We start from the raw sequence: 288,358 nt of genomic DNA, 5'->3' as shown, positions 1-288,358 counted from the left end.
AAGCGAAAGGAGAGATATGTAAAGGCAACTGCGGTCTATTATACAATACAAAGAACACCCAAAAAAAGGAGTCATAATCCCTGGGCAGGAGGAGTCTCACCAGTGTGTACTCTTGGCCAAGTCTCTCTCCTTTCTGGGCCTCAAATTTCAGGCTTGAGAAAATCAAGAGTTAAATCCCTAAGAGACATCTTTCAAATAGAACGTCATGTGAGGAATCATAGAAAATCAGATGGGGATACATACACAATGGCTTTCGAGCAATTGGACAAACCTTCAAAATCTGCTTCTCCATATTTAAATCATCAGGTTCCTCTCTTTTCAAGTCTTAGGAGCCTAAGTTCATTTACAAGTCACCATTCCCATGACAACACTTCTGCCCTTCAAAAATAACACTTCATCTTTAATTGTGCTTTCAGTTACAAATTCAGCACACCACTTTTACCCACCCCAGAATAGCACAGAAGAACGTTGTCATGAAGTAGCCCTCCACGGAAGACACTGGCAGACTGCTGCATTTGCATGGCAGAAAATACATGAGGCACAAACTGTCAAACACCACAGGAATACCACACCCAAATAGTATTAAAAACAAACTGCAAAATCAGAGGATGCCTCATTCCAAAACAAAGATAACTCCGGAAGTCTTCTAATAGTTCAGAGGGGAAAGAATGCCATCAGATTTTGGGGTGGCCTTTATGTCTTTCAGATAACATAACTAGAGGCTATGAAACATGCAAATCAGAACCGAACTGTAGAAAAACCCGGCTCTCACCCAAAAATTTCAGCAAAGCAATGTCAGTAAGCCAAATATGAAAAAGTACAATTTTCTCACAAGAAGCATGGTCAGGTCCGTAACTATGGCTAATAATAGCAATACTATCTTGCATTAGCAGAGCCTGGGTTCTTTTCCATAGCGCTTTCCCACAATCTTACGCTATCCTAGGTCTAGGGGTATCCTCTCCCCAAACCTCCAGCCCTTTCCTCTTCAGAGAGAGGGAATCAGAACAAGACAGGTCGTGATGCATGGGTTGAAGGCACCACTTTCTCTATTGGGCCGCCTGCAATGAGTCTCCCATCACCACACTATACAAGTTCACCCTAGGAAATTAAACCTACACTTGCTCTCTCAGAGTTGGCCAGAGACCAACACATATGGGCCTCGAAAGTCCAAAGGAAGAGAACCTGCTGACTTGTTAGGTGAAAAACTCCATGCCAAGCTCCCGTGGCCCCCACCACTACACACACACACACACACACACACACACACACACACACACACACACACACACACACACACCGAGGCAATTCCTTTCCTCCTTTGCCAGGCAATGAAACCCCGGCAAGAACTGGTTAACAGAACCACCAAATCTCTGCCACTGTGTACAACTTGCCATGCTGCCTGCCTCTCTTGTGCCTGCTGCCCTGCCTTTGGGCACGAGTGTGGCGTGAAAGCCAACCCTCCGAAGGGATCACCAGGACCTTTTAAGGACCCCGAGGGGATCGCGCTTGTCTTCCTGAAGCAATGCAGCATCCACCTCGAGGAAACTGATTCCCGGAACACACACACATATGCAGGGACTCCGAGAGGGATAAAGTTTGATTTCCCTTCCTGCGCGTTCCTAGGGGGCCGAGAGAGGGCGAGGCAGCAGCCTCCTGGGGTCCTGGGGCGCTCTCCGGGGACAGTTCCTAGCAGCATGGCACTGCCACTCTCCTGACACACGGGCAGCCGCGGCAACTCAGGACGCCCCAACCCGCCCAGTGGAGGGGAGAAGGGGACAACTCGCACCCGGCTCAGTTCGGGAGCACTGGAGCAAAGCTGTCAGGAACGACGGAGGGAGGGACCGAGCCCAGAGGCGGGTCAGGGAGAGGTTCAAGTCCCGTGCCTTCCCCGCCCTGGCGTCCCCAGTCCTGCGGGAACATCCCTGCTGTCGCCCCTCCTCCTCCTCCTCCTCCTCCTCTTCTGCCTCCCGCCCGCTCGCCCGCCCTGCCTTCCCAGGCGCCGCCGCAGGCGCTGAAGGACACGGCGGCTCCGGTGGCCCGCCACCCCGGGGCGACCGCGAGTTGAGGGAAGTCGCCGGGCGCCCCGGCCTGCCCGCGGCTCCCCACGCCGCCCCGCCCTCCCCGGAGCCGCGCTCGCTCACCGTCCGGTGCTGCTGGTGCTGCCGGTGGCGGCTGACGGCCAGCCCGGGAAAGCAGCCGGCAGTCAGCGCCCCGCAGCCGCCGGCGCCCCCGCCGCCGCCCCGGGAGCAGAGCAGCAGCAGGAGCGATCTACCTGCGGCGGCCGCCATCTCTCAACTGGAAACGGCGCTGGCCCAGGCAGCGCAGCGGACGGCCGGGGCGTGGCCAAGACCCGCCACTCAGCCGCGGCCGGCCAACCGCAGCCCTGAGTGAAGTCTCTGAGGCGGGGCTTTGTTCGAAGCCCAATCAAAAAGCGGGAGAACCCCGGCTTCGGGCTGTCTGTCACTTGCAGAGTTACCTTACGGGCAAATTCTAGGGAACTGGTCTTTGGCACTCTCTTGGAATGGAGCAGTAGGAGATGGCAAGTTCGATCTGGCTAATCTTTACCAAGCATAGTGACATTGGGGACTAGGGGAATAGATATCTGGGCAAAGCTTGTTCGGAGTTGAGTTCTGAGTGTTCTAAGTTGTCCACAGAAGCACCCAATTGGTCATATTAAGTAGGTTGCTACAACTCTCGACCACATGCCTAAAGTTAGCAGCCGTAACGGATAGTATCTGGATATGACGAAACTAACCCTGAATCATAAAGAAACCCAACGACAGTGCTATGTAACATAATGTAAGATATAATGATTGTAGCATCGAAGTTCCAGGATGAGCGCCTGCCACTGGGTAGAGTGAACTCTACCCACATTCGAAACATGCAGTTCTTTTTCACAGCCCCTTTGTAACATTGGTATTCCTCTCTAAAAGCAACGCTGTTCATTACCATACTTGACCTTGGGTTCCTTTATTAAATAACTAAAAAAACAGAAAAAGTCGACAAGTAATAAAACCATATAGAGATGAACCAAGTTTCATAGTTTTGCTATGAAAACAGCAATTAGAATGCATTTCAGAATAACTTTTGGAGGTGGGGGGGTATCTCATTGTGTTGCCCAGGCTGGCCTGCAATACACTACATAGCCCAGGATGACCTCAAACTCACCTCGGACCTCACCATCCCCAGTGCTGGGATTGTAGGCAGGTACCATCAATCACATCCAGCATGGAATAACTCTTATTTTGTTGTTTCTTGTTCTGAGTTTTGTTTGAGATGAATTCTCGCTATGTAACTGGGGCTTGGGCTTCAGTTCCCAACCATCCTGCTTCAGCCTCCCGAGTGCTATGATACAGGCACGAACCATCATGCCTGCCTTGGGCTGACGCTCATTCACTTTGTCTTGCCGCAAAGACGGGGTTCTCAACCTGTGGGTCGTGACCCCTTTACAGGGTCAAACGTCTCTTTCACAGGGGTTGCCTAAGACCATCAGAAAACACAGATATTTACGTAATGATTCATAACAGTAACAAAATTACAGTTATGAAATAGCAATGGAAATGATTTTATGGTTGGGGGGGGTCCCCACAACATGAGGAACCGTACAAAACGGTTACAGCATTAGGAAGGTTGAGGACCACTGCACAAGGAACAAGTCCACAGCGAGGGGTCCTAGATTTTCTTAGAAGACTTCCTAGCTGTTTGTTATTATGAGCCGCTCAATTCTTTCAGCTCCTTATAAAATCTTGGGGGTGGGGAAACGATCAATTTTTTTTTAAATTCTAGTAAGTATTCTTGTAGTTTATACAGCCTTACATGAAGTTTTAAAAAGTTGTATTACTTGTTCTACTAATATTTTTTTCAAGTCTGACTAAAATTGCTTTCTTGGCCAAACAACGAAGTGAAGACTTTGGGTTAATTCTTATGCCCAGAACAGTAGGCTGATGGATTTCTCCAGGTGAGATGGCCACACGGCTCACTTGCCCGGAAGAGCTCCATTTCCCAACGCTTGGAGCCTGGGAGCTGGGGAATGCGCTCCAGCTCAACAGCTGCATGGAATAGCCCCCCCCCCACACCCCCCATTTGGAATTCAAGACGCGGCTGGAACGTCTTCACTCACAATTGTCTTCTGCCCGTCTATATTTATCCCAACAGCATGTCATGTATTTATCCACACTGTACATTTCCCTTTCTCTCTCACTCCTCTGGGCCTTTTTACTCCATTCGCCATGGATTTTAGTTGTTTTTTTTTTTTCTTTTTGTTTTTCCTTTGCCAAACCTGGGGGTGGGTCAAGAGTGTTCCGTCTCCATCTCCATGTTACACTTTGGGAAATCTTACTGGAATTGCCTTTCCGCTGTTTTTCCAAGTCTGGAAGTTAAATATCTATCCTGCCGTACTTAGATTTAGTTCTGTGCATTTAAAAATGAACCAGATTAAGCCAGGCATGGTACCATACACCTGTAACCACATAACTGGGGAAGCTGAGGCAGGAAGATTGCTGTGAGTATGAGGCCAACCTGGGTTACAAAGCTAGATGTTTTGGGAAAGGACAAAAACAAATAAAATAAAATGGAAAAAAGTCACACTCTTTTTGTTTGTTTGTTTTTTGAGACTGGGTTTCTTTTGTGTGATACCTTCGGCTGTCCTGGAACTCACTTTGTAGACCAGGCTGGCCCCAAACTCACAGAGATTCACTTGCCTCTGCCTCCCAAGTGCTGGGATTAAAAGCATACGCCACCACACTCGGCCACACTCTTTTTAATGTACATATCTTAAGCTAGAGACATTGCTAAGAGTTCCAAATCTATTTTCCAAAATGTATCATCTTATATCCTTGAAAATTAAATCGTTGCTGCCCTAAGTTAGGCTACATAATTAGAGGAACTACCAACTAAACCAGGTTCATATAATATAGGTCTAGCAACTGCTCTAAACAATTCTCCATTATCTTCTTCCAGGAAAAAAGCAAAATAAACCTTCCCACAGCGGCAAAGGACTATGTGAGCTGGTTGGTCAGGCTGACTAAGAAGTGCAGTAGCTCATCAGAAAGGAATCCTCATACTGAAGAACCCAGGAGCTCACTGATCATTCTAGAGGTGATAAATTTATAAAGAAGGACACACACACTTTGTAAGATGTCAAAGATAACCTCAGTATTTTCCAATGAAGAACCAGTCAAGTATATTAGACATTAATCTCTTAACAAAATATTAATCAACCACTTATAAAAGTAACTATCCATGAGTCAAGCACAGTGGCACACACCTGTTTCCCAACACTTGAGAGGCTGAGGCAGAAGGATCACAAGTTCAGGACCAGACTGGGCTACCGAGTAAAAAACTATCTCAAAAAAAAAAAAAAAAAAAAAAAAGTTGCCTTTTCCCATAATGCAACACTGGGAAAGCTCAGGCAGGAAGATTGCCAAGTTCAAAGCCAACCTGGGCCACATAGACAAGACCCTATTTTACCTATTTCAAATACAAAAAATAAACAACGAACGAAAAGAATTGTCCTACATATATGTTCACACCTTACCTTAGTCAAAAGACCAAGAAAGGATGTGCTTATTCCTTATTAAAAGTGAGCTGGGCATAGTGATCCATACCTATAATCTCAGCGCTTGTGAAGTAGAGGCGGCAAGATCTGGAGTTTGAGGCCAGCCTGGGCTACATGTGTCCCTGTCTCAAAAAGAAAGAAAGAAAGAAAGAGAGAGAAAAAGAAAGAGAGAGAGAGAGAAAAAAAGAAAGAGAGAGAGAGAGGGAGAGAGAGAGAGAGAAAGAAAGAAAGAAAGAAAGAAAGAAAGAAAGAAAGAAAGAAAGAAAGAAGGAAAGAAAGAAGGAAAGAAAAAATAGCACTTCTCAGCCTTTTGGCTTGGCTGAAATCATATATAAATATAAAACTATAGATACTACAGTATACATGATCATTTTAAGAATTCTATCTGTAATACAGGAGCCAGTGAAATGGCTGGGCAGGCAAAGATGCTTGTGATACAAGCCTGACAACCTGAGCTTGGTCTGGAACCCACAAAAGGTAGAGAGAGAACTAACTCTCAAAAGTTGTCATATGACCTCCATTTATGCTCTGTGGCATGCACACATGCACACACAAATAATAATAACAATAAATATGCAAAACATTTTTTAAACTACATATACAGGGCTGAGCATGGTGGCACATGCCTTTAATCCCAGCACTTGAGGCAGAGGCAAGAGGAGCTCTGTGAGTTCAAGGCCAGCCTGGTTCTACCTGGAACCTGTCCTGATTCCACACTGACCAGGATGACATAGTAAGACCCTATCTTAAAAAATATATACATATAAGCCAGGCAGTAGTGGCACATGCCTTTAAGCCCAGCACTTGAGGCAGAGACAGGTGGATCTCTGTGAGTTTGAGGCCAGCCTGGTCTATAGAGTGAGTTCCAGGACAAGCTCCAAAATCCTGCCTCAAAACAACAACAACAACAAAAGAATATATATATATTTATATTATATAAATACTATATTTATATATTATATTATTTATATTATATCTTATGCAATATATTGAATTATATATAATTAATTATATATAAAATTATATGTTATATAATTCAGGTGGTGATTCTAAAGGAATAAACATGAAAACACATTGCTTCAGGGAAGTTTTGAGGGACACCTGCTCTTTTGAGTAGTTTAGATTGTTCCCACCTGCATATTAATTTTACAATTTAAAAACATGGGTCATTAAAACATACATGGTTGCACAACTGTTTCAATGCCAACCTTTAAAAACAGGTTGCTTTTTTTTTTTTTTTTTTTTAAAGCTAAAACTAATCAGAGCATATTTCCTGGTGCAGGAAACTTTAACCAGTTTCCCTACTAAAATTCACACTGCAGTCAGCTCCGAGCCATGACTCAACCCAATGGAATATTTACCTAAGGGTTCCAGAACAGGTAGGGTGGACAGGTGAAGCACACACACACACACACACACACTGATGCGAGCCAGCAGGCACGAAAGGAATCTCCTCGGAGCTTTGGGGGCTGTGTTTCCTGATTCCCTGATGATGTAAATTATTATCTGAGTGGTTTCAGCAGTTCTGAGTGAACAGGAAAGAGAAAGTTTAAAAGAAGGACAAAAGGAAAGGGTGTAGCCTTCAGATAGTTACAGGGAGCCACGGCCCAGGCCCTGTTTGCTCTTTATTTTTGCTTCACTCTCTGTTCCTGTGAGCTCCCCCTCTCCATGCTCTTTGCTGTTGGTTCTTCTTTCTCTGGCAGCTCATCTGCATAGTAAACATTTCTACTCCGGGTAGCTGAGAAAGACTCAACGACTCTTAAAGAGTCTCCTCCGTACATCTCTATATAAGTATTATATATCGTAATGTGTTCTATCTTTTCCTCTGTGTATCCATTTTCACTTCATTTACACACACACACACACACACACACACACACACACACACACACACACACACACTCATGTTCTCTTTGTTGTTTTTTTTTTTTTCTCTATTTCCTCCAATACTCCCACTTGCCCCAACTCTAACACAGACCCTCTCCAGGTCAGAAATAGATTTACACATCCCTCTAAAAAACATCTGTTAGCGGGAGGTGCATGTCCTGATTTCCAAAGGACGACTGACTCCATATTTTATAATTCAGTGACCCTGTGGTCTATTATTTTCTGTCGGGAACATGCATTCTGTGATCTTTTCTTTCGTGTGCAGAACCCCAAGAAAACACTGAGTTGAGAAGGGCAGGACTTGGTCGGGTAGGATTGTCTTTGTTCGTGTTTCTCATGATCCGAGAGACCAGCAGCAAACTTTTAAGCTATCTTTCTGTGTTGGGTTGACTTGTGGCCTCCTGCAGTCTTTGATATTTACTAGACTTTTGGATCTAGGAAGTCTTTTGTCTCTCTCTGGAGTGATCCAAGTTCTTAATTTTGTACTCAAATATAGCACACCTCCTAAGTACACAGGAATTTGGCTCACATGTTTATGAAACCCAGCACCATCCAGAGTAATAAAAAAGACCGGACTGACCTATAACAGAATTCCTAACGGTGAAGTGGCTCCCTTACTTAGCAGTCCCTTCTCCAGAGATCTCTTCCCCATACCCTGAACTCGCCTCAAAACAGCTGTCTCCACCTTTTTTTCTTCTTCTGTCCCTGTAGCCACCTGTGTTGTTGGGGGTTGAATGTAAGTACAGCCTTTTCTATGTCTAGGTAGAACTTAAGTCTCCTTTTTGCAAGCTCCCATAATTTACTGCTCACTGTCCATCCTGGTTGCTGGTACTGCATCTGAGCTGGTCTGATAGTGTGATAACATTCTGCCATCATCATTAGGCCTTTTGGTTTGCTTGACACAGGGTCTAATGTAGCCCAGGATAACCCACACTTGCTAGCATTGTTGATAGGAATCACTACACCCAGCTCTCACTAGACCTGTTTGATCAGGATAACTTGGCCGACTGGGCCACAGTACCCTCACAATTCTAAGTGTATTCTGTAACAGAATTACTTACCTCACTGTTTTTTCCTACAGTGGTGTATTCTATAACAGAATTACTTACGTCACTGTTTTTGTCCTACAGTGGTGTATTCTATAACAGAATTACTGATGTCACTGTTTTTGTCCAACAGTGGTGTATTCTGTAACAGAATTACTTACGTCACTGCCTTTGTGCTACAGTGCTCTCCCAGGTTAGGAGCTGCCAATCTGGCAAGTTAACTGAAGCTAATTCTAGACAATGTCAGTTGTTCCTTCAACTGTCTGTTCTTTACATTTTAATTTATAGACACCTCCGATGGTAATATCTGAAAGAACTGCACGAAGCAGAGCAGTCTAGAAGAACCTTCTTGGGCTGGTTCCTAGCCACATGAATCTGCCTACCTCAAGGTGAGATACATCTTTAATATTATGCTGAGTTTGGCCCAAATTTCAGCTCCTCTGAATCTAAACTAAGTTACTGTCAAACTACTATATTTCCCCTCACTTTTGATAGAACATATACCGTCATTATCTGATCTGATTTCCAAGGTGAACCAGGAAGGCTCTGGGCCACAGGCTGCAGCCGGTGGGAAGCAGGAGGTGGAGGAAGTTGTGGGCGGGAGCTCAGGCATTGCTGAACAACAGGTGCACAGGCAGCTCTTTAAATTTAGCCACTGTCCTTGGTGTCCTGTCTCCCAGCCGTCACTTACAGCAACCACTGCTGATTTGGAAAGGATAAGAGAAGGGATCATATTTATTAAAAGACAAAAGAGGAGAATTAATTTTTTTTTTTTAAAAAAAACCTAGCCTGAGGAACAAAAATACTGACCATTAGAAACTATACACAGTTAAAAGGAATTAAAGAGGAAGGAAATTATTTAAAGAGATACTAATCATTAGCAAATCATTCTTAATTAAGTACTTTAAGAGGCATTCTTCGCTGCCTCCTAAAATTTGGAAGGAGGCTCAGAAAGGAATTACTAGTACTTCAGAGTTTGGAGACGAGAGGAGGGGAAATGACTTGGGTAGGTGCAATGCCTCCATCATCCCGCCAGCCAGGCTGTCAACTGAATGCTCACGTGATAGGAGAGATAGGCGTGTACACAAATTTTTCGTTCCTTATACCACGTATTTATTTTCTTGAGATATTCATTGAACTCTCGTAAGCTTTACTTTGAAATTGAACCAGTTTTCCCACCTAGCATTTATCCATCATTGAAAAGAATGAAAAAAAAAATCTCACTCTTTTCCTCCTTGGCAGCTTGGGGACCCCTGTGATCATGAATGACCAGGAAGTTCATGACTGGTCATCTGCTTCAGAGGAAACAAGAGGTCATTGATGTCCTTCACCCTGGGACAGAAATTTGGGAAACGCTAGCCAAAATGTATCAAACCACACCAGATGTCTTCTTTGCATTCAGACTCAGGAGCCTCTTTGGTCGTGGCAAGATGACTGCCTTCAGCATTAGCTGTGATTCTTTGGATTATGCAAAGGACGATGAGCCTCAACACAGGCTTGCAAGACATGGCCTTTAGTGAGTGAAAACGAGGCTGTGCCTGCTCCGAGGCCTGGTTGGGGAGAAGGGTTTTTCTTGTAGATATGAGGGGGAGTTCGGCCACAGGCACCTGGAAGGGTCCATACTGAACCAGACCATGGGAGGAGAGAGAGAGGAGAGGGAGGAGAGAGGGAGAGAGGGAGAGAGAAAGACAGAGACAGAGAGAGAAAGAGAAGAGAGGGACAAGAGGAGACAGAGCAAGAGAAGGGACCAGAAGCCAAGAGCGGCAGACCGAGAGAGAGAGAGAGAGAGAGAGAGAGAGAGAGAGAGAGAGAGAGAGAGAGAGAGAGAGAGAGAATGAGAACAAAGAGGCCAAGAGAGCACATGGCAGAAAAGGTTGGATTATATAGGAATCCCAAGCTGGGGGAGGGAAGCCCAGGAGAGGTTTAGAGTGGGGGCGGGGTGAGACGTGTGGGAGGGGCCACCGGTACTGAGTGAGACAGGAAAGCATGCACAGGAGGAAGGTCTGGGGACCTGCAAAGGCCAGTGTTGGTGTTGGCAGAAAGCGAGTGGAGTAGGGATTCTGCAGTGACTTGATCAGCTGTGATGGTGCCAATTTATAAGGAGAGAGCTAATAAACTAAAAGCTTGCGTGTTTCAAAAAAAAAAAAAGAGAGAGAGAGAGACAAAAGAATGGAAAAATCTCTAGAATAGTCTTTGAGCATTAACACAGCATAAATTTAAAGCATACTATTAATGTAATAATCACCCCATCCAACATTACTCAAGACATTAAAAAAATTACAGGTTTTTTTTCCTTGCCTGGTGTGTTCGCTGTTGTTTTGTTTTGCTGTTAGTTTTGTGTTAACAGAGTACAATTCTGTTAAAATAACTTTATTCCACCATTCAGAAGACAAACTAAAGTGGAGACTCAGAAAATAATAAGAAAGCATAGTGGCCAGATGTGATGGTACCTAGAGTCCCTGAACTTGAGAGTTCAAGACCTGCCCAGCCACATGGTGATTTCTAGGCCAGCCTGAGCTATACAAAGAGACTCTGCCTCTCAAAACTTAAACCTAAACAAAAAGCATATTATTATTTGGTTTTCATATCTTGCTTTCTTAAAATGTCTTTCTGAAGGCCAGGCATCAGTGGCACCCACCTATAATCCCAGCACTCAGGAGGCAGAGCCAGGCGGAGCTCTGTGAGTTCGAGGCCAGCCTGGTCTACAGGACAAGCTCCAGGAAAGGCACCAAAACTACACAGAGAAACCCTGTCTCAAGGGGAAAAAAATCTTCATGACGTTTAACCAGGGGTCTTCGGTGTATCCAGTCCCAAAGGGAGACAACTCAGAGGGTGAAATGCTTTCCAGGTAAACATTAGGACTTCAGATTGATACCCAGAACCCATGTTTTTAAAAATATGAGCATGGTGGTGCACACTTATAATCACAGTCTTCCTGGGCTGAAGGAAGGGAGGCAGAGACAAGAGGAGCCCTGGGCTTGCTGATTTAGCCTAGCTGAATCATCGAATTCCAGGTCAGTTGAGAAACTCTTGTCGCCCTGAGGAACAGGATTCATGGTTGATCTCTGACCTAGACACACACACACACACACACACACACACACACACACACACACACACACACACACACACATTCCCATCCTCTCACAAAAGGGAAAACAGGAATTCTAATAAACCTTTTTGTTTGTTGCGGTATTACAATAACAACAACACAGTAATTCCGTTCCTGGGGCCATTTACTCAAAAGCAGTACATTTTGAACTACTAAGGCTGCTTAAGCACCATTAAGAGCACTGGGATGATGGATTCCAAAGAGCTGCTGGCCAAAACACACAAAGAATTCTTGCAAACCAGGAAGAAAAATGGGCAAAAGACTTGAACAGATACTTCACAACAGAGGACTTCTAACTACCCAGAGAACAATCGGAAGGTCACTTGACTTCATCATCAACCAATTAGATACAAACTAACCCCACAGTGCAGGAGTGCTTCTAGCCCACCAAAGGGGTTCAGATGAGAGAGCTAGAGAAGATGCTAAGTTTCGGCAAGAATCTGGAGCGATTACAATGTCCATGTGTCAGCAGGAGTTACCCATTGGTACAGCCTCTGACACCAGAAAACAGACTATGTGAATCAACTGAACAGAGATGATAGGATATAAAGAATTAACGAGGGCCCCCTTTTCTGGGTTTTAATAATTCCAGTAGATTTCCTTGTTTGCTCGGACTTAGGAGTCATGACTGTCTCTAGTACTTATGCCAGCATCCATTCGTTTTCGTTCTAGCTCTTCAATGACAAGCTATTTATAGGTAGGCAGGGGCGTGGCTCAGCTTGTGGAGTACTTAAACCTAGTATGTTGGAGGCCTTGGGTAAGATTTCCGGTGCTGCATAAACTGACTGGGAGTGGGCCAGGCTCGTGTTACTGGGAGAGGACTGTGCAGGTAAGGATTTTGAGATTAAAATTATACAACTGTTCAAAATGTTTTTATTCATTTTTTAAAAATTTCATATAATATATTTTGATCATATTCTTTCCCCTCTCCCAACCCCTCCCAGATCCTCTCCCACCTCCCTACCCACCCGACTTCATATTCTTTCTCTTAAAAAACAAACACATACACACGAGAGAGAGAGAGACAGAGACAGAGAGAGACAGATACAGAGACAGAGAGACAGAGACACACAGAGAGAAAACCCAAAACATGGAATCTGATTTGGGTACACCAAGTACTCCTGAGCATGGGACCTGTACAACTTCACACATTGGTTTTTAAAAACAGATATGAATAATAAGGACCTTGTAAACAGTATGCCTGTCATTTGATTGAATCTCCTCCTCCTCCTCACCACCACCACCACCACCACCACCACCACCACCACCAGCAGCCCCCTCTGCCCTGGATGTTTTGTCCAGAAACAAGGATTAACTTAGTAAGAAAACTAGACTGGATGGACACGGATACTGCACTCCGTGCTTTTATCCAGCTTGGCTCGTTCACCCTCACCAGCGTTAGAATGCAAGTATTCCTCTTTCTATATGGAGAAACTGAGGTAACTAAGTATCCAAACTCAAGGTCCCTAGCTGCCACATAGGCAACACAGGCTGCCTTTCTGGAAGCCATGCTCTCAGAAGACAGTCCAATATAATTCTCTTCACACTACAGTGTAGCCTCTTTTCGGCGCCTGGGAATGAACCCGGTACTTTACATGCTAAGCACATGCTAAGCACATGATCTCCCACTGAGCCACACCCACAGTCCTAGCAATGCCCGTTTGCTCCCCAGGACATGCAGTTTACAGTGGAGGGAAAACTCAGCATAGAAGGTCTGAGCTGAAAAAGACTTCAAAGTTTCTCTCATTCGGGCTCTCTGGCCACAGAGAACTCGTTGAGACCCGAGCACACAACTGCCTTTCTGTGGGCCACGAGGCTGCTCAATGGAAAGGCAGGACTGAAAGACAAGGTTCCTGTCTCTTTCCCTACACCACAAAATCTGCCCCTCCCACACCCTAGCCCTTCAGATGAGCACTGGTATAGGGTCCAAAGTTCTTGTTGACTCCAAATGTTGCGGCCACGGTGGCACTGGAAGGATGGGTCACTCGGGCAATAAAGGCTTATGGCTTCCACTTCCTGATCTGTATTCAGGGCCGCTTCCAACTGCACACAGGCAGATGCTATGTGCTGGGCTGGAAAGGCCCTTGCATTTTCAACCCACTTCTCTGCATTAGCTCTGTCTTGACACCAAAAGTTTGCTGACATAGTTTGCTCCTTTGGTCTGGAACACGGGAAGTCCCTGTTAAAATAGCAATGGACTGACTGTCTAACTAAATAAAAGCTTGCCAATACCGTTGCTGGACTTTATTTATGGAATCAGCACTTTTCTGCTGGGAAAGTCCCTAAGGAGTGCCTTTATTGAGACTGTCGTGGTAGGATCAGATGGAGTGGGAGGAAGGGTAGGGTGGGTAGAGTGAGGAGGGGCCATTGCTGTACGAAGTCATGGAATACCCCGGGAAGGCAGAAAGAATAGAAAGGGAGAAAGAGTGGGAGAGAAACAGGGCAATAAGGGAGCACCTCTGTGCACCTCTTGCAGAATGGAACACAGATTTCTTCTTCTTCTTCTTCTTCTTCTTCTTCTTCTTCTTCTTCTTCTTCTTCTTCTTCTTCTTCTTCCTTCTTCTTCTCCTTCTTCTTCTTCTTCTTCTTCTTCTTCTTCTTCTTCTTCTTCTTCTTCTTCTTCTTCTTCTTCTTCTTCTTCTTCTTCTTCTCCTTCTCTTCTTCCTCCTCCTCCTCCTCCTTCTTCTTCTGTCCCCTTCTGAGCCAAAGGACCATCATGATGGACTGCCCTGCTTGCCAAGCTTACTCTTGCTACTGTTTTTGTTGTTATTGCTGTTGTTTGGTTGTTTGTTTTGTTTTTCATTTTGAGAGAGTCTTGCTATGTAGCTCTGACTGGCCTCAAACTAACAGAAATCTGTCTGCCTCTGCCTCCTAAGTGCTGGGGTAAAAGGCGTGACCCAGAGCTGGAGAGTTGGCTCCGTGGTTAAGCAACATTTGTTGCTCATTTAGTGGACCCAGGCTCAACTCCCAGCACCCACATGGTGGCTCACAACTATCTGTAACTCCAGTTCCAGGGGTTCTGGTACTGTCTTCTGACCTTCGTGGGCACCAGGCACACAGGCAAACAAAATATTCACACACATAAAATAATAAACTTTTAAAAATAAAATAAAGGCATGTGCCACCAATGCCTGCCCAGGGTCACTCTTCTTTTCCCGAGACCGTCAAAGGGGAAGAGAAGAGAAGAAATACTCAGTGCCTGGCTGTAGCCCGCAGCTCACTGAGACCCACTCTGTACATTCTGGAATCACAGGAATCTCAGTGCATAAGACATCACCATCCCAACTGTACAAGTGAGAAAACTACGGGTCATGGGAGCTGAAATCCTTTCCCTGGTTCATATGCCTAAGAACTCACTCTGAGAGACTAAGAACTAAATCCAGACTGCATCAAAAGAGGTCTTCTGTCCATACTGGCTCACCCTACCACACCCCCTTCAGAGAAAAGTGCTTCCCAGAGTCTGTGAGTTCTCTCTGTCTCTCCTTCTTCCTCCCTCCCCCCTTTCTTTATAGTTCCATATTCTTTTTTTTTTTTTTTTTTTTTTTTTTTTGGTTTTTCGAGACAGGGTTTCTCTGTGTAGCTTTGCGCCTTTCCTGGAACTCGCTTTGGAGACCAGGCTGGCCTCGAACTCACAGAGATCCGCCTGGCTCTGCCTCCCGAGTGCTGGGATTAAAGGTGTGCGCCACCACCGCCCGGCGTTTAGTTCCATATTCTTATTTATGGCAACCCCTGTGCTTTACTATGAGACATTGACCTTCACCGATCTAATTTATCAGATGTAAGGTTGGTGTTTCACTTCTAAGTGGGCCATCTGGCAGGCAGCATATGGAAACAGACCCTTGGACAAGGTCGTGAGAATGTTAAATCTGTAATTTAAAGAAGTTTTCTAAGCCAAGGAAGGGCGTGTGGCACAGTACTTACTCAGCATGTGTAAGGCCCTGGGTTTGATCTCCAACACCACAAAATAGGTAAGTGATTTTTCTAAACTCTGAAGGAAACACTGTCAATGATAATACCGAGGGCCAGCAATTAGCAAGGCATTGCCCTGTGTGCCATGTGAATATTACGTTATAACATCTTGCTTAATCCTCACAGTTTTCCTCTGAGGAAAATACCCTACCAGACTCCATTTTTTTTTTTAAGTGATGAGAAAAATAAAACACTGGGGAGTGATTTGCTAGAGGTTTGTTGACCGTTAAGTAATGGAGTCCATCCATGGATGCAGGCAGACACCAAAGGCTACATGGTGAACCTGGACTTGATCCTGTAGACGCTACAGTGTAGAGCCTTATACAAGTAGCTCAGAGGTAACCACCCTGAGCCCACACAGGCTCCAGAGGAATGAACGAGTAAAAATGATATCTCTGGGGCTTGAGAGATGGCTGATGATGAGGTGAGAATGTGTCCTGAACTTGCAGGGGATCAGGTTTGGTTCCCAGAAGCCACACTGGAAAGAACTGATTCCTGGAAGGTGTCCTTTGACCCCCCCCCCCACATGTGCACTGTGGCATGTGTGTGCATGCTTTCACATAAAATAATAACAATAATAATAATAAGCCTCTATCCTGTGAGAGCAATAGGCTTCACTAACATCCAAAGTTGCAGCCTGGGGCTGGAGAGTTGGCTCAGCGGTTAAGAACACCTGCAAAGGAGTTGAGTTCGGTCCCTAGCACTCACATGGAGGCTTTCAGTTCCAGTTCGAGGGGATCCAATGCCCTCTTCTGGCCTCTGAGGGCACCAGACGCAACTGGTACAACTGTACGTGGTACACATACATACATACATGTAGGCAAACGTTCGTACACATTAAAGAATAAATCTTTTTAAAGTTGTAGTTCAATCTATTCACATACATCTTCTTCCTTATGTTGGGAAGTACAGGATATTATTGGTGTAAAGCATAGTCAGCTCACAGTTCTAACTTCAGGATTTGCTGGCAACCATTATGTGCAACTGACTGTCGAACTCCAACCAAACAAGAGCATGGGGTCCAGACACCTGGAGAAAGGTGTTTGCCCTTCACAGCCATCAAAAGACTAATAACCTACTGCCGTGAGCACACAAGCTGCTGAAGAAAAGTGTGAGGGAAATACACACGCAACAAAACTGTCCCTTCATCTGTCCCTTCAAAAGAAATCTAAGTCCAGGGTGGCAGTTCCTGCCTGTGACCCCAGCACTCGAGAGGCCGAGGCAGGAGGATTGCTGTAAATTCAAGGCCAGCTTCAGCTCTCTAGGGAGTTCCAGGCCAGCCTCACTATAGAACGAGACCCTGTCCCAAGCAAACAAGCAACAATAACAAAAAGAAGTCTGAAGTTTATCTAGAAACTTCCCTCAAAGGGAAAAACAATAGTGCCAAAGCCTCTTGTGACACACTCACCATAGCCTCTTGTGACACACTCACCATAGCCTCTTGTGACACACTCACCATAGCCTCTTGTGACACACTCACCATAGCCTCTTGTGACACACTCACCATAGCCTCTTGTGACACACTCACCATAGCCTCTTGTGACACATTCACCATAGCCTCTTGTGACACACTCACCATAGCCTCTTGTGACACACACACCATAGCCTCTTGTGACACATACACCATAGCCTCTTGTGACACACTCACCATAGCCTCTTGTGACACTCACCATAGCCTCTTGTGACACTCACCATAGCCTCTTGTGACACACACCATAAAGAGTGTTGGAAGTGGTTTTAGACCTAGAATCTGAGCCTAGATCTAGACTCTGCAGTCTGTGAGATCTTAGGTTCACGATCTGCAAAACGGTCTCAGGTCACGTAATCTGTAAAAAGAGAAATTCAACTCTCCAGGTTGTGGTGAGGCGGTGGCTCTCACCTTCCGTGATGCTGTGACCTTTAATACAGGTTCCCCACGTTGTGCTGACCTCCCGCCAACAACCATAAAATTATTTTCATTGCTACTTCACAATTGCAATGTTGATACTGTTATGAATCATAATGTAAACAGCCGATATGCAGCATATCTGATAGGTGACCCCCGTGAAAGGCTCATTTGACCCTCACAGGGGTCGTGACCCACAGGTGGAGAGCCACTGTTGAAAAGGAAGAGGGAGGGTGTTGTGAAATATTCCTTTACACTGTGTGAATAGATGTCACGGTGATTGGCTTCATAAAAAAGCTAAAGGGCCAATAGCCAGGCAGGATTTCCGAGGCAGCGAGAACGGTGGGAAGAAGAAGGCTGGGTGGAGGGGAGACGCCAGGAGTCGCCAGACCGACAGAGAGGAAGCAGCATGGGCACTTCAGAGTAAAGATAATGAAGCCACGAGACAAAAAGTAGATTGATAAAAATGGGTCAGTTTAAGTTATAAGAGCTAGTTAGGCTTCTTCTTCTTCTTCGGGAAAACACCAAATGGCGGACGACGCCGGTGCAGTGGGAGGTCCCGGAGGATCCGGGGGCCCAGGACCAGGAGGCCTCGGCCGCGGCTTCCATGGAGGATTCTGCAGCGGCCTTAGGGGCCGTGGTCGTGGTCGAGGCCGTGGCCGCAGTGGAGGCCGCTGGGTTCGTGGAGGTAAAGCTGAAGACAAGCAGTGGATCCCCGTCACCAAGCTGAGCCGCCTGGTTAAGGACATGAAGATCAAGTCCCTGGAGGAGATCTACCTGTTCTCCCTGCCCATTAAGGAATCCGAGATCATTGACTTTTTCCTGGGCGCATCCCTGAAGGATGAGGTTCTGAAGATCATGCCAGTGCAGAAGCAGACTCGGGCTGGCCAGCGGACCAGGCTCAAGGCTTTTATCGCTATTGGGGACTACAATGGTCATGTTGATATTGGTGTTAAGTGCTCCAAGGAGGTAGCCACGGCCATCCGAGGGGCCATCATCTTGGCCAAGCTTTCCATTGTCCCTGTGCAGAGAGGCTACTGGGGGAACAAGATTGGCAAGCCCAACACTGTTCTGTGCAAAGTGGCAGGCCGCTGTGGCTCTGTGCTGGTGCATCTCATCCCTGCCCCCAGAGACACTGGCATCATCTGCTCCTGAGCCCAGTAAGCTACTGACGATGGCCAGTATTGATGACTGCTGCCCATCAGCCAGGGGCTGCACAGCCACCCTGAGCAACTTTGCCAAGGCCACCTTTGATGCCATCTCCAAGACCTACAGCTACCTGACTCCCGACCTCTGGAAAGAGACCGTGTTCACCAAATCTCCTTATCAGGAATTCACTGACCATCTTGTGAAAACCCACACCAGAGTGTCTGTTCAGAAGACCCAGGCTCCACCTGTGGCTACCACATAAGGGTTTTTATACAAGAAAAATAAAGTGAATTAAATCTGTTAAAAAAAAAAAAAGTTAGTTAGTAACAAGTCTAAGCTATCGGCCAAACTTTCGTAGTTAATAATAAATCTCTGTGGTTTTTTTTTTTTTTTTGTGAGCTGGTGGCCCAAAGAAAAATCTGTCTGCAGGAGGTGGGAGGAAGGAAGGGAGAGAGGGAGAGGATGAAAGAACACTAAACTGTGTGGCCTCCTAAAATATATTAGCTTAATTAGAAGCATGGATGCTGTATTAAAAAGATTTTTTCACCTGTGAATGTGTTATCAGAAGAAAAAAATACAAAGGAATTAACTCTTTACTCATTTGGGGGCCTACCTTTTTGTTAAGGCAGTGGTTCTCAACTTTCCTAACACTGAGACCCTTTAACACAGTTCCTCATGCTGTGCTGACCCCCACAGGATCTCACTTTTTAGCCTAGGCTAATGTAGAACTCATTATGTAGCTAAGGAAGGCCTCAAACTCATAGCAATCCTCCTGCCTCTGCCTATCAAAAGCGGGGATTACAAGTTTGAGTCACCATCTCCTGAAAAAAAAAATATGGTTAAGAATGTCTGCATGAGCTTTATATCCCTGCTCAGCAGGGCAAGATGCTCACACCTCTGAAGGCGCCTGAATGCCTGGGAAGGACCATGCATCAGCTGATGTCAGGAGAGCAACTTCTCTTTGGGTTGTTATCTGTCGGGCTTTTCATTCGGTGGGAAGCCCCTTGGTTTCAGAATTTTGACTGGTCTCATCATCCGCACTTACAGGGCCGGCCACGGATGTCTTAAATGTAAAACAATAAATGCCCACACCCCATTCCCTTCTACTTTTCCTCTTCCCCTGGTCTATTTTAAGAACTTGGAATGGACCATGCTACCTCTGAGACTGGCACATCTGACTATTCAACCCACCGAGGTGCCGAGCTTTCCAGCTTGCTGATTCACACCTCTAAGCAAGAAGGTAATTGTTGCTAACTTTTCATCATGTCTTTCTCTTTCCTTGATCCCTGGTGAGTTCAGCTACCCAAGATCCTTTTATATTACACAAATAAATATTAAAAGAGACGAAACGACAATGTTCATAAAGAATTTCAACTTGAGATTTTCTTTAGGTAAGTAAAAACAAAACTGAATTATTCTGCCAGCCTATAATGAAACATTAACTGAACTAATATTAGGTAGATTCTTATAGCTTTAGGCTGATGGCATTTTTATGAAATTCAGTGATTTCATCCTGCAGCCTAATGGCAGGATCAATGTGCAAAGGGTAAGGAGGTTTAGACTTTGTTTTCGGGTCTAACTCTAGCTCTTGAGAACCTCTTTCCTCCTCATCATCTATCATTACTTAGACTCTCCATTTTTCTAGTAATACAGAACGATTTCATAAAAACTGTAAGCAGTGAGTAAGGAAGGGGATGCAACAGAAATTTTGGCAACTAACATGCTCACGTGCCTCTTATGAAACATTGACTAATGTGACGTGTCTATAGAGATACAATTATAAAGGACACATGGTAGATTATTTGCTTGAGAGGGGGCATGAAGCTGAGTGGTAGAGCACTTGCCCAGCCCCTGTGAGAACCTGAGTCCTATCCCCAGCATCATAAAAGAAGCATTTGATTCTGTTTCCCCTCAGTTGCCTCTCTAGAATGTTGTTATGTAAAGAGGAATGTCCTTTTTATTATTTCTATTAGCATTTTTAGACACTTAGTGGTCTCCAAGTTTTGGCCAAATCAATACTGTTTAGAAAAGATCACTATTTATATTCCTATTCTTCATAGAGCATCTCAGAAAATAATTCAGGGGGATATGCTTAAAGAGAACCAAATCATTCCACAGGGTTGTTGGTGGTTGAAAATTCTTCTCATTCACATCATTGTTTCTAATCAAGAGGCAGATTATGAATTCAGAGTGTCTATACTGTGTGGTCTAGACAGCAAATACCTCAGCTGACAGCTGAAGATACCACTTAGTTGATCCTAGCTATGACAGGAGTTTTGCAAAGTGCTAAAGAAAGGTGTGTAGGTAGCCAGGGATCTTGAGATCCAACAATAGCTGACAGGCTGCCTCTAAATCTGCTTGTGTGTGTGTGTGTGTGTGTGTGTGTGTGTGTGTGTGTGTGTGTGTGTAACCTGAACTTTGTAGGGATTCCATTTATCTTATATAGATCGCAGAAGGCTTGACAGTCAGTAATCTGCTGTGCAATGGCTGAAAGAATTGTTATCCTTATAATGAAACATTTTAATTTTTTAAAATAGGACAGCTTTTTATGTTATCCAGGCTGGCCTCAAACTGGACTCACGCGTTCTTCCTTCACTGGCCTCCCAAGTAGCTGTGACTACAGGCTCACACCACCACAAATTTTAAGTTTTAGGTTGTTTATTTTGAGACAGGATCTTACTGTATAGCCCAGGCTAACCTTGCGCTTGCTATGTAGCACAGGCTAATCTTGAACTTGTGATTAATCTGCCTCTGCCTGCCAAGTGCCGGGATTTTTTCTTTATATATGCTATCACACTTGGCTTTCATTTTAATTTCTAGTGGTTGTAATGACAATGTGTTTTGTTATATAACCTGTCACAAGAGAGTACTATCAGATTCAAAGCTCAAACTCAGGGATGTTGCTCGATGGTAGAGCTTAGCATGTATAAATGGGCCTTGGTGTTTTCCTAAAAGCAAAAAAGAAATGAAAATAGAAGAAAGGAAAGAGGAGGAGGAGAAGGAGCAGCAGCAGCAGCAGCAGCAGCCAGATGTGGTGGTGCCTCCCTGTAATTCCAACACTTGGGAGGCTGATGCATGGGGATCATGACCTAGAGGCCTGCCTGTCCTAATATAATGAGGTCCTCTCACTCTCTCTCTCTCTCTCTCTCTCTCTCTCTCTCTCTCTCTCTCTCTCTCTCTCTCTCAAAAAAGGAAAAGGATTCCAAGCTCAGACACAGACACAAAATGGTGTTTCTGAATAGTAATCTAAACCACAAAAATCCCAGCCAAGGAAGACCCACGGATCCAGGGCTGGGCCGGGAACTGACAGCAATCTTCGCCAGTGTGTCAGAACTGTACATGCCTGGCAACAATGTTGGGGATTAGTAACCAGGAGACCAGACTCCCAAACCCGGAAATGTAGCTATGCTAGTTACAAATGTACCCATGATCAGCCTTCAAACTCTTGGATGACTTTTTTATTCCTTCATTCAAAAAAAAAAAAATGCTAGGCACCTAATACACCAAAGAGTATCCTAAACACTGAAGAATCCTTCGTGAATAATACAGACAAAGGCTATTATTGGCTTTGAGTAGCTTACATTCTAGTTGGGGTGGGGGTGGGAGGAGACAATCAATGGATAAAACACACAGTAAGTTAATAGAAATAAGTCTAGGTAGAAAATTCAAGTGGACAGGCCCTGCACCTTCAATGGGCAGCACAATACAGCCAACCCCATTGGCAGAGATGCGGGTGAGCCAGGCCTGAAGTTATGAGAATGGGAGAGCTGTCCCTATTACTCATCTGTCATGTGGTAGGATGGGCAGGGGAGAGATGTCCACCACTACCACCAGCCCATCCCACCCCCTGCCCATCAACCCCTGAGGCAGGTGGGAGAGGTGGCCCCCAAGGTCACAAGAGCAGGAGAGCAGGCCCTGCCCCTCATCAGCTGCAGCACTCCGGAGAGTAGCCCCAAGGCCACACCTGGGCAACACAGTAGACCCTGAAGGTGTCAGTGTGAGAGATCTCACCCTGAGGACTTGAAAGCAGGAGAACTGGCCCCGCCCCTTGCTCATCACTGCACGGGGTGAACTCGCCAGAACAGTGCAGGAGAGTTCACCCAGGTGGTGAGGACAAAGGAGAGATGGCAGACTGACCAACCCTGCAACTACCCAGGCCCAGAACCAGGATTATGTGTTGGCCCACCCCAGCATCCACCCCATCTGTGATCTGCTGGAGCACATGAAGGGACCAGTCCTACAGACCCAAAGCTGCAGGATCTCCACGACACAGGGTAACAACAGGATATCCAAGAGGAGTCCCAGTGAGGACCCAGTATTGATACTGTAGCAGAAGCCAGAGGCCTCGAACCAGACCAGTGACTCACTGCAATGAACACTTGCAAGTAAAGATGTGTGGATAAAAGGGTTTACTGCGTGACTCACTGTGTCACACTACAGCTTCCGGGATGAGCTTGATTTTTTTCCCCCTTGTCTCTTTTTTTCTTTTTTCTCTTAAATTTTATTTCATTTTATTTGAGGGGGAGGTTGTAAGGGAAGAGGGTGGATACGAAGGGACAGGAAATGAATTGGATGGAGATGCATGATGTGAAAGACACAAAGAATAAATAAAAAGAAGGAGGGAAAAAAAGGAAAAAAAATCCAAGTGTAGAAGCCTGTGGGTAATAAGTGGACGCAGAGTTTTAAAGCCTGTACTGAGGAAAATGTTCTCTGGGAAGATAGTAATAAATGGGGGTGGAGGAGAGAGCGGGCTGACTCAGTTGGTAGAATGCTGAGCTAGCTTTGAGTTCCATCCTCAGAGTTGCAGGGGGGGAAAAGAAAGTAAACAAAAGCCACACAGGCCGGGCGGTGGTGGCGCACGCCTTTAATCCCAGCACTCGGGAGGCAGAGCCAGGCGGATCTCTGTGAGTTCGAGGCCAGCCTGGACTACCAAGTGAGTTCCAGGAAAGGCGCAAAGCTACACAGAGAAACCCTGTCTCGAAAAACCGAAAAAAAAAAAAAAAAAAAAAAGAAAAAAAAAGCCACACAGGAGGGAAAGGGTCACGAAGGTCTCTGAAGAAGACTAGACAGAGTATAGTCAAAGTATCCCAGCAGGGACCGGGAAGGCGCGCACGGTTGAGCAGTGTGCTCGGAGAAGTACGTGGTGTCAGAAAAGAGGCATGTCAGGAATGTTGGGTCCCTGGACCTCTGTGAGCACTCTAAGCACAACTAACAGCTTGAAAGGGCTCCCGGACTTCTGCTGTCTGAGTCTACATTCGTGGTGCAAGGGTGTGAGCGAGACCACGTGGGCCTGGATTGCGGTATTCTCAGGAGGAAAGAACGGTAGCTCTCCCAGGCCGGTCGGGATGGCGGAAGAGAGGGGACGGGCACCTGGATGGTGTTTGGAAGTGGAGCCATCAGGGTGTGGCAATATGAAATGACAGGAGAGGAAGGGGTGGCCAAAGATGACAACCAAGAATGTGGGCCTGAAAACCTAGAAAAGGGAGATGCTTTTTATTGAAACGGGGAAGGGAGTGGGAAGATTCTTCATTTTGCTTGAGGCATAATAGCCTGGCACAGTGCCAGACACATTGCAGTCTTCGTGTGTGCTGATAACCTAATCCGAATCAGTGTCTGTGTATTTGGGTCAAGAGTTGCTTTAGATACAAGAATGACGTGTCAGCTTCCAAACTAAGGGTTTTTTTCCAGACTCTGAGGTAAATTTAAAACCAGCGGTGTGCTACAGATGGCTTGCTCAAGAGCCAGGATATTGTAAGGTATGTAACACACTTAATAGCTCTTAAGAATTAAATCATATGGATTTACAGGTGGGAAAGTATATTAAAAACAGAGGTGAACATGCTTAAAACTCATTGCTTGCCGGGCGGTGGTGGCGCACGCCTTTAATCCCAGCACTCGGGAGGCAGAGCCAGGCGGATCTCTGTGAGTTCGAGGCCAGCCTGGGCTACCAAGTGAGTTCCAGGAAAGGCGCAAAGCTACACAGAGAAACCCTGTCTCGAAAAACCAAAATAATAATAATAATAATAATAATAATAATAATAATAATAATAATAATAACTCATTGCTTACTCCCTAAATTTCACTATTGTCTAGGCTCCCCACCCACTTTGGTTTTTCAAGACAGGGTTTCGCCATGTAGCCCGGGCTGTCTTGATCTGTAGACCAGGCTGGTAAACTCTGTAAACTCACATAAACTCATAGAGATCTTCCTGCCTCTGCCCCTGGAGTGCTGGGATTAAAGGCGTGTGCCACCACCACCTGGCTCTGTCTAGGCTTTTGAAGCCACCTGCATGTATATATATATATATGTATGTATACACACACACACACATATATATATGGTAGAGTACTTACCACAATAATGGTGATTCCCAACGCCTCTCCTTTCAACAATGTCTTGATTTCTGGAGCAATAAAAATAAGGCTTAAACCAAGTAATTACGCTCAATATGAAGTTTTACTGAACTATGGACATCATAGTAAAAAAAAAAAAAAAAGACTGAAGCTTTAAAACTGAAAGCCAGTGAGCGATGATGTCAGAGCTTTAAACTGGCCATGAGTTAAGTCCTTAGGACACCATTGAGAAATGGGAAGCACGAGGCAGTGGTGGAGCATGGACAAACTGCTGTGGGATGGTCTGTATGTCAAATGTGTTGCTGATTGGTCAATGAATAAATCACTGATTGGTCAGTGGCCAGGCAGGAAGTATAGGCGGGACTAACAGAGAGGAGAATTGAGAGAACAGGAAGCTGGGTGAGGGAGACACTGCCAGCCGCCATCAGGACAAGGAAGATGTAAAGTACCGGTAAGCCACAAGCCACGTGGCAAGGTATAGATTAATAGAAATGGATTAATTTAAGCTGTAAGAACAGTTAGCAAGAAGCCTGCCACGGCCATACAGTTTGTAACCAATATAAGTCTCTGTGTTTACTTGGTCAGGTCTGAGCGGCTGTGGGACTGGCAGGTCAGAGAGTTTGTCCTGACTGTGGGCCAGGCAGGAAAACTCTAGCTACAACAAACTGTTGGTGTTTTGTAAATAGGCACAGGGATAACGGAGTATTACTGTGTGGTTATAAGGGGTCTCCCTGCTGGATAGCAAGGGTTGGGAACTAAAAAAAAAAACCCAAGTAAGACCTTCGAGGAATTCCACACAGCTAAATGCCTTACATACCAATCAAACTAGGAATTGCTAAGAGGGATGAGCATCTCCGTTCAATTAAACCTGGACCAAATTGCCGGCTGTGGGTAGATCAGTGGCTTTGGACGGCTTCTTGGCACATTTGGTATTGTGATAAAGATGAGAAGCTGGCTACTGATGCCAGTGAGATGGTCATGCTAGGCCTCTTTAAACAGAGATATCGAAGGTCTAAAGGCATCGATTACTCCTGTGAGATAGATAGAAAAACGGTGCAGTTTATTGTTTTTAATATTACAAGGAAGGCAGCTGGGATCCGGAGAATAGTGATGAGGTCCTGAGGCAAACGGAATGAATGAGTCATTCTGTTGGAGTGTGATGAAACTGGAAGTCTTAACATCCTGGCCATGGCCCAGTGGACAGCGATGAAAAGCACAGCTTTTAGGGCTCTGGTATTTTACTGTTAGGCAGGACTGAAAAATATGCATATCAGAGTTGAGGATGAAGCTCCATTGATCGAGTGCTTGTCTAGCATGCATGACGCCGTAGGTTCAATCCTCAGCATCACATTCACTGGGGTGGTGGGCACATCTACAATCCTAACACTTGGATGATCAGAAGTTCAAGGTCATCTTCAGCTACACAGTGAGTTTGAGGCCACCCTGGGCTACACGAGACCCATTTAAAAAAAATGTATATCACTCAACGTGCTGTGATTTCAGCAAATGGGAGGCTGAAACAGGATAGCTCAAAGCCAGTCTGGGCTATATGGAGAGACTCTGTCTCAAAAATATACAAAATATGTGTATCACCTACAAGCATGGTAATTAAAACAAAGAAAAGTTGAAAGAAGGTGATGAGAAAAAAATGCATCCTTAATCTCCAATTTTCCCCAAGTTTTCCCACTTGACTGACTCATACATGTTCCTAAAACTACACTTTTCCCATTTTACTTGGACATATGCATTCTCTATCTTCCATCCTTGCTCACTGGCTTTTGGTTTTGAAGCGCCAGTGTTTTGGTACTTTTCCTGTCAATCACGATCGATGCAAAGCTCTCAGCTGCTGCTCCAGCACCATGCATGACACATGCTCCCCTCCATGATGATAATGGGCTAAACATCTAAAACTATAGCAAGCCCCCCACTTAAATGCTTCCTAAGAGTTGCCTTGGTCATGGTGTCTCTTCACAGCAATAGAACAGTGACTCAGACATGCCCAAAGCCATTCCTGTTTGTCTTTTTTTGACGCAAGCTGTGCATGTACCAAGTGTTCCTGTCCACCATTTTAACCTCTGGAACAAATATTCATGACCCAGAGCAAAACATGACAAGAAATCTTCCCCTCTTCAACTATGACCTTAAATTGAGACTGTTCAGGATTGTGTCTTCCTCCATAGTGAGCTTGTTTAGGCTCCCAGAACAAAATCCTCATGCTTCCTTTGTTTGAGGAAGGCACTGCTTTAGAAACAGCATATGTGCTCTCCTTACCTGCTACCGGTACCAAATCTTCCTCCATGCCTTTATTTCTTGGCCATGCTTGTTTCTGACTTCGTATTCATCAAGATTTGGTGAGCCTATTGTGATCAGTCATAGTTGCTTACTGATTTGGCCCCTTTACAAAAATCTGCTTTTATTTTCCTTGGAGGTTTTTTGTTTTGTTTTGTTTTGGAGCCTTATTTTATTTTATTTGCTTCTAAGTATAAGAAAAAAAAATCACCTTCAGGAGGCTTGCTGCATATTCAACTCTATTTTCTTCTGATTTTTCCATTATTTAATACCTACTCTTTAATTCAGCTGAGATGAATTTTGCTCTATAGTACAATAGAATGATCTAAGATCCTTTTTTTTACAAATTGAAAAGCATTGTGCTTTGTTTTATTTTTGACACAGGGTCTTATGATGTACTCTAGGCTGGGATGGAACTCCCTATGTGGCCCAGGTTAGCCTTGAACTCAGGATCCTCCTGCCTCAGCCTCCTGAGTGCTGGAGTTATATGCATACCTGGCCTAAATGGATGAGTATTTTGGAATGGTTCTTCCTTTCCTTACTGTACTATACATGGCATTTGTACATATAGTGGTACTATTTCTACTCTGTATTAGTTTTTTATTTGTACTTTTGCTTTAATGTAATAGTGTTACAGAATATTTGTTTAACTATGCAAAGATGTGTTGCATTTGTTTAAGTATGTGAAGCTGTGTTGCATTTGTTTATGTTGCGGTATATTTGTTTAACTATGTAAAGATGTGTTGCTGCTTTACCTTGCCTGCCTAAGGCACCTAATTGGTCTAATGAAAAACTGAATGGCCAATAGAGAAGGAGTAGGTACAGGCAAGACTTCCAGGCAGGGAGAGTAAATAGGAAGAGGAATTTAGGCTAGGGGGTATGGGGGAGAAAAAGAGATGCCAGAGGCCAGTCAGACAGCCATGGAAGAAGCAGGAAAGTAGGACATACAGAATGAAAGAAGGTAAAAAAGCCCTGAGGCAAAACATAGATGACTAGAAACAGGTTAAATTAAATTAAAAGAGCTAGTGGAACAAACCTAAGCTAAGGCTGAGCATTCATAATTAATAATAAGTCTCTATGTCTTTATTCGGGAGTTGGTTGGTGGCCCAAAGGAAATGCCAACTACATTAATAGTTTTAGTAGACTATTATATTCAGTGTAGTCTTTCTTGGTAATTAAAAAGATCTTTTGAGGCCGGGCGGTGGTGGCGCACGCCTTTAATCCCAGCACTCGGGAGGCAAAGCCAGGAGGATCTCTGTGAGTTCGAGGCCAGCCTGGGCTACCAAGTGAGTTCCAGGAGAGGCGCAAAGCTACACAGAGAAACCCTGTCTCGAAAAACCAAAAAAAAAAAAAAAAAAAAAAAAAAAGATCTTTTGAGCTAGTGAGGTGGCTTTACAGGTAAAGATGCTTGCTGCTAAGCCTGATGACCTGAATTCAATCCCCAGATCCCACATGGTGGAAAGAAAGAACCAACTCCTGAAGGTGGTCCTCTGATCTCCACATGTGCCTTGTGGCATAGACAAGTACCTCATGCAATAAATAAAGAAATGGAAAACAATCTCCTCCATTATTTGTGTCTTATTCTCCCAGATCACTTTTTATAATGATTATACTTAGTTCAAAGATGTTGACACTAATTACCGTCCTTTGTCCTTTGTCCTTTGACAGAACCATGCCTACTCCTCCAATGCTGTCACTTACATTAATAATTACTAATTAGGTAAACAGTGAGGGAAAGGTCCATGGAGTTGACTCAAGCCGCTGAATTCTGCAGTGTTGTCTGCAACGCCGCCAAAGTCTCTGAGCCTGATGGAGGATTTGTTTTTTAAGACTTAGAAGTAACAAAACATTTCTACAAAGTTCTCCTTGGGAAGCTGTTGGATGATTTGGAAAAAGAAAGATTTCTCTTTGAAGCAAATAAATACAAAGAATGTGAAGCCAGAGTGATTGAAAACAGAAATTTAACGTGCCCTTGAGTGCATCATAGATCTCTCAATAAACCTTTCATAATGTTCTCAAAATTGAAGCCATACACTGTTGACAAATTGACAATACAGCCCCCTGAGCCTATTGTGCCATGGAAGTTATTTTTCACATACATTAATTTGCCTAAGAATCACTTTGAACCTTGAAGGAGAAGATTTTTTTTTCTTTAAAAAATATTTCAAAAATTGAAAGCCTCTACAGTTTGTGGCAAATATTTCTTGGCAGAAAGCAAAACTTTCTGCTGCAACATACACAAAAGCTTTCAGGCTTTCAGATGGGGCTGTGCACATCACCACTATCATCTCCTTCATAAGTGAATGTGTCTCAGATGAAAAGTAGACTTTTTTGTTGTTCATTATCAGGCATGAAAAAAATAGAAATTTTTTATTTCAGGTATTTTCCCAAAATCCTATGGCAAAGGTGTGGTGTCTCACTCATAATTGTTCTTCACAATATGGGAGTCTCTTTATTACGGAACAAAGGCTCTAGCGCTCCCAGATGAGACCTACCCAGTAACAACAGGGTAGCATCTGTCCCTGGAAAGTACCCCTAAAGGGCAGTTTTAACTGTTTATTTTAGCTCACAGCCTTAGAGGGTCCAATTTATGAATGTCTCCTTATTGCTCAGACTGCATGGAACTCATTATGTAGTCTAGGCTATCCTCCAGTTCACAGCAATTCTCCTGCCTCAGCCTCCCAAGTCCCAAGACTACAGGCATGAGCCACCATGCCAAGATTCCTACATTTCTTTTCAAAATGATGGTGCTGGCTAGTTTTATGTAAACTTGATACAAGCTAACATTATCTGAAAGGAGGGAACTTCAGTTAAGAAAATGTCTCCCTAACATCTGGGTGCAGGACATTTTCTTGGTGATTGATACGGGGAGGGCCCAGACTGGTGGTCCTGGGTTCTATAAGAAAGCAGGCTGAGAAAGCCATGATGAGCAAGCCAATAAAGATCACCTCTCCATGGCCTCTGCACCAGCGCCTGCCTCCAGGTTCCTGCCCTCACTGTTTTTGATGATGAATTGTTTGTTATATGATACTACAAGCGAAATCAACCCTTTCCTCCCCAGTTGCTTTTGGTCATGGTATTTCATCACAGTAATAGTAACCCTAACTAAGACCATGACCCCCACCAAAGACATTTCATCATAGAACCCTCAAGTCTCCCTAGATACGAATTCCATTTTTCCTTTTGCTTTTTATAATCACCCTCTCACTGATAAGGCATTATATCCTGATTCTGGATTGTAATGTTTGCTTAAGATGAGTACATTTCTAGGCCTCTCTGTTACTTGATTTCCTGTCGCTTTGCCTTGTTGTCTTAGTGAAGCATCACCGGTGACTGGGGTGGAACAGTGTTTGCTCCTGTGACTGGGGAGCCACACCCTGGTAATTACAGATTTGGTTGCCATTCAAAGCTAGTACAGTCACCACTAAAACATTACACCAGGGGCACTTATGCCGCACTGATCTTAGCGAGTTTGGAAACCACTGCAGAAATTCACTGAACATGGTGGGTACGTGAAATTATCAAGTTCAAAATTTTACAAGAAAAACATCCCAGTTTCGAGTGAAGTGTTCTCTCTTTTCAATAGTGTAAAAGTCTGGCTCCTCCTTCCTTGGCCCAGCTGACAGCCTACACATGTGTAAAGGCTTAAGAATGTGCAGGGAAGATTTAGAGTTAGGAACTCTTGGAGGAAGAAGTCGGTCAACGTTAGGATCTATTGCCCTTTTAGAAAACAGTCAAGAGCATTGAAGAACTGTTTGAAATGGTGGGAGTGATTAAGCAAATGTATAAGTGGAATACCACCAGCCTTTAAAAACAATGCTGTAAGTCTGTGCTCACTGACATGTGTTGGCCAATTTTCTGTCACTGTCACAAAGACCTAGACCATCAACTTACAAAGAGAAGATGTTCATCTCCATCTTGGCTCACAGCTGCAGACGTTTCTGCCCATCCCTGGTTGGCCGTGGTTTGGGGCCTGTAGTGAACACCAGGTTGGGAGCACAAGACAGAGCAGAACTGGTCACTGTCTTTGTTTGTTTTGTTTTGTTTTTTGAGACAGGGTTTCTCTGTGCAGCTTTGTGCCTTTCCTGGAACTTACTCTGTAGCCCAGGCGGGCCTTGAACTCACAGAGATCCACCTGCCTCTGCCTCCTGAGTGCTGGGATTAAAGGCGTGTGCCACCACCGCTTGGCCCTGGTCACTTTCTTATTGGCTAGGGACAGAGGGGAGGAAGGTGCTTGGAGGGCACACACCTTATGATCTACAGCCCTCCTCATAGCTCCACGCCCCCATACAGGTTCTGCAACACCCCAAGTACCACAGGAGGCACTATCCAAACCACGGCAACATGGAAAGATATTTTAAAGGGGAGGGGGACTACAAAAAGCATTCTTACTTTTGTTTGAAGTAAGGGAGAAAAAAAATACATAGTTTTTAATGTGTATGCATTGGTGGGTATATATCAATGATAGTGTCTGGGTGTCGAATTCAAGATAACCTTTGTATTTTCTGATTTTTTTTTTTTACAATGAATGCTGATTACTTTCACAATCAGACAAAACAAGAATGACATTTGTATTTAAATAAGATAATAATAAATGAGGTGTCAGAGAAATGGCTAAGCAGGTAAAGGCATTTATTATCAAGCCTGGGAACCTGAGTTTGATCCTTAGAACCTACATGGTAGAAAGAAAGAGCTAACTCCCGAAAGTTGTCCTTTGACCTCCACATACATGCCCCAGTATTCACATATCCATGCACACCCACCAAAACAGCCTCACAAAAAATAATACATGTGAAACTGTTTAAAAGAATAAATGGGTTAAATGAGAAAAATCCCCCCCTCCCTCCCTCCCTCCCTCCCTCTCCCTCTCCCTCTCTCCTGTATCTGAATTCTGCTTCACTCTGATAGCCTGGCTACTACATGCAGATTCTAGCTTCATTATAGGAAAGTTGACAACATCTGGCTCCAGATTCTAATAAAATTATACCCATGTTTAACTCTGGCAAATGAATAGAGACAATCTTCTTTATTAGCTCCAGCAGGAAAGCCAGAGTAAATTGTCTTCAATCAGGACCCCATAATACCATTAGACGTGAGAGGGAGCCGGCAGAGGATGGAATTTTCTGATGGGACAGGTCTCGGGCACTGTGGTCCTCGAGAAAAAAAGAATCTATTGAGTTGGTTTTCTGCTGTACTGTGGATCTTGAATGTCACTCAAAGGACCACAGAGTGGGGCTGTACTAGGAGGAAGTAAAGTCTGTAATAGTTGGAACTTGTGGAGATCTTAGTCTCGGGGCATGCCCTTGAAGGAAAGTGAGTGTCTCTGCCTGTCTCTGTCTCTGTCTCTGTCTCTGTCTCTGTCTCTGTCTCTCTCTCGTGTGCAATTTTTGAGTACAGATGAGCAATTTTTCTCTGCTATTTGCTCCAGCCATAATGTGTGACTAAGTCACCTGATCATTATTAGACCAAACCGTGAGCAAACTGACAGACCTGTGTTGGAACTCCAGCCCCTTCCCTGCCACTGCCATTGCCAAACTCAGCCGCCCAATACGATCTGCATCCTGATATCCCGGGCAAGACAGTTTTAAAGATAAAATGGCCTTGGACACACAGCTCCAGGAGAAACTGCAGGGTCGCACATGGCTCTCCGAAGTTGCGTTAATGTCTCCTTCTCCAAATTCCCTATATAAATTCTTAAGAATCTCTTCCCCGTTTGGCAGACACTTCTTTCTTGCTGTGTCTGCCTCTTGCTAATAGAAATAAACAGTCCTGTCTGCTGACATCAGTCTGGTCTCTTTCTGCCTCCTGTCTCTGTGAACTGCCTTTGACAATCTAACATTACGCCGCTTTAGAAATTTAACAATCATAGACCCAGGATCTCCAAACTATGAGCCCAAATAAACCTTTCTAATACATAATTTCATTTTCTCAGATATTCTGCTATAATGAAAAATGCTAATGCATTATCATCTGAAGAAGAGAGAAAGAGATGCTAAAAACACTAAAACACTAGATAAACCATAGTCATTATAGAGTTTCATAGTAAGAATAATGATTTTTTTTTTCCTTTTTGGTCTTTTGAGACAAGGTTCTCTGTGTAGCCTTGGCTGTCCTGGAACTCATTCTGTAGACCCCACTGGCTTTGAATTCACAGAGATACACCTGCCTCTGCCTCCCAAGTATTAGCATTAAAGGCGTGCACCACCGCCACCCGGCCAAGAATAATGAATTTTAAAACGTGTTCACATTGGGTTTTTCAGCATTGGGAAACTGGAAGGCACCATTCAATGTCTAAATTACAGAATGTATTCATTCAACAAATATTTCTCAGGTATCTCCTCTGTGCCTAGGAGTCCACATCGTGCTGGACTGAAGAGCAAACAAAATAACCTCATACTCATGGATCTCACATGACCTAACATCAGAAACAAATCTACCAGGTGAATCTAAAATTGCCCTCTGGCTAGAAATTGTGTTGAAACCAAAGAAAATCCAAGGGCTGGAGAGATGGCTCCATGGGTAAAATGCTTGCTGAGCAAGCTTGGGGACCTGAGTTAGGACCCCCACACCCATCTAAAAAGCTGGACATGGCAGCCAGTGCCTGTCACCCAGGCTCCGGGTGGACAGAGACAGGTAGATCCCAGGGTTTTGCCAAATTGTGAACTGCAGAGTCAATGAAAGACCCTGTTTCAAAACTAAGGTAGAGAAAAGCTGAGGTCAAGATGTCTAATCCCACCTCTGGCCTCTGTAGGCACATGCACAGGCGAGCACACCCACCCCTGACACACACATGTGCATACACACACTCTATAAAAGCAATACGAAGGAAGACTGCAAGGGTAAAAGTGATTACCAGGTGAATGCAACCCCCTGACCTTGACCCCTGAAACCCACATAAAGATAGGAGAGGTGGAAGGAGAGAGCTGGCCCCATAAAGTTGTCTTCTGGCCTCCACAGGTGCATGCCTCCACTCCACCACACACACAAGAATCATAATAAATAACTTCTTCAATAAAACGCAACTCTGTTTTCATGCCATTGGTTCCACTTGCCTATGAGCGCCCTATTAAGATACTATTCATGAAGAGAGCAAATGAGTCGTAAAACTTAACAGGCATGAAAAGATCACAAGCTCCTGTGCCTGGTGTCTGCAGAAAGCTGCATTATGAAGACACACCCCAAGGCACTCTGCAGCATCCTTGAGCTCTGACCTGTGTTCCTTAACCTGCCTCTTCCGTGACAGAAGGAAAACTAATCTCCCGGTGTATACTTAATTTCAAGCAAAAAAAAAATTTTTTTTCACACTGGCTCAGCGCTGAATGAACCTCCCAGGCCAGTAGATGAAGCCATAGAGAGCAGAACAAGATACTCACTTGTGTCTTGGTGTTTGCCCTTGGCATAGCAAATACTTAACATGGAGTTTGAAATCTTAGAGAGAGATGCTAAAGCAAATTTTGGTTAGTGGATCTTTATGCTATTTTTAATGACTAGGATCATAGGACTGACAATATATATTTGGGGATGTATACATAGAGCTTGCCTAGCATGTGCAAGGCAGCACTGTGGGGGGGGGAGCCACACATGATAGAGTAGCCTATAATGCAAGCACTCGGGAATCTGAGACAGGAGGATCACAAACTTGATGCCAGCCCAGGCTCAAAAAACATAGCAAGAGCTGGGCGGTGGTGGCACACGCCTTTAATCCCAGCACTCGGGAGGCCGAGGCAAGCAGACCTCTGTGAGTTCGTGGTCAGCCTGGGCTACAGAATGAGTTCCAGGAAAGGCACCAAAGCTACACAGAGAAACCCTGTCTCGAAAAACCACACACACACACACACAAAATATATAAAAAACGTAGCAGGGTGTTGGTGAGAAGTTTCGGTGGTTAGGAGTGGGTCCTGCTCTTGCAGAAGACCCAAGTTCGGTTCCCAGTACCCGAGTTGGTGGTTCCCAACTGCCAGTGCCAGGGAAGCCAATACCCTCTTCTGGACTCTGCACATGTGTGCACACACATACACATTCAGTTCAAAATAAAGTACATCTTTTCAAAACCATAACAATATAATCCCCAAGCATGGTGATCCCCAGTTGGCTACAGAGAAGAACTACAGTACAACAATACCCAACACCTGCGGTGGGAGTGCAGGAGGCGTGGTGGTTTGAATGAGAATGGGCCCATAGGCTCATCGGCTTCAATACTGGGTCACACTTGGTGGAACTGTGTGGGAAGGATTAGGAGGTGTGGCCTTGTTGAAGGAGGTGTGTCGCTGGGGGTGGACTTTGAGGTTTCAGAAGATTCGGGCTGGTTTCAGTGTCTCTGCCCACAACTTGTGAATCAAGATGTGTGAGCTCTCAGCTGTTCCTGTCATTGTGCCTTTGCTCCACCATTACGGACTCTAACTCCCTGAAACTGTAAGGCCCAATCTAAATGCTTCCTTTTATAAGTTGCCTCGTTCATGGTGTCTTGTCACAGCAGTAGAAAATTAACTAAGACAGATGGGGGTTTGCACATTGCTTTAAAAAACTTTGGACAGGCCCGGTGGTGGTGGTGGCGCACACCTTTAATCCCAGCCCTCGGGAGGCCAAGTCAGGCAGATCTCTGTGAGTTCAAGGCCAGCCTGGTCTACAGAGTGAGATCCAAGACAGGCACCAAAACTACACAGAGAAACCCTGTCTCGAAAAAGAAAAAAGAAAAAAAAAAGCCTTGGACAGAGGGTGGAGAGCAACTCAGGGTATGTGCTTAGCATGTGCCCACCATAGGTCAAAGCCTCAGCACACACACAATAAATACTTATTGTGGTGATTTTAATATGTGGCTATATTTAATAACTGCTTAAAAAGGAAGACCCAGGCAGGAGCAGGGAGGGAGGAAGGTGGAGACTCTGAGTCTGGAAGTCTTAGCTATAGGCATTTTATGTTGACCTGAATTTCTTTAGCAAATCACTTTAATACTTATCACTTACCCACTTTTAAAATACGGGTAGAATTGGGCATGGTGGCATGTGCCTGTAATCTCAATACCCAAGAGGCTGAGCTCAAGGCCAGCCTCAGCTACATAGTGAGTTTTAGGCTAGCCTGGGCTACATGAGACCTCATCTCAAAACAAAGGGATCTAACATCTATATCCTTTTCTTTCTGTCTACCATTTTCTCTTCCTCGCTCATTAATTCAGTCTTTCACTCATGAACAAGTATTTGATGAGAGTATCATGCTAGGTAATAAATCAAAAATAAAATTGATACTTCCATTTGAGTATTACAGTGTTAGGAAGGTAATAAGTTTAATAGCACATGTGAATTTGCCATCCTGAGGTTTCCAAGTAAATTTGAATTAATAAATTTTTTTTAGAAACTCTACAAAAAAATGCATGATCTTCCTGTACTAGATTTATTGTGCAAACAGTTGTGTTGAAGTTTGAGCTGTGTCAAGCTAACATCAACATTTCTGACCTCACATGCTTTCCTGAGTCACACTGCGGGCTAGCTGTCTGTCACTGTGCAAATGTCTAGCTCATATTTTAAATGAAAAACCATAAATGCCTACAATTCATCAGGTCCCACATAAGAAAAGACCCTGAAATGTCATCAGCTTCAAGAGTTATCCTAATTTAAGACTCTTCGGGTGTCTTTGACATATAATCTGATGTTCTGTTCCTTTGAATTTATTAAATCCTTCCTAGTGAGTCCAGCAATGGCAACTGGATGTTTAGCTTTTGTCCAATTCCCAAATCAGGTTATTGTCGAGGCAAAGGAAGAAGCCGGAGTTATTTAATGGTAAACACTTTCCTCTGGACTCTTCATCCTGTTTTTAACTCAAGTTGCAGATTCACAACTTGCTAAGAATCAACTTAGTGCATACTAAGCATGTGTGAGTCCTTGGGCAATTCCCAGCATTTGCACCAAAAAAAAAAAAATGATTTTAAAAAACTACCTCAGGGGCAGGGGATGTTGCTCATCTCAGTGGTAGAGCCCACACTTAACTTGTGTGAGGCCCTGGGTTCCAACCCCCAACAGCAGAAACAAAGAAATAACAACCTCAAAACCCTCAAACTCTTCTATGAATAATCCCAAGACAAGGACTGTAGCTCCCTCCTAGAAAGCTAGAAAGATGGACATCATCATACTATAGAATCAACCAACTGAGTGGTACACACACACACACACACACACACACACACACACACACACACACACCCTTAATCCCAGCACTCAGGAGACTAAGGCAGGTTTATGAGTTCAAAGACAGCCAGGACTACATAGTAAATCCCAGGCCAGCCTGAACTACATGGCTGGACCCTGTCTTAAAATGACTAAACAGTGGTTAAGAGCATGCACTGCTCTTGAAGACGACCAGCATCCCATCAGGCAATTTACTATAGTCTGCAGCTCCAGATAACAGGACTCTCTCTTCTGGCCTCCGTAGGTACCTGCATTCACATACACATATCTCAATCACATACACATATACATATAGCAATATATATATAGCAATATATACAAAATCAGGCTGGTAGCTCTGAAGAGACTAGTCTTATCCAAAACATAAAGTTCCTTGTAACTGAGAATGTTTATCATAACTATCATATAATTATTATAAAGTGTGAGTTTGCTCCTAAGAATCAAGATATATCCAAGGACAATGAAAGAGAACCAACATGTAGAGAACTGGGTAAGTCAAAGTTTTGGGGGTGCTATGTCTGAATCTTTTTTCTCCCTTGTAAATTCATACATTGGCAGGGAAGGGAACAGGAGACAGGGACAAAGAGGAACAAAGTACAATGACACGAATGCCTGAAGATACCTTCACGGAGCCTGTTGCTTTGTGTTGAACTTTAAAAAAAAAAAAAAAAAACTAAGGAAGTGCAGATTCTTCATTACTGGAAACAAGAAACTTCATATGTTGAAGAGTGTCCTCCTGATACGGCACTGTTTGGAAGCAATTAAGAATAGATGGGGTCATTGGGACTCTGGACGGGGCTAGTATCTTGGGAATCAGGTCTTGTCTCCTTGCACATACTCTTGGGTTCAGTTCCTAACACTGCGCAAAACCTGAGACCATGGCCACATCTGTAACCCCAGCATTCAGAAGGCTAAGGCAGGAGGAGTGCTGTGAGTTCAAGTCCAGCTTGGGCTACACAGTGAGCTCCAAGTCCAGCCAAGGATACAGAATGACGCTCTCTTTCTCTCTCAAAAAGATCAAACTCTGGGATTACAATCCTCTAGTTGAGTACAGAAAGCGAACATTGATGTTGACTGTGGTAACTAAGAAAAACTATTGTCAAGACTGGTCACTCCTCTTTACAAATACAAAACCAAGTCATGGGTTGTAAAAAGCTGTCTTTTCAGCCTGCCGCCACCATGACAAGGAAGATGTAAGGTACCGGTAAGCCACGAGCCACGTGACAAAGTATAGATTAACAGAAATGGGTTACTTGAAGATATAAAAAGAGTTAACAAGAAACCTGAGCCATTAGGCCAAACAGTTTAAATAATATAAGCGTCTGTGTGTTTATTTTATAAGTGGGCTGTTGGACTGCCAGGGCTTGGCAGGACCCGGAGAGAAAACTCTCTAGCTACATTTCAGGGCTGGAGAGATGGCTCAGTGTTAAGAGGTGAGGTCCTGAGTTCAATTCCCAGCAATCACATGGTGGCTCACAACCATCTATAGTGGGATCTGATGCCCTATTCTGTCATGCAGGCATATGCAAATAGAGCACTCATAAATATACATAAATAAATAAATCTTTTATTTTCATTATTATTATTTGGGTTTTTTTTTTTTTGAAACAGAGTTTCTCTGTGTTATCCTGGCTATCCTGAAACTCTCTTGTAGATCAGGCTGGCCTCGAACTCACAGAGATCCGCCTGCCTCTGCCTTCCATGCTTGGATTAAAAGTGTACACCACCATTGCCTGGTCTTTTTTGTTTTGTTTTAAGCTGTTCTTTCTCCTTCTGCAACAGACACACATCCATGGATAGGCTGTCTTGAACTTTGTGAGTGTGAAGAGGATATTCTGTGTGTTGCACTGAGGTAGCCTGTATTGGGGGAGGTTATTCCAGCCATATGACAGGCAAGTGACTGAGTCTTAGGAAATTTAAAAAAATGGTTTTGATGTGTGTGTATGTGCTGAGCTATGTGTGATGCATGCATGCCAGTGTTCAAGTGCATGTGTTTGTTGAATTAGGAAATTTTTTAGAAATGAAGTTTGTCTGGCGATATCGACTTTTTTACATTGCATCAAATAGAATGAGTTAATATACATATGCATACACACATAACATATACACACACATATAGTAGTTCTCTCCATCCAACCTCTGCATTTTAAAACCTTTCCCTAGTTTAAATATCACCATTCATAATCTTGACTTGAACATGTTTACTTCTATAACGCATCATTTCCTTACACATATTACAAAGTTGTTTTTTTTTAATCACCAAATCTGGGGGGAAACTTGGTACTTAAGTCTCAGCAGTACACCTTGTGCTGGTAGTTTCTGAAAGGAGACACGCGGGGCATTTCTAATGAGTAACGTTTGGGTAGTTTTTACCACTCCTGAAGGGATGTATTTCCTGCGGTCGTCATGGCGTTGGGAAACCCACCGCTACACTGCCAGAGATGAACCTGCTGCTCGCTTCCCCAGCCGCGTAGTGAGCCGCGGGTGTGCGAAGCAGACACTGCAGTTTAACATGGCCCCCGAGTAACTGGGAGTGGTCCCAAGTAGAGCTTCTCACCCTTCATCATATTCTAAGAACTACTGGGAGAGACTGTCAAGGCCCCTTCCCTCCGGAGATTCAGACTGTGGTGATGTTGAGGAGATGCACATTTCCGACAAGCTCTTACGTGAGAAGGGATCTGCTACTCGAGGGCCACGCTCCGATCTGAGCTGGTCGAAGAGTATCAGGTAAAGTTCAAGGTTCACAACTGGCATTCCTGTCTGTGTGTATCTGGTAGCTGCTAAAGGTACATTCTGGAGAAAGTAAAAAATGGCAAAAGGAACGTAGCCACTGGCTGAATTCTCAGAGGGAGGTGAACTCACCCTTCATAAGCACGGCGTTGTCATTAGGAACCACTCCTGTGATAAGGAGGAATCCATTCCAGGGGGATTAAAGAGGTATGTGAACTTTGGAGGACTCATTTGGGCCGTAACAGATAATGGATACAGAAATTAAATGGAATGTTCGCTAGAGTGATGGGTTTAGACATAAATAAGAAAAGTAATTCCTCTCAAATTACCCAATTCCAGTCACCTCATGGATGTAATGTGATGTCACTAGACCATCATCAGCATCACCTAGGAGCTGATTAGAACTGAAACCCATGGGTACCACTCTGGACCTACTGAATTAAAATTCTGCATCGAAAGCTTTCTCATTTTTTATGATGCATGATACCTTCTGAGATAACTGTCAGTCAATGGTGTTCAGAAACACTAGCATTTGTTTGCAAGGGGACAGATAAATGCCTGTTCCTTTCTCAATGTCAGCCTAAGTTTTCAATGTTTTTTGGGAATGCACACGGCATTTTGGGAAACACTGTTCTAACATCTACATTTCCAATGCTGACAATATTTTGAGAAACACAGTTCTAAGACCAGAAGCTTTCAAAAATTTTGAGCAGGACTCATGTTACATCATGGTTGACAAAACATAAGCATATTTATAGCTAATACAAGGATTTCACAACGTACTTGTTCTTACCCATGCAATGAATGCTGACGCTTTCTGTCCTTTGGTATTTAAATACAGTAGTACCACTACATTGATTTCATGACCCACTCTAATGGGTTGCAACTGCAGCTTGAAAAACAAGTCCCAGATCATTGCTTCTCAAATTTTCCAAAGCATTTGCAGACTAATTCAGAACGACAGAGGGAGGCGGGGCCTGAGGTGCTGTAGTTCTAGTAAGGTTCCAAGGACTGCTGATGCTCATTGCCCTTCTAATGGCAAGGCCCCCCACCGTAAGGAGTGCAAAAGATACCAAAGCAACTTTGACGCTAATCTTCCACAGGAATTCACCTCAGTTTGTGACAGTAAGCTTTAGAAGAACTTGCAACTAAGCCTGCATGTGGGGGTGAGGGGGGCACTTGCCCTTAATCCCAGCACTTGGGAGACCGAGACAAGCAGAACTCTGTGACTTGGAGGCCAGCCTGGTCTATATTATATCGAGTCCAAGGCCAGTCAGGGCTACACAGTGAGACCCTCCCCTTGCACCACCACTACCCCAAAAATAGAAGGAAAGAAAAAAAATTATAAGTAGCCACTAGACCAGTGGTGTTAACCTTACGATTATATAGGTATAAGCGGGGATTTCAGCAGATGTCAAACTAGTGCATTTATGAGAACTCACAAAGAGATCTGTCTTCATCTTCTGCCTCAATCCTAGAGAATTTTAGTTACTCTTGAGTTTTCAAAACTCAGATTGGAGCTAGAGAGAGGGCTCAGCATTTAAGAGCACTTGTTGCTCTTGCAAAGGACCCAGTTTCAGGACATGGTGATTCACAATTATCCATAACTCCAGTCCCAGGGGTCCCATGTTCTCTTCTAACCTCCACAGGCACCAGGCATGTATGTGGTGCACATATATACATGCAGGCAAAACACAGACATAAAATAAAAATAAATAAATCTAAAAACTTTTAAATCAGGTCAGTTCAAGAACAGTGGTCTATGTCTTGCATTACAATTAAAATCTCTCTTCACAAGTGAAGGAATTCAAGAAGTGGTCTAGAGAGAAAGGTCAGGACGTCGTCAAATGAAAGATGATTGACTGATTTCTCCCGGTGGACCCCACCTCAATGAATTCAGCCTGGCTGTCAGTCTTGCAGGCTCAGAAGCCTGAAATGTCAGCCATAAAACGGTGCCCAGACTCTCACAGTGTCCGCTGACATTGACCTAGACTACTGACACTGTGAACATATAAAATAAGAATGCTGGCCAGGGATGGTGGTGTGTGCCTATGATCCTCGTACTCAAACAGGAAGATCATGAGTTCAGGGCCATTTAAGACAAAAACAAACAAAAACAAACAAACAAAAGGAAATAGAAATTCTGGGTTATTTGACAATGAAAAATATAGAGCTGCCAGGAGGTCCTACACTCACACCCTTTATTTGTCTTTTATCTTCTTGTGGGAATTGTGGAGTTGAAAGCAAGGTGGTATGTAAAATGAATAGAAAATCTCTAAATTTAAAAAAAGAAAAAAGAAAAAGATGATGAGGTTGCTGATGATCATGGGAGGATTAGTGAAAGGGAATTTGTAAATATCTCAAAGAATTCTTGGTCATCTCCCTCATATGGAATTTATCTGCTAAACAGCATGTTTCCAGCCTGATAATACATGCCAGTAATCCCTGCACTCTGGAGGCTGAGGCTGGGGGATTACTACAAGTTCAAGACCAGCTTGGGCTCCATAGTGAATAACAGGCCATCTAGGGCTACCTAGCAAGATCCTGTCTCCTGGTCTCAAAGCAAACAACAGAGTACTCTGGATGTGGTTGGTACATACCTGCCATTCCAGCATCTGGGAGATGGAGACGTGAGGATCCATCAGTTGAAGATCGGCACTGGCTGCGTAGTGAGTTTAAGGCCAGTCTGGGTAACATGGGATTCTGTCTGAAAACAAATAGACAGACAGATGGACAGACAGATGGGCGAGTTGATAAAAATAAATAAATACAGGGTACCATTTTTTTTTCTGCAGTCAGAATCCATCTCCGACATTTACGGATCTCTAGACACTGCAGTGAGTGACCCACATTCAAAGTGACTCTTCTTATGAATACATTTAGTCAGTACATTGAGTGTTTTCAGTTTGTATCTGTAACTTTTTATTACTATTATTACATATCTGTGCTCTCAATTACAGCATCTGTAATTTGCAGAGTGTCCCAGAGAGGAACACAAAGGACATTTTAAAGGACATTTTGTTAATTGCCATAAGTTTAGTGATTAAGGGAATATTCTCCCTCCACACAATAAGTTTAGATTTTTCGTTTGTTTGTTTTTCCTTTTTCCCCTGTTTTTTGAGACAGGTTTTTCTCTGTGTAACAGCCCTAGCTGTCCTAGAACTCATTTTGTAGATCAGGCTGGCCTCAAACTCACAGAGATCCTCCTGCCTCTGCCTCTGGAGTGCTGGGATTAAAGGCGTATGCCACCATGCCTGGCTTGCTTACTTATTTTTGGTCTCCTAAGGGCATTTCTTAGCAAGCACTCCATTGAGATACATAACATCCTTCTAATGGCATTTCTTCTGGACCCCTCTACTATTTCTGTTTGGTTCTGGTGTCCTGGGATGTGCCTTCACTGACTTCCTGGAGATTGCTTTACATTCCTTCCGGGTTATCTCTCCCATTCCCCGTAACTCTGTTTCCTGGTTTAGTTTTTCACTTGGATAGAATACACCCTTTGGGAGACCTGCCAGGAAGGACATATAGGAGGTAATTTTTAAGCCTATCACCTAATTATTCTATTATAACCATGTTCTGTTATACCTGATTTGATAATTTTAACAACTTCATTATTGTTTTGTTTTGGGTTTTTTGTTTTGTTTTTGTTTTTCAAGACAGGGTTTCTCTGTGTAGTTTTGGTGCCTGTCCTGGATCTTGCTCTGTAGACCAGGCTGGCCTCAAACTGACAGAGATCTGCCTGGCTCTGCCTCCCGAGTGCTGACATTAAAGACATGTGCTACCACCGCCCAGCCAACTTTGTTATTTAATAACTTCTTCCCAGTGTTCTCATGGCCCTTCTCAAAAAAACTTCTGCAAATGTCTTTTTATATTTTGTGGTGATTGTTTATGAGCAACTGGTCCATTCATCTTCTCCCTGTCTGTGTATCAGCCCCTCCCCTGGCCCCCTCCAGTATATAATACTATGGCCAGAACATAGCAACAGGGAGCTAAAATATTTTCAGCCTTAGGTACTTTTTCATTTGTAAAGATTTTGTTATACTAGGTTATATAAGGCCATGTTCACACGAGTATATAGTACATTAGACAACATCCCCCATAAGGCCATGCTCACATGAGTATATAGTACACTCAGACCACATCCCCCATAAGGCCATGCTCACACATATATATAGTACATTAGACAACATCCCCCACCTAGTTGCCTTTCCCCACCTAGTTGCCTTTTCCTTATCCTTCGTCCTCTCTCCCACTGGTCCCTTTTGGTCTCCAGAGTTTTATTTCTACTTTCATGTCCTCTCTCTCCCTCCTTCTCTCTGTCTCTGTCTCTGTCTCTGTCTCTGTCTCTGTCTCTCTCTCTCTCTCTCTCTCTCTCTCTCTATATATATATATATATATATATATATATATATATATACATATATATATGCATCTATAAAGTATAGGGCCCACAAATGAAAGAAAACATGCAGTATTTGTCTTTCTGATATTGGCTTCATTCATTTACTATCATTATATCTGGTTTTACTTGTTTTCTTGCAGATGACATAACTTTATTCTTTATGGATGAAAAGCTCCCTTGTGTATCCGCACCTCACTTTCATTATCCGTTCCTCGTCCGTTGATCACCCAGGCTGGTTCTGTAACTTTGCCGTTGTGAACAGCGCTGCGGTGAACCTTGCTGTGCGAGTGTACTTAAGTTCTGACTAAAAAATTGCTGAAGAAACGAGACAGCTGAGAGGCACATCGAAGACGGTTCCTGCGCCAAGGATCCCCTCCAGTCCTCATTATACAGTGCACACAGACGCACTTGCAGGCACGGTGCATCCTCTTAACTGTGACTAATGACCAGAAACGCACCCGCGTTCAGATGGGTTGACAGGCCTGACCCCAAGGTGACGCGGAACCTGCTGGCGTGGGGTCCCCAGAAAGCAGGGATCTTTGTGCCTCTGCTGACGGAGGCTCAGCGCTCGTCCATAGTAACTGCTTCTACTAGTCAAGGATACCGACAGGAAACAGATGGCATACCCAAATAGGATGACTTGAGGAGAGACCATTTATGAGCTGCAGGGGAACCACAAACGATAGTGAAGCAATTCAGGGCTCAGCACGGAAAAAGCTGTTGCCGCTGCCCCCGGGTCTGAAGGGAGAGGTTACACACGTACACGTATGGACCAGCCTTGAAAAGGGCAGTGGTCACTTCCTACAGCCACCTGACCTCTGGCAGGGCCACCCCGATGAGAACAGCCTCAGTCCAAGTCATAGGGTTCAGTTTTACATGGCTGGAACTAACGTGGACTCTAATGGGGGGATCAAGCAGAGGACTCTCTGCGACAAGTTGGCCCATTCCCGAATCTAAGCTCCAAGGCATGCCTTTCTAAAAAGAAAATCAGATTTACTTTTTTCCTCCTTTACCAGGAAAAATACACACAGTATGCTGAGAAATGACTACAAACTGCAGGAATTTGGCTTTGTTTTTGTTTTGTTTTACAATGTGTGTGTGTGTGTGTGTGTGTGTGTGTGTGTGTGTGTGTGTGTGTGTATGCATGTGGGTACATGCATGTGTGGCAGTGTGCAAGTGTATGCGCATGCATATGTGTGCCATAGTATACATGTGTTGGTGTGTATATTTGTGTACACACATGTGTGCCACAGTGTGCAAGTGTGTGCACATATGTATGTGCATATGTGCCACAGTGAGCATGTGTGGGCACGTGTATATGTGCCAGAATGTGCATATATGTTTAAGTGTGCATATGTATGTGCATGCACATGTATGCCACCATGTGCATGAGTATGTGTGTGTGTGTATGTGTGCACACAGGCAGATGTGCCACAGGGTGGATGTCAGGAAACAATCTGCAGGCATCTGTTCCTTCCTTCCGCCACACAGATTCTGGAATCAAACTCGGGTTGTCAGCCTTGGCAGCAAGCGCCTTGCTTACCTGCTGAGCCATCTCACTGGCCCCCTGCGTTTTGGCTTTGTTTTGTTTTTTCGGTCTGGCCTGGAACTTGCTATGTCATACAACAGGCAGGCCTCAAACTCAAAAATCCTTCTGCTTTTGCCTCTGAGTGCTGGGATCGCAGATGGGCACCACTGTGTTCCTAAATGTCTGTCACCTCGTAGAGGACCTGCTTGTCAGACTGACCCTATCAAATAAGAACAGGAGGAACTTTCTAGCTCGTTTTGTTTTTGTATGTAAGTTTGTTTTATTTTTATGAGACAAATTCTTGCCATGTAGCTCCATCCTCAAATTTCTAATTCTCCTGTCTCAGCCTCTTGAGTGCTGGGATTGTGAGCATGCATGACCACACCAGGTTTTTGTTTTTGTTTTTGTTTTTTTAATGTTTTTGAGATAGAGTTTTCCTATCTCTGTATTTGAGGCTGGTCTCCAATATACACTCCTCCTGCCTCAACCTTCTGAGGCAGGTCAAGTGGAGTCTGGCTTAGGTCCTGCTAAGAGTGAGTAAGCCCCCCACCATCACTTGGGGATACAAAGGCTGCCTCAGTTCCCAGGGAGAAGGGACCACCAAGTGCTTGACTAAACAGTCTTCCCCCTCCCCCCAGATGCCCAGGCTAGGGTTCAAGTTTCCAGTCCTTGGGGAGGAAATCAGAATGCGAACCAGCAGTCAGTCAAGGTAAAATTTACAGACCGGTCAACCCTGAGCGTCCAGGGAGAAGCATGCCGTGAGCACACAGGATCTGTGTGTCAGAACAAGATCGATCTCAGATGTGTGCTGATTAGAGGATAGTTCTAGCATGCTATTAAAATAACCCAAGGTGTGGATTGAATAAAGTATTTGATACTGCTGAGCTTGGAATAGTTAGAAGATCTTAGGGATGTGCCGCTCAGCGGAGCAAGCCAGAAGAAGAAGCAAGAAGCAGCTTTTCTAAAAAATTTTTTCTTACCTTTTAAAATCACCCCTTTAATTTAAAAAGTGAGTACTTTTTAAATTAAACTATGCTAAAGTTTTTTATTGGGGTTTATATTTATTTGTTTGTTTTTGAAACAGACTCTCACTATGTTGCCCAGCCTGGCCTCAAACTCACTCCCTGCTCCAGGGTCCAGAGTGCTGGAATTACAGGCATGTATCACCATACTCAGCTAACTGGAAAGCTTGTGCTTTGAGTGCTTAACTAAAATAAGCAAGACAAGATTACAGCATCTACCTGGTTTATGGTGATATTTTACTTGTGCTGAAATGTGGTTTGTATGTTAATAAATAAAGTTGCCTGGAGATCAGAGGTCAGCTAGCCATAAATAAGTCAGGTGGTGGTAGCCCATGCCCTTAATCCGATCACATGGCAGGCAGAGTCTCTGTGTGGTCAAGGACACAGCCAAGCGTGGTGACACGAACCTTTAATCCCAGTATCAACCATAGAGACCTGGAGGTCTGTATAGACAGGCAGTGACGAGGAAGTCATGCGGTTGGTTTTAGAGCCAATGAGAAGGCAGAACAGAAAGACAGTAAAAACACAAGTCAGGCAGGAAGAAGCTCTCTCTCTGGGGAAGCTACTGCTGGTGGTAAGATAAGGTAGTCGTAGCTCTTGCTCTCATCTCTTTGGTTATTAACTCTGTATTTGGCTCTGTGTTTCTTATTTAATAAGGCTGTTTAGAAATTCATCTACACCCGTTGTACTCAGTATCTCCCCTTTTATGTCTTAGGTATTTCTCATTAGTCTGCATAACAACTTTATAGGTAGATGTAATTGAACTGTACAGATAAGGAATTAGACATTTAGTATAACAAAGAAAAAAACATACAACTTTAGGGTTTGACACAAATTTACTCCAAGCAGTGGTAGTGTTTGCCTTTAATCCCAGCACTCGGGAGGCAGAGGTGGGGGGGGGGGGGAGGATCTGCAAGTCTGAGGCCAAAGCAAAGCAAGTTTCAGGACATCCAGAGCTGTTACACGGACAGAAACAGCCTGTCTCAAAAACAAATCAAGCCGGGCGGTGGTGGCGCACGCCTTTAATCCCAGCACTCGGGAGGCAGAGCCAGGCGGATCTCTGTGAGTTCGAGGCTAGCCTGAGCTACCAAGTGAGTTCCAGGAAAGGCGCAAAGCTACACAGAGAAACCCTGTCTCGAAAAACCAAAAAAAAAAAAAAAAAAAAAATCAAAACAAACAAACAACAAACCTACTGGGCTCCAAGACCTGTGTTAACGTCTGTCTGATATTCCAGCTAGCTGAGGCTGGCTGGCAATGGTCTTAGTCAGCCTCAAGTGTTGACTTTCTTAGGGTCGTCAAGAACTATGAGGACGCACTGGAGATATGGCTGAACCGTTAAAGGCTAGGCTCACAACCAAAAATATAAGAATGATGAGGACAAGCAAGCTTAAATCTCTTAAGGTCATGGGAGGATGTGTATTCTCATATTATTACTTACTTGCTTGGTTAAAAGGGCCAGACTATTTTATTCACCTTTACATTTTTATGTCAGGTGCTGTACCTACCATATTTAAAATACTTGCTATGAGAAGTCATTTTACCCATAGCTGCTCATGGCAGGGCAGTCTGTGTATTGTACTGTGTTATTTCCCTCCTTCAGGATGACCTGATTCATGAGGCTTTTTCACACCAAGATTGAAAATGGCCAGCCCAGATTATCAGGTTATAGAGCAGACATGAAACCTTGTTGAGTCAATGTTGGATCTGAAGCATAAACTATGAAAACAAATACAACAGACAACACCTGGGGGGTGCCCTTCAGTGGCAGATTGCATTCCCAACATGTGTGAGGTTCTGGGTTCATGCCTGCCACCACCCAAACAAATAAAGAAACTCCTTGGAGTGATTAATTTTATTTCATCATGTTATAAATGCATACCCATACAAGCAATCTAATTTTTTTATTTTCACTGTAGTAGTCAATGAGTTACATGAACTATTCAATACTTTACCATAAAATAGTCTTTGTGGTAGATATTTCTCTCCATTCTAGGCTAGTGCAATTCTGAGTGAATGTAAGGTAGACTAAACTATGATATTTGGCTCATTAGCAATGATAAACTCACTTTTTAAATTTATGATCCTTTCAAGTTATAATGGATTGATTAAGTTAGGAGCATCATCTAACTGAGGGTCCTAAGGAAAAAAAACATATGACATGGGGAAATTGAGGTAAATTGAATGGAATTAATAACAAATATGTGGCTGGGTGTAGGGGGGACATGAGAGTATGCAGAAACCCACTATGGGCCGGAAGGAAGCTGTTACCACCATATACATGAAGGGCTGAGGGAATCCGTGAGAGGAAAGTTGTGGTTCAATGAGCAGTCTTGAAAGAGCCTTGGTTGAGGGCTACAACTGCCTGAAGCAACCTTCTAGGGAAGGGGCTGAGGAGAACAAATACACTGACCTCATTCTGCTGATACATTCCGCACAGGCCAAGCATCCACCGAGAGGAAGCGCTGTGGAGAAGGTTGAAAAGTGTGTCTGGTGGGGCATGCTGAAGATATTCTGGGCACAGCAAGCTTTAAAAATAACTAAAACAATAAGTAAAGGGGACAGAGCAGTTCAGACGTGGAGAGTAAAGGCTCTCTGTAGAGCAGCTGCCTGGAGAAGGTGGAAGGAAAGGTCTTCCTGGAGGAGCCTCCATGGGCAAGATTTGGCTTTGAGGCTCCAGGCGGCTTTAGCGTGGTGGAACTTTATAACGGTTTCTTGAGTTAAAGAAGTCTGTAACTAACCTCTGTTTTCTTTTTGTAAATCCAAATGCCTGAGAAAATGAGAAGGGTTTATTCTAACTCTTAGGAATCCTGCAAAGGTGTCAGAGACAAGCAGGCCACTTACTGAGAGTGAATTATAGCACTCACCTCAGCTTTCTCTAAAGTGTCCAAATTTAAAAATAAAGGTGCCAGAGTCATGAAAACCCCTTACTGTCAAAATAGAGAAATCATAAAACTGACCTAATTAAATGGGCTTGGGAGGGGAGGGCTGGAGAGATGGCTCCGAGGTTAAGAGCACTGGCTGCTCTTCCAGAGGACCCAGGTTCAATTCCCAGCACCTACAGGGCAGCTCACGATTGTCTGTAACTCCAGTTTCAGGGGATCTGATGCCCTCACAAAGACATACATGCAGGCAAAACACCAATGCACATAAAATTAAAAAAAGGAATCATTAGATAGATAGATAGATAAATGGGCTCTCGAGTTGTAGAAAATATGGCCACTCTTTGAAAGAATTCCTGATCATTCCAAAGGAAATTAAGATAGTTGATTTTTTTCTTTAATTGCATTCCCCCTCAGCTATCTCTCTTCTCTCTCTCCCCCCACTAACCCCATCCTTCCTCTCTCTTTATACGACAATAAGGATTAAACCCAGGTTCTTGTGCATGCTAGCCCAGCAAGTGCTCTACCACCAGGTTACATGCCCAGCCCTTTTAATGGATGTATTGACATATCAGACTGCATGCAATGAAAGTCTGTAAGTGGATCACTTTCGACACAAGTATCCATGGCCACAATCAGCATAATATTTCCATCTGCTCCAAGTTTCTTTGTACCACTTTGTAAACCCTCCATCTAGTCACATCCCCAGCCAACCAGTGATTCACTTTCAGTCACTACAGAGCGGATTGCATTCTTCTAGGTTTTCATATTAAATAGGCCAGATGGGATATATTATTTTCTTACCTTTTTGTTTTGTTTTTGAAGACAGGGTCTTGCTTGAGCTCAGACTGCTGGCCTTGAGCTACATAGCTCAGGCTAGCTTCAATAGTTAGTGTTAATTATGAACTTGATAGAGTCTAGAATCACCTAAGAAATGGGTTTCCTAGGCATGCCTATGAGGAATTCTCTTAATTAGGTTAGTTGAGGTGTGAAGAGACACCCACTGTGGGTGGCTCCATTCCCTGGCTGGGATCCTGAACTGTGCAAATGAGAAACGGAGCAGAGCAGAGTAGAGACGCGTCTCACTCTGATCCTGATTGTGGCTGCAATGGGACAGTGGCTCCAAGCTCCTGCCTTAACCGTCCCCCTGGGATATGCTGTGAGCTGAAATCAGCCCTTTGCCCACCAAGTTGCTTTCTAAGAGTATTTTATTATGAAAACAAGGAAAGAAACTAAGACATTGGCCTTGAACTCCTGACCGTCCATTCCTGCCTTGGTCTCTGGGGTGCTGAGTTACAGGTGTGAGGTGCCATGCCTGGCTCTGCTTGCCTGCCTCAGTTTCTGTTTCCCACTCCATATTGTAATTTCTGACGTTAGTCTACGCTGCTGCACATTTTATTGCTGAGTAGCAACCTTCGTATAAATTTGCTTAATTTGTTTGATCGTTCACATAGGAACGGGCTTCATGTCCAATTTGGGCTTCTACTTAGCTGTCAGTTTAAAGATGCAGACAGGAAGGTTAGTTTTAGAGTTGCCCAGATGTTGGTAGTAATTGCTTCAGCACAATGAAAGCAAAAGTCTGGTCTCCTAAGAGCTGAGTTGGTCACTGGGGTGGTTTGAATAAGAATGTCTCCCCGAGGCGCAGATGTTTGAATACTTGGTCCCCATTTGGTGCCACTGTTTGGGAAGATTTAGGAGAGGCGGCCTTGCTGAAAGAATTATGTCACTGATGGCAGTCTTGGAGGTTTCAAAGCCACATGCCTTTCCCTGTTCGCTCTCTCAGCTTCCTGCTTAAGTTAAGATGTGAGCTCTCAGCTTGCCGATCCAGCTGTCACACCTGCCTGGTGCCATGGCTTCCCAGCATTGTTCCTCATACACCCTTGGTCGTGGTATTTTATCACTGTCATAGAAAGGTAATTAATAAAGTCATTTACTGGCTATGGTACTCAGGGCTAAGACACCAAACTTTCTGAGCTTTGGTTCCTTCAGCTATGAAAGAATATTAATAATACCTACTTTCCCATATTGCAGCACCATTTACAATAGCTAAGATGTGGAACCAAGCAAAGTGCCCATCAATCTGTGAGTAAAAGAAATGAGCCAGGTAGGTGGTGGTGGTGCACACCTTTAATCCCAGCGCTCAGGAGGCAGAGGCAGGTGGATCTCTGTGACTTTGAAGCCAGCCTGCTCTGCAGAGAGAGTTCCAGGGCAGCCAAGGCTACATAGAGAAACTCTGTCTCTAAAAACAAACAAACAAACAAACAAAAAAACAAAAGAAAAAAAGAAATGTGATAACATACACTCAGTGAATATAGTATAAAAATTATAAAAAGAATGAACTCTTGTAATTTTTATTATTTGTTTTTATTACTCTGTGTGTGTGTGTGTGTGTGTGTGTGTGTGTGTTTGTGTGTATGTGTGTTGTGTTGTGTGTTTACATGTGCACTGGGTTTCAGGTCCTAGGGAATGAACTTAAGTCATCAGCCAGTCCTAATGGTAAGTGCCTTTACCAACAGAACCACCTCACTGGCCCCAGATTCTGTCATTTTTAACAAAATGGATGGTACTAGAAGGCATCATTTTAAGTGAAACAAGCAGGCACAGAATGCAAATATTGCATATTCTCACTCATGATGGAAGCCAGGAAACAAATCATCTTCATAGAAGAGAGTGGACAGTGGTCAAGGGAGACGGGAATACAGTGTGATGTGGGGAGTTTGGGTTTTGAAATTCAGTGAGAAAGCCAGGCATGGTGGTGCACACCTGCAACCCCATGCCTTGGGAGGTGAAGGCTGGGAGGGTCAGGAGTTCAAGGCCATCCTCAGCTGAGCAGTAAGCCTGAGGGCAACCTGAGTTATGAGACTTGTCTCGATAAAGACTTCAAGTAAAAACACAGCGAAAGAAGAGGAATTGGCTCTACTGTTCTACAGCACCTCAGAGTAACTACAATCTACCACAATTTAGAATACAATAACTCCTCCAAATGAACCGGAAGAGTCTAAAGTTCACACAGGAATGATAAATATTTGAAGCGATGAAAATGCTAATTGCCCTGACTTGATGATCACACATTATAAACATGCATTAATTTATGCTGTGTCTCTTAAATTTGCACAAATATTATGTATCAGTTTAAATGATAAAAACACAATTCCTAGGATTCTTATGAGGATTAAATAACAAAACACACACATTCGACTTTTCATTCAAATATTAACCAGCTATTACTACTATGGAAATAGGGGTGAGAGTTAGTCTGTGTTGGTTAGCTTGGGCTGCCGTAACAAATACTGCTGACGAGCTGGCTTGACCAACAGAAGTATACTTTTCATAGTTTTGGAGGCTTGGAAGTCTAAGAAATGGGTGTCACCGTTGTCAGGTTCTGGTGGGGACTTTCAGGCTTACAGATGGAAGGTTTCTGGGGTAGAGAAAGGAAGAGCATGCTTGTGCTGTGATGTCTCATTTTATGAGGGTACCAATCATACCAAGACACCACCCTCAAGACCTCATCTAAACTGAATCACCTCCCAAAGGCCCCATCTCTGAATGCCACCATATGGGATATTAAGATTTCAACATACAAATTTAACGACGCTGGTTGGGGATACAACTCAAATACACCTGTAGCCTCTTTATTTTTCTATGCCTGCTTATTATCCATATAGTAAGGTCCAAATAATGATGTCAAATACCATGACTCTGAGCAACAAGATTCTAGGTTGGGCTGGATGTGTGACTCGGCGGTAGAGTACTTGGCCAGCATGTGTCAAGACCTGGATTCCAAACTCAGCATCAATTTTTTTTCTTTCTGGGACTAGCCAAGAATGCCATCCTGTATGTCTGTTTAAAACTTTGAGTCATATTTCTTACTTTCTAAACAATTGAGGTATTGGTATTTGTGAACAAAATAGACACTGAATTGGGAATGTTTTGTTAAGTAGATCCCAAGAGGTTACTGTACTGGAAACAAGTTTTTGACTTGTTGCTATACATTTACTCTTTTCTATTATTAAATCAAAACTCTTGAGACCAACTTACCTCTAAAATAAAAGTTTATTGAGTCACCTCTTTTTGACTTGTTGGCTAGTGTCTCACAGACCCCCAACCATTACAGGCTATTGCCAATACCCTTGATTACCGTCCAGAACATGGCAGCAAGAGCCTATTGCTGAAAACACCACATACTGGAGTCACAAACCATGGAGAAAGAAAGCTGGTACTCACTTGGAAGCTTCATCCTTACTGGATGGCTTTCATGGTAGATGCTATGCACTCTACACAAGGAGAAAAGTAGTCATCAGTCTTACCTTTAGATATGATCCCCACAAGCTACAATAACAAAGACATATTCATTGGTGTAATAATGGTGTGAGTGTTATGGTGGTAACAGTTTTCTGATTGGATCGAAGGCCAGCTCCATGAGATAGAAACTATATCTAGCACTGTTAATGGGGCTAAGAACCTGTAGCTAGATAGATCCTAGGTCCTAGGGAAGAAACTAATATTATTCTTCTAAATGAGCGTGGTATTAAAATGACTCCTAATGACTGATTGCTATACTCAGAGGTTGGAGCATCTCTCAACACTCATTAATGGCATTGGCCAGTGTGTTGTTTAACATGGAAATGAAATGATAATGTAACTTGAAGTCTATTAGAGGTCGTTTGGACAGCCAACTCAGATGTCTTGTTATCGTGAAGCCTATTATCACGAAGAACTTCCAAGCTACCTGCACCGAGTTATTTATTTAGGTTTTTAAAACAGGGACTTAACACTATAGGCCAGGCTGGCCTTGAACTCTTTCTCAGAGATCCATCTGCCTCAGTCTCCAAAACAGGATTACAGGTATGAGCCACCATGCCCAATTTCTCTTATCTTTAAAGTTCAGTCAAGATGGCGCAGGATACACAAAGTGGAGTAGGCAAGGCAGCCTCTGTAGAAACTGTATTGGATGAGAGCCATCATTAAGAAAAAAATGCTGCTTTTTGCACGGGTGGAATCTAAAGGCTTGGCCACTGGGGATCTTAAGTTAGGTTTAAGATATATTCAGAAATGTGACTAGAATTACATTGGCTTAACTTTCCTCATTTTCCCCTTCCCTTCCTCCTCTGGATCTTGATATTAAACAGGAAATCTCAGAAATATTCTCTTCTGACTATGGTTTATACAAATAATCACCACCACCACCACCACCAGAAAGTTCTATCTGCTCTTCAGACATGGGTGTACTTGTGAGAAGAAAAACAGCCGATGTGCCACATCTGTGTTTATGAAAAGGGTTATTTTCTTTTATATTCGTATCAGAAATTCTCTTTAATCTAACATATTTACATTACTTGGCTCCCTCAGGCTACTTCCTTGAACTGCCTGGCTCTCCATTTCTTGGCTATAAACTATTATAGCGCTTGCTATTGCATCATGCAAATGATTTATTGTAAGTTACCTTTTAAAAGTCTGTGAAGACTGCTTGCTAATGTCAGCTAAGAGCTTGGAATGTGTTGGCTCACACGACAATATTCCAATAGCCTTCTTGGTAAGGAACTTGCTAATTGGCCTTTTGAAACATAATTTGCCTTGCAACCATATGATTTGGAGCAGTCTGCATACATGGCCCAAATTACCTAAAAGGAGACTATGTAGAAAACAAAACTCAGGGGTGGAGAGACCCATGAATGATGTGCTTACTGGGCAGGCATGCAGACCTGAGTTCAGATCTCCAGCAGTGTGTGGATGACACTGTGCCTGTGTCCCCAGCATCTAGTGTGTGGATGACAGTGTGCCTGTGTCCCCAGCATCTCGTGTGTGGATGACAGTGTGCCTGTGTCCCCAGCATCTAGTGTGTGGATGACAGTGTGCCTGTGTCCCCAGCGTCTAGTGTGTGGATGACAGTGTGCCTGTGTCCCCAGCGTCTAGTGTGTGGATGACAGTGTGCCTGTGTCCCCAGCGTCTAGTGTGTGGATGACAGTGTGCCTGTGTCCCCAGCATCTAGTGTGTGGATGGCAGTGTGGCTGTGTCCCCAGCACTGGAGGGTAGAGACAACCGATCTTGGCATTTTGTGGTTAGCCAACCCAGCTATTCTGGGAATTCTGGGTTCAGAGAGAGCCCCTGCCTGGAAAAAATAATGTGGAGGAGTGATTAAGGAAGACAGCCTGATGTCAACCTCTGGGCTCTACATGGGACTGATACACCCACACCATGAATACATCACACACACACACGAGTTTCCCTTACACTGATCTCACAACAGCACAGACAACAGGATACCTCTGTGACCCCAACACATGGTTTTGCCTTCACCACCACCACCACCACTGAGCAATTCTCACCCGACGGCAGTTAAATGTCTTCTCATTTCATGCAGCCCTGAAACTATCTGCTTAGAAATAACATCTGATCCCACAGGTTAAGGGGCTCAATTCCCCTTCAGATGCCAGTCGCAAGCCTTGAGCTATTTACCATGCGTGATTTTAGAGACAGAGTTTCATGTAACTTGGGCTGGGCTTGAACTCTTGATATAGCTGAAGATGACCTTGAACTCCTCCCTGATCCTTTTGCCCTCACCTTCAGGCGCCCACCACTACACCTGGCTCCTTGCCTGTGCTTTTGACCAATTAGCTACAAATCAGGGCTCCCACACTACCCCCATGGGCTCGTCCAAGTTCTTGAGCGTTTCACGGGACTCAGCGAATCTTGAGTGACAGTTCTTGATTTCTCATAAAGGGTACTTCAGATGACATCGATGAGAGATGTATGGGGTAAGGTCATGGGGAGGGGGGAGGCAGCTTCCTGTCTGGATGTATCACCCCCAAGGAACCACTCCTTGGCCTATCTAAAAGCTCTCCAAGTTTCCCTTTCAAGAGTCTGTGGAGCTTTTATTACATAGATATGACGGCTTAAATAATTAATGATTGGTGATCAACTTGGCCTTTAACCCTTACCCTTCTCTTCCTGGGTACTAGCCGGGTGTGGCTAAAAGTCCCAACATCCTAATCAAGACACAGACTTTCCTGTAATCAAAGTCCATCCTGAAATTGCCTTTGGCTTTCAGCTAGCTTTCTGACATCATAATAGCACATAACAGCAGGAAATACTCCAGTTGCCCTGGAAACTCTAAGGGTTTTAGGAGCAATAAATCAGGAAATGGGGCAAAACCCAAATGCTTATTTCACAGTATCACAGATGAACGCCTCATCTTTAGACTGGCAACATAAGACTTTTTCTTTGTACTGCTGTGGGAAAAGGTTTTAAAAGGTAAAATAAATTGGAATTTCTTCTACCGACCACAAAGTATATTAGGATCATTAACAACGAGAACCATTAAAATCTGTGCAAGATAACTTGTACAATATTTCAAACTAAGCAAACAGCTGAAAAACAGAAAATTCTGCATAGGATAATTCTAGCTGAGAATTGCAGAAGAAGTAATAGTTTTAAAAAGCATGACTTTGCAACTCCTAATGAAATAATGGACGTAGGCAGTACTACCAATAGATGCTTTAAAAAATTAAGATTTTGATGGAGAACTTTATAATGGCCCATCTGCCTGAAAATACTTGAACCCACTGGTCAAAATTAAAATACCATTCAAAGTGACACAGTTGTGGTATTTTGGTGGATACCTTGAAATAGAAAAAGACATTTCATAAAATCAACTGAAGAAACTGTGGACTTTAATGAATAAAAATGGATCAATTATTGATTGTAACAAATATGCCACACTAATGCCATATATTAGTCATAGAGAAGGAAGGACCTGGTAATTCAGGAACTCTGTATTATCTGCTCATTTTTTTTTCTGAAAAATCAAGAAACTAAAGTCTATTACTTTTAGGTATGCATGCTGGGGAGTAAACACAATGACCTGACCACATTAGGCAAGGGCTTTACCACCGTACTACATTCCCAGCATAAAATAAGGTCTGTTGATAAAAGGTGCTACCAGATACTTTGTCCCCCAAAGTAACTAAACAGGAAGTACACACAAGCCACTTAAAAAACACTCACAACAAAAAGATTGAACTAGTTTATACTTCAATGTGCACAGTGGCTCTATTCACAGGACAGGGGTACACTCAACCAAACCTGGATGCGGGAGTTTTACAAATGATTTCATTTCCTAAGTGAGAGACAGAGGTGGGAAATGAGGAGTAATAGACTGAAGACATCTATCAACCAACGAGATATATTGATCTCATCTGAGCCATGATTTGAAATGATCAACTGTAAAATGGTATTTGGGAAAAATTCAGCATGGATGAGGGATTAAGGAGCACAAAGAAAGAACATCAATTTATTATGTGTGAAAATGGCACTGTGGTCTTTAAAAAGACAGTCTTATCTCCTACACACATATCTGTCTGTAGTGTCTCAACTTAATATGGAAAATTCTCAGTTTTTTTTCCATATGTTAAAAAAAAGATAAATCAGGCCCCTAGGTCAGCATATATAACAATAAATCCCAACTACATTCCATCTACCTACAACCTTCTATACTGAATTATTATAAACTATATAAAAAGATAAACCACTTCTATGTTGATATTCTAGAGAAAAGTGAGCATTGCATCATTTTTAAAAGTTTAAACATTAGAGACACTGTATTTAGGAGAAGAATACAGTCACTACCATTCATTTAATACAACAGAAATCCATGTAATGTAATACAGATTATTTATTTGGAGTACTGAGAACTGAACCCAGGGCTTCAGGCATGCTAGGTAAGTACTCTACCACTGAGCTATCAGCTCTTTGTTATCATTGTCTGGAGACAGAGTCTGACCACATAGCCCTAGCTAGCCTAGAACTTACTACGTATACCAGACTGTCCTTGAACTTGTGGTGAGCCTCTCCTGCCTCTGCCTCCCTAGTCCTGGGATTATGGGCATGCACCACTCCATATGACAAGATAAATCTTTATAATGCCTTATTTTTAAAGAAAAAGTTAAAACATGCAGGCATTTGGTCAGGGGGTGGCTGGGTGAGTAAAGCGCTTGTCTACCAAGCCTGAAGACCTGAGTTTGAGCTCTGGGGCCCACATGAAATGCCTGGGGTTGATGCCACACATCTGTCATCCCAGAGCTAGGGATGCAGAGAAAGGAGGATCCCAGGGACTTGCTGATGAGTGAGTCAGTCTGTGAGTCCAGGTCAGTAAGAGGCTGTCTCAAAGGAGGTGGATGATACCTGCAGTGGCCCTCCAGCCTCCACATGCATGCACATGCATGTGCACAAGCACCTGCGCACACATGTACACACACACACTTATATACATACACAATTAAAGCAATTAAAATGTGCACTGTTATACCAGGTATATTGGCTTAAAAACAAAAAATACTGTGTTCTTAATGGATGCGTGTGAGTTAGAAGTTTAAAAATAAAGAGCAAAGAGCATATAGCACCTTCAAGAGAACAGCAATTCATGAGACAAAACGGGAAAAGATGAAGAGATGGGGTTTTTGGTTATCTAGAACATTGTGTTTAGTATTTAAAAAAACAAAGCAAAGATGGGAAAGTCTGCATGGTAGAATTATAAATGTCCATTACACAATTTTCTATGTGTTTGCTACATTTCACAATGTGAAAATGTATTAGGAAAACTTGATCGAAAAGTTCAAAAAGAATTCGCACTTCAAATAGTTTCCGCATATGTGTGATTGACAGAGAAAGATAAACCTAAAACTGAGACAGGCTCATAAAGGGGCTAGAAGAGAAACAAGTATATTATGTAGTTAGTTAGTGAGGCTGAATGGGTATGAATGCAAAACCATTCCCATTCATTCAACCAATTTGGGTACAAAAAAAAAAGAAACAAACCCAAACCGATACATTAATTTTTCAAATAAAATTAAATGTATAACCCCTCTGAAAGCTGGTGAGGACTTTGATCTTGTCTATGAATGTTGCTACTGTTAGCATTCTGGTCCACCCCTTGGGGACCCGCCCAGCATCCTGATGTCACCTTACATAAAGTCCCCTTTAAGAGAAAACCCCTCCCCCTTCTCTTCCTCTCTCCTTCCATGAGGTTGCGTGCACCTCTGCTTCTCTCTCTCTCTCTCTCTCTCTCTCTCTCTCTCTCTCTCTCTCTCTCTCTTTCTCTCTCTCTCTCCTCTCCTTCTTTAATAATAAAACTTTCCACATGGGTTCCCTGTCTGCATGGTGTACTTTCCACCACGCTAAGCCACTGCTACCGCATCTGCATGGCGTGGCTGTCTTCTCACCTCGGCTCAAACCCACCAAGGCTGCCACTTGCCGTTTTACAATACCTACCACATCTCCACACCTTCTGTTGGTTGTCTGCCTTCCCTGTCTTACTCTGCATTTTCCTACTCCACCACATTAACTTCTGGGCTCTTGCATGTCTTGAGATTTGCTAATCAGGGAACCCCCAATGAGGACAGCCAAGTGCTAGAGCATCCTCCCTTCAGCTCAGCATAACTATTCATAAATATAAGGGATACTTAACCTGCGAGTTACATAAAAGACATAAAGGAACACAGGATGTTCCAGTAATATCTCCTGATCGCAGGAGGGCCGGTGTTGTGATATACCTTATGGATGTGTCATACTTCACTAAGCTTGAATTCCCATCCAGATGTTTGGAAAATCTGTTTATGGATACCCAGGATGCTAGCCAGACTACATCAAAAGGAAATTTTACAAAAATAAAACAAACATTAGACACATTAAGCACCTTAATATGCTTATATGTTAAAATGTTCTCTCCTTCTACCTAGCAAATATTAGTATTATAGTTTCTCCTTCAAACCCCACCACCTCATTTTAAGGCTTTTTTTTTTGAGTCAAGGTCTCACTATGTCGCCTTGATTGGCCAGCCTGGAATTCACTATGTAGATCAGGTTGGCCTGAGACTCACAAAGATCTGCCCATCTTTGCTGAGATTAAAGATAAGGCATGTGCCACCATCTCTAGCTCGGCTTATTTCTTTTTTAGGATTTATGTATTTTCCTTTATGTGAGAGTATTTTGCCAGCATGTCAGTATGTGCACATGGGTGTCTGGTGCCCTTGGAGGCCAGAAGAGGGTAGCAGATCCCCTGGAACTGGGGTTACAGGTGAGCATGAATTATCTTGTGGGTGTCGGGAATTGAACCCGGGTCCTCTGCAAAAGCAGACAGCTGTTAACTGCTGAGCCACAAATATCTCGTTTCCAAGTGATGAGCATTTCTTGACAAAGGGCTGTCAAACCATCTCCATTACCTCTGTTTTTCTCTCTGCTTACCACCATGTGACAGCGAGAGTCCACTTATTTCAGCTTTATGGCAAAGAGGAATGAATAAAGCTCCTCAGTCTAGCGAAGGCTTTATTCTCAGCAGCAATGAAAGGGCAGCCGTATCCCCTGGAAAGCTGCCTTCCTGACACAGTGTAGCCTCGGAGAGTGGAAGCTCAAACTACGGAGCTTTAGCCAAGTCACATTAAACAAAGTGAGGTTGAGGAGCGGCGATATGACTCGGCAGGTAAAGGTGCCTGCTGCCAAGCCTGATGAGCTGAGTTGGATGACTGGGATTCATGTGGTAGGAGAGGGACATCCAAAGTATTCCTCTTGCCTTCACATGTGCATCATAGTGCCTTGCTCACACACACACACACACACACACACACACACACACACACACACACTGTAATTAAAATTAAAAACAAAAACAAAATCTTGGTTGGAGAGATGGCTCAGGCATTAAGAGCCTTTGCTGTTCTTCTCAGGGTCAAGAGTTCAGTTCCCAGTATCCACGTCAAGCAGCTCACAAACTGCCTGTTACTCCAGCTCCAGGAAATCTGACACCTGGCATTTTAGGGGAACCCCCATACTCCTGGCATACAGACACACACATACACATACATTTTTAAAAACTTGAGGTTGCAGGACTAGAAAGATTGTTCGGTGGTTAAGAATGTTTTTGATCTTCCAGAAGACCCAAGCTCAGTTCCCAGTACCCACAGGAGACTCAGAACCACCTGGAACTCTAGCTAGAAGGTTCTGACAGCCTCTTCTGGTATCTGCCAGTACCCAGATGTACATGACCTACACGGAGAGAAACACACACAAACGAATCAATTTTTAAATTAAAAAAAAAGTGAGGTTGAGATTTCACAATAAATACTAAGACATATTTTAATTTTAATTGTAAAATTAATATACATGGCTAAAAGTTTTTAAACAGTACTACGAGGCATAAAATAAAGAGACACGGGGCTGGAGAGATGGCTCAGTGGTTAAGAGCACTGGCTGCTCTTCCAGAGGACCCAGGTTCAATTCCCAGCACCTACATGGCAGCTCACAACTGTCTGGTTCCAAGGGCCCTGACACCCTCACACAGACATACACACAGGCAAAACGCCAATGCACAAGAAATAAAATAAACAATTTCAAAAATAATAAAGAGATTCGATTTATATTCAAGTTCCAGTTTGATTTCTCTTACTGCGATAAAACACGGACAAAAAGCAACTTAGAGGTGGAAAGGCTTTCGGTGGGATGGGCCCTCCTACAGCAATTAACTATCATGACCAAGCCCCTCCCCCAAGACACGCCCAATACCCACGGGCCAATCGGATCTGCGCAGTACTTCAATTAGGACTCCTCAGATCCGAGTCCAGATGGTGTCAAGTTGACAGTTCAAGCTAAAAACAAGACTTCATTTGTCAGTTTTCAACAGAAGACACTGACTGCTTATTACACCAAAAGAAAATTGTCTGTGCAATTATCTCCTACCTTTCCTTATCTTCACTCACCCCAGGCTTTGCTGTTTTGTTCTTCTTAACGCCTCAATTATAGCTCAATACATTAAAAATGTCACCAGGCTAAAGTGTGATAGAATCATTATCAAATTCTAGAACAGGATGTATGTATTGTCTTGCACTTTAAAACTACTACCACTGGGCTGGGGTGTCGATCAGTGTGGGAACGCTTGCCTGACAAGCATAAGGTCCTGAGTTTAACCACTAGAATTGCCAAGTAAATAGATAAATAATGGATAAATACTACTAGTAATTCTTATGGAGTTAAATGCTATTAACTTAATTAATAGAGCTTTTGCTTTTAAACTAACCAAAAATTAATTTGTTTTACAGGCTTTCTGGATTTTTGATTGTTTGTTTTTAGAAAAACCTAATATATTACAAATCTTAACCTGGTCTACTCTGCACAAAATATGAAATTTTATCTATATGAAAGGTAATTAAAATATCAAAATCCATATGGATTTTTATAGCTGTTATTTCATTTTACACCTTGCAGTACTGGGCATTCAATGTAGGGCCTTGTAGATGCTAGACACACACCCTACCACTGAGCCCCAGTTTTGCTGTTTTTAACAATTCTTATTGAATTGGGAGGGAGTCATTTTAATCCAACTACTTTACATTCTTTATAAATAAGTTGTGGTGATATTTTATTTGTGCACCCCAACCAAGCTTATCTGGGGATCAGAGGAAAACGCCAGCCACTATATTAAACATAGAGGTCAGGCAGTGGTAGTACAAGCCTTTAATCCTAGCATTCGGGAGGCAGAGATTCATCTGGACCTCTGTGAGTTCAAGTTCATACTGGGAACAGAGCCATGTGTGGTGGCTCATGCCTTTAATCCTAGTTCTAGTTAGCCATAGAGGTCTGGAGGTCTGGACAGACAGACAGGAAGTGATAGAGCTGGGCAGAAAGAGGAAATGATGAACCTGGGCAGAGAAAGGAAGTAAGATGGCAGGACACAGAAAGGATATAGGCATGAGTATACAGGAAGTAGCTCTCTCTGGAGGCTGAGGAGTTGGTGAGGTGAGGTTGGCTGTGGCTTGTCCTATTCCTTTGATCTCTCAGTTTTTCACCCCAATATCTGGCTCCAGGTTTTTTATTAATAAGACCATTTAGCAATTCATCTTACAATAAGTAGTTTTGCTTATAGTTCCAAAATCAGAATTTCTATAGAAATAAGATCTACAGCTTTAATTATCAAAGAGTACATAGTGTAGCTTATCCCGTATCAGGGTACATTTGCTAAGCCAAATTTGGCCTTAAGCCAAATTTCTTATTAGTCTTAAAAAGGACCAACTTAGATCTTAAGAGATAACATCTAACTTAAGACCAAGCCAACAGTAGCAGTAATGATTGAGAAGGATAACCAATCATTTTTGTACTTTTATCTGGGGGAGGGGGGTGTTTTTTCTTTCTCTGCCCAGAGACAATCAACGAAGGGAAAATTGTTACAAATAAAAATTTTAAACCTGGATTTTCTACACACATAAAAATGCAAAATAGATCTACTGTATGCTGCTAATTATCACACATTTGCAAGGAGTTTGAACTATTATGAGTAAGACCAGAAAGGGAAAAGTGGTTAGCAATCTTCAGACAATAGTTAGCACATCGGGAAATCAGCAACAACCCATGAGAGAGAAATGACTTGTAGCCGACATGGAGTGTTTATAGTAAGATTAAATTCTTTCTTTGCCAGAATCGTGCTGAGAGAGAGGGTTGTGATAGATGTATTCCAGATTTTGAAGATAAAGTACTAATACTGTATCCTGAATATTTCACATCTCTGTAACAGCATATACTGCACTATAAATAACACAATGGCACCAACTGTTTTAGTTCTCCCAGAAATAGAGTTTGGCCTCTTATCCTGCAGAGATGCTGTGTGTTCGTACCAACAGGGGCTAACGCAGACACCTAAATCCCGTCAATAATAGTGGTAGGCGGTGTGACAGAGGGGACGTCACCAGACTGGCATCTGTAGGGCTAGGTGACTACTCTGACCTTAGCCTCTTTACCTCACATTAGGGGTAATGGCCTCTGTGCACACTCCCCTGGGGAAGTTTGAAACTCAGAATGAGACAGTATGTCTAGAAATGCACCAGAATCTAAGTGACAGTATACATGTATTCACTGCCATTTCAATAAATATTCATGCAGTGCTTGGGGTACGAGCAACTTTTTTTTTTTTTTTAAGATTTGTTTTTTTGCAGGGGACTGGAGAGATGGCTCACTGGTTAAAAGCACTGGCTGCTTCTCTAGAGGACCCGGGTCTGATTCTCAGTCTCCACATGGCAACTGACAATTGTCTTTCATTCCAGTTCCAGGGGATCCAACACCCTCTTCTGGACTCCATAGGCACTAAATGCACATGGTGCACGCACAGAAATGCAGGCAAAACACACATACACATAAAAAACTCAGAAAAATAAATTCTAAAAAATATTTGTTTTTATTTGTATTTGTGTGTATGGGGAGAGAGGGGCTTACATGGACCAGAAGAGGATGTCAGATCCCCTGGAGCTGGAGCTACAAGCCATTGTGAGCTGCCTGATATGGGTGCTGGGAACTCAGGTCCTCTGGAGGATCAGCAAGCACTCTTAACTGCTGGACCATTTCTTCAGCATAAGAACAACATTTTAACATTGAAGACCAGATGTGTACATAGTAGTCTTCATATCACTTGGAGAGAGAGAGACAGAGACAGAGACAGAGACAGAGAGACAGAGAGAGTGTCTGTGTAAGTGAATCTCACATTGTGCCGGTGCCTGCAGAGGCAGGAAGAGAATGTCAGATCCCCAGAGCTGGAATTACAGGTTATCTTCAGCTAGACATGGTGTGGGGAACTAAACCCTGGTCCTCTGCAAGAGCAACAAATGCTGTTACCTGAAGTCACCTCTTCAGCCACTCACTTTCCTAATCTACACAGTGAGTTGGGGGCTAGCCAGGGCTACAGGATGATACACGGTCTCAAAAATCCATAAAACAAAGACTAAACAGAAGAAAAGAAATAGAACTTGCCCTCAAGAAAGACATTGAGGGACCAACATGCCAGTCATAGGTTCTACTGCTGAGCTGAGCTACAACCTCATGAAGGAGCTTTATTATGTTGCACACTCATGAACATATTGATATTAATGTTCTTAAAACTCAATATACTCAATTGCACGTGCTAGATTTATTTGATTCTTACTAATGACCTGCGAAGGTAACATGAGAAACGATCACACTGAAGGAGAGAACAGAGGATTTGCTGTGACCTGAGATCAAACACAGTGATGGGAAACTTGGAGTTAATCTCACTGATCTTCTTCCTAGGAAAAGATACTCACAGGAATTGGTGAGAGATCAGCTTTCGGGACATACGTGGAGAACTGGATCAATTCGTAACAAGAGGTGAACTATGGTAGTGATGAATGTCCCCCACTCAGATCTCCTTCAGAACTTGTCACAAACAGTACAGCTGACTGACAGATAACATTCATAGCTTGATTGTACTATTATCAACAGGATAAGACTAGTTACTCTTTTGACATGTTCTGGATGCTAGTCTATCCAGTTTACACAACTGTTAACATTATATAGAGCTATCATAAAGGTGTTTCACTGAAAGAGCATCTGGGAAGTAAAAAGAAAATCTGGCTCCTGTGAGCTCTTTTAAAATTGAGGTTTTAGATTGGTGTCATTATTGTAGACATCCAGTCCCCACCATCTCAATCACACTGAAGGGCTTAACTTCAGAGTGACTCTGGGTTCTCACCTGACTAAGTCCAGGACCATCAATATTTTCTATACATATAGAAAAGTTACCAACAACAAATATTGGGGGGCCGTTATGGTTCCAATACTAAGTGCCCCTCCCTACCAAAAGGCTCAGATGTTGGAGCTTTGATCCACAGCTGACAGAGTCAATTTCTCAGAGGTGAGCAGGTCAGGAGTGATCTGCCTTCATCAATGGCTTAATCCCTTGATGAATTTATGTGAAGGGAAGCAGCGCAAGGTAGGAGATGGGGCCTAATTGGAGGAAATGTGTCAATGGGTGCGTGTGCTAGGAAGATACCCTTTGTTCCCTGCCCCATTCTGTTTTTCCTTTGCAACAGGAGGGGAGCTGCTTTGCTCCGCTACACTGTAACAGCTACAGGCTCCGCTACACTGTAACAGCTACAGGTTCCGCTACACTGTAACAGCTACAGGTTCCGCTACACTGTAACAGCTACAGGCTCCGCTACACTGTAACAGCTACAGGCTCCGCTACACTGTAACAGCTACAGGTTCCGCTACACTGTAACAGCTACAGGCTCCGCTACACTGTAACAGCTACAGGCTCTGCTACACTGTAACAGCTACAGGCTCTGCTACACTGTAACAGCTACAGGCTCCCTGCTACAATGTTCGACCTAGCTTTAGACCCATAGCACTGGAACCAGCTGACCACAGACAGAAACCACGCAAGCCCTGAGCCAATATAAGTCCTTCCTCCTTTAAACTGGTCTGTCAGACAATTGCCACAGCAACAAATAACTGACATGGGGAATGGCATTTTCCAATGTTTTATTCCCAGTGTCAAACCAGTTTGCCATAGGTGTTAGCTGAACATTGATTAGAAATGGGAAAAATTCCAAATTAGTTAAGAAAGCCATTTTTCTGAGCTGGTCACCCAAGCACGCATAGAGGCTGATTATGAGCCGTTTTATATTTTCTTATTTACTTGCTTTTTTATTATTTAAAATTTTGAGAAAGGATTTCACTATGTAGCTGGTGCTGGCCTGGAGCTTGCTATGTAGATCAGGCTAACCTTGAACTCACAGAGATCTGCTTGCCTCTGCCTCCTGAATGCTGAGACTAAAAGCATGTGCCACTATATCTGACTTACTTTAAATTTTAAAATAGTATCTCATATATCCCAGGATGGCCCTCAAACTGAATATGTAGCCAAAAAATGCCTACTGACAATTTCATCAAAAATCAATTTGTGTTTTCCAAAAGATGTAGATTCTATTGATAAAAAGCTAAGGAAAATATTTTAGGCTAGAGTAGTACTGTATCCTTAGGTTTTCTCATTTTAATTTTAAAATAGCTGTGGTTCTTCCTGCCTTTCCAGAAGACTAGATGCTGTGGGATGTCCTTCTGTACCCTGTGAATATGTGTTTCTCTCATTGGTTGATAATAAAGTTGTTTTGGCCTATAGCTAGGCAGAATAAGACTGGGTAGGAAAGCCAAACGGAGATACAGGGAGAAGAAGGGCTAGAGTCAGGGAGACACTAGCCAGCCGCTGAGGAAGCAAGACATGTAGAAAAATGAGTTAACAAGCCACAAACCATGCGGCAAAGCATAGATAAGAAATATGGGTTAAGTTAAATGTAAGAGTTAGCTAATAATAAGCCTGAGCCATTGACCAAGCATTTAGAGTTAATATAAGCCTCTGAGTGATTATTTGGAAACAGCTGCTGGATAGGGCAGGACAGAAAAAAGCCTCCGTTTACAACTAGAAGTGATGTGGAGGTCAGAGGACAACTTTTGGGACTCGGTTCTCTTCTTCTGCGGTGGGTGTTAGACATTGAACTCAGGTCCCCAGGTCTGCAAAGCAGGTGCCTTCGCCCCTGAGCCATCTCAAAGCCCTAGAGGGTATCTTTATGCTCTGGAGAATTTCCAGTTACAGTTCAAATGATTGAGGGACATACTTCACTGGTTAAAGTCATAAGATAGAAAAGATCATTCAGTTATATCATGACCATTGTACCTACCATACTGCATTCAAAATCAGGAAGCAGAAAGCGATGAGTGCATACTCATCTCACTTTTCTCTTTTTATACAGTCCGGGATCCCAATCTAGGGAATGATGCCACCCCCAATGGGCAGGTCTTTCCACCTCAACTAACCTAATCAAGCTATCATCATAGGCATGCCCAGAGACTGACCTATATAAGCCTTGTGTGTGTGTGCCAGAGCTTGTCTCCTTGGTGAGTCCAGATCTGTCAGGTTCAAATGTAACACTCACCATTGTTAGGTCTCAAACCCAGGACAAACAGCTAACCTATCAAAGTGCTGGCCTCCAGGTTTTCCCAGCATCCCTCAGTCCCTATCAGTTACAGTATGTCTGGCACACTCCGCACCTACCTTAAACTTCGCCCAGAGGCTCTTCCCTATATCTGTATAATCCAGCCATTTTGGTTACCTGCCACCTCTTTAGCCTCCCTGCCTCCACATTTTGTCACCTGGCTTAGGGTCATGTTCACTCTAGACTCTCCCAGATGTGCTGCCTCTGGCTATGCTCTCCCTTTCATCTACAATAAACTTTCTCTTTCACCATACCTAGGATCAGTCATGTCCTCCCTTTCTTTATTTCTTTTTTTCATTCAACCATCACTGTGCCCAAAACATGTTTGTTCTACTCATGAACAGTAAGACAGTATCAGAATAGTTGGTTTATCCTAATGTGTGCAGATTTGAAAACTCATCTAAATCAGAGCCTCCTCATGTTTTCGGAGAAAGGAATTCCTGAGTGCTATATTCATTCTGCTTAGAGAGGAGAAGCCAAAAGAGAGAGAGAGAGAGAGAGAGAGAGAGAGAGAGAGAGAGAGAGAGAGAGAAGGAGGGAGAGAGAGATAGGGAGAGAGAGAGAGAAGAAAGGAAGGAAGGAAGAAAGGAAGGAAGGAAGGGAGGGAGGGAGGGAGGGAGGAAGGAAGGAAGGAAGGAAGGAAGGAAGGAAGATTGATTTAGGACCTACCCTACAATATCCTGGTAGTCCAGGGAATCTTCAGAATTGTCTTAATTATAACTCTACAGTAATCTTAGATAATATTTAATCATTCTAAAGGCAGGGTTTCTTTTTTTAGACAATGCATGATATAAGTAACATACTGCCTCTTGTAAACAGTCAAGATTATCCTGAGAGACCATGTGTTCTTCATAAACTAGTTCTTGCAACAGATTTTTCAAATTGACTCCTGAATCTTTTTGTAGATGAAGAACAAAGAAATAAATTGTGTAGATACCGATCCAGGTAGAATTCATGTGAAAACTGGTTATTAAATCTCTGTATAACTTGCACAAGAGCATGAGAAGGGTTCCCTGTGGTATTACTATCTTTTTTTTTTTTTGGTTTTTCCGAGACAGGGTTTCTCTGTGTAGCTTTGCGCCTTTCCTGGAACTCACTTGGTAGCCCAGGCTGGCCTTGAACTCACAGAGATCCGCCTGGCTCTGCCTCCTGAGTGCTGGGATTAAAGGCGTGCGCCACCACCGCCCGGCGGTATTACTATCTTAATTAACACTGTTGATTTTTTTGAAGTAAAAGGAAACAAATACTGACACTCTTAACTACGGAATTATAAACATGATAGAACATGAATCGACGGGTGTCAATCCTTCAGATTCAGCTGGTGCCCTTGCTGTCAAATAGTCTGGATTTAATATACTTGGGATTTCTAGGTATCAGGTTCTCCACAAATGCTTATTTCTGGACATTGGTTTTGACAGGGAAGAGACCATTAGAAGAACTGATGCGTGGGGCGTTAGTCCTTAGTCTCTTGGGTCTTCTACTATTGGAGTGACCCATTGTTTACTTTGGGTTCTTGAGAATGATGAGAAAATTTAGGAAATGGGAAGGATCAAATTTAAGTTAAACAAAGCTCTGTGTTTTAAATTTTTCCTACATACATGGAAGAAGATGCTCCTAAGATTTCAGAATTTTAGAGCAATGAATTTGGACTTGGAAGACACAGATCTGCAATCTACCTAAAGCTATTTCTTCAGAAGAGAATTTTATGTGGATCTCAGCTGTGGACAGCCAGTTCTTACCTAGTAGCTTTATAGGGGCAGAATTGCATGATAAGAAGTGGTGATTTTGAGTGACACTTATTGGCTCCAAAAAAGGAACTCTTTTAACTTGTTTTGAAATTCTCGCCATCAGAAGTTGCTATTCTTATGACTTTTAAGTTGGTTTAAAGCAGTGGTTCTCCACCTTCCTAATGCTGAGCCCCCTTAATTCAGTTCCTCATGCTGTGGTCACCCCTAACCATAAAATTATTTCCATTGCTACTTTGTAACTGTAGTTTTGCTACTGTTATGAACCATAATGTAAATATCTGATACATGACCCCCGTAAAAGGGTCATTTGACCACCCTCCTCTGCCCCGGCAAAGAGGTCGTAACCCACAGATTGAGAACTGTAGATTTAAAAGAAATGAGGAAGTAGCAGGCAGTTCCTTGGAGCCCTGTCAACACTGGCAGCTGCAGGTGTCAAGCATGTTCCAATTTGCTCATATTATAAAGGGACAGCCTTCTATTTTTTCTTTCTTTTTAAAATTACATTTTTATTGGTGGCATAGATGAATTTCTAAACAGTCTTGTTAAATAAGAAACACAGAGCCAAATATAGGGGTGAAAGCTGTAGAGATTAGAGAAATAGTGAGAGCCACCAGCTAACCTTAGCTCACCACTCCACAGTAGCTTCCCAAGCCAGAGCTTCTTCCTGTCTAACCTGTGCCTTTATTGCCTTGCTGTTCTGCCTTCTCATTGGCTCTTAGCCTAGCTACCTCACTTCCTTGTCACTGCCTGTCTGTACAGAACTCCAGGTCTCTATGGTTGGTACTGGGATTAAAGGCATGTGTCACATCGCTTGGCTGTGTCCTTGACCACACAGAGACTCTGCCTGCCATGTGATCGGATTAAGGGCGTGTGCTACCACTGCCTGACTTTTGTTTATGGCTGGCTATGTCCTCTGATCTCCAGGAAAACTTTATTTATTAACATACAAATAAAATATTGCCACACGGGAGGGCACATGGGTGCCATGGTGCATATATGTAAGTCAGAGAACAGCTTGTGGGAGTTGGTTATCCTCTTCCACTATGTGAGTCCAATGATTCAAGTTGGGTTGCCAGGCATGGCAGCAGGTACCGTAAACCAATGAGGCATCTCACTGGCTCTTTTATTTTTATAGCAAAAATAGGCAACTCTGCCGGATGGCAGTGGCGCATGCCTTTAATCACAGCCCTCAGGTTGCAGAGCCAGGCGAATCTCTGTGAGTTCGAGGCCAGCCTGGTCTACAGAGTGAGATCCAGGACAGGCACCAAAACTACATGAAGAAACCCTATCTCAAAAAAAAAAAAAAAAAAAAAACCCACAAATAAATAAATAAATAAATAAGTAAAAAGGCAACTCTATCAACGAGCAAAATTGGAAATGTATGGGTGTGTGTGTGTGTGTATGTGTGGTGTATGTGTGTGTGTGTGTGTGTGTATGTGTGTGTGTGTGTGTGTGTGTGGTGTATGTGTGTGTGGTGTGTGTGTGTGTGTGGTATATGTGTGTGCAGTATGTGGTGTGTGTGTGTGTGTATGTGTGTATGGTATATGTGTATGCAGTATGTGGTATGTGTGAGTGTATGTGTGTGTGTGTGGTATATGTGTGTGCGGTATGTGGTGTGTGTGTGTGTGTGTGTGTTTAGTGTATGGCGTGTCCTTGGGATTGAATTTAACCTTGTAAATGCTATATCCCAAAGCTATAATCCCTGGTCCCCAGATTTCTTAAGTTAAGTTGAGGTCCCTGAAACTATTGTAATTAAAAAGCAATTAATTTGCTTGATGCTTGATGCTCATTTTGGTCTAATGTCCTTTCAAAACATTCTGCTAGATGCCATGACTCTCCTAGGAGAATCATCACCTACCCTGTCTTTAGTAAGTCATTTCTTTCTGTATGCAGACCTTTAACCAAATAGGCCAATACATCCACTTCATCATTTTCATCCTTAAGAGTGTGGTCTGACATCTTCCAGGCAGTCTGGAGGGTCCGTAGCAGACTCTCCCTTTTGTGGTTTAAAGATTAGATCACTGCCCAGTTTGTTTATGGGGAATACTTAAGAGGTCAGCTATGAGGGCTGACCCATCTGTCTAGTGCTTTACAGTCCCTTTTTGGAGGCATGTTAAGTATGAACCTTGAGATCTTGGATTATCCCAGCAGATTTTTTTTCCAGCCATTTCCCCCCTTGTTTTCACTATCATTAGCAGGGAAAATGGGATAGAGCAGAGAGCTGTAAGTTCTAGGTCCTTACGGTTTTCCGACGTGTCCTGCCACCTGCTTAGTTCTTTGGAGGATGACCGCAGAAGTCTTTGCCATAACTCAGAGTTCTGAATAAGACACAGGTGTGAAGATGCCATGATTGAAGGCCTGCTTTTGAGGGTAAACAGTTACTGACAAATCTTAGGCCGGAGGGGTGAGAGATTAGAAGCATTAGCAAGCTTGGGCTATCAGAGCCCAGAGAGGGGAAAAAAGGTTAGCAGAAGGCTGGTAGAATCAGGATTTTAGCCTTTCATTTTTCAAGAACGTGCTGCAAAGTATTCCTTAAGAGAGGTTATTTTTGAGTGTTTCAGTCTTGTGGAGGTTCCCACACCCCAGAGAATGTTTCATATCGTTTTTTGAGACTTTCAAGATATTCTAATTTGTGTATTGCTCACCCTGGTCGCTTCAACTACAGGTTATCATTGGGAACGTTTGCCCTGGGCCTGGGGCTGGAGATTGGTGGGGAATATACTTGTCTGCTGTATATGTGAACCTGGGAATTTTGATCCTCAGCACAGAAAAAAAAAAAAAGTGGAAGAAAGAGACGGACGAATTTACAACAAACACAAAGACATCCAGCATTAGTCCATTAAAATGTAAAAAACTACCCAGGTTTCCAAAATGGCATGAGACCCTTTGTAGCGAGCATGCATGTGAGAAACATGGGTTTGTTTTTTTGTGGGTTTTTTGAAGTTTATTTACTTATTTTTATTATATATATATGTGTGTGTGTGTGTGTGTGTGTGTGTGTGTGTGTGTGTGTGTGTGTGTGTTGCCTAAATGTATGTCTGTGGACCATGTGGCTGCTTGGCACCCACAGAACCAGAAGAGGACATTGAGTCCCTGGAACTGTAGTTACAGATGGTTATCAGCTGCCTGTGGGTGAGCACTGAGCCACCTCTCCAGCCCTAGAAACATGCGTTTTGAGGGGGGGTGGAGGAAAGGTCTCAGAGCAGGTAGAACCCATCTTTGCATTAGGTTCCCTAAAGCTACTCTATTTATAGAAGGCCGGCTGCTTCACTAACAGCCCAGGGCAGCCAGATTTCCTCTCTACAGATAGGTGACTTATGGGAACACGAACAAGATACAGGCATTCACAGTTAAGTCAGAAAGCTTAAATCAAACGCACTGGGGCGTGGGTCCAAGAAAGGCACTCCTATAACTCTGGTTCAGGACAAAGCAATTAGCCTAATAGGCTTAATCAGTAGTAGCCTCTGGTTAGTCACTGGTCTCGGGGCTCAGGAAGAGTCTTTTGGCGGTTCCTGATTCTGATGCCATACCTGTCAACACATCAGATCGTATTTTAAAGAATTAAATGCCATTCTGCATTAAAACAACAGTTTGTGAACTGGGAGAGTTCAGACTGTGCTATGAGCTTGGCTCACAGGAGTCGCTGCGCCATTTCTAAAACATAAATGCAGAATTATATTGATCTACACTGTGATGAGTTCCTTATAAATGTATACTCCTATTTTAGGGTAAGTAGAACTATGTAAACTTATTAGTCAGTTGCTGATTGGTCAACCTTATCTAATCATGCTGACACAAAAAAAAAACCAATAAATTCCATTTACATCTAGAGCTATTATCGTGAGAGAAATAAGTGTAAGGGTCTGTCGTGAGCAGTCAGGTTTCCCCTATAAAAGAAAAACTATGCTTAGACTACATTGTTGGTGCCGTGTGTGAGGAAGTACATCTGTGATCCCTGGACGCCGAGACAGGAGGGTTGTGAGCTCAAGGGCAGCCTACATAGTGAGATTCTATTTCAAAATAACACCAAAGCACACCATTGTTGGTAGCATCAGAATGGTCCCAGTTCCTTTGAGACCCAACAAGAACAACAATAAATGGTCTCTTGATAAAGATTGTTGTATGCTAGTAAATGCTGAAACATATTGTGCTCTCTCTCTCTCTCTCTCTCTCTCTCTCTCTCTCTCTCTCTCTCACCAGAGATTCAACCAATTCTCATGCACCTCACGTTTGCTAGTATCATTCTTGAGGTACTGTCTCGGTTAGGGTTTCTGTTGCTGCAATGAAACACCATGACCAAAGAGACCTGAGAGGAGAAGGTTTAGTTCACTTACACATCCACATCACCGTTCATCATCAAAGGAAGCCCAACCAGGAACTTAAGCAGGGCAGGGACCTCAAGGCAGAAGCTAATGCAGAAGCCATAGTGGAGTGCTGCTTCCTGGCTTGCTCAGCCTCCTTTCTTATAGAACCCAAGACCACCAGCGCAAGAATGTCACCACTCACAACGGGCTGGGCCATCCCCCATCAATCACTATTTAAGAAAATGTCCCATAGGCTTGCCTGTTTATAGAGATATTTTTCTCAAGCCCTCCCCTCTGGCGACTCTAGCTTGTGTCAAGTGACATAAAACCAGTCAGGGTAGATACCATGCTGCTGAATGCTTTTTGAAGAGCTGCTACACTGAAGAAATTCTGCAAAGAGAACAGAGGGAAGACAAGAAAAAATTACCAAAGAAATAATAATAAAGAAAATTGCCTGTTAAAGGAAGACAGACACAGAGAAAAATAAGCAAATGAAAGAAATGAACCAAGAACTAATTATTACTAAAAGAAAACAGAAAATAGTATAAAGTAACCATAGCAGTCTACATGCCTCAGATGTGAGTAACATAGACAGAAAATGTTAATAAAGTATTATCTCATGTGCTGTATTGGAAAGGCTGTGTGGTAAAAGCACAGCTAATTTACCTAACACTAAGAGCTCCTACCACATCACTTTTAAAATATTCAACACAAGATGAGGATGTGCAAACGATATAAGTGACCATTCAGTGAAAAGATAAGCAGGTCTTTAGAATGTAAAAGAAGCTCAATTTCCTTCAGAGTTTTAAAAAAGAATTAAAGGAAAACTGCATTAAGATGTTGTATTTCACCTAATCAATCAGACTGGCAAATACAAAAGTCTGATAACACAGTATGTTGGGGAGGAATATAGGCAAACATATATATTTATTTGTGGAGTATACATTGGTATGGCAATTTGGTAAAAATCTACCAAAACAAAAATTCAGATTTTTCTTTCCGAAAGATCTCATTGCCCTAACTTTCGAGGAGTTCTCTTAGCAGGCAGCCTCCAACTGTCAGCCCTTTCAAGTTTTGCCTCAGCTGCAGAGCACCACCTTAGTCAAGGACAAGCTTTTCTGGGGCAGCCCACAGACTTTGATTGACAAGAAGGACTTGTTATTTCCAACCAATGCTTGAAGACTGATGAGTCATTTAAACTCCACAGCTTCCCCGTGGGGTTAGCTAAGGTACATGGGTGCAGCAGGGGTCAGTCAACTTCTCCTTCTGCATAATTTCACTTCCTTCTTCTCTGTCCCATAGCTGCTGAATTCAAGGGCACTTCTAAAAACACATCCCAAATCTGCTTCCCAGAGAAACCAGCATGTGTACATTTTGACCCCACAATTACACTTCTAGGAGTTTATTCCGTTGACTCAGACAGAGGTAAAATGAAGTATAACATTCTCACAATTATTGACAGCAGATTACTTGTAAAAGCAAAAATTGGTAACGACTTAAGTATCTGACTACACAACTCAGGTGACTAATTAAATAAAAGTGGGAGGCAGAAGCAGGTGGATCCCAGAGTTCCAGCCAGCCTGGTCTACAGAGTGAGTTCCAGGACAGCCAAGACTACTCAGAGAATCCCTGTCTCAAAAAACAAAAACAAAAGCAAAAAAAGAGGAAGTCTGTTAGTGACATGGTCTTCGAAGTGTGTATATGCCAGCATTTTTAATTTTTTGTTTTTATTATTTGTCCTACTTTTCTCTCTACAGCTGTGATAAGACACCATAATAATAAGCAATTTGGGAGGAAGGGGTTTATTTGACTTACATGTCCCTAATCATGGGGACCATCATGAGAGGAAGTTAGGACAGGAACACAGGCAGGAACATGGAGGCAAGGACTGATGTAGAGGCCATAGAGGAATACTGCTTACTGGCTTGTTCCTCATAGTTTGTTTTCTTATGCCACCCACAGTGGAAAACACACAACAGACTTGCCTTACAGGCCAATGTTATAAAGGTATTGTCTCCACTGAGGTTCCCTCTTTCCAGATGACTTCTAGATGACTTCAGCTGTGTCAAGTTGACAAAATACAAGCAGGACATTAGTTTACATCATTTTTGGTTTGTTGAATGTTTGTTACAATTATTGCATGTATGTGCTCGCATGCATGCCATGGTACAAATGTAGAAGTCTGAATATACCTTTGTGGAGCTAGTTCCCTCCTTTCACTTTACAGACGTTCCAAGGATTGAACTCAGGTTGCCAGACTTAACAAGGGCCTTTGTTGTTTTTTGTTTCAGATTTTGCCTTTTTTTCAGACAGGGTTTCATATGCCCAGGCTAGCCTTGAACTAACTATGTAGTCAAGGATGACCTTGAACTTTTGATCCTTCTGCCTCCACTTCCCAAAAACTGGAATTACAAGCTGTAGACCACCACATCTGGCTCCTCTGTGTAATTTTATAAGAATGAAAGATGCAGGGGTAGGAGGCTGAAGGGGGACACAGGAGTTTATATGAGCAAATAAAATTATACACACATACGAAAATGTCATAAGGAAACCTGTTATTTTGTATGCTTAAAAAATAATGAAACTGCAGAAAACTAATGCCACTGGTTGTCTACAAGTAAATTTAAATGTCTCAGGAACAAAGATACAGGGAGATTTTTATACATCTTTGTATATTTTAAAAATTTAAATCCTAGCCGGGCACCATAGCACATACCTTCAACTCTATCACTCTAGGGGCAGACACAGGTGGATCTATGTGATCTCTGTTTGAGGCTAGCCTGGTCTACAAGAGTGAGTTGCAGGCCATCCAGGACTATACAGTGAGTTCCTGACTCATAGATAGATAGATAGATAGATAGATAGATAGATAGATAGATAGATAGATGTTTACATCGTGTTTGGAACTGGGGAAATGGTTCAATAATTAAGAGCACTGGCTGTCCTGGGTTTGATTTTCAGTACTCACACGGAGGCTCACAGGCATCACTAACTCCAGTTCCAGGGAACCTGACACCAAACACATCCATGATGCACAGGCATGCATATAGACACATAAAAATAAAAATTTAAAAAGTGAAATCATGTAAATGCATTCTTTTCCATTGACATCTATGTGTCGGTGGGGCTGGAGAGATGGCCCAGTGGTTAAGAGCACTTGCTGTTCTTCCAGAGGACTGGAGTTCAGTTTTCAGTACTCACATTAGGCAGGTTCGCAACCACCTTAAACTCCAGTTCCGGGAGATACTAGACCTCCTCAGACACATACACATGAACATATGCACAAATAAACTGTAAAACCAACCTCCTAAAAGAAAAAAACATCAACAACTCACTATGGGTTCTGGAAATGTATTCGATACTGAAATGGTGAATTGAACAAGAAGTACCATAGTTTCCATTCTGAATGCCTTCTATGGCCATGTAGAAGTTCACGGAGTTGCAGACTTTGCATCTGTTTGATTTTGGTACATGATATTTTTATGTAATTGCAAGTTGTTTTAATAATAAAGTTTATAAAATTAAAAAAGACTAATATACAAATGTGTTAATAACTATTAGAAGGAAATGTGGCCTTTGAAAAATACATATAAAAACTATATATGCACAGCTTTGACACAATAAAAATGGATAAAGACATACTTGTTAAATAAGATACAAAAACAATATAATTGTTTGTACTTTAAAAATCTAAGCATGTATACAGATGTACATATGGACATAAGCATAGAAAAGTTTTGAAGGGTGTAAATATTGACTAATGTCATCATTATGGGAGGCTTTATAATCAAGAGGAGGATTTTTCTTTCCTTTTTCTTTGCTTTTCTTTTTTTTTCTTTCTTTTCTTTTTCTTTTTTTTTTTTGAGACAGGGTCTCACTATGTAGTCCTACCTGACCTGGAACTCTCCAGACTAGGCTGGCCTTGAACTCACAGCAATCTGCTTGCTTCTGCCTCCCCAAATGCTGAGGTTAAAGGCCAGGCACCACTACACTCAGTTTCAAACAGTTCTTTGTTTGTTTGTTTGTTTTGAGACATTGTTTCTCTGTGTAGCTTTGGCGCCTTTCCTGGAACTCACTCTGTAGCCAAGGCTGGCCTCCAGCTCACAGAGATCTGCCTAACTCTGCCTCCCGTGTGTTGGGATTAAAGGCGTGTGCCACTGCCACCCTGCTCCAAACAATTCTTAATTATTTGAATTTAAAGATAAGTATGCTTTTGTAATTTAAAATGTTTAAAAATTATGAAAAAACAAAGGTTTTTTTCTTTTTTTAAGATTTATTTATGTTGCTAGAGTTTTCCTGCCTGACCCACAGTCAGGGCAAATCTCTCTCACCCGCCAGTCCCAAGCCGCTCAAACCCGATCAAGTAAACACAGAGACTTATATTGATTACAAACTGTATGGCCGTGGCAGGCTTCTTGTTAACTGTTCTTACAGCTTAAATTAATCCATTTCCATTAATCTATACCTTGCCACATGGCTCGTGGCTTACCGGCATCTTCACATGTGGCTTGTCATCATGGCGGCCGGCAGTGTCTCCCTCTCTCAGCCTTCCACTTCCCAGCTCTATTCTCCTCCTTGTCCCGCCTATACTTCCTGCCTGGCCACGGGTCAATCAGTGATTTATTTATTGACCAATCAACAACACATTTGACATACAGACCATCCCACAGCATATTTATTTTATGTATGAGTGCTCTATCTAGAAGGCATCAGATCCCACTAGAGATGATTGTGAGCCACCATGTGACTGCTGGGAATTGAACTAAGGACCTCTGGGAGAGCAGCCAGAACTCTTAATGTCTGAGCCCTGAGAAGATAAAATTTTAAAACAGGAGAAAACAAATAGTAGTAATTATTTTATAGAGAAAAAATAGGTTCTTATGAGAAGGTTGGAAATCTAATCACAAGGGGGTACAGCATTATCACGAGGGTGCAGCCTACGGACCATCTTTGCTCTCTTGTTTACCCTTGATTCCAGGGGTACCAGGCTCAACTGCTGGATTTCCTAGCACTAAATGAAAATGAGGATGTTTACAGGCCAGCATTCACCTTGAGTAGAAAGGAGGACATGACCATTTCCATGTATGGTTGAGAAGGATTTTATTGTAGGTATGAGGAAGAGTACAGCCAGAGGCCTATGGAAGGGTTCAGACTGAACCAAGCCATTGGGGTGTGCGCAAAGAGGAAGAGAAGAGAGAGAGAAGAGAGGAGAGTGAGCGTGCAGCCTACCCTTAAGAGTAGTTAGAAAACCTTTTTAAGTATAAACATTTAAATGCTTGATGAAAAAAATCTAAGTACAGGGAACATCTGAATATCATTTACTCAAATTTATCAGTTTTGAACATTTCAATGTGTTGGCTTTATCACTTTCTGCCTAGTTATTTTATGTGGTGATATTTTACCTGTGTCCCCCAATAAAGTTTATCTGAGGATCAGAGGAAAAAGCCAGCCACTGTATTAGATATAGAAGTCAGGCAATGGTAGCACATGCCTTTTAATCCTATTACTCGGGAGGCAGAGATCCATCTGGGAACAGAGCCAAGTGTGTTGGCACACTCCTTAAATTCCAACACTAGTTAACCATAAAGGTCTGGAGGTCTGTACAGATGGACAGGAAGTGACAGAGCTGGACAGGAAGAGGAAGTGATGTAGCTGGGCAGAGAGAAGAAATGAGTTAGCAGAACAGAAAGGAAGCTGAGGGTTGGTAAGATGAGGTTGGGTTTGGCTTGTCCTATTTCTCTGGTCTTTCAGAATTTACCCAAATATCTGGCTCTGGGTTTTTATTAATAAGACCGTTTAGCAATTTGTCTTACAATTTTATTTCTTCTAACTCTTTTGAGAATACGTAGCATACATTATTCTCTTTACTTCCCTGCATGTCATGTTAAATTGCTAAGACAAATATTCCTTTAAATAAACACACAATTATCAAATATCGATATTCCAATTCCTTTAATTGTTCCAATAAGTCTTTTATAAGATGTTCCCTTTTGGTACAAGTTTCAACTTAGGGTCCTGTTCTAACTCCAGTGGCCAAGTCTCCTTAGTCCTTTTTCGTACATAAAGCTAGATCCTTCTGCCTTTTTGTCTTCTTTTTACAAAAAAAAATCTAGCTTCTCATAAACTTTTTGCTTACCCCTTCTAGTATCCATTGATGATGTTTGCTCAATCTTTACCATGGTAACTGCAAACTGGTCTTTTTTTTCCCAATCTGCCCTCTTTGGATTCATCACCAGTAACTGTATGTTAAGGGAGCAGCTGTTTATCTTTCATCCATTTGTGCATCTCCTGCTCTTCATTACTGAAGACTCTTGTTTTATCCAGTGGGTTATGTATGACCCATTATTCTTCTTTAATACCCCAATTATCCCACAGTTAGCCACTTTGAAACCCTTCAAGCTTTTGGCATGCACCTTTTGATTTCCTGGGCACAATCTTACTTTCCAGCACAAGATGTTCCAGATAAATCATCTTGCACCTTTCTCCCCTTACTCTGAATTCTTCTCCATGAAGTCCTGCTTCCTTGTTGTGAAAAAAAAAAAAATGTATTTAGAAGTCAAAATAGGAGAAGTGATTTTTTTTTTTAATTTTGAAGTTATCTCCAACCACAAAATGAAGAGGAATGCATTTAAAATTTTATTTATATTTGATTTAGCTGGTCTTCCTTGCTCCCTTTGTGATAAAAAGGGAGGGAAATGTAAAGTTTTTAAAAATATTTTCTTATTTATTTGAATATAATTATTTCCATACTTACTGGGAAAGCACACACACACACACACACACACACACACACACACTACAACTGCAACCAGGAATTTACATTTCTAGATGATGCTGGGCTATAAGAGTTGCTCAGAAAGAATGGGTTGGGATGTAGCTCCATGCTAGAACTGAGTGCTAGGATGTAGAACGCTTCCTAGAATGCACCGGGTCTGATATTCAGTCCCCAGCACTACAAGAGAAAGGAAAGCTTTGGAAGCCTGCATAGATTTTAAAAGCCTATAATTTATAAAACCCTGAAGGTGAAGATAACTGAAGATGGGCATCTCTTTTGAATTCATTTGAAAGAAATTGAATGAAAGCTTTGTGAAATTGCACTTTCTTCACTCAGATGCCTGTTGCAGGAGACACTGTACTTTTCACAGTCGTGTAATAAGCTGAGCCTGCTGTGGTAACACCTGGAATTGTTACTTTTATGTATGTGATAAAAATAGATAACTAGGAAATGCTCGAAAGTATGTCAATTTATATGTTAGCCAAATGAAATAAAACATTCTCTCTCTTGATAATACAGTTCTCTCAACATAATGTACTTTTGATATACTGAAGGCAAAATAGAGATATTTTATGCTATGGCATCGAAGAAAAAACAGAATCCATTTCTTTTCCCATACAAGATTTGCATGGAAATCATGTGGGAGTTTAAAAATTCGGATTTCTGAGCAGCATTCTAGTCCAATGATTATACCTTATCATCCAAGAATCTGTGTTATTTTAACCTGAGCCAGGCAGAGTGGTGTATGCCTATAATCCCTGCACTTTGGAGGCCGAGGCAGGAGGATTACCATGAGTTTGAGAACAGCATGGGCACCCTGGCCCGTATGGAAAGAGCTTGCCTCAAAAAAACTAAAACAAAAAAGTTCCCAGATAAGTGTGAGGCATTTTATCACCAGAGTAGCTTGAGGATGGGGGGTGGGGGGAAGGCTGGGTGGAAGTCAATTTCTTTTAACATTTATTTATTATTATGCATATGAGTATTATGTGTCGGGGTGGTGGTGGTGGCAGATATGCTGTGGTGTGCATGAGGATGGAGGTTAGAAAACAGCTTGCTGTGTATGTAGCTGAGGATAGCCTTAAACTCCTGATCCTTCTGCCTCCCTCTCTCCAGGGGTTCTAGTCACATACCACCATGCCCAACTTAATCATTGCCTTTCTTGATCTTAATAGATTTTTGTTGATTTTTGAGACAGGGTCTTATATAGCTCAGCCTGGCCTCAAACTTACTATGTAACTAAGTATGACTTTGAACTCCTGAACTTACTGCCTCTATCTCTCAGATGCTGAAATTACAGTTGTACCACATCTGGCTAAATTTTTTTTTTTTTTGGTTTTCCGAGACAGGGTTTCTCTGTGTAGCTTTGCGCCTTTTCCTGGAACTCACTTGGTAGCCCAGGCTGGCCTCGAACTCACAGAGATCCGCCTGGCTCTGCCTCCCGAGTGCTGGGATTAAAGGCGTGCGCCACCACCGCCCGGCAAATTTTTTAAATCAACACATATAGTGATAATTTTTTCTCTTTTCCTTGTTCAAATAAAGAGTTAATTTAGCTACAACTAAGGTCCCATGAGCCTCCAAAGTGGTCTATGGCATTTAGGATGCAACTTGAAATTTACAATTTTCAGAGCTAACAGACCTGCTTCTCAAGGGCAATGTATACTAAACACCTATTAATATAGAGGGAAGACTTTTACTTCCTCCTTATCTCCCTCTCGCTTTTCATTCAGTTCTTCATATTGTACGTATGTATGTGCCACGGCATAAATCTGAAGGTGAGGGGACAACTTGAATCAGTCAGTTTTCTCCTTCCACTCAGGCTTGGCAGCAAGAGCCCTTACCTGCCGAGTCCCTCTTTTTCATAGTTTGAAACAGGCTCTCTTTAAGTAACCCACACTGGCCTCTTAAGTTCTAAGTGCTGGGAGACATGTTGCGGAGTGTCTGGGAGGCGTGAAAGTGGAGAATTGGAGGTGGATAGGATTAAGATACATTGTATACATGTATGGAATTGTCAAAGAATAAATAAAAAGATGTTGAAAAAAAACCAGTGTGAGCCTCATGGCTGGTGGGAAGAATCTCATTAGCACTTTCTCACTTACCACAGAGCGGAGTTTAAATAGAAAGAGACACAGAAGAGATGCATTTTGACAGCAGAGAAACAAAATCGGCCAAGGAATGCGCGAGGGATTCTGCAAACCCGCCGGCTTTTCCCGCCTAAACCGTAAGGGGGCGGGGCTGATCTATGGGCGGGGCCGGAGGACAGGGAGGGCCTAGGCGGGGCCCGAAGAGTGGGCGGGCCCTAAGGAAGGGCGGGGTTGCCTCTCCGCCCCACCCCATTTTTTTTTTTTCCCTTGGTTCCCTCCCTGTTGCGGTTCGCCAAGATCCCGACAGGCCCAGCGGCTAAGGGGAGTCACGTGAGAGTGGGCGGCGGACTCAGGGCTGGGCTCCGCGGCGGCTGCGTCTCTATGGTCGTCGGAGGTGGGCGGCTTTCCTGGAGTTGCTGCTGAAGCCGGAGCTCCGGCGGGTGAGTGTCAGGACTCCGGTCGCTGCGCGGAGACAGCGGTTTAGGGGAGGGGAAGCGGGTACGTTTTTAGGGACGAGCCTTTCGTCCGGCTCTGAGATCCGGCCACTTCTCAGGTCCGCCGGGACAGCTGTCTTGGTGATGCTGTCGGTGATACGCTGAGGAGACTCTCCTCCGCTTCCTTCACTCTTTACCCCTGTCCGGGGAGAACTTGTGGTGCCCGGCTGCCAGCCTCAGCGTGCATCCTCTCCACCGGCGACCAGGACACAGAGGTAGTCCTGACTGGTTCCCCTGGAACTCGTGGATGTGGTGGGAAGTGCATGGAGGAGTTCACAGCCGCGATAGAAAGATTTTTCATGGGCCAGAGAGAAGAGGGAAATCGTTGGCTCCTTAACTGCAGACTTCTCGGACTGTTCCGTGTTCATTCTCACCGGTGATTTTGCGTTCTCAGTCTCCCTCTTTCTCTGTCTCTGTCCGGTCCCATTCGGGGCTACCCTGATATTTCAGGAATGAGCCAGGTGTTACTGATTATACGTGAATGTTGGAAGAGGAGTTTAAGACGGACTGTGTTTTATAATAAGTTGTCACTTTTATAAACCTTAGGGTTTACCTTTTATTTTTTTCTCTCTCTCTTTTTCTTGCTGGCCTTTTCAGGTGCTTGAAGTAAGTGCAAATATTTCTACATGTAAATAGACTAAACATTTCGTAACTAAGAATAAGTCATTTTCTTCCTGCGACGCTTCCAAAAGACCCTTCCCCGCCCCCCGTTTGTTTTTAAATAGATATTTCAATTCCACTTTTGGGGTGGCTTCTTTGATAGACCTCTGTTTACGTTAAAGCAGCCAGTAGGGTCAGGTGTGGAGGTGATGCAAGCACCATTAGAAAGGAGTTTGTGCATGAGATGAAACAAGCCCAGAGTTGACAGCTGCTGGGGAATTTAGGTCTCACTGATTGTCACCATCTTGAAACAAACAAACAAAAAAGGTGGCCAGGCCAGCGTGACCATCCTGATTGCTTTCTGATGTGGACAACGTGATGCTCGTGTCGATTATTTACTGATCCTAAAAAGTTTAGAATGCCACTTCTCTGGGAAGGTATTCCGGCCTCCAGCTACTTTGTTTGGTTTGGTTTACTTTTGTTTCTGTTCTCTTTTCTGACACAGGATTGGTTTTTTGTTTGTTTGTTTGTTTGTTTTTTGCCCATCAGTTTGGCCTTAAAGTCTGCATCCTGTCTCAGCCTACTGACTGGTGGGTGAGTGGGATTACAGGCCCGCCCCACCTCGCAGGCCTCAATAGGGTCCGTCTCCACTTCTCATAAATCTCTTGATTATCTGTTCCACATAAAGCCAGCACCCTGGCTACCTACATGCCAAGAAAGTGTCATCAACACCTAAGTATCCTTAGAGAGGGTCATAAAATTCGAAATAATATTAGTAAAAGTGAAGGTTTAGGAATGGCCTGGGTGCCTGGGGAGAGTGATAGAGACCGAGAAAGGCCGGTAAAGCAGGTGAATCACTGCCCTCAGTGTTGTTTTCCTAGAGTCTCATGGAGTAGTTACTGTATTCAGTAAAGTGATTTATTTGTTGAGACAGTGTTTCACTGTGTTGTCCAAGCTGGCCCTGAAGCCCTGGGCACACACTGTCTCAGCCTCTGTAATAGTTGAAACAGCAGGCATGCGCCCCTGTGTTCAGCTTCATTCATTACCCTTTTTAGGTGTTTATATTCTCGAAAAGACATCCTAAGACTTGCTTTCTTATACTTAAGGGAAAAAAAACCTAATAATGTATAATTTCTCCCATAATTGAATATCACATGAAAAATTATAACCTATATTTAACTGAACAACTACTTCAGACCTTTTTTTTTTAAATCATTTATTAGACTAAAGTAATTAAGCTCCACTCTCCACCCCAACAGTTGGACTAATACTTAGTGGCAGTCTTCTGCCTCAGCCTCCAGAGTGCTGGGATTGCAGGCATATACCATCAGACTGGCCAATAAAGCCTTTCTTAAATGTAATTTTTTTAACTTTTAAACTTTGAAGTTAGTTTTAGCTCTTGAACAGTTTTTACAATGTTAAAAGCACATGTTAAATATTATCCATTTTCCCCTCAAAGAGTTATTTGGTATTCCTCCTTTTATATAAAAATCCCTTTTTAAAGGTTTACCTCAACATTCCCTCTAACTAAGAATAGAGGCCGGGCAGTGGTGGCGCACGCCTTTAATCCCAGCACTCGGGAGGCAGAGCCAGGAGGATCTCTGTGAGTTCGAGGCCAGCCTGGTCTACAAAGTGAGTTCCAGGAAAGGCGCAAAACTACAGAGAAACCCTGTCTCGAAAAACCAAAAAAAAAAAAAAAAAAAAAAAAAAAAAAAAAAAAAGAAAAAAAAAGAAGAATAGAAATAGCTGCTTCTTCTCCTTTTTGTTTGTTTGTTTGTTTGTTTTCGAGACAGGGTTTCTCTGTGTAGTTTTGGTGCCTGTCCTGGATCTCACTGTGTAGACTAGGCTGGCCTCAAACTCACAGAGATCCGCCTGGTTCTGCCTCCCAAATGCTGGGATTAAAGGCATGTGCCACTGCCAACTGGCAGAAATAGCTTCTTTTAGTGTCAAAAAAGAGGCAATTCTTTTCAGATGTTTTGTCTACTTTAGTAAATCAAGAGAAAAAATGTTAATTTTTTTTAAAAATATGAAATGTTAGTTTGAGAAGCCAGGACATTATCTTTATATGTTTTTGTTTCTTACTATAAAAACAGTGTGTTCTGTTTAAAAAAAATAGAAACATTACAAAAAATATAACATTGGGCTGAGTGTGGTTTTGCAGGCCTTTAATCTGAGCCCTCCAGAGGCAGAGGCAGCCAGATCTCTTTTGAGTTCGAGTCCATCTTTATCCACATAGTGAGTTCCGTGTCTCAAAAAAAGAAAAAGAAATAAGTTCACACACACACAAAGTCATAGTTATAATTAACCCGTTCTCCTGCCAGCAGGGAATCATTTCCCTTTTGGGGGATGTAATTGGGAATACTAATAGAAAAATAATTGAAACCTGGCCTCACACTCCTTCGAAAAGCTTAGCAGCAGGTTTACCCCCTTCACCCAAGTGTGGAAATCCCCGTAGAGACCCTCTTGTCCCCACACATCTAGCCCTTTTCTGTATCAGCATCATTGGTCAGCAAAGCCAGCTTGTCCCAGAGACTCTCCCTGCAGTCAGGGTGGTAAGAATGCTTTTTGTGGCCAGGCTTGTGTTTCTCTCTTACCATGGACTAGGGCAAAGGAAAACATGGTCTCAAACCACACAAATGAATGGGGGGGAATTAAGTTTCTAGAGGAAAAGAGACTGAGGTACTGTGTCCCGCTGCAGGCAGGAGGGTTGTATGAAGGAGGGAAGCAATAGATATTCACAAGTGTGTGTATTTTAACTGAAGGGGTCTGGTTTTCCCTTGCAATATAAATTACTTGTGTTTGCCGTTTTTGCCTTGATTTTTGCCTTTTAAAACACCTATTATTAACTTTACAGAGTTTGAAATTTGTGCCCCTCCCTTGCATATATGTGTTTTGTTGTTACTCATATGGTGTCTTTGCTCTGGAGTATTTGTTTGGCTTTTTTACATTTATTTTTATTTTATGTGTATGGGTATTTTGCCTACATGTATATCTGTGCACCATGTATGTGCCTAGTGCCTACAGAGGCCAGAAGAGGGCATCAGATCTCCTGGAACTGGAGTTACAAGTAGTTGTGAGCCACCATGTGGGTGCTGGGTACTGAACCCAGATCCTTTATAAAAGCAACAAGTGCTCTTAACTAGTGAGCCATCTTTCCAGTTATTTGGGTTTTATAACCTATAATATATTGTAAAATTGGCCAGTTTGTCAAAATTTCTATTATCTCAACACATACTCTGTTGCTGAGGTACAACTTATGTGCCAAACTCAATCATTATTGGTACTTTTTGTATTATAGGTTAACTTGACTAAGTAACTACAGCTTATGAATAGAGAATAAAAATGTTTTAAATGCTTGAAAATCTGTGATCAATAAGATTAAATTCTAGGTTCTCTTCATTATTTTGCTTAAAAGTGTCTTGGTGTAGAGACTGCTTTATGTTGAGCGTTGCATGGAAAATAAACACTATAACTCACTCTTTGCTGTCAACTGGATATTAACTTTAAGACTAGTTAACATTAGTGTCTTGTTTTCTGTCTTTGTTGTAATGATTCACTATATTTTAAGAGGGACTATAATTAAAACAGTCTACTGTTTAATGTCTTTTTTCAATGGAAAGATGTCAGCAGCTCAGTTGAGTGGCCGCTAGCTGCTGAATGAGCTGCTGACACTGGGGTCAGAGGTTCTGATGAGGTCTGTTCTAACTCCACCTCCATCACTTCTTGATGGTGAGTGGATAATCCCTCTGAACCTACCTGAGTCTGTCCTATTGCACGTGGGAGTGGTCATGTCTTTCTCTGGTGTGGACAAAGTTAGTTAGTACATAGCAGGTACATGGGATGTGCAAAGTTCTAATCACATGTCATTTTAATAGTAGCAGAAATAATGTCTTAAGTGATTTTATTTTTCTAATTTGCCTCAAAGGGGGAGGAGAGAATGTTTAAATATACAGATGCCTAAGCAATGACTTAATTAGATTGCCCTTCAAATTGTCTTGATTTTTAAGGTGCTTGAGTTTCATCTTACATACATGTCAGTAAAATGGGAGACTTTGCTAAACTATACTTATGAAGAAAGGTGTTTGAAGAATACCTAATCCAAAAGTGATCGCTGCTGGGCCAGTTTAAAGAGGGCTTTAAATTGTTTTAATTTATATTTATTTGTATGTGTGTATGTTTGTCAGCATGCCTACCCATACACCTGTGAAGAAGAAGTGATGCTTTCAGAACAAGATATGCTAGATACTTGCAGGTAGAAGGGAAAACAGCATAAAATGTAACTTTAGAAAATAAAAGACAACAATGGAATTGGAGAACTGTGAGAAGTAATTAACTTTAAATACAATTAGTGATCTGGCATTGGGAAGTTAAATATTGCCACATATAGAGGTGTGTTGACTCAGTTTTATTTCCTGTGCTAAAACTAGCAAGTTCAAAGTGAGTTTTACTATTTGAAATCGCACTGGCTGCTTCCAGAGGTCCTGAGTTCATTTCCCATAGAGGAAACCATAGTTCAAAACCACATAGAGGCTCACAACTGTCTGTATCTCTTATTTCCAGGGGATCCAGCATCTTCTGACTTCCCTGGGTACCAGGCATGCACAACAGACAGACATGCAGGAAAGACACCCATACTCATACCAATAAAAATATTTTTTTAGTAAAATAAAATAAAATTTAAACTTTTTTTTTTTTTAAATACAAGGCCTCTGTAGCCTGGACTGGCCTCAAACTCCAAGCAATCCCTGTCTCAGCCTCCTAAGTGCTAAGATTATGGGTGTGGTCCCAAATGTGGGGATGAAATGGAGGCTTTAGGGTATTTGAAGCCTAGTGATTAGGAACAGTGGATTGATGAAATGGCTCACCAGGTAAAAGCACTTCCTGTGCAAGATGCTGATGTCCTGAGTTCCGTCCCATGGTGGAATCCTGAGAGTGCAACACACATACATACACACATTCACACCCACACCCCCCACACACACACACACTCTCTCTCTCTCACACACACACACACACTCACACTCTCTCTCACACATACTCTTTCACACACATGTACACACTCACACTGAAACAAAAACTTAATAGCGCAGCACCTCTTGGATGAAAGGAACGCACTGCTGCCATTTACTGAAGTGTGCGCTCCGATGCCCTCAAGTGAAGTTGGAAAGCCAGCCCTGTAGCTACTGAGGAATAAGTAGGAGAACGGATGCCAGGCACTTAGTGCACAGTGCCCTCGCAGTAGTGCTCATTAAATGCTGGCATCAAGCACTTTGGGCTGCCAGTTGTCTTGTTAGAAGAAAGGACCGCAGAAAGTGGGACGTTTGTGATCTTAACTGAGACTCAGATTTCGTGTGGAACCGTCAAGTACTATGAATAAAGTGCTGTGGCTCTCTCCGTCTTGGAGTCTGTGGGCGTCTGCTGGAAACAGGACTTCTGAAAGGTGACGATCTGCATGGCTGCTGGGAAAGGCTCTTTTGCTAACTCTAAGCAGTGTCTCTGGAGCCAAAGAAAGCACACAGCTGTTCTTAAAACTGGAGATATTCATGCCCAAGATGAAACAGAATTCTGCTTGGGCAAGAAGTATGCTCATGTCTATAAAATAGAAAACCACAGAGCGACTCCTGGTGGAAAATGGGTCAAAACCAGAATGATCTGGAGAGAGCTAACCAGGCCCATGGAAACAGTGGTTCAAACATTAGAATATATTAAGACCATATTACTAATTTGAATTTGTGATAATTGCCTTACAGTTATAAAGGACAATATTATAAAGATATCTTGGGGCGAAGTGTTGACTGTAACTTCCTTTGAAAAGTTCGGAATAAAATAGCAACTGTACAACTGGAGGTGTAATTCCAGCAATGAAAGTGGAGGTGGGAAGCTCAGAAGTTAACGTTATCCATAGTAAATACAAGGCGAGGGCTAGCATGTCTCAAAAACAAAACAGCGAAAGCTCATCGTGATAGAGAAATAGATGAGGCGAATAGGAAGATATGTTCAATCTAGGGGATGTGTATGATGCTGTTCATAAGAGCATTCCTTGATCTTCTGTTAGCAGTTTTGTCAATGATGCTTGTTTCTTTCCAATTAATCGCATGGGCTTTGTGGAGTGTGCATTCTTACGTGTACCCAGCATTTGAAGAAGGAATTCGGATGTCTCCTCTGGCATGGCTTCCACCGCTGTTAGCCTAGAGGTTTTCATTTCTTGCTCTATAGGAAAACACTCTGACCATCAATAATGTCTTTCCTGGCTCTGTGTTTTCTTTGGGCTCAGATTAAGTCGGTGGTAAACTCCTCAGTACTGTGTATTCCTTATTAAGATAAGGTGTTATTTATTTATTTATTGGTTATGAGGATGGATTGTAGCATCTTGAATGTTATTGTGGAAAAATCTCAGATTCTCCTGTGAGAAATTAGCTACATATTCCAACCTTAGGAACCTAGATTTTGTTTTAGTTAATTAAGCCTGTATTAGTTTCTTTTCCATATATATGAATATGTTTATAATATATGTATATTACTCAGCTTGTGTTTGCTCTTAAGCCAGGGTCTCACTCTGTACCCCTGGCAGGCCTTGGCCTCAACAATGATCTTCCTGCCTCTGCTCCTGATCCTCTTTGCCTGGCACTACAGATGTGCACCACCACAGCTGCTTTGCTCAATGTTGAGCATATTCACATTCATTTCTGTAACATAGGGTAGGAAGACAGTCAGACAAGGAGCTGCTAGATCTGGCTTTGTCTCCCTCTTCGCTGCTTGCTGGCTTTCTGTTCTTGAAATTGGTGAGGTCTCCTCTCTGGCTTATTGCCTTTCACACCGAAACCTTGAAAATTTCTGAGTTCATTTCCGCGCCCCCCCCCCCCCATGTCAATCAATATTTGAGAGTATCGGGACCCACCATATACTAAATCATCTTGTCAGAATTGTTTGGGTTTCTTTTTTTTTTTAAAGATTTGTTTATTTTTGTTTTATGTCTGTGAGTGTTTGCCTACATGTATGTGTGTATGTGCAGCATGTGCACACAGTGCCTGCAGAGACCAGAAGAGGGTATTGGACTTTGGAAATTGGAGTTATAGAGGGTTGTCAGCCGCCATGTTGGTGCTGATAACCAAACCTGGGTCTTCTGCAAGTGCAGTACCTGCTCTTAACCACTGAGCCATCTCTCCAGCCTCCTGGGTTTTTGTTGTTGTTTCTTAACAGAAAATACATTTTTATATACAATTCTTTGATGAGACCCTCCCTAGTTAAACCACCATGGATGATTTCTGCCCTTGACTAGTAAACTAGAAGTATGAAGCACAGGAATACATCATGTTTACTAGACATGCTTTGCTTCCTTCTGTAGTCATGCCCTACCTATCTGTCTCTCCTCCTGCCCCCACCATACGATTTTTATGCTTGCTTCTTGATGGTTGGTAATAGGTGTGTTCCTGTACTCACATCTGCAAGAGCTCTGCTCAGGCAGCTGTCTCCTGGTGCTGTGCACAGTTGACATGGTTATGGTTAACTGTAGCTCCCTGACTCAGGCAGAGCAGCTTCTAGGAGTGGAATTGGACATTAGAAGGTAATACAAGGGGCTGGAGAGATGGCTCAGTGGTTACGAGCACTGGTGCTCCTCCAGAGGACCCAGGTTCAGTTCCCAGCACCCACATGGCAATTAACAACTGCCTGTAACAACAGTTCCAAGGGATCTGGACTCTGTAGGCACTGTATGCACATGCTGCACAGACAGACATGAGGGCCAAACAGCCATCTGCATTAAATAAATACATAAACATGTAAAGCAGCTATGGGAATAGTATACTTTTCATAAAGGAGGCATAAAAAGGAAGGTACTGCAGTGTTCCATTTTTTGAGGAATTTTCAAATTGGAAACTCCCACAATTTTGCATTCTTATCAGCAGTACATCCGGGTTCCAGTTTTTTCTACATTTATTTTTTTATTTTCTGATAAATAGTCTGGTGGGTATCATGTCTCATTGTGGTTTTGATGTATATTTTCCTCCTGACACATGATGAATATTTGTCTAGTCAAGTCTTTTGCCCATTTTAATTGGATTATTTGTTGTTAGACCAGACCCCCCTAAAAAAGACATAAGCCCATTGTAGCCTGTGCTAGCCTTAAACTCTGCACGTAAATGAGAATGACCTGAAACTCTGGATCCTCCCTTCTCTACGTCCAAGTGCAGAGATCACAGATGAGCACTGCCACTCACGGAAAGGAGACAACTTTTAAGTCAAAATGTGCAGTTTCTTAGAGATGGGAGCGATTCCAAGGGTTTAAAGTGGAATTTACATTAGAAGGAAATCAACAATAACAGAAAATGTCTTATTTCCTGGATTCAACAGTACAAAGCTGTGACAAGAACTGTTTTCCTCTTCTATGTCTCACAGGACTCGGTAGTTCACATCAGATACCAATGTGTGGATTTCTTCCCCCACACTGACCAATTCTCCAACACCGGCTGGGTGTCTCACGATTTAGTTCAAGTCCGACACTAACTGGAGTAGATGCAGACAGTCCCAAACGTTAAAGCTTTAGTCCCTCTAGACTGGTCCCTGCCCTTCACTCCCATCACAAGCAGGAAGCACCCACGTTCCCCACAGCTTTTGTGTGATGTGGCTGTGGGGATCTTGGATTTGATCATTTGCTACAGGAACTTCCAGAGTTCCAGAATGTTCTACTTACTATTGTATTGCATTGGTGTGTGTGTGTGTGTGTACACATGTGTGCACGCTGACATGTGTGCACACCTGAGTGCACACACATTGTGGAGACAACTGGCAAGAGCTGGTTCTCTCCTCCCACTATGTGGGTCCCAGGGATTGAACTCAGGTTATCAGGCTTGGTGGCAAAGTGCCTTTACACCCCCTGGGCCGTCTCGCTGGCCCTTACTCTGTTATGTAAAGGATACAACTTGGGATCCGGCAAGGGGGAGAGGCTGCTTAAGGGTGCGGGCCTCCCATGCTGTCTTAGCCTTAGTCATTTTCTCAGTACCCCTCAGGAGTTCAGCAGCCCAGCTGCTGGGCAGTCCTGGCTTTGGGGGTTTCACAGAGGCCTGGCTGATTATATAACTGGCGGGGATCCTTCAGCACATTTCCCCTCCCTGGGGATAGGAAGTAGGGCTGAAAGTGCCAACCTTCTGGCACCTAGCTCCCTTCCTGAAGCTTTCCAGGAGCACCCCTACCCTCCCCCCGTAGTAATCTCCCGTGTTTATATATTTGTCATAGAAAAACACACTTGGAGGACCCAACGGCTTTAGGGAGCCAGGAGCCAGGAGTCAGCAAGGAGACCAAATAATCCTTGTTCATAGCAAGGATAGATGCTTTTTAAAAATCCAGTCTTACTTTGCATTCTGGTTGAATTATTTGGATTAAGAGGTGATATCTATTTATGCTTATATATTTATGTAATATTTCATTGAAAATTACTTTGCATAAAATACAGATCTTTAATTATCACCATCAGCAGGTTTTTCCTCTTTTTATTTTGTTTGTTTGCTTATTTGCTTGAGACAGAGCCTTGATATGTAACCCAGATTGGGGCCGGAATTCACTGTGTAGCTAAGGCTAATCTCATTGTCTCCATCCTCTTGCCCTAGCCTTCTGAGCACTGGGTTGCATGCAGGTGTGCATACATACCATGCCTGGTTAGCAGCATTGTCTTAGGTTGCTCTCCAAACAAACATTTATTTATAAAATTTGCTTCATGTTACACATTGTGCTCGGGAGTGTGTGTGTGTGTGTGTGTGTGTGTGTGTGTACACACCTATGGGCAGTGCATGTGCACATGTGTATGAGGAGACCAGAGGAAGGCATCTGTATCCTGCTGGACCAGTCTCGGTGCTGTTCCCCGAGACAGGATATACTGCTGAGCCTCGAGCCAGGCTGGCAGTCAACAAGCCTTTGTGCACCTCCTGCCTTTGTTTCCACTCTGTGTCTTTGTATTGGGGGGAGGTTGTTACAGGCACACACAGCAGTAGCCATGCCCAGCTTTTTATGTGAGTGGTGAGGATTCGAACTCAGGTCCTCATGCTTCTTTAGGAAGCACTCTTACCCGCTGCGCCATCTCCGTAGCCCTCATCCTGGCCATTTGTGGTAATCTATTATCCATATTTTCCTTTGTAAGCACATAATTGCCATCAGTAATGAAACATGGTCCTGGCTTACTGAAAAATTGTTGTCCATTAAGAGGTCAAGATGGTTAAGTCTGATATCTAGAGCTAATTAATTATGTAGAGTAAGATATTTATGGGCCTCTGCTTATCAAAGCAAAACGGAATGAAGCAAAGCACAGGGCAGTAGCTCATACTTTGCATGTTCAGTTTTCCATTGTTTTATTGGGGTTCAGTTAAGTCCCAAACTTTAGAGCACCCTTTAAATGAGCAGGAGAAATGCTTGTTAAGAAGGGCCTGGTCAAGGGTGTGGTGTGGCCAGGAGTGCCGCATGGCTGGAGCTGTGGTCCCAGTGACGGAGGAGGCAGAAGTGGATCATCTGAGCACAAGATTTTTTTTTTTTTTTTTTTTTTTTTTTTTGGTTTTTTGAGACAGGGTTTCTCTGTGTAGCTTTGCGCCTTTTCCTGGAACTCACTTGGTAGCCCAGGCTGGCCTCGAACTCACAGAGATCCACCTGGCTCTGCCTCCCGAGTGCTGGGATTAAAGGCGTGCGCCACCACCGCCCGGCCTCTGAGCACAAGATTTTAAGACCAGTTTTTGTAACATAACAAGACTCCTCCCCCTTTTTTTTAAAAAAAAGAAAAAGTACCTGGGTAACTAGAAGTTAGATTGTTTGTCAACCTGGCATGTTCAGTTTTAGAGAGAGACCATAAATACAGGCAAATTGTTGCAAGGGAGTATGTATAACGATGCTTGCTTCTGTGAATACTAGGGAAAAGACACTGGAATGGTTATTTATATAGGAAAAGACTTCATTTGGCAGACATATATACCTGATATACGTGTGTGACTGTCTATATACATTATCCTTACAGATTGGCCTGTACTACAAATAATTCTTTGCTGCTGAGTGTGACTGTCAGTGACATGTCATTGACTCATATTTATTCCGACACGAAATTGTTACTACGTTTTCTGTGTGTGTACTCTTTTCACCTTCTGGAAATCGAGCCTCGCACAAATGGCTGTTGAGAACATGTTCAGAGGAGCCCTTGAGAAGCAGAGCCGTCAGCACACGAAAGGCAGCATCCTCAGTACTGATCCCTTCCTTCTGCTCTCTTGTGCCATGTCCACACCAGAGACAGAGTCCGAGTCTTATCTCGGAGGAAGCTCATACAGTGTTCTGACTCTGTTCCATGATTCATGGAGCGCATCACTGCTGAGCAGTGTTCTCTAGATTTCCTTTTACTAAAAACTCACTCTTCCCGGGTCAGGCTCCTGTGTTCTGAAGAGTTTAGCTTTAGTCACTCACCCAGTGCTGTTGACATGTTAAAGCTTTATTCACAATGAATGAATGTGCTGATAAATCACAAATGAGGATATAGCTATTCAATTGTTTTATCCTAATTAGCTCTACCTAATCACTTTTGTGCAGTTAGATGTCATTAAAGTACGTACGTGTGTGTGTGTGTGTGTGTGTGTGTGTGTGTGTGTGTGTGTGTGTTGAAACTGTTACTTTGTAACCCTCATACTCACAGAGATCCTCCTTCCTCTGCCTCTCTAGTGCTGGAATTAAAGGCAGGAGCCACCATGCCTGGCTAAAGCATTTTTATCTTACCTGTATCATGTGCAGTCATTTGTTGACACGACTGTCCACCTTTCATGAGACTTAAGAAGAAACACAGACAGGCTTATCTCTGTCTTCAGGTTTTCACTGCCTTTTAGTCATTCCTGTGCACATGGAAGTTACGCTATGTCTCAAGCCAGCTCAATGGAGAAAAGCACTTGCCATGTAAGCCTGATGACCTGAGTTCGATCCTTGGAACCCATGTAAAGGTGGAAGGAAAAAATCAACTCCACAAAGCTGTCCTCTGACTTCCATGCACACATACCCACATGATATTGTACATATAATGAACAGTTATAATATTTTTTCAAATTTAAGTTCATTTGTGTGCTACTTTAATAAATCTGTCCTTTGTTGTAGAGGCATTAACCATGAACTTAGGATGAAAGAGAGGTAGTTTTCTTTACATACACACACATACACACACACACACGCACACGCACACGCACACACACACACACACACACACACACACACACACACTCACACACACATACCATATAAAAATCCTTTAGCCAGGCGTGGTGTTTTTAGCCTGTAGTCCAGCTACTTGGGAGGCAGGAACAGAAAGATATTTTGAGTTCAGATGATTGAGGGTAGGCTGGGTAAAACTTCTTAATTTCTCTCTTTTAGAAAAAGGATCTCATTCTGTAGCCCAGGCTGTCCTCAGACTCATCTTCTGCCTCAGCCACAGACTCTTTACAAAATAATTGTACAAGTATACCTCTTGTGCAACTGTCATCAGGTTCGGGCTCAAAAAAATCATACCCTTTGGGGCTGGAAGAATGGTTAAGAACACTTCCTGCTCTTCCAGAGTACCCAGGCTGGGTTCCCAGACCCACATGATGGCTCACAACTACCCGTAAATCAGTTCCAGAGGATCCAAAGCTCTCTTCTGGCTTCCATGGGCACCAGGCACATACTTGGTGCACACTTGTGCATGCAGGCAAACACTCATACACATAAAATAAAAATAAAGAAGTCTTTAAAAGAATTTAAATGACTATATCCTTCCCTGCAGAAGTATAGTTTCCTTGTTGAGATTGTCTCTGTCTTTGTATACACGTAGGTATTGACCACTGCAGTTGTGGAATCACCACAATAATCAAGAACAGAATAGCTCCCTTACCTCCAGAGAGTCCCTTGTGCCCCTTTGAGGTCATCCTGTTCCCTCACCCTCTGACCCTTGACACTCATTGATCTGTTTTCTGTTACCTTTTCTAGACTGTAATATCAACGAGATCACACAGTGTACAGTGTGGCTTTTAAAAGCCTTCAAAATTATTATACAGCAAAATGGACTTCTTTTTTCCTCTTGTACAATTCTATGAAATTTGATACATGATTTTTAATAGTCCAGACTCATTTTACCATTACCACAGGACGAAAAAGACTTTGCAAGCAGCTCGCTCATGCTGTCCTTGTCTACTCCGAGCTTCTCACACCCCTGTCCCTTGGCATCCATCGATGTGTTCTCTGTCGCTGTAGTTCCCTTGTGCACATGTGAATGGTCGGCACGCGCCTTTTGAGACTGGCTGTCTTCATTCAGTGTAATACTTCTGAAATTTATCTAAGTTGTTGCATGTATCACAAATCCATTCTTTTTTGCAGCTTTTTAAATGGTTGTCATTTTATGTGTGTGGGTGTTTTTACCTGCGTGTACATCTGTGCACTAAATGCACACCTGGTGCCCATGGAGGCTGGAAGAAGACATCTGATGCCCTGGAACTGGAGTTGCAGATGGTTGTGAACTGTCATGTGGGTGCTGGGAGTCGAACTCAGGGCCTCCAGAAGAGCAACACGAGCGCTTACCCACTGAGCCACCTCTCCAACCCCGACGAATCTCCTCTTGATTGTAGTTGAGTTTGACTCTATAGCTGTACCACAGTTTTTCCATCCAGCTGTTGAAAGACATTTGAAGCTGTAAGTTTTGGGCAACTTATAGAGAGGGTTTTTTTATAAACATTCATGTATGGCTGCTTCTGCTTAACATAAGGTTTTGTTTCTTAAGGGTAAATGCCTTCATCCGGATTGCTGAATCTTGTGGTAGGGGCATGTTTAACTTCAGGAAACATCACATGTCCTCCAGCGTGGCTGTACCATTCTGCATCCCAGCAGGGATGAACGTACAAGGGCTCTCTTTGCTTTGCATCTTCTCTGTACTCTTAGTTGTTCTTTCTCTTAGGCATTCAAATAAGTGTACTGAGGTGTCTCGTATTTTTTATTTTTCACTAATGACCAATAATTCTGAATACTTTTTTTAGGTGTATGTATGAATGGAGCTATCAACATTCATTTCTAAAATTTTCCTGTGAACATGTTTTTCTAGGATAAATACCTAAAATTTAGGTTAAACTTTTTATAAGTTGTGAAAATAATTTTAGGTAGTAGTAGAGAACCTTTAGGAACCTTAAATACCAGGAGAGTTTACGCCAAGAGACTCCTCTCAGTGACCTCAGCCCAGGTGCTCACCAGCAAGATTGGGATATCCCTGCACACTGTAAGCATGCCAGAATGTCATGTTGTACAGCATCAAAGGAACAGTTGGAGACCAAGAACGCTGTTCCTATTGAAAACTGCAGCTGCACCAGGTCACCAGGAGTCAGCCACGCCCTCTCACTACTGGACTGGTACACACTAAACCACAACACAGGAAAATGACACAATCCAGGAGCATAGTATTCCAAAGTAGGACTGTAGGGGCCAGAATATGCCACGTCAAGTGTGTCCTCTGTCATGAGGATTATTTCAAGCTGATTATTTTGAGAAACTACAATACAAAAGAAGGTCTGAAAACTGAATTTTGTAAGACATTTATATTTACAAAGGAAGTTCATTTAATGGGGTGTCTCTGGGACGGGACTTAGCAGTGGAGAACGCACCTCCTTAAGTCTGCATTCATAATGTTACTCCTGACGCTTTGTTTGGTAGTGGGGTTTGGACTGAAAATATTTTAAGCTTTTGTACAAGTATATATTGTATGTTTAGCCCACTCCTCTACGTAGTTCTATCTTTCCTTCCCCTCTCTCCCCCTTCCTGTTGTCTTCTGTATCCCTCTACCAGGCATGTGTGGTCTATGGCCTTTGCACACCTCAGGACAGCTGGGAATGCAGCCCAACACAAACTCATGAACTTTAAATCATCATATGATTTTTTTTTTTGATTTGTTCTTGTAATTTGCCTGTTTTTGAGCACAAACTTTTTGTAGATATCATTTTGCAATATCAACAGGGGCAGATTGGGGCCAGTTTTGGTAGCACATGCCTTTAATTCCAGCACCAGCACTCATGAGACTGAGACAGGCAGATGTCTGTGAGTTTGAGGCCAGCCTGGTCTATCTGCATAGTGAGTTCCAGGCCAGGCAGGGCTACACAGTGAGACCCTGTCTCGAAGCGGCTGTGGGGGTGGTGGGGGTGCTTTTGCTTTTACATCATATATACCTGTATAATTTTTGCATCTATATAACACATAAGACTTATGAATTACAGAAAGCATGCAATATTTGTCTTTCTGAGACTGGCTTAATTCAATTAATATGATCATCTCCAATTGCATCCATCATCCTGCAAATAACATAAGTTTGTTCTTCCTTATGGCAGAGAAAATCCCATTGTACTTGTCGACCACATTTTCTTCATCCATTCTTCTGCAGTTGGACACCTAGGTTGCAAGCGTGGGGTCTTGTTTATGCCACACATGATTTGACTGTTGGGCTGTAGCTCCAGCTCTGATCCTCTCCTTAAAGGGGCAGCTTTGTTCTAGAGACAAAGTAGGATGTTTGTCTGCAGTCTGAAACAGACGTTGGAGATCTGTGATGGGAATCTGCTCGTCCCTGCATTATCTCCTGTGTGTATAGGCATATATGCTTTTATGTTTTCCTTTGTCCCAGCCAAGAACTCATGAAGGGTGGAGGTGATAAAGATAAGAGATACAGCAATCCGGACATGTTACCAGAGTTCCCAGCCATAGGGCCCAGCTCCGGTCTACTCACTCACCCACATTAAAAGAAAACAACATAATGTATACACACATAGAACAGTGAATTTGTTTACAGTTTTGGCCAAAACTAGAGAGAAATTCTCAATCTGTCATCTTGCCCACAGCAGAATTACAGCTTACAGAAAAGATAACGCAAAAGTCAGGCCGTATACATGGGCAGATTTAACTGTGTGGCCCAGTTACCAGAACTGGGTAGTCCTTCTCCTGGGAGATGAGCCAGGGCTCTTGGGAGGGCCAGTTTCTTTCTCAGCATGATATTTCCTGCAAGTATCATACCTGGGGCCCTTGATGCAGTGAGACATGATGAAAATCTGTTTCTGTTGCTCTTTTATTCCTGAATTTCCCAGTTTTCCTCTTCTGTAGTTCTTCCGTCTGAAGAACTTTTAGCAGTTTGTGTGTTTTGTTTTGCTTTTAAAGCATGTCCATGGACAGATGATTCTAAAATACCTTGCTTTGACTCTATAGGTATTACAACTCTCACTTGAATAATAATAGCAAAAATGTTGATCTTATTTGTGTGTGTGTGTGTGTGTGTGTGTGTGTGTGTATGCATGCGCATGCGTGCATGTGTGTGTGTGTGTGTATGTGTGTGTACCTTTAGCAAGCAGCTGACCTAATTAGGTTCAGGCTGCAAACTTTGCTTTACCTTTTAAGACCTGTCAATCTAATACTTGACATGGGGATAAATTTTATGGATTTACATATTTTTTAGAAAGAGGGTCCAAAGCATTTCCTGATGGAATGTCTCTGATAGTTTAAGAAGGAAGAAACTAAAGACAACTCACTCTTGCTTCTGGGCTTGAACAACTAGACATTTGATTTTTAGAGATGAACAGAATAAGTTGATAAAATCAGGATTTCTGTTTTAGACTAAATTGGAGATGCCTGTCAAGTAGGAGCTTAAATCTAGTCGTGTCCTTATGGAAAGTGTAGTCTAGACATGACCTTTTGAGAAAAATTTTCATATAAATGCCACTTAAAACTGTAGGATCTGAGGAGGGTAGATGTTAGATTTGTCTAGGATGAGAGGGTAGAAAAGGACAGTTATTCCTACAACAGTCTTGGAGAGTTTTGATAAGCAGGTGTCTTAGGGTTCTGTTGCTGTGCTGAAACACCACGACCAAAGAACAAGTTGGGAAGGAAAGGGTTTATTTGGCTTACACTTCCATATCACTGTTCATCATTGAAGGAAGTCAGGAAAGGAACTCGTACAGGGCAGGAACCTGGAGGCAGGAGCTGATGTAGAGGCCATGGAGGGGTGTTGCTTACTGGTTTGTTCCCCACACCTTGCTCACCCTGCTTTATTATAGAACGCAGGACCACCAGCCCAGGAGTGGCACCACCCACAGTGGGGTGGACCCTCCTGTCAGTCACTAATTAAGAAAATGCCTAACAGCTGGATCTTATGGAGGTCTTTTTCTCAGTTGAGGCTCCCTCCTCTCAAGCTTGAGTTAACGTAAAACTAGCTAGTACAGTGGGAATTAACTGTACTAGGAAAGAAAACCAGATGTAACAAAGTGAGATAAGGTAGAAAAGACCTCTTGTTAGCATAAGCAGTGCTCTAAGTAAAGCTAGCTATTGCCAAGCATGACTTCACTTGCTGCCTGGCAAGATAACCTGGAGAAATAGCTGAAACAATGGGTCACTGCCCTTAACAACCTGACCACAAAAGCTTACACCTGTCAACTCTAACGTGCCTTTACAAAACAAAAGCTGACCGCCATGTAGGCTTCTGTAAACCATCGTTTGCTTTCTCACCCCCCTGTGGTTTTAGAGTAGAGAGTGAGAATGCAGCTGGACCTGAGCTTTCCGGAGCTGTCGTGGCTTCGGTCCACGGGCTACACTGCTCTTCCACTCTCATTGGTGTGCACCAGCGACATCTCTTCTCTTCCACTCTCATTGGTGTCCACCAGTGACATCTCTTCTCTTCCACGCTCATTGGTGTCCACCAGTGACATTTCTTCTCTTCCACGCTCATTGGTGTCCACCAGCGACATCTCTTCTCTTCCACGCTCATTGGTGTCCACCAGTGACATCTCTTCTCTTCCATGCTCATTGGTGTGCACCAGTGACATCTCTTCTCTTCCATGCTCATTGGTGTCCAAGTACTATTTTAGAGAGATTCCCACAACATTTCAAGTAAAATTCAGAGAACCTGATGTTGTAGCAAATACAGTCATTCATCACTAATCCGTGAGGATACATTTTGAAAAATGGGCCATTAGAAGACTGCTGATCCGTGAACACTATAGACTTGTATTTACATAATATAAGGCATCATTAAGACACACACACACACACACACACACACACACACACACACACACACACACACACGTGGGGAGAGAGGGAGAGAGGAAGACTCACTATATAACCCTGACTGGTCTGGAACTCACTCTGTAGACCAGGCTGACCTTGAACTCAGAGATCTGCTTGCCTCTCTCTCCCAGGTGCTGGGATTAAAAATGTGTGCCACATGGAGTTGGGGATTTAGCTCAGTGGTAGAGCACTTGCCTAGCAAGCACAAGGCCCTGGGTTCCATCCTCAGCTCCGAAAAAAAAAAAATGTGTGCTACCATGCCCAGCTATAGGTGTGGAACCATCCATATATGCAGTCATATCATGACCCGGAGTGGTGTGTGACTGTCTTTTGAGGGTGAAGGAGTAATAATTATCTTTTCAAGTGCTACTTAAAAATCAAGCAGAATCAGGACACACAATAGCTAGGATTTGACAACATGACAATTGCTCTGATAGGTATGAGAGTGTTCAAATCACTGTGATAACAGTAAGAGTGGTCTGGGTAGATCAGCAAGGCTGAAAACCTCATTAAATAGAGGATGGACTCTGAGGAGAGACAGTGCTGTGAAACTCTTGGGTAAGCCTGAGGCTCCAGAAGGGGAGAAGTGAGGCTGTAGCTGAAGGAGGAGATGGGATCAGGTGAGGATTAAATACCTTATTTTCTGTAGTAAATTAGTTATGTGTGCAGGGTAATGAATGCTACATCGTGCACGTGGAGGTCAGGTGATAATTTGGGGAGTTGGTTCTCTGTCCACTGTGGGACCTGGGGCCAGACTCAGGTCATGTCATCAGGTTTGCGCAGCACACACTCTGCTGGCTGGGCCATCTTGCCGGACCAGGGAAGGATTTTTTTAAAGGCAGAAATGTAACAGGATATGTCTATATAGTAATATTTTTAGAGATCCAATAAAAGGAAAAAGGTCTAGAAAAAACGGTTTATTCTCCCTCGCCTGTAATACATTCCTTTACAGTAGGCCTTCTGTAGCGTTTCCCAGAGGCGGTCTTCCTATGACGCAGATATGTCTTCGGGATGCTAGTCTGGTGAGATAGTGACCAATGTTCCAGCTACTCAGAGAGCCTGAGGCAGGAGCATTGCTTGAGTCCAGGAGTTTGAGACCAGCCTGGGCAACATAGTGAAATCCCATCTCAACAACAACGACAGGCATTTTGTCAAAGGTATTTCAACTCTCTTGGTAGACTTGTGTACCTGAATCCAGATTTTGCTAGGTGGGCGCAGGTGCTTAATACTAATAAAAGTCTAGTGAGTTATACATGCAACTTAATGTCTTCAGTTGACTACTTTTAAAAAGTATAGGGAAGGAAAACTGTTACTCCTTTACCTTCTTAGAGTTCTTATATTGGATTCGTTGGAACAAAAAGATTAATGAAGGAAAAAAATCAAATGAAAGCTTATTAACATGTATATGTCATATATACATGGGTTTTACCCATGGGGAAAAAATGAGTATATTTCAAAGAGGTAAGTGAGAATTTCAGGTTAAATATGATCCTGTGCTGAAACCAAGCATTCCTCTGTCTGCACCTCGCATGCACGCTCGTGCATGTGTATGCATGGGTGCGGGGTGGAGGGCACGTGTGCATGGAGGCTGGAAGAAAGCATCTAGGTGTCCCATCTGTCACTCTCCACCTAGTCCATCAAGGCAGAGTTCCATCGCCTCCCCCCGCCCCCAGAACCTTCAGCCTTCATTTTCTCAGCTAGGCTGGAACCCAGTGAACCTCGGTGATCTTCCTGTCTTCTCCACCCGCTGACTAGAGCTGGAGTTACAGACACGTGTGGGATGTTCCGCTTGTCTCCAGGGTCCCATGGTTGTGCAGCAAGCTCTTAACCACTGAGCTGTCTCTCTCGCCCCACACTGCACAGCCCTGGTGTGGAGCAGGGGTTGAAGAGGAACCTGGAAACAGCACTGCTGTCGGTGCCCCTCCTCTTTTTACTTTTTCAACATAGCCATGCATTCCGTCTTCAAGGTATGCTTTGGTCTTGTAGCTCAGGCTAGCCTGGAACTTGCTGTGTGGCTGAGAATACCCTTGCTCTTTTAGATAACCTCGTCTTGGAACTTGGAACCTCTTCTATCTATACATAGAATTTTCTTCTTTTCCAGCCACTGCTACATGGTATTGCCTAGGTGGCTATGTTGTATTTAATTAGTCCTCCTTGGGAATTCTTGAGGAGTTCTTAGTCTTTTGTTACAAACTGTGATACAGAAATCTCTATTTCACAGGTGTCTAAGTGCATCCTAGAGATTTGTTTGTTTGTTTTGTTTTGTTTTTCGAGACAGGGTTTCTCTGCGTAGATTTGCGCCTTTCCCGGAGCTCACTCTGTAGACCAGGCTGGCCTCGAACTCACAAAGATCCACCTGCCTCTGCCTCCCAAGTGCCGGGATTAAAGGCGTGCGCCACCACCACCACCACCACCACCGGCCAACATCCTAGAGATATTATCATGAGAGTTACCAGTGGCCCTCCATAGACTGTACCTACTTTTTGTTTTGTTCTGACAGGGTTTCTCTGTGTAGCCCTGGCTGTCCTGGAACTCGCTCTGTAGATCTGTCTGCCTCTACCTCCGGAGTGATGGGATTAAAGGCATGTGCCACCATCAGTGGGCTTGTACCTACTTTTTATGTAACTGTCTTTCTGTAGCTGGACATCAAGCTTCTTTGTGTGCACATTTACCGAGGTGCTGAGGACTAGCACTTTACCAAAGAGCTAGCTACATCATCCATATCTCTCGCTGTAACTTGCATTCTTCTAGTAAAAGTGAGCTTAAGTTTCTTTTCTTAGTTTTTAGAGATGTCTTTACCTTCCTGACTGCCTTGTCTCTAGCCCAGCTGTCTGTTGGTTCGGGATGATACTTACCGATGTTTTATGATTATCATTTTAATATTTACATATATTGCATCATTGTTTATCCTTCTGGAGTTGGACATTTTGTTTGTTTACTTATGCATGTGCATATTTACCGAGGTGCCGAGGACTGAATTGAGAACCTCTTGCGTGCTAGGCGAGCGCTGTCTCAGAACTATGTCTGCACCCACTGATTTACATTTAGAATGTGCCTCTTTATTCTGCTGAGAACAGTTGTTACAAAGCACTTTCCTGCTTATTTGGGAATGTTTATTTGGGAGTAAAAACAGACCCCAACATCTATCACAGCTAGCTCTGAACAGGCCTTGCCTCACCTGGGTCTTAGTCCTTCACCTGTAAACCGAGAGGATTGTGCTAACCGATTTCCTGGTCTGTGCCCTTTTAGCATTTCTCCAAAGCAGAGTGCAGTAAGCTTCATAGTCCCCACAGCCTGGGTTCTGGAGCACAGCAGTGACACACTGGTGCTAGTTTCCAGCCATCTTGTTCTAGCAGTTTCTTGTTGGAGAGACTTTCATTTGGTTACAGATTTGCTTTTCACTTGCCTTCCTGGACACTTTTCAGTTAGAAATGTACTTGATGTTTTGTTTCATTTACGTCAGAGATATTCTCTAAGAAGCTGACTTTAGTGATAGTGGTGAGTTCGGAGGGAGCTGGTTAGTGAGAATGAGAAAGAAAATGTTCTTGCTTTAATTTGGTTTAACGCTGGTCAGTAAATCTGTATCCATCTTCATTGCTGCCTGAATGCCTCTGCTGGACTGTTGAGCTTTCCAGACCCCAGGGGGACACTGATCTCTTTAAGTCTGTTTCCCCTCAGAACTCAGCACATGAGTTCCGTACCCCTCCACTAGAGAGCTAAGGACTAATTACAATGGGGCTGTTCTTAGTGGGGCTTCACTACTTGACATCCATGGAAATCCCTCTAGAGATGATATTAACATCCATGAAAATCCCACTAGAGATATGACGTGCATTGTTTGATGTAGCCCAGCAGTAACAGGAGGCATAGACATACATGTGGACCTAAACGGTGTTTTAAACAAACCTCAGGACCGCTAAAGCTCCCCGGTTAGCTCTCTGCCTTTGATTCTTGTCAGTTTGTTCCCTGCAGAGCTAGCCAATACATTGGTACTCTCTGTGTGTGAGCCCACAGTGGCCAGAAGAGGGATGGATGACAGGCAGTCAGAAGCCACCCTGTGTGGGTGCTGGAAGCCAGACTCCTATCCTGGAAGAGCAGCAACTGCTTTTAACCACTCACTGTCTCTCTAGCCCCGAAATGTCATTTTTGACATGACTTTTTCCTATTTAAGAACTCAAGGGTCCTCCTAGTGTGTGTGTGTGTGTGTGTGTGTGTGTGTGTGTGTGTGTGTGTGTGTGAGAGAGAGAGAGAGAGAGATAAAGATTCTCAGCTTGGCCCTCCAAGGTCTTCTCAGTTGAATGTGGCTTACCTAGTTCTTCTCCCAGGCTTATCAGATGAGCTCCCAGCTTGTTCCAGCTTGTGTGTTGACTGCATTCCTTGTTTGTCGCATTGAAACTCCCTCAGGGCCCTTTGCTTCTGGTTGTCAGTGATGACCACACTCTCTCCAGACAGCTGTGTTATTTGTCCACATTTTTGCTGTTGCCAAAAGCAATGCTATTTATATCTACACATGTGTACATTTGGAAAATGTTAATTTAAAAATGAATCAGAAAAAAATGAATCAGAAGTTGTTGGCTAGGAAGAAAATATAAGGGACAGCCTCTCCATGTTGGATTTTATTAACGTATGTGCAGTAATGGGAGATGCCTTCTGGGGTTCAAGAGTGATGTTGGGATTGTGCAGCTTAAGTCACAGAAAATAAATGTTGACCCACTTTGTCTATAAGGACAGCAGGGTTAAGCTCCAGTGTTGAGATTGAACCTGGCCTGGTACAGGTGGCAGGGGCATGATGTATCTCAGTCCCAGGGAAGAGTCAATAACAGAGCAGTGATTGAGCCCCAACCACCAAATACAGTTCTTTTCGTAAATTAGAGGTTCTTAATAGACATAAATATTAGGAGCAAGGGCCTGTATCATTTATACTATGCAGATGTTTTTCATGTGAAAATAAAATAGTAATACAAGCCCTGTCTCTGCCTGATTGTGTGTCTACAAAGGGGGAAAAAAAAAAAATTTGAAGGAAATTCAGAGCTGAGTGGAGAAGCAGGTGTTTGGGTAAATATACTGCCCTGGGTACATGCACACCAAGTACAGGGTGAAGGGGACCCCCTCACAGCAGGGGCTCCACCTCCCGCATCAGACACAAGCCACACCCAACACCTGTTTTCACCGAGAGATCCTTTATTAAGCGGGGAAGAAAAGTTAAAGGGGCTGCTTTCTGACTCAGACAGTAAACAGCAGCAGATGACCTTGTGGGTGTCATTTTTAAAAGAAAGGGAGGTCTGTGTTAGAATGGGCGAGGATGTGGTTGTAACGGAGATAGAGGATGAGGGAGAAGGGGAAGGGGACAAGGGAAAGGGGGCAGGGGTATTCGTCCCAAGGGACAAAGGGCTGTTCTTGGATAGAGAGGAGACAGACTTGGCCCATAGGCAAACGGTGTTTTAGAACGGTAAAATGGGAAAACCCTGTGTTAGGATGAGGTGTTTAATTTTAAGTGGGCGTGTCAGTTAGGTGAGCCAAAGGGGGCCCCTGACCACCGGATCCCAATACTCCGATAGCTGGACCTTCCTTGGTAGTCAGCCCCAGGAGGAGGAAGTGGCCAAACAAGGGAATAGACCACGGTGGCCAGCCTCAGGAATGCAATACAGTGGTCCCCGGCAAGGCAGAGGGAATTGGGGAGAAGAGCAAGGCCCACCAGAGCCACACGCTTGAGTGGGCCAGTGTCCCTTCACGGGGTAATTTAAATTATGAAGAGTGTTCTGTGCTTTGGGAAACATGGCTGTGCAGGGTGGGGTGAGGCTATAGATGGGTAGTTGAGTAACTCAAATGAGGTACCCCACAAAAAGGTTAAGGGGATCTGTCTTCCTCCGCCTCTGCCTGGAGAAATAGAAGAAGGAAAGACCACCTGTGGCCTCGATGTCATTGTTTAGAGGAGGGAAAAGAATCATTTCCCATTAATTCTCTCAGTGGAAGTGTCTGTCTAAAATGACTCTTAAGATTTTTGGAACGCCCGTGGCGTTTCTGTCCTTTCCTCAAAATTTTGCACCAATCTCAGGCTGAGAAGGAAATAAAATCAAAGCTGACCAACCCAGCCTCTCTCGTTTATAATTGTTTTGTTGGTGCATTGATGTTTATGCATATGGAACCTTGATCATGTTCTTCAAGCACCCTCTACTTTCTGGCTGTGGATTTCTTGTTGTTGTTCCTTTTGTTGTTGTTGTTGTTATATCAAGACAGGCTCCCTGGCCTGGAGTTTACCAAAGCTGTCCAGTGATCTGCCTGTCCTGGTCTCCGGAGGACCCTAGGGGGCTTGGACAGGTCCTGATCTGTTTCTGTTTTGTTAGTTTTTAGTTGTTGTTTTGAGACAGGGTTTCACTGTGTAGCCCTGGCTAGCCTGGAACTCACTCAGTAGACCAGGCTGGCTGCTGCCTCCAGAGTACCTAGGATTAAAGGCGTTGCACCCCCATGGTAGAGCTTTAAAAAATTTTTTTAAACATGGGCTCTAGGAATTGATGCGATCCTTGTATTTGTAGAGTACCATGGAGCTATCACCCCCTCTCTCATATATTTCTTTAGATACCATTTTAGAAAAATCGTTTTAAATATGTTTCAAGATGCTGGCAAGATGGCTTAGCTGTTAAAATTCCTTGCCACCCAGCCTGACAACCTGAGTTCAATTTCTGGGATGCACATGGAGATAGGCGAGAACTGGTGTCTGACAACTGCCCTCTGACCTCCACACACATGCCGTGGCATTTGTATATATATATGTGCACAACACACGTTTGAGCACACACACAAATAAATATGTACTAAAATTTTAAAGAATAGTTCAAGTGTGTCTTGCTTCCTTAGAATCTAAAATATTGGTCATTTGTTAGATTCACACACACGGCTGGGCGTGCAGTATGAATTTAATAAGTTCATTTTGAGTGAAAATGCCTCAGTAATTCTCTTGGATGTTGAATTAGCTCTTGCTGAGGCAATGGAGAGCCCTCCGATTTTGGTGGCTTTCCCTCTCAAACATCATTTCTCAGCTGCATTCTGAAGGTAGGCTCAGCTGGTTCAGCTGAGCCTGACATGATTTGTTCAGGCTGAGATCGCTTTCTTTTGGAACCCGGGGGGGTGGGGGGTGGGGGGTGGGGTAAGGGGACAGTGTCTGCTTCCAGAATGATCTCCAGGTAAAGCAGAGGAAGCAACGTGTCCTAAATGTACTTTGCAGAACTCGTCCGCATTCCATTGGTCAGAGTGAGGAACATGGTAAGACACACGCCCCAAATTAAAAGGACAGGAAAGCGGAGTTTGCCTATGGGATGGGAGATATGAGGGTGAATGTCTGTTGAGAATTGAGCAAATAGAGATGTTTCTTATGATGAAAACATGTATATTTAGAATTAATCAGCCAGACTGTCAGGAGCCAGTGGGACAGAGGCCTCCTCTCCATCAGAACTCATCAGGGTGACATTGGCCACAGTGTCACAAGAGCTTCCTCACAGCCGTGTCAGGTGACCTTGACATCTGTACAGAACACGTGTGCTCTCTTCTGTGTTCCTTCCTCAGGGGAACTCGATGGCACATAGGCCCGGTCTTATTTTTCTGGGGGTGCTCTTCCGACAGAGTGTGGGGTGACTTACAGTGCCCCTGCTGCCTGGGAGGTGGGTGACACACACAACTCTTTTGTGGCTTTCATTCAGCACAGCTTTCTCTGCCTTCAAACCCTTCATTCTGGCATAACTTTGGGAAGGGAGGGCCTTCACTTTTGGTACCATCTTGGTGAAGTCCCAGGTATCTCTGATATAAAACAAAACATTAAAGCAGTATTTCTCAACCTGGGGGTCGTGATCCCCTTGAGGGTCAAATGACTCTTTCACAGGGTTCGCATATCAGATTTACATTACGATTCACAACAGCAGCGAAATTACAGTTGTGAAGTAGCAAGGAAAACAATTTTATGGTTGGGGGTCACCACAACATGAAGAACTGTATTAAAGGGTCGCAGCATTGGGAAGGTTGAGAACCACTGCATTAAATGAAATTTTTTCTTTAGAGATACTTTAAATATGAAATGAAAAGAATCTAGTAGGGAGGAAGGTTTCCAAGGGCTGGGAATGCAAAAGATTTAATTAAAACTTCAATTACTTTAATGGAAGCATCTCTCAGCATCAACACAGGAAATAGCAACGTCTTCCAGCTAAAACTTGGTGCCGTCTCACTTTAAGCTCTGGTTCCATGCTTTCTAGTGTGGATTTCCTGGCGAGTCACACTTAGACCTGTGAAATGAGCAGTTCGGTTGCCTTTTGCTGATCAGCTCCAGATCTGTTTGCATTGTCCTGTTTGTGCTCCTGGAACTTTCTCCCTTCGAAGTTCTGTTCCTTGTCAGGAGAGAGGTGCTGCAGGAGGAAGGCCTGCCGCCTCTGATTCTGTGGGCTCTTCGCTTGACACTTCCGTGGCATGCACACCTTAGTGGGACATTCAGTAGCTTCCCCTGACCCACGAAGGGCACCCCACCAGCAGATTCTGCTGCCATGAGTTTTCCGTGGCTTTCTCTGGCATCCCCAATAGTGCTTTCTAGTAAATTTTGCTGATATGATATCTTAGTAACATTCCAGAACTTCCATGGCTTACTCTCTGTCAGCCCTGGAATTCATGACTGCTTCCTAGAGCTGCCACTCTGTACATCTGAGTAGTTATTCTGTTACAATTAATAGTACTTTCTATCGGGATTTCCCGGCTTAAGGTAGCATGTGGTTTCTGTCTTCTCATTTTACCTTGACGGATACATTTGGCTTGTAAGGAGTAGTTCCATTTTCATAAGTCCTTCTGAGGCTAACACATGCAAAACACTCAGGACTGTGTCTGACAGAGCGAGTATTTCATCAGCGTTTGGTGACGCCGCTGCTGTCACCATCGTCGTCGTCATCATCATCATCATCATCATCACCATCATCGCCACCAGCAGCATCTAAAGGTGATATTTCTGTCATTCGTCCACAGGATGTTTCGTCTTAACGCCCTTTCCGCGCTGGCAGAACTAGCCGTGGGCTCTCGATGGTACCATGGGGCATCTCAGCCCACACAGAGCAAGCGAAGGCTGATGATGGCGGCTTTCCTGGGAGCATCGGCGGTGACGGCCAGTACCGGTCTCTTATGGAAGAAGTGAGTGTTCTTTCCGGCTTGATTTTACGTCAGGCTCCTTTGCCGAATCTTTTGGTATTGATGATGTTGATCTGTGAAATAGGGTTTTTCACATAGTTGTGCTATCTTGCCGGAGCAGCAGGTAGGAAACAGTGCTCCAAGCTCTGCCTGCTCCCCCGCTGGATATGTGTATGATGTAGGGATGGCTTCCGAAAAGGATGTTTCCTGACACGTGAGAATGTGGTGGCCACATGAAACTAATAATCCTCAGTACTCTTGTGTCACCTCATCATTTTCTCACTAGTCGCTGAGCCTTCCCTGGTGGGAGAAGAAGATGCAGTGAACCGCAGGCCTCTATTTTTCTGTCTCTGCCACACTGCGTGTGTACCTTCCACTTCGCTCACCCTGTCTTCAAGTTGCTGTCAGTATGCTTGGCTTTCCAAAGCAGTACACTTTAAAAGTGAATTCCATTGAATAAGTATATAATAAAGTCTGCCCACTTATAGTCAGTCCCATGATTATTAACAAATGTATATAGTGTAACCACCCTCAAATCAAGAAATAGAACATTTCCACCAACCCATAATGTCTTCCCATGCGTCTTCCACGTCAGTCTCCTATTACCCACAATTCCAAGCAGCTGCTGAGCTGATTTCTACCGCCATCCCGTTGTATTTCTGAAATTTAGTCTAAGTGGGATCATAAAGGATTTATTTCTTGGAGGCAGGTGTGGTGGCCTAGCCTCGGATCACAGCCCTCGGGGACACAGAGACCGGAGCCCTGAGCGTTTGAGGGCAGCTGTCTTCAGAACAAATAGTGGCAGAGAAATAGCCATGCCCGTGTGGGTGTGTCGTCTTTAACACAGCGCGGCGTGTTTGAGCCGTGTCCGTCTGCATCAGAAGTTGGAGTCCTATTGCAGTCCAGTACTTCTCTGTCATATGGACGTCATATGAAAACGTGTCTCCATTCATGAGTTGCTTCTTCCTTGTTTGTTCTCATTGATAAAACCACCTTGAAATCCATAAACGAGTCTTCGTTGCCTATGGCTCAGAGGGTGAAGGCTCCTGTCACCAAACAAGGTGACAAACCTGACTTTGATCCCTGGGACCCACATGGTGGGAGGAGAGAACTGACTCCCAACAACCGTCCCCTGACCTCCACACGGACACTGAGGTGTGCACCCCACACATAAATAACAGTAATAAAATTTTAAAAAATGTATTTGAAGCAAAGTAAAACACCAAACAGTTTATCACTGGGTTCTGGGCACTGCACCACTGTGGACTGGCTGTGCAGTGATCCAGTTCCCACACATTTTGTACTATTGTCGTCAGAACATTTCTAGTCCAGCGTTTCATTGTGCTCTGCTTCCTATTTCCCTAACAGCTGATACTCTTCCCAGAATTATTGTTACCTCTCTGGCCTCCTTTGTGGATTATCTATTCAAATCACCACTAAAAATTACATTACTTTTGAAAGATTTTTATTTATGTGTACGTGTGTGTGTGTGTGTGTGTGTGTGTGTGTGTGTGTGTGTGTGTGTGTGTGTACATGTGTGAAGGTACCTGCAGAGGCCAGAAGAGGGCGTTGAATCCTCTGGAGCTGGAGTTACCAGTGCTCCTGAGCCCCGAACATGAGTGCTGGGACCTGAATTCAGGTGCTCTGTAGGAGCAGTGCATACTCCTAACACCCGAGCCATCTCTCCAACTCCAAAGTGTATTTTTTTTTTTTTTTGAGTGCTAAAAGGTTTTTCTGGACACAAGATTTGGGCAGACATGTACTTAGTGTAAATATTGTCTCTGAGTGAATGATGCACATTTTCACCTTTTTTATAGTGTCTCTCAAAGAACAAACACTTGATTTTGAAAGGTCCAATTTGTCGGTATTGTCTTACTGAGGAAATTGTTGTTTATCCCCTAACATATGTTTTCTGTGCTCTAAGTTTTAGGGTTCTGGCTTTAGGGCTTCCTGTAGGTTAATTTTTGTGACCGGGGTGAGGTAGGGGATTCGTTTTGTTTCATTGTGATGCTAGGGCCAGAACCCAGGGCATTGTGTGTGCCAGGCACGAGCTGGGTCACCCTCCCAGTCCCCGACTTAGTTACTCCCGCAGCATCTGAAGAAGCTCGTCGTTTTATTCTTCAGTCGTGGGGTTGTCAGGTCCACGGACGCCTTCATTTCCTCAGCTGTGTGTTTGCTTCCAGGAGTCTGTGCCTTTGGATTTTAGATGTACTGATTTGTCTCTTTATTTCTATTCTGTGTGTACGAGTGTTTGCTTACATGTATGTGTGCACCACATGTGTGCAAGGCCCCTGGACTCCAGAAGAGAGAACTGGAGTGACAGACAGCCGGGAGCCACCATGTGGCTGCTGGGAACTTAATCTTGCAGGTCCTCTGCAAGAGCAGCCCCTGCTCCTAACCAGTTTCAGTACTACAGACAGCTGATGGTGTTAGCAAAGTCAACCTGTTCTTTCGGCCCCCTTTCGTCATGACGTGGGTGAGCCAACTTTCAGTCGTTCATTCTTCTTGGTTTGTGTATTTATGTTCTTTACTATCTCCCTCCTGGCAGTGGTGGGTTTTGTTCTTTTTCTAGCACTTACTTTAGAGTTTTGTGTCATCTACCTGGTATTTCTGTGTTTTCTGATACAGGAATTTAGCACCGTCTTCTGAGCAGCCTTTAGCTCTGTCTCATTTTTTTAATACGTTGTTTTCACCCAGTCCATGTTATTTCTCACTTCTTATTATTTGATCTTCATTTTTGTCTAATTAGTTATTTGGAAATCTGTTGCTAACACTTAAAAATATTTGGTGATTTTCCCATGGTTTTTGTTTGTTTGTTTTGGGTTTGTCTATAGCTTAATCCCCTGTACCTCAAGAAATAATTCAGAGGGTTTTGTTTTGTTTTTGAAACAGTGTTTCTGTAGTGCCCAGGCTGCCTTAGAACTTGTAACCCAGACTGCCCTCTGGCTCAGATCCACCTGCCTTACTTAGCTTCCCCTGGTGCTCCGATTATAGGCATACCCCTCCACGCCCCCTCCCCATTCACTTGTTTTATGGTTGATTTTGTCCCGGACTGCAGCTTACTAGACACAGCTCTCTGTTTCATTTTCCTACTTTTTATTGACACGTGTTAACCATAAGTATTAATGGTGTCCAGTGTGCAATTGCCCTGTGTGCATACACTGTGGATTGGTCTTCCTTGGGGGACGGTTCCGGACATCAAGCCCAAGTCCACCCGCCTAGCAGGCGCATGCCCTGCTCCGCCCTTTCTCTGTTCCTGCCTTCCCCCTTCTCCCTCCCTCTTTGTACTTGCTCTAAGAGCAGGGCTGACAAGCATTTCCGAAGGGCCGGCTACTTGTGTAGCAGGGCATACCAAGCCTCAGTTGCTGCTGCTGTTATGCACATGCAGAACTAGTGACCAAAGCGGACCTTCAGTCGACCCTGATGGCTGTGGGGACTTGAGTTCCGTGTAATTTTCGTGTGTCACAGAAGATTATTGTTTGGATTCCTCTCAACTGTTTAAAAATGTGGAAAGCATTTGGGAAACTAGGTTTGACCTATGGATCGTAGTTTGCCAATCTCTGCTCTGGACCGTACGTCATACATCTTGTGTTTGTCATAGCCTACCTTTAGGTGGTGTCCTATTACTTACCATATGTGTGAGAACTCTGCAATGACATATTTTAATTTTCCTTCACTAACTGTTGGTATTATTGTGTTATACATTCCATGCCTGTATGAATACACACACCCTAGAGAATTTTGTTATTACTGGTTATTTTTGCTTTAAATTAAATTTTAAAGAAAGGGGCAGGGCTGGACATGGTGGGAGACAGAGGCAGGTGGATCTGAGTTTGAGGCCAGCAAACGTGAGGTCTAAAACTCACGTTCCAGGACTTCCAGGACTATGTAGAGAAACCTGTCTCGAAATAAACCAAACAAACAAGAAAGTGGCAACCATCGTCTTCAGTTGTATACTCAGAGGCACCAGCCTCCGATGGATGGCTCTAAGCTCAAGACCACACAGATGGCCCTGGTCAAATGCAGTAGATCCCAAAACAAAACAGAAGGATGTGACTGTAGGAAAGGAACTTCTGGGGGAGGGGGCAAGTGTTGACAGTAGTGGGGGGGGCATAAGAACAGATAAGAGTAGGTAGACAATGTATGAAATTGCCAGAGAGCTGTGTGTGTGTGTGTGTGTGTGTGTGTGTGTGTGTGTGTGTGTGTGTGTGTGTCCGAGCACATGTGTGCATGTGTCGGTCTGAGGATAGCTTGCTGGAGTTGGCTCTCTTCCTCCCACTACATGGGCTCCAGGGATTGAGCTCAAGTCTTTGGGATTGGTGGCATGTGCTGAGCCATGTAGCCAGCCTGAGAAATTCTAAAAAGGAGAAAGATTTTTTCATTTATCCACACAGTTTCCATTTCTGGTGCTCTTCATTCCTTTGCGTTGGTCCACATTTCTTTTTCTTTTTCCCTTAAATTTGCCTTTATTTGTAACTTAATTCTTTTGTGCAATGGCAACCATGTGAATGTGGTGGCTGTTTGCTTTTCTGTCTTTCCTTGAGCATGATTTTTCTGAGAAAGAAAAAACAAGCTTGAAATTGGCATGTCGGAATTCATTGTGACGTATGGTGAGAAATTCCCTGCTTTGTGCTCTAAATCAAGAGAAAACAGAGTCACAGTGAATCAAATTCTACAATATAGTTAAGCATAATAACGTTTCAAAATGTGCTTGTAGGAGACTAATTGAAACAAATCACACTTCCCTTCTGCCTGCGGGTCTACTCTTGAGGTAGAGTCCCTGTCTCCAAAAACTAACCCAGGAGCTATCTCCAATTAACAACTGCTCACGAAGGAAAAATTCATTTCTCCAAGAGAATCTTACTGGGTGTACAAACCTCACCAAGGGCAGGCCCCATGCCCAGCAGTAGATGGCCAACACAAAATGAACTCAAAGTTGTTTTTGGAGTTTTTGTTTGTTTGGTTGGTTGGTTTTTGTTGTTGTTGTTTTGTTTTGTTTTGTTTTATTTTGTTGTTATTGTTTTTGGTTCTTGTCTCATAATGCTTTGTTTGGGCATTTTTGCCATACTGGTCTTTTGCTTGTATATTATGATTTCTAATTCTTTGTTTTTATGGTGCGTGTTTCTCTGCTTTTTTGTTGTTGTTTGTCTTGTTTTATTCTTGCCTGTTTGTTTTCTTTTTTGGTTTTTCGAGACAGGGTTTCTCTGTGTAGCTTTGCGCTTTTCCTGGAACTCGCTTTGGAGACCAGACTGGCCTCGAACTCACAGAGATCCGCCTGGCTCTGCCTCCTGAGTGCTGGGATTAAAGGCGTGCGCCGCCGCCGCCGCCGCCGCCGCCGCCGCCGCCGCCGCCGCCGCCGCCACCACCACCACCACCCGGCACCTGTTTGTTTTCTAAAGAGAGAGAGAAAGGAGGCATGGAGTTGGAAGGGGTCGGGAGGACGTGGGAAGAGAGAGGAAGGGAACCAAAATCAGAACATTTTCTATTGAGCTGGGCGTGGTGGTGCACACCTTTAGTTCAAGCACTTGGATAGGTGGATCTGTGAGTTGGAGGCCAGCCTGGTCTACATAGTGAGTTCCAGGATAGCCAGAGCTATGTAGAAAGACCTTGTTTCTAATTAATTAATTAATTAATTAAAATAAAAAATAAGAGTATATAGTGTTTGAAAATTTCATGAAAAAAATCTAAAAAAAAAAGACTCTTCCATTATTCCAGTCCATTAATAGCAGCATACTTTCCCTTTCCCTCCTCCCTCCTCCCCCCTCCCCTCTCCCCCTCCCTCCCCCCGCCTCTCTCTCCCCCTTTCTTACTCCCTCCCTCAGCACAGGACTTCTGTTGGTGTTCCTTCATTAGTCACACACATCTGTGTTTTCTTTGTATAAGGTATTGGCAAACTTAAAAGAATAAGGATAGTGTTAGGGTAAAGCACCTTTGAGGTGTTTGGGGTTTTTGAAACAGGATCTCACTATGTAGCCCTGACTGGCCTGGAACTTGCTATACAGATCAGGCTGATCTGGGATTTGCCGTGATCTTCTGCCTCTGTGTTCCTGCCTGAGTGCTGAGATTATAAACCTATGCCACCACACCTGGCATATGTGACAGGTTGGGGTTTATAAAAGTGACAGTGGGGCTGGGGACATAGTCAGTGTCGCACGTGTGAAGACCTAGGTTTGAATCCCAGAACCCACAGAAAGCCAAATGTGGAAGGGCAGCTACAATCCCAGTGCTTCCGTGGCAAAGTGAGAAACAGAGACAGGAGAATTCCTGGAAGCATGTGAACCAGCTAGCCTGGAGTCTGGTCACAGCCGCAACAGCAGAGACTGTGTTTCCAACAGGTGGGAGATGATCAGCGTCTGAGGTTGTCCTCTGACCAGCACACACTAGCTGTGGTACACGCATGCTTGCACTTCCACACACAATCACACACATACACACACATCCCATTTGATTCTAATAGTTGAGGCCAGATAGCTTCTAGGGATATGTGAGTTATCACTTATAACACTAAACTATATGTAATGTTTCAAACAGTAAATGGTGTAGGCGTGTGAATAAAGGCATTGCCTTGGCTCCAGATGCTTGGGAAATCTTCACAGAATACCTTGGTAAACTGGAGCAGCTGAAGGAGCGTTTACTAAACACTCAGTGTTTGCCTCCTGTTGATAATTTAATGGGCATGTGTTGCAGTTAGGGTCACTGTTGCTGTGAGGGACACCATGACCAAAGCGGCTTGAGGAAGAAAGGGTTTATTTGGCTCACAGGTCCCCGTCACTGTTCATCATCAAGGGACATCAGGACAGGAACTCAAACAGGGCAAGAACCTGGAGGCAGCTGATGCAGAGGCCATGGAGGGGTGCTGCTTACTGCCTTGCTCTCCGTGGATTGCTCAGCTGCTTTCTTACAGAACCCAGGACCACCAGCCCAGGGATGGTACCCCCCACAATGGGCTGGGGCTGGGCCCTCCCATATCAATCACTAATTGAGAAAATGCTCTAGAGTGGAACTTATGGAGACATTTTCTCAGTTGAGGCTCCCTTCTTTCAGATGACTCTAGCTTGTGTCAAGTTGACATCGGAGTAGCCTGCACACAAAGTTCAGCTGCCTAGCATGTGTGTGTGTGCACGCGCGCACAGAGAGAGAGAGAGAGAGAGAGAGAGAGAGAGAGAGAGAGAGAGAGAGAGAGAGATTGATTTTATTACTTGTTTTTTATTCTATATCTATTTTTTTTTGCAGTAAACAGCACATAACATTTTTCATCTTAACCATTTAAAAACATATTTTAGTCATATTAAGCATATTCTCATTGTGAAATAGGACTCCAGAACTTCGTCTTGTAAGAATGAAGTGGTACACTTATTAAAAAGAATGGAATGGTATACCACTGAGAAATAAAAATGAAATATTAAACTCATTGAAGAGTAAGAATGAAATGGCATGTATACTCATTAAAAGGTAAAAAATGACGTGATATACCCACTGAAAAGTAAGGACGAAATGATTCCTGGAGCTGGAGAGATGGCGTGGAAGTTAAGAGCACTGGCTGCTTTTCCAGAGGACCAGAGCCCAGGTTCAGTTCTCGGCAACCTCACAGCAGCTAACAGCTCTTTAAAACGCCAGTCCCAGGGGATCCAAAGACCTCTTCTGACCTCTGCTGGCAATGCACACACGTGATGCACAGACATACATTCAGGCAAATATTCATACACATAAAAATAAAATCTCAAAGAAAAAACTTAAAGCATGATATTCCCACTGAAAAGTAAAAATGAAATGATATACCCATTGAAAAGCAACTTCCCATTCCCTCAACTGTCCGTCTTCAGAACCTTTTTCACCTTTACAATCCGAAGCTCCAACCCATTAAATAATAATGCCACAGTCTTCATTCTGCTCTGTGATTTCACTAATCTTGGTAACTCATGGGAATGCAGTTATATAGTATTTGCCCTTTTTGTGCCTAGCTTATTTCACTTAGCAAGCTGCTGCTCTTGCTTCCTGTGCGTAGGTAACAAGGCGAAGGGTGGGGGCGGGGTTGCCGAATACTTCAGGGTTTTAGGAAGTCCTTCGTGTAGGACTTCGGACAAATGTGGTTGCTGCTCTGCTGAGCTGTGTATGAGTACTTGTTAATGGGATGGACCTCCATGGTTAACCTAGGCTTCCCTTTTGCATCACCAGGGCTCACGCAGAGTCTCCGCCGTGTGTCAACAGCAAAAAGCCTGACCCTGGTGATACAGGGAAGGCTAAAGAGGAAGGGCAAGTCTCCAGTCATGACGGAAGGGCCGCGGATGCTGGGACCGAGCCTTATCCAGAAGAGAAGAAGAAGAAGCGTTCTGGATTCAGAGACAGAAAAGTATGGAGCAGAGTTTTGCTAGTGAATCCGAACTGTGTTCCAAAGGGGAGCCGTGCTGTCCACCTCCTCGTCTGGGTTTCAGATGGGTCACAGTCACTCCTGAGTTCTTCACCTCTTTACTGTTGTTGTAAGCGAAAGGTACCCTAGGAGTGTGGAGCATCGTGTGACAGAGTCGCAGCGCACACACGCGCACACACACATGCACACATCTACTCACTCCAGATAGTGAGCCCACAGTAGACCAAAGTACAGATACCAGCAAAGGTTAACTTGGGGAGCTAGTATGTTTTATTGGGGTTATTTACAGGACCATGAATGAGAGGTCACCTACAGGAGCAGAAATGACTCAGAGAGAGCTGCTCTCCCAAGCCCACCCCAGCATGGGTGACAGCTCATGAAAGCTGGGAACCTGGAGTACACTGCACCGCCTGCAGGCAGCTCCACAGATTGGAGAATTTCCTTTCCAGGTGCCTCAGATAGTCTAAACCTCTTCCAGGCAGATCAGCTGATTTCTCCCCGGCCCCCCCGGCTACTTGGCTGGTCTCTGCTTCTTTGTGGCTTCAGTGGCTGATCTGAGAGTGACTCTCAGCAGTCTCTACTATTTACTCTTGGTGGGGTGGGGGGCGCTAGTGAATCTGGTCAGTTTCAGGAACTTCCTAGAGCTGTTTTGAGTTGTTTACCTTCTGTCTTCAGGAGCTATGTGTTTTCCCCTCAACTCCTCCAGATGAGGTAAAAGCGAGCAGAGCAGTGTCTGTGGTTGGTCTCCAGGAGGCTCACACTCTTGGTTCTTTCAGTTCAAATAGTAAGCCCATGCTTGCTTTCTGTGTCTTCCTATGCTTAACATTGTCATAAAAACACTGTGACGTTTCTGGTTTGCTCTGTCACATTGTAAAGGGAGAGTATGTGTTCCCAGAAAGCCAAAGAGTTGTGGACAGTGTGAGCTGTGACCACACTCTCAGGTACTTCAGCTTTACCTCTGAAAAGTTTCGGTTCTGCTCTAGTAATGCCTGTGACGTCAGACTTCGGAGTTCAGCAAAGGGTTATCTCTTAGACAACTTGCTTGTTAGGATTAAACTCCTCAGTTGCTTCCAGCTACAGAAATATAAATGCCACAGCAGGTCAGGTTGTTTCCAAGTACTGTAAGAGTCACTCCTTCCAAAGTACAGAACTTTTATTGTTGTTGTTGTTTGGTTTTGCTCTTTTGGGAGGGCACCACCCAGCTCCCAAATAAATCACCCACGGAGACTTATTTCTTATGAATGCCTGGCCTTAGGTTGGCTTGTTGCTAGCCAGCTTTTCTTAACTCTAATTATCCCATCTGCCTTTGGCCTTTGGGTTTTTTCATTTTTCTTTACCTGCGTTTGTTTCTTTCTTTCTTTCTTCCTTCCTTCCTTTCTTTCTTTCTTTCTTTCTTTCTTTCTTTCTTTCTTTCTTTCTTTCTTTCTTTCTCTGTTGCTGGATGTGTAGCTGGGTGACTGGCCCCTTGTGTCTTCCTCCTTCTCTCGCTCCTTCTTTTTCCTCTCCCAGATTTCTCCTTCTGTTTATTCTCTCTGCCTGCCAGCCCCGCCTATCCTTTGTCCTGCCTTGCTATTGGCCGTTCAGCTCTTTATTAGACCACCAGGCACAGTAACACAGCTTCACAGAGTTAAACAAATATAACATAAAAGAATGCAGCACATCTTTGCATCATTAAACAAATGGTCCGTAGCACAAACAAATGTAACACATCTTAAAATAATATTCCAGAACACTTTTTAGATGAAATTATACACAGTTTCTCAACTTCTAAGTCCATTTGCGACCGGGGTGAATTTGAACAAAGGTTATATCACAGTTCGTCAGGTATCAGATGAATTCTGTAAATTCAGAGGGTAGTGCTGCCACATGCTGCCAGTTTCATTTACACACTTCCACTTTAGAAATGGAGTCGAGTGACACAAGTCATCATGTGTCAGCCTGCTTCCATTTATAGCCTGTCATCCCCTTAGCAGATGACAGTGCCTCCAGCCTCGCAGGGGCACCAAAGCTACCAGTGCGGTGTATTAATTTGTAACTCCTGAAGCCTAACTGACCTACGTCAGGAGCAGTTCTTAATTCTTCCCTAGTCTCAGAGGACCAGCCATGTCCCCTCCCTCTGTTGAAGGGTAGTCCTTGTGCATCTCATTCCCCAAGAATCATTTTCATCACTGACTGATGTCACTATTTATTCCTTTAAGTAACATATAAACATGGTAAGAGTTCTTCTGTCTATAATTTAATGATCATAATCACATTTTTAATTCCGAATTTATTTTTTAGTATTTTATTTTTTACAAAACAAAATACATACTGTTCATAAAAGCAAAAATTACCAAGTATATACAAATCCATCTACTAAGACAAATGAGATCTTTTCAATAGAACATTACTGGAACAGTTCTTAAAAAGAAGACTCGGGCTGTCGAGATGGTCAGTGGGTAAAGGCCCTTGCTGCCAAACCTGGTGACCTGAGTTTGATCTCTGGAACCCAAACCCCAATGCTGGAAGGAGAGCACCGACCCCACTAGTCATCGTCAGCCTTCCACATGTGTGCAGTGGCATGCACATCTGCACATAGACACACACAAACACACAAACGTAAAAATAGAGACCTTGAAGAAATACTGTGTGATAAACTATATCTTTTTATTGTGGGCTTATTAAAAACCACCTCAGGCTGGGCAGTGGTAGTGCATGACTTTAAGCCCAGCGATCAGGAGGCAAAGGCAGGTAGATCTGTGAGTTCGAGGCCAGCCGGTCTACAGAGTGAGTTCCAGAATAGCCAGGGCTACGCAGCGAAGCCCTGTCTTGAAAAACCAAACTAACAAGGAAAAAAAAAAACTCTACTACTCTTAGGAGTCAGCAGTTTGCATCATTTTTAAAAGAGACTGTATCTCTTAAAAGCTCTTGTGTGCCTCTCATGTATGAGATAAAGCATCCTCATTTCTTTCTTTTTTTTTTTTTTTTTTTTTTTTTGGTTTTTTGAGACAGGGTTTCTCTGTGTAGCTTTGGCGACCTTCTGGGAACTCACCCTGTAGCCCAGGCTGGCCTCGAACTCACAGAGATCCGCCTGCCTCTGCCTCCCGAGTGCTGGGATTAAAGGTGTGCACCACCACTGCCCAGCACATCCTCATTTCTTAAGCAGTTGCTGTTTTACTATAATGAAGTTCTTTCTTACTTGGTCAAAATCTCGTAGATAGCTTTTATCCATGACCTTACTTCTGCGATTCACATTCAATGTCTGGATTTTGTTTAAATTGTTTTCCTACAAAGCAAAATATGTATGTGGGGTGCCACAACCACAAATGGATTAGCTTCTTTGTGTGTATTTTATTTTTGTCTTTTTTTTTTTTTTTCAGTGATCCTCCTGCCTTCACCTCCTGAGTGCTGGGATTGTATATATGCCACCATGCCCCCAATACAAGCAGATTTTTATAATAATTACTTCCTCTCATATTTGGAATATATAGAAAACTCAGCAATATACTTTTAATCCAGTTTAGCAGAAAACTATTTAGACTTTGCATTTTTCAGTTTGGCACCGGAAGCCATGACATTGGACCCAGGACATTGCCTCCCCAGGGACAGTGTAGCTCATCGTTATCTGTCACTGTAACTGGTCCTGATAGTTGTCTGGTTACTTGTTGTTTTGTGATATTAGACCCAGTTGTCTTCAGAGTTAACCTCTGTGAAGGTGATGGTGGCACACATGGTGCTGTGGACCAGATGTCCCAGCCTGGCCTTCCCCTGATGAAGCCCTCGGGAAACCCTGTCGTATACATCACAAGGCAGGCAGAAGCCAACCAGCTCAGTGGCATCTGGGTCATGTGCAGCTGAGTGGTGTTTTTTCCCCTGGGGCAGGGACAGTTTGAACCCCACTCAGGACAGCAGCCTCTTAGTGGGGACATCCCTTCCTTGGCAGCCACCTTCTCGGTCTAGGCCGACCGTTGATCCGCCTCCCTTGCTGTGTTCTGTCCTGTACTTGTCTGTTTGGCAGGGCAGGGCCTAGAGGGACTTTCTAACGGAGGAGGCACTTGGGCCGCTTCGATAGGAGAGTTCCATGTACTGCAGCTGGTGGAGTGGAGTGGAGACAGGGTGTTCGGGATTTATCCGTTTCTTGGCCTCTTGGTCCTGCACCAGCAGCTGGGGATGGCTCCCTTCCTTCCCTAGGCCTTCTTTCACCACTGTGGGCAGTGGGAGCGTGAGCTCGTTCACGTTATCACCTGAATCGAGTGTTCATCACCCGATGTATGTCGTTTTATCTTGCTGTTTTAATGTCAGCTTTTTTCCCCCTTTGATGCTGAGGATTGAACTTAGGACCAAGCATGAACTCTGTAATCAAACTATTTCTCCCCAACCTAATAATATGTTTTAATTCTCTTGATATATAGGGGACAGGCTCTGGGCCATTTAACCTTTAAAGTTTCCTATGACCGGGCCTTATTGCCACTTATTTGAAGTGTCATTCATTCCTCCAGCCTCTGTATTACTTGAATATTGGCAGTTGGACTCTGAGACTTGTCTTTGGTCCCGGGAGCCACACTAGTGGTGGCAGTGTTGTTTCCTGTTCCCAGTAAACTTGTAACGTCTGGCTCCTCCTCCTCCTCTTCCTCCTCCTCCTCCTCCTCTTCCTCCTCCTCCTCCTCTTCTCTTTTTAGATTATGGGTTTTTATGTGTATTTAGATATATTTGTTTTTATGTGTATGAGTGTTTGCTTGCATGTATGTCTGTGCAGCACATGTGTGTGGAAGCCACAAGAGAGCTCCAGGTCCCCTGGAGCTTGAGTTACATACAGTTGTGAGCTAGCATGTAGTCGGTGTGAATTGAACCCAGGTTCTCTGAGAGAGCAGCAAGTGCTCTTGATCATGGAGCCGTCTCTCCAGCTCCTTCTTTTTCCTGTTAGCAGCTGTGGTTATCAGTCCTTTCTGACTACTCATTAGTGTACTTCACACAGTAAAATAGTCCCTGAATTGGATTCAGTTATGCTCAGCAATTTTGTGAAAGATGTGTCGTAACGTAATGATGCTTAAGAAAGACTGATAAATGATGGAATGAATCATTATCATTTCCTTAGTAAATTTTTGAGCATCCCCCAGTCCCTCAGTAATAGCCTATCATTGCTTCCAAACTTTGTTCTCTTGGACTCTGGGTCCTAAATTCCTCCTATAGTGATTTGGTGAGATCACTGAGTCACTAAAAGGAATCAGAGTTGATATGGAACAATCTCCAGGATATGGTGCTAAGTTAGAAAAGGCAATATAAATATACTAAATGCTACTAGTATGTATATATTAAATGCTATGTGTATATATATACTAAATGCTACCATGTATGCATACTAAATGCTGCCAATATGAGGATTTACTAAATCTGTTACTTTTCTGAACCTATTGTTTCAGAATAAACTTTCTAACCACACAGAACCATTAGTTTATATTAACACTACAGCAGTTGAGTGGGGATGTGGGCCTTTTATCCCAGCACTCAGGAGGCAGAAGCAGGCAGATCTGTGAGTTCAAGCTGACCAGGGATACATACTGCAACACTGCCTCAAAGAAAAAATGAACAAAAATACTATAGCAGAATGTATATACTCAGCTTGTGGTCAAATTAGTAGTGTTCTGTAACATAATTTAGTAAGTCTTGCAACAGTCCAGAAACCTGATTCTCAGACTTGAAACTCCTGATCTCATGGTTTTATGATCTTATCTTTCTGCCTTGAATATGGTTGATTTTACCTTTTAATTCACAAAAGCCCCTGCCCTAAACATTCTGAACCACACTCTCTCCTCTCCTTTCCCCTACTCCTGTCTTTAGAGAGGCTACAAGAAATGCCAACGGGCCGCAGAAAGGTTGTTTCTTCTGTAGCCACTATTGCCAGCAAATAGGCGTAGTCTAAGTGTAATGCCTTTGGTCTAAGACTTGTTGCCAAGCCTCAAGGCTGTGCGGGGATTAAGTAGTTCTTGCTGTGTTTGCCACGTGCTCGGTCTTTTAGTCTTCTGTGAATCTCAGATTTGAGATTTCTTTTTTTAAATGTGTGTATGTATATGAGCGTTTGCCTGAATTGTGTGTCTAAGTACCATGTTCATGCACTAACCTCAATGGCCAGGAGAAGGCATCAGATCCCCTGGAACTGGAGTTATGGAGAGTGGAAGCCGCCTTGTGGGTACTAGGAATTGAACCCTGGTTGTCTGGAAGAGTAACCAGTGCTCTTAACCTCGGAGCCATCTCTCCAGCACCCAGATTTTAATGCGAGTTCTCATTGAATTCCTGTCATGCGGAGTTATAAACTGGCAGTTCATTCTCAGTCACTAAAACCACATTTGGTGGTGGAACTAAGACCATTGCTAAACAGCTGCTGCCACTTCAGGGATAACAGAATAACTGCTGTGTTAATTGGACACATTTAATGTATGGGTAAATTTGAAAGTATTGCCTGCTTTATAGACACGGAACTAATGAGTTTTTAGGTTTTATTGCATCGACACATTTTTATAAGATACTATTTAGTAGTGGCTACCTCAGCATATAAAACTAAGGTATGGGGGACTGGGAATGGAATGCACTTGGTGGGGTACTTGCCTGGCATTCACGTAGCTGTGGGTTTGATCCCTGAGCTTTAAAAAGCACAAGGTGTAGTACTGTGCACTGTAATGCCTGCATTTGGGAGTCGGAGGCCAGAGGATCCCAAGTTCAAGGTCTTCCTTATCTACAGAGCAAGTTTGTGACCAGCTGACAGACTTGAGACCCTGTCTTACAATAATAATAATAATAATTAATAATAATAATAATAATATAAAATACAATTCAAGTATTAGAGACTTTTTGGGGGGGGGGGTTTCGAGACAGGGTTTCTCTGTGTAGCTTTGCGCCTTTCCTGGAACTCACTTGGTAGCCCAGGCTGGCCTCGAACTCACAGAGATCCGCCTGGCTCTGCCTCCCGAGTGCTGGGATTAAAGGCGTGCGCCACCACCGCCCGGCTTAGAGACATTTTTTACTAAAACATGTGTGATTGGGATAGTGTGTTGTGTACTCAGAAGATTCACATGTCAGACATGTGAGCTGTCATAGTAACATGCAAACGTTTACTTAAATGTAGCCATGCTTGACTGTCGCTTTTACTCAAATGTCTGTGCACCTGCCCTCTGTTTCTTTCTAGATTTGCTGCCTGGGAAGGTTTTCTGCGAATTTGCCTAATAATCTAGTCTAAAGTACTTCAGACCTGTAAATAATTGAGCTTCCGTGATACATATTTTATTTTTCTATGATATCATTTCATGTATTTTGCCTTACAAGGGCTGCTAACCATTCAAACCTGTGAAATTTCAAGTCTGTTTTCTCTTTGTATTCAGGAAAATCCACAGAAAGTGACTCCCTTTTTAAAAGTTAATATTTAAGAGCCTACAGGCTACTGTATGCAGCAATTCCATTACTAAGGCCTTTTGAATTCTTTTAGTGGCATTTTTAAATTTTGCCAGCTTTCAATAACAAGAAATTTTTTAAAAAAAGGGAAATCTAAACAAAATTCTATGAACCTTGCTTCAACTAGAGTGTGAATGATAACCTTGCAAGAAAGAAATTTAAAATTTTGAAATTGAGCTTATTTATAATATATACATATAAAAAATTCAACTGCAGAAAGATGATCAGCTTCTCTCCAAAATAAGATGAGCATATATGAGAGTCGGTGGACTTGAGCATAGCTTAACATAATAACATCCTCTGACTTTCTCTTTTTAGGTGATGGAATATGAGAATAGGATCCGAGCCTACTCCACACCAGACAAAATCTTCCGATATTTCGCCACCTTGAAAGTAATCAATGAACCTGGAGAAACAGAGGTGTTCATGACTCCCCAGGACTTCGTGCGATCCATAACCCCAAATGAGAAGCAACCCGAACGTAAGGTGCTAGCGTGGGGGCAGGCTTGGGGCACCCGTTTCTTAGGGCTGCTTTGCTTCCTTCTCTGGACTTCCTAACATTTATGGGCGCAGGCAGTAATTAAAGTCACCATTTAACTGTTAAATGCTTAGAATTGTGCTCAGCTTCTACCATCCAGTGTGGCTGTCTTGTTTAGGGGAACTAGCTGAGATAAACGGTGTGTGGAAAGAAGCAGCATCAAGGTAAACGATTAAGGATGCTTTTAGGGAACACTGTGAGAGAATCATTGAGTAGGGTCCTCCAAGCTTTACACCCTCTCTTGGAACAACCACTAAAAAAAAGACAAGACTCAATGTTGTGATCCACAGTGTCATCAGTGTACAAGCAGGGGCGTGCTTACCACACAGTGAGTCCGCTAGATTCTGTGACAGCACTGTGCTGATTTTGCCTTACGGCATAGGACAGCAGCTCTGAGCCTGGTGTGGCTTCCTGCTTGAGGAGGAGGGAAAGAGGTGGTCAGTGCAGACCTTGTTCTCCAAAAGTTTGCATTGTGCATTTTGACTTCCTCAGCAGTTTCCCACGTCTCCTGGCTCCAGCGTTTAAGGAAATGGGACAGGAACTGCAGAGGGAAATGACAAAGCATGTCATTGTCATCCAGACACTCACTGAAGGACTGAGGACTGAGGTCTTTAACAGCAGCTGAACCCTAGGGAGGAGAGAAGCTGATTTCTTTCTTCCACGGTATAGTAAACATACCCAAAGAAAAGGGAAATTACACAGCCATTCTAACAAACCAGAAAGCGTAATCCGCTAACAGGAGCAAACAACTGGACAGTAATCATGCCTGGTGTGCCCAGGTAGGACACCTGCAGTGGACAGCACGTGGGCAATGCCTATTCCCAAAAGAGTAGTTAAGACATTTCCAGACAACTGAAGCTTCGGGAGCTTGTTGCTAGTACACCTGTCCTACACAAAGAATTGAAGGATGCACTTTATATTGACGTGAAAAGACATAAGGCAGCAACTCAAAGAAGTCAAAAGCATTAAACCCCAGGCAAATATATAAACCAGTACAGGCTGAACACTGTGAATCTGTGATCTATAATCCAAAATATTCCAAAATCTGAGGTGTTTGGAATGTCAGTGTGACATTATGAGTGGATAATTCCTTATGTGACTGCTTGTGAATTGCAGTCAAAACACCAGTGCACAAAAAATATCATATAAAATTATCAGTGGGCTCTGTGTATAGGATGCATATGAAGCATAAATGTATTTGATGCTCAGGTCGTACCTCCTCCACTCTATTGAATGGCCAGTTCGGCTACATAGTCATGGCTTCTTGGACAGACTAAGAGAGCCCTGGCTGTCTAGAGTGGAGAGCGGCTGAGTAACACGGCTTCATTTAGGTTTTCTTTCCCCTCTGTTTCTCCTTAATTCTTCCACACTGATACCATACCTTTTAGGAAGCCCGAACAAGACATCATTTACCTGTGGAAGAATGCAGGTCACTTGTATTGCAGAATTTCTCTCCTCTACATTTTACTGGTTAGAGCCCTCTGATGTTTAATGTGTTTCTCAGTCCTCTGTGTTTCATCCATGTAGAAAATACACAGAAAGTTCTAGGAAAGGCACTACCATAATACTGTGAATGATGAAAGCAGGACTCATTGTATTCTTCTCAAATGTTCCTTTATGTTCTAGTGGACTTCTTGTATATTCATTCAGTATTGAGTTGCTTTCTGCTCTCAGAGAGTTATAATAAGATATACCAACCTTTTCATTAATGCACTGAACTTTCGATGTAGATCCTTTTTAAATATATATTTAATGGGGCTATAAATATCAAAGAATAACTTCAGGGAGTTAGTTCTCTCCACCATGTAGGTCTTGGGTATCAAATTCATGTGGCCAGGCTTATTGACCAGCACCTTTAACCACTGGGCCATCCAACCCAAGAGTTAGATCCTTTCAAACTTGCTTCAGCCCCTTGTTTTGCAATGTGGGTGGGGGGCAGGGAGAAAGCAGAGCAGGGTGTACTCACAAGAAAGATTCTTGGAAAGATTTTCCTGTTTTTTTTTTTTTTTTAATGATAGCATAGATAGCATTTATGCCTGCAAAACAATAACTGTCCAGATAACAATCTTGTTTCCATCAGTAACTTTAAAGAATGTACTTTGCCTCTAGTGTGACAATGAAAATGAACCAATACTTTAAAGTGGGCCACTAAAGACTGTTTCCTCACTTAAGGAATATTATCTTTATTTCTTTGAAAACAATTACATTTTCCGGTTGTCTCCATATACTCTGGCATTAAACTCTGCAGCACTTTGCTGTTTGCTTGATTGTGTTTATGACGGTGGGGATTGAATGCAAGGCTTTCTGCATGCTGTGTTAGCATTCCACCACTGGGCTACACCCTCCCCCGCCCCCTTTTTAATTACTGGAAAATGTACTCCATACACCGAATAGTTACTGAGAGTTCAGTACACAGCACCCTTCTCATTTACCTGGGAAGCTAGAGTAATGAATAAGTGCTTTTCTTTTGAGAATCATGAGGGAAATTTCTGATACATCAAAATGAGATCTACTGGGAAACTGGCTTCATTTTCATTTGCTCATTAGCAAGAATTCATTAGCAAGAATGTTGATACAGCAAAATAAAATCGGCTTCTCCTGGGTGAGGTGGAGAAGAGTGAGGCGTAGGTTTCTAGAGTTTAAATCTCTGTCTTCAGTGTTGGACTCCAGCCAGCCATTCTATTTCAGCTTTGTCTTGTCATGACTTCACACATACTATATCCCAGGATACCCAGCAGATCTAAATCTGTGAGGTTTAGTTTTAGAGCTCTTAAAATAATCACAAAGCACCGACTACATAAAGCCCTCAAATTAAAATTTTGAAATGAGCTGATGAATTTCAGAGCGAAAAGGTGACTAAGAATGCTTCCGTACTAAATATCAAAACTGTGTGTATATATAGAGTAGCCATAGTTAAATGTGAAGAGCATTAAAAGGAAAACATCACGTGCTCCTTGAACAATCTCACCCCCTCTGTTAAGCTGATGTGCTACCACCGTCCCTGGATATAAGTAAGTGACTCAGGTGGCCGCTTCAGACTGGGGGTGTGGAGTGGCTCTCACTGGTGGAGTAAAAACCGATTCTCTCTGGGTGTAGTGGTGCACGCCTTTAATCCCAGCACTCAAGACGCAGAGGCAGGCAGATCCTTGTGAGTTTGAGGTCAGCCTGGTCTACAAAGTGAGTTCCAAGACAGCCAAGGCTAAGCAGAGAAATCCTGTCTCGAAAAACCAAAAACCCAAGCCAAACAAAAACGTTTCTCACTGCCAATTGATGATATAGGTAATCAGAAGCATGGAGTGGGGATAAAAGTTCCATGAAAACAAAGGAGGTTTGGGCAGAGCACAACACACCCTATGGCAAAGAGGGTCTCTGTTTCCTTTCTACTGCGTCAGCCTGGTTCACTTTGCGTCTACACGGGAGAATAAAGTGTGAATGAAGAAGCAGGTCTCACTGTGTGATGCAGGTACCCTGGAGTCCTCATTCCTCTAGGGTGGCTCTTCACCATGTTAAGGATAGTCTTGCCCATAAAGAGCACTTTTAGCTAGTGACACATAATTTTTATACTTGATCAGGTATTTTAAATATATTTTTGTAGTACTTTTTTCCTCCACATACCTACTGTGTTCTGCATTTATTTATTTACTTACAAGATTTCACTGTGTCTGCTTTTGCTTTTAATCTCCTGCAGTGTTGTTTCCTATAGAGTAGACCACCTGCAGCCAACTCCCTGGTTCTCTATGGCCCATGAACAGAGAACAATTGATACATTTTTAAAAGGGCCTCAAGACTGAAAGGAACACAAAACTATTTTATGACATTTAAGAATTTTATGCAATTCAGACTTCGGTGTTCATAAGAAGTTTTATGAGCATAGCACACTCATTCCTGTATGACAGTTTGGGAGCTGTAAGAGCACAGTGGAGTCGTTGTGACAGAGACCATAAACATTTGGCCTATAAACCTGAAGTATTTATTTTATGTTCTCTCAGAAAGGAAAACGTGCTAGCCTTTAGTATAGAGCGTTGTGTGGGAGTTAAACATGGGTTTCCTGAGTGTGTGTGTTTTCACAAAATTAATGTGACATATTCAGAAATCTAAGCACTTTCAAAGCAATGCTAACTTTTGGAGATACTTAGAGCCACGATATGCTGTTCTATAGAGAATAGCCAATATTTTTTTAATTTGCTGTAAAGACCAGGTCTCACTCTGTAGTCTAGATTTGATTTAGAGCAAAGTTTGTTTTGTTTTAAAGACCAAAAAAGTAAATATTTAAGGCTTCACAGGCCAAAAGGCAGAGCAGTAAATACTACTCTTATCTCTGGGGCTCTAAGGAAAAAGAAAAAAAGACAAAACAAAACACAGTGAGTTGGCTGGATGTGGCCTGAAGGCTGTCACTGGCCAAACTGCCCCTTCCGTGAACTTGTTAGGATTGAATGATGTGAGGGCATGCAGTAAGAATTCCTATTGTTGTGATTAGATTTGCCTGCTGATATGAAGGACCTCAAAGCCTTCAGTGAACATGATTTAAGGAGAAAAGGGATATAAGTTGAAGTCAGTTTGCAAGGTCTGTTAGGGTTATAGATGTAACTGATGAGTCATAATTACTCAGATAAAAGTATTGAGTTTAAAGGCTGACACCAGTGGACATGGCAAGCTGGATGGGGAAAAGCCCACATGGCCTCCACCCTACATGAAGAACTATGGGCAACTGAGGAACGCTGGGAGCAGTAGAGGTGGTCCTCCCCAGGGAAGAGCACACCAACTGTTGTCCAGTGCCAGAAGGTCAGCCCTGAAGACATACATACAAGCAACATTATAGGACTGAACAGATTATATTGAGCAATATATATGTATATACATCATATACCTGTTTGCATACAGTAACAATTAGTGAAAACATCAACCATGAATTTGAAGGAGAATGGGGAGGGGTACATGAGGGTTTAGAGGGAGGAAAGGAAGGGAAAAATGGGATAATTAAATTATAACCTCAAAAACTTTTTTTAATTTTTAAAAGTATTGTTTAGATATCTGATAGCCATGTGGCCTAGATTTATTAAACATCATTTTTTCCTTTGTGTGTATTTATGTGTGTATGTGCACATATGTGAGCATATTGTGTACAGATAGGTGTGTGAGCATATTTGTGTGTACATATGTGTGTGTGCATATAGAGACTAAAAGTCAACTTTGCTCCATCCGCCTTGCATTTTACAGAGTCGTGGAGCTTGAAGAGTTAGACTGGCTATCTCTCCCTCCCAGCTCTGAGATGATAAGCCTGGGCTACCACACCTACCTTTATCATCACATTTCTCATGAACTTTGCATACCAGTTCAAAAGTATCAGACCCACACCCAAGGTGAAATATGCAAGAGATATGCTGAAATCTGAAACTCTGATTATAAAAAGATAAACGCTTAGTAAAGGCCAAGAACTACATGATTAAAGAACGTGAAGGTTCCTAGAAGATAAGCTAGATTATCATTCAGACTCAGAGGACAGACACACTGTAACATTTAAAATTATGCTAAAACCTCTAGTGTTCCAGGTGTTTTATAAAAATTGGAAATCTTGAAATTTTCTATTCTACAATGAAGGTATCTTGTGTGAACCCAGAAAATTGACTTTGTCTCATTGTGAAAGACCCTGAAGCTTGTCACAGTTTACATGTTCTGAATTTATTACGTGGCTGCTTGTGGTAATCCACTTTAATAGTCTGGCCTTTGAGTACATCGAAATGGGTAAACTGCTGAGCTTGTGTGTAAGCACGCTGCCCTGTTGCTCTCCAGAATGCATGTCTCAGTAGAGGTGGTGTGGTCATTGACAGCCGCTCTGTGTTCTCATGAACTGGCGCCTTTCACGCTGGCATGGCTTGGCCTCTGAAAGTTAGTTGTCCGAGCAAGTGGTAGAAGGAAAGATTTGAACTGGGGAAGGCGTGTGCCTTGGAAGAGGGCATGGACCATCACGTGGGCCGTTGCTTGTGTCCTCTTCAAGAGCTTGTCATTAGCTTAGGTTTTGAGCTACCACACCCCCTTCTTATATTCTTCTTAGGTTTTCATGACTGCTTTGTGGGTTGTTTAAATACTTTTACTGTCTTTTATTTTAAGTGATCTTTCTGTGTCTTGAGTATATTTAGTGATTGTCATGGGGATTACACACACTTCTCACGTGTACTGTGAGAATGTAATTTTACCCTCCTTCCCGCCGCAAGCCCTTCCCACTTTGTGCTGCAGTACCATCAGCCTCCATATTGAAAACGCCACTTCAAACTGTAGACGTGAAGAACTTCAGAGAAGACAGTGCTGTGGCTCTCACAGAGATATCGACTGACTGGTGAACCGTTTCTGCGGCTCTTTTATTCTCTAGTTCCCACTTTCCTCCGCTGGCTGCCATTCCCTGTTGTGACTTTTCGAGCAGGTCTCCTGTCATGGAGTTGTGCTTTTCCTTCATCTTACAATGTTTGTTTTGTCTTTATTCTGTTTGTTTGTTTGTTTGTTGTTGTTGTTCTTTATTTTTTTTAAGTCAGGGTTTCTCTGTATAGCCCTGGCTGTTCTGGAACTCAGTCTGTAGATTAGACTGGCCTTGAACCCAGGGAGATCTGCCTATCTCTACCTCCTGAGTGCTGTCTTATTCTTTTTTTCTTTTTTGAAAGATTTATTTTATTTTATGTGCATTGGTAGTTACCTGCATGCATGTCTGTGTAAGAGTATCAGATCCCCTAGAACTGAAGTTACAGACCATTGTGAGCTGCCACGTGGGTGCTGGGAATTGAACCTGGGTCCTCTGTCAGTGCTCCTAACTGCTGAGGCATCCAGCTCCTATTGTCTTTATTCTTTAAGGGTATTTTCACTAAAAAGGACACACAGGGTTGGAGTCCTTTCCTTTCAGCCCTTGAATCAGCTGCCTCAAAGTTTTTTCTTTGTCATTTTTTAGTAGTTAGATGTTTTTATCTTTTTTTAAAATTTAGTGTGTGTGTGTGTGTGTGTGTAGGGGGTTCTTCTGAATATCTTAAATCTATAACAAAGTTGCTGAGGCAGATAGTATGAGTCACAAGAATTAAGGTCCATTTCTCAGAAATATGGATATTTTAGGGACAGGTAGACTCACCATCAAAGGACATTAAGTGATAAATCAAAGTATATGAGTGCAAGAAAATTGACCTTACACAAATTATTCAGTATTTCCAGGTCTTAATTCCCTCATTTGTGAAACTGAAATAATAACTAATTTATAGATCAGTAGAAAGTTAATGTTCATCAATAGATATATGAAGTCAATATGCAAATATGTCTGTATTATATAATTTAAAACAGGCAATTTCTCCTGATTACTACAGAAAATGCTGCTATTTTAGTTATAGTCCATAAAGTATATTACAGAAATGCATCCCACTTGTCCGTCTTTGTAAAGGGCCTTTGACAGTCTATAAACTGCACACTGCTCCCTTGGTCTTTCTCTGGGTCACTGCCACTCCAGTTAGTAAGGATATATCTTCTTAGTTTGTAAGTTAAGACTTATAATGAGCCTTCTTTCCTAAGAGACCAGGAGCTTTTCCTTCCTGGAAGCCTGTGAGGTGTAGGGGTTCCTTATCCTTGGTGCTGTGACGTTCACGACCAGAAAGACAGACACTGAATGTAGATAGGTTCAGATTCATCCTGCTGAGAACTCTTTGAAAAGGTTCTTTTTTTAGTTGCCTCATTCTCATTCTGGAAAAGGGTTAACTTCAGATTTGCTGCACTGTTCCCTCCCTGCTTGTGAATAGGAAATGGTCCTGCGATAATGTTAATACCCTCGGGTTATGTCTGTTTTTCTGTAGTCTCCACTCTTGTGTGTGTGTCTGTTTGTCTGTGTGTGTGTCTGTTTGTCTATCTGTCTGTGTTCTTTTTTTATGAGAAATTGAAAAATAAGGCAAAATAAGCCAAGCTTTAGTTATCTGTTTTAGCAGCCTGGAGGTCTAGCCCTCAGAGCCACTGCCCTGGATGACTTCCGAGAATGCTTCTCACACACAGGCAAATACTCTTCATTCTGTGCCTCTTTATTCTTCTGCTCTTTGTTTCTTCTCTGTTCTTACCCTCCTGCTTCTCCCCATCTAGCCTAATAATATTTTCTTTTATAGGAGGCTTGAAGCAATAATAAAAATTATAAGAGTTACCTGTCACTGGTCAAATGCACATTCCTAGGATAGACGATAAGGACAGAGTCATTTACCATGGCAACGCAAGGTTTCAAGGTCTCGGGACCAGAGGGAGGGGGCACAGTGCCCAGTCAGCAGACTTGGCAAGTGAAGAACTGGCAGGCTTGTCTTAGGGTGCTTTATGTGGATAACCTTGGTTAGACACCTGCAACTCTGACCTTGTGCATAATGGTAAAATCTTAAACTTATAATCTATTTGCAAAGGCCTTTAGGCTAGCCTGAACTTGCTCTGAGGTAAAGCATGAGCTAAATGTGTGCAGTCAGTCTGAGCGAAGGAACAAAGCAGCCTTTGAGGGTCCACAGTCCTCGTGGGACAGCGGATCTGGCTATGAAGCACATCCTAGTGTATTTTCTATATGTCAGTTTTATACAGTTGCATGAGAAGTCGTCTTTCTGACCATCCACGGACGTGAGATAAACATACCAGCTTTTGGAAAACACCCAAATCTGTTCTTAGGGAAGAAATGCAGTAGCATGTGAGAGAAATTACAGACAGGAGCAACTGGTCATTAACAGTCAGTGACTCCATGGTCTTGCTCCCCAGGTGGGGCTCCCCAGGGGGGGCTCCCCAGGGGGTCGACCTGCTGAACACTAGTTGTCACCTGGTATATACTCCCACGGCCTCTTGCCAGCTCTCAATAATCTGTAGCTCTATCTTGCTTTCTGTTCTTTTTGTTTGCTTGCTTGCTTGTGTGTGTGTGTGTGTGTGTGTGTGTGTGTGTGTGTGTGTGTGTGAAGGGGGTTGTCTCGTGTATGACTTGAGCCAGGTGGGTAGCTGGGGAGGACCATAAGCTCTGGGGATGGAAGCAGTACCCATTACAGGTGTGTACCACCATGCTTGGTTGGCTTCAGTGTTTTTTTATGATAGAAGTTTGTTCTGTCTTTCTTAATAATGCCATTTATTTATTTATCTATTTATTTATTAATTATTTATTTATGGTTTTTCGAGTCAGGGTTTCTCTGTGTAGCTTTGCACCTTTCCTGGAACTCACTCTGTAGCCCAGGCTGGACTCGAACTTTTCTGATTATCTGTTTGCTTTTGTTTGTTTTAGTTGGTGGCCTTATTTGTTCAAGGTGGGGTTCTAGAAGCCGATTTCATTCAGGAGAAAATGTAATCGTTGCTGAGGTTCCTTCTCAGGGGTAGATGTAAGCAGCATCTGCCTCTCCTCCTAAGGTCCTGGTAACAAACCAAGGCGCAACTCTGCTAGAATTCACTCGGAGTTTATGAGTTTACGGGGCTTCCTTAGAGCGTAACTGAGGGATTACTTACAGAGGTATGGATGCTCTTCTCCACCTAACAGGCCACACTGAAAACCTTCCCCAGTGGGGATGAGGGCTTTCTCACAGCCGCATAGATGGAGCCCCATTTACCTATCCCTCCCCCCCCCCCCCCCCGCACCCCCCGCACGCCTGTATGCTCTAGCCCCTCCAGGAGGCCATGTGTAATTAAGGCAGAGGTGCATATAACAGGTGGTAGGGAAAAGCTAGAGACTCAGGTGAGTGCCTCTACCTCCTGCCACTCCATGAGGGGACATAGACAGTCATCAAGCCCACCTGGGATGTCCCGTTGCTGGGGGTGCAGCAGAACTCCCAGTGGGGGTTGTTGTGTGGCCTGCAGGACAGTCAGTCACAAGGTCATCATTATTAGAAGCAGAGATGCAAGACAGAGCTTCTGGTGCTGGCACCATGTTCGTGAGCTAGTGTGAGGACTGGTGGGTAGACCAGCACCTTTCACACAAGTCAAGAGTTGATATCGGTCTCCCAGCACTGTCTGAAAATGGGGCAAAATAATCATTCCGGGGTGACTTTGGATAGATACTGTAGCTAAGCCATCTAGTATATTTAATTGAATAATTTAAAACAAAACGGAGCAGGACGGTGGTCGTGCACATCTTTAATCTGAGCACTTGGAAGGCAGAGGCAGGCAGATCTCTGTGAGTTCGAAACCAGGCTGGTCTATATAGCGAGTTCTAGAACAGCCAGGGCTACACAGAGAAAGCCTGTGTCGAAACAAACAAACAAAACCAAACCGAGAGCTGTCATGTGTTTCTGATGAGCTCTGAGCAGAGGCTAATTATTTTTTCCTCTCTTTTTCAGACCTGGGCCTGGATCAGTATATAATAAAGCGATTTGACGGAAAGGTAAGCATATTGGCACCCAGACGTCCTCTTTCCACTAAGAAGGTTTTCAGGGTCTCTAAAGTCACGTGTCACAGATCCGCGAATAGCTGTGTAGCTGCTGAGCAGAGCGTGTTTAGGTTCAGGGGCCTGCGTCTCCAGGAGAGTCTACACAGGGAATCAAGCTGGGTTTGTTTGTTGTTGTTTTAATGTCTTTCCATGTAAGGTAACTCACAGTTTGCCTATTCCATATATTTAAGGCTGAATTCAGTGTTTGCTGACTTTTGAATATTAACACAAAAGTCATCACGAAGATGAATGAGCTTCCCAGTATAACATTCACATTTCATATGATCATCTACCTGATTGAACCTTCTGGCAGTTTATAGCACTAATCCTAACTGTAAAACCATAAAAATCTCTGTCGTGCTTTTGTAACAGTTATAAAGAAGTCTCCTGATGTGCGTGTGTTTACATTGTACTTTCAATTCTTTACTTTGTACCTGATGGAGAAATCACATTATACCACATCATTCTTAGGCATTGAAAGGGAAACCTTCAATTTTATTATCTCATAAAGCGGCCAGCTAAACATGGTTTTTCCCTTTCAGGATAAATTCTTCAAAAGGAGAAAAGAAAAGTTTACACAGGGTCAGAATGAAAGTAAAGGGTCAGTTTTAAAAATATTTTTTAATTAAAATATAAAGATATCATTTTCCCTCTTCCTTCCCTCCTGCCAGCCCCTCCCATGTACCAGGCCTCTTCCTTTGTTATTGTTACATGTATGTATGAATGCATAGATATATAAATACAATCTGCTGAATCTGTTTAGAGTTGCTTGTGTGTAGATGATTTCAGGGCTGACACTTGGAATTGGATAACCAATTAAGGGTCTCACCCTTGTAGGACAACCGAATCTTCCTCTCTAGTTCTTTGCCTAGGGGTAGAAGGCCGTGAGAGTTCTTCATGTCCATTGGCGTGGTCAATGTTCAGGACTTGTTTACGCAGCCATATTGTTGAGGTACCATGGGTGTAACTCCCCTGTCATTTCTAGGAGACACAACCTCACAGCGGACTTCCTGCTCTTCTGACTCTTAGCAGTCTCTCTGCCCCTCTACCGTACTGTCCCCTGAGCGTTTTGCAGGAGTGACAGACGCATCCACTGGGTCCAGGCCCTCCACAGTCGTCTCTGCCTCTTACCAGTTGTTTTCTGTAAGGGTCTGACTCGGGGTGAGAGCCACACTTACCTGTGGGTGTAAAGATAAGTGTGGGAGTTGAGTTTATGGTTCCAGGGAACAGGTTCTGAACGAGGAAATATTCTGGAGGAATTTGCTTTGCTTTTTAAATAGGCACTTCTCTCTCTGTCTCTGTGTCTGTGTGTATGTGTGTCTGTCTGTGTCTCTGTGTGTGTCTGTGTGTGTATATGTCTCTGTCTGTGTGTGTGTGCGTGTGTGTATGTGTGTGTGTGTGTGTGTGTGTGTGTGTCTGTCAGTGTCTGTGTCTGCCTGTGTCTGTTTCAACTTGGAAGACATCTTGTATGAAGTATTTAGAGAATGCCATCTTAGCTTCTTTAAAGAAACAAAACAAACAAACAAACAAACAAACAAAAAACCCTTGTAACATAGCCTTTAACAAAGTCCATCATTTGACCACTAACAAACATTAGCTTATTTGATTGCTTTCTTATTGAATTGTATGTCATAAAAGCCAGGACAAATATAAAATAGTAATTTCCTTGGGGTGCCTTTTAATTTTTATATAAATTTTATAGACCCCTTTCCATGTGAATCAGAAAAGAATGGTCCATTTGATACTGACAAAATAGTTGGGTAGTTTTACTGTTATGTTTAATTAACTGGACAGCTCTGATAAGAAGTGAATGAGATGTTCCTACTTCAGTTGATCGTCAGTGAAAATGAATTTGATTAAGCAGACTTTGCATTTTGGTGGGAGTCTTTTTCCAGAGCCCTTTCCTACCTTGTTAGTGAACTCTAGCTCTTTAAGAATACCAGCTCTTGTCTTTGGAGGAAAATCACAGAAGACATCGGCCTCACTTTTATCACGTATTACTTTCAAAGCTGTCTTGAGTAAAGAATGCTGACATCTATAGCTGATGTTGCTAGAAGAGCATGTTTTACAGACAAGTAATACTTTCAATATTCAGATTGAGATTAAAAGTTTTGAAAGTTTCAAATCTTGGATGACTTCAGATTTTTCTCTGATGAAATATTTCAAAAAATGAAAAAACCTATCACAGTGTTGGATATCTAACACAAGTACCAACAGCTGAGATGTACTCAACCCTTTCAGGTCTTTTTATAAGTAGCTTGTCTCAGTGGCTAAAGGTGCTAATTAAATAACTAATCATTTATTAGTACTATTAGAAATATGATAAAATAGCTTATGGAAATATGTCATAGATTTTTTTTGAATGCACCCCTTCTTTTTTGTTGTTTTTTGTTTGTTTGTTTGTTTTTTCAAGACAGGGTTTCTCTGTGTAGCTTTGGAACCTTTCCTGGAACTCACTTGGTAGCCCAGGCTGGCCTCAGACTCACAGAGATCCACCCACCTCTGCCTCTGGAGTACTGGGATGAAAGGCGTGCGCCACCACCGTCCGGCTAAATGCACCCCTTCTAATATGCATATATTCCCCTAAGATTTGTTAATGTAGTCATTTCATGTCCCATACATTATTTTTTATTAAAAACTATTTAATTTTCATTTGATGTTTTCAGCGTCTAGTAATTGGCCTATAAAACAAAGTATGTATTTCCAAGTGGAGCCTTGTTTTACAGTGGTGTCAAGTATCTAATCTTAGTTGCTATCTTTTCTTCGCTTATTACCCGTGGTTTATAATCTTTTCTTTCCCCATTTTGTCTTGCTCCTTTTTCTTAGCAATGTAAATATAGAAATTGTGCTCTGCATTTTCTATTCCTGTGACATGTGGTAAGCAGCTCTCTTGGAATCAGACACCTCCACATTTTCCTCAGACATCCAAGTGGAGAACTGCGTGGTGTAGATGTGATTATTTCCTGAGCAGGGATGCAGGGATGCAGGGATGCTGACTCCAGACTTTGATGTCCCCCTGGACTTCCCTTCCAAATCTGATTAAGTTCTTACCCTGTCTGCAAGCACAACGACAGGTTCCCTTTGAAACCGGCTGTTCATCACCATCCCATGTCTCACTCCTCTCCCCTCCCTGTCCTTCCAGCCTTCCCTCTCTCCCCCATCTCCTTCTTTCCTACCTGTCAGTCAGTCTGTCTTTCTCGTTTATGATGGGGATTGAACCCAGAGCCTCCATATGCTCTACCACTAAACAGCAACCTTAGCCCCAAAAGTTCTTTAAAATTATTGTATTTGCCATAGTTAGGGTTTCTGTTGCGATGAAGAGACACCATGCCCAGGGCAACTCTTACAAAGGAAAACATCCCATTGGAGCTGGCTTACAGTTCAGAGGTTTAGTTCATTATCATCACGGCAGGAAGCATGGTGGCGTGCAGGCAGACGTGGTGCTGGAAAAGCAGATGAGAGATCTACATCTGGATCTGAAGGCAGCAGGAAGTGGCAGTGACACACTGACCTCAAAGCCCACCCCCTAGTGACACACTTCCTCCCACAAAGCCACACCTACTCCAGCGAAGCCACACCTCCTAATAGTGCCACTCCCTATGAACCGATGGGGGCCATTTTCTTTCAAACCATTACAATATGTCACTGGATTCTCTCCCACTCTGTAGGCTTCCTCTTCACTCCATTGATTATTTCCTCAGCTGTAGAGAAGAGTCATATGAGGTTCCACTTGTCAATTGTTGACCTTGATATTCTCACCCTCCTACCTTTGAGAAACTTAAAATCAGTCAAGTTCAAATTTTGTTAAATTAATATATGTGTTCAGGTCTTAGTGATGCTAAATACAGATAAAATAGGCAGAATTTTAATGTTTTGCTTCTGATTTGTATTTTTGTTTACCCACCAATGCCGTCTTTAATAATAGGATATATTACTTATATTCTCTTTCTTTTACAATAGGGAAACTTTAGGAAAAAAGGAAAAACCAGATTCCCAAAGAGTGACTGAGACTGAATGGTCATCTTCTTGAAGGCTGAAGCTCCCACAGATATTTCAGTTAGATATTACCAGGGTAAAAATGAAAAGTGAGGACATGACTGCTCCAAGGTATGATGGAGGAGGCTCATTGCAGATATGAGGGAGAGCACAGACAGAGGCAGCTGGAAGGGCCCAGACTGAACCGGGCCATGGGTAGAGGAGGCAGTGAGAAAATGAGATAGGAGAGAAGGAGCAAAGAGAGGACCTGGGAACCAGGAGAACCAAGAGGTCAAGAGAAGAGCCATGAGGGAGCCAGGAGACCACGAGGAGGTCTAGCCGAAACGGCGGGGCTTTCCAGGGAAAGAGAAGAAGCTGGGGAAGGAAGCAGAGCTCAGGGCTGCAGTTAGGGTAGGGGTGAGGTATGCCAGCCAGGGTGACTCTGTGACAGGTACTTGTGAGTAGGGCCTGGGGGACACTGGCGGCCAGTGTCCCTTTGATACATTAAACAGGCACCTCAGTTAGCCATTTGTCCTGAGTTTCTTTGAGACCTAATAGGGTGATGACCTGGTGCTTTGTAAAAACTGCATTAACATATTCACTGACTGGTTGTCAGTAGTGTATTTTTCTAGTTGAAAATGAAATCTCTAAATAAAAGTGTTTGGGTCAAGAGTAGCCTCATATATCTTTAATCCCAGGATGCAGGAGGCAGAGGCAGGTGGTTCTTTTGGCCACCCTGGTCTACATAGTGAGTTCCAGGCCAGCAAAGAGTACATAATGAGACTCTGTCTCAAGAAAAGAAAAGGCAAAAGGAAAAAGAAAGGAAGAAGGAAAAAGAAAAGGTAGTGGTCGGGTCTCTGCCTGTTTCTTGTATGCCGGGCACTAAAAGTGCTGACACATAAGTACTCATTTCATCTGGGCCATCCCTTGCTTAGGCGGTGCATTTTATATCTTACAGGTTAAGAAAAGAGGATAGACAAGCTAGGTCACTGGACAAGTCACACAGCAGGGTGCAGTCAGCCATCCTGAGTGCATTATCCCACTTCTCATGTACCCAAGGTATTGTAGGATGTGGCCCATTCGTAAATAGTGTTAATCCCAAAGACGTGAGGAGGAAGACCAACTCAAATCACCGTGACAAAATTAATTAAAGCAGGCAATTAATTAAAACAAGCTTTCCTATTCATGTACACGGGCTGCCTCCTCCTGAAGCGGGGTTCAAGAGGTCAGCCTTGGACATGAGAAAGACAAGGTTTTTATATCTCAGCGTAGGGGGTTCCCGAAGGAGGATTTGGTGGGCAGAATAGGTGGCGTTACAGAGGCAGAAGTGACCACAGCAACCTTTTGAGACGAAGGTGTTGCGAGGTAGTCCTGAAGTAGTCATAACAAGCTGGTCACAACAACAAGTGGCCATGACGACCTGAAACAAAGGCATGGTTGTCGTGTCCTGGAGCAGGCGGGTACCAAGCCATTTGTAGTTAATGTTACAGGTGGGGCGTAGCCCAGCCCTTGAGAAACAGGTTTCATCATACACAGGAGAGAGCCCAGTTTGTCTTTACTGTAAGATGGCTTTCAAGCCTAAGATGGAGGGAGGCTGGCTCATCAATAGGACTTTTTTCTCGTTGAATGTTCTTGCCTTATTACTGTTTGTAAAAAAGAACAGCAGCCACCAACACCCCCACCCTCTACCCCCTTCCCACCCCACCCCTTCCCACCCCACCCCTTTCCACCCCACCCCTGGCCCATGTTTCTTTCACTCTCTTTTGGGTGGGAGTTGTTGAAGTTGTGTTCTGCCCTTTTGTTGGTGATGATGAGTTTTGGTTTGGTGGGTTTGGGTTTGAGGTTTGGGTGTGTTGGGTTTTGAGGCAGAGTTTCAAAGGATTGCCCAGTCTGGTCTTGAATCTGTGTGTTTAAGCTGCTCTGCCTCTACCTCCCAGATAAAGCACAGTTGGAAACCAATAATAAATGGAAAAAAAAAAACCATTTCATTTGAGGAAAGAAAATATGAGCTATACAAATTTAATAGCTGGACTTAGAAACTAGAATCAAGTTTACTGTTCTGTGTTCCTCATGTTATCTATCGTATGATCAGTTGGCATTTTGGAAAGTACTGTCTTTGTATTGATCCTGTCCCTCTTGAAGTGATCAGTGTAGTGTGTATTTGAGACACTGGCTCTCTGCTGACTGTGGTCAGGTCATTTGAGTAGAATGTTTGTTATGAACAAACCAGGAATTTTTTTCCTCCCAGTAATGATTCACTCTGTGTCAGATGGAGCACCATTTGGAAAGCACTGGTTATGATAACCTTTTTTATGAACCAGAAGTTCAGAGTGTAATTAAACTATTATAGGAAATTCAGGTGCTGCGTCTGAAATTTCTGGAAATCTTTTGGGCTAGCAGTACAGCTCTGTGGTAGAACATGTACTTCAGCATGGGTGTGGCTCTGAGTTCAATCCCTCACACAAAAGGGGAAAAAAGTTAATTCTTTGACACTCACTAAAATTTTGTTTTATTTTCCCATCTTTCCTACTCAAAGGTTTTTAAAATCACTTTCAAAATCCTTTTTCATTTTTTTCTTACAAATTAACTTCAGTTATTTTTCCACACAGTATCACCAAAATAATAATAATAATAGAAATAATAAATCTAGCTTTGCCCTGTGAACTCTTTATTTTCTAAGGCATTTCTTTCCATGACATCTGTGCCTGCATTGGATAGGAAGTGGTCAGTAGATGTTACAAAGCATGCTGAACTGGGGTGAGAAATGCAGTCCCATGAGTTGTACGTCACAGTGTAACATGGTGTGTAGCAGAGAAGAGTGTCGACTTCAGATGATGATGCCATCCTTCAGACACGGGCTCTGCCGCACAGTTGATGGGCAAAAACACTGTTAACCTCTTGTCTCTGACCCCATCAGAGGATTGGGACCGTAGGTGAAGCGGCTTGCACGCTCATAGCTGTTTTGCAGGGCTGTGAGCGTGTTTCCTTTATGGAAGGGCTACCTGCTAATGTGTGCGTTATCTGTCTGGGTTTTAGCGGCACCATCCACTGCGCATAATTGTTCTCAGTTCAGGCGTCTGGAAAAGTCTTCTGTGCCGTCTTTGCCTGGGTTGTTTTATATAGGTCCTCCGTTTGCCCAAGGGAGACCTGTGCTCTGTGTTCACAGGGGTTCCTCCTCCCACTCGGCTGTAGAATCCTTTGGACCTCGGCCTCGTCAGTCCCCACTGCAGGCCTGTAAATCACTTGTGGACCCTGTTTTTCACCCAAGAACTTTTGTAATGATACTGAGCTTGGTTTGAAAATGATGGTAAGTTTAGGTCAAATTTTATTTCACAGCCAATGAAGTTTACTTACGTAAAAAAGCTTTTTTTAAACCACTTGATATTTGGAGTGGAGCTCAGCTAAATTAACTAACCTGAGCTACTCCCCGAGATGGCAGCCGACACGATGGGTCTTCATTACACAAGGACAGCCCTGATGCAGTGGAACGTAACAGAGGGTACGTGCTCCATTCTGAACTGCTCCAGTGAACAGTTCCCGAGCCTCTGAACTCATCCAGATTTGCTTGTCTGTGTGTGAGTAGGAATGGCAAAGCAAGCAATTTGCCGTGAAGTTGAAAAACACGTATCACTAAAATTGTGGGGCATTGTAATAGGAAACCTTCAATCCAGAAATGCCTTGACTGACCCAGGGAAGACATGGAGCCTTTGCACCCCTTTAAAAATGTAATGATTCCTGTGTTCTCTCTGGAGAGTGTGACTGTCCGCAGCCGGGTGGTGTGGTGCTGGGAGGTCATGTTGTAGATCCTTGTTTTAGTGTGCCTAGTGGATAATGTCTAGACATTTGCATATGTTCTTCATTCTTCTGTTTCCAGGTTTTTGGTGATCATTTTTGCAGGTTTTAATTGTTCCTTCATGTGTTGTGTTTTGTGATCTATATATGTTTGATTTGGGGGGTTTTGTTCCTATAATCAATGTCAATTTGTTTTTTCTTTTTCTCATCTTCTGATCAGGATTTCTGGCAGGTACTGACTCAGCAGCATGTGCTTTCAATTAATCACTGCTCTGGAATCCATATTAATGCTTCAAAGGCAAAAGGTTCAGTGCATGCCCCTGTCCTTCCTCCTCCCCTCCCCCCAGAACGGTTCGTCCCTGTCACTTTAAATTTCCTGCTTCATCTCTAATATGACAATTCGAACACTGCACAGTCCTTGAGAATGCAAAACCCGGCATAATTCAAAAGGAAGTTTTCTCAGTTAACACAGAAGGACGAGAAACTTAGCCGTAGTCTTTTGCACTACAGCCGATTTTAATAATTGGTCATTTAAGTGTTAGGATTGCTTGGGTTGTTTCATTCCTAATCTAGCGTAGAAATGAAAGGCAGTTTAAATGAATAGGTTTATTTTTTCTTTTAAATTTCCTAATAAATACAAACAAGCAGTTGCTTGTTGCTCTTTGCTCAATAAAATAAATGGCTTAAGAGGAAATTGGTGGCATATTTAGATTTTGTTATTTTGCCCTTTTGAATGAGGCAATGACTGTAACTTGGGAAAATAATCGAACACATGGGAAGACTATACAGGTGTAGAGATTTCCAAGGACACTCAGAACAAGTACTTTTTAAACTGACCTTCAGATGTGTTCATTCGTTAGCTATAAGGTATACATTTTAAAATTTTATTCACTTAAAACTACTCTTGCATTTTTTGATAATTAGTTGTAATAAAAATATAAATTCAACTTAAATATTAGCATCACTTGATTTGGAATGACTGGTGCTATAATTAGTGAAGACCACAGGGCACTCTTTACAGTGCATTTCCCCTGTGCTCCTGTGTTAAAATGGGGTGTATTTCAGTAGTTCTCCAAACCATTCACCCTGTGATTGGTGGAATACACTATCTTTCATAGATAACTGTGGCATTAACTGTATTCTGAAACAAACAAATACTCCAAATTTCATCAACATAATTAATTGATAAGCCCATTTCAATGCTTCAGATCCTGGGGATTTTGTTTCAGAATAGCTAAGGTACAAACAAGTGCTAGCCAGAGGAAAACAGGGCTAAGCTCTTCATGGTAGAGTGCTTACCTACCATGAACAAGCCCTGAATTTGGGCCTTAGCACTCCAAAACTTTTAGAAAGAAAAGAGAGTTGATTGATGGCCAATCACATGAGAATGTCTTGCCCATGACTCTCATTGTGGCAGGACAAATGGTTGGGGACAGCTCAGAGTCCCTCACTCTTCATTTATAACTGCGTGTTTTTAAAAAGTCTTGTCTTCCAAAGAGATCCTTACATCAAGGGGTGAGGAGAAGAGATGAGAATTACTAAGTACCAGGAAGCCCTGGAATCTACAGCCCTGAGCACTCAACCATGTGTAGGTAGTAAGCACCAGTCATTAGGCTTTTAGAACTCCAAGTACTATTTTGGTTGAGCAGAGATTGGAAATCAACCATTATCCACTAGCTTCAGGAGCACATATACTGAAATCGGAATGATGCAGAGATTAACACCATGGCCTCTGTGCAAGGAAGGCACACAAATTTTGAAGCAGTCTGCATTTTTCTATCATCCATATTTTTCCGAACCTTTTATGGGTTTCTGAAATCAGTATATAGAAACTGTTTCATTAAAATTAAGATTTGAGATGTTAAATATTTTTAAATTAGTTTTTACTGCATCCTTCAGAATACCTTGTAAATTTATATTAAACTTAAATTTTCTTTTATAGATGGTGAGGGAATTGTTCATATTAGTTTCTAGAAACAGCGCTTGTTTTGGTGACACCAGTCCATATCTTTTAAGCTCCCCAAGCAAGCAGCAGTCACTTCATTAGAGAAGGTGGACCCTTGCTTATCTCTTTGCAGGATCTGTTCTTTGCATGCTGTTCCTACTGCCTGTGGAGAGGCTGGCCCCAGAGGCCTGCTAGCATAGTGCACTATTCTTCAGGCCAACTTATTAATGACGTCAGACACTCACTCACTGTATTGACGTGGAGTAACCTGGGCTCTTTCCAGTCTCTCAAGTTCCACCGCTCCAAAAGTCTGTGGATTTAACACGTTTTGATTATTCAGGTTGACAAAAGAAAGATAATGTAATCATTAAGTGCCCCCAAAAGGAGGTCGTTTATTTGCTTGCCTCAAATATTCAGATTCCTATTAATACATTTTTAGATACATTTTCATTTTAGGTTATGTTGTATTTGAATTTGAGATCAACCGAACCCATTTGATGTTCCATTGTTTATTTGAAGCATAAACATAACTGGCCATTACCTTTCTGACAACGCCTCATTCTTGGCTTTTTCATCATAGAACAATGTTTGTAGTTCACTCTGGCATGAAGAACTTGGTTCTAGATTTCTTTTTCCATATTACTTAAGTACGAGCATGTTTGAAGACCACAGTTACACGATTTTAGGAGAGCTACTCAAAACAAGCCTCTGCTATTTATAGACACAGGTTCTCACCTTGTTCTGAATCTCTGCTGATGCCCTGTGGTCACAGAGAAGCTAGTTCTTTGAGAATAGAAAGCTGTAAGAGTATAGAAGAGCCTTTTATTTTCGAAGTGATGCACATTTTGATGATGAATGAAGTCCACACTTGACTGAGTAAGTAAAGGCATACTTAATCACTGACTCAGAGTGTCCTCAGATTAGCTGAGACAAGCTAAGCCCCAAAGTTAATGCTCCACAGCAGTGAGTGAAATTGTCTTTCCTTCAGAAAGGTCCAGTCCTCAGGAACATTTTCGGAAACTGTCTATACAGACACCTGTGCGCCCCTGTGCTGTTCACAGCGTATGAAGTGCAGTGGTTCATGGCGTGGGCTGTGGAGTTAGAGTCCAGGCGGTCTGGTCAACTCGGGCCCTTTGTTAACTTGTCTAAACCTGAGTCATCTTAGATGCGATCCCAAGCGCTGAGATGACGGGCGTGACCCAGCATGCCCAGTGTCTGCAGCTTCTGCACTGCTGTGCATTGTGAGCACGCCTTCTGAGCTATATCCCCAGCCCCGTAATTCTTAGAAACTCTTGGCACACCTGTAATGGTTAGTGGTGTTCCATGGATATCTTTCAATGTTTGGTATCAAATTTGTTACTAAAATTCTTTCACACAGGGCTTCCTGAGAGATAGCAGCTGTCACAGTCAAGAGTGTGAGCAGTGATTCTTGTAATGGACCTTTTATTTTTCCTCATGATACTTATTTTCCTTGCTGTATTTTTCCAAATGAGAAAGGATGAAATTACTATGTTGACTCATAATTTTAAAATGTATGCATGAGGTTGTTTTACACTAAGTGACAAGGAAGCCATTTGTGATACCTACATGACGACAGCCAAGAAGCTGAGCTTGGGACTGTTGGGGGCAGGGATTGCTTTATAGGGGGTTTGTTTGTATTTAGCACTAGTTCATTTGTGTGTCCGAAGTTCAGATTTAAATTCTTAGATTTGGGTAGCAGAATATCAATAATGATCAAATATAATTTGTCCCACCAAAGCTGATGTAAAGGAGTATACAGGCATGCAGCATCAAAACATACGATTTTCTTCCCCTTAGAGTTTTGATGATACTTCAGCAGATACTGAGGATTCAAATAAATCACTTCAATAAAGTTCTGTCCTTCACTTGAAGTTAATTCCATTCCAGCAGATTTATTTGACTTGTTACTACTGTTTTTAATCATATCATCTGCCGCTGCTGTATTTTAAGCATCTTCATGATGACATTTTCTCTGAGGCTAATGAAATAAGGAGAACATTTCATTCCGGGTAGTTGGGTTGCTCTCGGAGCTCAGGTGGTCAGAATTGGGACTGAAAAGAGAATTGCTTTCTGCAGATGGCATGTACATCATCTCAAGCACCCCTGCCTCAGTTTGTTGCACACTCATATATGTTGCCTCCAATGCAAAAGACCTTTGAGAAGCTCGGAAGAGAATCTGAGTCAGAGAAGGGGAAATCGTAAACCACACTGAGTTGAAAACATTTAAACTTAATTTTCATTTGGCATGTACCAAATCTGACATTTCTGCACAATTGAGTATGGACCAATCAAGAGGGCATATTTTAGCTGTGCAACAACTCCTGTTTGACTGAGAATAATGTGACTGTTTAAGACGAACGTTTTCCCAAGGCTTTGGCAGCTCTCTGTGCACCAAGGAGATAATGAAGTGTGAGATTCGCTCGCTGCTGCTGCATGAGAAAATCGCTGAATCTTCTCTAACTCTCCCTTCTCCCCACCGTAACTCCAGGTAGTGATGCTGTCTGCCATTTGGAAACGATAAGCCAAAATCAAGTTTTCTGGAAGCAGTCTATTACTGTCATTAATTTTTCAAAGTACAACTACAAATATTACTAGAGGGATTTGAAATCTTTTTTTCAGCAGTATAGAGAAATATTGATTCTCCTTTGTTTCTCTTTCACAGTACTGGTGAGTGTGCCCGGGGCTTTGCACGTGCAGACCAGATGCTTGGCCACTGAGCAACAAATTTTGCCTTTTAAAAAAGAAATGTTTTTTCAAGACTGGGTCTCACTATGTAGCTCTGGCTATCCTGAGACTCGCTATGTGTAGCCCATACTGGCCTGGAACTCACAGAGATCCACCTGCCTCTGCCTCCCAAGTGATGGGATTAAAGGTGTGTGACACTACGTCCAGCGCCTTTTAAAATTTTATTTTGAGATAGAGTCTTACTAAGTTGTTCAGTTGGTCAACTCATAATCTGCCTGTCTCAACCTCAGTACCTGAGATTACGGGCCCGCACCATCACATCTGGCAAGAAACACTGATAATAAAATAATCCTTAACAGGTGTCAATATTAAAGTAATCCAAAAACTTGAGGTTCATGAAAGCTGGCATCTTAATTTAAGTAGCAGTGCTGTGCACCCCCTTTTCTTTTCCTGTATACCACAAATATGTTTAGTTTATAGGTTGCCACATGAGCATTTAGTTTGTGGGGTCTGTTGATTTCCAGGAGCTCCTTTTGTTTTAAACTCTAGAACTTGAAAACTGGGTGTGGAATAGAAAGAATGATGAGATTAAATAGGCTCCATCTGATTGAGTCCTCGAAGGGAAAATCACCTGCTCTGTTCTGATCAACCCTGTAACTAACCGGTTGGGAGTCACCACACACTGAATGCTAGCACGTTGGAATCCTGACTGGAAACCCAGCCTCAGGACCCTTCATGGTTCATGCAACTTTAGCCAGAGACTTGGTGAGTCCGTGAGACTAGTCAGAAGCCAAAGGGCAGGCACTTGAACACAAAGCCATCCAATCCAGTAAAACTATTGGGAGGTTTTAATTCACTGTGAAGTGTGGTGATCACATGTGTGGGAACAGTGTGTTACAGCGGTAAGTTTACTCATAAAACTTTCAGTCTCGGGCTGGAGAGATGGCTCAGCGGTTAAGAGCACTGACTGCTCTTCTAAGGGACCCAGGTTCAATTCCCAGCACCCACATGGCAGCTCACAACTATCTGTAACTCCAGTTCCAGGGTACCCAACACCCTCATATACACATGCATGCAGGCAAAATATCAATGCACATTAAAAAGAGAGAGAGAGAGAGAGAGAGAGAGAGAGAGAGAGAGAGAGAGAGAGAGAGAGAGAGAGAGAGAGAAAGAAAGGCTTCCGATCTCTGCTTCTCAGGAGGCTGAGGTGGGAGGACCACAGGCCTGCCTGTACTGTAGAGTGAAACCAGGGCTAGCTTAGCAACTTGGTGAAACTCTATCTCAAAATCAAAAGTAAAAGGTGTAGGGACTCTACTCAGAATACTTGCTTCACACATGCAAAGCTCTGAGTTCAAGCCTCCAGTAACCACACTCAGACATGTAAATTGGGGATCTAAGGATGTAGCTCAGGGGTAGAAATCTTGCCTGTTAAGCCTGAAGCCCTGGTTTTCTATTTAAAAAATAAAATCAGAGTGTGATACCATAGTACAAGTGAAACCACACCTGCCCCTTCATGGGGGGCGGGGAGGGTCTTCGTTGCTTAAGGTCGATAACTTCGGTGTCTTAGTGATATCACACCTGTAGCTCTGTTCTACGTGTTGAAATAAGGCTAGGTTCTAAGTGAATACTAAAAGTTATATTTTGTTCATGTATGACAGTGAGCTTTGAAGTGTGCTGCAAAGTTTTATCATCCAAAAGGGGACGTTGATCACTAAGTTGACTAGAAAGGGTGCTCTAGGTTGACGTGCATTCTGCCTCACACTTTTAATTTCAGAAGTTGAAGTGATTAGAGAAGAAATTGATAGGTAACACCTGAGCTATATGATGTGGCCTGATACTTCATAAAGTGCCTGCAATTGCAATTCTCTTTCTAAAATACATTTAGTAATTTTCACCATACGCTGAAGTAGCTGAAGCCCTCCCTTGGGAACCTTAAGATGAAAGGCATTTCTTCCAGATGCTCACTGTGTTGATACTGTAATAAACCTAGTCTTATAGCATATGCTCTTGGAAGATAGTTGAAGCAACTTTGAAATATTTCTTTTCTTTTAAGCACAGCTTCGATTTATTTCTTATAGTTTGTGTATTATCTTTGCTATTTATATTGATTTCTTATATTGAATTAATGTACGTCCTTTGGATTTTCTTAGAAAAATTACATTTTGAAGAGAAAATGATAAGGAACATTGCGTTTTCCTTAAAAATGTACCTCCCTTTAGCTCTGTGAGCAAACAGAAGATGTTTGCTTCGGGCAAAAAAAATGACTTAAAATTTAGTCCAGCATTAAACATTACCCCAAAGATGAAGCAAGGGAGCATTTTGCCTGCATTTTCCATTTGCAGGATTGAACATTAATGGGACCTCTGGAGTCAGAGGCACCAACCAACACCCTCTCTGTACTGTCAGCCTTTCAGTTCCTTCAACTGTTAGTCTCCATTTTTACCGTACTTCAGGCTTTTTCATTTCCGTTTTCAAACTCGTATCTCCGTTCTTCATAGCTTCCCTGTATGTCACGGGCAAATGATCTGAGAATATCATCTATATTAGAATTAGATCTTTTAAAAAGCCAGCTAAGAAGAGCCAGAGGCACAAGTTAGTCTTAATAATTGGTTTCCTAGTAACTCTCATTCCCTTTTTTTTTTTTTTTTTTTTGAGGCATCATCTCACCGTGTACTCCAGGGTGGCCTCAAACTTGTAGAGATCTGCCTGCACCAGCACTCACAGCCCCCTCCAGAATTCTGACACAACCCTTTGACGCTCTCCTCACTTTAATTTGTGAGATCAAATACGATGGCTCTATGATAATTTTGGTGTCGGTGATTAAAATGTCACAGCTTTTGTACAGATCTTCTGTAGAGTTTTGCCTGTTTACAGACTCGTGGCACTGATGAATGTGCCGTCCTGCTGAGCCTCTCTTTAACAAGTGGATACTCACTCGGAAAATACACCGATGACTGCTATTCCTGCCTCTTCCCCACCCCCAACTCCAGAAGCCTGATGAGCGCTGTGGACTTCCACTAAGGACCGAGAGATTACGTGGCCACAGTGCGTCACAAGACAGGAGCCGCTCACAAATCCTCTTTAGTCGTTCATGCTTCATCTTCCAGGAGCTGCTGTGAGGCACACCCGTTCTGTGCTCACCCCTCCCTCTAGCACCCACGTGCCTGTGCAGTCTGTCCTTGTTCCCTCGACTTCTCCATTCCTTGAGGTGTTCCACTCTCCCTGGACACACTGTCGGTCGTGAGTCCTCTTAGATGTCTTGTCTTCCCAGTGTCTTTAACTTCTTCTTACGTAGAGCAGTTTGACCTTCTCGGGGGCCCTCCTGCTCCCCCACACACACACTCCCACAGTTCTCAGTATAGCAGAAGTCCCACTCCCACAGTTCTCAGTATAGCAGAGGTCCCACTCCCACAGTCCTCAGTATAGCAGAGGTCCCACTACCACAGTTCTCAGTATAGCAGAGGTCCCACTCCCACAGTTCTCAGTATAGCAGAGGTCCCACTACCACAGTTCTCAGTATAGCAGAGGTCCCACTACCACAGTTCTCAGTATAGCAGAGGTTCCACTCCCACAGTTCTCAGTATAGCAGAGGTCCCACTCCCACAGTTCTCAGTATAGCAGAGGTCCCACTACCACAGTTCTCAGTATAGCAGAGGTCCCACTCCCACAGTTCTCAGTATAGCAGAGGTCCCACTCCCACAGTTCTCAGTATAGCAGAGGTCTCACCTGCAGCTACACTGACAAAGTCTTTCCTTCCCTGAGGAGCAGAAGGCTCCAGGCCCAGGCCTGCATTGGTCAGTGAGCTAGCTGGAGTAGCATTCCAAGTGTAGTGAAGAGGCCCTGTGGAGACTGAGTGTTCATTGCCCACTGTAGGTCTACTGTAGCTCTGTCTAGTGACATTTCTTTTATGTCTGCAGACTGTCTAATTGTCCTAAGATGAGGAGGATGGGTCCAAATTGTGCAATATCTGCACCTCTCATGCTGCCCTTTTAACCACCAAACAGTATAATATTAGCATAAACATAGACCTACAGAAAATAGCATAAAATTGAGAATCTGGAGATAAACCTGCATTCACAATGGGTTGACTTCCAGTGGTGGCCTAAGAGCATTCGGTAAGGCGAGGGTAGTTTCTTCCACACACGGAATGGTGTTCACTGGCTATCTAGACACAAAGAATAAAGTTGAGGGATGGCAAGATGACTCAGTGGGTGAGGGTGCTTCCTGCCAAGCTTCAAGACCTGAGTGCGATCTCCAGAGTCCTGGGAGTGGAGGAAGAGAACCCACTCCCACAAGTTCCCTTCTGACTTCCGGATGTACACCACGGCACGTGCACATCCCTACACACATACATATTAAATACATAAATGTAAAATATACACCACGGCACGTGCACATCCCTACACACACACCCATTAAATACACAAATGTAAAATATACACCACGGCATGTGCACATCCCTACACACGTACACATTAAATACACAAGTGTAAAATATACACCACGGCACGTGCACATCCCTGCACACGTACACATGAAATACACAAATGTAAAATATACACCACGGCACATGCACATCCCTACACACGTACACATGAAATACACAAATGTAAAATATACACCACGGCACATGCACATCCCTACACACGTACACATGAAATACACAAATGTAAAATATACACCACAGCATGTGCACATCCCTACACACGTACACATTAAATACACAAATGTAAAATGAAGCTGGACTGCCTATCTTACATTACAGGTAAAAACTCAAAATGAATCAGAAAGTTTTAAAAAGGAATTAATGCTTTCAAACTAGAAAGTAGAAGTAGCTCCGTGACCTTGGCTTCAATGATGGAGTATTAGCTACAACATGAGATAAAAGGGGGAAAAAATAGGTGAACTGAAGTTCACCGCAGAACCTTAGGTGACTCACAGAACATTATCAGGACAGTGAAAAACGAACATGAAAAAGGAGTGAAAATATTTTCAGAGTATATAGATGATAAGGTCATAGCATCCAGGAGGTGTCAAACTGTTCTTAAAAATCATCAGAGCGAAGCCAGGTGAAAAATGGCACAGGCCTTGGATAGACATTCAGATGGCCTGTGCCATCTCAGGTCATGAGGCATGTCGCAGCAAGCTGGGCACAAAGAGAGATGCACATCAAAATTTAATGAAGCCAAGTGTCAGGACCAGCACTTGGGAGACAGAGATAGGACCACCTCAAACTTGAGTTCCAAAGCATCCAGGGCTGAATAGTGAAACCCTGTCTGGAAGAGAAAAAGAAAACATTACAGTGAGGTACCATTGTATAGCAGCACGGATGTGTGGAAATTGGAACCTTTATGTCCCTGGGGGCAGGGTGTGTGCTGAAGCTGCTGAAGGAAATGGTTTGGCTGTCCCTCAAGACTTAATGTAATAGGGAGTTCTACTCTTAGGTGTATGTTGAGAAAAGCCCAACTACTAACAACTGACAGTTGTTAGGGATTGCATACAGCAGCCAAAAGGCAGACATCATCTGAGTGGCCTGCCTGTGGATGTGTAAACCAATCCTGGTATATACACACAGTGCAGTGGTTCGGGTAATAGAAAGTGATTACTGGTCCGCGCTATGTGGATGAACTGGAGAACATTTAATGGTAGAAGTCAGGCGCAAAAATATTCATTTGATGTGTGGTTCAATAGTTAAGATGGTGACTTCTATGGAAATGCCATCACAATAATATGTAATAAACCTTCAAGGAAGAACTGTTCCAGATAAAGGAACCTAAAGAAACTTGGCAAAATGATGCATTTTTATTCTGACATCTGGATTGGGGAAGAAGGGGCATGGGTGTAATGGTTGGGATAGCTGTCTAAGTGTGAAAATGGACAGGATGCAGGTTGACAAGATGACCTGAGTTTTAGCCTGGGAGCTCACATGGTAAAAGAAAAGAACTGACCTCAGGTTGTCATCTGACTGCCACACTCTCACGGTGGCATGCACACAAAATAATGTACTGAGGTTCTTTATTAATGGATGATATTAAGTAATACTATGTGTATCAATATTAAACTTTCTGGTTTTATTGAGTTTATTCTACAGTGCTTGAGAGAATGTCTTTGTTCACAGGTAATATATGCTGATATATTTAAAGTAATGTAAAATAGCACCACGTCTCCAGCTGACTCAGAGTGATGTGAAGGCTGTCTCTGTATAAAATATAAAGCCGGTGGAGTCATGTGTTAGTAAACTTGCATAAAAAGTATATGCTGGCTCCTTCTACTAGTCTGTCAGTTCTTCTGTCAGTTTGAAATTGAGTGAAAATCTAAAGTTAGTGGCCAAGTGTGTTTTCTGTCTTTATTCTTCTGAGCAGCACCGTGGAGTGATAGTACTCATAGCTCTGACCAGCGGCCTCCTCTCACTTGGTAAACTCTCACCTGCTCCTCAACTTTTGGCTCCCAATGCCATCTTTATTTTAATGCACAGAGCAGTGTCTCCATGAGATTATTATAATGTTAATTCTTTGGCTTCCATATACACTTACTACTTTGGATAGCAATCATATGCCTTTGGAAACATTTTCTTTTCATGTAAGTCTTCCTGTTCACAATGTTTTACAACGTATCAGATCATTATATATAAATAAAAATTTCTATCAATTGTATGCACATATATATTTTGAGGAATTTGCATACTAACTTTCCAGAGAGTGGCCTTGCTGCCCTGGCTGTCCTGCAGTAGATTCTCCTCCTGGGTAGAGAACCAAGTGTTGGCGTAAGATCCAGCCATACTGAGAGCACCTTGAGCTATGTGCTCATTTTAGTTGTCAAGTCAAAGATATAATCACTAAATAGTGTCACAGGGGATAATATATCAGCCACGAAAGTCAGAGAAGCACTTGCTTCCTGTCTTGTGTTTGGTTTCTGCATTGCTGGGGATGGAACTCAAGGCCTTGGGCATGCGAGGCAGGACCTCTACCACCGAGCAGCAGCCCAGCCCCAAGTTCTTTCTCCAGGGGCGGCTGCTGTCGAACTCTAGAGTCTGGGACCCTTTGGTTGGCACCGCCTGTGCCTGTGGGTCCACGCCTGTTGGTGGGCCACCTGAGTTGGTTAAGGTCGTGCGGGGGTGATGCCATGCTGACTCCCATGGTGCCTGTGCTCTCCATTGCCTAACCACTTCTCTTTCCTTTGTGATGTTGATGGGATCTCCACTAGACAGAGGTAACCGTGGTAGCCTGTGCCTGGATGCTGGTGTGGTGGTGCCTGTCGGTTTTCATGAGGCTCCCGAAGTGCTGCCTGCCGTTTTCTGCTTGCATGAGATTGTTGCTATGATTGCGCTTCCTTGGTTGGAGTTCTTAAAACCTCTTTCTTTCTCCCCTACCCCCTTGGTGCACAGAATAAATAGTTTCTTAAATACCTGTGGTTGGTCCAGAACTTACGGACTTGGTTTCAAGTGCAACTCTCCTGTGGATCCTTTGCAGTTTTTGAAAGTATCTTCAGCATCACCACTGATTTTGTGCTTCAGAGAGGAATTCAGAGGAGGAAAAGTTTAGCTGGACAAGTGGATAGGGGCCCTGTGTCAGGCAGGCTGCTACTGAAGCTGGCCTTCATGATCACAGAGAAAGAAGGGAAGATACATTTGAAGTAAGAGCTGAGGCAGGAAACCATTTGATTTCGTCAAAAAGCTGAAATTCAGGCCGGGCGGTGGTGGCACACGCCTTTAATCTCAGCACTCGAGTCAGAGGCAGGTGGATCTTTGTGAGTTCGAGGCCAGCCTGAGCTACAGAGCGAGATCCAGGAAAGGCGCAAAGCTGCACAGAGAAACCCTATCTTGAAAAAAAAAACAAAAAAAAACAAAAAAAAGCTGAAATTCAGTAGCATCCACTAATGTAATAATAAATAGGTTGTTGTGTCTAAATCTTGGGGTGAGTGTCGGATTCGGCATTATATTTCAGAATATTCTTTATCCCAAATACTCTTCCGTCTTTCAGACTAAGATTAAGAGTCCAAAGAAAGAGTAAAATGAGCATTTCAGAAGCATGTGTATGGCCTTGACACCCGCTGCCTCCCTCCAGTTCAGACCGCTAACAGTATGCTTTCTTGGTCAGTTGGACCCAGTTTCCTCTTAGCTTTTTCATTTGTTTGATTTTTTTTTCCTTTGTGTTTCAGAGTGAGGTCAGTTGTTTTAAAATTAAAACAGTTCTGAGGTAGGGCTGTGTGTTCAATGACAGGAAATAATTGAAATCATTTTCTAATTTCCTATTAACCCAGTGTTTCAGCAAAAAAAACCTAATCATTTGGCCTTGGAATTTTCATTAGCTTAAAAACTGTAAAGGATCCATAGGTTTTGAATGGCCGTCCTAGAAATGCATAGGTAGTGAACTGTGAGGTGACCGCCCAGTCCCTCCTGCTGTCTGTGTTCTAATCCAGCCCTGTCTTCTTTATTTCTTGGTGGAACCTGTGTATACTAGAAAATTGCCCAGGAGCGAGAAAAATTTGCTGATGAAGGCAGTATATTCTACACCCTTGGAGAATGTGGGCTCATCTCCTTCTCCGACTACATTTTCCTTACGACTGTTCTTTCCAGTAAGTATGAACGCCCGATTTTATTTGTTTATAAGGAGCGCGCAGAAATAGAGAAACAGCTAAACCGATCGGCTGGAAACCAATACCTATGTACAGTTAGTAGATTAGAACTCTTTCGAGATTTTGTTTGTTTTTTCTGTGATTTGTGTGTGAAGTCACTTGAAAGGAAAAGAAACTGAAGGTGTCAGGTAGAATTTTTAAAACACACAGCCTGCCGCATTACACCTTCTGGAACCAGCTCTGCGTTCTGTGAGGACCAATCACATACCACAACTGCTGCAGCTCTGTGCCTTTCCACACACACCATTTTCACGTGGCTTTGTCCTCTAAGGAAAAGTGGCCCCATTTTCCTGCTTCTGTTGACTACCCACTTTTTAATCTTGGAAGACTATTTCTGGGGACTCAGAACTCAATATTCACTTATGTAGAACATGGGTTTGTGTCTGGTTTTTAAAAGTAAAACGATTTAGGGTGTATAACACTATGGAACTTTGTCTTCGTGTGAATTGTGATCATTCAGAAAAACTAAACAAGATGTTCATAGCTCTCTGTGGTGTGCAGTCTGTTAAAATATAACTCAGGTGAGAGCTGACGATACAGCTTGCTGGTTAAGTACTTGCCTAGTCTGTGTGGTCCTGGGTTCAGCCCCCAGCACTGCAAAAGCAAAGTACCAAAGTGAACCAGAGCTCAAACTCGACATTCTGTTGACAGTGATTCTGAGTGTTCTTCCAGCTAGGAAACATTCGGCCTTATCCCCCCCCCCCCCCCACCTCCTCGCCTTCATCCATGGATGAGTTTCTGTAAAGATAAAACCCTGAGTCAGGTGGTGAGGGTGGTTTTGACACAAGGTCTCTCTATGTAGCCTAGGCTGCCATCGAACTTGGCAATCCTCCTGCCTCAACCTGCCAAGTACTAGGATTACAGGTGTGCACCACTATGCCCAGATTATGAGTTTTAAGAGATGGGAGACATGGCTCCTGCCATGACCAAGTTTCAGCCTTATTCCTTCCATGTAACTGCTGAGAGGGAAAAGAAGAAGTAGATGTATACCTTATCACAGCTGGCCGGCCTTGGGGTGCCACTGTGTCAGAATGAGTGTCTGCGGCAGCCCAGCCAAATTAAAGCATATCTTGGCTCTGGCTTTTTGTTTGTTTGTTTCTTTGTTTTGTTGTTTGTTTGTTTTGAGACAGAGTCTCTCTTCATAGCCCTGGCTGTACTGGAACTCATTGTGTGTGTAGACCAGGCTGGCCTCAAACTCTGAGATCTGCTTACCTCCACCTTCCCAGTCTGGGATTAAAGGCACGCACCACCACACCCAGCCCACACCTTGACTCTTTTTTAGTTGTAAGCCTAGCCTTTAATGGCTGAACCATCTCTCCAGCCCAGACCTCGACTCTTTTTTTAAAAAACAGAAATCGTTTTCTGTGTATGTGTTTATACCTGAGTGTATGTATGTGTGCTGTGTGTGAAGATGCTCCAGAGCCACTCAGTGTAGGTGCTGAGAAGTGAACCCTGGTCCTCTGCAGAGCAGCAAGGTCTCTCGGCCACTGAGCCATCTTTCCAACCCCTTGTTGAGATTTTTTCTTTTTCTTTTTAATCAAATTTGGAAGTTCTGCAGCTGCTCAGATGTTGTGACCTTCTTCAGATGCACTGAAGTCATACCTTTCCCCCACACTTCAGCCTGTGGCATGGATTGTTGTTGTCTCCATTTTACAGATGAAGACACTAGGGTATACAGAACATTCCAGAACCTACCCCTAGTCCCACTGTGAATGAGTAGCTATTTTCAGATAGGGGCCTAAACTGAGCAGCGTCTGGGCTCCTGTGGCTTTCCTGCCCTGCTCTCAGTGTTGGCAGTGGCAGCTGAAACTCACTCGCTGCCTCAGTTTCTCTAAGGCTGAGCTGTGGAGAGGCTATGGTGGCAGTCCAAGCGTCCTTGCAGACTTCATGCTCCATACGGCATTTTCACTTTATCTAACAAGCTACCAGGGAAAATCTGCCACAGACGTTACCCTGGGGTCAGGTCAGTGCTTTCCTACCCTCAGGGCTGGTGGAGTAACAAGGCCCATTGCAGTCTAAGTATGGTAAATGATTCCCAAGTCATGCTGGGAGCAGACAGACAGCTCCCTAAGCGTCGAAAGTGCTGTTATTGGACCCTCAAGATGGCCCAGTGGGTAAAGACTCTTGCCACCAAGACTCACAACCTGAGTTCAATCTCCTGACCCCACAGGGAGGAAAGAGAGAACCAACTCTTAAGTTGTACACACACACACACACACACACACACACACGGGGCGGGGGTGGATAAATAAGCATCGCTAGTGAATTGGTGTAGGACTAGAACATGCATTCGTGTATTATTTTTCTGATGCACAGCAGGTAGCAGGGGCTGTAGAAAACCAAGAGGACAGTTGAGTCGGGACCGCCCTTCTGATGAGTTGTTTGCACTCAGTGAGTACACGAGTGACATCCTTCCTCATTTGAGCGCCGCCAACACTCTGAAGTCCCTAGCAGGCTGAAGCGTGGGACCCCAGCATGCTTGAGAAGCTCCACTCGGTTGTCAAAAATAAAATCTAAGCACTATAGGTAGCAAGTTGTTCTTTACCAGTTGACCACGCCTCAAAATAAAACCAGGGAAGCTGCTTTCCTGAAGAAATTGCATTGTGCAGCGTGATTTCCCATTAAATGGTGTTTGTTCTCATTGAAACTTTTCAGAAGTTTGATGAGAAATATCTTGTGCTTAAAGTAAGTGGCACTGATTTCTTGCTCTTCTCCGTATGTAAGGCCCTTGGATGAAGGGCCTTCTTGGCCAGCTAAACACTGAACCCCCTGTTCTCCCATCTCACACACACACTTACACACACATGCTCAGAAACCTTTCTTTTGCCATTTTTTTTTCCTCCTTGGTCTCCACCACTACTTCAGAGTCTGTAATTTGTTGTTTATCTCACTCATTGTCCATTCTCCAACCTAAACTGTCACTTACAGAACAGCAGTCGCAAGTTTATGATAGTCACTACAGATACTTGCTGCACCTAAAGAGTTACAGCAAAGACACAGAACGAGAGTGTAAGATATATCGAGATCGGTGTGTTTGTTTCCTCCAAAACCAGCCCTGCTGTTGGTATCCTAGGCCAGGAATAGTCCTTGTAGTCAGCTGTTAATGTCTTCAGTCTGCAGCTGTGCGGGCAGAGGGGGGAAAGATGGCTTTTAAATTAATGTATTTCAAAACACGCTTGATTCCTCATGCTAATTCAGAGTCCATGCATTGTATCCTTCCCTAGGCCGGGTACACAAATTCTGCTGTTTATACCTCATTTCTCTGATCTGCTTTGATGGATTCATTTGAATTTTTTTTTTAGCATGAGCATCTATATTAAGTAGAATATTAAATATTTACTGGATAGCTACTCATCAATAAAATAAGTTCATATTCTTACTAGGCAAGATGATTAATAATTATTATTGAATAATTTCCAAAGAGCCTCTGATCCTTCAAGTAGGTTAATAAAAATCAAGTGAGAATACACAAGCATGGTTATTTATGGCTCATTATCTGCACTATCCAACTGCAGCATTCGCTCGTGGCCTTGAGATAGAAGCAGGGATTTTTCTTCATACCTAAGTACAGAGAAATGCTGTCAGGGTTTATCTAGAATGCTCAATATTACTAATTTGGGTCATTTTTACTAATGTTGAGATTGACTACATAGTAACAATGAAACTGAAAATCTGACTCGTGCCTATTGTCAATTGATTTTATTTTGACATGACTATTTTGTATTCTTACCTCCATATGTGTTCCAATTAAAATTACTAATTCTGTGAGCTAATAACATGGAGTAATCTTAGCTAGGGCAGCAGTAGTCATTTGTAAAAGCTCATGACTAAGCGTCTTCCCACCAGAGAAATGCTATGGTATGCTCAGTACCGAGGGCTTTAAAGCTCATGTAGATCTGAGAACCATCAGGCAGAATTCAGTGTGTTCTGATTTTGACTCTTTTAGATTCCAGGCAATTAGTGAAGAAATTGAATTGTATTTTCACGGTAGCATAATTTGGCTGAGTAAAAATTAAGCCATGTCTTTGTTGTTTTGCATGTTTCTCACAAATGCTGTGAAATTTACAATAATGTAGCTTCTGTCAGCAATTTAAAAAACACTTTTAAATATGCAGTATTTTAGGTTATTTGGGGGTCTATGTCATTTCAGTAGTCCCAGTTTCTCCAGAAAGTTGACATATTTACATCTCTGTAGCAACAACCACCCGGGGTGCTTAGCTCAGATGAACAAGATTGAATTCTTGTAGGACATCTGACTCCGTGTCTTTGGTGACAGTGTCACATGGACTTCAGTGTAATTCCCTGTCTCTCTTTTGTTACCCTGGAGCAGACTGTGGAAGCCGACACTAGCCCTGGATAACTGCCTGCTGTCCCCTCTCCCTCAGGCCTTCCCCTGTCCCGTTTGCCTTCCGCCGGTAGCTGGGATGGTTCTAGGAACTTAATTCTCAGTGGTTACTGATGTCTGAGGGCATTTGCTTATGGCCTATACGCCCCACTTTTCACAGTGTTTGCCTGTTAGAAACTAGACTGGACTCTAATGTCTGTGCCTATCTTATTATACATCTGTCTACATGCCTGTCTGTACCTAGCCCTTCACCATAAACTCACAGCTTATAGTGTTTGTGGATGCTCAGGCTTCATCATTTGCTGCCTCCATGCTCCTGAAGCAAGTTTTTTTTTTAAGTGCTTTTGTAAGCTGAGTATGGTGGCACATGCCTATAGCCCCAGCACTTGGGAATCTGAGGCAGGAGGATTGCTACAAGTTTGAGGTCAGACAGGATACTTAGTGAATTCAAGGCCAGCTTGGAATACATAGCAGTCTTGCCTCAAAAGATTGAGGAAAAAATTACTGTCATTGAATGTTTTCCTCAGTTATCATCTAGTCTAGAAAAGCTGTTCAACACAGTTTGTGGCACATAGAAGTACTCCACATATATTTGTTGGCTAAATAAATAAAATTCTCTGAATGATTACTTAATATGTGTATATATATATTAAAATTTTATATTGCTACACATACCTTCAGCTTCCTGATTAATACTTAAAACTGTGTCACATTAATATTCTCTAAAATATATAAACAAAGCCAGAAAATTAATTGTAGCAGCCAATTTTATTCTACTGGGACACTTAATTGAAAAGCAAATAGCTTTTGAATGCATACCAAAATGAGTTACATGTAAAGAGGGTCCTTCAGATTGACACAGGTTAAGTAACAAACTCCAGTTCTTTATTAATGCAGCTAGCTCTAAGCAGCTAGATGATAAATTCCATCTTGGCATAAGCTGTTGCCGTGGTTATTGAACTTCTGCTTTTGAAAGGAAGCCACCCAAAATGAAAAGAAGGTCAAGCTGGTAAACATTTTTCTTTTAGCGCTCTGAATACAAGGATGGGATCTGTCACCCAGGCAGATGTAGTTTGGCCATAAGCAGTAATGAAGTTGAAGAGAGTATACTTATACTGTAGAACATGACCTTAATGCAGGTACAACATAGGGTTGCCTTGTAGAGTCCCCCTTCCAGTACTCTGGAGAAGGCTAAGCCCTCTGACATCTCATGCATTGAATACTCTTGACAGCGTCAATGTCAGGAAGGCCAAGGTATGTAAATGAAAGACAGCAGCTCTCTGGATAAAGCCCAAAGATAGGCTGTGGGCTGTCAGCCAGAAACATCAGTCACTGTGTTTTTCTTCACATAAAATTATAGGGATCAGGGCTGCAATGTATTTTCCACAGAAAATGGCAGTAGGAGAAGTTGTAGGTGGACTGAATGTCTATATAGCTGGAAGCTGAAGAAATGCAAAGAACATCATAATCTTTCTAAGAGACTTTAAAGCCCAGAATCTCTTGACATGTTGAGCTCCATACTATGAATGTTCAGAAAACTTCAGCAGTTAATCAATTAACCACACGGAATTTCAATGAGGAATAAAGGTCTCTTCCTCTTAGGATTTCCAAATACCAGCAATACTGGATCAATATCAATTTGAAGTCTGTCCTGAGAATGCATTAAATTTGCAATTTAATGTGTAGAACATAATAGGGCAGAAACATGGTTCTCCTGACTGGGACCTCCCAATCAGCATGCCAGCAATAATAGCCTGCCACCCTCTTATTTTAAGGGTGTCTTGGATAGTCTGTAAATCCCAGAGTGTGGTTTTGTCTCGGCAGTATGCAGAGTGTAGGAATCATGACCACACATTGCATCTTCAGATCTGTGAAAAGGTTTAATGGTCTAGAGTTGGGCTCCATCCTCCAAACCATACAAGGGAAAGTCTTTCGTAACTTCCAGAAATCTAAAGGACTGCAGGAGGTGGAGATGAACTAGCACACTTGGCCATGGGTCGCATCCCCAGCATACACATAAAACCACCTAGCATTGATGACCTCTGTGAGAGGTCATTTGTTACTGTTCTTCTCATTGACTACCAAATCCTCGGTGTTCCCCAGCCATGTGTGCTGCAGATCAACTGCCTGAATCGACCTTTACATCTGATTGATGACGACCTTGTTAGAGTCTGGAAAGTTTTGTCAAGCACTTTCATAAAGTGCCTGCCCTTTAGCCCAGTGATTCTTTTCCATGAGTTCAGATGGAAATTATAATTTATAATTACATATATAATGATGTTGATGTAAAAAATAATTGGAAAAGCACTCAGGCTGGCTGAGTTTGGTGGTTGACCCATGAAAGAGTGGACTGAACCAGTTACTATAAATCTATGCAATGAGATTCATACCATTCTTAATATAATGTATGTAATACAGAGATGCTATCAGCAATGAAAATGTTCATAATGTATTGATTAGTCAAAATTTACCCATTATCTGATTCTATATTGGGAGAACAAATCTGCTTTCACATGTTGTGAACTTTAGGTGTTTCAGGTAGACTTTTAGTCTTCTTTCTCCACCAAGGAAATTTCTAATTACTATATTCTCAAAGTTAGAAACAAAAATTTTGGCCAGCCTGGTGTACAGAGTGAGTTCCAGGACAGCAAGGACTACACAGAGAAACTCTGTCTTGAAAAAAAAATCTTATTTTATTGTTTCAAATTATATAATATGGAGAAGCGTGTGTGTGTGTGTGTGTGTGTGTGTGTGTGTGTGTGTGTGTGTGTGTGTGTGTGTGTGTAGTGCAGGCACTCTACTGACTAAACCATCTCCCAGCCCAGAAATGAGATGTTTTTAATGACATGATGCCATTTCACATTATACAATCGGGTTCCCCTTAAGTGTGGTTAATGAGAAAATACAGCTGTTCAGCCACAACAAACATATTCAAAAATAATCTAATTTACTCTTCTTGGGCATATTAAATTACTAAATGCTAAATTAATTTTAGTTATTAAATTACTAAAACCTAAAGCTTGTGGTATAGTCAAAAAGTTGGGGGAGCATTTTTAATTATAATTCTAGCACAACCCAAAGGAAGAGCTTTAATTTAAATTTTATTTCATAGCAGAATTTTTCTGAAATACTATAGTCTGGATGGGTTTGCGTTTTATTTAGCTCTATTCTTATTATTCTTTATTCTTTCTTATTACTTTGTTTCTCAGAGGTGTCTGTCAGACACAAAGGCTGCTTGCCAAGGAGAGAAGGTGATGGTGACTTCTAGGTAACATGTGACACTAGGAGTGACCGAGCTTTGACTGCAGAAAAGTCCACTTAGTTCTCATGCTACCTTACGGGCTTTAGTGAAAGTTTGCAAGTTTCTTTTTAAACTTAAACTGAATAAGGTTCTAGGGCAGTGGTTCTCAACCTTCTGCTGCAACCCTTAATACAGTTCTTCGTGTTGTGTTGTGGTGGCCCCCAACCATAAAATTATTTCATTGCTACTTCATAGCTGTAATTTTGCTACTGTTATGAATTATAATGTACATATATAAATGTAATGTAAATATGTAACGTGAATGTGACCCAAAGGGGTCACAACCCACAGGTTGAGAACCACTACTCTAGAGGAAAGTACTTGATGGCAAAGGACTGCCCAGAAGGAATGAGTTCTGGGAAGTATCACAATCCAAACTCCTGCCTTAAACTTGGGGCCATGAAAGCTCCATGGTATGTCTTTTCCTCCATCCTTGTGCATAGACCCACAGGCCCAAAGCTCTCAGATCAGGGTGAGCGGAAAGGCTGGCAGACAAGCTGGAGCTAGGGTAACCCCTGAGTCACACACTGGGTTCTCCTCCATATGGGTCTGCAGCACCATGAGCGCCTCCTCCCAGAGGCCGCAGGTCACAGTGCCATTGACCACCTCCTGAAGGCCACCGCTGTTCATGCTGCTGAGGCAGCCTCGCCTTCTAAATATGTAGGTAAAGTCTAGTGCTCCTGTCTTCTTGGGCAGTAATGATGCTGAATGACCATATGCAGAACCATCTGGACTGTTTGATCCTGGGGTGAAGGTAGCTGAGCTGGAAGACCAGCAAGAAAGCAGGGGTGCGGAAGCCGTGGCAGACAAGGCTAATGGGAGCCTACATCACTGATGAAAGCCCTCTCCAAGCAGGCACTGGGCAGGTCCTCTCCAGACTCTCGGGAAGCTTCATATGTCCTTGTTCCAGCTGTGTGTTGGTTGTGGAGACCAGGCCTGGTCTCTTTCTTCACTTTTCTCAGCTTCTGTTCTAGAGCCTTGAAAGGCCCAGGATAGACAGGACATTCTGGATCTGGGCAGGACTTGCCTGGGCTCCTGAACATGATGAGCCTTCTGTGTAGTTCAGACAGTGGGGCCAACTTGTGAGAAAGCATGCCTGTAATCTCAACACTAGGAGACTGAGGCAGGAGAATTGCAAGTTTGAGTCTAGTCTGGAATACACAGCGGGACCCTGCCTCAGGACTGCCCCTTCACATAAGAACAAGGGATTGTGCAGATATCTGGCCATTAAAAAAAAGAAAGAAAGAAAGAAACAGGTTGTTTCTTTTGCTCTTTAGCTGGAAGGCCCTCTTCAACTTGCAGGCTTGGCTCACTGTCATTGAGGAGAAACCGAAGTTGTTTCTGGAGAAGGACGCTGCCTTCTGCAGACCCTGACTCAGCATCAGTGGCCGAGCAGAGAGGAGAGCCCACAGGCTAAGGCACTGACGAGGCAGAGAACTTTAGCCCTTAGGTTTGTGTATGTCCGGTGGTTGAGAAAGATGCCCGTGAGTAAAAGGTGGGTCCTCTGCAAATCTGACAGCTGACTGACCTGTGGGAAGATTGCACTGCAAGTTAATTACTGTGTGGGATGCAGTCCCAGTTTCCAAGTGGGGCACTAGCCCTTACAGCAAGCCACCCACAGTAGTTCAACTCATCACTGCACTAGCCCTTACAGCAGCACATAGGTGACCTCATCACTGCACTAGCCCTTGGTGACCTCATCACTACACTAGCCCTTACAGCAAGGCATCCACAGTAGGTGACCTCATCACTGCACTAGCCCTTACAGCAAGCATCCACGGTAGGTGACCTCATCACTGCACTAGCCCTTGGTGACCTCATCACTGCACTAGCCCTTACTGCAAGCATCCACGGTAGGTGACCTCATCACTGCACTAGCCCTTACAGCAAGGCATCCACAGTAGGTGACCTCATCACTGCACTAGCCCTTACAGCAAGCATCCACGGTAGGTGACCTCATCACTGCACTAGCCCTTACAGCAAGCATCCACGGTAGGTGACCTCATCACTGCACTAGCCCTTACAGCAAGCATCCACGGTAGGTGACCTCATCACTGCACTAGTCCCTACAGCAAGCATCCACGGTAGGTGACCTCATCACTGGCTTAGTGCAGAAGTTAGCCTCCAGGACTAGGACAGCTCAGCTGCAGCACTTAGTTTCCCTACACTGGCCACCTTTGCCTGAATATGACCCTGCAGGTGACAACCCTAGACGCGGAACCTTCTGGATAAGAGTGTGACTGTCTGCTGTGTCCATTCGCCTCTGAAGCTCTTGGGCCATCCTTTCCATGGCCACTTCCATCTCTTCCTTAGGCTGCTTACTTACTCTCTAAATGACACTCGGATAGCACAGCCCAGGTAATCATCTGGATGGTGTGCTTGAAGGGCTGGTGGCCACTCTTAGATGCTGTGACACTGGAACCCAGGCACCCTCCCGGCACCACTAGTAAGATAGCCATTGGTCCTTCCGGTTAGATGAGTAGGAACCAACCCAAGATCCGAGCCAACCCCTGGCTCTTCCTCAGATCGCTGAGGCTTTGCAGAACCCGGCTGAGTTCTCTACAAGCTCACTTTCCTTGCTTCCAAGGCTTAGAAAGGACCAGGTGACTCCTCCAGGTGCCTGTCCTCTTCTGTTTTCTTCAGGATAAGGAAAGAAAGAGGCCCCAAACCTCGTCCTGGATAGCGGAAATCTGAGGTGTTATTCAGGGACTTAGCTTTGAAGCCTCGCAGCAAGACAGCGTCCACCCTGCTGATACCCTCACCACCACCAGCAGAGCCCTCCCACAGGCCCCTTCCTGCAGAGTGGCTGCTTTTGAGGGAAAAAAAAAGGCCAGTGGGTTTTCAGAGTACCTATGAAGCATTCACTGCCAGAAATAAAATCAAACTAAAACAAGCCAGCCAAGGTCAATGAAAAGAAAATCCATCTGCTGCTGCTTAATTGCTTTTAAAATGATTCTGAGGATATTTGCATTTTGGAAAGCATTCTTCAGAAGCCATGCTATCCCAAGGCAATGCTGAACCACAGCTGTGGCTCACTTAATGGAGGAAGGCTCCCTACTCAGTAAAGGACGGAAAGAGTTCCTCCAGGCACCCTCCAGCCAATACCTGAAGCATCCAGAAAATCTAGTCTTAAAGGAGTGGAGGTGCTTGTTCAGAATCCCAGCACTCCAGAGGCAGAGCCAGAGGATACTGAAGTTCAGGGCCAATCTGGCATGATAGCAAGTTCAAGTTCTGAGCCATCTTACATTAGAAAATAAAGAGATGTAGAAATGAGCAAAAGGAAAATCTAATCCAACCAGAGCCTATAAAATGTATTTGTTTTTGAGACCAGGTTTTGCTCTATAGCCCTGGCTGGTCTGTTCTGCTAGACCACACTGGTCTTGAACTCACAGTGATCTGCTTGCCTCCACCTCCTGAGTGCTGGGATTCTAAATGTGTACCACTACACCAACTCTTTTTATTTTTTTTTTTTGTGTGTGTGTGTGTCTGTGTGTCTGTGTGTCTTTGTGTCTGTGTACTTATATGACACATGTATGTAAGTGCCTGTAAAGGCCAGAAGATGTCAGATGCCCTGGAGTTACAGTGTTTGTCAACTGCCTGATATGGGTGCTGGAAACCAAACTTGGGTCTTCCAGTCCCTCTTACAGGGTTTTCCTCCTCCCTGCAACCCTACAAAAAGCAAGACACCAGGACATCATGTAATAATCTAGCCCATTATTTTGTGTCAAGTCCAGAAGTAACTGTATTTAGAATGTTGCATTTCTGAGAGGCACTGGCCATTTAAGATTCTTCACGGTAGACCCTTGGGATGCTGAAGATGGAGAAGCAAATCTGAGAATTCTGGTAGAGACGGGATAATGGTTCTGTGGTTTTGCCTTTATCCAGATGAGGAAGCAGGTGTGTTTTTTATTTCTCTTGCAAACGAAACTATGTTAGGTTGTAAGAGCTACACAGTAGATTCGGGCTCTATGTAAGAAATTTAATTAATATAGTAAACAGAACTTGGGTCTCCAAAGCGGGGACTTCCAATTTAAATAATCAGAGCTCTCTGCTCAGCTGTTGAAATAAAGTAGCGAGGCAGACCACTGACTGGGAGGTTCATGGTCTTAAGTTTTCCATGACTCAGAATTCTCAGCTACTGCACGTCACTTACCTCATTACATTCTACAGCATCGTAACAAACAGTAAAGATGTGTATGGGTAATAGCGCTTTGAGTGGAGAACCAAAGCAACTGAAAATCAAATTGCCCTGAGTGCAGCCTGTTCCTTTGTTCATCTTTCCATCAGTAGCCAAAGAGCATCCTGAGGCAGCACCGGACTCCGCTGTGGGAAGAGTCGGGATTAGAGGTCCCGCCTTGCACATTTTCTGTAAATGTGCAGTGAGTGGAAGTGGCCCCAGAGGTGTGGCCACGGTTGCTGCCATCTGATTGTTTGTTTGACTTGGTGGCTGCAGACAAAAGCATCAGAATGTTTAAGGTGTGCTCTGGGGTCGTATAGGGCTGTCATTGTTGCTATCGTTAGTGTTACGGTCTAAAACGATTATGAAAATGGAGTCATAACTAGAGTAGACCTGATTGAGCTCCACAGCCAAGCAGGGAAAGATTGTCACGTTCGTTTTCATCCTTTCCAACATACAGACCACAGAAATCACGTAGGAAGTAGGTTCTGCTGTTTTGGAAGGGGAAAGCCTCAATGTTTACTCTGTGAATAGCCTCAAGTTTAAAAGAATGCCTCTCAGAGCCTTCCTGTGGACGCAGGTTATGAGTGCCCATAAATCCTGAAGGACCCCTGAAGCCTGCCAGAACAGTTAGATCTTAAAATCCCTGTGAAGTCTTCACAAAGGGAAACAGGAGGCTCTCCAGACAATTCCCCAACAGCAATATCGAAGGCATGCTGGTTTGGGGCTGGTTTATCTCGCATGTTTTGATGTGGTCGGTGGACAACTGAACAGACTGAGGGAATTCCTGATGGGAGGACCTACCCTGATGGGCCGGGGGCCCAAATGAGAATAGACAAGACAGCGCTGTCCAGCTTACTTCTGCAGTGCCCAGGGGACAGTGGTGCAGCCTTGGTATGTCCTCACATGTTCCTTATAAGCCCTTGGAGTAGCCCCACAGACAGCCCACCCTTGGTTCAGAGGACCCACGCAGGACAGAAAGTCGCAGGAACTTGTATGTGTAGGGTGTTCTCTTGTTGGTAAAATGAATTTAACCTTCATTGTAGGAGGAAATATTAACTGATTTGATAGGCAACTCATTTAGTCATTGAGATAATTGTGCACATGCCTTATGAAACTAAGAAGACAGAATAAAAGACCATGGGACCAGCAAGGTAGCTTAGATACAGGGCACTTGCCACCAACCCTCGTAAGCTGAGTTGAGTCCCTGGGCCCCTCATGGTGCAGGGGGAGAACTGACTCCTACAAAGATGTCCCCTGATTCCACATGTGTATTTTAATGTATGTACGCATGCGCACACACACACATTCTGAATAAATATAAAATAAAACAAATGGGACTGGCAGGCTAGCTCAGCTGGTAAAGGTGCGTGCGTCAAGCCTGACAACTGCATTCAGTCCCCAGAAGCCACATGATAGAAGAAAAGAACCCTCTCCTGAAAGTTGACCTCTGACCTACACACACACACACACACACACACACACACACACACACACACACACACGCACGCACCATATAAAATAAATAAATGTAATGGAACAGAAGAATCAAAGACCATGATAAAGCTAAAATTACAAGCATCTGTTCCTGTGCAATCAGAGGAGGTGGGTGGGGTGCGTGCGTGGGAACACTGAGCTGGCTCTGGCCAGTTTCTCTTCATTGGCCTGTACTCCTCCTGATGAGGTTTCTCCTCTGCTGCTGCTTTCCCGTTCCCCTGCTCCTTAAACACCCGCTCCTTCGCACGTTCTGCCCTTCCACACCCTTCTCTTTACCCCTCAGTTCTTGGGGGGGGGGGGGCCAGCTTCATTTCAGACTCTTTGCAGCTAACTCTTTGGAGCTAACACACCAGCAGCTCCCAGCTCTGACCTCCTGACCGCCCCACCGCCCGCTCCGCATGTCCGTCAGAATGTGCCGTGGCGCCCCTGAATTGGGCAGACCCCAGTGGCAGCAGTTTCATCTCCTCACCGTGCCTTTCCCGTGTGTTCTATTTTTTCATTTACGGGACACGTGAGCTACTCAGTCATCTAAGGCAGCCACGCTGTCATCTCTTCTCACGCTCACCCCGTCCCAGCTGACTGATGATCAGGTTCTAGAATGTCTGCCTTCCTCAGGCATTTCAGGTTCATCGGCTCCTCTCCATTGGCACTGCCGTCACCTCAGGGCACATCTTCAGCACGTACCAGAGCTGCTGCGACCTGCTCTGAAGGCGACTGCTTTTGCAGCTCGTCCTTCAACAGACAAATCCTCTGTAAATGCCCGATCGTGCCCCTGTCCCGGGTCTCCGTGGCGTCCACTGTCCTTAAGCCCTCAGGATCACAGAAACTAGGCAGGTAGCGTAGGTGAGCGCAGTGGGCCATGTGGGACAGCAGGGGAGGATGGGACAGTGGAGCTCAGCCTCAGCATTCTGAAAGACGTGGCACACCTCTCCGAGAGTCTCACGTTGCCCGCGGGTCTGTGTTCACCCAGCCAAGCCTAACCTGCCGAGCAGCTGTCTGCAGGGTCTCTGTGAGATTACCTCACAGAGGTGAGCACCTTGAAGTCCTAGCCTTGTAGAGACTGACACGGTACTAGCTGTGTTCTGTTGTTTGTTTTTAGGTCAGGACATCTCAGCGTAAAAGGAATGTGCTGTTCCTGATGAGTGACTCTGTGTTCTTGCTGGGTCACAGTGTGAGGCTCGGAGGCCCGGGGTCGGCAGTGGTCTAAGCCCACTCCAGGCCTGCCACGTGCCAGCTGTGGGGTTCTCACCTGGACGTTTAGCTGCTTTGAGTCTCAGTTTATTCCTCTGGGTGTGTGTGTGTGTGTGTGTGTGTGTGTGTATTTGTTTGAACTCAACATTTTTTGACCATAATATTTCAAGCAGGAAAGTGACTATATTTATAATGAAAATACCCAGCCATTTTTATCATTTTGTTTCAATGCCAAAGGAGGCTCACTGTTGGCCCCACCACCTGATACTGATAAAAACAAAATGCTTTTAAAGAGAAGAAATAACGCGTGTGACCCAAACACATGCAGACTCTGCTCCTGGAATTGACTACATGGGTGGCCACGTGGGGACTGCTCGGATTCTGACAGGAAATAAAGTAAGAGGTATAGGAAAACGATTGTAAAGGAAAGAAACTATCTAGAACTGTACTCAGAGTGGCAGCGCCCCTTCTTGCTAGGGCTAAGAGGAAGGTCAGGTTGTGCTGTTGTGCCTGTTACTCAAGTCTGGGTGACAGACCACTGTAAGCGCATGCTCTTCAGGAAGCCTCTGGCAACCATCACAGGCCACAACTCTGGAGGGTATTTAGTTGGTACTTTCACTTTGTCAATCCTCATGTGTGCATCATACATACACGTGTGTGTGTGTGTGTGTGTGTGTGTGTGTGTGTATGTGTGTGTGTGGTGTGTGGTGCGTGTGTGTGCACGTGTGTGCGTGTGTGTGTGTGTGTGTGTGTGTGTGTGTGTGTGTGTGTGCGCGCATGCATGCGTGCGTGCGTGTATGCATTTGTATGTGTCTTATGCACAGAGTCTTGGAGATCATTCCAAAAGGTAGGAAGAGAGATGATCATGCCTTACAGTTTACTACAAATGCATATTATCATACAAAAGCCATGTACCCTGAAACGTACAGAAGGTACAGGATGCTTTGGAGAATGCCATCGTCAGCTCAAGTGACCTGATTTTTGAATGGTGATCCTAACAGACTTTTCCAGTTCCAGTACGGTTTGGTAAATTTTTCAGCAGTGTCTTTTCATCTACATCCATCTCTCAGCCCTTTACGTAGTTCCTTCCCAAGCCTGTGCTACTTAATTACTGCCTGGCCTCTGCAGTGCTGGCTGGTCCTCAAGACTGAAATCAGATCCTTTGCATTGTGAGAGGAAGTCCCAGAAAAGCTGGGAGGGATTCACCCAGTGACAAAGAGGAGGTTCCAGCCCACAAATCAGGATTACAGTGGTCAACGACTGGTCTCAGACGCCTCCTGGAAGCCATCAGGAGTGACTTTGTCATTCTGGGTCAACAGTCCTTCAGCTGTTGGAGTGAGAACATATCAATCACATTCCTTGAAAAGAAGCCAGAGAAAAGTGCTTTGATGTTTATCTGGGGTTAGGCATGATCCCAGCGTTCAGATAGAAGTGATCTAACCAGAAACCTTCCCTCCCTTCCTGTGTACCCCCACCACAGACTGCAGGTTGCCGACCTTGGCACAGGGGTCAGAGGCCAGCAGGGCGTCAGGAACAGCCCTTCTTTGCTCAGGTTTTACTCAGTTTCACCAAACCCAGGTGAAGCTCATGGTCTTCCCCCAGTAGCCACTTGCAGAGGGCTAGCCCAGTGCCACTGCTTGCCCTGGTCATCAAAGCCACCTTCGATGTCTTTCACAATACACGGCGGAGCAAATCTGCACCCACCCCAGCACCCTGCACACCCTGACAATCATTTTTGGTTTTTCAGTGTGTTTGTTTGTTTGTTTTATGTGTATGTGTGTTTTGCCTGTTTGTGTGTCCATATACCATTTACAAGCCAGGTGCTGGCAGAGGCTAGAAGAAGAGTTTAGATCCCCCTGGAACTGGAGTTATAGACAGTTATGAGTCATCATGTGGGTACAGGAAATTCAGGTCTACTACAAGAGCAGCCAGTGCTCTTAACCACTGAGCCATCTCTCCGGTCCCCTCTGTTTTGTTTTGTTCTTTAAACCTGTGAGTTTGTAGGTACAAAATCCACCAATAAATAGATAAGGTTATCCATCTTAAGACTTGACTCAAGCTGGGCATGGTGGCTTCTGCCGTTAATCCCAGCAGAGGCAGGTGGATCTATGTAAGTTTGAGGCCAGCCTAGTCTACATACTGAGTTACAGGCCAGCCAGAACTCCAAGATGAAACCATGTCTCAAAATAACTAAATAAATAAAAGATTGACATATACTGATATCTTAGTAGAAGATTAGACAAAAAACTCTGAAAAGTGCCAGTAGCTGGTAATCCCAGCAGCTGTGAGTCAGAAGCAAGCAGACCTCTGTGAGTTCGAGGCCAGCCTGGTCTACAGAGCAAGTTTCAAGACAGCCAAAGATACACAGAGAAACTCTGTCTTGAAAAAAAGGAAAGAAAGAAAGAAGAAAAAAAGAAAGAGAAAAGTGCCAATAAACACATAAAAATCAAATTCTCCAAGCGGTGTCCTTCCCATCAATTGTAGCTGTGGCCTAAAGAAGAGGGGGTATGGACCAGGGATGGCGGTGAACTGGGGAGGCTGAGGCAAGAGCACCAAGAAACAGAGAAGGAACAGATCTCTTGGATGCCAGCATCCAGTGAAACAGATGATTAGAAGCTGAGGGGCCCAGGATTCCCCACGGCAGCTGAAGCCAGGAACTTTTAGCCACTGACTAGCTGAAAGGAGAATTGGCATCCAGGAAATACTGCTATCGCGGACTCACAATGGGGGTCTGGGCTCTGGTTATGCAGCATGTACAGAGCTCATCAGACATGCTTCTCTATCTGTGTATAATCCTTACGTTTTATGGGTTTGGTTTTTTAGTAAAGATGATGATGATAACTAAAAACTTATTTAGTGGTGTTAGGACAGATAGGACACTTATTTTGGTTTTGTCTATAACGCTCTGTGAGTTGGGAGCACAAAAGGAAGGGGGTGGTAAATATCTTGGTTTTCTTTACCAGAACACTTAATAGCATGAAGGAGAACAGCCATTAATTTATGTTTCATTACAACACATGAAGTCTATTAGTCGAATTTTGATTGCTTCTGGAACACTGAAGACTGATGGAGAAGCTTCGATCATCACTTAAGGGAATGAGCATCTCAAGCTTTGTGTATTTTTATCTTTTTTTTTTAAGCTTTAACATTTAAGGATGCTCCACTTAGTAATTTGTGTATGCAGCTGGCATGTTGGAGTGGGGGCTGCCTGTTTTACAGAATGCCTTTCTGTCCTTCCAGAGTAAACTCGTGGATGGGAACAGCTTGAAACCATCAAAGCAGACTGCGTATATAGAACAGGGCAGACACTTAGAAAAGTGGAGTGGAAAGCTAGCTTGTTTAAAGGCAAGAGCAAAGGTCTAGACTCTGACATTCTTGCATTACAGCAGTGTGTCTCGTGGTAGACAGACTTTCTCCATGCAGTAAATAATAGTGTATGTATAACCAGTAACAACCAAAAAGTGAAAAAGAGTATTGTATAGCTGATAGTGTGACATTAAAAAAGTCAAAGCTGAAGTGTTTAAGAAATGGGGCTCAGGGGCAGGAGAGATGGCTCAGTGGTTAAGATCACTGGCTGCTCTGGAAGAGGATCCAGGTTAGATTCCCAGCACCCACATGGCAGCTCACAACCAGCTGTTAACTCTAGTCCCAAGGAATCCGATGCCCTCTTCTGGCATCCACGGGCACTGCACACATGTTGTGTACAGACATACATACATACAGGCAAAACACCCATACATATAAAATGATCATTTTTAAAAAATATAAAGAGAGCCAGGCGGTGGTGGCGCACGCCTTTAATCCCAGCACTCGGGAGGCAGAGCCAGGCGGATCTCTGTGAGTTCGAGGCCAGCCTGGTCTCCAAAGCGAGTTCCAGGAAAGGCGCAAAGCTACACAGAGAAACCCTGTCTCGAAAAACCAAAAAAAAAAAAAAAAAAAATGTAAAGAGGGTTGAAATACAAAAACAGACAACTGCTGTCTTTACTGGCCACAAAATCCTCTTGGGGTTTTAAGGAGTTAAGCCTTGATCTCAACATTGTCACTTTATGGTTTGGGTATTATTTTAGTGTTAAGCCATCTTTCTGAAGTGATTTACTTTTGACCGACGTATTCTTTCCATTTTCCTCCTTTGTTCCTTTTCTACTTGCAGCTCCTCAGAGAAATTTTGAAATTGCTTTCAAGATGTTTGACTTGAATGGAGATGGAGAAGTGGACATGGAGGAGTTTGAGCAGGTGAGTTACGCTGACTTCCTTTTTTGGCATTCTTAGCCAGTGGGGAGTGAGCAGTAAGTGCAGCCCTAGTGAGAGCTGTGTCAGCCACAGTCTTCCCTAGGAAAGCTCACCTGCGTGTGGAGGCCGCCCTTGCTAGTCCTCAAAATGAGCAGATCCCCTGCCTCTTCTTACTTCATACCAACTGTGGCTATCACAAGTCATTCTGAAACACTTAGACGTCAGGAATTTGCAGATAGGGCTGGAGAGATGGCTCAGTGGTTAAGAGCACTGGATGTTCTTCTAGAGGACCTGGGTTCAGTCCCAGCACCCACACGGTGGCTCACCACTGTCTGTAACTCCGGTCCTTGGGAATCCCAAGGCCCTCTTCTGGCCTCCCTGGGTACCATCATCACACATGTGATACACCAGCATATATGCCGGCCAAACACCCATACAGTATAAAGTAATTTAAAACAGAAGATGTTTTGTACAGCCCATCTAGAGAGTGGATTGAGAAGTGTGGGGTGTTGAAACCTCCTGAGATACAATGTTGTGAGGATGACTGCCCTGCTTGTATGGGAGGTTCTGTACCCCACCCCCACCCCAAAAGAAATCCTTGTTTTCTGAAGACAAGTTCTCCAGGAGGCTTCCTAAGTCAGAATCCTGATTCTCCTCCTTGCTGCCGCTACTCAAATATGTGTGCCTCAGTCTCTTCATCTATGAAATGGGGATAATAGGACGTAGCTCCTAAGATGGCTGTGTTGTACAGTTGCAACCTCTCTTGTGTTTCACTGACATATTGAGTCTCAGGGCGGTGATATGATTCTGTCGTAGGTTCAGAGCATCATTCGCTCCCAAACCAGCATGGGCATGCGTCACAGAGACCGTCCCACCACTGGGAACACCCTCAAGTCTGGCTTATGTTCGGCCCCTCACAACCTACTTTTTTGGAGCTGATCTCAAAGGGAAACTCACCATCAAAAACTTCCTGGAGTTTCAGCGTAAACTTCAGCATGATGTTCTGAAGCTGGAGGTAGGTGTTGCCTGAACCGACCAGGTGATCCCCCGTGTGCACATAGAGCCTCAGAGTCAGGGGCCTGTACTCAAGGCTTTCTTACAGTCTCTCTCTCCAGCCATAGAAACTGACGGCTCTAAGCCTTAGGGCTGATCTGTGAGCCAGGAGCCGACGGGAAATGACATATTCTGCAGGAATTGTCATGGAGTAGTGTGGTTCTAGGACTAACACAAAAATGAAAACATTATAAATCTTAGCTGTCTTTGGATTCCCTATTGAAGGAGGAAGCAGTTTGAGGGTCATTGCAGTCCTACCTCAACATGTTTGCAAGTTTTGTGTTTATTGCATGGAAGACACCAGTATGTAGAGAGGAGAGGGGATAATAAATAACCCTTTCTGTGAAAGTTTGCAGAGGCAGTAACAGCTGGAAACACAGAATGTCAGAAGGAAGATCTCTGTGCTCAGAGGTACAGAAGCGTCTCGCTGTGTTTAAGATTTATAGCTCAGTTTTCCATTCAGAATGTAGCCAGTCTGCTGTTCAGGCCCCAAACACCCCACCAGAGAGTGTTGATGTTTTCACAGTGTGTTTTGACCAAGTGGGTTTGAGGCTTGGGGCTATTGATTCTATTCAGGGCATTCATTAAACATCTTCTCTATGTACTTTTGTCTAGCGATAAAAAAGTTCTGATTTTTAGAGATTCCTAAAAATTCCTTTGCAACCTCCCTTTTCCAACATAAGTCCTACTTCAATATTATTTGTAATTTCAGAACATTAACTAGAGTCATTAAAAGCACATGAAAACAAAGGTGCTGCTTCGCTTTAAACCCTGTCTGTTTCTTCTCTGCACTCTGATTTCCCCAGTTCTCTGATTTCCCGTCCCCACCTGACTCAGTTATGACAGTTTGGAAAATCGCAGGCTAATTCCAGTTATCTGAAAGAATGCTGTCTGATCCTCATGATCTGGGAGGAAAAAAATAGAAGGATGAATAAAATGTTAGATCAAGCTTTAAAATTTGCTATTGTTTTAGTTTTTAAGTGATCTAATGAATAGTCATTGTTGGCCATGATGCACATCTATAATCCTAGCACTTAGGAAACTGAGACAGGAGGATTACCATGAGTCTGAGGTCAATGTGGGCTACATAATGAGTCCCAGACCTGCTTGGGCTACATTGTGAGACCCTACCTCAAAAACAAAATAAAACACCAAGCTAGATTTATTAAGTAAGATGCACCTGTAATTCTAGCCCTCAGGAGGTAGAGACAGGAGGATCAGAAATTCAAGGCCATCTTCAGCTACATAGACAGTTGGAGGCCATCCCGATCTACACGGGACCCTGGAATAGGTTTACTGCAGTTGCCCGGGACTTCTTATGGAGGCCTGCAATAACTACACGCACTGCACCTGCGTTCAGGGTCCGCAGAGCTGTTCTAACCCGCTCTAACTCCCTCGCACTGCCAAAGCATACACAGACTGAGAAGGCATTAGAAGTAGCCGAGCAGCATTCGATTTCAGAGGCTCTTCCCCGCTACATGCAGAGGAACACGCCAGTCTAGTAAGTCACTGAGAAGATCCTAACAACTGAAGCGAAGCACTACATACTCAGCTCTCATTTAACCAGAAAGTTAATCATAATTCCTCAGTTTTTAAATTTTTCTATTATAGCTTTTTATTTTTATTTGTGGAGGTGAGGACCAGAGGACAGCATATGGGAGTTGATGGTTTTCTCTGAAAACACCATGTGTATCCTGGGTCTCTAACTTTGGTAATCAGGCTTGATGGCAATAGCCCTTACCCTCCGAGCTTTTTCTCCAGCCCCTAATAGTCTAGTTAGGTGCCATTTTGCTTTATTTGTTTGTTTGTTTGTCTATTTATTTGTCTACTTGTTTATTTATTTATCTGTCTATTTATTTATTTATTTGGCGGAGTCTCACCATATTAATCTGACTGTCCTGGATCTCTCTCTGTAGACCAGGCTGACATCAATCACAGAGATCCACCTGCCTCTGCCTCCCCAGTGCTGGGATTAAAGGTGTATGCACCACCATGCCCAGCAACATTTTGCTTTCTTTAGTCATACGTAGAGGACTGTCTTCCAAAAACAAAACTCAGGACTCTGGTTTCTGCCACTTACCTTACCACAGCAAACTTTCAGATAATGGAGTTTAAAATGGAACTTCTCAGAATGGAGAAAACCAGTCATTTAAGCCTTAGGACTCAACTTTGTGTAAATGCTCACATTAGCACCGCTGGAGCGTCCCTCATCCAAATGTTTGGCAACATTGGTGTTTTGGACTTTTCATTTACTTTTCTTTTTGGATTTTGGAATATTTGCATGTGTGTAATGAGATATCTTAAGGTGGAAGTTTACATTGAACTGTGTATTTTTATGTCTAAAATATGTATACTAGAGATACTACAACCATATTGAGTTTGTGTGTGCATATATATGTATATACATATATGCATCATGCTGTGCCTTCATGAAATTTGTATTCTAACTGGAATATTTCAGTCTATTCCTCATATAGAAGAAAGTAGTAGACCCCATCCAAAAATTTTTGTATAAGGCTATATGTTCTAGACTTTGCATACTATATCTAGATCGCTGGAATGCACACCAGACTGGTCTTTACAAACATCATAACATCTGGCAATGTAAACAGCTTAATTCCTCAGCTTTATAATTACAGTTTGACACAGAATACAGATCCATAAAAATGCAGTTACAGGAGAAAGCTCTGCATTGGCAGTACTTTAAGCAAACTTGAAAGAACAACACAGAGTCAACCCCGAGGGCACAGCAGGCGGCCACCTGACCTCAGTTTAGCTGAACACTCCTGGAAAACACGAGTGGGAGTCTAAAGAGACAGAGCACAGGACTCTGGACTTGAATCCTGGGGCTTAGAAGAACGTAAGACCCACTAATGTGTCAGTTAGCAGTGAGATGGAAACATTCAGAAAAGCAGGCAGCGGTGGCCACGCCTTTAACCCAGCACTCAGGAGGCAGAGACAGGCAGATCTCTGTGAGTTTGAGGCCAGCCTGGGCTACAGAGTGAGTTCCAGGACTGTTAGGGCAACACAGAGAAACCCTGTCTCAAAAAAAAAAACAGAACAAAAAAGAAAAAGAAAAAAAAACATACAGAAAAGATGAGAGATTTCATACATACATTCCTTTATAGAGCCATAATGGAAATCCTATCTCTGATACTTATCTCAAGCACTCTCTTGTCTTTGTTGTTGATTTAGGATTATTTGTAGGCTTTGGACCAGGAAATGCCAAGACAGTTTCTATTTTCTAGTTAGAAGGTCCTCACATGAGGGAGCCAATAGATGGTTTTTATTGGAAGGTGGGGATCCCAGATTAATATTGAGAAAGTGTTGTGTAAACAGTTATTTACCCTGAATCCGTTCTTTCCACATAATGACACGGCCTAGTGACAAAGGCCTCTGTTTCCCCAGCTCTCTTCAAGCTTTCCTCCACCAGTGCAGGGTCCTCCCAACTAGATATGTCTCCTTTGAGGAAATGTAATTAGCGGAAAGGCCATTGGCTCTAGCACCAGTGAGACCTCTGATACACTTCATTTCCATAACTTCCTGACTTGTGGTATGTGATGAATTCTGTATTCTCTCAGAGTCTGGCTACTCATTCATAAAATGCTTAAATGAGTCAGTGTTTTGTTGTGGCCTGAATCATGTCCCTCCAGAATTCATGAGCTGTAGCCTTTTTGTAGTTTGGATTTGAAATGTCCTCTGTAGGATAATGTTTTGGATGCAGGGTCCCAGCTTGTGACACTATTCTGAAGGCCATGGAGCCTTTGGAGACAGGGCCTGGCTGGTGGATGTAGGTTCCCAGGAGCAAGCCTTCAAAGGTTATCCCCACCTCTGGTTCTAGCCTGACTCTCTCCGCTTCCAGGCCTGGCCCGTGGGAACAGCCCTCACCTCAGGCTTCTGCCGACACTGGCTGAACTGTGCCCCACACTATGCCTCCCAACCATGAGGAGCTGAAACATACACCAAAAGCTTTTCTCCCTCAAGCTGGTTCTGTCAGGGTATTTAGTCGCCATGATGGAAAAGTAACACACAACCTTAACACCGGCGTCTCAGAATACATTTGTATTCAGAGTCAGGGCCGGAACAAGTAATTAAGTTCAAAGAAGGCCACTCGATGGTCCAGATCCATCCGACTTGTGCCTTTGTGGGGAAAGAAAATGTGGACACACCAAGAGACACCAGGACACACATGCACAAAGAGGAGACGCACTCTGGGCAGCCACCTGCAGACCAAGAGGAGTGCCGCAGAGGAGACAATGCCATTTAGACCTTCTAGAACTGTGAGAAAGTGGATTTCCGTTATTTAAGCCACCCAGTTAGAGAATTTTGTCAGGGCAGCCCTGCCACACCAGTGACGACAAGTCTTATGCTTTAGTGTCTCGGCCCTGGTGTCCACGGTTGTACTGTTTGGTTGTGTGCTCCGTTTGCCGGTGGCCTTAGACAGGTCCTAGGCGGTGCCACAAGTTATCCCAGCTGAAAGACCAAGAGGCTTTCCTTTGATTTTGAAATCATTTTCTGAGAAGACGTCTGGAAATGGCAGCAATTTTTGTGTTTATGAAACACTTTTAATTTCCCTTTTCAAAGTTTGGGTGATTTCTCCCTTCACTGAGCATGAAATAAAATCTCATCATCACACTAAGAGGCAAGTGGAAGTGATTAATAAATCTCAATACCTTTGATATGGGCTTCATAATTCCATTATTCTTTCTGTCTCTTACTAGTTTATTTCATGGCTTATCTCCTTTAAAACTTGAGATCAGGGAGATTTATAGTTCCACTTAGCTGGTCCTTTTCTGCCTTTTCCTCAGAACAGCAGTGTTGGAATTAAAGAAAGTTTAATCCATCACTCTTTGCTTTTCCAGAAGGGTGAGACAATGAGAAGTCTGTGAGCATGATACTAAGTGCCTGCTCTGGTCGAGGCACTGTGCATATATTAACTTGTTTTGAGACAGGTTCTCTTTGTGTATCCTTGGCTAGCCTGGAACTCCCAGAGATCAGCATGCTGCTGCCTGCTGAGTGCTGGGATTAAAACCATGCACCACCATGCCCAGCTGACCATTTTTAATTCTCACCAACTCCATCAGAGTTGGGAGCTACAACCATATCATAGGTATAGAAATTGAAACTCAAAGAGGTGAAAGTCACAGCTGTTTTGTGGTAGTGTCAGGATTCCAAGCCAAGTGCATTCAATGCTTACTTTCAGACTAAGCTATTTCTGCTTATGACTTGATTTTTATTTATTTTTTTCTCTTAGTCTATGCTAAGGTTTCTATGGGACTTAAAACAGTTTGGATTTTGGTGGCAGAAAAAGACCAAAGTTCTATTATTCTGCCTTCTCCATCAGTCCATTTTCCTGGCTCCTTGCTACCCGGTACCACTCTTAGGACTGAGAAGAAATACCCTGTTATCTACTGTTTATAAGCTATTACCTAAAATAGCTATTGTTAAGGTCCTGGAGAAGTCCCTCAAAAGACCACCATCCACATACGCAGTCAGCAAGAGCGTATTTATTCCAGCATGCTGGGGCCTACCGTCCCACGCAAAGGCAAAATGGCGAGAATCCTGAGAGGAGCCTTCAGGCTCCTTTTAAGCACAGCCAAGGGGAGGTCCTAGGGCAGTTAGGTCACTTTAGATGTGATTGACTCAAGCAAGTGGCCGTCATATTAGTACATTTTAATTGGCTAGGGCTAGTCAGGGGCTGGTTTAGGCTATAGCTTTTCCATTTTAGGGGAGTAGGCCTGGGCAAGTCCCAGGCCCTGTCCTTGAGCTGCCATGGAGGCTGGCTAGCCTAGTATGGCTGCAGGGACTGGCTCAGTGGCCCAGGCTTGGTACTTCTTATCTCCCTTGTCCCTGTTGTCAGGGGCATTAGTGATTAACTGCCCTTTGTTCGTGGCTCTCTCAGAAATTGCTTGTTCAGTCTCAGGAAACTGAAATTGAGGCCTGATCTCTGCGAGAAGACTGAGCAGCCTGTTATGGCGTCTACTCGGTCCTCTCAGCTTTATTATAGTCATGAGAAATGATAGCCGGTTAAACGCTATAATGTTTGAGTGCTCTTAAATTCCGATGACATTTGTTTCATTCTGCCCCCCTTTCTCTATTTGAGAACAACACCAATAGGCTGGAGAAATGGCTCAGTGGTTAAGAGCACTGGCTGCTCTTTCAGAGGACCTGGGCTCAGTTCCCAGCACCCACATAGCATCTCCTAACTGCCCATATCGTAGCTCTAGTTCCAGGGGATCTGATACCCTCTTCCAGCCTCTAAGGATACCAACCAAACGTGGTGCACTGATACACCAGCAAGCCAAACACCCATCACATAAAGTTTAATTTAAGAGAGAGAGAGAGAGAGAGAGAGAGAGAGAGAGAGAGAGAGAGAGAGAGAGAGAGAATGAGAGAGAGAGAGAGAGAGAGAATGAGAGAGAGAGAGAGAGAGAGAGAGAGAGAGAGAGAGAGAGAGAACAACAGCAGCAAAAACATGATTTTAAAGAAGTGATGTAAGAATACAAAGTCACTTTTTTAAAATTCTTTTTAGGTTAAAATTTCCATCTAAGGCTACCAGAAATTATAGTGAGTTGAGTTCCTTGGAGACAGGTGCCAAGTCTAATTCAAGTTAATATATTCATTGATTTCTTGAAGACTATATAGCAAGAAAGGTGTCAATCAAAATGAAAGGTAGAAAATTCTTTGAAAGATTATGGTTAATTTTAATTTGGGGGGAAGGTGGAGGAAAGGAGCTGTCATGTCAAAGAGAAGTAAAAACTAATTTATACAAGAATAAAGACTGTAACTAGAATCTGCAACAAAAAAACTGGGAAATAAGGGGGGGGGGGGCTCTGTATGGATATTGTGTAGCCAACCAGTCACACTGTGGTGCCTCAGGAAGCATGAGCCTCAGTTACCTGCAGATAAATTAGGTACAGGTCAAAGAACAATAACCGTCTTCTGTTTCTGGTCTTCAAAAATTATTGGCATTAACTAAACTTGTTCAATAAGGAAAAAAATGGACCATAAAAATATGCTAATTATCACAGCTATCAATAAAAACAGAGGGCGAGCAAAATGGCTGGGGGAGTAAAGATGCTTTTGATCCAAGTTCAACTCCCAGCACCATGTAAAGCTAGAAGGAGAGAACTGGCTCTACAGTGTTGTCCTCTGACCACATGGGCACTGTGGCAGACGGGCCTCCACACACCCGCCATATACACACATCATCCACACATAGACACAACATACACACACTCATAATAAATAAATTGTTAAAAGGGAGATTGGAAAAAATGAGAGTTAATCTGAATTTATTGTCGCTTTATATATATATATATTTACCCTCCTCCTGCCCTGAGAGATCTGCAGACTAAACTCAGGTTCTCAGGCTTGGTGGAAAGTGTGTGTACATACCCAGCTGTCTGCTGGCCTGTTGCTGTTGTTACCGTTTTCAGTGCTGGGACCTAACCCTAAGTTTGGCCTAAGCCATGCGAGTGCTCTGCCACTGTGCTATATCTTTTTTTTTTTCTTTTTGGTTTTTTTCAAGGCAGGGTTTCTCTGTGTAATAGCTCTGGCTGTCCTGGAACTCCCTCTGCAGACCAGGCTGGCCTTGAACTCACAGAGATCCACCTGCCTCTGCCTCCCAAATGCTGGGATTAAAGGTGTGCGCCACCACTGCCTGGCAAGAAGCATTTTTAAAATGCCAAAGTGCCTAAGGAGACCCTAGAATCAGTCATGTTTAAATCTATCAAAGCATACTTCTGTGTACTCATCTCTTGCTCTAATGATACCATTGCCTACAAGAGACAGACTTACACAAAGGCAGAGACCACAGCAGGAGGGCTTTCCACCGGGTGCTTCCTGGAACTAGAATGTTCTGAGTAGTCCTCCCTTGGTAGCCCTCTTTGGTAGTCCCCTCCCTTGGTAGTCCTCCCTTGGTAGTCCTCCCTTGGTAGACCTCCCTTGGTAGTCCTCCCTTGGTAGTCCTCCCTTGGTAGTCCTCTTTGGTAGTCCTCCCTTGGTAGTCCTCCCTTGGTAGTCCTCGCTTGGTAGTCCTCCCTTGGTAGTCCTCTTTGGTAGTTCTCCCTTGGTAGTCCTCCCTTGGTAGACCTCCCTTGGTAGTCCTCCCTTGGTAGACCTCCCTTGGTAGTCCTCTTTGGTAGTCCTCGCTTGGTAGTCCTCCCTTGATAGAGTCCTCCCTTTGTAGTCCTCCCTTGGTAGTCCTCCCTTGGTAGTCCTCTTTAGTAGTCCTCACTTGGTAGTCCTCTGTTGATAGTCCTCCCTTGGTAGTCCTCTTTAGTAGTCCTCCATTGATAGTCCTCCATTGATAGTCCTCCCTTGGTAGTCCTCTTTAGTAGTCCTCACTTGGTAGTCCTCCATTGATAGTCCTCTTTGGTAGTTCTCACTTGATAGAGTCCTCCCTTGGTAGTCCTCCATTGATAGTCCTCACTTGGTAGTCCTCACAATCTAGATGTGTGTTGCTTTTTGTTTTTTGTCCATGTGTTTTCTGGAAGAAATGACTCCAGATGTGAAATCTATGATTTCTTTTTTATTTGTTTTTACTTTGGCATTTGAAGACAGGATTTCTCAGTGTAGCCCTGATTGGCCTGATACACATTATGTAGACCAAGGTGGCCTCAAACCTGTGCCGATTCTCCTAGCTCTGCCTTCCAAGTACTGGTCTATAAACATGTACCGCCAGGCCTGCACCATGGCACCAGGTCCAGAGTTGACACTTCTTTTAATGTTTTATTTGTTTAATGTGCATTGGTGTTTTACTTGCATGTATGTCTGTGGGAGACCAGCAGATCCCCTGGAACTGGAGTTACAGACAGTTGTGGGCCACAATGTGGATGCTGGGAATTGAACTCAGGACCTCTAGAAGAGCAGCCAGTGCTCCTAACCTCTGACCCATCTCTCCAGCCCCCCAGAGTTGGCTCTTAATTACATGCAAGAAAACAAAATGGAGTTTTCACTGGGATTGCTTTCTCTTTTACTCTTTTGCTTCTGCAAAGCAAAATGTAGTTAATAATAAATTTATAGTTTCTTATTCCATCCTTGGTTTTAACTTGAATTATTCAATAAAGGGTACTTTACTCCTTTTAGTATTTATAACTTTAACAAGCAAAGTATATATTTAAAGGTTTGGGGTTTTTTGTTTTGTTTTGTTTTGTTTTAAGAAAAAAAAAAAAGACCTATTAAGATAATAATAGTAGTAGTCTCCTTTCTTGTAAAATGCAACTTTTGTATTTAGTTATAAAACTAAAGGCATTTTACTAATTATTTTTTCCTTTGGAAAAAGCACTTACTCAACACGAACTGCTTTATTCTTATCAAAGTGTTGAGAGAAGACCAGAGCAAGCATTTCCTGAAGAGTAAAAAAGGGGCCTGTGTCGCTTTCAGCAGAAAATGAGATGTTAACAAATCATTGCAGATTGTAGGGCAGGGGCTGGAGAGGTGACCTGGAGATAGAGCACTGGCTGCTCTTGCAAGAATCTGGGTTCAATTTGCAGTACCCACAAGTGGCTCTGGGGGATCCGATGCCCTCTTCTGGCTTCCATGGATAACAGGCACACTCATGGTGCACAGACATAATGCAGGCGAAACACCCATACACATAATATTAAAATGCAAAAGCAAAGTGTAGGGAAATAGAAAATCAAAATTCCACTATGTCTTCGCCCTAGGAAACTCTTCTTAAACAATATGATTATTCCAAACTACATACATACATACATACATATATACATATATGTGAATGCATATTTACATATATGCACATGTATGTGCTCACATATATGTGTCTTGCTTAATTTTTTTCTCTTTTAAGCTCTTTATTTTGCTGTCTCATTCCTTAAATCTAGAGTATTATCCACAAAAAAGTCAGCAAATTGCATCAGTAGCCTGATCCATGCATATTAGCAATTGACTACAGAGATGGAAGATTTTTGTTATTGTTGTTTTGGATTTTTTTGTTTGTTTGTTTGGTTGGTTGGTTTCTGATTTTTGATACACAGGGTCTTACTATGTAGCTTTAGCCATCCTGGAACTCATAAAGACCCACCTACCTCTGGCTCCCCACTGCTGAAATTAAAGGTGTGCGCCACTACACCCAGCTCTAGGACCCAGGGAAAGAAGTGATCACTGCTTTGAAAAATAGATCATCCCAGGGCAGTGGTGGCACACGCCTTTAATCCTAGCACTCAGGAGGCAATGGCTGGAAGGGAAAGAGCTCAGGTGCATCCCTCAGCTATGTACTGAATTTGAGGCCAGCCTGGGCTACAAGAGACTGTCTCAAAAAAAAGTTAAAGATAGATAATAGAATAATAATTTTCCCTGATGGTTTTTATTTATTTGGGGGTTTTTTTTTAGGGGTAGGAGCATCTCAGGGTAGCAGAGTCTCTTTGTTGTCCAGGCCAACGTAAACTTCTAGGCTCAGTCATCTTCCTGCCCTGGTCTTCTGAGAAGGGAGAGCTACAGGCATGTGCTACCATGCCTGGCAGTAGACACGGTTCTTAAAAGGCCTTAGCCCTTCTCAGTCAGATTAATCATTTAAATACCAAGAACTCTTAAAGGCCTGTCTTCCGCTGATTTTCAGGTAACTTTGCAATTCCGAAGTCAATGGTATGGCAGTGATACCTTTAGAATATTTGGCAGTTTCCAGGATTTTTCTGTCATCCGGTATCCTTAATGTTACATTCTAAATTCATTTTAAACCGGCCACATGAAAAAAAAAGTCGAACTCATGAATAAATCATGAAGATTTGATCTTCCTCCTGGGAAACTTCTCTTGACTGTCACTCAGAGTCTCTGCAGCCCTTTTTCAGTAGAACACAAGTCCTTCTCAACTTAGGAGCTCGGTGCGAGTGTTTTCAAAATTTATAGGTCATCCATTTTGGAACTCGGGGGCAGGGATAGTTAGGGTTTTGCTTCCAGTTACAACTGAATTTTCACACAATAGAGTTGAAATGCACACAGAAAATGGAGAGCAGTCTGGGGAAGGATGAGTACAGATTCACGGTTCACTGTTAAACCTCTGCATGCTCCTAGATGGAGTGGTCCGTGGCCGTCAGTCTGTAGCACTGCCCTGCCTATTAACAGCAGACCGATGTAAACTGCGTGATGAACGTACCAGCCAGCATCCCTTGGCCCTTTACCTTGAGCGAGGCCCTGTTGTAAGTGTTTCTGTTCCTTGTCTCATTTGATCTCCACAGTGCTGTGAGGTTGATAGTGTAATTCCCCACATTTAAGAAGTGTAGAGGGGTTGGGGATTTAGCTCAGTGGTAGAGTGCTTGCCTAGCAAGCGCAAGGCCCTGGGTTCGGTCCTCAGCTCTGGAAAAAAAAAAAAAAAAGAAGTGTGGAAACCGCCAAAGGTGTTCACCACAACACCCAGCTCACTTGCTAACCTATTGCTAGACACATCTGCCCATGCCAGGCCATGGGGGTGCACACCTTTAATTCCAGCACTCGAGAGGCAGAGACAGGCGGATCTCTGATTGTGGCCAGCCTGGTCTACAGAGCGAGATCCAGGACAGGCAGAGATACACAGAGAAAACCCTGTCTAGTGGGGAGGGAGGAAGAAGTATGGAAACTGAGGAACAAAGAGGTTAAATAATTTGCCCCAAATTCACACACACTGATTCCCGACAGTCCAGATCTTCCAACTTGGACTAGCCTGTCAGGATCTGCACTCAGTGTTGATAATAAAAAAGCAAGTAAAACATTGCTCTAAGCTTCCAAGGGTAAAATGAATGAACCAGCATTTTGTTTATTTTGCTGCAGCCCTGGTTAGTCTAAATTTGATAATTCTCCTAGCCTCAGCTCCCACATGCTGAGGTTATCTGTCAGCATGCACCACCACACCCAGCTCCAGACACGTTTCTCACAGTGTCCCTCCCATGTATTCCCTAGTGGCGGAGATAAGTGTCTGGTACAAGTATGAACCGGGATGTGTAAATCCGTCTGTGAGGTCAGAGGACAGGAGTCTGCTCAGGGGCATTTTATGTGTCACCCTTGACTCTGAGATGCATTCTGTCTGAAGAACACACTGGTCTGTTGTCATTTGTTCTTTTTCCTGGCGTGGAAAGGAGCAGAAGCGGCAGGCAATGCGAGTAACTCTGGGACTGCAGCCAGGAAAGAGTGACGAGAGAATGACCTTTGTGCCCGGGTTTGTCCCAGACCAGACTTGAATCGATGACTCTCCTGGGTGTTCTCCTGTACCCTCAAAGCTGGTTCTGCCAAAATACAAGAGGGGTGTGCAGACAGACAGACAGACAGAGAGAGAGAGAGCAAAATTAGTGGACAAGATCACTGAAGAGAAACCTGTAGGTTCCCCAAGATCTAGCTGGACCTAGAGACAGACTAAATTTGGACTCCTGCTCAGCCTTCACTGGGAAGCTTGCTAGGCATGGTGACAGGGTCCTGGAATACCAGCAGACAGGAGGTGAAGGCAGGCTGGCCAGCATGAGCTAGCTGTACGTCCTTTCTAAAGTAAAACAAAATAGCAAAGCATGAGCAAGCTTAAAGTTATCTGAGTTTGTTTCTCTCTCTCTCTCTCTGATACACCACACACATACACACACACACACACACACACACACACACACACAGAGCAGTCTTTAGCTGCAGATGCCTTTCAGAAGTAATGTCTTTAGATTTCAAGAGGAAACGCTTAAGAAAAATGGCAGTCTTTAACCTCTAGTATGTTGGAGTCTCTGGAGTCTAGACAGTGTCTTAGGAGCCAGAGCCAGCCTTGCAGTAACTCATGAATAAATAATACATTACGCACACCCTGTTGATTTGATGTTCTGAGCAAATGCCACGTTAGAGGGTCGTATCATCTCCTGAGTTCAGCTAATGGCATAGAAACGGATGTCCCTCAAGTCTCTCATTTCTCATTACTTTTCTTACGAATGTCTTCTCTGCCTCCACACCGACGCTCTCCTGTCTGCTTTCTGCCAGTCTGCCCCACAGGGGCATGAATGTCTTTTTTTTATTAAAGCTTAGGCTAATGAAATATAAACTACTGCAGTCATTTCTTAGAGAGAAAGAAAGACTTGTGGAAGTAGAGGAAGCAAAGGTGCATCCTGAGGAACTGGAGCAGCTGCAGAGATGGGAGGAAGTGAAGATGGACGTCCTAGAGAAGACAGCAGCGGACCACGATGTGCTCTGTGTGCCGAGTGGGGGCGTGGGCACCTCATCAGTGATGTGTGTGGTTCAGGAACACGCTAAGGTCTGAGCCTCTAGAAAGATCTACTGGTACTGTGTAGATTAGCAAAGAGGGAAAAGCCTATTAAATGGTTATAGTGTTTATCCAAGGAGAAATAAATAAGGTAATCTTAGGAAAAAGAGAGGAGAAAGAAAGGGGTTAGTTTGAGAAATCCTAAGTGAAAGGTATTTCTGGATCGGCATCTAGAAGAGGAGAAAAGAGGAAAGGGGCCACCTGGGTTCTTAGGAAAGTGCTGCGTTAGTTCTGTTTGGACATCATCAGGTTGATGGGCTTTTAGGGTGGGCATGAAACAGGATCTCACTAAACAGGCCAAGCTGGCCTCCAGCTCATGATAGCCTCTTGAGGGCTGAGGTTATAGGTCTGTGCCAGCATGCTGGGCTCAGGCTGAAGTACCGATGGACACCTCAGGAAGTTTGTCAGGAAGTGGTTGGGTACATGGGCTTGGCATTCAGAGTAATGATACGGTGGGAGATGTAGAGGATCCCCAGTGTATGGCTTCTGTGGGTCTAGGAGCCCAATGAAGGATGGTAGATTTCCCTAAAGAACAAAAAGAAGCCAGGGACAGAATTGCTGTTGTGCAGAATGAGGAAGAGGAGCCTGAGGAAGAGGAGCCTGGGAAGAATGGGCCTCCAGGAGAGCACCCTTGTGTCCACGGGAGAGGTACAGTGCAGGAGTGAAGGTACTAGACACCTGACCGAGTGGACAGGCAGCTGGAGAGAGGCCACGATGGGAAATGTGTTCCGCGTCGTTGCTTCGAGCAGCTTTCCTTGGCCTCTCTGTTCATCCATTCATCCACTCATTTGTGTGTGTGGAGGGGCGGGTTGTTAATCAATGGCTTTTACAAGTTCACATATGCACACTTTCCAGGCTGACCACTCTCACCTCCCACCTCCCAACCACCCCGTCCACCCTCCCACAAATCTTTCTTGACCATTCACGTTTCCTGACGTTGTTTTGTGACCCACCAAGATTAACCAGGGGCCATCTGTGTGACCATGGGTTTGGAGCTTGGTGAACTCAGCACAGGACCCACAACTAAAAACAGGGATTTTTTTCCTCTCCCAGAACCTAGCAATAGCCTAGAGGTAAAGGGTAGTGTAGCTCGAGTTTTCCTGCCTGGCCCACAGTCAGGACGAATCTCTCACCCACTAGTCCCACAGCTGCTCAAACCTGACCAAGTAAACACAGAGACTTATATTGCTTACAAACTGTATGACCGTGGCAGGCTTCTTGCTAACTGTTCTTACAGCTTAAATTAATCCATTTCTATTAATCTATACCTTGCCACATGGCTCGTGGCTTACCAGTATCTTTACATGCTGTTTCTCATCATGGCGGCTGGCAGTGTCTCCCCGACTCAGCCTTCCACTTCCCAGCTCTATTCTCCTCCTTGTCCCGCCTATACTTCCTGCCTGGCCACTGACCAATCAGTGATTTATTTATTGACCAATCAGCAATACATTTGACATACAGACCATCCCACAGCAGGGTAGGGTCCCATGAATATTTGTGGGGGTTGCTGTAGTTTATCTTATCTTGTGTATGGGTGTTTGCCCTGCGTATATGTCTATGTATAACATACATGTCTAGTGCCTTTGAAGGCCAAAAGAAGATGTTAGATCCCCTAGATCTGGAGTTACAGACATTTCCAAGCTACGCTGTGGGTGCTGAGAATTGAACACAGATCTTCGGGAAGAACAGCCAGTGCTCTTAACCACTAAGCCAACTCAGTAGCCCCAGTATTAGTGTTTTTCGAGACAAAATATCACTATGTAGCCCAAGGTTGTCTTACATTTGTGGTAGTGCAAGAGGCTAAGACAGGTACATGCCACCTATTTAAATCTGGTCTTCCCCCAATCCTTGTCCACTGATTCATGAGGCAATGGGTTATTTAACTTGTTCACTTTTCAATCCCTTAGTTCATGGTTAGCACAGAATAGGCACATGATAAGTATTTCACTATAAATGTAATAACCCATTAGAATAACTGATATACTATAATAATGTTTGTATTTTTTAATGGGTTTAAATTTTAATTTTCCTTTTGTGACCTTGGAAGCTGTGCTGGCTAGTTTTATATCAACTTGACACAGACTAGACTCATTTGGGAAGAGGAAACATTACTTGAGAAAAAAATGTCCCCACCAGATTGACCTGTGGTGCATTCTCTTGATTAGTGACTGATGAGGAAGAGCCCAGCTCATTGTGGGTGGTGCCAGCCCTGGGCTGGTGGTCCTGGGAGCTATTCAAAAGCAGGCTGAGCAAGCCAGTAAGCAACTCCCCTCCATGGCCTCTGCACCAGCGCCTGCCTCCAGGTTCCTGCCCTGATTTCGCCAGACGGATTCTGATATCAAACTGTAAACTATAATAACCCTTTCCTCCCCAAAGTGCTTTTAGTCATGGTGTTTTATCCCTGACTAAGACAGGAGCCTAGTCTGTTGTACAGAATGGAGGTAAGGCTGGCCCTCAGGCAGGTATGCAGCCTCCATTCTGCCCATTTCTTCACCCTCACGTGGCCACTGACTTGTCATCCCGCTGCTGACTGCTCTCTGCTCCTCAGAATGCCCTGCCACAGCCCACCAGTGTCTCCTTTGAACAATCTCTCATTGTTCAAAGAGGAAATGAGGGGGAAAGCAGTGACCTGGACTTCCTGTCCGTTCTTAGTCTGTGCAGCTTTGCAGCCTTCAAGATTTGGAAGATGACCAGAAAACCGCTCACTTTACAGCCGTTATATTGATCCAGATTTTCATGTCCTAGACCAGTGGTGCAGCCCCTGGGGGGCATCCAGGGACCCTTTGACAGGGGTCATATATCAGATCCTTACATTACGATTCATAACAGTAGCAAAATTGCAGTTAAGAAGTGGCAACAAAAATAATTTTATGAGAGGCAGACAGATCTCTGTGAGTTCAAGGCTAGCTTGTGCTACAGAGTGAGTTCTAGGGAAGGCGCAAAGCTACACAGAGAAACCCTGTCTCAAAAAAAACAAAAAGTTATGGTTGGAGGTCAGCACAACATGAAGAACTGTATTGAAGGGTCGCAGCGTTGGAAAGGTTGAGAACCACTGCTGCTCTAGATGATTTCTAACCTTTTTTATTACTCCAGAATTCTATGGTTCTGGGTAAAAATGGAGCCTTTGGCATGGGATATAGAGTCAAAAATCATTTTTGTTTGTTTGTTTTGCTATTTGTTTTTTGGTTTTGGGGACAGGGTTTCTCTGTGTAGCCCTGCCTGTCCTGGATCTCGCTCTGTAGACCAGGCTGGCCTCGAACTCAGAGATCCACCTGCTCTGCCTCCTGAGTGCTGGGATTAAAGGTGTGTACCACCACTGCACAGCTTAGAGCCAAAATCTTGAGCCTCTTTTTTCTTTCTTTTAATTTCTCCAGTTTGTGAAGGCTCTTATAGCTCTTCACACTTGCTACAGTTGGAAACAAAACACAACATAATAGGATGTCAGTAATTTCCAGTATATTCAAATAATATAAATATAATAAATAAGTAAATGAGGTATATTGAATTCATTGCTCTGGAAGATACCAGTGAACTATTTTGATACTATTTTCAAGTTTCCATGCAGATATCTCGCGATGAATGATATTGGAAATTAAGTGTGCGAGCCCCTGTAGTCTAGCTGCTCGGGAGGTTGAGTCAGAATGGTGAGCTCAGGAGTTCACCAAGGCAGCCTGAGCAGCACAGTGAGACCCTATCTCTAAAATGAAGAAAGAGGAGCTGGAAAGATAGCGCTCTGATTAAAAGCAATGGCTGCTCTTCCAGAAGACCCAGGTTCAATTCCCAGCACCCACATGGTAGCTCACAACCGTCTGTAACTCCAGTGTCAGGGGTTTTGACACCCTTTCTGGGCTCCATGAGTATGCACCTGATGCACAGACATACATGCAGACACAACACCCATATATATAATTTTTAATAAAATAAATACAATAATAGTCTTCTTAAATAGAAGATTAGGATGGCCACTTCCTCTTTACTGGACATTGTATAGAATTATCAATATGAAATTGCTGTTATCATTGATCAGGATATTAATAGATCCTGTTCTACCTTCAGTGCAGAAGTTAAAATTGTTTGAATGGATTTTCTGTGCATTCTATAACTAACTAATCTTCAACCATTGGCAAAGAGAAGGCTGAGAATATCACTCAGTGGTAGAGCACTTGCCTAGCGTGTATGAGAATTCCCGTCACCAAGGGAAAAAAAAGACAAAGAGCAATTCTTGAAGTGTCCCACTTGTATATTAAAATACTGTTACCATCTGGGAGGTGACAGTGATTTTGTGGTCTCATTTTCTCTCACATTCTCAATGCTATTGAGGGTGAATTAGTCGGTAAGGGCAGGGAAGGTGGACCAGTCAGTAAAGTGCCCGCTTTATAAGCCTGAGGACCTCAGTTTGACCCCCGAATCCAAGGAAGGAAGTCAGGCATTGTGAGCACATGCTTGTAATCCCAGCGCTTGGGGGAGTGGGGGAGGCAGACCCTTGGAGCATGCTGGCTGGCCAGCCTAGTCTACTTGGCAAGCCCCAGGCCAATAAGAGACCATGTCTCCAAAAGCAAGGTAGATGGTGCCTCCTAAGGAAAGGCACCCAAGCTTGTCCCCTGGATGCCATATACATAGACGTACATGTATACCTGCACACACACACACACACACACACACACACACACACACACACACACACGCACACGCACACGCGCACACACACACTTAATTTAACAGCTGTTACTGTCTAAGGCAGTGTCCGCGATGCCGGGACTCCGGCCCTGCCTCTGGTATCCTCACTAGTAGACGTTCCTGCTTAGACTCATTTCCCCCACAGGAAATGAAATGGCTTCTACCACCTCACCTCCAAAGGCAAAGCGCTGCAGCTCCGTATTAGTTAACCATTATCGTATGAGAAATTACCCTAATTAATCCGCAGTCGGTGACTTGTAGCATATATCAGCTAGAAAATTAATGAGGTATATTGAGTTCATTGTGCTGGAAGATAGGAATCGATTGTTTGGCCAGCCTAAAACAGCAGATATATCACAGAGTTTCCAAGGGACAGGAACCCAGGGGCAGTCTAGCCGAGAGCTTGACTGAGCCGCAGGCTCCTCCTGCAAGCTCGCCCACACAACTGCAGGCAGAAGGCTTCGGTTCCTCCCCCACCACCCCACTCCGTGAACCTCTTCGTAGATTCTCAGGATATGGCAATGGCCTCTCCCTGGGCTCAGACTGATCCTGGTCCGCTGCTGGCATGGCCTACACAAGCCTCTAAGTGTTAGGAGAAGGGGAACGCCGGAGGCCATCTTTCTGACTTTGACCACCTTCCCCAGAGTACAAGGTTGGCTTTAGGAAGCCGGAGCCCAGACCAGTCAGTTCCAGTGGCATGCTGCTTCCAGTGCTCCTGTCTCACGCACCGGGCCCCACCCCTCCTTCTCCCTGGGGTTTCTCTTCCCAGTGGTGATTTTATTTTAGATGGTTCATGGCCTCTCTGTGGTAGCTGGCACTGCTCCAACTCCCCGGAGTCCTCCCCACGTCTCATTAACTTTGAATCTAGTGAACAGGGAAGTGTGTTCCTTCACTCCTAGAAGACAGATGCTACTCTATAGGAGTTAAGCACTGTCCATCACTCGCTTCTCTCTGTATCCTGAAAAGCCCAGTCTCCTGTGCTTATGATCCAGGCTGCCCACGTGCTTATACTTCAGGCACAGCCCCTTCCTTCTCCAAAAACAAGGTCTCCCTCAGCAGCTTCTGCATCCACAAGGAAACTGTCTCGAAACCTCAGTACTGAGTCTCCCCCACGGCTCCTAGGAGTAGAGCCTTAGATTAGGCAAGCCCCTGTTATGCTACACACCATGATTTGTGGCTGCCGTTTACAGCACACGTTCTGGGCATTGCAAACAAATGCCATTGCACAGTCAAAGCAGTATGTAGTATGCAAATGTTTTCATGCTTGTAATTTGTTTCCTCAATTCGAGGAATATATCAAGATGACTTTGCAATTGTAGGACTTTTTTTCTGCAATATTTTGTAGCCAGTTAGGGAAATTCCTACTGTGACACCTTGGTAATGCATTTAAAACCCAATAGATCCCTTTTTAACTCTGTGTTTGAGGAATTATACTCTCATAAAATGTGGAATATGATGAAAAAAGTTACAAAAACATTCGTGTATCATTTAGTGACAGCCCCAGATGTCTGAATTATTTTATTCCTTTGGCCTAGTGAATATCAATTTTTAAGTTACACGTTACCTACTTGGTTATACACTTGTGTAAGTTCCGGTTATTCATCTAATGGAAACCTTCCCCCTCCAGGATACTAGCCCGAGAAACGGGAACAAAGTGTGTTGCCCATCAGGCACTCCTGTTGGCATATCCTGATGTAGACTTTTTCATGGGTGCCTAGCATCAAGGCCAGATTTTAAAATTTGAGTCTGGAGTAATACTGCGGCTTTTCTTGTCAGTCACTAATCTCATCTACTTACTTCAAAGAGCTCCTGCGCACAGCTTCTTTCTTTCTCTTTCCTACCAGCAAAGGTAGTGAAATCTCTCCTAGATTATCTCCAAGTTTGTCTTAGCGAATCCTGGAACATAGACGTGGATCTGAATTCAGCGCTGTAGTTCACTTTTAATAAATAGCTTTACACTCTGACAGTTAGGATGCCTGAGGGAGCAATATCTTCGATTTGATTCACTTCTGTGTGTAACCACAGGTGCGATGTGAGTGTGGTTTTTGCATTCAGTTTCTGCCAGAGAAATTATAAGCCATGGAACTGTTTGGTGAGTTAAGTCCCTTTATCTGAACATGCAGTCGTTAACTGGCCAGAGCTAACCAGATTTTACATATGCACCGTGCCCAGGAGCTCACTCTACATAGTGAAACCTAAGTTCACTCTGGAATAAGGGGACTAGCCTTCCGGTCCTTGCTAAACCAGACTTTAGAGGCCATCCAAAAAGACTCACCTTCCACCCCTGGCTTTTCAGTGGTCTCCAGGTCTGTCTGATAGAGGACTCAGGGGCAGATGCCGAAAGCAGAGGGCAAGTTCCACGGTTGCTACTGAGCTGTGATAACTGTATGTCCAACCCTAGTACTGATAGCTTTAAACACTTAAACTGCCTGCCTCTGTGTGCCATCATTAGCTGGTAAATATGGGACAGAAGACCAAGCAGCTTGTTGCCACGGTGACATAATTTTAGTGTATCTAATTGGTGGGTCCTGATGGAATGTACTCATTAGCATCCTTTCTGCCTCCAAACTAAAAACAATGCCAGTCTCCTCAGGTAATGCTGGCCATGGAGGTGACAAGGCCCATTACTGCCTCCCCGCTGTGTGACAGCCAGAGCAGAAAGGCAGGAATCTGAATTGGAGTAAAGACAGGGAAGGACCGATTATTCACTACATCTCTTGTGTCTCAGCTAGCCGTTCAGGTCAGATCCATGGAGAATTCTAGAGGGCAGAGAGCTTTAGGAGGTAGCAGAAGTGGCTCAGTAGTCGTCACTGCCCCAGTTACCTCGTACCAGTCGTTCACATTGACATATCAGAGCTGCCAGTCTCGTGAGACCCAAAGAAGACGTTGAAAGGACCTAAGGAGCAAAGAAGTATTTTGGACATGAAAGCATTCTTCTAGAACCAGCAAAAGAAAAACCTTTGAGGGAAAAAATACAGAACTGCCCAGCTTTCCTTTAGGAAAGGCTTAGCATTAGTAGCAAGACTATGAAGCAGTCATCATAGCCTTCCAAGTGATTAGTCACAATGAGAAATGTGCAGGAAGCAGAAAGGAATTGATGGGGCTGGAGAGATGGCTCAGAGGTTAAGAGCACCAACTGTTCTTCCAGAGGTCCTGAGTTCAATTCCCAACACCCACATAGTGGCTCACAACCATCTGTAATGAGATCTGGTGCCCTCTTCTGTATACACAATAAATAAATAAATCTTAAAAAAGAAAAAAAAAAGGAAGGCATTGATACGCTCAGTCCGCCCATTCCCCTAGTCACTGTCAGGAGTGCCACCTCCAGCTCCATCTGACCTCAGCTCAGCTCCTCCACATGAAGCACTTCAGCTGCCTCCTGACTGCCTCCCAGGCCGACAGGTCCTGTGTGATTTCACCTCTGCCTCTTCCTCCTGATTCACCTCATACCAGTGGGTCTCCACCCAAAGGCCTTTGTACTGTGATTGCCTGGGGTGCCCTTCCTTCCTCTTCTCCCCACCTTCCTCTTGTCCTCCCCCCTTATTCCTTCCTGCAGCGGAAGTTCAACTTCACTCCCTCACAGAGGCCTGCCCTTAGTCACCACCCTTCCCCGCAAGAGGCTCACATGTTCCTTACACGTTTCCACAGCACCGTGTCCGTGTTCTTCCCATCACTCAGCTGTCTAGCCATCTGATTGTTAAGAGCCTGTCTGCAGATGCTCTGTGGGAGCCTCTGAGAACATGTTCGACTCCCCATCCTTGCCGAGGTGTCTGGCACAGCCGACGTGAGCCCTGTGGAACATCATCAGGGACAGTGTGAAGGAGCAGCTATCAGATGTGGACGCAAGCCTGATGCAGAGACGGACACACCCTACAGGCACACTCCCTTCCTAGCTCCTCGGTGACCCACGAGGCATCTTTGAGGGGATCAGCTCAGCTTTCAGCAAGGATTTGTGTACAGGCGTGGGCCCGTGGAAGCCCTGGTTGTACTCGGTGAGGTACCATAACTGCCTCTCCTTGCCTTCATCGTGATGAACCCCAGTGTGGACCAATCAGACTTTTTCCACGGGCAGCTTGACTTTGGGAGGAGGGACAGCTGGCCCCTTCTGGAAACTGTGTTGTGACACAAACTCCACAGGATTATGCCCGCTCCAGGGAGCTCCTCTGTCTGCTGTGCACACCCAAGAAGCACACAGGAGGAGGCTGACAGAAAACCAGGGCTGCGTGGCTGCATAGAAATGGGAGGTGGTGGCGCACGCCTTTAATCCCAGCACTTGGGAGGCAGAGGCAGGCGGATCTCTGTGAGTTCGAGGCCAGCCTGGTCTACAAAGTGAGTTCTAGGACAGCTAGGGTTACACAGAGAAACCCTGTCTCAAAAAAAGAAAAAAAGAAATGGGGGCCCAGCCTCTCTCCTCCCCACCTGCCCTTCCCCATCTCTGGGCCACCTTCATCTCCTGGGGTTCTAAAATTCTCTTTTGCTGAGGACAGCTTGTTTTGTTTTTTGATCACGTACACCCAAAAAGAAGCTTGAAAGTAACTAGAAAAGCTAAAAATAATGACCTCACAGCACGCGCAGGTTTTACAGGGTGAGGCCGCTGTGATCACAAACCTCTGTGGACCATACACAAACTTCAAAGACTTTCAAGTGCCCGGCAAACAAAAATAATAGTTAAGAGACTCTTAATTAGCCAGTGACTTCTCACGTGACCTGCCTTATCCGATTTTCCTTGGTCATCAGAAGAGCTTGATTGGCCAATCAGTGCATAGTTGAACAGGAGTGAACTAGAGGACTTGTTTATTTGTTTGTTTGTTTGTTTTCTTTTCTGTTTTTCCCAATTGTCATCATAAAAGACTCAATGGGAATTGCGGATGTCGCTGAGTGGGTAGAGCACCTGTCCCCGTGCAGGAAGCCCTGGTTTCTGCAGATGTAGCTCAGTGGGTAGAGCACCTGTACCCCCATGCAGGGAGTCCTGGTTTTAGTTGCCCAGCAACTCGTAAACTAAAAGTGAGGCAGGAGCAATTTAGAGCCACCCCGGGCTACAGAAGACCCTGTCTCAAAAATAAAGGGAAATAAGAAGATGAGATTGCATTATTTACCTATTCTCAGGAATACTGTTCTTCTTTTGGGGGGATTTGGGAGTGGTTACGCTTGGTGAGACATGTTCTCACTATGTAGCCCAGGCTGCTCAAACTCAGGATTCTCCTGCCTCAGCCTCTTTTGTACTGGGGTTTGAGGCCTATATCACCACATCTTTCTTTTTCTTTTTTTTTTTTTTTTTTTTTTTTTGGTTTTTCAAGACAGGGTTTCTCTGTGTAATTTTGGTGCCTGTCCTGGATCTCACTCTGTAGACCAGGCTGGCCTCGAACTCACAGAGATCCGCCTGGCTCTGCCTCCTGAGTGCTGGGATTAAAGACATGCGCCACCACTGCCCGGCCCACCACATCTTTCTTACTGAAAACCAAATGATACTGTTGGTACTCTGGCCCGCTAGATACTGTACCTTTCACCCTCTGTGTCCACTCTGCCTTCTCACTTTGGATGTTAAAGATTCAGTGAATACATGTGTACAGGGTCCTAGGTTCAGTTACCACTACCACCTAAACAAGAAACAGATCAGGCCAGTTAAAGGGATTTGGGGGAAGGGTTGGAGCAGTGGCTCATGGTTGCTTACTGCCTATTGATGTTACAGAGTACCCGACCGAGTTCAGTTCCCAGCACCCTCATTGGGCAGCTTAAAACTACCTGTAACTCCAGCTACAAGGAGATCTGTCTCCTCTGGCCTCCATGGGCACTGCACTCACATGTACATACCCACACACACGGACACTCGCACATAATTAAAAATAAATGGTTTTGTAAAAAAGAAAGGGAGAGGGGGGGGCCAGTCTTTCCAAGAAGTGAGACCAGCTGACATTTGTGCTCTGAAAACTGAAGGACAAATTAGGAATTTTTAAACTAGCGTCTTCAAAATACGGCACTGTTTTTAAGGCAGGAAGAAATTTCAGAGTACACAAATTAGTATTTAGCGCCACTTGTATGTGTAAAATCAGAGAGCCTGAACCGCTCCATGGTTCTCGTGTAGCAGACTTCTCTGCATCGCTCAGCTGGCGATCCTTTTGTGGAGCGTAGGGAGCTGCCACGGTGGATTCCTTGAATACCATCATTTCTCTAACCCCACGACAATTGTTCTTCTTCGTGTCTTGGGTCTGTGACATTCCTGTAGGAAGCTTCCGTCAAGAGCTGTTTTTCATAACCCTGTCCCCTCCTGGGTACAAAGGGACAGCCTAGCTTACCATTACCTGAGAGGAATTTCCGTCCTTTCTCTTCCCCTCACATATTAGCGCGTGCATACTTGATCATCTCACAGCCTCTGTGACGGGCTTGGTAAATCGTGGCAATGTTTGTCATAGCTCTAATCAAGCCAGTAAAACACATGCGTGTCAGCGAATTTAGAAAAGCCCCAAGAATGCGGTGTAAGCTGTGTCCTGGTAAATGTGCGGGGCCTCCGTCAGAGTACTGTGAGGCATAAATGAAGGAGCAAATGGGAAGAATTTATAATCACTGTCCCACACCCCATTAATTTGGGCCCTGCTTGGAGTAAGTGGAAGGCTTCTGGTTTATTCTTACAGCTCTGGTTTCCATAAACTTCCCGAAGCCTGGTTTTTAGAAGGTGAGTTTATGATTCAGCCTTTAATCCTGAGCACAGCTCACTCTTGCCCATCTCTTCTCCCTCTGTCTCCTCCATGCAAGGAATTCATGCCAGCCATGGAGGGGCGGGGGTATTAAAAGCATTACTTCTTTGTCTTTCTTTCCTTTCTCAATCAGCTTTTCTATGCTACGTTTTAAAATGTGTTGTTTGATAATTTCACACATTTGTATAATTATTTTGATCATTTTCATACACACCCTTTCCATCCTTCATTCCCTCTGAACCCTTCCTTCCCAGCACAGCCCCGCTTACATCCATGCCTTTATTTTTCTATGACCCACTGAGTCTGATTAGGGTAGCCTATATGAGCATGAGTATGGGTTTGTTTGTTTGTTTACTGACTCATGGGCAACTTCCTGTGACTTCTGAAGAAGAGTGACTCACCCTCCACTAGCAGCCATCAGGCATTAACTGCCAATAGCTCAGGAGCCCTCCTCCATGGAGTGTTGTCTTCATAGACAATGACATAGTTCTCTTTAATTCTAGCTGAAGGGAGGCTAGAGAGATGGATCAGTGGTTAAGAATGCTGTCTTATCAAGGACCTGAGTTCAGTTCACAGCACCCACATCAGGTGACTCACCATCTGTAACCCCAGCTCCGGGGTATCCAGTGCCCTCTTCTGTCCTCCATGGGCACATATAAACACACACACAGCATACATTCACACAGATACACATAAGCAAAACCAAGAATAAGACCTTGTTTTTTTTGTTGTTGTTGTTGTTTTTTTGGTTTTTTTTTTTTTTTGGTTTTTTGAGACAGGGTTTCTCTGTGTAGCTTTGCGCCTTTCCTGGAACTCGCTTTGGAGACCAGGCTGGCCTCGAACTCACAGAGATCCACCTGCCTCTGCCTCCCAAGTGCTGGGATTAAAGGCGTGCGCCACCACCGCCCGGCAAGACCTTGTTTTTTAAATGTAGCTGAAGGTAACAGACACAAGTATAACCCCAAACCTTTTGCTAGTAACATTACACACGGCAGCTGTTTACTGAGCTCTCAGTATGTGCCCGGCTGATTACTGCCACACTCTATCAAAAAGCAAAGCACAGACATTAGAAGGATGCACCGTTATCTTATCACAGAGAAAGAAAAGGAAATGCTGTTGAGCTCACCATGACAAAAATACTTTTTTACTTTCTGGGTAGTAAAAATATTTAGTTATGAGCCACACCAGGATTTTTTCCCTGTCAATAACTATCAAGCTTACACTATTCCTCTAGGCTTAGACATTTAGTATACGGCATTCTTATGCAGACACAAAAGGGAAATGCAAGTAAATCAATTAATAAATTGGTCTAAACTTGCCCTCCACTCAGGAGCCAGCACACCTCTGAATGTTTTAGTCTGTATGGGTCCTATCTGCTTTCCCACATACTGTTGTCCTTTGAGCCATCACAGCATCATTGGTACAGTATTTTGAAAAGAAAATCCCACTGCTGCCTGGGTTTCTTCTAAGCTGTTGACACCCATTCTGCCAACTTTGACTTGTTTCTACAGGCCGTGGCAACAATGGCAATGTTGCCGCCTGGCCAATAGCAAGCTTAGAAGTCCACTGATTTCAGGGATACTAGCATATAGGGCTGGGGAGTGGCCCAGCAGTTAAGAGCATGGCCTGATCTTCTCAGCTCCCATGTCAGGCAGCCCAGTCACATGGAACACCAGCTCTAGGGGATATGCCACCCTCTTGTGGCCTCTGCAGGCACCAGCGCTCACATGTGTACACACACACACACACACACACACACACACACACACACATAGAGTTTAAAAAATAGCCGGGCGGTGGTGGCGCACGCCTTTAATCCCAGCACTCGGGAGGCAGAGGCAGGTGGATCTTTGTGAGTTCGAGGCCAGCCTGGTCTACAGAGCAAGATCCAGGAAAAGGCGCAAAGCTACACAGAGAAACCCTGTCTCAAAAAACCAAAAAAAAAAAAAAAAAAAAAAAAAAAAAAAAATAATAATAATAATAAAGGGGCTGGAGATGTAGCTTGTTTACCACTCTAGTTGCATCGTGAACTTAGGAGAACAGGGCCTAAAAATGAGGTGGACTAGAGTCTCATGCAACAGCCAGCTTTATTCAGAGCATCAGACAATTTATACTCTGACGGTTGAGTCCTGAGTAAAGTGTACAGTCACAAGGACAAGCCGCATGTGGCAAAAACATGTTTTTCCATAGAGGTGCACAAATAACAACAGCTGAAGTTAACTTAACTCCTATCCTCTCCACCTGGGAGGAGCATGAAAACACATTCCAAGAACAGCTATGTGTTTTGAAGAAACTGAGGTCACAAGACTCTTTTTTTCCTGGAGTTTTCTCACAGCACTCAGAATTCTCATACAACTCCATTCCTGGTCTGTGTCCCAACAGTGACTCATCTGTTAAGAGCATGTACTGCTCTTGCAGAGGTCCTGAGTTCAAGTCCCAGCACCCATATCAGGTGACTTACAACCACCTATAACTCTAGCTCCAGGGTATCAAGTGCTTCTGGGGATGGATACACACACACACACACACACACACAATTTCAAAACAATAATAATTCTTAAAATGTAAAGAACAATGTAAAGGCATCTGCAGACACAGGCCAGTGACAGAAGTCATAAAGTCCTGGATTTAATTCCCAGCAATATAGAATAAGAAGTTCCAGACCATCCTGAGCTATCTAGTGAGATGCTATCTAAAAAAAAAAAAAAGTTAAGTAAATATATCTGAGAAAATATCAATCAAGATAACTTTACATCTGTTATCTAACTTAACCTCACAGTAATCCCAAGAGAAAGATACTGTCATCTTACCCATGTTGTAGATGAAGTAGCCGAGGCTTGGAAGGGTTAAACAGGTTGCCTAGAGATACACAGTTGGTATTTGTCCAAGGGAGAAAAAAAATCAAGTCTGTCTGACTGCCAGTGCTATTTTCTTGCATCCATGTTACATTGGATTCATTTCCAGCCCCCAGACAAGCAGTATTTTGGATGTGGATGTGGGGGTGGAGGGTCGGGGAGGTGGGGAGGTGGGGTGGATATCCTGGTTTTTCCACACACCAAAAGAGAAGACGGGGCTGCATAAGTGTTTTCCAGAGGTTACCAGTTTCAGCAGCTAAATGAAAGGACACCCACCAATATCTTCAGTTGAGGGTAGATCCTGCAATTCCCTTTTTTCTTTTCTTTTATTTATTTATGTATTTTTTTTTAATGTATGAGTGTTCTGTCTGCATGCACACCAGAGAAAGCTTCATTCAGATCCCACCATTATAGATGGTTGTGAGCCACCGTGTGGGTGCTGGGAGTGGAACTCCGGACCTTTGAAAGAGCGGCCAGCGCTCTTCACTGCTGAGCCATCTCTCCAGCCCCGAGATTCAGTTTTCTAACTCAGATGAGTGGGTCTTTCTATGTCCTGATCAAAATAGTCTTACGTTCCTAATGGGCTACAGTGTTACGCTAATGATTTTCAGACATCTGTCCTTGCCTGAATTTTATAAAAATTGATGACATGGCAGAGTTTTGTAATAGCAAGTGAAAGAACAAAACAGAACTTCGCTGATGGATTCTTCGGGTTCTCACTTTAATGAGTAAATGCACCTGCCAGTCTCACCTAATTTATCACTCCAGCCTGCCTTCAGACGCTGAGTACAAATTGTTTTGGCTTGCGAAGTCTGGCACTGTGTCCTGCCTACAGCCTCCATCACGCTTGTTGCTGTTCTGGGCTGTTTGTACTCTTTCTTCCTGTCTTGTTGTGTGTGAGCTGACCCAGCAAAGGCAAGTCGTCCTTTCGAACCAGCAGAGCCCACACCTTGTCATCTCCTTGAAGCTTTAGGGGCAACTTCAAGAACACCCCCCCATCCTCGGGAATAAATACCAATTCTAAAGAAGCCATACCATCACCCCTTAGGCCTACCATAGTCTCTACTGCAGAATGCCTCTTGGGTGCCCATTCGATGATAAATTGGTAGGTAAAGTTTATAAATAAGGCGTAGACATTCAACCAAAACTATTTAATGAGCTTATGCTATGTGACCTAGCACTGTGTGTGACACAGCAAATAATATAAATCACAGGCTCTTCCTTCAAGAAGCACATAATACTGGGCCGGGAGATGACTCAGTAGATAAAATGCTTGCTCTGCAAGCACAAGGGCCGGAGTTCAGGTCCCTGGAGCCCACATCCAGCCAGCCAGAGCATGCCGATGTAGGGAGCACTCCTGTAGGCAGATGGAAGGTGGAGTCAAGCCAGTCCCCAGAAGCCCTGGGGCCAGCCCGCCTGGAATATGCCGCAGAGAACAAGAGACTCTGTGGACAATAAGACAAGGACCGACACCCAAGATTATTCTCTGACCCCCACATGTATCCTCTCTCTCTCTCTCTCTCTCTCTCTCTCTCTCACACACACACACACACACACACACACACACACACACACACACACACTTTTTTGTTTTGTTTTGTTTTGTTTTGTTTTTCAAGACAGGGTTTCTCTGTGTAGCTTTGCGCCTTTTCCTGGAACTCACTTGGTAGCCCAGGCTGGCCTCGAACTCACAGAGATCCGCCTGGCTCTGCCTCCCAAGTGCTGGGACTAAAGGCGTGCGCCACCACCACCCGGCAACACACACACACTATTAACACGAAAGAATTTTTAAGCAGTATATAATGTTATAAGAGATACAGTCACCATGAACAAATAAAGCCTAATGCAGTGCAGAATATACTCTTCTGTTGTATCAGCAGACATGTCCAACACCTTGATATTGTGTCATAACATTGTTATCTACAGAATTCACACTCAGGAACCACACACAATCAAGTTTTTTTAAAAATTGCAAAAATACCTCAATGTTTTCCGTAGGTTGACAGTTTTGTGTTGGACAGCGTTCCTAACTATCCCAGGCCACTAGTAACCTGTAAGGCTACAGTTTGGGCGCAGCTCATAGGCCTTACCTGCGGTCAGAGCTCAGAAGATTCTGGAAAGCTGAGTGCATTTGAGATCATTAATAGGGCCATAGAGTTCAGGGAAGGACAGAGTTTGTACAAGCAGATGAAGCAGGGACAGCCCCAGACAGGAAAAAATGACAGGAAGAAAAATTACCCAGGTCCTTAGCATAAAACAAGCCTTCCTCCAGAGTTGCAAGTTATTCCAAGTCCTGTCACAGCTGATGGACGCCTCCTTTGGAACGGAAGGTCTAAAGATGATTGGGTTCTCCCTGCTTCGACCGGGCAGCTTTCATGTTTCTGTTTCATTGCTGTGAGAAGTCACCAGGCGTGTGGGCAGCAAAGCTGGAGGAGTTGGCCATTTGTGAGATGGGGCTAATCCGCATCACGCTGGAGCTCACTGTATGTATCCCCACTGGGCAAGCCTGTGTATTCTGACTTACACGGGCTTTCTCCCTTTATCAATAAGAAGTCTTCCGCCTTTCCCCAAGGTTGCTCCTTAACAGTATTTGTTTTTAGGGGCATGGAGGTGGGTTAATAATTGTATTTTTCTTCTGTTTTTTTCCTTTTTCACTTTTCTTTTTCACCTGTGGTGGGACAGGGTCTCACGGTGTGGACTGAGCGTGTCTCCAACTCTCCATTCTCCTTCCTCGGCCTCCTGAGTGCCTGGTGGACAGGCACGCACCAACACACCCAGCATTGTTTTTGTCTCAGTTACTCCCTGGGATGAAAGACGGTCAATTATGAATCGCCAAGCCCAATGGAAATTTCTTATCTTAATTACTGTTTGTTTTCCAGTCTACCTCACCTTTAAGTACACCATGCCTGGTACTGGTTCTTTCGTTCAAGTAAGGGACAAGCCAAATCTCCAGCTCTCTCCTGAAATTGACAGGCTGTCAGCATTGCTAGGATGAACCTGCTGTATTTTTGCCTAGACAGTGGATCCCAGAGCTTTCCCTACAGAGAGGTGGACTCGGGAAAGCACAGGAGCATCAGTCTAGAGCAGTCTGCCTCTCTGCAGCGGATAATCTGTGAGTCCTTGGTTCTTATCTCCTGAAATTGGAGCATTTCTGGGTTTTTTTTATCCCCAGCAGTATTTCTACTTCCAAAACTCTTGTGATCTCACATGAAAAGAGAAGTGCCCTTGAACTCTGAATAACACTGGGACACAGATCTCACGGGAATATATAATGCAAAGCTAGAGATTTTTCATGTTACTGGAAGCAGAAATTGCATATAACATCTATTACTTGCTCAAAGTTACCTTAAAGGGAAAAGCCCCCGAAATTCTTCAGCAGTTCCCTGTGGAAACGTTTACTTCACCCATGGGTTGGGACATTGAACAGCAGTTACTGTCCTCAGTTTATTGTTCAGGTTCTTCAGGAAGGGTAACCAGAGCTGTTGCAGAATGCGAATGTTTTGAGGGTTGGTGTATGGAAATCGCGCAGATCTGGCGAGGAAGGTCTGAGCGTTAAGCCTATGGTAACAGTTTAGCCCATGACAGCGTGCAGACTGAGACCTGGCAATCTCAGAATTTCCCTTTGAAGATCATAGCTCTTCAGGCATCCTTTTCTTTGAAGACAGATCTCTCCTAACGCCACACTTGATGCACATTTGAACAGAAGACAGGTTAACTGGCTGAAAGTCGCCCAAGACTTCCTTCAGGAGAGGCAGCCTGATTAATTAGGCTCATACAATACGTAAATCATAGTTTAAATTATGATTTAAACCCCAGTTAGCCAGGCATGGTGGCCACGCAGGTGGATCTCTGTGAGTTGGAGGTCAGCCTGGTCTACATAAGTGAGTTCCAAGACAGCCAGAGCTACACAGTGAGATCTTGTCTCAAAACAAACAAATCCCCAGACATTCCAACTAAACCTTAGCAGACCGCAAACTTATAAACAAATGCAGCTGGTAATCTGCTTTTTGTTTGGGACAGGGTCTTTTTATGTAGCCTAGGCTGGAACTCACAGTGTAGCCAAAGTTAGCCTGGAAGTCTGGCTCCTCTTGCCTCTGGTTCCAAATGCTAGTTAGCCATGTGACGTCAGAATCATGGGGTGTGATGTGTTCTTTATTTCTAAGGAGTTAATCACTGTCATTAAGCACCGCTGCTAATTATCTTTTAATATTTTAGGTGATGTTTCCTTGTTTAAGATACAGAAATCTTGAGTCAGGCCTCGTGGGTCACACCTATAATCCCTGCATTCCAGGTGTAAAGCAGGAGGTTAAAAGGTCAAGGCATGGTCTGCACAGGGTTCAAGGAAAGCTTGGGCAATATAGTCAGACTTTGTCTCAATCAAAGGAAAATATAGAAACTACTGGTGAATATTTCATTTCTTTCCTTACTAGGAAAGAGGTCTTAGGCATAACTAGTTAAAAAAAAAACTATATATCTAGCTGTAATGAAGATTTTCATCCATCAAATAGAGCTAAACAAAGTTAGAAGATGGGCAAACTGGGCAAAAATTACCATACATTAACGAAGGGCAAACATTTTATATTAAATATTACTGTTCCTATTTTTGTATGTGTATGGGTGTTTTGCCTGCATGTATGTCTGTGTACCACATGGGGCTGTCTGACCGAAAGGTTAGCCCCGTTCCTGGTCTGGTTAGGTGACTGGGACTGGTGATTTGGTCAACTGATTTGATCACAGCCCGAACTTCTTTCTTTTCGATTCCCTGGGGTGGATCTTAAACTCATGGGCTCAATGATTTTCTCATCTCAGCCTCCCAAGTAGCTAGGATTATAGGTGTAAACCACCTTTCCCAGTGGGGAAGCTGGCGGGGCGGGGGGGGGGGGGGGGGGGGGGGGGGGCGGGGGCAGGGGTTAGGTAGACAATGACACACAAGGTTTTGCCCTGGAACATTATGTGGATGAGGCTTGCCTTGAAATCCGCCTGCCTCTGCCTTCCCAGTGCTGAGACTAAAGTCATGCACCACCATGCCCAGCCCACATCTTGAATGCTGGAATTAAATGTATTCACCACTATTTCTGGCTCCAGCTAAACCAGTTTTAACTGTAAGAAGTCTTCAGGTTTAGAATTGAAAAGTATAGTTGTTTAGGCTGGGCATGTCACTCAGAGATTGAATAATTGCCCAGCATGCACAAGAACCCAGCACCACAAAGACAAGCAGTCTAGCAGTTTAGTTAATATTCTGTACTCTCATGATCTGTGAGAGCCTAAAGGATTGTGTTAGCCCTTGCTGAGCACAGAGTTATGTTCCAAATTGTAGGCCTCAACTTGCCAGAAGACAACCATGAGTGGAGCCGTGAAGATTGCTTTTATGTTTAGAGATGCCCATCCAGTTACAGAAACAGATTTCAACTCAAACTTGAAAATATGGCACACTTACTGGAAGAGGAGGGTTCCCATAGAGAATGGTGCCTGTGATCCATTTCCTTTTCAGGAACCCGATAGTATGAAACTCCTGACAGTATAATAGTGGCGCAGAAGCCCCATGCTGTCCCACTGAAAAGCACGTGTGTGTCAGCCCGCTGGCCTGAGATCACCGCAGTCTCGCACTGTGCAGTTCAGAAGCTAGAACAGGCCTCTCCAGAAGTTTGTCATTCTGAAATGCTTGAGTAAAGGAAGGATTTGCCTGGGGTCTGGACAGGTCTCCTCAGGCTGTCACTGTATGAAGGAGCACGATGCAGCTTTATACTTCCAGAGTGTTATAATGCCCCAGGTCTTTGCTAAATGACGCCCCACATTCAGATACTGGTTTCTTCTTCCTTTTTTTCATTCTTTTTTTTTTGGCCCTTGTAATAAAACATCTTTTCTTCTCTCCCCAGCTTTTCGTCTTCCTCAGATCATTTCATACAGATATGTAGACCATCTGTCCTTCTGAAAGGCTGTTCCTTCTCTCAGCAAGGAGCAGGGATGGGAACAATGATGTACTGCGCAAATGATGTACTGCGTGTTTAGAAAGCCAAGAAAAATCCTAGCGTTGGCTGGCTTCTCTTCTCTGGCCCTTTCTCGCCTGCCCTGCGCCCTCTGGGGATCAGCAGGAGGCTTGTGTGCATTAGAGAATGTGGCTGTGGCTGCCCAGGGAAAGTGCTAGGCTGGCGGTCCGGCTGCCTTGGAGATAGAAAAGCAGCACAGACCGTGGTATGCCGGGCCACACAGGTCCTTTGCCACAGGACTAACTAGAATGGAACTCATTAAGTGTCACCTAAGTGGAACTTAAGGGGCTGCCATCTGTGTTTGCTACGTCAGAGCAAGTCAGTGATTGCACAGACGTTTCCTGCATTGTGGTGATTTTTTAATAACCCGTGTCTCTCCTTGAGGCCCTTCCTTGACTTGAGGATTGATCACGTGCCTACAGCGCTCCAAGGGCACACGTGCAGGATTTTCAAGACTTAAGATGCAAGATGGGAGCCAAGCATAGCTCACTTGGAGGGCTGGGGTAGCAGAAGCATGAGTTTAAGGCCAATCTGGGCTGCGGCGTGAGACTCTTCGTCAAAAAGTAATTGCACAAATGATCTCTGCAGCCATGTAACATCTTGACATTTTAAGCTCTCAAACCTTCACTCAGTAGGTCTTCAGCTTTAAAATGTTGAGCCAGTAGAGTGTTTGTGTCTGTTTGTTCGTAGCTGTATGTGTGTGAAATACCCACGCACACAGCCCCGCCGCCACCGCTGCCGCCGCCATATTTAAGACCTCAGAAACCAACAGGCTGAGGCTCAGTGGTAGAGCACTTGCCTGGCACACGTGATGCCCTGCAGCGTGAAAAAACTCATTAGGTAGGTAGTTTTGACTCTGAAGGGCTAGTAGGTTAAACAGAGACGTGCTGCCCAGAGACAAATCATAGAGCCAAAGCCCAGAGTTGTGAGGTGGGCCAGACTATGCCGAAAGGACAAGTATTAGAGTTCAAGCCTTTTCAGCTCTAATTGCTTAATAATAATGGAACATGTTACTAAGAGCCAAGTCTGGGTCTTCAAATACAGTAAAAATGCTACTTTGGTCATTGAAATTGCTACTTGAGGATCTCCCCTGGAGCCTGCCCTGGAAACACAGCGGAGGTGGGCTTGCACCTCTGGAGGGTGAAAACAGAAGGCCTTTCATGAGCCTTTTAAGCAAGCCAGCTGCTGTGAGGTTTACAAACAGGAAGCATTCCGACCTCAAGTCTGCCTGGTCAGAGAGGGCTGAAATGCTAAGGTGTGAGATTGCCCATGACATGGGGAATTCCAGAAAGGGGAGTGAATGTCCAGATCCTTAAAGGCCACCCTGGAGAACAGGGGCCATAGCTTTGGCCTAGGATCTACTTCTAAATGGATTCTGAACCACTAACTCTGACTCAGGCCTTTAAGCCCGCTGGAAACAGAGATCCACCCTCTTTAAACAGTGCAGAAAGTTGCCTACTTGCAGAATTTTTATCAGTTCCTCCATTTTGTTTTGGGATGGTAAATTGAGCCATAAATCAAACTTAAATCGAATCCCAAAAACTTTGGGTTTTGTCAGAAATGAATCGGTCCTGTAGAAGTGATAGAGTGGCAGATGTAAAATCCCGAGTGCCCAAGTGGGGAAGGAGACTGTCACTCAGTATTGATGATGGTGATTCCTTTGCAAATAGCTTTGCTTTCATTTAAACGTGGCTCTCAGTCCCCCCACCCCCACCCTTGACTGTTCTAGCTTATTCAAAATGATGGGGTGCTGTCCTGAATGTTGCTGAGATTAAAGGCATGCGCTGCCACCACCCAGTTTTAAATGAAATCTTAATTTTCTGATAACCCTTACATTAGCTAGAGGTTCTTAATGCTTAGCCTTTTCATCTGCATATTTAAATATCTTTAATGATTTTTCAGTAGCTTTGTAGTTAGCATGTCTACTGAAGGCATTTTATGCTGTATTCATCTTTTTTAAATGCATATTTTTCTTAAGCTTTATTGGTAGCCTAATATTCAGTTACTATTTTCCAGAGAACTTGTAAATATTCTTGCTTGAAGTCCTTAAAGATCTAAGTGCATACAAAAACTTGATTTTGCATATGCATAATTGATAAAATTTGTAATCGTTTTTAAGTCTTCCCTGAAAAACAAGGGCATGAGAAATTTTAGAAAGTGGTTATTACTATTAATGTATGAAATCCCAGCACTCAAGGGGTAGAGACAGGCAGATCTCTGTGAGTTCAAGGCAAGCCTGGTCTACATACTGAGTTCTAGGCCAGCCAGAGCTACATAATGAAAACCTATCTTTAAAAAAAGAAAGAAAAAATGTGAATTTTTGTAGAATTTTAAAATTGGCCCTATCCTCTCAAGGATGCTCCTGACCTGTAAGGGGTGAGGAGCTTTGGCTATTCTGTGTCTTATTGTTTGTTTTTTTAGTATTGACACATATTAATAGCTCAGTAATGATTTCTTTTCATGATAATTTCATATAAGCAGTTATGGTTTATCTGGGAGAAACTGAGGCCCAAATTCATTTCTTTCATCAAACACAGTTAATCATTCTGCGGTCCATGTCAAAACACCTTCCGTTTCACTCCAGAAACACTGTCTGCTTTCCCCCTAGTTTGAACGCCATGACCCGGTGGATGGACGGATCACTGAGAGGCAGTTTGGTGGCATGCTGCTGGCCTACAGTGGAGTACAGTCCAAGAAGCTGACCGCCATGCAGAGGCAGCTGAAGAAGCACTTCAAAGATGGCAAGGTTGGTCGCCTTGGTTGCAGGGAGAAACGAAACCATGGGAACGTCTGGCTATTGCAAAGATATCAACAAAACGAGAGTGTGTCATGAATCAGTCATTGTAACTCAGGGTTACAATGAATGCGTCTCTCGTACCTGAGGTGCAGAGAGAGAAAAATAGTGAACAGTGGACAAAGAACACGAGAGTAAGCCCAGATTTCCTGTTCACACAGAGGTAGTACCATGCACTGGGATCGAGAGGTATAAAAGAAACTAATTTGGATAGGAAGATAGGGTTCTGTCGTAGATGTCTTCAGTTTAACTATTTTTGTTGATTGGTTGGTTTGTTTTCGAGACAGGGTTTCTCTGTGTAGCCTTGGCTGTCCTGGAATTTGCTCTGTAGACCAGATTGGCCTCGAACTCACAGAGATCCTCCTGCTTCTGCCTCCAGAGTGCTGGGATTAAAGGCGTGCGCCATCATCACCTGGCTATGATGTCTGAATTTGAGAAGGCAACTCAGTATCCAGGTCTGCCTCAGATTTTTGAGCCAGGTTTGGTGATCACAGACACTGTTAGACTTACAACCATGAGAGCTGGAGGGATTTCATGAGGAGGGTCTTACACAGAATGAAAACGGTGGACCAAGGACAGAATCCAGTGAAACATGATTTTGAGAAGTCGGGTTAAGGACTTACTCAGTCTACAATTAAAAAAAAAAAGTCACTATAACACCATGACCAAAAGCAACTTGGAGAGAAAAGGGTCTAGTGGGCTTACAGGTTATAATTCATCATCAGAGAAAGCCAACAAGAAACTTATAGGCAGGAATTGATGTAGAGACCGTGGAGGAATGCTGCTTACTGGCTACTCTCCATGGCTTGCTCAGTCTGCTTTCTTATACAACCCAGGACTACCAGCCCAGCGATGGCACCACCCACAGTGGCCCTCTCCTATCAATTTTTTTTTTTAATCTTTTGAGACAGAGTTTCTCTGTTGAAGCTTTGGAGCCTGTCCTGGAACTCATTTTGTACATCAGGCTGGCCTCGAACTCATGAAGATCCACCTGCCTCTGCCTCCCGAGTGCTAGGATTAAAGGCGTGTCCACCACTGTCTGGCTCTCCTATCAATTTTTTTTTTTTTTTTTTTTTTTTTTTTTTTGGTTTTTCGAGACAGGGTTTCTCTTTGTAGCTTTGCGCCTTTCCTGGAACTCACTTGGTAGCCCAGGCTGGCCTCGAACTCACAGAGATCCGCCTGGCTCTGCCTCCCAAGTGCTGGGATTAAAGGCGTGCGCCACCACCGCCTGGCCTCCTATCAATTTTTAGTCAAGAAAATGTCCCACAGACTTCCCTACAGCCAATCCAATGAGGTGGTTTTCTCAGGAGAGGTTCCATCTTCTCAGATGACTCTAGCTTATGCCAAGTTGGTAGAAGATTAACACACAAGGCCACAAACTTTGAGTCCAAAATCAGCAGTAAAGACAAACCTAGAACATATGAGGAGCTTGATCGTGTGTCTGGAGCATCCCAGACCAAGGACAGATGAGGTCAGAGAGGCACAGAAGCCTAGGCATTACTCAGAACAATGAGAGGGTCCTGAAGGCTTGAGGCAGAAATGACATGGTTGGTTATATACATAAAGAGAGTCGTGGCCCCATTGTGGAAGAGAACGTGGGAACGAGCAAGAGTAGGAGCAAAAAGACTGATTGATAGTAAGGTTGTTAGAGAATTTAGGAAGAGATGAGGAGTCTGAGCAGCTTTGGAATCAGAGACCTTGGGTCCACGGGAGCTCTACTCAGTCCTGCTCGGGGTCTATAGCCGGTGCAGGAAAGAACAGGTCACAAAGTGCAGACAGAACTGGGGGAGGAGGGGACTGGGCGAGCGACTTGACTGCTAACTGCTCAGGCACAAAGACACACAGTAGAGCCTGAACTAGAGCAGAGAACTCAGGGGTTCTCACTGCAAGCCCCAAACCTTTCCGGCTGGACAACAGTAGTCACGTGGCCATGATGAGAACATCAGCCCGGCACTGAATATGTTCCGTGAGTGATTGCCAAAGTGGTGTGGTGTGCTCAAGACAAGGCCTCAGCTGCCTCCCTAGTGGTTTCCATGGTCGCTGTAGGTAAAGTCCCTATCCTCATTGGCCTTGGGAATTGAACTTTTCCTGTCTGTTTGCCATAGGACCATTCCAGCTTTTAAGAGCCAGAAGTAAGGGAGCCAGCATTTGTCCTAGTTTTCTTATTGTTATGTCAGAAATCTTTCATGACCACCACTGCTTCCTAACTGCTTCTCAGCAGGACATTTTTCCTCCTTGCCTTGGATGTTGAAAAGCCGAAAGGATTCTGAGCCAGCCTAGCTTCCTCTGAACTCGGTCCAGCCTGTTTCCACAGCAGGTGTTCTCTTAGCCGAGGGGTAGACTTGTCATCAATTGATAGTGAGAGAATATTTCCTCCCCTGGAGAGCGCTCCTGCACCATCCAGTACCCAGCTTGTGTCTGTGAAAATTATATTATATTGATTGCGGGTGCCCAGGTGGATGTTTAGCCCTTTGCTGGACACATGATGTTTGTATAAAGCAAGCACTGTTTTCTGTAGACAGACTTTTCATCTTTGTTTGGTGAGAGCTTTTACATGTTTGTTGTTTGTTAGATGTTAGGGGTGCTGAGGATCTAGCCTGGGGCCTCCTGTATGCTAGGAGATCTGTCACACTGAGCCATGTACCCAGCCAGGGCAGAACTATTTTTTTTCGTTTTTTTTTTTTTTTTCGAGACAGGGTTTCTCTGTGTAGCTTTGCGCCTTTCCTGGGACTCGCTTGGTAGCCCAGGCTGGCCTCGAACTCACAGAGATCCACCTGGCTCTGCCTCCCGAGTGCTGGGATTAAAGGTGTGTGCCACCACCGCCCGGCAAGGGCAGAACTATTTTTAAAGGTAGCTACAGACATTGGCTTGACCTTAAGTTAGCTATCAATCATGATAGGCTAATTCATATTTTATCCCGAATTTCTATTTGAAAGTAACGAATTAGGTGTTGGAGACATCTCCCTTGAAGGCATACAGTGTTTCAGCTTGTCCAGGAGTTAATTTAAGACCCAAGACCTGCAAAAAAGAGCTGATGTGAAAGGACAAACTGTGAAATTGGAAATCTGGGTGCAAACTCACTTTTGGCATGAATTTCTAGCCTGCTTTAGCTAGGAGATTAGAATTGATTGCCCTCTCGTGTTGATTAAATAGTTGTGAACATAGCAATTAGCCAAAATGAGAGTTAATAAAGGACCTTTGCTCCTAATATTACCAGTCCATCCCTCCAGAACCATTTCCCATTAAGAAGAACTCTCCATCTGTTTCTAAGCGCTTCCTTTATTCCACTTTGGATTTGTTAACATGAAAATGTAAGGGCTGGAGAGAGGCTCAGCACCCACATGGTGGCGGCTCCCGGCCATCCGCAACTCCAGCTCCAGGGGGATCTGATGCCCTCTTCTGGTCTCCACAGACACAACACATGCCATATACACCAACACTCATGCCCATAAAATAAAAATAAATAAATCTTAAAGAAGATAAAATGCCAAGAAGTTCTTCAAGCCAGTTAAGTCAGAAGTTGAGTGGTAGGTCCAAGCACATGTTTCCTAAACTCCCTGGTTTCTTTTACCCCAGCCTTTATCCCATTTTCTCCCCATCAAGATCCTACCCAAAGAAGAAAGTATCCCTTGTAGAGTTTAATGAGTTCATTACTACTAGTTGTATAGTGATGAGCTTAGTAGTTTACAAATGACTACCTACCAGTTACTGCTTTCTCTTTTTTTAATATTAATACAGTATTAATTCGTCTTCTCTCTGTCAAACTCTGAGCCAACCACTTTCCGAGACTTCTTGGGAAGGTCCAGGAAAAGGAACGTAAGGAACAGATGAGACCCAGGAGAAAGAACTGTTGAGGGGTAGAAGTGGAGACAGCTTGTTCACATGTGAAGAGGATGAGAATGGCTACCACTGGGCAAGAGAGCCCCATGGTGTCTGAGAAGGCAAAGCCAGGAATTGCGTAAGGCTGTTCTTCAGAGAGGGTTCCTGGAATCACCAGATGCCCCAGATGGTCCCAGTCCCAGAGCTACCACCCCGTGATACCCCAGCCCCAATGAGCTTGGCTGTGTTGTAAATGTCCCTTGAAAGGATGCAGGTTTGGAAGCTGCAGCTTGGTATAGATGAGATGAGGGACGTGGGCCTGCCAGGCTGCTGAGGCTCTCGTCTGTCAGTGTTTCTGGTCAGTTCAACACCACTGCAAATGATGCAGTAGCTGCAAGGTACTCCTGATCAAGTAGAGATGAACCTGAGACAGACCTGCATTTTCAGGGTGCTCTGAGGCAGGAGAGCTGGTCCCAGTGGAGAGAAGACAGCAACAGCCAGGTGTGGTACCGACCACTTTCAATGTGCTAGACATTTACCACTTGTGTGCCCGATTATCACAGTCTTACTTGGTAGACAGAACCATTGTTCAAATTTTAAAAAAAAAAAAATGTATTCTTAAGAGCCTTAGCGATTGACCAGAAGTCATGCAGTGTCTTAAGAGGCAGCACCAATATCCAAAGCCAAGAAGATTCCACAACTTTTCTACTCATGACCTGTTTATTGTCATCGGTTTTAGGTTTTGACAAGGAAGTAACTATGTAGCCTGTACTGGCCTCGACCTCTCAATCCTCCTGCCTCAGCCTCCAAGTGCTGGGCTTTCGGGCATGTAACCACCACTCACAACTTATTGTCACTGTTTATTCCCTGTGATCTGAATAAGCACAAGGTTTGGAAGACACAACAACCCACGTCACCAGGTTCCAGCCTAAAGTTCTTAGGGAAATAGAAAGGCCCATTTACAGAAGCAGATGGTGGAGGACCGTAAGTCCGTAGCTGAGAAACCTGGGAGCCTATCCTCTTGACAACTGGAAATCACTGACATTTTGTGAGCAGGGAAAGATGGAGAGATGAAGAAAGTGATGTTTCAAGAAAATTAGATACTCTGGAAAGTAACAGAAATATGTGACTTCCCCTGCTGCAGGCTGCAGTTGAAGACAAGTCTAGAGCTTATGAAAGGAGGGTTCTGTATGAAGCAGGAAACTGAGGCGAGACTAGATGACAGGATGGATGACAGCCATGTTATAAGGACGAAAACGATTCTTCTCGGTGAGCCACAGGAGAAACTGGAGCAGTCGGACTCACTCCCTGCAGATGGATTCGCTCTGTCTGATTTAAGTCAGGGCAAAGGATTTGTCTGTGAGGGTGTTTATGCTCATCCCTGGCCACTGGCCATCGGTGCTGGATGTCTGGTTCTACAGCTGACTCAGGAGGAAGCCAGGTTCTCCTTCCCATAGTTCTTATCTACTCCAGCTACATTTGTTTGGTTTTTCAAGACAGGGTTTCTCTGTGTAGCCTTGACTGTCCTGGCACTCACTCTGTAGACCAGGCTGGCCTCAGACTCACAGAGATCCGCCTGTCTCTGTCCTGTGTGCTCCACCATGCCTGACAAAACTTTATTTGTTTTTTTAATTTATTTATCGGGGAGGAGAGAGCACATATTCCACAGTGTGTGTGGAAGTCAGAGGACCACTGGAAGAAGCCTGTGATCTCCTTCCACCATGTGGAGTCCAGGATCGAACCTAGGTCATCAAACTTGCCAGTAAGGCTCTTGATCCACTGAGTCATCTCACCAGACCTGCATCTTAATTTTTTAAACAACCTTTACTGAGCTATAATTTATAAGCCATAAAAGTCATCATTTTTTAGGTGTACAGTTGAGTAGTTCTTAGTAAATGTGCAGTTATGCAACATCGCCGCCATCCTGTATGAAAACATCTCCATCACCTAAAAGACCCCTCGTGCTAGTTTTCAGTCGGTGCGCATCCCTGCCCTCCTCCCACAAATCAACCCTCTAGATAGTCTGCCTTTTCTGAGCATTTCATAATAAGTACAACACCATAGTGTTCTCTTTCTCCTCTGGCTTCTTCTACTTAGCATACTGCTTTGAAGATTTATCTGTGCTGACGCACATATTAATCATTTTTTGCTTTTTATTGCTGAGTAGTAAAGAATATTCCATCATCCATGTTTTCTCTACCCATTCACCATTAAACACACAACCAAATTGCTTCCATTGTAGCTGTTAGGAATACTGCTGTTCTCAGAGTTTACATGCAAGTTTTTAAATGGACCTGTTCTGTTGTTGTAGACATCCTTTAATTTTTTTATTATTATTTTATGTGCATGGGTGTTTTGCTTGCATATATGTTTGCAAAACACAAGTGTGCCTGGTACCTGCAGGGGCCAAAAGAGGTTATCAGATCCCCCTGGGACTGGAGTTACAGATGGTTGTAAATTGTCATGTGAGTGCTGGGAACTGAACTTGGGTCCTCCAGAAGAGCAGCCACTGCTCCTAACCACTGAGCTTTCTCCCTAGTACCTGGACCTATGGGTTTTGTTTTTATTTTTTAAAAGACTCCTAGGAGGGAGATAGCTGGGTCATATATATTTTTAACTTTTTAAGAGATACCCAAACTAGGCCAATCATGGTGGTACACAGCTTTAATCCTGGCACTTGGGAGGGAGAGGCAGGAGAATCTCTGTGAATTTGAGGCCAGCTTGGTGTACAGTATGATTTCCAGGACAGCCAGACTCTTGAGTTGTAAGGATTCTTTATACAATCCAGCTATAAGTCCTTTATCAAAAAAGTGATTTTTAAATATTTCCTTTTATCTTCTCATTTACAGTTTTCTTCTTGGTTTTGATGAGCTCTGATTCAGAGGTTTTTGGTTTAGATTGTGCATTGCTGTGTTATGTAAGGACTCTTATCTCACTCAGCCATAAAAATATCCACTGTTTTCTTCTAAACTTTTTGTTGATTGCTTTTACTTTCAAAAGACAGTTGGCCTTGTTAACAACCCCTGGTGTTAAATGCATTGTTACAATGCCTACAAATCGCCTCTGCTTCCACCCGCTACTGTTAATCTTACCTTCTTTTCTGAGTAGTCTGGCTTTTATGTAAGCCTGTCTTCCCTAAGGTCACTAGTTAGCTAGTTTATAGAACAGTTTTCAATCATGTCTTTTCTACCTCCCCGTAGACTGTCAAGAAAGCTCTTCTGACATCAGGCTCAGGGGAGGACACTCCCTCTTGGCTGCCGTTGACATCGGTTCCTTTCACAACAGTAGATCTTACACGAGCCTTGGTCTTCCTGTTTGAATAGTTCAGCTCACAATGAGCAGAGCCCTCAGCTTCTACTCTACATCCCAGAGCTCATGGCCGTGTGTGCGTGTGTGTGTGTGTGCGTGTGTGTGTGTGTGTGTGTGTGTGTGTGTGTGTGCGTGTGTGTGTGTGTGTGTGCGTGTGTGTGCGTGCGTGTGTGTGTGTGTGTGTGTGTGCGTGTGTGTGTGTGTGAGGGGGAGGGAGAGGGAGAAGCAGTTACTGGTAAAAAAGAATGTTGAGGTTGCTGTCATCTTTTTCTTGAAGGAAGCCTATGGAAATCATGAGCTCCATAACATCAAGGCCTATGTCCAGTGCAGTTTTATTTCTCTTGCTGTTCTTGGCAGAGTGCTGGGTGGCAAGTAAGCACTCGATAAATATTCTTTATTGCATCTGTGTAATAAAGACAGAGCATTATATATTAGATTAACGGTGCCCTCAGATGATGTGTGTCCCACTGTTTGTCTAGATCATGATGAATAGGCACTTGATGCAGACTGTCCTCCCTCCCTCCCTCTGTCTGTCCTCCCTGCCCCTCTGTCCTCCAGTAAGCTCAGCATGAGAAGTCTGGTCTTGGTCTGTAGCATTTAAAGTAGCAAACATTAGAGATTCTTTATCAGCCTAGAAAATATTTTCTCTACAATGTCCTGTCTGTCTTAGGAGTTTTAAGTCAGCCTTTAGTCCTCAGAACCCTTTCGAGGCTGAGGCTGAGGCTGAGGGTGCAGCTCAGTGGCAGATCACTTGTCTAGCATGCACAAGTCCCCATGTTCTCGCCTCAGCCTGACCGGGGGGGGGGGGGGGGGGGGGGGGGGGGGGGGGGGGGGGGGGGGGGAGGAATTCAGGGCTGGCAAAATGGCTCAGCAGCCAAAGGTGCTTGCCACGTAAGCATCACGGCCTGAGTTCAATCCCAGAGCCCAGATAGAGAGCCAGGTGAGAGAGCACGGATCTGTAATCCGGCAATCCCAGCACTGGGATGTGGTGGTGGGAGATGGAAGACACAGAATGGCTCGGAGGCTCTCAGGAGCTGTGCTGAAATGCACGGAGCAGCGGCAGCAAGAGAGGAAAGTGAGCAAGCCCCAGAAAGACAGGAGAGAGCCAGCCCCTGGAAGCTCTCTCCTGGCCGGCCTCCGAACACGCCATGGTACATGCCCACGTGCGCGCGCGCACACACACAATAATTAAAAAGCAAACTTTGGAGATTTTGTTGTTGTTTTTATGTTTATTTGTCTGTTTTCTGAGACTAGGTCTCACTATGTAGCTCTGGCTGGCCTGGAACTCACAAAGACCTGCTTGCCTCAGAGCCTCCCAAGTGTTGCGATTAAAGGCATGTGCCACCACGCCCTGCTTAAACTTGTATACTAAGGTTTTATTTATTTTTATTTTATGGGAATGGGTATTTTTATGTTGAGTATTATATGAATGAGTATGTTAAGTTCATGCACATGTGAGTGCCTATTGTATGAGGAGGCCAGATGGGGTATCAGATCTCCTGGACCTGGAGTTACAGACAGTTGTGAGCCACTGTGTAGGTGCTAAGAACCGAACCTGGGTCCTCTGCAAGAGCAGCCAGTGCTTTTAACTGCTGAGCTGTCTCTCTAGCCCTATATAGCTTTTTTGAAAATGAAGAAGAGTAAGAAGAATGTTGTCTCAGCCAGGAGGTGGTGGCACAGGCCTTTAATCCCAGCACCCGGGAGGCAGAGGCAGGCAGATCTCTGTGAGTTCGAAGCCAGCCTGGGCTAAAGAGTGAGTTCCAGGACAGGCGCAAAGCTACACAGAGAAACCCTGTCTCAAAAAGCAAACAGACAAACAGAATGTTGTCTGCTGCTCCCCACCCCCAAGGAATCCATTTCTTAGTTCTTGTGAAGCTGTGAAGCTTTGGTGCTCTTTGTGTGAGTGTCCCAGTGTACACAGAAGTTGCCATTCTAAACTGTTTTAATTGTGTGATTCGGTGGTTTTAGTGCATTCCGATTACTGGGCAGCCCTCAGCACTCCCTCCAGAAGTTTGTTCACCTTCCCAAACTGAATCTCTTGACTCGTTAAGCAGTAACTCCCCATCCCCTATGGGAACCACTATCCTACATTCTATCTCTATAAATCTGACTGACCCAAGTATCTCATGGAAATACAGTTCAACCAAAAATCCTTCCCTGTGCGCTTTATTTTGCTGTTGTTGTTGTTGTTTTGTTTTGTTTTGTTTTCAAAATAAGGTCTCACCATGTAGCCCAGGCAAGCATCAAACTCAAAACTCTCCTGCCTCAGCCTCCAGAGTATAGGGACTGCAGACATGCACCACCATGACCTGGAGAAAGAAGGTGAGGCCGACCTGGTTTCTTCGTTTTGTTTACTGGCTCATCCCTCAGTGGACACTTATATCGATTCCATCTTTGCATGGTCTTTTGATGGAAGAAGGAAGTTGGTGTCAGTGTACGTCTAGTGCAGATACAGTGGTACTGAAGAACCTGTGTGTCTACTCCAATGATACACTCATCTACAAGGTGGATGCTGGCACATGCTTCTATCAGCCAGCATACTGTAGTGTCCATATTAGGGGTCAGCCCCAGCTCTGGGCAGCCCACATCAAGGCAAGAAAATGACCTGAAATTAGGGGCTGCAAAAATGATGCCACTTGGTACATAGGGGTAGGGACTCCATGAGTGTCTGACTGAATGCTTGAATACAGGTGCACTTTTGTTCAAAACTCTCCAAAACTGAAAATCACCCATTTTTGAAACAGGAAAACAGTTTGTGAGGGCCAGCGAGATGGCTCAGAGGGTAAAGGCACCCTGGTGACCTGAGTTTGATCCCAGGCACCCGTGCAAAAGTGGAAGGGAAGAACTGACTCCTCAGGGCTGTCCTCTGACCTCCGGACAGCCCCCTCTCAAACACATACACACACTAATAAATTACAAATGCATAAGGAGTCTTTTTTTTTTTTAAAGATTTATTTATTTATCATATATACAGTGTTCTGCCTGCATGTATGCCTGCAGGCCAGAAGAGGGCACCAGATCTCATTACAGATGTTGTGAGACACCATGCGGTGGCTGGGAATTGAACTCAGGACCTCTGGAAGAACAGCCAGTGCTCTTACACTCTGAGCCATCTCTCCAGCCCCAGGAGTCCTTTTAAAGAGAAAAACAGATGTGATATATTTACATGATATAACACTTTATATAATAAAAATAAACTGTAATAAACAAAAGCGTAGAGCAGACCTTAAGGAGAAGCCATACATAGCAAATGCATACTACTTAATTCCACTTATAAAGCTCAAAAGTAGACTAAGGTAGTGGTTCTCAGTCTTCCTAATGCTGCGACCTTTTAATGCAGTTCCTCGTGTTGTGGTGACCCCCAACCATAAAATTATTTTGTTGATACTTTATAACTAATTTTGCTACTTTTATGAATCATAATGTAAATATATGATATGCAGGATATCTGATATGTGACCCCGGTGGGGGTCATGACCCAAAGGTTGAGAACCACTGGCCTAAGGGGAAGTTTTAGGTTTTGTTTTTTTTAATGGAAAGGAATCCCCTAAAAGTCCACATAGTGGTTGTTACTGGGAATATGGGTGGTGGAAGCTCATGACTGAAAAATGGCTTGCAGTGGGGGAGGAATCTTCTAGAATGTTGACCCAAATGGAGATCCTGTGGGTACTAATTTAATCACAGCTCCTTAAGTGTGGGTGTTTGTGTTTTATGCAACCTTAGAGTCATCATATTGTGCAGTAAAACATCTTTTCATTTCTCTGATTCTCCAAAGGACAAATTATAGGAAGTCACATGACATAGTCACACCCCCAGGTCTAGCTCTCTGTTTGATGTGATAAGAAACACACACTTGGCCCTGCCTGGAGAGTGCTGGGGAAGAGGTGTAGTTGGTCTGTACTCAGCGTCCTCATGAGTGTGCTCCTAGGCTCTTTAGTTCAGGGATGGAAACCTGAAGGCCCCGCACTCCATAGACACTAGCTAACATCTAGAGTCCACTGGGGCCTGGGACCACATTTGCAATGCCCAGGACATTCCCCAGTGTCCCACTTCCACCTTCATTGTGGTCACAGTGTGATTTATGAGGAGGTGGGGGTTGGGGGGGGTAAACAGGCCACTCTTCTCCCGGGAAGGGGCTCCGGGCGACCCTGATGCAAATAACTGCTTTGCTGGAGTCGTCATAGACCAGCTTCGGGAAAGAATTTCTTCATCCCCAGAATGTCATCGAGGTCCCATGGTGCATCATTTCACCTGGAGCTTTTTACACAGAGATCATGAACAGCCTTCCCGATCGGTGCTGGGGTTTCCCTAAGTACTGACACCGATCCCTTGTATGTCCCTGACTTTAGTGATTCTCTTACTGCCTTAAGCCTAAAAGGCCTGGGAGTGGGCTGTTCAGTGGAAGTCCTGACTCGGAGTTTACTTCTTAAGATGTGAAGTGGCCACAACCCACTGAGGAAGTATGACAGACAGTGTTCCCAGCTGGAAAGCCCTCGAAGCATTTTCATCAAGGATGCCCAGCCATCACCACAGGCAGCTTCATGTCAGAGTCTGCATGGGAGGGAGAGTCACTTAGCCAGCTTGCTCTCCTTAGGGTAATACTCTAAAGCAGTAGTTCTCAACCTGTGGGTGGTGACCCCTTTGGGAGCGTTGAAGGATCCTTTCACAGGCTTCACGTATCAGATATCCTGCTTATCAGATATTTACATTACGATTCGTAACGGTAGCAAAATTACAGTTGTGAAATGGCAATGGATAATTTTATGGTTGGGGGTCACCACAACGTGAGGAACTGCGTGAAAGGGTCACAGCATTAGGAAGGTTGAGAACCGCTGCTCCAGAGTTTGTCCTGTGGTGTACACAGTTGCTATCCCTTGACTGGTTGGTTCAGCATCTGGAAGGTGGGAGAGTATGTTTCTGGCTTTGCTCTTTCTCCAGGCTCTGCCTTACCTTGCTACCGTTCCTATTTCAGGGCCTGACTTTCCAGGAGGTAGAGAACTTCTTCACTTTCCTGAAGAACATCAATGACGTGGACACTGCATTGAGCTTTTACCACATGGCTGGAGCATCTCTCGATAAAGGTAATAAAACCCGGAAGTTTCTTTCTTGAAGCTGGAAGCATTAATGAATGTCTTGCCTTGAGATGTCGGGTTTTCTTGGCATTGTCCTTTGGTTGGTTGGTCTTTTTTTTTTTGGCTTTTGGTTTTTTTTTTTTTTGAGACAGGGTTTCTCTGCATAGCCCTGGCTGTCCTGGATCTCGCTCTGTAGACGAGGCTGGCCTTAAACTCAGAGATCCACCTGGGTGCTGGGATTAAAGGCGTATGTCACTACTGCCCAGTAGTTGATTCTCTTGTATTGGTCTTAAATGAGTTTTGCACTTCACCGAGAGACGCCATGCTCAGCACATACCTTTGATGGTGTAGCAGACAGGACAGACGGGCACTGTGACTAGTCTGGAAACAGACATGAAGAAAGGTGGAGCTTCAGAACCTCTCTCCTCCAAGGCAGAGCCAGGGCGTGTGTAACAAGAAGCCAAAGTCATTCGGTGGTTGGTCTTCGATGAAGGAGTGGTCTGCTTAGTGTCTTTGCTTTCACTTATTTTTAAAAATAAGAGAGCCAGGTATATTGGCACACATGCCTTTAATTCCAGCACTCAAGAGGCAGCACAGGCGGATCTCTGAATTCATAGCCAGCCTGGTCTACAAATTGAGTTCCCAGGATAGCCAGGGATACACAGAGAAACCCTGTCTCAAAAAACCACACACAAAAAAAATAATAATAATAAAATAAAGAAATGAGACCAAAAAAAAGTCTTTGAAATTTACCCATGTATTTACCATTATGGGTGCTTTTTGTTTATTCTTGAATATCCAGATACTCATCCAGGCTCAGGATTCTTTTGTCACTGTTTGTATGTGATAAGCTCTCTTCACTTTGGTGCTGTTGGAGAATGTGCTCCTGGAGGCTGTGATGCATCCTCACATGGCTGCGATGCATCCCCTCACACTGCAATGCATCTCCTCACATGGCTGCGATGCATCCCCTCACACTGCAATGCATCCCCTCACATTGTGATGCATCCCCTCACATTGTGATGCATCCCCTCACACTGCGATGCATCCCCTCACACTGCGATGCATCCCCTCGCACTGCGATGCATCCCCTCACATGGCTGCGATGCATCCCCTCACGCTGTCCAAAGCACCAACTGCGGTTTTAGACATAGTCTTCCTTGTCAGCACTTGTCAGTAGATTTTGTCACATTTTTTATGTGAAATCACAGCTCTAACTTATGTGTGGAATCTGAGAAATGAAGGACAATGTCAGCTGCTACAGGGTCCAGGAGTGGGGTAAATGGGGAGATTGGTCAGAGGATCCAAAGTTTGGGTTGTGCAGGATGCATTCATCCTAGGGATCTGAGTGCTGCATGGTGACTGCAGTTACCAATGCTGCATCACATGCTTGGATTGCTAAGAGAGATGCTAAATGCTGATGACACACATGCACACACACACACACACACACACACACACACACACAGAGAGAGAGAGAGGCACACAGTTGTAACTATGTTAAGAGATAGAAATGTTGATTTGGAAGGTTCACACACACACCTCTACTCAATACTCAGTAGGCTGAGGCAGGAGGGTCATGAATTCACGACCAGCCTGAGCTATATATAGCAAGGCCCTATAAAAAAGGAAAAGGAGAAAAATAAAGAGACACCAGCTGGGCTGATTGCTGTGATACTTCACAGTGTATTACATATCTGCACATCATGGTGAACCCCTTTCGTATAGAATTCTTTGTCAGCCGTATGTCAGTAAAGCTAGAAAAACAAATGAAATGACTCAGCTTACAGCCAGAATTCATTGCACTTTTTCCCTTTCCAATCTGGATGCCTTTTATTTTAACCTATCCACACAGGTTTTTTTTTTTTTAAATAGCATTTGTTTGCCTAAAATAATGCCTCCTCTCATCTTTGTAGACTCTCTTTGGGGAAGCATGATGTGGATGTCACGGGGAGGTATCGCCAAGTCCTTCCTCCAGAATAGCTCTGACTGAGTCGCCGCCGTCTCACAAGGCAGGATCAGATAGCATGTGCAAATCCGAAAACATAAGACTGAAAGTCAGAAGTTACAAAAATAGAATTAATGAGTGCCTCTAGGTTCTCTTTCCTCCTCAGCTAAAGCCAACGGAACCACTTAGAGAAAACAACGGTATGGGATGAATCACTATCTGTGTTAAAATTATAGGGTGTGCACAATAAAATGATTCAGGGTAGTGGTAACGAAGAGAAAAGCAACCTTGTAATTAAGAAGGTGGTAGAGGAGTTTCTTTCAAATGACTTTGGGCCACTTACTGAGTAGGACGGACGGCCTCCGTGTGCTCGCACGCTCACATCCAGAGGCGGGGTACGAACTGCACAACCATGCCTGACATGCAGAGGTACATTTAGGTTTGAGGCCTGTGGTGCTGTGTCATTTACTTTGACGTCTTGGTTTGTTTTCTATGTTTTACATCGGCTCCCCTGAGTGTCTGTTGATAGACATCAAGGGCATAGGGCCTAGCTTCATGCCAAGTAACAGGATGCACCACATGCATTTGTCTCCCGGGACTGCTACAAAAATTGCTACAAACTTGATTTAAAGCAGCAAAAATTTGTTCTCTCACAGTTGAGTTTTGAAGTCACGGTGCATGAAATTAAGATGTTGACAGGGCTGCGCTCCCTCCAAGGGCTCTAGAGGAGCATCCTTCCTTGCCTCTTCAGCGTCTGGTGCTAGAGATGCTCCTTGGCCCATGGGTGCATAGCTCCCATCCCTGTCCTGTCTCTGTGTGTCCTTCCCCTCTGTATCCCTAAATGTCTTCACCTACTTGGTCTTATGAGGTCTCAGAGCCCAGCTAGTAATCCAGGATAACATTATATCAAGAGCCTCCATTCTAACTGCGAAGACCACGCCCATCCTCAGCTAGCTCCAACGCCTGTGTCATGCCATCCTATTTTTAGTTTTTTTCCAGACAAGGTTTCTCTCTGTAGTCCTGGCTGTCCTGGAACTTGATCTGTAGACCAAGGCTGGCCTCGAACTCACAGAGATCTGCCTGCCTCTAGAGTGCTGGGATTAAAGGCGTGCACCACCACCACCCAGCCATCCTGTTCTTTATTATGGCATCTCTCACTGGGTTTGTGTGGGGTTTGCACATTGCTGTGTTGACTTTCTCCCACTCATACTAAATATTCTCTATGCCTGGAGCAGCACCTGAGATAGAATAAGTCTACATACAACAATTACAGGCCTTGCCTCCCCTCTCCATACACGGAATGGGTCTGTGTGAGTTACAGGCCTTTCCTCCTCTCTCCACAGAACTGTGTAAATTTTAGTACTGAGATGAACCCCAGAAAAAGGGAATAATGGTGCAGTGGTTAAGAACACGGGCTCTAGGCTGGGGATTTGGCTCAGATGGTAGAGTGCTTGCCTACCATGCACAAAGCTCTGGATTTGGTCCCCAGTACCACATGATAACCCATGAATGTTATTCCAGCATTTAGGAGTAGAAGCAGGATCAGAATTTCAAGGTCAACTTTGGTTACATAATCAGTTTGAAGCCAGCCTGGGCTTCAGGAGGCCCTGTCTCTAGAGACCACAGGTGCTGATATCACACTGCCAGAGTTTGTCTTGGCTGCTGCCATTTACTCGCTGGGTGGCGTCGGGCTCCTTCTGTTTTTAAAGTAAGGATAAAGATACCTAACGCACAGGGTGTCATAAGGAAGAATCCACACAGAACACCATCACCGTGTGTGTGCATTCACTGAAGGGCCTCTCTCAAAGTTGATAACATGAACACAGTGTGATGCTGCTCGTGTGTTTATTCAGCCAGCAGCACAGGTAGCATGCTAGGCATGGGTTCTGCCCTCAAGCAGCTCACAGGAGTGGGGGCAAGATCAGTGTACAGGAGTTCTAGTTAGTGTGGCAAGTGCTAGTGAGACTGAAGAGTGGAAACCCCGACACAAGCTGTGGGCGTGGAAGGAGCAGAGCAGGGCCAGAGCAGGCCGGCTCCCTGGCCAGCCTCTTCTCTTTCAGCTACTCCAGGCTCAGCTGTCTTCGTCTTTTCTAGAAAGGTTAAGACCTTCAGAAGCTGACATCGTTCCAAGGCCCTGGCACCGTTTCTTCCTTAGCTGGTTTAGAGCTCACAAACGAACCCTGAAACAGACCCGAGCAGTCTCCCCAAGCAGCGTTATGATCGATATGGTAATGCATCCTCCCTAGGTTTGCGGAGAAAAGTGCTCCATGGTCTAAATAAGTTTGGAAAATGCCAGCGTGGCACAGAATTTCTCCCCAAAGCACTGTTCCTGCTGGCTTTTAATATGCTAATATCCGTTACTAATCCCCAAAGGAGGGGTGCAGTTGCCAGACTTGACTGCTCCAGAATCCCTTGAGTACCTTACAGAGTAGTGTTCCTCTCAACAGTTCAAGAGGTCCAGACAGGCAGCAAGTACAGACGGGGGATGCGCCATCAGAAAACATGGCCCGGGCGTAACATTGGAAGTTTCGTTGGTGGGGTTTTTTTGTTGTTGTTGTTTCTTTTGTTTGTTTGTTTGTTTGTTTGTTTGTTTGTTTGTTTGTGTAGGCCATGTGGTTAACAACTCAGATAAGAATGAAGTATCCCTGCTGAGTTCTGACCACCTGAAGATAGGGTCTGCAGGAAAGACTGGATTTCCACTCTAGGTCATCTCTTGTTTAGCATTAAGTACAGCCAGCTCTGTTGCCCATTCATACACATAAAATCAAATGCATTGCCTCTGACTGGCCGTCTGAATTATGTAAGTAATCTGCTGAGGAAGGTAATGGGAAATTGAACACAACCCCTTCCCCAGTGCCTTCCTGTGATGAAATAGTTCAATTCGAGCAGGAGCTCAAGAATGAGCTATGGCCTCTAAATCTCAAAGCATGTCTGTTTCTGCCAGGAGAGTAGAAGATCTAGGTACAGGGGCCCTGGTGGAAGGCAGCTCAGGATATTAGATTTGGTAATTGTGTGGGTCCGGTGTGTCCCTCATAGACTCGGAACTGTATGTAATACGTGAGAATAATCACAAATAATGTCTGCTGCCTTTATTACTCAGACTCTAGCACAGAGCTGCTTAGATTGAAGGTTCTCATTTAAAACAGTTGTCCTTCATTGTTTTTCAGCTTTCTGTTTTGGGACAGGGTCTCACTGCATAGCCCTGGCTGGCCTAGAACTCAGTGCAGACCAGGCTGGCCTAGAACTGTCAGAGCTCCATCTGCCTCTGCCTCCCGAGTGCTGGAATTGAAGGTGTATGTCCCCACCACCCCAACCAAGCTTTTCTCCATCACTCTATAGGACAAGAGAATAAATATTAAGCCTGTGGCATAACTCGGGCCCGATGCTCTTGGCAGCCCCAAGGTGACCTTTGAAGTACCGTTCTCATCACCAACTGAGTCCAGTTTCTTTTGTCTCTGAAGTGACTTGGATCACAAGGATAGGCTCTAAGAACCCCGTGGCTTCAGATTCTCTGACTCTAATCTTCAGAGTCAACGCCTCAGTCTTCTGCCATTTAGATCCCTCCTGATTTGATGGGGAGCCAGAGATCACTGGCGGAGTAAACAGTTTCTAGCTCACAACCAGCCCTCACATTCCGAACAGACACGTTGGACAGACACGCTGGTGCCTCTCCTGACGACTAAGCATGCTGTCCTGTCGCCCTTCCACGGCCTCTGACGCCGCTGCCCATCAGGAACTCCAAGAGCAGCCACCATCTCATAGCTTCCACGACAGCCGTAATGTTGGAGGGCTTCATATCCCTTCTCTCTCTAATCTAGACTGGAGGTGGGCTTATCCCCATTGGATGGGTATAGGAACAGAAAAGGAAGTGTCTTACGGCTGCCCAGCTAAGGGCTGGTAGAGTCAGGACTTAAGTTGACATCTCCTCAACCCAAGTCTCTGTATTTTCCTTACCATCATCTGGCCTCTCCGTATATTTCAAGATTCAGTTGGAGTCTGAGACGCTTTGCTGATGCACACAGTCAGAACACCGTTCAGGTACACCGTTTGGAGCCGTGCTTCATGGTAGCCTCCAGAAGACAAGCTCTCGGCTCTCTCTCCCCAGTTGCCTTGGCAGAGCAAACATATCGGGGGCAATGGTAAAACTAGGTCTTCTTCTCTAGTCCAGACCAGCCTCGTATTCATGACGGTCCTTGTACCTCGGCCTTCCAAATAAGTGAGCCACCTTGTGTAAGAATTCAACTAAAGTAATGAACTGCTGTGGCCTTTCGGAAGTGATGTCCTTCTCCCAAGGCTGTTGGCCTTGTCCCCTGTAGTTGCCCTGTTCAGGAGCTGGTTTTCCTACTCAGATACTCTCTGGCATCTTTTTAGCACTCACCTCACAGTGGAGGAGTCCTGGAGTGGTCTAGTCTAACTTCATATCATGGAGGAATACCTTAGCCCACACATCTGTGTTCCTCGTCTTTCTAACCTTGTCACTTCTCACACGGCAACCAAAGCATAAATGCCTACAGTCATGTCCCAGGAAGAGCTGGGGGCCCGCGGGAGAGTTGGTAGATTACAGCCAAAAGCATAGACATGCTAAACTGACACAGTCAGCATCGAATACGGGATCCAGTGCAGGACACAGAAGCAGGACTTGTTTAGTCCAAAGTCTCACGTAGCCCAGGCTGACCTCAAACACATTATATAGCTAAGAAGTATGACCTTGTGCTTCTGATCTTCCCCAGACTTGCCAAGCACTGAGGGTACAGGTGTGTGCCACCACACTGAGTTTTATGTGGTGCTGGGATAGAACTCAGGGTTCTCTGCATGCTAGGCAAATGCTCCATCAACTGTGCCACATCCCCTGCCCACAGGCAGAGTCCCCGGTCTCCTGTGATCTGAGTGCTGGTCACCACCTCTGCTCACTGGGGTGCCTGTGACTTTTCACATTTGTGGGTGCCACTCTGATATCCAGCGTGCTGAAAGATAACTGTACAAGAAATCGTGCTAAGCATAAATTCTGCTTTTCTGATCAACCCTGAGGTTGAATTCTTGTTCCTCGTTAGTAGAGATGGGGACTTAGCTCAGTGGTTAGAGTTTCTCTAGTCTCTGGGTCTGGTCTGCATCATCATTGGGAATAGGGGACCTTCAAGTGATGCTGAAACCTTGGGATTCTGGTTTTAGAGTGTAATGTCTTTGTAATGTCTGGTTGTAGATGTTACAAGCTTGTTCCAGGACTCTGGTGAATGGAGAGAGACATGGGCATGCTAGGCTCACGGTAACTTTACCCGGCCCCTGTGCTAGTCTTCACACTTACCAAAGGGCCAGTGCCCAGAAACAACCGGCCCTACTGTGACAGCTCCAGTAAAATATTAGTCTTCAAAGAAATGACAGGGATGTAATTTACTGGGAGACCACTACCACCATGCAAGGAACCCTGGGTTTGATCCTGAACAGCACAAAAATGAAAATAATGTTTAAAAATCTCCAAAGAACATCTCAGGAGCAGTTAGTTGTAGCTGCTTTTGTTCTTTGAGGAGGTAATCTATAGTTACTTTGTTTGTTTTGTTTTTTGAGACAGGGTTTCTCTATGTAATGGCCGTGGCTGTCCTGGATCTCACTCTGTAGACCAGGCTGGCCTCAGACTCACAGAGATCTGCCTGCCTCTGCCTCCCGAGTGCTGGCATTAAAGGTGTACGCCACCACCTCTGACTATAGTTACTTTTTTAAATGTATTTTTGTTTGTTTGTATGGGTGTCTTGCCTGTATGTCTGTGCACCACATGCATGCAGTGCCCTTGGAGGCCAGAAGAAGGGAGTGTCTGATCCTCTAGAACTGGAATTACAGATGATTGTGAGCTACCATATGGGTGCTGGGAACCAAGCCCAGCTACTCTAGAAGAGCAGTGAGTGCCCGTAACTACTGGGCCATCTCTCCAGGCCGCCATAGTTAACTTTTTACATTCTTACTAACTTAGATGTTCTAAATTCTTAATTATTAGGAACTGAAGCTTTTTCTCAGCTTCGTCATTATCTAAACATGAACCATGTTTTCTGCCTCTTTATGTCCTACTCGAGGCCTAGACAATTCCTCGCACACACTAGATGTTCAGTTACAACAGATGTTAACAAATGAGAGAGTTTATTCTCAACGTGGCAGACCCTGGAAGAGATGGTAGAATGTTCTAAGATATATCCCTGCTGGCCCCGCTGTGACAGAGCGCTCTGACAGAAGCAGCTGGAAGGAAGGTTTGTTTCAACTCACAGTTCAAAGGTGCGGTTCATCACGGCAGGGCGTCCGGGTGACAACCCCGTAAAACAGCTATTCCAGTTCTGTCTGCCGTCAGGGAGGAGAGAGCAGAGTCCTGAATGTGGCGTGGGGAAACGGGCTACTTTCTCTTCGCTCTGACAACCTACCTGACAGGAGCAACTTAAAGAAAGAGGAGCGCATGTAGCCAGACACTTTTACCTGTCCAGCCCCGGGGGCGCAGTCCCACAGCCGCTTTTAAAAAAGAATCGCTCAGAGGCTTAATATTAATTACAAACTGTTTGGTCTGTGGCTCAGGCTTATTCCTAGCTAGCTATTACATCTTAAATTAACAGATTTCAGCCGGGCGGTGGTGGCGCACGCCTTTAATCCCAGCACTCGGGAGGCAGAGCCAGGAGGATCTCTATGAGTTCGAGGCCAGCCTGGACTACCAAGTGAGTTCCAGGAAAGGCTCCAAAGCTACACAGAGAAACCCTGTCTCGAAAAATCAAAAAAAAAAAAAAATTAACAGATTTCTATTCATCTATGTATTGCCACGTGGCCATGGCATTACCGGTCTGCTGGCATCTTGCTCCTTGGGTGGCTGGATGGCATCTGCCCTGACTCCGCCTTTCTCTTCTCGGTATCTCTCTTGGATTTCCTGCCTAGCTGTGACCTGTCCTGCCATAGGCCAGAGCAGCTTGTTTATTAACCAATGGTAGCAGCACATATTCACAGCGCACAGAAAGACCCTCCCACAGGAGGTGCATTGCGGGTGTCCTTTTGTTTGTTTGTAACTCACAGCTTGAGAGGACACAGTCCAGCACGTGTGGGTGGGGAGGCTCCAGCTGTGGCAGTGGAGGGGTCACATCGTGTCCACAGTCAGGAAACAGAAGGAGATTAACACTGGTGCTCAACTTTCTTTCTCCTTTTTGACTTTTTATTCTGTCCTCGCCTGTTGGATAGTACCTCTCATGTTCAGAATAGGCCTTCCATCCTCAGCTAAACCTCTCTAGAAACTTCTTACAGACATACCCAGAGTTGTGTCTCCTAGGCGAGTGTAAATCCAGTGAGAATGACAGTGAAGATTAACCATCATGTCATAGCCCAGAGTTATATCCGAATCCATATGAAAATGGACTAATTTATAATTATCGGATACATTTGAAGTCAGAGAAAAGCTGCTGGGTTCCCAGAAGAAAACATGGCAGCTTTTATTTCCTTGTTAGAAAATTTAAAGCTTCATTAGACCTTGGCTAGTGCCTCTACCCAATCTCATTTGTGCAGCTTAGTGCTGTAGTTGCGCAGAGGTATAAAGCACACCTAAGGATTGAGGGCAGCTATATATGAAGTGTGATCTGAGGAGCCTGGGACGTTCCCAGTCGTAAATACCCGTTCCCACAGGCCAGCTCTGCCTGCCTCCTACTGCTGAGTAATAAAGGAGGGGCAGTTCTCGACTGAGAGAGAACACATTTAGAAGCCGACCGAGGCAGGTATGCCTTCGGGCGGCCTTTCGGAGTCTCTGCTCAGATCTTTTTTGTGTTGTTTTGGTTTGTTTTTTTAGATTGATTTTTTTTTCTTTTTTTTGAGACAGGGTTTCTCTGTAGTTTTGGTGCCTGTCCTGGATCTCGCTCTGTAGACCAGGCTGGCCTCGAACTCACAGAGATCCGCCTGACTCTGCCTCTCGAGTGCTGGGATTAAAGGTGTGAGCCACCACCGCCAGGCTAGATTGATTTTTATTATATGTGATTTGAGTGTTTTGCTTGCACGTATGTCCTACATGTATGTCTGTGCTCCACATTCATGCCTGGTACCTGCAGAGACCAGGAGAGACTGTGGATTCCCTGGAACTGAAGTTACAGACCGTTGTGATCTGTCGTATGGGTGCTGGGATTCAAACCAGGGTCCTAGAACTGGATCCTCTGGAAGAACAGCCAGTACTCTTAACCACTGAGCCACCTCCCCAGTCCCTCTGCTCAGATCTTAACTGGAGCTGTAATCAAGGTTTTCACTTGTTGGAGACATTCAGCTCCTTTCCACTGTGGGACTGAATCCCCTTTCCTGCTGGCTGCGAATTCTCCCCAGGCCACAGCGCTTCTAGCCATGCACCCTCTGACAGCATTCCCTTCTTCTGCCGTTGCTAGGGTAGATTCCCATAGAGGGGTCATGAGACTGGCTAAGCCATCACCATCGCCGTGGAAGGTAGCCTACCTGCAGAAGCGGTGTATCGCAGTCAAAGGCCTGCCCGCACTGTTTGGGCCACCGCGGCGTTCTGTGTGACACCTCAGCCAGCAATTCCAGAAATCCCCGCTTTTAGCTTTATTCTTTTCTTAAGACTTTTTAAGAATTATGTGGAGGTGGGCAACATACGCGGTTGTGAGCAAGTGCCCAGAGAGGTCAGCAGAGGGCATCGGACCCTTAGAACTGAGCCCGGGCCCTCTGGAAGAGCAATGCACACTCCTAACCGAGTCATCTCTCTGGCCCCCAGTTTTTTTCTTTGAAGGCTTCTAAAGATCTGGATGTTGTCACTGACTGAGGCTATTTCATCATTTAAAAAAAGAAAAAGAAGAAAACATGGAAGTCATAAAGTTTTATTACTGGGAGTTTAGAAATAGTTCTGTTTAAACTCCCACTTTGTTGCTCTTGACCTACAATAAAATCACTAACTATGGAGGAAAATGACTTGCCCAAATCCCAGCTGGTGTGGTACGAAACAGAGCAGAAGCTGAGGTTGGTTCGGAACCTCACGGCAGTGTTCCCATTAGTGCACGGCACCCAGAAGCGCCTGGAATGCTAGAAAAGAGCCGCCTGTGGAGGGATGGCTTAGCAGTTAAGAGCACTGGCTCCTGTGCCAGAGGGCCTGGATTCCCAGCACAACCATGTGTAACTTCCGGTCCAGGGGCTCTGACGCCCTCTTCTGGCCTTCTTAGGCACCAGGCAAGCACATGGTGTACACATATGCAGGCAAAATACCCATACACGTATAATAATAATAATGTGTTTTTAATTTAAAAAAGAAAAGAAAAGAGGCTCAACACTTTTATGTGACAGCAGAAAGAGAAGAAAATTCAAAGCAAGGATCTCCCAGACAGCCTAGACCAGAGCATGGAGGTAGGGATGTCACAGACGTGGGCCGATGAGATGGCTCAGCAGTTAAGAACACTGGCTGCTCTTCCAGAGGTCCTGAGTTCAATTCCCTGCAACCACATGGTGGCTCACAACCATCTTTAATGGGATCAGATGCCTTCTTCTGGCATGCAGGTGTACATGCAGATAGAACATTCATACATACATACATACATACATACATACATACATACATACATACATAGGAATGTCACAGACATGCGTAGGGAAGGGATTATGCACTTCAAAGAGCTTCCATTGATGAGTTCTTGCAGTGCACGGAAGGCAGCCCCTGCTCTCCAGTTCATCTTTGCGTGTTGTAAAAACACTGTCATGTAAGGAGGAGTGCTGGCCACGAGTCCATTCATCTAAGGCAAAGCCATCAATCCTTAAAGTAAAATTATTCACAGTGTAGGCAAGGAAGCCCAAATCTGAAATAAATATTTGCTTTATGAGGCATTTCCCATACAAAGACCTGGTTAATTTCCCCAAATTTAAAGTCACTTAGCATTTTAAAGATTGATCCTGCCTTAACTACATCACTGGGCATGTATGATGGTTTTGTGAAATGATATAAGCTCCCCGAGGAGGAGGGATGCCTTAGGGATTTGTGACTGCTGATAGGAGAGGGGGGTAAGGGGGGAGGCGAACTGCCAACATCAAGGAGGTGAGGACAAAGCCAGCCAGCGTTACCTCCCACTGAGGAGCAGACTAGAAGAGAATGCGGACAGGAAGTAAGGGCCAACAACATGGCTCAGCTGCTAAGCCTGATGACATACGTGAATGCAATCCCCAGGACCTACATGGTGGAAAGAGAGAAGTGATTCCCACAGGTTGTCCTTCAACCTCTGCGCGCGCACACACACATGCTAAGACATACACAAATACACACACAAACACACACATAGACACAATAAAAAAAAGTTTTAGGGGCTGGAGAAATAGCTCAGTGGCTAAGAGTACTTAGAGATCTTGCAGGGGACCTGGGTTTGAGTCCCAGTACCTGTATTAAGACACTCACTGCCTATAACTCCAGCTCCAAAGGGATCTGGTGCCTCTGGCCTCAGAACACACACACAAACACAGACACAGACACACACACACACACACACACACACACACACACACAAAGATTAGATAGACCCTGTCACACTTCTTGGTGCCTTCAAGGTTTACTATCTTTAGCAGCCTGGGAAGGTAAGCAGAGTCTCTCAGACCGTTTCAACCCACTGAAGTTGACCGTATCTGCACCCAGTTCAGCCTTCAGCGTTAGATGCCAGTGTAGCCAGAGTGACAGTCCATCCAGGATGTAATTTTATAGAGAAGGAGTCTTCTGCAGATTGAGGATAGAGTCAAGGAGGAACATGCTCAGCCGATCACAGCCGTCCTGCCCATCAAATGCTCGCTCTACAGCTGGTACAGGATGCTGTTTGCATTCTGGGATGGAATTTTTTCTCAGGCAGGGTGCTCAATGAGCCAAGCACAGCACTGTTTGCTCTGTTGCCGTTTCATGGAAAGGGGGGAGAGGAAGAACAAGTCTTTCCTGTGCGTATGTCTGAGAAGCGGGTGCTACTGGCTGCCTCTCCACAGTGAGGAGACTGAGTGCTAGGTACTGCACACAGCTGAGAGCGAGACTCCGCCCTTACACCATTTGATGTATTACCTAATCAGAAATCATTTTCTAACCAGGCATAGTGGCTCACACCTCTAATCCCAGGACTCATAAAGCTGAGGCAGGAGGATGCAGGAATTTGAGGTTAGGCTGTCAAGGCCCCGTCTCGGTGTGTGTTGGGGATTGGGGGAGTATGTTGGCCTTGAGACAAGACCTGGCCTGATAGGTTCCCTTACGAGGAGCACTTGACTGGAGCTAATGAAGTCCCTCCCAGTATGTCGCCTCCCCCCCCCCCCACCCCATCCCACCATATGTGCCAGATCTTGAGTCGGGCCTTTGCGCCCTTCCTGCTTTCTTCATTCACACTGCCGTCTCCACCCCACCCTACGTCACTCGATATCCCACGTGCACAAATTGAAAGCAGCCTGCCTTGGCACTCATTTCGAGTTCACATACAAAACATACCTCCTCCTAGATACACAATGCTTCATTATGATTGGTGTGAGTTTACACACAAGATATTTCTCCATCTTAATAGTTTGTGTGCTGTCCCCTTCTAAATGGGGACTCTCCTCTAGCGTGTCTGTCCCCTAGTGATAGGATTTTCAGTGACACTAAACAATACCGGACAATGTAGTAAAACATATAACTTAGCTAGGCTGAACCGGTTTCAGCAAGGGGCCTACTGAGGGATCATCTGAGATGATGGCACCTGAGGTTCAGAAAACCCAAACTGAACTGCGGGTGTCCTTGGTAGCACGTACTGTTAGTTATGGGGGCAGGACCAACTGTGTCGCTTCTGACAGGCAGCCTGGTCACACAGAGGTGCCAGGGGCCCGCGCTTTAGCATCATGTGGAACAAGGACTTGGCCTCTTACTGCTGAAATGTCGCATTGCTCTTGTCTCCTTCCGTGGTTAGCTCTCCTAACGCTGTCCTTTCCCCTCCCCTCACCCCTAAATTGTGTTGAAAAGTGTGTATTACAGCTGCCAGAGTGTCTTGGAAGAAGTTACCAAAAAAAGGACCCTCCCTGTGCAGAGTCGAGCCCTCCCAGGGCTGGAGCAGCACCCCTCCCCCCACTTGACCTTGGCAACCACAAGCCAGCTTTTCATTTCGTCCCTTGCAGTCCAGTAGGGCATGACTGATCACATGACAGAAGAGCTCAGGAAACCTGTGGGGTCACCTTTCCACACACCTTTGCAGGGGGGGGATAAGCAGCCCTGTCCGTCCACCTTTGTGACTTGTACTTCTCATGAGGTTGTTGGTTCACCCCTTTTTAGTTGTCCTGGTTAGTGACCCTCACTGCAGAGAACAGACGGACCCGTGGTCTAGCCGAAATACCCCCTCCTCCCAGCCCTGGCTAACACTCATCCCTGACAAAAGGCACTGAGGGTGCCCTGACTTGGCTTTTCTGTTTTCTGGACTCTGTCCCTTTCGGATGACAGAGTTGGGAAGGAGCTGGTGCCGTCCAGGTAGGAGGTCAAATGTGCACAGGGAAAGAGCAGTGGGGTACTGTAGACCCAGCGGCCACAAGCTTTGTGACCCTGGAAAGTCACTTTGGTTCCCTGATCTCTCATCACCTCTGCAGCCTCTTCTGGTTCCGTGTGGATGTGTGAGTTTCATCACTCCAGAGCTCTCCTGAGAGGCCGTTGTGTGGTTAATTATAGGTAACCTAATTTCTGACACATTATTGTAGCACACGACTTAATATGGGATTATCCAGTCATGGACCACACCAGGCACAGCTCAGGTTCTTCCTGGGGTTCTCAAAACAAATAGTACCAGATTATTATTTTTTTTTATTTTATTATTTTTCTTTTTCATCTTTGATTTTTTGAGACAGGGTTTCTCTGCGTAACAGCTCTGGCTGTCCTAGAACTCACTCTGTAGACCAGGCTGGCCTCAAACTCACAGAGATCCGCCTGCCTCTACTTCCCGAGGGCTAGGATGGTGGTGGTAGCAGATTTTGAGTGTCAGAATTCTACCGATTCTCCCCCATCCCAATTTTAAGTAGACATAGGCCCCTGGGAATATTATTAGACGTGTCATAGGGGATCCTTGGAAACCTAAGCTATCTCTTTCTTCTGGGGCCTTCGTTTCCCAATAGGCAGATGAGAAACTGGAATCCCAACACCTCAGCTTTATTCCATTGCAGGGTGCGGGGGTGGGGGGAGAGGGGAAGTTCCTCTGTTCTTAGGCCAACATAACCAGCACAGAAGACTTCTGTGACCTCAAAAGATTCGGGGGCCAGGCATAGTGGCACATGCCTTTAATCCCAGCACTCAGGAAGCATAGGCAGAAGGATATCTGTGAATTTGGGCCAGCCTGGTCTACAAAGCAAGTTTCAGGCTATCTGGGACTGTGCAGTGAGTTCTACCTGGGCACCCAGCCCACTCTTCCATTTCATTCTGATGTGTCTACCTACTAATGTCAGATCCTACTGGTTGAGGTCTCCATCCTCAGAGACTGACCCCGGCCTTCAGACACTAGTCACAGCCTTACCTATGCTTCTGCCCAGCCAGCTCCTAATGTGGCAGGGCTCTGTTGACTTGTAAGAGTGACTCAAACAACTTGGGCAAGCACTGAGGCTCCAGAGGCATCGGGAGAGGTCGGGGAGGAGCACAGGGCTTCTGCACCTTCCCATCATCCTCCAGGAACCTCCATGTGCCAGCAGGCTGGAAGATCTCTAAACGCTGTGCTCTGGGAGTCTTAGGGGGCTTCAGTACACAGGCATGATTGAATGACTCTTTAGCCATTGGGGACCAGCTCAGTGGGTTAGAGGACGTAGCTGGAAAATCCCAACAAGACTTGGTCTCTCCTGTGACCAGAGTCCATCTTGAAACCACCTATGTGCTCTTGGCATCAGTCAGCTCATGAACACACAAAAGGAGACCAGTTTGGCAACTGCAAGGATATTAGGACTTCTGTCAAAAAACTTGGAAGACTGTAGTAGTTACAAAAAAAACTATTGAAAGAAACTTGAGAGGCTGGAGAGATGGCCAGTGGGTAATAGGACCTGCTGTGCAGTCCTGAGGACCTTATAATGTGGCTGGGCATAGCCAAGCAGACATCTGCAACCATAGAACTCTGGGGGACCAGAGACAGGAGGATGGCTGGGCCTTGCTGGCCACCAGCCTAGCTCCAGGTTCAGTGAGAGACCTTGCCTCAAGAGAACAAGGAGTAATAGAGCGGAACATTCGACATCATAACTTCACCCTCTGCCCTCCATGCTTGGACCATAGTCACACACATATATGAAATGAAAGCAGGAGAGGAAAGACATTTAAGGGAGGGAGGGTTCACTTCGGCTCAGCTTGAAGGTACCGTCTGTCATGGCGGGGAAGGCATGGCGGCGGGGGAGATGTGGCGGCAGGAGCTTGGGGCAGCATTGGCTCCACCATCAGAAAGCAGAGATGAATGTTTATGCTCAGTTCACTTTCTCCTTCTTATTCAGTCCAGGACCCCAGCCCAGGGAATTCTACTGACCACATATGGGGTGGGCCTTTTCATCTCAACCTAGTAACATCCTCACAGACATGCACAGGGGTGTGTTTCCATGGTGATTTTAACTACCATCAGGTTGCCAGTGGAAATTAGCCATCGCAAGAGACCGAGTATGTTTTTCAGAACCACAGTCACCAAGTGGGGGAGCCAAAAATCGCAGTACCGAGAACAGGTCGGCACAGTAAAGTGAAGGTCCGGGGTGTGGGGGTAGGAAGTTCTTTTCACTGCGGTCTAGTTAGTGTGACTCAGAGGTTGAGAACGGTGTGAATGAGCCTACGCTCCGCAGCAGCTGTCAAGCACTGATGTCATCCACTGTCGTCCCATTTGTCCCAAGAGTTCCCAACTTGACAGCTCACCAGCTACTTGGGTTGTTCTGTCCTGTTCTGATTCATCCCCTGGGGTCCTCTCCAAGGATCTCGTGCTGTGAAAAGGGCACCCCAGCAAGACTGTTCCCATCCCCAAGAGTCACAGTGACTTAGCCCTGGTAGTATGCAAACCACTAGCGCCCCCTCCAGGTGGGATGGGGCATAATCTATAACTGCCCTGTGAGGGGTGGCACTTGTCATGAAAGGTTCTTGCTGCAGCCCCCGAGAGTCCTGTTCTACAAGCACTTAATACCAGCCTGATGAGCCGCTCGCTGGAAATTGTCAAGAGCTCTCACTGACATCCCGAGATACTGCTTACTGGTTTATTGGAGCAGAGTGCTGTCTGCATGGGAGAAAGAGGAGTCTTAGAACAGCAAGATGGGCGAGGCATTCTACCCTGAGAGAGCAGGAGACTTGGGAGCGCAGCAGGAAGCAGTTGTCAGAGCAGTTAAACCTCGAGATTGATGTGAGCTGCAGAAAATGGTATGGCCAGCAGAAAGCACACTGCAGCATACATGAGGTCCTCAGGCCCTTCGCAGGACTCCTGTGGCCATGGAGGGAGGTTCAGTGGGTAGCAGCGTTTGAAAACACCCATCCTCATCCTGTTCTCCCTGAGGGATATCCCAAAGTCAACCGAGTTTCCGTAGGAGAGCTCCCCATCACGAAGTGTAAAAGCAGTTCCATTGGCAGTTCCTTCAAATTGCCTTTGGCCTCCTCCTCCTTCTCCTCCTCCTCCTCCTCTTCCTCCTTCTCTTCCTTTTCTTCCTCCTCTTCCTCCTCCTCCTTCTCCACACAGTTGAGTTAGCAGCAATCAGTTCTTCCTCCAAGGCTGATTCTCAAGCTCGGCACTGTAGTTTTGCCCAGTGCCGGCACATGAAAACTTACTACGGATGCTTCTGCCTAAATCTTTTTGTTCAAAAAAAAAAAAATCATTGGTCTCTCCTTCACTATAAGTCACAGGCTAGGAACGAGGGTGATCTGAACAGTGGCCACGGCTGCAGGAGGGAGACCCTGGCTCTTCCCACCTTCCTGAACAGCCTTGTTCCCCTCAAGCTAGAGGCTTTGAATACTGAGGCAAAGCCATGCCTCAGCTATCGCCAGATACTTCCACCCCATTCATCTCCCTCGCACTCAGAAATAAACACCAATAAAACTCGTCTGTGTGCCAAGCAACCTCGGCAGCCTCCTGTGGCATCCTCTGGTTTGAATAGGAGAAAAGTAAACCCTAAGCTGTCCAGCGGCTCAGTCGGGGTGGAGCCACACAGAGAGCCCGGTCTCGTGACACCTAGCGCGGTTCTGCCCCGCCACGGTATCCTGGTATCCGTGTCTGCTGACCTTGGAGGCAGTGTGCTGAATATATATGGAGGTGACAGATGCCAAATGAGGAAGCAAAGAGGAGCTGATGTTAAAGATTGAAGTGGCAGAGGCACCCTGATGCCTTTGCTGCTCCATAGCGCTTCTGCGGAGTCTACGCTAATGGTTGCACAAGTTAGTCCATAAACGGAACTCAGTCCTTCTCTTTTCTTTCTAATTTACTTATTTTATGCATATGAATGTTTTGCCTGCAAGTATGTATGTGTACCTTGTGTGTGCCTGGTGCCCAAGGAAGTCAGAAGAGGGCTTCAGATCCCCTGGGACTAGAGTTTGGGATGCTTGAGAACCACCATGTGGGTGCTGAGACTCAAACCTGGGTTGTCTGCAAGAGCAGTGAGTGCCCTTAACCACCGAGCCATCTCTCCGGCCCCTTTTCCTTCCTGCAGGTTCTACTTCACTTTGGGGTTGATCTGTAGGCAGTAACATAATTTATAGCCATAGGTAAGCCAGACTCGAGGATAAACGAGAGGAAAGACGGCGGAAATCGCCTACTTCTTCCTAGCTTGTCTCTCATGGAAAACCAATTCCGCATGACTGCTAGTATTTCAGAGTAAATGTCAGGGAAGGAAAATGGCAAGAGAAGAGAGCTTCTCTACTAAGGCCAAAAAAATGAAAATAAATAAAAGCTGTGTGTTGGTGTGTTGGTCTAGTGAGACGGAGTTTCCTGCTTCTCCAGGGGTACAGCTGAAAGAAGTGTACAGCTCAAACTGTCTTTTTGGTAGCTCAGTTAGCCTTGACCTCTTGTTTCTCCTGCCTCAGCTCCTGAGTGCTGGGATTGTGTGCCCTCGTGCTCTGCTCAGTATCAGGTCTTTCCTTTAGTTCATGCCTTTTAACATGTAGCAGCAGTACAAAAGAACAGACCCCAAAGGCCAGGCAGTGGTGGTGCACACCTTTAATCCCAGCACTTGGGAGGCAGGGGCAGGTGGATCTCTGTGAGTTCGAGGCCAGCCTGGGCTACAGAGTGAGTTCCAGGAAAGGCACAAAGCTACACAGAGAAACCCTGTCTTGGAAGAAGAAAAAAAAATGCAATCCTCCTTTTCCTTTTTCTTTTCTTTTCTTTTTTTTTTTTAAATTCTTCATTGCTGAACAGTGAGATTTAAACCCAGGCCTGGTCCATGCTGCCCAAGTGCTCCATCTCTGGGCACACACACACACACAGCCCATTTGGACAGTTTGAGACTGTCTCAGTGCCCTGACATGGCCTTGAACTTTGGTTTGGGTTTTGGCACAGGCTCTCACGGTGTAGCCCTGCTGCCCTCAAAGGCTTGAGTCTCCTTCCTCACCAGCTGAAATTACAGGTGTGCACCCCCACAGCTGACCTCCTTTTCTCAAATATGACCCAAATACAGTTGCAGAGTTTTGAGTGGTTGAGCCCCCGTCTGGAGAAAGGTAAAAATGGAGGCATCTGTGCAGCCCTAACCTGCCATCTTTCTCCTCTCAGTGACCATGCAGCAAGTGGCCAGGACAGTGGCGAAGGTGGAACTCTCAGACCATGTGTGTGACGTGGTGTTTGCACTCTTTGACTGTGACGGTGAGTGGGGTCCTGCGGAGGGTAGAGGGTAGGCCAGACCTCGCTCTGTTACTAGACCATGTATAGCGGGGCTGTTGTATGTGTAGCAGCTTGGCCCTTAGCACTGTGAGCTTAAAAGATGCCACCCTGGGCCGTGTTTGTGTTTTCTACTTCTCTGGGTTTTGGTTTGGTTTTTGTTGTTGTTGTTTTATTGAGACGGGCTGTTACTATGTGTCCTGGCTGACCTGGGACTCACTATGTAGACCAGGCTGGTCTCAAACTCAGTGATCCACCTGCCTCTGCCTCCCTCCCAAGTGCTGGCATTAAAGGAGTGTACCACCACACCCAGTACGTTTTCCATTTCCTCTAATTCCATCTTGCCTGTGGGCTTAAATTAGTGACCACATGACTGTCCAAATGACAACAGGAGCCACATTTGTAAGAGGGCTTGAAGCTGTGTTTTCCCAAATTGCAAGCCTGATGATCCCCAAAGAAACGTAATTTTCCCTGGAAAATAAACAAAAATATTAGACACACACATTACACAATTTGCTGCTAGTAGATGAGGGGCACATGTTTCGATGTCCCTAGAAACAAGATGGTGTGACTTTGTCCTTACAGAACGTAGTTGATGCCAGGACTTGTGTTGAAAAGAGAGAGAAAAAGAATGGGCTGGGCTCAGCAGGGAAGCATGCTTGCTGCTCTTGCCGAGGACCAGGGTTCAGTTCCCAGCACCCACAGAGCGGCTCACAGTCATCTGTAACCCCAGTTCCAGGAGATCCATCACCCGACTACCTCGGGCACCCGGCATGCACGTAGTGCGCATCCATGCAGGCAGACACTCATGCACATAGAATTTTTAAAATTAAAGGAAAGGATAGAGTCTCATCCAGCTTGGGGAGGCTGTATAAACCCAGATCAGTAAAGGACCCAGGGCCAAGGCTAAGGAAGAGTAGGATGGACAGTTAAAGGGCAGCGGGAACACCTTCCAGATGTCCACACCCCAAGGAGTCCTAATTACTTGCTGCTTAAAGTTCTCCGAACCACCCTGCTCCCCTGCACCACAGCACCCTCTGTTTGCCCCATGCTCACACTTACCTCACCACTGATGTCACGTGTCTCTCCCGCAACCTGGGAGTGATCCAAGGACCATCACACAAAGCTTAGCTGTTCTCACGCAGGACCCGATTTCTGCTCTGGTCTCAGTGGGCTGCAGCTGGAAACATCAAGGGAGGACAGAGCAGTTCACCCTAAGCCAAGAGAGTTGAACTTGGCAGAATGTGTACCAGCCACAGAGCCCGCAGGGTGTGAGGGGTGGCGTTTTCTCCCGGAGTTTCTACTTACACCTCTGTTTTTCCTCACCCTCCAGGCAATGGGGAGCTGAGCAATAAGGAGTTTGTTTCCATCATGAAGCAGCGGCTGATGAGAGGCCTGGAGAAGCCCAAGGACATGGGCTTCACCCGTCTCATGCAGGCTATGTGGAAATGTGCACAAGAAACCGCATGGGACTTTGCTCTGCCCAAATAGTGTCCCTCTTCCTACACCCTAGCACCCTGGACCCCTGGAGTGGCCCTTCATGCTGCTTCTGCTGCTTCTGGGAGTAGTACCCCCTCCCATCTTTCTGGGAGTGACCTCTGGGCTCCAAGGGCTTCCCTCTCCGCCCTTCCCGGGACCAGTCAGTGTTCTGCTAGGCTCCAAGTCTGCAGTCAGATCAAAGGTTCTAAAAAAAACATGGCCAAGTCTTAAAAGTGGAGACCTTTGCTCCTTTAACAAGTGCCCTGTGGATAAGGAATGCAGGGAGCCCTCCCGGCTCGATCGCTGTGGATTTATATTAAGAACGTCCTCTGCTCTCCCTCCTCCTGCAGTTTCTAAGCTGCAAGTTTGGAAATACTCTGGCAGGCAGGAGGAAGTCTGTGATGAATGATAATGAAGGCGACCCGGGCACCCTGAGCTGGCAGGAGGCCTGGTCGGAGGATCCGTGGCAGACACAGGCAGCTCCCGGAAGGCTTGTGCTCCCAGCAGAATTCCAGATTCAAAGGGGCTGCCTCGTGGTCCTCTCCGCTCCCTTGTGTTCCTCCCAGGCTCCCTGTGACGCCTCCTCTGGGACTCCGCTTCCCCAGCAGCAATGGCTGAGTACCTGTTAGTGTCTCCTCCCCTCTCTGTGGGCCTGCGGAGCCCAGACCCCGCTCAGAGCCCATCTGCCCACTGTCTAAAACACTCGTAAAATATCACTTTAATTACAACAGTTTGCAGTAAATACCCCCGAGAGCGCTTGTGTCCTTTCTTTTAGACCTTTCCTCTGGGCCCTTCGTTTTGTCCCCACCAAAGGCCGTGGCTTCCTCATCACAAGCAACTTGAGGCAGGACAAAAAGTGAGGGTGCTCCGACATTAAGGTGGCATTGTCCCAGCCCAGTTGGAGTAATATTTCGTTTGGGGCTGGAGTACACACTCCCAGACAAGAAATGTATTTGAGGATAGCCCGTGAGCATCCTGCATGGTGGACCTGCATTTTGATATCCAAAGCAACATTGTCCTCTGGTAGACTCAGCTCTACCACTCACTCGGGGTGGTATCGAACTAGTCATCCCCATCTGTTCTCTCAGCTGCTGAATGACAGGCTGAGCTGCATGGGCCCGAAGTTCCTTCCCATGAGCCTCTGTTTCAGCTCTCCAGAACCTCCAGGTCTGCCTCAGTGTGGCACTCCACCCTACCTCAGAACACGACCAGGGGTGAGAGAGCTGGGGCCTCTGTCTTTACCTGCACAGGAAAGCAGAAGTGGGCATCTCCCCCAGGGCCCCCCTTCCGGGAGGCCAGCTTCACCCTCCACAGAGTCAGCGGCTTCCTGCCTCCTAGGCGCCCTGTCCACTCTGTCCTGCCTGGTGTCTAAGTGCAGGCTTTGCGGTGCTGTTGCTCTAAGCCCAAGGCATCAGCGCAGTCTAAGTATTTCTTAAATTTGTCCCAGAGCCGGGCGGTGGTGGCGCACGCCTTTAATCCCAGCACTCGGGAGGCAGAGCCAGGCGGATCTCTGTGAGTTCAAGGCCAGCCTGGACTACCAAGTGAGTTCCAGGAGAGGCGCAAAGCTACACAGAGAAACCCTGTCTCGAAAAACCAAAAAAAAAAAAAAAAAAAAAAAAAATATCTATACAAAAAAAAAAAAATTGTCCCAGAATCCATGTTCACCCTTTCCTGTGGTCCATTCTCCAGGAGAAGTCCATCCCCAACCTCAGCGGGGTTCAGTGTGATTCAAGTGGATTCAGTGTGATCCAAGGAGATGAGAGATCCTAGAGACTGTTGCTAAGCAGAGGGGACTTGAGAATGTACCCTGTATTTTTAAGTTATTTTAATTGCCTCCGGTGCCCCGCCTACTTTGAGCTACGGCTGAAGCACACACTCTAGAAAAAGGAGAGACGTGGACAACGGCTGCAGCCACACAGGGAAAAGGGGACCCCATGGGCCCAGGAGCTGGTGCTACGGCTCTGCGCCCTCTGCAAGCCTTGCACAGACCAAGCCCCTGGGAGCCATGAGACGCCTCAGGAAAGTCAGGCAGCGGCTGAGGCCGGCTCAGCTGCGGGCTTCCAGTGCCACCTGCTGGGCAGAATGGCTCAGTGCAGGCAGTCTCGTGCTTGCCAGCGGGGATTGGAAGGCACAAGGCAGGGCAGAAGGAACCATAAAGAAAGGATCCAACTGCAGTTGAGAGAGGGAAAAATATTAGTGTATTGGTCTCTGGCTTGAGAACATGAAGGGTGATGAGTAGACGTGTGTTGTTCGCGCTGTTCTGTGTCACTGTTCTGTGTCACCTTCACTGATCAGCCGCTGTGGGCCAGGCGTTCTGAGCCGTGTCTTGGAGGAGCTTGCATCCTAGAGAGAAAAACAGGAAGCAGCAGCAGGTTCCGAAGGCCAGAGAAGCAGGCTGGCCATCTCACACCCAATGCTCATACCAATGCTCACACCCAACCTGTGCATTCACCTCAGGCCTGCAGAAGAAGTGCGATTTGGGTTTGTTTGTTTGTTGTTGTTTTAAATAGACCCGTGAGTCTATTTAAATAGACTGTTTTAAACAGGCCTAGATGTTCCAAAGATTGAGAAGCAATAGGGCTGAGCAGAAACTGAGCATGCAGAGCTCCACAAACCAGGTCCATCCTGGAAACTGGAGTCTAGGGTTCCTAGCTTGGATTAGGGAGTGATTTTGAATTACGGTAGGGAGCCAAGTGTGGTAGCACATGTCTGTGATCCCAGAGCTGGTGGTGGGGGTGGGAGGTGGCTTGAGACAAGAGGACCTCTTTGAGTTCAAAGCCAACCTGGCCTAGATAATGAAACTTTGTCTCCAGCAAAAGAGAAGGCATGAAGACAGTGGTCACAGAAAGTAACTTAGAAGCAATCGTGATGAACATTTGAGATTGGGAGTATCGCTCAGTGGTAGAACTTAGGTCAGCATTCCTGAGGCCCGGGTTCAACCATGAGCATACCCCAGTGCTCAGAACTGAATATAATGTTGGGTGTGCCACATATGGAGGCAGTGGGAAGCTCACTGATATGCGTGGTGTCCTGGGTTTGGTTTGCAGCACCATGAAAAAGGATACAACTAAAGGGAAATTAAGAAACTTCCTTTCTTAGGCTGGACATGGGTTCTAGAACAGCCAGAGCTATTTAGAGAGACCCCCCATCTCAAATAAATGAGTAAACAGGAAGTTCTGTTCTTGCTTGCAGAAGACAGGCTGACAATACACTAAGCACCTGCCTCAACAGATTAGGAGACAGGGAGAAAAATCACAGGACTAGGGAGGTGGCCTAGTGGATAAAATGCTCGCCACACAGGCCCGACAACCTGAGTTGGAGTTTGGATCCTCAGAGCACAAAGCAGAAGAAACTCTAATTCCAGACGAGTCTCTACAGGGGGTTGTGGGGTGGAGACGGAAGAATCCTGCACAGCTCAGGGGCCAGTTCTCTTGGCATATGTAGCAAGGAACAGGAGAGCCCCTATCTCAAGGTGGCAAGCAAGGGTTCACACCCAAGATTTTCCTTTGACATCCACATACAGGTTCTAGAGTTTGTGCTTGAGCACACAGACCCACAAAAAGTAACACAAATTTAAAGAACCTTGGGGTCATAGGCATGTGCCATCATACCTAGTTTTATATAGTGCCAGGGGCTGAACCGTAGCTTCATGCATGCTAGACAAGCACTCTACCAATTGACCTACATCCCCCATCCCCGGTATTAGGAATTTTTAAATGCATAAAATTACCGGTAATCAGCAGCTTAAAAAATAAGTATCATGAGCAACTCTGTGGCAATAAATTTGAAATTACTGTTTCCCAGAAGATATCTTACCAGATGGACATAAGGGGGAAATCTAAGTGGCCTAGCCACAATAAATTTAATCCATAAAAATTACAACAGAAAGTGCCAAACATTGGGGCTGGAGAGATGGCTCAGCAATTAAGAGCACTGACTGCTCTTCCAGAGGTCCTGAGTTTAATTCCCAGCACCCACATGGTGGCTCATAACCATCTGTAATTGTCAAATCTGGAATCTGATGCCCTTTCCTGGTGTGCAAATGTACAGATAAAACATTCATATGCATAAAGTACATAAATAAATTTTTTTTAAAGTGCTAAACACAGGCGGCCTCATAGGGGGAGAAATAGGACCATCTAATCCCCAGGAAGAAGTTAGGACAGAAAGGAATATAGAGCAATGCTTTTCTAAGTACAGAATTTCTGTTTTGTATGATGGAAAAGTCCCCCAAACGGACAGTAGTATCAGGTCATATCATGAATGTAATAAATCAATACAATTAATGTAATTAATGAATATCATAAATATAGTTATTGAATGAAAAAAGAAGTTAGGACAGCAATATTATTAATAATTAGGAGCCACTGAGGACTTTAAGTGGGAAAATACTGTAATGAACTCTACGTTAATTATACTGATTTTTTTCAGTGCTAAGGTTGGAACCCATCGCCTTATGCATACACCAGCCAAGCACTGTACTGCAGCCTGCACTCCCAGAGCCCAGCCCTGAATTTTTGAACGGCCAGCTTTCTTGAGATGCATGAGTGGGCTTCAGAGGGATCCACAGTGAGTCTTCAGGGCCCCTAGAAGCCTGAATCAGGCTGCAGAGCTAGAAGGCAATTAGCAGGTTTAGGAGAAGGTGAGATCACAGAGTCATTTGACTGGAGAAGGGAAGAGTGTGGGAGCCCGTTTTCAGGTTCCTCCTGGCTTTACCCTGTAGATCTGCATAGAGGATGATTAGGGCCACTGGCCTGAGTGCAGGTGTCTGGGATGGTCTGCACTTGGCTGTGCTGGGGGAGGAGGTCTTTTGCTCCACCCCTTGGCGTCTCTATAAATACCCTGGGGCAGAGACAGTCGGGGCCGTTGGAATAGGTTCCAGGCCCTCTCGAGGCTATCCTGTATTCTCTGTTTATCTCCACAATCTAAATCCTTCTATCTAATATTTCCTGCTGCTCGCACTCAAGAAAACTCTGGGGAGCTGTGGGGTTGGTGGGTAAACGCCCTGCAGAAAAGCTCCTGGAGCATGTAACTTGGAGAGTAGCTAGGTTGTCAGTCACTTAGGATGAAACCAGACTTGTGATTAGGTAACACAGTGGTGTGGTTGCTCTCCGTGGCCCTGCAAAGCTGAGAGAGGAGTCGGGATTAGGCAGAAGATGAGCCATTTTTCAGACTGTGGAGGATGGGGCTGGATAGGGGGCTCAGCAGTTCAGAACATTTGTTCTCGAGGAGGATCCAGGTTCTGTTCCCAGCAGCTACATGGCAGCTGTCTAGAACTATAGTTACAGGGGATCTAAAGCCCTCTTTTAAGTTCCAAGGACACCAGGGATGCATGTGGTGCACACATTTTTAAAAAACAAAATGTGGAGGTACCTGCAAGAGGGAAGCACTTATGAGGGCCCGACTCCAGGAAAAGTGTCAAGAATGGAGCTTTGGCTTAGGAGTCTCCCCCAAAATGATACACTCCCAATTCACCCACCCATTAACACATGAACTCTCCAGGGTCAGTTTCCAACTGTGAAATGCTGATAGCTGCTCCACGTCTCCCTCAAGGGAAGCCTGGATAGAGGTTGAAGCAAAAGGACTTTGAATTTAAAAATAATTGCACATGACGGGCCAGCCAGGAGAGAGGCCAAGTTTGATGGAAGGATGAATGACACATGACTGTCTCTCATCCAGAGAACGTGGGCCAGTGTGGAGCTTCAGAGGTGCCATGGGGATATATTCATGAGTCTACTCTACAAATAACTGATTTGCCAAGTGAGATGGCCTGTGCCTATAGTCCCAGCCCCCTGGGAGGGTAAAGCAGGAGTATCACAAGTTCGAGGCCAGCCTAGACTTGATAGCCTCCAAAAATACAGGATTTTTGTTTTTGCGAGTGTGCATACCTGAATGTGTACATGGGGCCAGAGGACAACAGCAGCTGTCTTCTTTGGTGTTCCACCATTTGTTAGAACTGTGTTTGCATGTGTCCCTGTGTGGGGAGATGCGCATGTGGCTACAGGTGCCCACAGAGGCCAGAAGAGGTCACTGACTCTCCTGGAGCTAAAGTTACAAGTGGTTGTAAGTCACCCAACATGGGTGCTGTGAATGAACTCTGGTCCTCCCAAAGTGCACACTGAACTGCTGAGCCATCTCTCCAGCCCCACATTCCACCTTTTTTTTTTTTTAATGAGACAGGCTTTCTCTGTGTAGCTCTGACTGTCCTAGAACTCGCTCTGTAGACCAGACTGGCCTTGAACTCACAGAGATCCACCTGCTTCTGCCTCCCAAGTGCTGGGATTAAAGGCGTGCGCCGCCGCTGCCACCACCACCACCACCACCACAGCCTGGCTTCACCTTATTTTTTGAGACAGTGTCTCTCACCGAATTTGGAGCTCATCATTCAGCTAGGCTGGCTGGCCAGCAAAGCACAGGGGGGCCCTGACTCCACCTCTCCATTGCTAAAAGGACAGGTGCACACCACTGTGCCAAGCAGCTCATGTGGACACCGGAGACCAGACTTCAGACCTCATTGCAAAGCGTGTTCCCAACTAAGCCACCTCTCCAGCCATGTCCCCAAACCTATTACATTTACTTTTTATTGGGGCCATAGAGACAGCTCAGCAGGTAAAGGCACTTGATGCCAAGCCTGTTGACCTCAGTTCGATCCCTGGGACCCATGTAATGGAAAAAGAACTGAATTTCAGAAATTCTCCTCTGGCTGTCACACGTGTTTCATGGCATGAGTGCCACCCCGCCTCCACACACACATACAAAACAAGGAAATGAAAAACTTCATCCCAGCACTCCGGAGGTAAAGTAGGCAGATCTCTGAGTTTGAGGCCGACTTGTCTACATATACATAGTGAGTACCAGGACTGCCAGGGATACATAGAGAGAACCTGTCTTGTGAGGAGTTTGGGGAGAATGTGGTAATGCACGCCTTTAATCCCAACACTTGGAAGGCAGAGGCAGGTGGATCTATGAATTCAAGGCCAGTCTGGGCTACAGAGTGAGTTACAGGCCAGCTAGAGTTACACAGAGAAATCCTGTCTTGGAAGAGAGGGGAAAAAGGGGGGGAGAGGGAGAGGGAGAGGGAGAGGGAGAGGGAGAGGGAGAGGGAGAGGGAGAGGGAGAGGGAGAGGGAGAGGGAGAGGGAGAGGGAGAGGGAGAGGGAGAGGGAGAGGGAGAGGGAGAGGGAGAGGGAGAGAGAGAGAGAGAGAGAGAGAGAGAGAGAGAGAGAGAGAGAGAGAATAGAAAAAAAAGTGTTGAAGCCCGAAGTGAAAATCCAGTTACCTCCCAGCCATTCATGCTCCTGAGTGAATTACGTTCATCACCTGCAGTGTGAAGTTTTCATTTTCTTTCCTTTTCTCTTTAGGGGTGTGAGGGTTGACCTGGGACTCTCATGAATGCTGGGCAATGGGTCCTCCTCGGACCCACACTGCCTCTCTGTAGCAGGAACCACTGTTGCAGGGCAGGGTGAAACTGAGCCTTGGTGGATTCGGAGCACAGACCTCTGTCCCCATTGCCACGGTTTCCTTCCCTGCCCTGTCTGCCTGCCTGCTAATGTACACTGTCGTTAAACAGAGTATTGAAGGTGAGATTCTGAGTCCCACAACTTTATGAAAGGAAATTCTTGGATAGAAATTGTCCCAACACCGGCTTGGTCTCCACGCTGTGGTGTGTGTTACTGAGGACCATGGGAGAATAGCTTACCAATGGGTGTCTGTCAGCACTGGTATGAATGAGCCTGTTTGTTTGTTTGTTTGTTTGTTTGTTTTTTCAAGACCGGGTTTGTCAGCTGGGCTGTGGTGGCACACACCTTTAATCCCAGCACTTAGGAAGCAGAGGCAGGGGGATCTCTGTGAGTTCCAGGCCAGCCTGGGCTACAGAGTGAGTTCCAGGAACAATGCCAATGCTACACAGAGAAACCCTGTCTCGGGGGGAGGGGGGGGGGACAGGGTTTCTCTGTGTAGCCCTGGCCATCCTGGAACTCGCTCTGTAGACCAGACTGGCCTGGAACTCACAGAGATCCACCTGCCTCTGCCTCTCGAGTGCTGGGATAAAGGCATGCACCACCACTGGAGGCCTGTTTGGAAAAAAGATCACTGAGGGCAGGCCTGTGACAAGTCAGTCTGTCTTTCCTTCCCTCTGGCCCTCCCTCTCCTTCCTGGATATCGTAAAGTGAAATGTTCACTGTACCACTGTCATGACGACACAGGCCCACAGCCACGGAGCAAGCCAACCACACAGACATCAGGAACCAAAGCAAGTCTGGTAGGCCCTGTGCTCGGGCCAGGAGGAAAATGGGGTTAAGGTCTCCCCCATCTTGGTTTGGCTGAAAGGAGGGTGTAAAGACTCACAGGAAGAGAACACCAACTGTGCAAGGCAGAGGAGGTGACTTCTAGATGGGACCCAGGCTTAAATGACAGAATTCGAAGCAGGGAGGGTTCTGGTCTGGGAGGAAGGAGGCACTCTCTCAGGCTCAGATGTCAGTCCCTGGAGTTTACACATAGTCCTGCTGTCATTCTCTGTCTGGGCTCCCTGAGGTCAGCGGCTACCCTTCTTCATGCTGCATCTCGGGACCCCTAAAGCTCTGGCCTCCAGAGCAGACATGTGACGACTAAATTACATGTGTCACTTCACAGAAGCGACGAGCTTCCCGCGGCGCCCTAAAGAACGAGTGAGAATTGGACAGATGGAAAAGATAATTGAGGATGAGCAGATAGACGAGCGAGGAGGGATTTTAGATGTGGGGAGGCAACGGAGGGAGACAGAAGACTAGAGGGACATCGCAGCCAGGTGTGCTGAGACGGACTCTGCGCTGACAGCAACCTATCCCAGCGTGGGTTCAGGTCAGTGGCAAAGCGATGTGAAGAAGCTTTCACAGTGACCTCTGGGTATTCACAGTGGAGGCCATCTGAGAGCTCTGTGCTTAAGCCTCAGCAGTCCAGCTGGCCAGGAAAGAAGTTTTCAGGCTTTCTCTCAGAACAAAACCGTGATTTCAGCATTTGGGAAGTTGAAGCAGGGGGATCACAGCAAGTTGAGGCTTGCCTGGGCGGCAGGGAGAGCAAGCACCTGCATTTAAAGGAGAAAGGGTGTAACTACAGTTTCTCCCAGACAGGGTTCTTGTTTTGCTTTGGAGACATGATCTCACTTTGTAGGTCAGGCTGGCCCTGAACTCACAGCAATCCTCCTGCCTCAGCCTCCCAAGTAATAATATTACAAGTATGAGCCACCGTGTCCAACTTTACAAGTTGTTTTATTGTATTATTTGTTTGTTGTTTGGGGCTTTCTTTTGTTTTGATTTGATTTGATTTTTTTGAGACAGGGTTTCTCTGTGTAGCCCTGGCTGTCTTGGAACTCACTCTGTAGACCAGGCTGGCCTCAACCTCACAGAGATCCACCTGCCTCTGCCTCCCCAGTGCTGAGATTAAGGCATGTGCAACCACCACGCAGCACATTTATCTATCTATCTATCAATCTATCTATCTATCTATCTATCTATCTATCTATCTATTATTTTTAAACAAAATCTAAAACCAAGAACCGAAATGTTTAGCATGAACTGAGGAATGTGATTCTCTTGGCAGGCTTTGGACTGAGAAATCTGACAACATAGAGGCCATTTAGGCTGGTCCTCAGGCTCAGGACAGAAGTAGTTCTGGTAGGAGCTAGGGGTGAGGCTCGGCGATGGAGGAGCGGCCTGCTCTGTGCACTGTGCCTGTTGTTCTGGGTTCCCTGTACCACAAAAGGGAAGGAGAGAGGGAGTTGAGAGAGGAAGGAAGGGAATGAGGGGGGAAGAGAGGAGGGAGGGGAGGAGGAGGAGGGACCCAAGCCCAGCAGCAGAGGAAAGAATGGGAAACTGGGACATAAGCAGCTCCCTGCTAGGGACCACCCACCACCCACGTCCACCCCAGGAATGCTCAGCCACCTCTCCAGATCCTTACTAATTGGGACCTGCTGTGATGGTTTGATAAAAATGTCCCCCATAAGTTCATCTATTTGAAGGCTTAGTCATCAGGGAGAGGTACAATTTGAGAAGGCTTAGGAGGTGTGGCCTTGTTAGAGGCAGTGTGACACTGGGGATGCGCTTTGAGGTTTCAAAAGCCTATGTCAGGCCCTCAAGGTTCAGGATGTAGCTCTTAACTACTGCTCCAGCACCAAACCTGCCTGCCTGCCGCCATGCTCCCTGCATGATGTGCCTGGACTAAGCCTCTGAAACCGTAAGCCAGCCCCAGTTAAATGTTTTCTTTGATAAGAGCCCCCATGGTCTTGGTGTCTCTTCACAGCGGCGGAACAGTGACTAAGACACCTGCCACCCTGTCAAGGAGCCAGAACAACTGATTCGATTGAACTTTTAAATAAGACTTTGTCATTTTTTTATGCAGGAAAAGAGGGAGGGCTCACCACAGTCCCAGTCCAGGTCCTTAGCACACTGAAAAACAGGTTTCCCCCAGGTTAAGTAAGTACCCTGTTCACAGACTGAAGCACCTGTACTCAGCAGAAGAGGGCTTCTGACACCTAGGAAAAGAAAGAAGAGTGTGGTAGGTTGTTGTTTGGCTCTTTGGTCTTTTTCGGGGGACAAGGGTGCCACGCACCTCCCAAATGAATCACACACAGGGGCTTATTATTACTTATGAATGCCTGGCCTTAGCTTGGCTTAGTTTCTAGCCAGCTTTCCTTATCTTAAATTACCGCCACTATCTTTGCCTCTAGACTTTCCTTTTCTCTAACTTCTGTAAATCTTACTCTTGCTCCGTGGCTTGCTGTGTAGCTGGGTAGCTGGCACCTGGAGTCCTCCTTCTTCTCTGGCTGCTAGATCTTAGACCGCCAACACTCTTCCCAGATTTCTCCTCCTGTTTATTCTCTCGGCCTGCCAGCCCTGCCTAGCCTTTCTCCTGCCTTGCTGTTAGCCAGTTCTTTATTAGACCATCAGGTGTTTTAGACAGGCACAGTAACACAGCTTCACAGAGTTAAACAAATGCAACATAAACAAAAGTAACACACTTTAAAATCTTCTACTACAGAAGAGAACTCACTTAGCAGAGATGTAAGGTGGACATTATAGTCCTCGGTCACCAAACCTCGGGAAGGGTCGTTTCAAAGCTCCCCTGTCCAGGATTTAACCATTAACACACTAGGAACCCATCAGTCCATTCAAATGCAGGGCTGTCTTGTGAGAGGGACATTGATTTCTTCAATACAGAGAGTCACGAGTGCTCGGCAAAGAGAACACTGGGACACACAGCCTTGCTCCTTAGAGAACTGAGAAAGTGAAGAGAAGGTTCCCAACGTCCCTACCTCCATACCTGCTGGGCTGCCTCTCCTAAAAATGTGTCCTGAGTGCTTGTCCTGCAGCTCTGATCCATATACAAAATGCTATAATATACTCCATGTTAAAACAACACAGAACCCCTCAGGAACGCACTTGAAACAATTCCGTCACATAATGCCATCACTTCTCAGTCCTTATATTGCTTGGCCTCAACATAGTTGGATGGTTTGGACCCTTCCTTCCTCCCCTGCAAACATTCACATCACTTGTAACGCATTTCCTTCCCTCACAACACACCTCAGCACCTTCCCTTGGAGTCCCTCTCCTTCCAACCCTCTAAACACCAGGTGATGGAGGCCTTCGTAATCCAACTCCCCTCTCCTCGGCGCTCACATCTTGCTGTAGTTAGTCCCATAGCATGCGTTAAAAAGCATCTGTGTCCAAGCCAAGCAGTGGTGGCGCACGCCTTTAATCCCAGGCAGACTGATCTCTGTGAGTTCGAGGCCAGCCTGGTCTACAAACTGAGTTCCAGGACAGCCAAAGCTACACAGAGAAACCCTGTCTCAAAAATCCAAAACAAAACAAAACAAAAAAGCAAAAAGCATTCACATCCATTTCCAAAATTAGGTTTCTTGCCTTTTTGTGGGGGTGGGGGGTGGGGTGGGGAGCAGCATTGCCAGGGTCATGCTAGGGTCATGCTAAGCCTGGTCACCACTGAATTCAACCCTCAGCCCTCAATCTTCCCAGTGCTCTTCACTTGCACAACCTCCTAACTGCCGTTCACATCACCAAAACATCTGCCCTAAACCAAACATTTAATATTTTTCCTAGCCCGGCAGTGGTGGTGCACGCCTTTAATCCCAGGCAGAGGCAGGTGGATCTCTGTGAGTTCAAGGCCAGTCTGGTCTACAGAATGGGTTCCAGGACAGCAAGGGCTGTTACACAGAGAAACCCTGTCTCGAAAAACCATAAATTAATAATAATAATAATAATAATAATAATATTATTATTATTATTCCTAACAAACTGTCCCTTTCATGGACTTCCCTATTTCTCCAGTTCAAGTACACAGTGAAGGGAGCAAACAAAAACACCTTGGCCTGAGTACTGCCATTTTGACTTCAGACTCCATTTTACCTATAAGGGGAAAATAAAGTTCAGGTTCCCAAGCCCTAGGGTGGCTGAGAACTTTCCAATGACTGACCAACCTCCTCCCTAAACCATAGAAACAGTCGTTATACATCTTCAGTTCTCTAGAAACATGGTTGTTCCTAACAACAAAAGGAACAAGTGAATCTGATTGGCTGGACTGAAAAGCATGTATTGTATGTCAGTTGACGATGACGGAACACACAAGGGAAGTCCCTAATCTTTGATTTCTGATTGGTGAAAACTGTAACTGTAACTTGGCAACAAATATGATTTTTGTGCTTATAAACCCCGCTTCTGCCCCTGCTCAGGGTTGTCAGGAGAAACAAGGCTCCCAATTCCTGTCCTGCAGCCCTGTTCGATCAGTGAACCGCGTCATGTGGTGAAGTCTCTCTCCTTCCTCGTGGCGTATAACGGACTAGGTGTAACAACAGAAATTCTGCCTAATTATTCAGGCCAAGGATATTGTGATTGGCCAGAAGTCGTCTGTTTCTCTCACACTGAACATACATCCACTGCAGAAGCAAAACAAAACTGTTTTCAAAATATATCCAGAATTCAGTCAGATGTGGAAAGCGGAAGGATCACTGCAAGTTTGAGGCCAGCCTGGTCTATCTACAGAGCGAGTTCCAGTCCAGCCAAGGCTACACAGTGAGACCTTGATTTTATATATAAAATCTTTAGCCAGGCAGGTGGTGGTGCACGCCTTTAATCCCAGCACTCAGGAGGCAGAGGCAGCGAGTTCCAGGACTGTTACATAGAGAAACCTTGTCTCGAGAAGAGAAAAAAAACAAAAAATTTTTTTAACTTTGATTGGGCTTACTGTTGTAGTTGCTTGTCAAACCATAATGTAAGGACTAAGACATAACCGGTGGATCTGGCCAAGTGGAAGTCATGGGCCACCTTCACGAAGTTGCTGTCACTGGAGTGGGAGGTCCGGCTGAGCCGCATCCTGACTGGCTCCACTCTGTAGGGACTCCTGTAAGCTCCTCCTCCTCAATCCCCCAACTACTCCGCCACGAAAGTCCCCATTCCGAGCCTTTACATGTCTGTCGTTCCTTCCACTCGAACCACCCTTCCTTCAGACGGTCACGTGTCCCTGTTCCTCCAGAATTCTGTAAAATGAGCTTCTGCTATAATTAAGCTATTTTAAATAGTAGCCCCTCCCCCTCGATCTCCCTCTTTTTCGCTATGTCCCTTCACGGTGTCACTATCTGAATGTACCCGGACTTCTCTCCACTCACGAAAGCTCTGTGAGGACAGGGCTTTGTTTTGACACCACTGCCACATCACACAAAGCCGTCTGACAAGCCCTGGGCATTCGGTTAACATCTATTCGATTAACCGTCTGGGACTGGAACGCCCAAGGCTACCACCCAAGAACGGGAGCGCACCCGCAACCTCAGGACTTGCGCGGTAGAGCTGCCGCGCGTTCCAGCGCCTCCTTCCCCGCTCCAACGCCCCTTTCTTAGGAGACATACGGTAGGGCTTCCGCCCGGGTTCAACCCTCACTCCAATCCCGGGAAGGAGGGGCGGAGGGTTATGTCATCCTTCCGCGCCGGCCTGCCCCGCGACGCGCCGGCGGCTGGCGCAGCCCTTCGCTCGCCCGGCCTCCTCCCCCTCCCTGGTTCCGCGCTCGGGTTCCGCCATGGAATCCAACAAGGATGAAGCCGAGCGCTGTATCAGCATCGCCCTCAAGGCCATCCAAAGCAACCAGCCCGAGCGGGCGCTGCGCTTCCTGGAGAAGGCGCAGCGGCTGTACCCGACGCCACGAGTCAGCGGTGAGTGGGAGGCGCCGCGGGGACCGAGGGGGACATTAGCACGGATGGGGGGAACACGGGAACGGACCGACGGGAGCAGTTGGCGGAGGGGGGAGGGGTGGCGAGGCGCGGCTACGCCTGCGCACTGGTGCGCGCGGGCGCTGCTGGGATTCGTAGTCCCGCGGTCTGGCGCCTCGGTGGGATGCTGGACCCCTGGGGACCTCCGAGGGCCTGGCTCTCAGGCCTTTCCAGTGCTCGAGGAACCCTCTGGTGTAGGAGGTTTCTGGGAAGGAGACGCGCTGGGAGAGCAGGCGAAGAGAACTCGCGTGAAAGCGAAAGCGAACTACTTTTCCCAGGGGGCTGTTGGGTGGCTCAGGGCCAGTGGCCGGCCTGGGAAATATTATAGTTCAGGAAAATAAACATAACTATTCTAAGGGAGAATGGGTTCTACGGGGAAGGAATTCCTAGAAAGACAGCGTCGGATCTTCATTCGTTCGAATCAGAGAACCCTTCGCGAAATAAGCCACTCCACCTGCGAGTACTCCTGCAGTCTCTTGAACGCCGGATTTCGGGGTGGATGGATTGTTGAAGATCCCAGGCTCAGCCTCCCCATCCCACCTTCGTCCCCAACAGGCCTGGGTGGCGGGTCTTATGGACTGCTACGGCTGCTGAGTACCAGGCAGCTCAGTAGCCTAGGGCTGAGATCTCCCAAACCAAGGAGGGAATAGTGAGCTTGTCTCTGCTACCCATGGCCTCACTTGACTTGGTCGTCTCTATTATTATTATTTTGTTTTTTTTCGAGACAGGGTTCCTCTGTGTAACAGCTCAGGCTTTCCTGGAACACTCTTTGTAGACCAGGCTGGCCTTGAACTCACAGAGATCCGCTTCCCTCTGCCTCCCGGGTGTTGGGATTAAAGGTGTGGGTCACCACCGGCCGGCTGTCCTCTCCTTTTTTTGTGTCTGTAATCTAAGTTCCCAAAGAAATTTAATACCGTCCGGAAGGAGAAAAGCACAGGGTTTGTGCCAGTGGACTTAGTAAACTCTGACGTGTAGCCAATGTTCAGAGTTAAGAGACCCAGTCTCATCAGGATTGCTGCCATGTGACATTTCTTCTGAACTCGGGTTTCCTCATCTGCGAGGGAGCTGGAGCAGAAAATGTGAATGACAGGAATACCCATAAAGCTTTTCAGTGTAGAAAGTTCCTGCCCATGTGTTTGTCATGAAGACAGCGCCATCCTTATATCTTCTGTAGATGAGAACTATCTCAGCAATAAGGGACTCAAGATATGACACAGCTAGAATTTGGAAAGCCCTGAGACACCATACATGTTTATTAAAATGACAGGAAGAGCCTGCCTCTCACCTTCCCTGCCCACCTTTGGAAATGGAGAAAGGAGTGCTGGCCGACCAGGCGGCCGAATTCGTGAACTTTCCTCCCTCCCGACTCTGCAGGTTGATCTTTGGCCTGTGTGCCTCCTCTAGGAGAGGGTTTCGGTTGTATTTACCAGGACTGTAAATACCAGTAACTTGCTCAAGGTGCTTCCCTTTGGGATAATTCCATCTCTATAAATGGGGAGCACGGTGGGGTGCAAGCTGTCAGAATTCCGTCTGACTGCTGCTGGGAGCTAAGGAGCAGTTAAGAAAGCCGACGAAGTAGGGCCTGTGGGGCACGGCAGAAGCCACCTGGGCTAGTTCAGGAACTTGGACAAGGTGTCCTTCCAGGGCTTGCTGTGTGTGTGTGTGTGTGTGTGTGTGTGTGTGTGTGTGTGTGTGTGTGTGTGTGGTGTGGTGTGGTGTGGTGTGGTGTGGTGTGTTTTCTTCACTCACTCTTGTGGAGGTCGGAAATAACTTGTTGAAGTCAGAGTCAGTTGTGTCCTTCCATCTGCGGGTCCCAGGGATCGAACTCGGGTAGTTGGGCCTGGCAGTAGGTACCTTCACTGTCTAAGCCGTCTCACAGGCCCACCTGTTGGACATTTGGTATGTCTTTGCTGGATAGAATATATGCCTCGTGTGTATAAACTAACAGCAGCCTTGCACTGAACTGACAAGAATGTAAGGCGAATTTAGGCCTGGGCTAGGGAAATGTTGATTAAAAAATATTAGGTGGCTGTCTACACTGCATGTTTTGGATAGGAGTTCATTCCGGTGCAACAGGTCGTTACAGGTGTGGTGGCCCATGCCTGTGATCTCTGAGCTCAGGAGGCTGAGGCAGAGAATTGCCTCAAGTGTGAGGGCAGCTGGGCTACATAGCAAGACCTTGTCTTTAAAAAAAAGGTAGCCGATGTTGAGAACCTATTTTGTTTGGCCTGCAAAGTTCACTCCTTGATGCCAAGTAGTTCAGCAGGATTGGCAAGATCCGAAAGGAAGCAAACTTCAGAGAAAAAGGACTGCAAGACAGGTGATAACCGTGATTTAACAGAAAAATAGGCACGCTTGTTTAGATGCTGAGGACTTAAGGGCAGTTATGAAAATTCCAGTCCCTACCACCTGTGAGTTCACAGTTTTGGGGGAAGGGAGGGTGTGGAGGATAATCTCCTGACCATTACATTATAAGCTATTGGGAGCACTGTAATGAGGGCACACAAATAATGTTATCTCACAGAGGGAAGGGCTACAGGCTGTAAGAAATGAAGCAACAATCAGCCAGGCGGTGGTGGTGCAAGCCTTTAATCCCAGCACTTGGGAGGCAGAGGCCGGTGGATCTGAGTTCTACTCAAGGCCAGCCTGGGCTACAGAGAAGTTCCAGGATAGCCAGGGCTGCAAAGAGAAACCCTGTCTTGAAGGGGGAAAAAAAGAAGAAAGGGAGAAAGAAAGAAATTAGGTAACATTCAAACCTCATTTTGTTGGAAGGGACAGGAAAGGCATTCTGGGAGAAGACCTGGAGGCTGGAAGTTGAAAAGATTTGGGCAGAGATTGTGTATATGGAGATTTAGAGGCAAGTGAAGTGGGAATTTATATAGAGGATTCAAGTTAGAAAGTGAAATGGGGCCAGACTGTGGAACTCCTCCTTTCCTGCTAGACCAAGGTTTTTCACTCTCTTCTGTATAGAGGGAACCAGAGAGGTTTGGTTTGTTGGGAGAGGCAGCTGAGTCGGTCACACCCTCCACGTACACTTGGAAGGTAGAGTACCAGGCTAACAAAGCTAGCATAGGCTATGTAGCCAGTTGGAGTTCACAGTTAGCCTGGGCTAGAAGAGATAAAAAGGGAGAGGAATAATTTTCTTAAAGAAAACATCATGAAGCCAGGTATGGCGGTGCGTGCCTATAATGAGAAGGTTGAGGCAGTAGATTGTTTGAGGCCAGCCTGGACTGTATCATAGTGAGACTCTGTCTCCAAAAAAAAAAACAACAAAAAAACAAAAAACAGTGAGCCAGAAAAGGGGAAGGAGAGAGAGAGAGAGAAAATGGCCTAAAAGATTGATGAGAGGGACAGTGACCCCAAATAAGTTAGGGCAGGATGACATCAGGAGGGATGCAGAAATGAAGAGCCATCGTGTGATGATGATGATGATGATGATGGACAAAATGGATGGATGCTGGGGAATTGGGGTCCACTTTTATGACCTGAAAAGGCCCAAGCCAAAAGAAACTAGATGGGAAGAAGTGGACAGAATGGGAAGTGCCTGTGGAACATTCTTGGGGGGCCACCAGCCTAGAGCCCAGGAGAAAGCCCCAGGTTCCAGCTGAAAGGCTGTTGTCACCGGTTTGTTGACCCTCCTTGGAAATGAGCACAGCTGAGGTCACTGTGGGAAAGTGGGGACATGGAGAAGCCGTTGCCCGGTAGACAGCCGTGTATCACACCTGCCCTTAGCCAGTGGGAGTGGGACAGAGCAGCAAGAGGACAGAGCCCTGGCAGGGGACGGAGGCTGTCGCCATGGAGCCATGGAGTTGTCTGGTACTGCAGAGGCCATGGGAGAAAGGGACGAGTCGAAGATTAGATGGGAAAGGGTGGAGGGCCGAAGTAGAGGCGTTGGTCTGCGAGAGGTAAAGGGCGGGTGAAGGGAGAGGTCAGCTAAGGGGCTCAAACAAGAGTTGAAGACACTCCAGTGTTAGCTTTCACTGTGGAAAGGAGGAGAGGGGCTTGCAGCTCCTGTGGGGGGGCAGGGCAGGGAAACACCAGGACCGGACAGCCGCACTGTGGGACAGGAACAGGACTGCTGGGAGCCACAGCAGAACTGACGCCGTCATTGTCTTTTTCTGGGAGTTTCTTTTTTAAAAAAGGTCTCATTCAAAAGCCTGGCCTGGAACTCTCTCTGTAGACCAGGCTGACCTGAAACTCAAAGATCTGGCTGCCTCTGCCTCCCGAGTGCTGGGATTAAAGGCATGTGCTACCGTGTCCAACTTTTTTTTCTAGGATGCTCTGTCCAGCATCTGTCGACCTGACGGTCACTGGCTTCACCTGATACTTAGTGAAAGAACTGGGCATGGTGGGGACATGGTGGCATACATCTGTAAACACAGCACTTGGGCAGTAGACAGGGAACAAGAGGATCTTACATTCCAAGTCAGCTTGGACTATATAGTGAGAATCTGTCTCAAAGAAAATAAAAGATAACAAAGGGCTTGAGAATATAATTAGGCCTCAGTTTCCCTAGCAAAGAGAGAGTTGGCTGGATGAGGTACCTGCAGCTCATATTACCCATGCTTCTGTGAAGTGGCTCAGTCTGGGGTCTGAACAGAGTCAGAAAGGTCATCCTGGCAAGGTCATGGTAGAAGAGGGGACCCTTGGTTCCCAAGGGATTAGGGCCTTCAGGATCAGTGGGAGAAAGAATTCTAATACCAGTAAGACGCAGAGTGGAGCTGTCCATTTGGGTCAGTCCACCTTTGTGATTCCCCAGTCCTTCCGTTCTCTGTATTGTATTGAATTTTATTTGCTCCTCCAAGCATCCAGGGACAGGGGTCAAGTCTACACTGAGGAATTAGCTTTGGTGGCAGCTGCATGCCACCGATTGCCAAAGGCCCCAGTCTTCTCTGTCTCTGTCCCCAACCTGAGCTCTTTCCTTGACTCCCTTTGAGTGCGCGGCACTCAGCTACTTGCCTAACAAAGAAAGTGGCAGGAACAGGTCACTCGTGACAGTTGCTCGCCACGTGCTAAGCCCTGTCCACCTTCTCACACAGCTCTTAGGAGGGAAATGCCTAGAGAAGCTGGGTTAATTTATCCAGGAGGACCCTGCTGGCAAGTGGCCTTGGCTGGGTCTCCGCCAGTGTGGAGCCAGACCCTGGCGTGAGGAAGGGCAAGAGGTCTTGGCAGCTGTAAATCTTCCACTAGTACCTCAGTTGCCCTGTGGCCTTTCTCTCAGTGATTTCTCACCTTATTGTTTGTTTTGGGTTTTGTTTTTGAGACAGGGTCTTTCTATGTAGTCCTGGCTGTCCTGGAACTTGCTTTGTAGACCAGGCTAGACTCAAACGCTAATGAAGATCTGCCTGCCTCTGCCTCCCCAGTGCTACAATTAAAGGTGTGAGCCAGAATGCTAGGCTCTTGTTTGATTGGTTTTCAACCTTTTTTTTTTCTTTCAAGAAACTAATGTTGAAACAATAGCTTCTTACGGTGGTGCCCAGGCTGGTTTCAAACCCCTGGACGTTAGCAGTCTCCATGCCTCACATCCCAAGTAGCAGACCACAGTTCACACCTCCGTGGTTCACTGATCGAGACTCATGCAAAGCTGAGGTCAACATTAAGCTGGCCTGGTACCTAACTAACTCTTCTGTGTCGTTGCACATTATCTATCAGCCACTGAGTCACAGGGGCTGTATTGATGAGTCGGGATGAGACTGTCACAGGCTGCAGGCCTGTTGGAGGCATTCAGACCAGTGGAGAGGCCAGCAGCCAGAAGTCTTGTGTTTTCAGCTCTATCTGGAGCCTTCTGGATGATGCCGCGTCTATATATCCACTCCCCCTTTAGTTCTGCAGTGTAGGGAAATGAGAGTGACTGACCGATGGAACCGCCTAAAAAGCTTCCAGAGTCTTTGCTGAGGAGTACTTATGCAGCTGTGTTGATTGGATCAACAGTGAGGTTGCCCCCCCCCCCCCCCCCCCCCCCCCCCGGGACTGCATGGCAAGCTGAGCCTGGACCACAGACAGCTTCCAAAGAGATGAAAACAGGCAGCATGGTTCAGACCCCCAGGGAACAGCTCCTCCCTCTGCCTTCGGGACCAGCCCCACTTCGTCTGTTGCTTTCTTGCTTTGCCTCCATGGCTGCCTGGTGTCTCATGGCACTGCCCTTGGCCTGAGTCACTCTAGCCGTCCCCAACCCATAGCTTTCCTCCCCTCCCCAGGCAGGTGCTCCTCTGGCCAGTTGGTCACCCAGGTTGTGATGATTTGATGCCGTGCCAGTCTCCAAACCACGGGCACATGTTTTCTTATTTCTTCCTGATGCCATCACTCTGAGGAAACGGAGGTGCCAGTGTGTGTCACGGATCGGCCAGGGTCAGACTGCTGTGCTGGTAAGGGACAGAGCTGCCAATTGCATCTGGCCTCTGTGAACCTAACATCTGGAGTTCCTCCCTTCACGGGCACAGCCGGAGATAGCCACCGAGTTAAAGAGCGGGGACCTGTGCACCTCTGCCATAGCGCCTTCTCCCTAAGGGAGTGGCAGCGGGTGATGCCCCCTCCCTTCTGAGGCTGTTGTGATGATGAAGTGAACTAATTTTTATAGACCATGTGCTGGTGCCCGCCTCACACACTGAACTCTCAGTAACAGAAACGACCCGTTGGGCCGGGCGGTGGTGGCACACGCCTTTAATCCCAGCACTGGGAGGCAGAGGCAGGCGGATCTCTGTGAGTTCGAGGCCAGCCTAGTCTACAGAGCGAGATCCAGGAAAGGCACCAAAACTACACAGAGAAACCCTGTCTCGAAAAACCAAAAAAAAAAAAAAAAAAGAAAGAAAAGAAAGAAACAACCATTACCAATCAGCTGCGCTGGCACACACCTGTGATCGCAGCATTTGGGAGGCTCACAATCTGGGGGCCAGCCTCGACTATATAGCAGGGTACTGCCTCCAAAACAGGAAAGGAAAAAAGATGGTTGCTACTAACCATGTTTGTTTGAGACAGTGTCCTACCCTGTGGTCCAAACTCTATGTAGCCCAGGCTGGCCTCCAATTCAAAATCCTCCTGCCTCGGCGTCCAGGAGCTAGGATTATGGCCAGGTGGTGGTGGTACACGCCTTTATCCCAGCACTTGGGAGGCATTGGGAGGCAGAGGCAGGCAGATCTCTTAGTTCAAGGCCAGCCTGGTTTACAGAGCAAGTTCCAAGGCAGTCAGGGCTACACAGAGGAAACCCTGTCTCAAAAACCGAGGGAGTGTGTATGCGTGCGTGTGCGCGTGCGCGTGCGCGTGCGCGTGAGCGTGCGTGTGCGTGTGCGTGTGCGTGTGCGTGTGTGTGTGTGTGTGTGTGTGTGTGTGTGTGTGTGTGTGTCGAGGGGGAAGGGCTAGGATTGCAGGTGTGCACCACTGTACCCAGCTACTAACGCTTCTCCGAGTATTCCCTGGAGCTCAGTCAAAGCCTCCGCTCCCTATGTGTCATAAACTCTGCTGGCAGCTGCTCTGTTTGAATTGCCTAATCCTAGGGAGATAGAGCAAATTTTCTGCACTGAGCCAGCCATGGCTGGGGTGCCGTGGTCCGCCAGAACCCAGTGCTCAGTTCCCAGCGAGCCTTGGGTGTGAGCAAGGTGTACAGTGTGGAAGGTGGCTGGCCCTCAGGAAGAACTCTGGTCTGAGTGTGCCACAGTTCTTCCTGGCCCACAGGTGCCCTGGGTCCCAACAAGGATGCAGGTACATGTTTTTCCACGGGCCTGACAAGAGCTGTGGAATTCTAGCCTGGACACTGCAGCCTCTTATGACTCGGCATTTGCTAGGGTTTGGGGATGCCGAGTCAGAAGAAACCAAAAGCTTGGATTTGAATCACCGTGATCCCGTTTTAGGGTGACATCTCATGTAGGCCCCAATGAAGTAGATGATTTGACATGGCCAGCTGTTTAAAAGGTATACCAATAGGGCTGGAGAGATGAGGCAGCAATTAAGAGCATTGGCTGCTCTTGGAAGGACCCAGGTTCAATTCCCAGCACCACATGGTGGCTCAGAACTCTGTAACTTCAGACCCAGGGGATCTGTGGGCACCAGAATACACATGGTACATAGACATATGTGCAGGCAAAACATCTTTACACATGAAATAAATATGTATAAGCAATAATAATTGGGGCTTGGTGACACACACCTGTAATCTCAGCACTCAGGAGGTGGAAGCAGGAAGTTTATCCTCAACTACATAGAAAACTGGATGCTAGCCTGGCCTACATTAGACCCTGCCTAAATAAATAAATAAATAAAATATAATGTAGGGTTGAGGGAATTGCCACATGGTGAACATTTGCCTGGCGTAGTCCCTATCCTGGTTTCAGCCCCTAGGACCACAAAGAAACCCACCAGGAGAAACCAGCACAGGGATTTTCCTGAGTCCCCAGCTCTGGTCTCCTGGGACAGACTTACTTCCCCCACTCCTCATCACTGCTAAGCAAAGGCTCCAAGAATTGGCCTTCCCAGCCAGCCCCACTGAATCAGACAGGCTGCTAACACCCCCACCCCAGCAGAAGACTGTCCTCTGTACCCAGCGGAGGATGTCTCTTGAACATAATGCTTTGGATTTAAAGAATCTGAAGGGTCAGACTGGAGAACAGGCTTAGCAGTTAAGAGCACTGGCTGAGTAAACCTTTAATCCCAGAACGCAGGAGGCAGAGGCAAGCAGATCTCTGAGTTCAAGGCTAGCCTGCTCTGCAAAGCAAGGACCTGAGTTTGATCGCCAGCACCCACATGGCTCATGACATTCTGCAACTGCAGTTTTGGGGCTTCTGACCCCCTCGTCTGTCCTCTCTAGACTCCAGGCATGCATGTGGTGCACAGGCATCTGTGTGAGTAAAGCACCAATACACACAAAAAAAATTCAAATTAAAAAGGAAGGAGTGGCCTGGGGTGTTGCTCTTCAGCAGAGCGCTTGCTCAGCATGCGTGAGGCCCAGGTTTGGTCCCTAGTGCTGCAAATAATAAAGTTCATTTGAAATGGATCCAAGGGAGGTAACCCGTGCCTTCAGTCTCTGGTAGGCAGAAAGGATGGATCAGGATGTTCAAGGTTATCCTTAGCAATATAGGGAGTTCAAGGCCAGCCTGGACTGCAAAAATGTCCAAAACATAAAATCACCTATGCCCTAGAATTCTACACTTAAAAGGGGTTAAGATTGAGAACTAGAAGATAAGTACTAAGTCTGAGATGCTGACCACATAAGAATGAGGATTTACGTTGGGTGTGGTGGTGTACACCTTTAATCCCAGCACTCAGGAGGCAGAGGCAGGCGGATCTCTGTAAATTTGAGGCCAGCCTAGTCTACAGAGTGAGTTCCGGGACAGCCAGGGCTACACGGGGAAACCCTGGGGGGCGAGGGGAGGGAGACAAAAACAAAAAGCAAAAAGAATGAGGACCTGAATCCAGACCCCCCCCCCCCCAGCAACTAACAAAGCCCAGGCTGAGTTATACACACCTGTGACCCCAGCACTGGGGTGGAGACAGGAGGATGGGAGGTGGGGAGTTCTGGCCAGCCAGTTAGCCAAGTCAGCAAGGCCCAGGTTCAGCGAGAAACCCTGTCTGAAAAAATAGTGTGGAGAAGAACTGAGGAAGACGTCCCCCGGTGACCTCTGGCCTACACACACAAAAGAGTTGAGATGGTGGATTTTCTGTTTTTACCACAGTGAGGGAAAAACTACTGTTTTCAACGAAAAGGAAATAATACTATTAAATCTAAACTAGGAATATTAAACAGTTTATCATTCTGATGCACTGTGTTAATAAGCAAATATTTAAACTAGGAAACACTAAAATTAACATGAACTTGGACTTAGTATTAGCTTTGCATTAATAATATGCACTTAATATTAAAGCATTTTCAAGAGCCCGTGTCAAAATAGAAAACCCAGCAGGAAGTAATGCTGAGGACAGAGAGTCCTCGAGAGTGTGATGCCGTGCTGAGGGGGGTGCAGACCTGAGATGGGTCAGTAGAAGAATGATTCAGAAAAGCGTAGTAAAGCAAACAAGGGCATTGAAAGAAATACCGAGCTAGCATCAAGCTTGGCATGGCGGTGCTCACCTGTAATCCAGCCCTTGGGAAGCTGAGGCAGGAGGGCGGTGAATTTGAGACCAGCCTGGACTGCCTAGCGAGACCCTGTCCAAAAGATAGCAGAAGGAAAAGTAACTGAATTGTCGGTCAAACACTGCTGGGTTCGTTAGTCAAACACAACGTGCTCTTCTTTGGATTGTATTTCTTCTTCATGTGAGACAGGGTTTATGTGTATCTCTGCCTGGCTGGAAGTCATCGAGTACTGGGATCAAAAGCATGTGCTCCCATGCCCCACTGTACACTTGCTCTCCTCTCTCCTCCTCTTCTTCTTCTGTCTGTCTGTCTCTCATTCTTTCTTTCTCTGTGTGTGTGGGATTTGCATGAGGACTTGAGAGGGCAGTCTGGAGGAGTTGGCCCTCCTCCCGTTTGGGCCCTGGGGGTCAGCTCCGGTCCTTCGTCTTGGCTGTAGGCTCATTTTCCTGCCGAGCCAATCTCGCCCGGCCCTCTTGTTGTTTGAGGGTGTGGATGTGGGGTTTCTTTGGATTGTTGTTTGTTTGTTTGTTTGTTTGTTTTAGTGGAGTCTCACTGTGTGGGCCTGGCTGGCCTGGAACTCACCATGTTCACCAGGCTAGCCTTAAACTCACAGACCCCCTTGCCTCTTCCTTTGCCTCAGAATGCTGGAATTAAAGGTGTACACCACCACACCCAGCTCCTCTTTTTTTTTTTTTAAAAAAAGATTTGTTTATTTATTATGTATACAGAAGAGGGTGCCAGATCTCATTACAGATGGTTGTTGTGAGTCACCGTGTGGGTGCTGGGAATTGAACTCGGGACCTCTGGAAGAACAGCCAGTGCTCTTAACCACTGAGCCATCTCTCCAGCCCTGTTGTTTGTTTTTTGAGGCAGGATTTCTCACACACCCCGACTGGCCTCAGACTCCCAATGTAGTTGAGGGTCCTGAGAGCCAGGTTTTAAGAACTGGGGCTAAAGTGTGTGCCACCATGATAGTTTATGTAGTAGTGCTGGGGCTTTGCGTCTATTAGCAAACACTGTACCAACCGACAAGTGTTTCTCTGTATAACTTATTAAGAAAGAAAATGAATGCATATGTAAACAGAATATCTGAAAATAAGGAAGGTAATTACTTTAGTTACATGAATCACATGGATCTGTTAATAAAATTAATATTGCTAATATTTTAAAAATCTGTAATATTCCTATTCCTGAGAACTGGGGCTCCTAAAAGAACAGGCCCAAGTCAGGAGAGTAGTGGCCCTGCTGGAAGGGTGGTGAGTGGGACGCAGGGGTCGGCCTCAACAGACAGACCTGCCAAGTGACCCTCAGTGGCTTCTTTTCCTTCACAGCTCTGATCGAGTCCCTCAACCAAAAACCACAGTCTGCCGGTGATCAACCCCAACCCACAGACACATCTCGCACCACCCACAGGAAGGCAGGCGGGACCGAAACCCCCTCAGCCAACGGCGAGGCAGGAGGAGGAGAGAGCGTCAAGGGATACACCTCAGAGCAAGTGGCGGCTGTGAAGAGGTAGAGGCCATGGGGTGGTGGGGACTGGGGAGGGCCAGGGAAGCCTTCCTCACTTCATCCTGTGGCCTGGAAGAGGTGGGAGCCAGGGCCTCACTGCCCACCCACCACCACAACCGCTCACAGTCCAGACTGGAGACGTTGCCGATCAATGCCTTCCTGGCCACCAACCCTAAGCCTCCCACAGTCTGTTGGCCACACAAAGACACCGCCATCTTGCCCTCCAGATTCTACCCCCAGCCCTACCCCTAACAAAGGCCTTTTTAGACCAGAGCCTGTGGGCAGGAGGCAGAGGCAGAGTTATGTCCCGAAGGCGGGCAGAGTGAAGCTCTCTCAGGCCTGACACCACCAGCCAGGACCACTCAGGACTAGGCCCTCCCAACCCTCCTTTCTCCCACCAGCCAGCCTCAGAATCCTTGTGAGGTCAAGTTCACACCTCCTGGCAGGCAAGCTGAGTATGAGTAAGTGTGACCAAGTGGTTTGTCAAAACCAGGCACAGTTTCAACCACATGCGTCCACTAGCTATAGCTGACAGAAGCAGACTCCAGGGCCTGGGAAGTCCTCGAGAGCGCCAACCAGTGTGGGCCCTCCACGGGCGCAGAAAGGGAGGTGTGTCGCAACAGGAGGGCATTTCTTCAGGGTCCTGTGCTTGGGGTGAGCAGATGCCTGCCATGGCCGTCAGCAGGATGCACCTGCCCCTGCCTCACAGACACTCAAGGTCCTTCCAAGGCAGCTTCCAGCAAGGGAGCCACCAGAGGGAATGGATGGCCCAAGACAGCAGCGGCCCCTGTCAAAGCCTAACCTTGTGTTCACGGTGTTTCCAGCAGGCCATGCCCAGTCCCCCAAGCCAAGGGGCTCCCTGCGGTTACCTCGCCCCCTCCAGGCAGACAGCTGACCCAGCTCTGGTCCCCGCACCTGCCCTGAGCCGTGTGTCACACACTGCTTGTTCCTACACCTCACCTCAGGCACCCTGTCACGCTCTTGTCCCTGTTCCAGGGTCAAGCAATGTAAAGATTACTACGAGATCCTTGGGGTGAGCAGGAGTGCCTCAGAGGAGGACCTGAAGAAGGCCTACCGCAAACTGGCCCTCAAGTTCCATCCAGACAAGAACCATGCCCCTGGCGCCACCGAAGCTTTCAAAGGTAAGCCAGCCCTGGGGTGTGGGGACTTCGTTGGTTAGTTTGCTTGGTTCGCTTCCTACATAGACTAGGCTGGCCTGGAACTCGCAGAGATCCCTCTGCCTCTGCCTCTGAAGTGCTGGGATTATAGGTGTGTGCCACCATGCCCAGGCATTCTGGTGTTTTATCTCCTGTCTTAGAACACAGGGCCGAGGCAGCTCTCCCCAGGTGTAGGAGCAGGAGAAGGTAATCTCAGGTGTAATTGTACAAGCCCAGAAGCACTCCCTGAGAAGGTTCCAGTAGCCACCTCTAGCTGTATAGACTGCAGTCTCACACAGGCCAGCCCTGCCTCCCCTTTATTTTCTGGGTTCCAGGAAGAGTTTGGATGGCTTCTCCAGAGTCACACAGCACCTGGGGCAGGAGCAGACTCCTGACTCACACATCGGGCAGCAGTGGCCCTGTGCTGAGAGCCCCGAAATGGAGGCCTTCCTCGGGACACTTGTCAGGGTCAGCCTCCCACCACTGTCCCAGGCCTGCCCTGGGGACAGAGCGTCTGCTGACTCCAGAGCCTGTTAGTGATTTGGGGAACGGTGTGTCACCTCTGGCCCAAACCATAAGGCGTGCTTTATGCATTTAGATTGTCCTCTTCCCTCCTCTCGGGCACTCATGCGCACCACCTCCATACCAGCCCTGGGTTGCGGGGCCTTGCATTTTCTTGGTCCCTGGGTACCGTTCCCCTTGGGGGATGGTGTGGTGAGGACTGTGAGCCTTGTTGTGCGGTACTGGGTCAGAGCAGCAGTCCGGTGGGAAGCCTGTGAGAGTGATGCGATCTTGTCAGATGGGAAAGGAGGGTTCTGTCCTCCCTCCCAGGGCTACCCGCTCTGAAACAAGCCTGTAGCCCACTGCTGTGAGTGGGGAGAGCGTGGGGAGCAGGCCCTGGGAGGCGCTGGCCTGCGCTGGGAGCTCTGGTGAGGAGGCCCCAGGGCCAAACAGAAAACAGCAGCTGGGCCCTGAGCCCTGGGGAGAGCAGACTCATCCTGGCCGCACAACTAGACACACAGGAGTCTCCACCAGAAACCAGGGGGTTGCCCCATGCCAGCAGTGTCTGCCGCTCCCCCTTTACAACAGAGGGCCTCAGGCGTCCGTTGTTTGGAGTCACACTGTGACTGCAGGATTGTACTGCCCTGTCTCGGGCACCCACGGATGAGAATGTGCAACGGAAAAGATCTTGAACAGGACACACCTAAAGCAGGTGTGTAGGCTCATGCCTACAACCCCAGCGTAGAGGCAAGAAGATAAAGCATTGGAGGGCACCCTGGGCTACTTGACAAGTTCCTGGACCATTCTGGCAGTCTAGATGATGTAGCGGGGACCCTGACTCACCAAAAAGAAAAAAGCGAGCCTGGGTGTTGATGCTCCTCACAGCCTAGACTGCAGACTTGCTTAGGGTGCTCCTGATCACCTGCTCCCCAGCGCTTGCTCAACAAGCAGATTCCTTCCCCTGAGACCCGAAGGAAACAAGCTCTGGGCGATATTGGGGGCCCCACCTGCACCCAGCCTTCTAAGGCCTGATCTTTTCACCCCTCCAGCCATTGGCACAGCCTACGCCGTCCTCAGCAACCCAGAGAAAAGGAAACAGTACGACCAGTTTGGTGATGACAAGAGCCAGGCTGCCCGGCATGGCCACAGCCACGGGGACTTCCACCGGGGCTTCGAGGCCGACATCTCCCCTGAAGACCTCTTCAACATGTTCTTTGGTGGCGGCTTTCCTTCCAGTAAGTCCACAGGCAGCTCCCCCTGGGGGTGGCGATGAGGTCTGAAAGCGGTACCCCTGACTCAGTCCTTCCACATTTCAGGTAACGTCCATGTCTACAGCAATGGCCGAATGCGATACACCTACCAGCAGAGGCAGGACCGCAGGGAGAACCAGGGTGATGTGAGTGACCAGGGGCTGAGTGGCACCCCGGACCCCCTGGGGGAAAGCCCTAGAGAAGGAGTCTTGATCCACTTAAGACACTCTGAAGCCAAGGAGCCATCTTTGCTCCCTCCCGGTGCCATTCTGCTAAGGGACACCAGAGGGAGCCACACTCCATGTTGCTTAATACTTGGGCTTCTATCAGGGAGTGTAAGACAGAAGCTTCTCCACCTCCAGGCCGCTTCTAATATGAATAATTTTTGTGGAGGCCATTTGTTCTTAAGGCTGAGGTAATGTTTTCTGAGCAATGGGAAGTTAAAACACCATGAGAGAATAAAAAGGCCTGCGTGGGTACTCAGCCTTCTAGAAAGTGAGTAAACGCTTTATAACTAGGCAGGGTTTCAGATGCACTGGGGATGCCACGGAGCAACACAGCCAGCTGGCGGAGACCCAGGCACTGCCATCCGCTAGTGAAGAGCATTCAACAGGGACACATGCTTGTGCATGCTCCTCACACGCTCCCCTCACACCTCTCTCCCTCCCTCCCCCTACTCCCCCTCACATTTTTCTCCCCCCTCTCTCCCCCTCACACCTTTCTCCCCCTCCCTCCCCCTCCCTCCTCCCCTCTCCCTCCCCATCACACCTATCCCCCCCACTCCCCCTCACACCTCTCTCTCTTCCCCTCCCTCCCCCTCCCTCCCCCCTCCTCCCCCTCCCTCCCCATCACACCTATCCCCCCCACTCCCCCTCACACCTTTCTCCCCCTCCCTCCCCCCTCCCTCCTTCCCTCTCCCTCCCCATCACACCTATCCCCCCCACTCCCCTCACACCTCTCTCTCTTCCCCTTCCTCCCTCCTTCTCTCTTTCCCCCTCTCTCCTTGGAGAAAAGACCTTGAACCCCCTGCCTCCACCTTCCAAATACTGGGATCAAGCTTGAGGCACCACACCTAGCAGACATGTTTGTTGGGGGGAGGCTTGGTTTTTGTTTGATTGTTTTGGTTTTTGAGACAGAGTCTCGCTGACTGGCCTAGAACTTGCTCTGTAGACTGTTCATCTGGAACTCAGAGATCCGCCTGCCTCTGCGTCCTGCGTGCTGGGATTAAAGGCCTGTGCCACCGTGTCCCGCACTGTTTTTGGTTGAGACAGAATTTTGCTATGTAACCATGGCTGCTCTGGGGATCCAACTTTGAGCCGTTCTCCCGTCTCTGCCCCCACAGTGCTAGGATTATAGGATATCTTTATAGCTGACATACAGAAGAGGGTTTAAAATCAAAATTATGGTGTAATGAATTTATTTCTAGTTATCTTGTTTTTGTTCTAAGAATCAAACGCAAGACCTTGTTCGTGCTGGAAAAGCATACCACAGACTACATCCCAGCCCTTTAATTAGCTGCTTTTCTATCAGCAGAATATTTGTGTGGCTCAAAATTCAAAAAGCCGTGGACTGTGAAAGTCTGTCTCCCCAGGCCTGCCTCCCTTCTCCTGAGTGCCACTTCCACTAATTGGTGGCTGTTCCTTCTTGAGTATCTTCATAGTGCTCACCAGCGGTTGCTTTGTCTTTTTCTGGAAAAGCTGTCAAGCTTCTTCCCTGGGGGAGACCTTTGGGAGGAAAGGGAGGGCATCCCAGCCACCAGGTGCCATTATTAGGGAGCTCTGACTATTGGCTGTCTTCCCTTCAGGGCGGGCTAGGAGTATTCGTCCAGCTGATGCCCATCCTCATCCTCATCCTGGTGTCTGCGCTCAGCCAGCTCATGGTGTCCAGCCCACCCTACAGTCTGAGCCCGAGACCGTGAGTACAGGCCCCCAGTCAGCCCAGCACAGCAGGGAACCTCAGTCCCCATCAGAGCTCTGCTTCCCAGCCTGATCTATGGGGTGCCCAGGCATAGTAGAAAGCTGCTTAGGTCAAGAAGGACACTGTCTCTGAGCCGGGCCCCTCGGACTTTGGAGGATCGTGGCTCCTCGGAAAACACCAAAGAAGTTCCAGGCCTCTCCTTGAGGCAACACACGCACACTGTCCTGTGTGATTTCAGAAACGTGACTTTCCACCTTTGCTGACCCTGAGAGGTCCTCTGCTCTTACAGCCTGCTTAAAGCCCTAAGAAAGAACAGCTTTAGTCAGTCAGAGGAGGGTGGCTTACATCCTAGCTTCTACATGGAGAGCTGTGACCCCGGATGAGTCATGTAGCCTTGGTTCCCTCATCTGTGAAATGGAAACAATAGCGTCCACCTACTTGGAAGAATTAATGAGTAACGTATTTGAGATGTCTAACTCATTGGACGTGCTCGGCATTGTTTGTTGAGTGGATACTCAATCTCAACGGCCAGTGGTTAACTTGGGTGAGTTAGTTGACCCTCCTGAAGGTGTCAGTGCCTGGAACAGTAGGTCCTCAGCTTCTGCTGATGCAAGCCCATAGCTCCAATCCCTTGGCCTGCCTCCTGCCTGAGGCCCCACCAGGCTCCCTTAGCCAGCAGGGGGCAGAGTTGGCCTCTGCTCCTACAGCAACCCTGCTTGCCTGGAGCCTGATGCAACCCCTCCGGCAGCTAGAGACAGATAAAGAATGCCAGTGTCGTCTTCTTTTGCTGGGGCCACCCACCCTGGAGCAGTGGCTCCTCTTGGATGTCATGGCTTCTCTTGTTGCCTGCAGATCCTGTGGCTGCAGCTTCTTCTTGACATTGGTTCCTTTTTGTTTTTTCTTGTGGAGTTGAGAATGAACTCCTAACTAACTCATGCTGACACACCGTTTAGAGGCCCAGAACTCTAGGTAGGCCCTGGGCATCCATGAGCTTAGAGGCATGGAAGGCAGAGCCCACACCCTTGCCAAGACCAGCTTCCCAGACCAGCATCTCTCCTCAGAAAGGGCTTCTCCCCACATGCCCCAGTTCTCAGCAGAGCACCTAGAGGTGGAGTTTGCCATACGCTGAACGTTCATTGGGGGCGGGGGGGGGGGGGGGGCGCACTCTGCCTTTGCTGCAGACTTTCATTTTGGGGAACCAGCTGTGCCTGTGGCCTGTGTGGCACCTCCTGCCACTGGGCCACCCCCCTTCCGGCTGCTCACTCTGTGCCTGGTGTGTTTCTGGTCAGGTCGGTGGGCCATGTCCACAAGCGAGTCACTGACCACCTGAGCGTCGTGTACTATGTGGCAGACACCTTCTCTGAAGAATACACGGGCTCCAGCCTCAAGACAGTGGAACGGAACGTGGAAGATGATTATATCGCCAACCTCCGAAACAACTGTTGGAAGGAAAAGCAACAGAGTGAGTGCGCATGCGTGCATGCGTATGCGTATGCATGCCCTTGTGCATGTGCGTGCATATGCATGCACTGTATGTTATGTGTGGGTGTGCAAGTGTGTGTACCTGTGGATACACGTGCGTGTGCGTTCTCGAACATGGGAGGGTAGGGGTGGGGGTAGTTGGAGAGGGATGGTGAGGAACCATGCTTGAGAATAGAAAAACCCTACTTGGGTTGGGGATTTAGCTCAGTGGTAGAGCGCTTGCCTAGCAAGCACAAGGCCCTGGGTTCGATCCTCAGCTCCAAAAAAAAAGAAAAACCCTACTCACATGCTACCCAACACCTGGCACTGCCCTGTGCCAGCCACCTCCCTGCCAAGACTTGAACTCCAATCCTGGGTTCCCCTGGGGCTGCAAACCCAAGGCCATTGGATGATTTCATTGAGGTCCCCATGAGTCACTAGAGCCTGTTGTTGTAATTACTAGAGGTGAATGTCTAAGAGACAGATTGGAACCCTTGACTACCCACAGCTCATGTACCTGGTCTATCTGTGAGACGATGGGGCTGTGGGACAAAGATCGTGGGTTCTCTGCTGGGCAGGCCTCCCCCATGTTCTTTGGGACAAGGATCGTGGGTTCTCTGCTGGGCAGGCCTCCCCCATGTTCTGTGGGACAAGGATTGTGGGTTCTCTGCTGGGCAGGCCTCCCCCATGTTCTGTGGGACAAGGATCGTGGGTTCTCTGCTGGGCAGGCCTCCCCCGTGTTCTGTGGGACAAGGATTGTGGGTTCTCTGCTGGGCAGGCCTCCCCCATGTTCTGTGGGACAAGGATTGTGGGTTCTCTGCTGGGCAGGCCTCCCCCATGTTCTGTGGGAAAGTCACCTCTCTTCCTAAGGGGGAGTTCAGTCTCTGCTGCTCCGGGTCCCCCCCCCCCCCCCCAGGCCAGCCCTGCCCCAGCTCCTGGTCCTTCTTCCTGTTGGCTTCCAAGTGGCTCAGGCCGTGAACCCCAGGCGGTCCTGGAGCCCTGAGCATACTCTGTTTCTTTGCAGAGGAAGGCTTGTTATACCGGGCCCGTTACTTCGGGGACACAGACATGTACCACAGAGCACAGAAGATGGGCACCCCAAGCTGCAGTCGGCTGTCAGAGGTGCAGGCCTCCCTGCATGGATAGTTCTGGGCCAGCCACAGCACCCAGGTCCAAGTATGAGCCAGGACTGCTTCTCTGCTGCAACTCCTGGCAGCCTTGGCCTTGGTCATGAGCAGAGCGGGGGAGGAGGGGGGGAGCCTGGCGATGATGGCAGAGACTCTCTTCACATCCTGACGTGAGGCAGCTCTGGGCACTTTGGAAAACAAGCCTGTGGCAGTCCGCCAGTCACCCTGCCCTATTGACCCTGTTCTCCTGTACCCTCTTCAGGGTTCCAGGACAGGGGGTACCCAAAAGGCAGACAGAGTGGGGACCTTGTGGTTCCTTACCTCTTCCAATAATCAAGCCTCCTCCCATTTCCCAAGCCTGAGCCCATCACATATTACTTTTTGCCTGTGCCGTCACATATTAGTGGGTCTCAAACGGCCCCTCACATACGGTACCCCCACTGAAGACAGGCAAGTCCATGGGGAGTTAAGTGGGCAAGAGCAGGAGGAAATGAGCGGGTTGACCCAGCCCATCAGCAGACAGGAGAGGTCTGTGGGCCCCTGACCACTCCCTCTCTGGTGGGATCTGAGGTCCTCACTCCCGTGCTCTGCACCTGGGAGCCTGGGAGCCACGAGCATCCGGCCCCACCCAGGCATCTCCCCTGTGGTCTTGAAGGAAGGAACAAAAGGTCACAAGTTCAGGGTCAAAAGCAGCCACTGAGCACTGAAGGGGTGGGGAAAAGTGAAAGTTGCTATTACCAGGCACCCCACGCCCTCCACCCCTTCCCCTGCATGTGGGTAATGGGCTCAGTTCCCAGTGCCCGGAGCGGGTAGCCTGGCCCAAGCCCAGCGGAGTGTGGGCAGAGCCAGGAGTTTTTGGCACAGGTACCCTGCCTACCCCTTCCTTTGCCTGTGTCCCCTGACCCAGAGCCAGCTGCAGACTGCTCCAGGGCCACACGCTAGCTCATGTCAGCTCGGAGCAGCTCATCACACTGCAGAGGACCTGGGCAGGGCCAGCTGCTTGGGTGTGGGGCTGAGCTGGAAGTGCCTGCCACAGCTGCTCACCTAACTGTCTCCCTCTCCTCCCCAGACTATGAAATCCCTGGAGAACTTTTGGTGACACACACACTGAGCCAAGGTGATGGACTGTATATTTAAGGAAAGACAGACACAGGAAAAATTTAAGTGGAACTGGAGGCCGAACACCGCACAACTCCCCTCTCAGCCAGTGACTGGAGAAAGCTCCTAGGACAGACAGAAAGCCTGCTGCAGGGCTGCTTCCTCCCCTCCCAAGGGCTGGCAAGAAGCTCCACATCACCAGCTCCTAGGATACAGAAACCATGGCAACGAAAGTAGAATCTAAAACTTGCAGCAAATGTCTGTGGGGAAGGACTGGGGGAGGGGACACCCCACTGTCTCTCCTCCCCCCTCCCAGGGGCCAGCACCAGTCACCTCACAGGAGAAGCTAGGCACAGGCATAGGCCAAGGAACCGAGAGGAGAGAATTCCCAGAGAATGTAACAGGAATGCGTATGTATGTATATATATCTATTTATATGTAAATAGACATATATAAAGATATATATATATATATAAAGTCTTTTTTTAACTGTGCAGGGATTGGGTTAAGCTGTTCAGCTGATTTCTTCCTTATTTTAGAAAATGAGGCCTGTTTGGGAAGACAGCCTGGTTTTCAAAAGCTAGACAGTAGCCATAGCTGACGGTATATACGGAACGTCAGGTCGGATGCTCTTCGCGTCCTCCTTAGCCCCAGCCTGGCTTTGATGGCAACAGTAATCATGGTGGTATAAATGCATAGAAAACTCCCAAAGGTCTCCAGGCTCATGGTTAGGGTACGGGGAGCAGGCGAGAAAGGTACCCCTGGAGATAGATAGCTGGTCAGTGTTGGGCCACGTCCTTGGCCAGCCTCAGGTGGGCTCTCTGCTGTAGTGCCCAGGAGCCCTGCAGCCAGTCCCCTGCCCATACCTCTTCCCCACCCAGGTCCCCAGGTGGGTTTGCCTTACGGGGGCCACAGGGCACAGCTCCACCATTGCCAACAGGCTCTCTGTAAGTTGTGCACCAAGGACTCCAGAAGGCTCTTCATCTGGGCGTTGACCCCAGTGCAGCCCGGCTTGTGAAGAAGAGCCCGTGCCTGTGGGCACCTGTCTTTATCTCCACAGTGGACTCCACCAGGCCTCTACTCATGGGATGAAGAATCCACCACAACCAGAATGGCTTTCCCCTTCAGATGAGGAATTTTCTCAAAACAGCCATCGCTGCCGGGGAAGTAGGGAGCTTTCATCTACTCCCACAACTACAATGGGCCTCTGGGAACTGCCATTTCCCCAGTTTTCCTGTGGCGGTGGCCGTGGCCGTGGCCCCCTGCCGTCTTCCAAAGCCTTACTTCCCCAAGCTGCCAGCCCAGAGGTGGCATCTGTCCCCCCAGGGTCTTGCTCTCTCTCTCTCTCTCTCTCTCTCTCTCTCTCTCTCTCTCTCTCTCTCTCTCTCTCTCAACCTCTCTCAACCTCTCTCATCCTCTCTCAACCCCCTAACAAATAGGATTCTTGCTGGTAAAGGAAGTTTGGTTAGGCATATCAAATCTGGTTTTTTTTAAAAAACAAGTTCCCACCCTGCAATGAAGTGGCCACCCTGGCCTAGAGAGATCATGAGAACCGGACGCAGGCCAGAGGACCCCACCCACAGTGACCCTGGTGCTCTGCCTCCACCACCCCAACTGTCTGGTCTTGGTACCTGTCCCTAGAGGGGCTGAGCCACGTGCAATAAGAACATAGATCCTAAAGGATCCCCCAAGAAGCTGTATTTCTTGAATTAGAATTCTGAAATTGTACATCTATAAATATATGTTTATTATGTGATTGGCAGTGGTGGGTCTGCATTGAGCAGGGGAATGGGGCAGGGTGGACCCACTAATTGCCATTGACACCATCCAGCCTGTGCCTCAGGAGCTCCTGACCCTCCTGACAAAGGGACTCAGGTGGCCGTGGGGTTGTAGGATGTGGTGCCCCAGGCATCAGTCCTAGATGGGACCTGCTCACCACCTCTTGACACATTGTTTTTCCTGGGCTGGGCTGGAGCCCACTCACGACCTGGGACATGTGGAAAATTCCCAAGTGAGTCTTGCCATCTCTGGTCCACAGTCTTCCCTACCACAGCCTCCTCTCCCTGGGAGGTGGGGAAAGCTAACACTGAGGCAGCCTCGGGCTCCGGGTGAGTGAGCCGCAGATCTGCCCGGCCTCCCGGAGACAGGGCCGCCAGCCGTGAGTGGCGGGCCCAGGCCCCTCCCGCCGGCGCGTCAGCCAAAGGCAGGCAGGCTGCCTGGTGGTGCCACCGCAGCCCGGGAGCTCATTGGCTGTCCCCGAGCAGGGTCACCGCAGCCTGCCCCGGCCGGCAAGCTACCACTTGTTAGCTGCACTTGGCAGAAGGGTAGCCAGCTTCCTAACCCCCACCCTCCCTGACTGACTAAACATCTCGGTGAGCCAGAAGGGGTGGGACGCCGTCCATCTGCAGCAAAAAAAAGAGGCTTTGAGCAGTATGCCCCACCCACTGTCAGGTGGCAAGAAAAGCCCTTCTGGGCCTCCAGGGACCTGCCCGCTATCTCCCAGACCCGCCTGCTCAGGTCCGGGACAGGAGGGGCTCCATGGGACAAGGAGCAGGCACCTGGCCTGATTTTTTCCAGACGGTCACGTCACCTGGCTGTCTAGGGCAGGTGTGCATAGTGCCAACATTTGACACTGGTTCAGGACCAGCTCAGAATTCCCTATCAGGCCTCCCACCATATGGCAGAGGGAGTCAGCCCATTTCCCAGAGCTGGAAACGGACTTGCCAGGAAGGAGGAAGGTGATCCGAGGGTCTTGTGGAAGTTGTGTGTTTGCCTGTTTGGAGGCTATCATAACCATCCCTCTGCAGGCATTCACTGAAAACAAATTTTACTGTGTTTGACATACCACGTGGGGTTGGGTTGGGTTGGATTGGGTTGGGTTTTATGAGGTAGCCTCACTGTATAGCCCTGGCTGCCGTGAAACTCATAATGTCAGTCAGGCTGGCTTTCCATTTGTAATAGTGAGCCTCCTGACTGTGCTTCCCTGGTGCTGGGAATTACGGGTAATGTATCTGGGGCCTCTTAGGATTTTGACTTTCTTCTTTCTTTTTGAGACAGGTTTTCATGAAGCCCAGGCTAGCCTCAAACTTACTGTGTACCAAAGGCTGGCCTTGGCCTCCTGATCCCCCTGCCTCCACCTCCAGAGTACTAGATTAGGCGTGAACCACTACTCCAGGCCAAACCCAGTCTTCAAGTGTGGTGTGAGTTCAGGAACATGGACAAGGGTGAGAAGCCACGCTTGGAGAATGGGCATCAGCTGGGATGAACTGCCCAGCCAAGCAGGTGTCTCTCCTCAAAATGGCATGGGTATCCACCTATTTAAAGGACTATACCTCTCAGTTGGGATCAGCCCCACAAGAAGCATAGAAAAGCAGTTATTATGCAGGGCAGCAGTGGCGCATGCCTTTAATCCCAGCACTCGGGAGGCAGAGCCAGGCGGATCTGTGTGAGTTCGAGGCCAGCCTGGTCTACAGAGCGAGATCCAGGACAGGCACCAAAACCACACAGAGAAACCCTGTCTCGAAAAACCAAAAAGAAAAAAAGAAAACTAGTTATTAGTGTCGATGTGGACTCAGCTGCCTCACACTCAAGCCTGGCTTCATATGCACTGGCTAGGTAACCTTGGGCACGTCACTTAACATCCCTGTGCCTTGGTGTGAGAAGGGTTCAGACACCGGGCTCACGGGGCAGTTGTGTGGAGCAAGAGTTGGCTCACGGGAATCCCTTCACACAGTGTCCGGTCACAGCAAGCTCCATCCAGGCGTTATTTGTCCTGTCGACAAAGATTCCCTGATGGTGATGTCAAGTCCTATTCTAGACCCTGAAACCACAGAGATGACAGGACACTGCTCTTGAGGAAACGGGGAAGACAGGCATGTGGCCGGTGGGGACAAGTCTTCCGACTGGGGCCTCTGGGATAAGAGGGTTGATACTTTCATGGTGGGGAAATTCCAGCCAGAGGGAGCCGTGTTGACAGAGACCTGAAGGTGAGGAGGGACCAGCAGGCACAGCCAGCAAAGACTATGTAGGCCAGATCCCCAGTCTGTAATTATCACACTGGCCATACACAGTCATCTTGGGCAGAGAAAAAAAAAAGTCACCAAGAATAAAAGCCCCTGAGCATTCCTGCTCCTGTCTGCCCCGTATGTCCTCCCAGAAGCGTCTTAGCCATCCATGGTGCCCTTCCTGGCCGGGGTCTGAGGGTGATGCTGTAAGGCAAAAGAGAAACCACATGGGAAGTGAGGAGACCCAAATACCATTTCTCCAAACTCCAGCAATAGGATGTTCCTGAAGGACAGGGCCCAGGCCCCCTGCCCCTTCCTAAAGACCCAGAACACAGGCCAGTCAGGGCCAGGAGGCAGCTGCGTAGGCTTACTCATCCAGGCAACCCTGCCAAAAGCCTGAAGTTAAGGTTTTGTTTATGGAAAGGAGCATCTGGTGCCACGTCTCACCCCCACCACCACCACCCTTCCCTCCCATCTGAGTTGGTCTAAACAAAGTCCCTTAGGAAGGACAGGATTGGCTGTAGTAGCTCAGACACTGGGCGAGCTTTCCTTGGGTGAGGTGCCCAGTGGAATTGGCACTGAGAAGGGCAAGGATCAGGCTTGGGGCTTCTGGGTGCTCGGGCTGGCAGCTTCAGTACCTTATCTAATTGTTCTCATCTTTCTGATGGCTCTGGAGAAGAAAACACAAGACACAGGGATGCCGAGGATGTTCGCCCAGACCTTGTTCCCCCATCCTGACATCACTCAGATTTCCCCCTGACCATGTCACTCGTAGTGATGGTGTCCTGGCTCCACATAGCCTACAGGCCCTGGCATGCACAGTGGAGCCTCTGCCAACTT

General features: G+C 45.2%; 4 protein-coding genes, 2 long non-coding RNA genes, 2 other non-coding genes and 2 pseudogenes across 12 annotated transcripts in view; 6 read left to right on the top strand and 4 right to left on the bottom strand.

The window, feature by feature from the left end:
- The window catches only part of Mcu (mitochondrial calcium uniporter), a 176,646-nt gene extending 174,329 nt beyond the window's left edge, over positions 1-2,317 (bottom strand). The window contains exon 1 of one of the 2 annotated variants that reach the window (XM_052744934.1): positions 2,142-2,317. In XM_052744934.1, the coding sequence (XP_052600894.1) occupies positions 2,142-2,288 (147 nt within the window). In that variant the 5' untranslated portion in view covers positions 2,289-2,317. The remainder of the gene's footprint in view (positions 1-2,141) is intronic. The other variant, XM_052744931.1, reaches the window with a different exon arrangement.
- Positions 2,318-9,764: 7,447 nt separating this feature from the next.
- On the top strand, positions 9,765-10,545 carry LOC128114071 (40S ribosomal protein S24-like). The gene is made up of 3 exons (XM_052743938.1): positions 9,765-10,006; positions 10,245-10,288; positions 10,481-10,545. Exons 1-3 carry the CDS (start codon positions 9,771-9,773, stop codon positions 10,543-10,545), a joined length of 345 nt encoding a protein of 114 aa, XP_052599898.1. The 5' UTR covers positions 9,765-9,770.
- A 7,439-nt stretch (positions 10,546-17,984) lies between these two features.
- LOC128114070 (40S ribosomal protein S2-like) lies at positions 17,985-18,867 on the top strand (annotated as a pseudogene).
- A 65,151-nt stretch (positions 18,868-84,018) lies between these two features.
- Micu1 (mitochondrial calcium uptake 1) lies at positions 84,019-249,931 on the top strand. Its single transcript, XM_052744930.1, is given in 13 exon segments — positions 84,019-84,152; positions 111,861-112,022; positions 120,195-120,369; positions 128,128-128,290; positions 138,640-138,683; positions 159,606-159,720; positions 178,442-178,524; positions 179,338-179,433; positions 179,435-179,536; positions 215,619-215,756; positions 227,905-228,013; positions 247,604-247,693; positions 249,042-249,931. Coding segments are annotated over 12 exon segments (1,434 nt in total). The 5' UTR covers positions 84,019-84,152; position 111,861; the 3' UTR covers positions 249,200-249,931.
- Positions 148,170-148,271, top strand: LOC128115096 (U6 spliceosomal RNA). The gene has a single exon (XR_008219991.1). It is a non-coding gene; the product is annotated as a U6 spliceosomal RNA (small nuclear RNA).
- On the bottom strand, positions 175,604-178,411 carry LOC128114168 (3-keto-steroid reductase/17-beta-hydroxysteroid dehydrogenase 7-like; annotated as a pseudogene).
- On the bottom strand, positions 247,703-250,777 carry LOC128114731 (uncharacterized). 2 transcript variants are annotated; one of them, XR_008219872.1, is made up of 3 exons: positions 250,430-250,777; positions 248,771-248,888; positions 247,703-248,179 (listed from the first exon to the last, which is right to left on the bottom strand). It is a non-coding gene; the product is annotated as an uncharacterized LOC128114731 (long non-coding RNA). The 2 variants fall into 2 exon arrangements; XR_008219873.1 differs by lacking the exon at positions 250,430-250,777 and adding an exon at positions 249,017-249,130.
- Positions 250,778-257,204: 6,427 nt separating this feature from the next.
- Positions 257,205-263,035, bottom strand: LOC128114728 (uncharacterized). Its single transcript, XR_008219871.1, has 3 exons — positions 262,420-263,035; positions 259,580-259,693; positions 257,205-258,247 (listed from the first exon to the last, which is right to left on the bottom strand). It is a non-coding gene; the product is annotated as an uncharacterized LOC128114728 (long non-coding RNA).
- A 104-nt stretch (positions 263,036-263,139) lies between these two features.
- On the top strand, positions 263,140-285,270 carry Dnajb12 (DnaJ heat shock protein family (Hsp40) member B12). Of its 3 annotated transcripts, none has more exons than XM_052744929.1 (9): positions 263,140-263,377; positions 274,826-275,006; positions 276,000-276,145; positions 277,711-277,896; positions 277,978-278,057; positions 279,716-279,825; positions 281,118-281,290; positions 282,314-282,411; positions 283,486-285,270. In XM_052744929.1, exons 1-9 carry the CDS (start codon positions 263,245-263,247, stop codon positions 283,513-283,515), a joined length of 1,137 nt encoding a protein of 378 aa, XP_052600889.1. In that variant the 5' UTR covers positions 263,140-263,244; the 3' UTR covers positions 283,516-285,270. The 3 variants fall into 3 exon arrangements, with proteins under 3 accessions (XP_052600889.1, XP_052600888.1, XP_052600887.1); XM_052744928.1 differs by having other exon boundaries at positions 263,163-263,377; positions 282,314-282,459; XM_052744927.1 differs by having other exon boundaries at positions 263,163-263,377; positions 282,314-282,465.
- Positions 281,502-281,574, top strand: Trnaa-agc (transfer RNA alanine (anticodon AGC)). Its single transcript has one exon. It is a non-coding gene; the product is annotated as a tRNA-Ala (tRNA).
- Positions 285,271-288,358: the final 3,088 nt, after the last annotated feature.

Source organism: Peromyscus californicus, unplaced genomic scaffold (assembly GCF_007827085.1).
Source record: "Peromyscus californicus insignis strain IS unplaced genomic scaffold, ASM782708v3 Scaffold_19__1_contigs__length_69161282, whole genome shotgun sequence".
Classification (NCBI taxonomy): Eukaryota; Metazoa; Chordata; class Mammalia; order Rodentia; family Cricetidae; genus Peromyscus; species Peromyscus californicus.
The sequence above is the reverse complement of the archived record's forward strand: the minus strand, read 5'-3'. Positions and strand labels throughout refer to the sequence as shown.

Excerpts from the sequence above, each read along its gene's own strand:
- LOC128114071 (XM_052743938.1), top strand. The coding sequence starts at position 9,771 with ATGACTGGTCATCTGCTTCAGAGGAAACAAGAGGTCATTGATGTCCTT. Across the intron at positions 10,007-10,244 it reads CTTGCAAGACATGGCCTTTA|CCAAGAGCGGCAGACCGAGA; the intron begins GTGAGTGAAAAC and ends AGGGACCAGAAG. Across the intron at positions 10,289-10,480 it reads GAGAGAGAGAGAGAGAGAGA|ACAGGAGGAAGGTCTGGGGA; the intron begins GAGAGAGAGAGA and ends AGGAAAGCATGC.
- Dnajb12 (XM_052744929.1), top strand. The coding sequence starts at position 263,245 with ATGGAATCCAACAAGGATGAAGCCGAGCGCTGTATCAGCATCGCCCTC. Across the intron at positions 275,007-275,999 it reads CAAGTGGCGGCTGTGAAGAG|GGTCAAGCAATGTAAAGATT; the intron begins GTAGAGGCCATG and ends TCCCTGTTCCAG. Across the intron at positions 278,058-279,715 it reads GCAGGGAGAACCAGGGTGAT|GGCGGGCTAGGAGTATTCGT; the intron begins GTGAGTGACCAG and ends TCTTCCCTTCAG.